Genomic DNA, 254,549 nt, shown 5'->3' with positions numbered 1-254,549 from the left:
TGCGCGGGCTTTCTCTAGTTGCAGTGAGCGGGGGCTACTCTTCGTTGCGGTGCGCGGGCTTATTGTTATGGTGGCTTATTTTGTTGCAGAGCACAGGCTCTAGGTGTGCGGGCTTCAGTAGTTGCGGCGTGTGGGCTCAGTAGTTGTGGCTCACAGGCTCTAGAGTGCAGGCTCAGTAGTTGTGGTGCACGGGCTTCGTCGCTCTGTGGCATGTGGGATCCTCCCAGACCAGGGCTCGAACCCGTGTCCCCTGCATTGGCAGGCAGATTCTTAACCACTGCGCCACCAGGGAATTCCCCACCTTAGGATTTCTTATACAACCAGAGTAGAAAACAAATGTGGAGTAGAATAAAGACATGTTCGCAATTCAAAAATTTTGCTTGTACAAATTCAAGTTCAAAAAATACAATGTGCTCATTCTTAGGAATGCACTCTAAGATGTTGTTCACCAAAAAAAAAAAAAAAAAAGTAAATCAAGAAATAAGAAGATATCTGATCCAGGAAAGAGGGGAACCAAAATTAGAGACTGGAAGAAAAAGTTCCCAGCACGTCTGCTATGCAGCAAGCACTGAAAACAACCAATAACGCTGGGACATAGGGACATTTGAAAACAGAGCCTCTTGTGTGAGGACTCAAGGAAAACAAAATAAAACACAACAAAAAAGGAAATGAGGATTGGTTTGAAATTATGGAAGGTATTATTATGACATAGAAAAATTTGGAGAGAAGTGTGAAAGATTCACAGAAAACCAGGTAAATTTAAAAAAAGGAAGCAATTATTAATTCTAGGAAAAAGATTATACGAGAAAAGAGGTTTGGTTGTATTTCACCATTTGACTCAGTGTATCAGTGCTGATTATTGATTTTTGCCAAAAATTCTTTTATAAATATGTCACAGGGATAAAAGGAGAGGAATGTGGCCTATGGTATGAAAAAAGGAAATCCTTATCTACCATGGTCCAAAGTGAAGAGATAATGTCTAAAGTTGATATTTCAAGAAACAGCAGTATGATTTTAAAGGACAGATGTAAATGCTAGGGGGAAGCCCTGGAAATGTGAGGGGTGTTCTCTCTGGGGAGAGGGAGCATGTGTGGAATGGGGGATATCTGTATGTAAATATTACTTCAAACAAGTATTACTTTTACAAAAATAATTAACAAATACAAATTTGAGTTTTAAAAAATGACATAGACAGCTGCCACAGCCTTTTAGTGGGCTGGATCTTTTTTCAACCAAACTAGTCATCAAACCTCAGCTTTTCTCACCGTGAACAAAAAAGACAATTTTTAAAATGTGTTACATTTTGAACTCCTTAGTTACACTATATACAGTATCAGTTTCATGTTTTTCTTGATTAGATTTTTAAAGTTAGACTTTCTTGAAAGAAAAGGAAAGAGGACAGGAGCCTGGGATCTGGAGCTGAAAGAAGTGGGTTCCAGCCCTGCCTGTCCCCCGCGCCCCCTTACTTGCTGTGTGTCCTCGGAGAAGTTACTGCACTGCTCTGAAACACAGTTTCCTACTCTGCAGATGAGGCAAACACTATCCTCCTCACAGGGCAGTTACGGGTGGGGCAAGGGCACTTCATTTCACTGTAGCCTCAGTAGACCCTGACGGCTTACACAGAGTAGGCGTTGCTAAGTATCGATCTGATTTGAGCAAATTCAGAGTGATTTCTAAAGGCACTTAAAAATAGAAGCAGATGGCTGCTATGATTGGGGACAGGTCTGCCAAGAAGCTGGAGCTGGACTAGAAATGCTCTTTCAAACTTCTGTCTGTGCTCACTATTCTAGATTTTTCTTTCATTTCATTCTACCATAGGAATACAGAATCCAAGGCAATGCAGGCGTGTTGTTACAATTAGAGAGATTGGGTGGAGCAGAGGCAGAGGTAATCGAGCCTGTTTTCCCCGGAATGACTTTGTTTCATACTGGAGAATTCACGTTGGGCCGTGCTGGATACCCAGCAGATGCTTCCGCATGGGAGCTTCTGGTTCTAGAATCTGAACTATGGAACACGACTGCTGGTACCCGCCTTGTCTTCCTCCAGGTTCCCTTCCCCAGGTACCACTTCACCCCAGGTTGGCTGTTACCCTGAAGCTGACTGAGTCTGGACGTCCCAAACCCAACTGCGGCAGGGGAGGGCGGTCAGCGGTCACCCCTCTGGGCCCTTGTTCTACTGCCCTGCCATCCTCGGAAGGGCTGGTCCTGCTCAGGACGGCTGAGTAGCCCCCGAGGACAACGGGAGCTCCCTCAGGCAGTTCTGAATATTGCAAAGTCCCTGCTAAGTTTGTGCTGTCAGTCCCCAGGGCCGCAGGGCAGAGGCACCTGGCTATCCATCAGCAGAGGTCAGGTTTGAGAGGTTTTCATCACTTTTATGACCCAACAGAAAGAACTCTTGGCAGTTAGAATGAACTATGGCCTGTCTGTGCTGCTTAAGTTGCAAGGGCCTGTTCTGGACAGAAATATGTCTATGACCCTGGCCTGGCTGGTTGGATGTGCGACCAAAGCAGGGAGCAGTTCACGTGGAAAATCTGGTTCGGTCCATGCAGGGTGGTTCAGTTCAACATGCACCCTCTGAGGGCCAGACGCTACCAAATGCAGGTGGGTCCCCTCCTGTGAGGTGCGTCCAAACAAGTGAGGGTGGGCGGACAGACACATGAACAGAGGAGGTACAGGTCACAGAGTAAGTGCTCCACTAGCTGTGCAGAGGGTGCTGTTCCCACAGAAGGACCCGGAGACAGAGCCTCCCATGGGGACACAGGTTACCACGGGGATACAGAGGGGACAGCCAGCCTCCGCATCCTTCTGGCCCAGAAAGGGGTTCCTAGGAGATGGCTCAGCCTTCCTCCAACCTCTCGATGAATCGTCGCAAGTGCATAAAGAAAATGCCACCCTTACATTATCGCCAGGGTTGAGCCAGGGGCTCTAAGACAGCGTGGAGACGCAAACTTGGGTTCCCGCGTCTGGAATCCCGCCTTCTCTTCCTCTAGTCCCATCAGCCTTACCTCTCAGCCATCCCATCCTCTGCGAAGCCTGCCCATCCCTCCTCTGTGCCCCTTGCATTCAAGTGACCTCTTACAGCTGTGGTCACGCTGAGCACCCCTCACCCCCTCTGCTCTTCACCCCCCCCCGCAGCCCCCACTCTCTCTAAAATAGAACCCAGTTCTCTCCTCCGCTCGTTTTCCTTGAGGGCACGGTCAGTGGCCAGCTCCTGGCATAGTGCCTGTCATATGACAGGTGCCCAGTAAATATTTATTGCGTAGTGATTGCTATATGCATTTGGGGGCTGAATCCCCATGCTCGTGGGGCAGCATGGTCACCAAGGAGAGGCAGACGGCTCTGCCACATATCAGCTGGGTAACCTTGACGGGTTATTTCATTTCTCTGAGACTCAAGTTCCTCATCTGTAAAACCCGAAGGATAAGCTACCTCATGGGATGCTGTCAGCATTCCACAAAATAGTGACTGCAGAGCCCATAAGCACACAGTTGGCACATAACTATAGCTCCCTAAATGCTAATTCCCTTCACCCTTCCTACCTCACGCAGGATGACTGATGGCTGGATGAATGGAGGCTCAACACGGCTCACCCTTGTTAAAGATGTAGAACTACTTAATTTGAGGACACGAGTATCTGTTATTCTGTCCTCCGAGTGAGAAGCAGCAGAGCCTAGTGGTTAGAAACCCAGCACTCTGTGGACTTCTTGAACTTGAATCTCACTTCTACAACTTCTTAACCTTCCTGGCTCTCAAGCTACTCACTTGTAAGATGGAGATAGTAATAGCTGTTATTATATTATATCGCTACTATTTGAAGAGGATTGACTAAGTTAAATTCTTTAAAGCTCTTAGAACAATGCCAAGCACAGAGGAAGCACTGTGTAAGCAGTTGCTATGCTACCAGTCTTCTTCTGTGTGTCGGAAATGTATTATAATTAAATAATTAAGCCTGGTTATCAGATACTCAGTTAAACGTAGGCCCACGAAGGCACTTGCTCGGCCGGCAGCGCAGAATCCGTCTGACGTTAAGGCTCTTATCTTGCTTTGCTTCATCTCCTCTTCCTCCCCTCCCACGTCCGCCTCCAGGATCTCCCATAACTGGTCTGTTTTCCCCTCTGACTGATGGTGACATAGCGTGGCACTCATACTACTTCTGGGGTCTCCATCAGGTCCCTCTTCACGGAATCTCACCTCCAAACCACCTTACTCTCTGCCGTCCCATCCGTCTTCCTCCTCTTCCGCCCCGGCCAGCGTTATTCCCTTGCTCCAACACCTTCAGTAGCTCAGAAGTACTTACCCAATTAAGTTCAGCATCTTCTGCCTGGCATTCGAGGCCCCCTCTCTTGCCTTGCCTGACACCCCCCTGCCCTCCGCTCTCTTCTATGTCTTCTACACCTGCAGCTAGCTGAGCTGCTCCACATTCTCTGAAAAAGGTCCATCCTTTCCTGCTTCTGTGCCTTTGTTCAGGCTGTTCTTATCCCCTAGCATGTGTCTCTGTGTCCACCTTTTTGAAGTCTCAGGTATGTTTCAAGTTCATCTCACATGGGGTCTTTTCTTCCTTTGGACCTCACAGTTCTTTACTGGAATCTCTTTTCTGGTGCAACATTCTGTCTGCACTTCTTTGGGCCCTTAACGTCCTATTCGTCTGCTCAGGACCAAGTGTCCTGTAAAGCTGGTTTGGTGAGATAGATCAGACTCTACTCCCGGAGCAGGGGACCCCACTGGAAGGCAGGCGGAAGCCTGGGGCACTGAGCGCCGGCACCCGAGCCGGACCCGGTGTCCAACAGCATCTGGGGGTAACACCAAAACTGAAAACTCACGCAGGGGCCAGGCTGATGAGGGAACAGAGGCAGAGTTCAGGTGTGAGAGCTGAACTCTTAGGTTAGACTGAAGAGCCAAACAGAGGGTCGGAAGCAGAGCTGGAGACGTCTCCTGGCTGTTGGGGTGCGGTGTGACCACCGTGCAAGTGTGGAGGGGGTTCTGGGGGTGCGGGGCCGGGCTGGACTTCTCTGCCAGGCCTTACTCGCATGCCTGTCCTCTGTCCTTGTCTATGACACCACTGGCGCTGTGCACGACGTGGCCTCCCACGGGGCTGTGCACGGATCATGGCACACACAGGGCCTAGCACACAGGTGACAGAGCCGTCAGTGTGAACCCACGAGCAATGAACACACAGGCTGAGGCAGCACCAGGAAAGGCAAATGGTGATTGCAGGCAACAAAGGGCCAAGGCCAGCGAGGGGCACTGCCATTCCCTCGCTGCCCTCACTGTAGCTCTTTTCTTCCTCCCCTCCTGGCCCATCACCAATTCAGAATCAAAGAGCAGCGCTGCCGGGGGTTCTCCTGGCAACCCCACAGAGTCTCAGGCCCCAGCCTGACCTCTAAGTGACTGCTGAGGATTGAGGATCGAGGCTCAGCCCTCCCCACTCCCAGGTCCTGCCCTCTGCTCTGGAAACTGATGTGTAATTCTCACAATAAACCTATAACAATGACCAACATTTTTAGACATAATACGTGCCTGGCACTGTGCTGAGAACATCACATGAGTCATTTCATTTAATCTCACAATAAACATATGAGATAGGTACAATTATTAGCCCCATTTAGAGAGGAGAAAATTGAGTTCAGAGAAGTTAAGTAATTTGCCCCTAGTCACACAGCTAGGAACTGGAAGAGCCAGGATCTAAGTCCATGGGACCAGCTGCTGTGCTTTAGAGGAGCGTGTTGGCCAAAGAAAAAGGGGAGACCAGGTTCAAGGGAAGGCTTTTTTCTTTATGTCAGGGTAGGAGAAACCGGGACCCTGTTCAGTTAATGGGGAGGGGGTAGCAGAGGGGGACGCATCACTGCAGGAGCAAGAAGGGAGGAAGATGAAGGCGCAGGTGAGTGGTCAAGAATGGGGAGGGGGAGGGGAAAGAAGGGGAGGGGAAAGAGGAGGGAGCTCGTTCCTCATGGCCCCAAACCCCTCCACTAACCGAGGAGAAAGTTATTTTCAGTATGAGGCAAGGCAGGAATTTGGGCCTGGGTGGAATGGAGTTCAGTCTCCTGGCTGTGGGGAGAGGCCTGGGGCATCGCCTCAAGCTCTGGACAGGTCTGCAGAATGGAATAAAAGGCCCAGCTGAGCTGGCTGTGCCCCCTGATCTTACACCTCAGTGCTGTAAATGAGAACAGCTTTGGAAAGAGCTTTGTCTCTCTGTTGACTCCTTTTAGCCCCTGGCTTTCAGCTCATATGGAGGAAGGGACCTATTCTTTCCTCCAACCTGGGGATGAATGAAGGCCCCCTGGTGAAGCCACTGTGTCTTCTGGAGGGAACGGAGGTGCAGTGCACACTAACACCCCAAGACCTTGCCCGGCCATCACCAATGGCAGCCCTTTGCCCCAGCGCTGTGGCCAGCCCAGGGAGGGCTGAGCTCTTGGAAGCTGGAATTTCTCAGAAGGCCATCCAGTGAGCCTTTTGCAGGGGTGCTCAGGGCTCCTTGCCGTGCTGGGCGGTGAGTTATTGCAGCCTGTTAGCTTCAGCAGCAGGTGGAGGCATCCTGGGCTGCGCTCCTTCCTGCGAGCAAAGCCAGGTAGTATCTACTGGCTCCAGTGAATAAGGTAACCAGCCCTTTCATGGCACAGAGGATGCATCTCTCACCCAAGGTTTTTTTTTTCCCCTCCTTTCTTTCTTCATTATGTTTGTAATTTTGTTTTATTATTTCCCATTGGAAAGCTGTGAAATGAAAATGATGCAATCTACTGCTGTGAAATAATGTCGTGCTCGAGTCCTTTTCCAATAAGCCCTGAGGTCTGCTCTGTGACGGCTTCATTAAATTAGTCGGCTCCATGGCAAATGGAAAAGCGCTGGGAGCTTTGGATTTTGCTAATCCGAATTGGGCTGCCTGAGACCTTAGACCCCCAGGGAGCTCGAGAGGTTGGCTCTGCATGCTGGGGTGAAGAGGCTCCCGCCTACCGTGGGTGATGCGCCAGAGGCCACCACCTGTGCACGGCTGCCAGACCTCTCATGCAACCCTTCGCTGTGCTCCTCTGCGTGCCAGATGCTGCCCCAGGTGCTGTCACGTGCCAAGGGACCCGACAGGTCAGGGCACTGTCTCCCCAGGAGCACAGTGTGTGGGGTTGGGGAACGGAGGAGGCGTAACTGCGCTGCAGGTAAAGTATGATGGAGCACAGGTAGAAGGTGAGCCTCTCCTTGAAGGCTGGCCAGGACTCAGATCACCAGATGCCGGCGAATATGCCTGAGATACTTGCAGGGGAGATGTGAGTGCTTCCCACTTACCCTCCCATCTCCATCCCCCGGAGTTTATGAGAACAGACTCTCCCTTGCCAGGCTCTATTGTAGTATTAAAGATTTCCATTACTGATAGTTCTTTCTAGTTAGTGCTTTCAGTATTAATCTCCGTCATTATGAGATAAAATATGCATGATCCCTAAATCTTTGTGTATTATAACGAGGTTTCATTGTTATAAATTCGTCTTCTCGGTCCTCCATTTCTGCCTTTGCTATCTTTTTAAAACTCTAATGTCTGGTGGCTATAGCCAGGAGGTAATTAGGAAGTAGTACTGAAGAATCATGGGCTTATTCTCTCACTCACTCACAGAAATTTATTGAGGGTCTACGCTAAGACATGGTCCCAGAGCCAGTGGGAAAGACAGTGGTGACAGCTAATTATAGCACTAAGGAATTTTGGTCTGAGCTGACACAGGAAAGCCCCCTTCCACAAACACCTATAAATATTGGATAAAATTCAATAAAACAATTTGAAATCACAGCTGCATTGGAAAGGAAGGAAAGAGAAATTCCAGATTCCAAAAATGAGTGGGAATTCAAAGCCAGCATGGTGAATGAGAGCTGAAAGGGAGTGGAAGCCAGATATCTGTGCAATCAGGATTGGGGTTTCAACACCCCAGTGGAGGCCGATATGAAGACCACAGCTTCATGAGTGGCTGGGGCCAGAAATGGGACCCTACACTTAAGTGGGTGCTCAGAAGGGCTAAACAAACCCCACCTACCAGCTGGCATGGCAGCAGGACAACAATCTGGGTAGAGGAAAGATAATCTGCAAAGGATCAAAATCCAAGAGGGTGCCAAGCACAGATGTGGGGTCCAAATTCACTGAACTTTCACGGTGTGGAAACTACAATTGGAAAAATCAGTGTACACACTGGTTTGAACTCAATGGAACCCAACAGAGGCAAACTTGAACCTTCCCTGAGGCATGCTTCCACAGCCCAGAGGCAATAACTCCTGCTGAAGATGAGCTCACACAGAGAAATTACACAGTACATAAGAAAAGAAACTGCCGAGAGAGTGAGTCTCAGCTTCAATGTGGCACCCAGCGTGGCCACTATGCTGACTCCAGAACTACTGAAAAACTCCCGTTTCTGCCCGTCCACTCAACACCATCATCCCTCCCACTCTAATCCAGTCACTGGAGAGTGCCTGAAGCCCGTCTCTCTTCTTTCCAGTTCATAAATGTATACAACGCATGTATAAATTCCCTTTCGTTTAATTCACACACCACACCATTTAGAGACCTAGGAGCCCGCATCGCTCGTGTCTGTTCGCGCTAGCCAGAGGCAACCACCGGTGAGGCGTTTCTGCCACACCTGGCCACCTTCTCGCCCGGCAGTGTGATGAGACTGCTCCAGAGTGGTGACTCCCCAAGCTGGGTTTGGGGTCTCTATCTTGCTAGCCCATAAGATATGAAGAGAGCCGCTCCTTTTCTGCTTTCATATGCTGATGTCATTGACAAACTTTCACTTTCACCCACAATACTGCTGGCCTACACAGTGAGGCGTTCCAGGTTTCTGAACTCTGGCATTCAAACTGAACGATCAGAGTTGACCAAGGACTCTAATTCAGAACCCACTCAAAGACCTTACTGCCTGGCAAGGCTTGGCCACCCTTGCTCCGCTGCATAATTGCAGGACACAGGAATCTCAGACTGGGGCAGGCTGCCGTCCCACCCCGGTATCATCAGCTTTGCCTTGAATCGGCGGAGCTTTGGAACTGCTGCTATTCTTGCTTTTAAATCACAAATTACTCTTGCTTTGGCTCCATCACCATCCACTTACTGAAGAGAGGGTGTTTGGATAACCCTACACAGTTATAGGGATCCGTATTGGCTTTTTTTTTTTTGCGGTACGCGGGCCTCTCACTGCTGTGGTCTCTCCCATTGTGGAGCACAGGCTCCGGACACGCAGGCTCAGCGGCCATGGCTCACGGGCCCAGCCGCTCCGCGGCATGTGGGATCTTCCCGGACCGGGGCACGAACCCGTGTCCCCTGAATCAGCAAGCGGACTCTCAACCACTGTGCCACCAGGGAAGCCCTGGCATCAGTTTTTAAGTTCTGCTTTCCACTAAGGAGGTCGTAAGATGCATACCCTGCAGGTTCAAATGTGAACCTTTGGTGTCTCCATTAGCAAACTACCCCCCCACGTCCTTCACGGAGTCTTTGTTACCGTCCCAGCTTCTTTCACTAGTAAGAGGAAGGTCAGTGGGATCCCCGAGCCTTAGCTTTTCTGCCACATCTAAGCAGCTGAGATTAAAAAATAAAATGTTTGTCCCTCTGGGGCAGAGGCCTCCGTTCCTGTTTCCCCATTTCCATGGGTATTCAACAGAGACCTATGGCCACCTACACTCTGTGACTTTACAGGGGGAGTAAAAGGAGTAATGTCCCTTCCTCTTGGACAAGGAGTCGAGTTTCCAATCACACCTGGAGGAAAATACTCACTGAGAGCTTGATGTGCCTGACTCAGCGCTGGGGCTAAAGTAAGTCACGAGCCAGCTTTCCTGCCACCGGGGAACTCCCAGACAGGCACAGCTACAGAGGGAGACAGGGACACGGATGGGGACAATACCAGCTCCTTTAGTTATTTCAGTGCAGAATCTGTTTCCCCTATTTAGGGGAGAGGGCGCTGGTGAAACTGTTCTTTCTTCTCTGCAAAACTGGTTTAAACCCGGTGGCCCTGTAGCTTGAGCAGCCAACAGAACATCTTCTTCTATAGGTGTCTTTATCACATGGCCTCCTCGCCTTTCCACAGTGGGGCGTGAGTCAGCCCCACAGAGCCGTCAAATCGTAACTAAAGAAGGCAACAGGGGGACTGCATAAAAAAACCCAGCCGAGGACACGCTGGATCCGCACTCAGCCCTTCACTCTCCACGTCTGCAGTGGTCCACAGTCATGGAGTTTTTAATGATGAGCTTGAACAACGGCCATCACGGAAGGCTTTCTGGATGAAGGGGAGACAGACACCCGTTCGGGGTATAAGATGGGAGATGGATTCCGAAGTGGATCCAAATGGCCCCCACCTCCTGGTACCAGCTCTCCTGCGTAATCCTCTCCCCTTGAGTGTGGCTGGGCCTAGCGGCTCACTTCTCTCAAATAGAATGTGGCAAAAGTGATGGGAGGTAACTGGTGAGACAAGGCTGGAAAGGACTGTGACTTGCATCTTGCTGGTACTCTTGCCTTCCTGGCTTGCTTGGCTGGTGGCTGGGTTAGAGAGGCCGACATGGCAAGGAACTGAGGGCAGCTTCTGGCCAACAGCGAAGGGCCACGTCCTACCCACAACCACTGCCACACCTTGACTGCAACCTTTCAAGTCACCCTGAAGCAGGGGACCCAGGGAGGCTACGCCCCATAGAAACTGTGCGGCCAGAGATGTGTGTTGCTTTAAGCTGCTAAGTTTTGGGGTCATTTGTTTCTCGGCGATAGCTAGCTAAAACCATTACTAATTAGCACGTGGTGAACTTACCTCGGCTGAGAACGTACAGGCAATTCCGGGAACTTTTAAACAACATGGATCGGTTCTTTTCTTAAAGCCTAGTTACTAAGAATGTACAACCACCATACCCAATTCCCAGAACACACTGGGGATTTGTTAGAGGAAGAAACTCCCACACCGATGGCCACAGACTCTAAAGCCATCAGGGCCCACAGAGACGCCTAGAGCAGTGATTCCAACCAGGGAGGAGCCTGGACCCTGCCCTGGACCTACTGCAGTGGGATCCCCACAGGTAGACCCTAGGGCTGCTGAATTGATGCAGTTTCCCCAGATGAGACTGTGTATCCCTAGGTAGGAAACACTGCTGTCCTTCGCCTCCCCCACTTGATGTAACAGGAGATGAAGGGCCAGAGAAGTTACGTGTCCTCTCCAGGTGGCACTGCCTGCCAGCGGCAGCTCAGCATCAGAGGGCAGGTTTCCCATCTCTCCGTCCTCTTTTTCCACCCCCAACGAGGCCCCACCACCTGCCCACCCCGACTCAAAGGAGAACTCAGCCTAGCTCTGAGCTAACCTAAGTGGAAACAAAGGAGGAGAGACACAGACAGAACCTCCACGGTCCTTTATTTGTTTTGAAAAGCACCTCCGCCCTTCGTCTCTCAGTCGAGTCCTGGCCTAGTGACGACGAAGGCTGCTCTCTCTGGCCTCTTTCGTTAAGACAGGGAACCACATCAACACTTCCCATCGGATCTCTGCCTCCAGGTACCGTGCAGGGGCAGACCCAGCCAGGACTGGAACTTAACGGCCTTGAGAACACGGGGATCTGTCTCTGAGTTGCTCTTGGCTTGCAGTCTCTTCCTGCATCCTCCCTGACAGCCGTTCCTGTCCTGGCGGGGGGCGCTCTGCCTTCGCCTCCCCATTCAGGGCTTCTGCAGTAGTTCGGGGCTGCCTGCAGCCTGGTTTCCAGTCCGATTCTCATCCGGGGAAGCACCACCCCACGGCCCCCGCCGGTTCCGACACGGATCTTCAAGAGCTCACCAGGTCCCAGTGCTGGCTCATAAGTGAGGACTCACACGGATTGACAACGATCTCCCTGCCGTTCTCAGTGCCATCGCCAAACATGTCTGTGTCTAGGCAGAGGTGGGATGCCACATGCTCGATGCGGGAACCAGTCTTGGTCCATTGCTGGGAAGATGGAGAGGGGAGAGGATGAACCAGAATTCTCTGGCTAAGGTCCTGGGTCCTAGCAATAGTATTGGGAGTTCCAGCGTAATCAGAAATGTTGACACCACATGGCTAGGGTCATCCAGAGACTTGACTTCATGGTCTCATGGAGGAAGAAAACTGCAACTAATTGCCTTGCCAGGTATTGTTGTTGGTTTTCTTTTTTTTTTTATCGGATTAAAAAAAGTAAAAGCGAAATCAATATGTTTGCTAGGAAAACTCATTAGAAGGCAATAACTTTCCAAGCCATAGGCCAGAAAATGTGAAGCGAGTTAGTCACAGGAGCAGCTAAAGAAATGATCCACGCTCGGTATCTGCACCATCATGAAGAAGTGGGTGAGAATGAGGAGGCGGGGATGGTGAGGCAGCAGCGGGGAGGGGCTCCTGGGCAGCACCTGAAGCCGAACCTCTGCTCCTCCAAAGTGCTTCAGCACACGAGGGGCCCAAGTAGAGAGGGGGTCTCGTGCTGCTGCTTCCCAGACTTCACCTCACTGGACAAGGAGGGAGGGGATGGACACGTATTGGGGAGCTACCACTGACCAGGTATCATGGATCATCTCAGTGAACTGCTCTAAACAGCTACCCTGTGTGATGGGCATCATCAACCTCATTTCATAGAGGAGGAAACTGAAGCTCAGAGAGATCCAGTAACCTGCCAAGGGTCACACAGCCAGTGAGCCATGAAAACGGATATTTGAATCTCGGTCTCTCTAACACCAGGACCCAGTTGGCAGGAAACTGAGTGGAGCCAACACTGTGCCGCCAGAGAAACTAGGCACAAGGTACATCCAGAGTGCTGTGAACTTTGCTGGACGTCCTGCCAGAGGCCAAGGCCCCCGAAGGCAGAGGTTCGAGTCTTGTTCATCCTTGTGGCCCCGCAGGCTCTGTCCCAGTATGCTCCTGCTCTGGGATCCTAGGTGGGCGTCGGAGCAAGACAGGGCAGTACAAGATACACACGCAAGCGGAGGTATAGCGCGGTCAATAGGCTTTCACACGGCAGCGCATCGCTGCTGTGGGCACCACGGATGGTATCAGAGGCCCCTCCCTCCCTCTCCTAACCAGAGGACCTCTTCCTTATCAACCCTTCCTCCTCTGAAGCTTCTCTCTTTTCCTGCACACGAGACTTAGACCTACACCGGCGGCCACGTCCCAGGGCAGACGCGCTGAGCACTTACCTGTCTGTCATCTCCATTCTTGCAAAGGACAAGAACCACCGGGGCGCCAGGGAACAAGGTGATGACTGACAGGCACAGCTCCTCCTGGAGGATCTGCTGGGTGTATGTGAAGGCCCAGATCTGGAGGGGAAGAGGCCAGAAAGGGTCACCTCAGGATGCTTGGAAGCCACCCCTGTTGGGATACTACTGTGCCTACGTGTGACAATTAGCGCAGCTTGGTACGAAGCACTGGGCGGGGCGGGGGGGCGGTCCTAGCGGGAATCGACTATCAACAGGTGACCTGGGAAAATGCTACTCAAGAGCCAGAGGTTCTTGGGTCACACCCTCGGTGAAGTCCCCGCCCCTATCCCAAGAAGGGGACTGGCCTGGGGCATGCAGGCTGCCTCTGAGAGGCAAGGACCAATTCCGGGCTTTGGGCAGGAGACTGAAGGACACCCCGGCTGAACTGCATGGTCTCCAGTTTCTCCGTTTGGATTGGTGTCTGTTCCCCACACTTGACATTTCACATAGCTACCCGGCAGGTCACACCCCCCATCCTCCCAGCTGTCTTTAGAATGTCCCTTCTTTGAAAAGGAGTCCAAATTGGCACCCGGAGAACGTGAGAGTTGTGACAAGAGGCAGATGGAGGGGCAAAGGGAATGAGGAGGGGGTGGGAGAGGAGAAGGAAGGAAAGAAGGAAGTTGTGAGAAGTAAAATCATTCCAAGAGGGCGCATGCACGCCAGCACTCCAGGAGAACAGAGCACTTGGCCCCGGACCTCCAGCATGGGGAGCAGCTAAGGAATCGGATGGACAGCAGAGTTCTGACGGAGGCGAAGAGAACGGGGCGTTCGGTGAGGTTCATTACGAGGAAGGAGGAATGTTTCCTTCAAGCGCCAGAGACCAGAGAGCAACCAACTGCTGAAGCAGCCCGGGCCACCGCCCAGCTCTTCGATCAGGGGCGGAAATGCTGGCATAATAGTTGTCAAACGTGAACCTTCAAGAGGTTTTTCCTAGGTTGTAAAACAGGGATAACATCTGTCCTTTGTCTTATCATGGGGCAACGAAGACTTGTGAATCGGATGCCCCAAGGGGAGCTGCAGAGAGGACCCCTTTAAGGGCTGTACCTCTCCTCTTCCACGACACCCTTACCGTCCAGTGGACCTTCTGTCCCTGCACCAGGCCACTTGGTGTCGAGAGACGACCTAGACCAGAAAGTACTCCCTGGGGAGTGGATGGAAATAGAGACGAACAAAGACTGGCTGTGAGTTGAGAATTCCTGAAGCCTGGGGATGGGTACACGGGGGTTCTTCATACTCTTCCACTGAGTTCGATTTCTGTATCTATTCAGTTGTTTTTTTTGTTTTTAATAATAAAACGTTAGGAAATGTACTCTTCTGGCCTTGTGAACATCATCATGCTACGCAAACCATTTGCCTTCCTCCAGGGTAAGCTGCAAGGGGAAGACACCTGTATACATGGAGGTAACGTCGGAACCATGACAAGATGGCTAATAGAGGCTCACATTTCTTGAGCATCTACTATGTGCCAGGCACTGTTCTGGGAGCTTTACACATGTTAACTTAATCACAAGACTCCAATTAGGTAGGTGTTGTCATTATTCCCCTTTTACAGATGAGGAAGGTAAGGCTCAGAGAGGTTATCCTAAGTCAGGTACACAAAGTGGCCCCTACACCCACTCTCCCCAACAGCTCAATTTGAGCTACTGCTGCCACTGGGGTCATGGCTCGTTCCGGGCCCTTTGATTCAGTTTAATCTTGGGAGACCCCTCCTCCAGGTCGTAAATATTATAACGATAGATCAGCTCCTCCTTGACAGGAGATAGCTGGCAGGAGCTTCCTCCTCTCGGCCACTTCCCAGTGGCAGCCCCTGTGAGAAGGGAAACCAAGGTCACACCCCGTGTCGGGGGCCGGGGAGGGGGCAGACCAGAGAGTAGGCCCCTCCCCTGACACTGATGGGAACCGGGCAAGAGTATGAACGGAGGCCCACCCGCCGCGGATGCCACACCAGGCCAGGGGACACGCGTGGCGCTGGCTTCCAGCCTGGGCTGCCCCCCTTTACTTCCCACCCCACCTCTGTCCCCCACTGTGAACTCCCAGCCTGCATCTCCCTGCTTGGTCACTCCTCTCTAAAGGGTCCCCCTAGGGCCTGGGTGTGTGGACCTGGGACACAGTCCATCCTCTGGAACGGACCCAGGGGAGAGAGAGCCACACAAGTCCCAAAATCAGGCTCGGGTCATTAGGGTGGATTCTGGGGTCCTACACATTTGGGGAGTGTAATGTAGAAGGCGGACACAGGTCCTAGGCGTGAGCCCTGAGAATTCCTTGGCCTGTGGTGCGGGGGGAGAGCAGGGCCCAGGTACAAGGGCAGGGCTGCCAGGGGGCCATTTGCCCAGGCCCACCGTACCACTGGCCTCAATGTTAGACTTCTGCATTGCCTGGAAATGAGGATAAACACACAGTCACCGACATGGAAAGAAGATGAGGCTCATCGCTCCGTCCCACTACCCGACCACACAGCTTGCAGTGAACCATGAATTAGCATCTTAAAAATAAACCCCGTAATTATCTTACAATCACTACAATACACTAGCTTTGTGTTTTTTATGTTAAAAGCATTAATTGATTAAATATAAAAACTTAAAATATACCACAATTTCTGGTAGCCCATTTTGGCACTTTTTTTTTTTTTTTTTGGCGGTACGCGGGCCTCTCACTGTTGTGGCCTCTCCCGTTGTGGAGCACAGGCTCCGGACGCGCAGGCTCAGCGGCCATGGCTCACGGGCCCAGCCGCTCCGCGGCATGTGGGATCTTCCCGGACCGGGGCACGAACCGGCGTCCCCTGCATCGGCAGGCGGACTCTCAACCACTGCGCCACCAGGGAAGCCCTGGGCACTTCTTTTTGAATATCCTTAGGGGCTTCAAAAACCAGAAGTGCTGAGGATGGCGTGGGGTAGGGTGGGGAGTGGTGGTCCTTTTAACTCTGAGACACCCCATCCACAAACGCCTTCTGGGAAGGAATGTATATGGTACCCTGGGGGCTCTGAGGAAACCACCTCGAGACGCCCGGGGGAGAACGTGCACAGGCACAGACAGGTATTGAAGCCCTCATACTATGTGGACTTTCCATTAGCTGGTGCTATACTGGCATCGAAATAATTCAGCCTCGCAATTGCCCAGAGGGACGCAGCTCTGTGGCCACACATATGCAAGAGAAGAGAGTTAAGAGGGAAGCAGAACATGGGAGCAGGTGGGGAAGGAAGCAAGGAGAGGTTTTCCGATTCCTATTCTGCGGCCTGTCAGGCTTTGCAGAATGGTCGGTGATGAATGGATTTATTAAATGAATCTCAGAGTCAGAAATGAATTCAAGAAGGCGGCAGTGGTTGCTCAGGCTGGCCTGGCCTCGACTGGTGAGCATTGGCGGCTCCATTTCGGGGACTGGCAAAGTCACAGCCTTCAACCCAATGCACACAGACACGGCCATATCCATGGAAGCTAACCCAGAGGCCATCCTGGAGGTGGTGTGGGATGCCTCGCCCCTCTGGGACGGGCTGGTAAGGGGTCGAGGAGGAGGCAGTCCATTCCTGGCCCTCCAGCCTCTTTGCTGCTGCCCTGGAAGAGGGGAACTGATGCTGGGGAGGGGATGGTCCAGGCCGGACAGCCTGAAGGCCTTCTGTGCTTGGAGGAAGTCTCTGGAGCTGCCAGTGTGGGTGGGAGACAGGAGTGACCCGTCACTGGGGGAGGAGACTTCTCGCTAGTAAATGCTCACCTGGCCATGGCAGCTAGCCTGGGGCTTACTGTCCTGCACTGGCTGGAAGAGCAGAGAGGAAAGATTTTCTTCAGAGGAGATACCTGAAGGAATAAAGTTCTGAAGGGAGCAGGCATGATGCTAAGCTGGGGCCCAAGCCCAGGGGCTGATCTTAGAATGGTCCAGAGCCACCGCCAGTAGGCAAGGGCACTGCTTTCCAGCTGGGGTGATTTTGCCCCTAGCCACCTACCCAGGGGACAGCTGGCAGTGTCTGGAGGCATTGTTTGACTATTATGACTAGGTCGGGGCTGTTACTGACACCTAGTGGGTGTGGTCAGGGATGTTGCTAAACATTCTACAATGCACAGACAGTCCCTGCAACAAAGAATTACCTGGTACTAATGCCAACTGTGCTGAGGTTGAGAAACCCTAGCCTAGCCTTTTTTTTTTTTTAGTTTTTGTTGGATATAGTTGCTTTACAATGTTGTGTTAGTTTCTGCTGTGCAGCAAAGTGAATCAGCTATCTGTAAACACATATCCCCTCTTTTTTGGGTTTCCTTCCCATTTAGGTCACCACAGAGCACTGAGCAATAAATTCTCATTACCTAGCCTAGTCTTAAGAGCTTGGTGTCTGGAGGCGGCAGGGCCATGTCTGAACCCTGCTCTGGCGCTACTAGCATATGACCTGGGTAGCCTTGGTCACCTCCTCTAAGCCTGCTGTGAAACCCCCATCTGTGAAGTGGGGGTTATTGTGAAGCTGAAACAAGCAGATGTTCGTGGAGCACTCAGCCCACTGCCCAGCCCCTGGAGGAGAGTCTCCGTGAACCATCTTTTTCCAACACATGGGAAGGAGTGGTTGGAGAGGACAGAGAAACATTGCCATGTGGACAGACGTTAGGGGGCTGTGTTTTCCTTAAGGCAGAAGCATACATCATTTTCTGCTGGTGGTGAGTTCCCTGTTCAAAAATTCTCCCGTGTGGAGAAGAGTAAACAACGGAGAAGAAACAGTGGATGGGAGGCAGCCCTGCTGGCTGTGCTGTGGTTAGACGGCCAAAGTAACTCGGTGCCGAGGGACGCTTCTGTTCTTGATTGTTCACCTTCCGTTGTTTACGTGACCCTCACAGCCACCCTGGGAAGTAGGTACGATTGGATGGAAGGTGGACTGAGGTCAGTAGTTGCTCTGGGCAATGCCAGGGGCAGACCCTGGGGTTGACTGTGAATGCGGGACCTCCCTGGTGAGACGGGATCTGAGCCAAGCGCGTCCAAGGCCACGGGCTGGCCTCAAACCTCGTAGGCCACACTGGGCATTGCCCTCGTCCATCGAACACGCCCCTGAAGCTGCTTCAGACAAGATGCTGGGAATGAATGAGTGGGTCCAAGCGAACCTTTAGTTCAGCCGACCTCTTGATGCGCCTGTATGGCTGCGGGACCCCCAGATGCACTGACTGGCTGTGCGGGGGCCCTTCATCACCCGCAGGGACAGTCAGCCGTGCCCTGGTGGGGGCCCTCTGACCAGGGGCGGCTCTGAGACACGCTCCTCTCCTTCAACTGGGACTAGACTCACTTCGGGGATCTTTGTTTCCAGTCCATCGTGTCCTTTCCTTCCAAGTTGTAAGAATACACCCAGTACATATTGTGTTAGGCCAGGCTGTTGGACTCTGGAGTGACTGCCGGGGCTAAGACCCTGGCTCGCTTGTTTTTTAACCCCATAAACTTGGATGAGTTACTTAACCCTGCGCCTCAGTCCCCTCAGCTCTGAAATGCAGATTACAGCAGCCCCGTACTCGGAGGGTGACACATATACGTGTCCAGTGTGGTGCTGAACAGGGAGCAAGTGCTCAGTTACTCTCCGCCCGTTGGCTGTGATAGTGGAGGATGCCAACAGGAGGAGAGACGGCCCTGGAGATCCTCCTTTGGAAAACTGCCTTTGCTTCGCCTCCCAGGACAGATGCTGGAGAGGCAGTCGTGATGGGGCCATTCCCAAGGGTGTGCTGAGAAAGCCGGGGAGGAAGGGTGGTGTCAGGCAGGGAAGGTGACCGCTGGCAACCTGTCCCACTGGCAGACTCACCGAGAGGTGCCAGTGTGAGTCCGGGTTTGGGGGAAGAGCTTTGATCTTCATCTCACCCACCCAGGCTACCTAGTGGCCTGCATGCATCCCTCACAAGCCAGTAGCCTGAACTGCTGGGGATCCAGGTGGCAGGACACACTAAAAAGGTTTTCATTTATGTTTTTTCCCTTTCTTTAAATGGGGATACAGTGAGATTGGTGCATCTGTCTTCTTTCTATCTTTCACAAGTATTTTTCTAGGGAATCCAATAAAATTGAGAGGAAACTTACTACCCAGAAGGCTTCTGCGGCTTCACACATTTACAAACTGATGATGTATTTCTCTTTCTACCCAAGGCATCAGGTTGCTGCCATCTTGAATACACACGCAGGTTAGATATTTTGTTCCCAAGGTTGACAAACCAGCCAAAGAAAGGGAAGGGAGGGAGGGTGAGGGGTGGATGGGGCTGCGGTGGAGCAGGGTCGTGAGCCAGCATTGGGGCCAGAGGACAGCCATGGTTGGACGGTCTCCTTTCAACAATGAGGACAGCCACGTGCACGGGGACACGCCACCTGGAGAGTCAGTGGCCAGCTGGAAGCAGAGCTCAGGGCCCCCGAGCCCCATCCTCTGCTGCTCTTTCACCCCACGTGTTGAAGACGCCAGAATCCACCACCCAAATAACCCGAGCCTGATTTCGGGACTTGTGTGGATCTCTCTCCCCTGGGTCCGTTCCAGAGGATGGACTGTGTCCCAGGTCCACACACCCAGGCCCTAGGGGGACCCTTGAGAGGGGAGTGACCAAACAGGGAGATGCAGGCTGGGAGTTCACAGTGGGGGACAGAGGTGGGGTAGGAAGTAAAGGGGGGCAGCCCAGGCTGGAAGCCAGCGCCACGCGTGTCCTCTGGCCTGGTGTGGCGTCCGCGGCGGGTGGGCCTCCGTTCATACTCTTGCCCGGTTCCCATCAGTGTCAGGGGAGGGGCCTACTCTCTGGTCTGCCCCCTCCCCGGCCCCCGACACGGGGTGTGACCTTGGTTTCCCTTCTCACAGGGGCTGCCACTGGGAAGTGGCCGAGAGGAGGAAGCTCCTGCCAGCTATCTCCTGTCAAGGAGGAGCTGATCTATCGTTTTAATATTTACGACCTGGAGGAGGGGTCTCCCAAGATTAAACTGAATCAAAGGGCCCGGAACGAGCCATGACCCCAGCGGCAGCAGTAGCTCGAGCAGAGCTGTGGAGCCAGGTTTCCAAATCCTGCCTTACTTCCAAATCCTCACTTACTAGTGTGTGACCTTGGAGAATTTTCTCCAGGTCTCACGTTCATTATCTGCAAAACGAGGATAATAGTAACACTTAATCGGCTTGGCGTGGCCTCTCAGAGACAGAGAGGTAGGGGCAGGAGAGAAGGTGAACGAGGCACAGGAAGGGGTCTGAGGGCCAGATGCAACTTCTCTGGACAGGCCACGAGGCAGGACAAGCTGAGAGACGCAAGAGGGGAGAAGAGGCAAAGGAGGGTTATCACCTTAGCAGGAGGCGCTGGGAAGGAGGACGACGGGACGGGTGGTTTACGTAGGAAAGAGTAGCAGACACCGAAAGCATGAGAAACGTAGTATAAGTCAGTCCTGCAAGGGTATATACTCCACGCACACACGTGCACACGCCCAGAAACACATGCACACGCCCACACACTTGGGGGACGAGTCTAGCTGAAATTGCTGTGCGGATTTCTATCAGTGGGTTCAACGCCTTCAGAATACTTGGACAGGCAGCCCAGGCCTGCCGTTGGCCGCACGTCCCGCTAGGAGAGGGCTGTGTCTAACCCGGCGTAATCCCACCCGGCACCCCAGCATGCAGCCTGGTGCCCAGGGCACCGTGCACACTCGGCGGGTGTCATCTGTTGAAGGGAACTGAACATCGTCCTGTCTCCTGTGTTCTTCCCATATCCTGAATTCGCACTGCTGCCACACACACCCAACTGTTCTCTCCAGAGCACAGAGGAGTGACAGCTTGGCACGATTTTCTACAAAAGAACTCTTCGCTCACTTGAACCCCGTTACTCTGCTAAACCTTAGTTTCCCACAGCGACAGCTTTCTCCTCTCCCCTTTCGCACTCCGCTGGGACGTCAGCCAGAACAGGTACCACTCTCCTCTAGTCAAATAAAGGCCTGGCAGCTTCCCCCTGGGCCAGGCTATTGGGTGGCTCCTCCCTGAGCCCCAGAGATCCTATGGCTCCCCCGCCACCTTCCTTATGCAGCCAAAGACATGAAGTACCAGAAAAACCCCTACTTTGCTGGAAACAGAGGCGGCAAACTTCTGTCTCAGGGAAAGGGGGATGATAACGTTTTGGCTGTTTGCGATCCCCATGAGCAGGGCCCACACGTGGATTCAGAAGACAGGGACGTGCGTTATCTACTCACACATTCTACAAAACGCCACTGACAAGTGGTATCATTCTCAGCCAGGCTGCCACACCTAGAGTGAAACCGACACCTCTGTCTCCTTCCCCTTTTCCTGTCTGACTCAGGCAGCCCCCTTCCGTGTCTTGCTGGAGCGGAGATTATTTTTGGAAAAGATCTCAGCAGGCTGGAGGCTGGTGGTGCGATGCCTCAAATGCCAGGCTGAGAGTGTGGGTTTCTGTGGCAGACAATGGGGAGCCATCGAAGGCTGCATGGGGATGGGGGACAATGGTTTGGTGAGCACATGTTACTGGAGGCTGTGGCCAGCATCTAACACAGTGGTTCCCAAGCAGGGTGGTTCTGTCCCCCAGGGGCATTTGGTAAAGCCTGGAGACAGCTCTGACTGGCTGCTGCTAGACGGCCTACAGTACACAGGATGGGCCCTACCACAGAGTGACCCAGCCCCAAACGTCAAGAGTGCCGAGGCTGAGGGCCGCTGATCTGGCATGAAGAAGCGAATGTTGGGGCCATGAGCAGCTATTCTGAGGGGAGAAGGGACGGGATTTGCAGGAATGGGGGATGTGGGAGAAAGAGAAGCCATGGAAGACGGACAGGAGAGAATTAGTGGCGTGATGAGGTGGCCGGGGAGCCTGACGGGCGCTTGGAGCCATCTGTTGGCTTGAGTTTCCGAGGCGTTTGCTGTGGTTGTGGACTCACTAGATCACCCTGTGTTTGAGAGGGAGAGTCCGGCAGGGATGTCTCAGTGTAAACCCGCCATCCTGGAGCCACCTCCTGGGCTCTCACAGCCTCCTACCCCTGAGGATAAAAGTCAGTCTCCTCAGCTGGGAAAAGGGGCCATGACGCGCCTCTTCCCTCCTCTCCAGTCTTACCTTTGCTGCTCCCTCACCATTCTACCCCTCTGACCACAATCTCCCTGCAGCCTTTCAAAGGCACCCTGGCTCCCAGCCCCGGCCCTTGGTACATGCTGGATTTGCCCACCTGCCCTTTCTTCCCTTCGTGACCTGGCCTATTTCTACTCATCTCTCAGGATACAACTCATTTTCAGGTCCTCTGGGAAGACTTCCCCAATCCTTGTGTAGAAGTTGGATATCATCTCTCTGCACTTCTATAGCACCGAGGACCAAACTCTCTCCAGGACAGAGATTATATCAAAATGGCTGCTGACTTGCTTCTTTTTGCATTAGATCCCTCGAGGGGCCATGGTGGCCTGCAACCTAGCCCTTCACCTATGCATCTCCACAGTCAACAGAGTCTACACAGACGTTTGTAGAGTGAATGAATGAATAAATGAATGAATTCATGGATGGATGAAGATACAGAATTTGTGAATCAAGAAAACAGAGGAGAGAGGGAAGATGGCGGAAGAGTAAGACGCGGAGATCACCTTTCTCCCCACAGATAACATCAGAAATATAACTACATGTGGAACAACTCCTACAGAACACCTACTGAATGCTGGCAGAAGACCTCAGACTTCCCAAAAGGCAAGAAAGTCCCCAAGTACCTGGGTAGGGCAAAAGAAAACAGAATAAACAGAGACAAAAGAATAGGGACGGGACCTGCACCGGTGGGAGGGAACCGTGAAGGAGGAAAGGTTTCCACACACTAGAAGCCCCTTTGCGGGCGGAGACTGCGGGTGGAGGAGTGGGGGAGCTTCGGGGCCGCGGAGGAGAGCACAGCAACAGGGGTGCAGAGGACAAAGCGGAGAGACTCCTGCACAGAGGATCAGGGCCAACCGGCACTCACCAGCCCGAGAGGCTTGTCTGCTCACCCGCCGGGGCGGGCGGGGCTGGGAGCTGAGGCTTGGGCTTTGGTCGGAGGCAGGGACAGAACTGGGGTTGGCGGCGTGAACACAGCCTGCAGGGGGTTAGTGCGCCACAGCTGGCCGGGAGGGAGTCTGGGGAAAAGTCTGGACCTGCCTAAGAGGCAAGAGACTTTTTCTTACCTCTTTGTTTTCTGGTGCGCGAGGAGAGGGGATTAAGAGCACTGCTTAAAGGAGCTCCAGAGACGGCCGCGAGCCGCGGCTAAAAGCGCGGACCCCAGAGACGGGCATGAGACACTAAGGCTGCTGCTGCCGCCACAAAGAAGCCTGTGTGCGAGCACAGGTCACTATCCACACCCCATTTCCGCGGAGCCTGTGCAGCCCGCCACTGCCAGGGTCCCGGGATCCAGGGACAACTTCCCCGGGAGAACGCACGGTGTGCCTCAGGCTGGTGCAATGTCATGCCGGCCTCTGCCGCCGCAGGCTCGCCCCGCATCCGTACCCCTCCCTCCCCCCGGCCTGAGTGAGCCAGAGCCCCCGAATCAGCGGCTCCTTTAACCCCATCCTGTCTGAGCAAAGAACAGACGCCCTCCAGCGACCTACACGCAGAGGTGGGGCCAAATCCAAAGCTGAGCCCCTGGGAGCTGTGAGAACAAAGAAGAGAAAGAGAAATCTCTCCCAGCAGCCTCAGGAGCAGCGGATTAAAGCTCCACAATCAACTTGATGTACCCTGCATCTGTGGAACACCTGAATAGACAACCAATCATTCCAAATTGAGGAGGTGGACTTTGAGAGCAAGATTTATTATTTTTTCCCCTTTTCCTCTTTTTGTGTGTATGTGTATGCTTCTGTGTGAGATTTTGTCTGTATAGCTTTGCGTTCACCATTTGTCCTAGGGTTCTATCCATCTGTTTTTTCTTTACTTTTCAAAAAAAATTTTTTTCTTAATAATTATTTTTTATTTTAATAACTTTATTTTATTTTATCTTATTTTATTTTCTTTTATCCTGTTTCTTTCTTTCTACTTTTTCTCCCTTTTATTCTGACCCGTGTGGATGAAAGGCTCTTGGTGCTGCAGCCAGGAGTCAGTGCTGTGCCTCTGAGGTGGGAGAGCCAACTTCAGGACACTGGTCCACAAGAGACCTCCCAGCTCCACGTAATAACAAATGGCGAAAATCTCCCAGAGGTCTCCATCTCAACACCAACACCCAGCTTCACTCAACGACCAGCAAGCTACAGTGCTGGACACCCTATGCCAAACAACTAGCAACACAGGAACACATTAGCAGAGAGGCTGCCTAAAATCATAGTAAGTCCACAGACACCCCAAAACACACCACCAGATGTGGACCTGCCCACCAGAAAGACAAGATCCAGCCTCATCCTCCAGAACACAGGCACTAGTGCCCTCCACCAGGAAGCCTACACAATCCACTAAACCAACCTTAGCCTCTGGGGACAGACACCAAAAACAACAGGAACTATGAATCTGCAGCCTGCAAAAAGGAGACCCTAAACACAGTAAGATAAGCAAAATGAGAAGACAGAAAAACACACAGCAGATGAAGGAGCAAGATAAAAACCCACCAGACCAAACAAATGAAGAGGAAATAGGCAGTCTACCTGAAAAAGAATTCAGAAAATGATAGTAAAGATGATCCAACATCTTGGAAATAGAATAGAAAAAGTGCAAGAAACATTTAACAAGGACCTAGAAGAACTAAAGATGAAACAAGCAACGATGAACAACACAATGAAATTAAAAATACTTTAGAAGGGATCAACAGCAGAGTAACTGAGGCAAAAGAACGGATAAGTGAACTGGAAGATAAAATAGTGGAAATAACTACTGCAGAGCAGAATAAAGACAAAAGAATGAAAAGAACTGAGGACAGTCTCAGAGACCTCTGGGACAACATTAAATGCACCAACATCTGAATTATAGGAGTTCCAGAAGAAAAAAAGAAAGGGACTGAGAAAATATTTGAAGAGATTATAGTTGAAAACATCTCTAATATGGGAAAGGAAATAGTTAATCAAGTCCAGGAAGCACAGAGAGTCCCATACAGGATAAATCCAAGGAGAAATACGCCAAGACACATATTAATCAAACTGTCAAAAATTAAATACAAAGAAAACATATTAAAAGCAGCAAGGGAAAAACAACAAATAACACACAAGGGAATCCCCATAGGGTTAACAGCTGATCTTTCAGCAGAAACTCTGCAAGCCAGAAGGGACTGGCAGGACATATTTAAAGTGATGAAGGAGAAAAACCTGCAACCAAGATTACTCTACCCAGCAAGGATCTCATTCAGATTTGATGGAGACATTAAAACCTTTACAGAAGCAAAAGCTGACAGAGTTCAGCACTACCAAACCAGCTTTACAAAAACTGCTAAAGGAACTTCTCTAGGCAAGAAACACGAGAGAAGGAAAAGACCTACAATAACGAACCCAAAACAATTAAGAAAATGGGAATAGGAACATACATATCGATAATTACCTTAAATGTAAATGGACTAAATGCTCCCACCAAAAGACATATTGGCTGAATGGATACAAAAACAAGACCCATATATATGCTGTCTACAAGAGACCCACTTCAGACCTATAGACACATACAAACTGAAAGTGAGGGGATGGAAAAAGATATTTCATGCAAATAGAAATCAAAAGAAAGCTGGAGTAGCAATTCTCATATCAGATAAAATAGACTTGAAAATAAAGACTATTAGAAGAGACAAAGAAGGACACTACATAATGATCAAGGGATCGATCCAAGAAGAAGATATAACAATTGTAAATATTTATACACCCAACATGGGAGCACCTCAATACATAAGGCAAATACTAACAGCCATAAAAGGGGAAATATACAGCAACACATTCATAGTAGGGGACTTTAACACCCCACTTTCACAAATGGACAGATCATCCAAAATGAAAATAAATAAGGAAACACAAGCTTTAAATGATACATTAAACAAGATGGACTTAATTGATATTTATAGGACATTCCATCCAAACACAACAGAATACACATTTTTCTCTAGTGCTCATGGAACATTCTCCAGGATAGATCATGTCTTGGGTCACAAATCAAGCCTCGGTAAATTTAAGAACATTGAAACTGTATCAAGTATCTTTTCCGACCACAACGCTATGAGACTAGATATCAATTACACGAAAAGATCTGGAAAAAATACAAACACATGGAGGCTAAACAATACACTACTTAATAACGAAGTGATCACTGAAGAAATCAAAGAGGAAATAAAAAAAATACCTAGAAACAAATGACAAAGGAGACACAACTACCCAAAACCTATGGGATGCAGCAAAAGCAGTTCTAAGAGGGAGGTTTATAGCAATACAATCCTACCTTAAGAAACAGGAAACATCTCGAATAAACAACCTAACCTTGCACCTAAAGCAATTAGAGAAAGAAGAACAAAAAAAAACCCAAAGTTAGCGAAGGAAAGAAATCATAAAGATCAGATCAGAAATAAATGAAAAAAAATAAAGGAAATGATAGAAAAGATCAATAAAACTAAAAGCTGGTTCTTTGAGAAGATAAACGAAATTCATAAACCATTAGCCAGACTCATCAAGAAAAAAAGGGAGAAGACTCAAACCAATAGAATTAGAAACGAAAAAGGAGAAGTAACAACTGACACTGCAGAAATACAAAAGATCATGAGAGATTACTACAAGCAACTCTATGCCAATAAAACGGACAACCTGGAAGAAACGGACAAATTCTTAGAAATGCACAACCTGCCAAGACTGAATCAGGAAGAAATAGAAAATATGAACAGACCAATGACAAGCACTGAAATGGAAACTGTGATTAAATTCTTCCAACAAACAAAAGCCCAGGACCAGATGGCTTCACAGCTGAATTCTATCAAACATGTAGAGAAGAGCTAACACCTATCCTTCTCAAACTCTTCCAAAATATAGCAGAGGGAGAAACACTCCCAAACTCATTCTACAAGGCCACCATCACCCTGATACAAAAACCAGACAAGGATGTCACAAGAAAGAAAACTACAGGCCAATATCACTGATGAACACAGATGCAAAAATCCTCAACAAAATACTAGCAAACAGAATCCCACAGCACATTAAAAGGATCATACAACGTGATTAAGTGGGGTTTATTCCAGGAATGCAAGATTTCATCAATATACGCAAATCAATCAATGTGATACACCACATTAACAAATTGAAGGAGAAAAATCATATGGTCATCTCAATAGATGTCCAGAGAAAGCTTTCGACAAAATTCAACACCCCTTTATGATAAAAACCCTCCAGAAAGTAGGCATAGAGGGAATTTTCCTCAACATAATAAAGGCCATATATGACAAACCCACAGCCAACACCATCCTCAATGGTGAAAAACTGAAAGCATTTCCACTAAGATCAGAAACAAGACAAGGTTGCCCACTCTCACCACTCTTATTCAACATAGTTTTGGAAGTTAGCCACAGCAATCAGAGAAGAAAAGGAAATAAAAGGAATCCAAATTGGAAAAGAAGTAAAGTTGTCACTGTCTGCAGATGACATGATACTATACATAGAGAATCCTGAAGATGCTACCAGAAAACTACTAGAGCTAATCAATGAATTTGGTAAAGTAGCAGGATACAAAATTAATGCACAGAAATCTCTGGCATTCCTATACACTAATGATGAAAAATCTGAAAGTGAAATCAAGAAAACACTCCCATTTACCATTGCAACAAAACGAATAAGATATCTAGGAATAAACCTACCTAAGGAGACAAAAGACCTGTATGCAGAAAATTATAAGACACTGATGAAAGCAATTATAGATGATACAAATAGATGGAGAGATATACCATGTTCTTGGATTGGAAGAATCAACATTGTGAAAATGACTCTACTACCCAAAGCAATCTACAGATTCAATGCAATCCCTATCAAACTACCACTGGCATTTTTCACAGAACTAGAACAAAAAATTTCACAATTTGTATGGAAACTCAAAAGACCCCAAATAGCCAGAGCAAGCTTGAGAATGAAAAATGGAGCTGGAGGAATCAGGTTCCCGGACTTCAGACTATACTACAAAGCTACAGTAATCAAGACAGTATGGTAAAGGGACAAAAACAGAAATATAGATCAATGGAACAGGATAGAAAGCCCAGAGATAAACCCACACACATATGGTCACCTTATGTTTGATAAAGGAGGCAGGAATGTACAGTGGAGAAAGGACAGCCTCTTCAATAAGTGGTGCTGGGAAAACTGGACAGATACATGTAAAACTATGAGATTAGAACACTCCCTAACACCATACACAAAAATAAGCTCAAAATGGATTAAAGACCTAAATGTAAGGCCAGAAACTATCAAACTCTTAGAGGAAAACATAGGCAGAACACTCTATGACATAAATCACAGCAAGATCCTTTTTGACCCACCTCCTAGAGAAATGGAAACAAAAGCAAAAATAAACAAATGGGACCTAATGAAACTTCAAAGCTTTTTCACAGCAACGGAAACCATAAACAAGACAAAAAGACAACCCTCAGAATGGGAGAAAATATTTGCAAATGAAGCAACTGACAAAGGATTAATCTCTAAAATTTACAAGCAGCTCATGCAGCTCAATAACAAAAAAAAAAACAACCCAATCCAAAAACGGGCAGAAGACCTAAATAGACATTTCTCCAAAGAAGTTATACAGACTGCCAACAAACACATGAAAGAATGCTCAACATCATTAATCATTAGAGAAATGCAAATCAAAATTACAATGAGCTATCATCTCACACCGGTCAGAATGGCCATCATCAAAAAATCTAGAAACAATAAATACTGGAGAGGGTGTGGAGAAAAGGGAACCCTCTTGCACTGCTGGTGGGAATGTGAATTGGTACAGCCACTATGGAGAACAGCATGGAGGTTCCTTAAAAAACTACAAATAGAACTACCATATGACCCAGCAATCCCACTACTGGGCATATACCCTGAGAAAACCATAATTGAAAAGGAGTCATGTACCAAAATGTTCATTGCAGCTCTACTTACAATAACCCGGAGATGGAAACAACCTAAGTGTCCATCATCGGATGAATGGATAAAGAAGATGTGGCACATATATACAATGGAATATTACTCAGCCATAAAAAGAAACGAAATTGAGTTATTTGTAGTGGGGTGGATGGACCTAGAGTCTGTCAGAGGTGAAGTAAGTGAAGTAAGTCAGAAAGAGAAAGACAAATACCGTATGCTAACACATATATATGGAATCTAAGAAAAAAAAAGTCATGAAGAACCTAGGGATAAGACAGGAATAAAGACACAGACCTACTAGAGAATGGACTTAAGGATATGGGGAGGGGGAAGGGTAAGCTGTGACAAAGTGAGAGAGTGGCATGGATATATATACACTACCAAATGTAAAACCAATAGCTAGTGGGAAGCAGCCGCATAGCACAGGGAGATCAGCTTGGTGCTTTGTGACCGCCTGGAGGGGTGGGATAGGGAGGGTGGGAGGGAGGGAGATGCAGGAGGGAAGAGATATGGGAACATATGTATATGTATAACTGATTCACTTTGTTATAAAGCAGAAACTAACACACCATTGTAAAGCAATTATACTCCAATGAAGATGGTAAAACAAAAAAAATAAAACAAAGGAGGTTGCCAAAGCTGGAAGCATGGATAAAATCTCCAAGGAACCAGTTACAGAGAAAAGAACAGTGAACTGAGAACTTGGGTGATTACTCACCATAAGTGTATGAGAGTGGGGAGGGGAGCCAGCCAAAAAAAAAAAAAAAAAAAAACAAAAAAACAAAAGCGGGTGGAAAGAACAGGATTGCAGGACAATCGGGATCATGCAGTGTCTCCAGAGCCAGGAGGGAAGCTATAAGATGGATGTGTTTTCATGCATCCAGCAGGGCAAGTGCTACAGAGGCTGAGACAGGCTGTGAATTTGTCAGTGACTCTTTAAAAGAGTTCTTTCCTCAGAGGGGAGTACATTGACCCACAGTGTTGATGAAACAGCTAAGGAACAAGGAAACCTTTCCGAGAAGGGGCGACGATGGTCCCTCCAGACCTGGGGGAAGCAGGAGACAGCAGAGGTGGAGCCACAGGCCTGCTGAGGCAGAAAGGGGATGATCGACGGCCCTGCCCAGAGATGGGGGCGGTGGATGATGGGGAAGGCTGTACCACATCTGTCATGACTGTCTGGAAGTCAGGGTTAAATCAGCGGGGAGACTCACAGAGCAGGCATTTTACCTGGAGACAGTGTCACCCAGCAGGATGCTTTTCTGTCTGCATCTCATATTTTTGAGGTAGCTGTGCTGCCCACCCTGCCTGATCAGCCCACATTTACTGCCAGCAGCTTGGACACCAATGACAGCCTCATTAAACTCCTGCTAATTTAACGGGTAATTCCTATAGGCGCTAAGTTGCCTGGTGAGGCGTCTTTCAGAGAAAGTTTGCGCATTTGGAAACCAAGCGGAGTGAACCCAGTCCCAGAGTGAGGGGGATCGTGCTTCTCTTGCTCTGCTGTTAAGCTCCGGGTATAACTAGACACCTGATTCATGTAGAAGCAGGAAATAGAGGCCAAGTCCATTCACACGTTCAAGCATCCCCAGCCAGTTACCTTACCTGGGACTTTGCATCCTTGTCTTCAGTCTTGACACAGGGGCTTAACTTGAGGTTGGAGATCTCTTGGTCTTTCTGCTTTTGAGACTCTAGGCACTTCTGCCTCTGTCGGATGCTGCCCTTCTGGATGGAGGAGTCCTTGGGTACTCTAGAGGAAAGCCACGGGAGGGATGAGAAACCACTACTCTTTGGATTAGTAGTAACAGCAGCAGTTGGAGAGGTCGGGCAGTGTTTGGAGAATGGCAGGGGCATTTCACCCCGGCTGTGTTACAATGACTTGCACTGCTCGGGGCCTGGGGATGGGGGAGGGGCCGCTAGCAGCAAGGCAGCAGGGAACAACCCAGGAGACTGGAGCCTGGAATGGAATCAGTGAGTCCATGCCCTGAGGTCACACCCCAGAGTTCAAAGCCCAGCAGCTGAGAAATACTGCTACAGCTAACCTCAATCCCTCATGCTACTGATTAACAGAATTCTCTTTCTGGTTTCAGGGATAAGTGGAGCCAACTGGCCTTAGACCTCCATATACTTAAAAGCCCTCATCCAGATGGCCACAGGGGGTCCCTTCTCCAGACTGAGTCAGCGGAGGGTCTCCCCCTGCAGCTAGCAAAGGCTCAAACCACAGGGCGGATACCTGAGTTCCGGATAGACGTTCTCCAGGTACCACTTGAAGCTCCGGCACTGCAGGTTCTTCCTCAGGTTCAATCTGCTCTCAATACTGGGGGCGAAGGGGGAGGGCAGACACAGAGACAAAATACAGCTGTGTCAGAGATGGGTACGAGCAACATGGACCCAGGAGGTACCAGCCCTCCAGGCTGGGAGGCGTACAGCACTAACCGTGTCCATGCTCTGCACCCACGTCTCCCTGGAGGGTGCCGGAGAAAATAACCGAGAGAGATTTTGAGAGCTCCAGACGGAGCTATGGAAACACTTAGCAATATCTCACAGTGGAGCGGTCATGACACCAAAGATTTGTGCTTTACTTGGAAACAGAATTTGGGGCTGTTTTTACTTTTCATTAAAAACGAGGCTATGAGAACATTCCGCGTGTTGTTAATTCACCGCCGGGGCTCTGGGTCTACTTCCAAATCTCTCTTTGGATTCTGCTGTTGAACTGCCATCCCCCCGACGCCCTGCCTCAACCAGCCCAGCCTCAAAGAATCCTCTTCGTCAGCTGGTTCTGGGCTTTGGTCATGTATTTGTTCATCACGTATTTCCTGAGTACCTAGTACGCGCCAGGCATTGTGCCCAACGTGGGACGTGATGGTGAACTTTCGAGCAAGAGAGAGACAGGTAACGAACCGGGTGCTCACAGCCCGACGTGGATGTGGGGTGGGAGCACCTCAGAGGCGGCCCCATGCTTGTCGGGTCAGTGGTGGTCGAGTGGTGTTGTGGAAGCTGGTATCTGGAAGGAAAGTGGACGTTGTCCAGACAAACCGGAAAGTGGGTGAGGTGGGGGCCCCTGGTAGTGCCAGGGGAATAGCAGAGAGAGATTAGTGCACATGGAGAGGGAAGGGGTCTGTTGGCAGGAACAGTGGTGCAGGTTAGAATGTGTGTGTGTGAACGGATGTATGTGGGGGCATGGGAGAGGGCAGGTGGGTGGGAGGAGAGATGAAGATGCAGACCATAAAAGGTCCTGTGAAATACTGTGGAGGAGCTTGGACTTCATTTTCAGGGCAATGGGATGCCATGGATGGGTTCTAAGCAGAGAACAATGTGGCGCTGTTAGCCCTTTAAGAGGTGCAGCCTGCACCGCAGGACAAGAGCCAAGACTGCAGGTCTGGAAACCGAGATCAGAAGTGTGCCTGAAGGGGGCTGGGTGGGAGAAGTCTCATACCAATGGGGTAACATAGAGAAAGGTAAGGGGTCCCAGGGGGTCATGGGTGGGCCAGGTGGGAGTGATCGCAGGGGATAGGGGCACGGCCTCAGGTCACAGTCAGGAGAAGGGGGAGGGGAGCAGCAGACAGCGATGCAGGCAGCTCTTTCATGAAGCTTGGCTCTGAAGGAGCAAAAGACTGGGTGTAGGTGATGGGCAAAGCTGGACTGAGGGAGAGTTCTTTTTTTTTTTTTTTTGCGGTACGCGGGTCTCTCACTGTTGTGGCCTCTCCTGCTGCGGGAGCACAGGCTCCGGCCGCGCAGGCTCAGCGGCCATGGCTCACGGGCCCAGCCGCTCCACGGCATGTGGGATCTTCCCGGACCGGGGCACGAACCTGTGTCCCCTGCATGGGCAGGCGGACTCTCAACCACTGCGCCACCAGGGAAGCCCCTGAGGGAGAGTTCTTATAGTTTGTTTTCTTTCCTTCTCTTCCTTTTTTGTTTTTAAAAACTATGTAAGATACTGAATAAATTTAAATGCTAACGGGGACCATGCAATAGAGGAGAGAGATGGGTGATCAGGGAGAGTGAAAGAGGGCAAAGTCCCCTAGAACGGGGGCTCCCACACTGTCTGTGCATCAGAATCACCTGATGGTGGGGGGATGGTTCTTTTACAAATTCTACAGCCCAGGCCACAGCCCAGGGGAAATCCACTCTCTGGGGGTGGAGTAGAGGCAGCAGAGTTTTTGAAGCTCCCCAGGTGACTGCGATGTACAGACAGTTTGGCAACCATCGCCCTGAAACCTCGCTCCTTCAGCTGAGGTCCTCAGACCAGCAGCCCGGCACCACGTGGGGCTTACAGACCTGCAAACCTACCGAACCAAAATCCACACTTTAACAAGATCTCCGGGAGATCTGTGTGCACATTAAAGTGCGAGAAGCCGACAGGCAGGAGGAGATGAATCCAGGCGGTGGGACCTCGATTAATGATCATTTATGAATGAATGCAGGGGGGAAGAGGGTGTCCGGAGAACAGGAGGCACACCTTATCCTTCAAGATGAAAGAGACAGAAGGATGGTGCAGATACAGGTTCGTCTGTCTTGGGAAGTTGGTGCTATTTCATCTACAGAACAGAGGTGTCATCTTCTGTGAGTGAAAGGAGTGGGGTGGACTCAGCAGCTGGGGAGAGTGGAAAAGGTACAAATGGAGATTGAGGGAGAAGGCTGGCCAGGCAAGGTGGCAGGCTCAAGAGGTCCACCAAGGGCCTCCCTGCGCCTGATGGCCACGGAGTGGTAGCAGCACCACCTGATAGGCCCAGAACCGTTCAGCAGCCTATGAACCGGGGAGGAAACGGTACAAAGTCGGGTTCATCCAGGGTTAAGAGAACTTCACCAGGGAGGGTTGATAGATGCCCAACAGAGCGAGAGATCTGAGGACATCATCTTTTAAGCATTCTCTTTAAGCAAGAAGGTGGAACCCAAGTTGGAGAGGGGAGGGCAATGAAGAAAGGAGGGGTGGACCCACGTGGCCAAAAGACCGGAAGTTGGCTGAGGACTCAGAATAAACGCCGTGGGAGGCTCTGAGTAGGAGAAGTGGAGACAGTGTGGGTTTATGGTTTCAGAAACACAAATCACTTTAGCAGCCTCTGATTTAATCCTCCCGGGCAGTGATGGGCTCGACCTGTGGAGAGCAGGCTGCAAAAATCCCATCTGTCAACAGCCTTAGAATGACTGAGGGACATTAGATGACAAAAGCCACCGGCCGCCCCCCGCAAAAGACGAATGATAACATCAATGAAGTTGCCATTTTTCTCTACTCAAATCAACCCTGGGTTGGGGAATGCAACATCACAGAGTTTTGGAATCTGACAGGTGTGATCTGAGCCTTCTCCCCCTCCTGTAATGGTGTGATCCAGGCCAGGTACCTGAACCTGTAGAGGACTCAGTCTCCTCATCTGTAAAACAGGGGTAATTATACCCATTTCTCAGTTTGCGGAGGACTAATGGGCTATCTCATGTAATGGTATCTGGCCCTTAATTTCTCTCTCTGTCCTCTTCGACCCCCGTGAAGCTGGAGCCCGGCTCTAGAGATCGCATGGTACCATTCCTCCTAGGAAGGCAGAAGATTGAGGCTTGGGCAGCTGAGGATGAGAAGGAAGGAACTCCGACCTGGAGGGACCAGGGCTGCTTAGCCCAGCACCCCACCTTTCTATAAAAAGCTGGAAACACCAGTCCACTGCACAAGGCACAGCTCTGCCACTGAGTCGATGGCCCAGGCTGCCCGGTGGTCATCCCACAAGAGCTGTCCGAGGCCCTGCAGCCAGAACTGGGCAGGAGCAAGGAGGCGCACGAAGGGAGAAGAGCCCCAGCCTGGGCCCTGGAGGGGCCTGGGGGCTCGGGAGACCAGCTGAGCACACAGGCCTGCGAGCTGGGGCTCCTGGTGCTTTGCGCAAATAAACCAGGAGGGACACTTACTTTCCCAAGGGTCTCTCCAGGGCGAACGGCCGGGAAGCATAATAGTACTGCTTGTATTCATCCATCCACACCTCAGCTGTCCGCTTGGTGTTCCTGAGGAGACAGGGGGTGTCGGGGAGGATCAGAGAGGACCTGGGACGTGTCCAGGTAAAACATACACAAGCGGCAAGCCGGCAGCGTCACCCCCGTGGGGCCCACCGTGGCCCAGTAACATTACTCTGCCCACAGTGCTGAGCCCAGCCACCTCCACCAATCTCCAAAGGGACCTCTACCCCGAGACACAGGGTGTTAGTAGTCACCACATACTCTTTTCCCAAAAGGCACAGGCCAGAGATATTACACCAGAAACTGAGCTTCTGTCGCCCTCAAAAAAGAAAAAAGTCAGGGAGAAAAGAGCCAGGAGAATCTGGTACGTCCCTTCGGTGCCAGTACAAGAGGAGAAGGGCCGACCATCTCACCGCTGGCCGTGCGCGGGCACCTGCTCCAGAGCTCTCCCCTTCGGCCCGGGGCCCAGCTCTCCAAGGGGCCAGCCACACACGGGCTCCCACAGGCCACGTGCTCTCCAAGGGGCCAGCCACACACGGGCTCCCACAGGCCACGTGATTAGCTTGGTGCAGGTGTAAAGAATTAAGCAATCACGCCCTCTCGGTCAAACGTTTGCCAAGACTCTGAAGCTTCTAAAAAATCGGCTATTCGCTCTGAGTTTGACATCCAAGGTCACAGAAAAAGACACAGAGACCGACACGGAGGATGTCATTGCTCAGCTGTCCAGGAGGCAGGGGTACCAGGAAGAGAGGATGTGGGAAAACAATCAGAAGCCAGGAGCAGGGCTGAAGCAGCACCTGCTCCCCGAGGGCATGGACTCGGGGTCTCAGCAGAAAGGCCACGCCCCTCCAGATTTCTGCCGCTGTGTGGAACAGAGGCATTCAACAGCGGGTGTGGCACGCCCTTCCAGCCTGTGAGCCTGGAAGGAGTCATGCACACGCAGCCCAGCTCTTGGTGCTCGGAAGGCAGCTAACAGAGCCTTGCCGCCTCCCTTCACTGGCCTAACCACCGGCAAACTGGAAGCTGCCGAGGAGACACTGCCCCACATTTCCCTCCCCTCCAATGACCCGCTGGTGGCACGCAGGATGCCTGCTGGCCAGGGCCCAGTCTCAAACACGAGGAACGTTCTGGAGCCCAAGGCTCTGCCCCCTCACTCCCAGGCTGGCCCCTTTCCCCATCACAGCCCCACCGCTTTCCTGTGCCAGGCGCCCCCAGATCACCTTTCCCTGTAAAAGCCCGGAGCCCAGGCAGCCCTGCCTTTGTTCCTGTCCCTGCTGACTGGGTTCTCACTGCCCTGCCCTGCCCAGCATGGGGTCAACTTTCTCCCTGTTCAAGCCCATCACGCCGCCACACCTGTCCACACCCACAGCTGTCCATACGTGTGAGAAACCGAGGACAGGAGAACCCAGACGAGGAGAAGAACACCGCAGGGGAAGCAAAACACCAAAAGAGGCGCTTCCCCCAAATGGACCAAATGAGAGAAAAAAAGGGCAAAGTGGAAATAAATGGGGAGTGAGCTGTCAAGTGACAAGAGACAAGGGGAGACGAAGCTGGAGGACCAGAAAAAGAAAAGGAGAAAGAGGTGTAAGGAATTATTTTTTTAAAAAAGGAGAAAGGTTGAAGAAAAAAATCACGGAAAGCAGAAGGGCGTATGGAAGGAGGGAGGGAGCAGGAATAGGCAAGTGGGCACCAGTGGGTCACTGAGACCCCAGGATCTTCGTCCTGTCCCCAGGCAGGAGATGACAAGTCCCAGGAAAGGAGCCCAGGGCCGCAGGGCCTGTGCCAGCCTGGCTGCTTCTGTGCACCCTCGAGGCCCTGGAGCAGTCAGGCGGGTTGTATCTACTTGTGCCTCCCCGTTCCTGAATCTTCCCAAGGGCCTTTCCCCTGATGACCCAGCCTGAAGGTGGGAGCAGCGGATCTTCTAGAACTCAGGGGCAAAACGGTCACCCTTCCCCCACCCCAAACAACCCAAAATACCCAGGGCCCTGAGCCCTGCAGGATGACGCTGCCCAGTGACTTGGAGCCCCCAAGGCTACGTGTGGGGCCTTGTGAAGGCTTGGAAGCCAACAGTGGAGAACAGCCTTGGGGCTTCCAGCCTGAGCTGGACGGGCAGGCCTGACCTCTCCTGCTCAGGCAGCAGCCCAGCGAGCAGGACCCACAGACCCTGTCCATCCAGAACACGCAGGCGACCTCCCAGAGAACCCAGGGCAGCAGCAACCCATCACCACAAAAGCCCTCGGCCACTGCAGCAAACACTTACTTTATATACGTGTTGGCATTTCCATCTGGGAAAACATACGGGTGCTTCTTCCGGAAGACGTGGCCCACTCGGCTGCAGGGGACGATCTCTAGGCTGCCCCCGCACATCCACACCCTGAAGGAGATTTCTGCAAGACAGCCATGCCCCCCATCACTGCTCTGCCTCCTGGACGGAGGGGCACAGGATGGCAGCGTTGAGACTCCAGGCGCCAGGGAATCCCAGGGAGCGGGGAGGGCCGGCCGCACCCAGCCTCGGGTGCGGCGGTTACTAGCGTGCTCCACTGGCCCGGCAACCTCGGCTTCCCGGCCCACAACAAGGATTGGTAACAACTCACACCTGGGAGGGTGGTTTGAGTTAACAGGGAAACAGTGGGCGGCAGGGAGGAGCACACAAAAATCAACACCTGTTCGCTGCCCTCTTGGAGGCCTCTGGAACACACTCAGGGGCCCGCACGGCGGGGGCCACTGCTGTCATGCTTTAGCCTGGAAAGAGAAGCCTGGGGGCTATGGGAGAGCTGCTTTTGAGCACGTGGAAGATGGATTAGACGAGCTCATATGATCCCAGAGGGTTAGAGCCAGGACCGAGGAGAAAGAATTTCCACTGGAGACTATGGGAGAATTTTCTGATGGTCAAGGTCCAGATAGAAGGGGCTGTCATGGAGTAAGTGCGTTTGCCACTCTGACAGGCTAGCAAGCCACATGGCCTGGAGGCGACAGAGAGGACCAGTTCCCAGGAGGCACCTGGACAAGGTGTCCAGGACAGAGCCTCCCGACACTGAGACGGCAATTCTACCCGCTGCAAGGGCCCCTGAATCTTAGCCCGGAGGAGGAAGTCTGAGCCGTAGTCGAGAGCTGGGAGCAGCCATAGAAAGTGCTGGAAGCCTCGAAGCTCTTGTTGGAGGTGCTCCCCTGGGTGGGGATTTGCACACAAACCCCTTTTTCCCGTTGGCTGCTGCTGCAGGGACCTCCGGGAGCGGGGAGGGGTGGAGTTACTCTGCTAACGTTGGGACTAGGCTGGCGGGTGCATTTCTCCCTCGGGACTGCTTCCTGCAGGCTTGGAGCAGCGGAATTCAGGGGTGGTGGGGGAGTATCTCTCATCACTGCCCTGGTTTGGAATTGCTGAACACTGTGAGGAGTTTTATTATCGCTGTTAACTCCTCTACAGATGGTGTAGCCCCTTACGGACTGCACCCAGGGCAGCCTCCTCGCTGCACGCCACTGGTTGCCCATCTGAAATGCTTGCTTAGCCTGTGCTTCTGCCGTCAAGCTCAAGCAAGAGGAGGACAGGATGGCTCAGGAAAATCCCGTGCCCATGGGCAACCGCCCCTGGAAGCGGCCCGGGTGTCCATGAGCAGGAAATGAGGACGCGGGTATTCCAGTGCTGTCCCACCATGTACGACATGCCCTGCACCCTCCAGCACCTTGGGCCCCACTTCCCTGGGTTTCTTCAAGTGCCTGGACACAGATTCTTCATCCTGATCTTCACCTGCTCTCATACCCGCCTGTCCTCAGTCACCCTTTACCTGTCTCCTCCTGCCTCCTGCCCCGTGTCCCTGGAAGAGTTGCAGGCCAGGCTGCCTTGACAGCTGTCGCCCCCTGCCCAGGTGCCCTCCCAGACAGGCTACAGCTCACTTCCAGCAAGCTCGGATTGCCCTCAGAGTGGGGGCAACGTGGACACTAGGATGAAGAATGGACGTCTCAAGAGTGCTGTCAAATGATGGCAAGAACACAGGGTCGGGGAGAGACGGGAAAAACTTGGCTTTGGGGTCGTGGCCCCAGGTCTGCAGTAACCCACTAGCCGTGTCCCTGGGAAACCTGCTTGACCTCGTTGAGGCCAGGTTTCCTCACACATAAAATGAAGATCATAAAAGTACTCCACAGGATTGCCGTTGACATCAAATGAAATGGAATTTCAAGAATAACTGTGAAAACTCTTAAGTGTGCTGGGAATCTCAGTAGCAGTTACAAGACATTCCTCTGCAGGCTGTCTCTTTAAGACATGGACGCCAACGGCATCGCCCACCTGTGCCCACTTCCAACTTCCTAGATGATTCACAGCTTCCTGCTTCTGCCACAGGAGGCCGTTGAAATCTGTGGTACTTAACACCTGAGATTTTGACTCCACAGAAATCCATGATACACGGCGCCCTGGTGTTTGCCTGGTTGGAATCGGGGGCACCAGCCTGGCGTTGGCGGGGGATGATGAGTGAGCTTAGCTGACGGCCAACATCCAGCTCTCCACCCTGCAGTGATGCACGAAGGGGCGGAGGGCTCGGTGCAGGGAATTGTGATGGGACATGTGTGAATTTAGCCTCCAGGGCTCAGGTCTACTGGGCTCCAATCATCAGCTCCTCTCCAGGACCTCAAAACAGGGTTTCCAGTTCCCAAAAGGGAAAACCCTTTCATCCCTCAAAACCAGAGATGGAGGCCTTGCTTACTGGATATAACCTACCAATTCTGTGCCGGCTTTCTTCCAAAAATATGCATACATTTCAGCTATGGTCTCTTCCTTACATGTATTCAAATGAGACATACGTCCCTCCTCATTTGCAAAGCAAATCTCTCCAACCTGTGCCTCAGTGCCACCCACCCTTCCCGCCCCTGAAACCCGTTCCTCTCCCTGTGCTTCCCTCACCCAGCATTCTGCTTCTCTCTGAATCTATTGGCACCCCCCTCCTCTGCCACCATCATGCACAGACCCCACCTCAGAAAGTACCGTTCTCCTCTCCACCTTCCTTTTGGGCTTCTGGCATTCTCCACCCCAAGGCGCTATCTCTGAGTGCCTTGCTGACACTGCTTCCTCATCTGACCCCAACATTCGCTTGACGCTGAGGACTCACCCCTAGCCCACCAGCCCAGCTCTACTCCGGGCTCCAGCACTGACCTCCACGGCTGCCTGACGCTCTGTCGAGGTGCACTGGATGCCCTCAGATGCAGTACGTCTTCTACCCCATCAGCATCCTCTAATAGCCCTCTGCAGGCTGCCTCCTCTCCTCCGCCTCTAAAACCATCCTTCCTCCTCGTTTTCCTGTGTCTGTGCTGCTTTAACACATCAGAGCATCTCAGTTCTGCAGGGGAGGAAAGGACTCTTTCATTTTTTCCTGGGCTGGGCTTTGGTCCTCCCTCAGGCAGTAACTTATTAGTCATCCTAACAACCCCACACGCGGTTGGGGATGTTTTTGACGATGCAGAAGCAGTCCTGATAGGACGACTGACAGCGGGTAGCTGGCCTCTGAAGCCCATCTCCCCAGCTCCAAAACTCCTGCCCTTGCCCTGACCCCATCTCACTCAGTGTGGACACGCACCATCAGCCAATGCGGCTGTGGACACGAAGCTCCTGCCTTCAGGGCACTCGCAGACGAACCAGAGAGACCAATCTATAACCAGCTGCCTTATCCACTCCTTCATCCAGTCCTGACACCTGCCTGTCTCAGCTCTGCTTCCGGCCAGCAGATGTTGCCCACAGAGGCTGCAGCCTGAGATGCAGTAAGAGCTTCTCGCCTCTGGAGTCCAGACTGTCGTATCCAAGATGACCTGAGACACATGCCTTGCTGTGCCTCGGCCAGAGTCAAGGCAGTCTGGGTGACGAAGCTTGGAGCGTTCAGATCAGTGTAATGACCTTCAGGTACCATAGCGTGGAGTATTTAAAACCTAGGACGTATAGTTGTCCCACCCTTAACTACACCACTGACTTCAGGATAACGATGTGTATCCTCCCAGGACTGCAAGCCAGGTCGGGTGATTCACAGATCTGTGCTGAAGCCTCTGGGAAAGGCTTGTGATCCCGAGGTCCAAGCAATGGGGCCGTAGACCGAGGTGTAAAGCAGTGGGCCTTCCAGGTAGAGCCCAGACCCTCCACTTGCCATGTCTTCAGTTCCTGCAAAGTCATCACTTTCTTAAGTGAAGGAGTCAAAAGATGATGTAGGGAGTTTGTGGGGAGTTCTCACTGAGTCAGCACCCGCATAATCTCCCTGGTGATGGATGTCACGCAGCCCCAAATCTGCTCTGAATTCCAGGCAGGGAGATGCGTAATTATTCCATCCTCATTGGGGGCGCTGTTGCCTTCTTCTTTTCTTTAAACTTCAGATTAATATTTGGGAATAAACTACCCTCCCCAGCCTCTGTTCTCAGCTCTTTCCTTCTATTTCCTCATCAACTCATCAGCAGTTTTACCAGCGCTCATAAGCCCCCAACCCTTAACCAGAGCCAGCGTCTACCTGACGAGCCGTGATGGTGGACAGGAATCCAGGGGAAAGGGGACAGCTTCCTCCCCAGGAACCGAATCACAGCTATTCCTATACCACTCCTTGGCCATATAGGTCAAGTTGAAATCTCCTCTGATAGCCCGGTTTCTACACAAAGGCAAAGGGAACATCAGACACGGGCTCCCCTGAAGGCAGTGGAACCTCATGGACTGTATACAGACATATTTATTGTCTACACAGCATTAGCCACTCTCCCTCTGGCCGGGTTGAAATCTAGTGAGGACAAAGGGATTGCAGGGGACAGTGATGGTCAGTAAGAGACACTCCTCCGTCCACACAGACAAATGTGGTGACAGGGACCTTTCCTTTCAAGAATCTTTACATTCTCAGGGTCACCTGAGCTAGAAAGCTCTGTTATTATTTTTTAATGAGTACACGGACTCGAGTAGAGGCAATCTTATTTGGGCCACAAAGGATAACCTTGAACCTATGAGCAAAATTATGCTTCACACCATCCGGGACAATCAAGGTTGCATCCAGGTCCCTGACTTCTGAACAAGCAGTAACCACAGGCCCACCCTGGTCACCACGGGCTGTCCGGCTGCGAATGTCATGGTGGCACCCTTTACCTCTCCACAGTCGCTCTGGAAACGCTCTGAGGGACCGCACCTGGGCCTGGGGCTTAGCAAGCAGCCCCAGCTGGGTCAGGGGAGGATGACTTTACATCAGACTTGGTTGCTCTTCTCAGAGGAGGCCACTTCTCTCATCTCGAGCCCCTGAACCTGGAAAAGGTGAGGCCAAAAGAGAAAGCGAGAGGGACCCACTGTTCCCGCGGGTGTGACACAGTGCTCATCTGACAAACCTGCTCGCCTGCAGCCCGAAGGCGAGGCAAGGCCACTGCTCGGGGCCTCATTCGTCTTCACAGTGGCCCTGGGAGCGTGTTTCTACTGCTGCCGTGACAAATTACCACACCGACCCAGCGTGGGTCTGGTTGGGCCCTCTGCTGAGGGTCTCTCCAGGCCGCGATCAACATGTCAGCAGGATTAGGCTCCTTTCTGGGGGCTCTGAAGCTTTCGAGTTGATTCAGGTTGTTTGCAGAAGCTGGTTCCTCGCGGTCGCAGGGCTGCGGTTCCCTTCTCCTCACTGGCTGTAGGTCAGGGGCCCCTGCTACACCCACGCTGCCCCTCCCCCGTCACACCAGTGGCAGCCAGGCCAGTTCCTCCCAGGCTGTGAACCTCTCTGACTGCTTCGCTCCATCTCTTCTGACTCCAGCCAGAGAAAGTTCTCTGCTGCAAAGGGCCCAAGTGATTGGACTGGGCCCACCTGGACACTCCAGGCCACTCTCCCAGCTTCAGATTCAGGAGCCTTAATCACATCTGCAAACTCCCTTTTGCCGTGTAAGGTAACCTCCTGACAGGATCTAGGTGAGGAGATGCTCTCCGTGACCAAACTTTACTCAGGCTCGCCCTCTCTCTGACTAGGCATGAACTGTTGTTCCTTACCCTCGTCAGGCCTGCATCCCGTTTTAGCAAGAATCCTGCTAAGCCGGTTTAGAGAATCCATCCCCCCAGCCTGTCCCGGCCCCCATATCTGACTACCCTGGTAAGAAACCTTAGGTCTCCATAGAAATTCTGAAATTTTTTGTTCTAGTTCTGTGAAAAATGCCAGTGGTAGCTGGATAGGGATTACATTGAATCTGTAGATTGCTTTGGGTAGTATAGTCATTTTCACAATGTTGATTCTTCCAATCCAAGAACATGGTATGTCTCTCCATCTATTTGTATCATCTTTAATTTCTTTCATCAGTGTCTTATAATTTTCTGCATACAGGTCTTTTGTCTCCTTAGATAGGTTTATTCTTAGATATTTTACTCTTTCTGTTGCAATGGTAAATGGGAGTGTTTTCTTGATTTCACTTTCAGATTTTTCATCATTAGTATATAGGAATGCCAGAGATTTCTGTGCATTAATTTTGTATCCTGCTACTTTACCAAATTCATTGATTAGCTCTAGTAGTTTTCTGGTAGCATCTTTAGGATTCTCTATGTATAGGATCATGTCATCTGCAAACAGTGACAGCTTTACTTCTTCTTTTCCGATTTGGATTCCTTTTATTTCCTTTTCTTCTCTGATTGCTGTGGCTAAAACTTCCAAAACTATGTTGAATAAGAGTGGTGAGAGTGGGTAACCTTGTCTTGTTTCTGATCTTAGTGGAAATGCTTTCAGTTTTTCACCATTGAGGATGATGTTGGCTGTGGGTTTGTCATATATGGCCTTTATTATGTTGAAGAAAGTTCCCTCTATGCCTACTTTCTGGAGGGTTTTTATCATAAATGGGTGTTGAATTTTGTCAAAAGCTTTCTCTGGACATCTATTGAGATGACCATATGTTTTTTATTCCTTAATTTGTTAATGTGGTGTATCACATTGATTGATTTGCGTATGTTGAAGAATCCTTGCATTCCTGGGATAAACCCCACTTGATCATGGTGTATGACCCTCTTAAATTTGCTGTTGGATTCTGTTTGCTAGTATTTTACTGAGGATTTTACATCTATGTTCATCAATGATATTGGCCTGTAGTTTTCTTTCTTTGTGACATCCTTGTCTGGTTTTGGTATCAGGGTGATGGTGTCTGTCATACAGAGTGAAGTAAGTCAGAAAGAGGAAGACAAATACCATAGGCTAACATATATATATGGAATTTAAGAAAAAAAAATGTCATGAAGAACCTAGGGGTAAGACAGGAATAAAGACACAGACCTACTGGAGAATGGACTTGAGGATATGGGGAGGGGGAAGGGTAAGCTGTGACAAAGTGAGAGAGAGGCATGGACATATATACACTACCAAACATAAAACAGATAGCTAGTGGGAAGCAGCCGCATAGCACAGGGAGATCAGCTCAGTGCTCTGTGACCACCTAGAGGGGTGGGATAGGGAGGGTGGGAGGGAGGGAGACGCAAGAGGGAAGAGATATGGGAACATATGTATATGTATAACTGATTCACTTTGTTGTAAAGCAGAAACTAACACACCATTGTAAAGCAATTATACTCCAATAAAGATAAAAAAAAAAAAGAAACCTTAGGTCAGTGTAGCAGAATTCCCCCCACTTTGTTTTTAAATTAAACTTTTAATGTTGAGATAATTGTACATTCACAAACAATTATAAGAAATAAAATAGAGATGCTGTGCACCCTTCATGGTTTTCCCTAATGGCACCGTCTTTCAAATTTTAGTACATGAATTTAACAAAGATACTCACATTGATACAATCCATCAATCATATTCAGGTTTCCAAGTTTCATGTATATGAATTTGTGTGTGTGCATGTGTGTATTTACCTCATGCAATTTTATCACATGCATATGTCCATGTATTCACCAGTAAAGACACAGAAGAGTTTCATTACCACAAAGATCCCTCATGCTGCCCTTTTAATCACACCACCTCTCTCCTCTCCCGTCAACCTCACCTTTAGCCCATGTTAACCATTACTATTTCCTTCATAACGTTGTCACTTCAAGAATATTATCCCCCCCACTTTTGATGTTCCCTCTTAGTAATTTCCATTCACCGCCCCCCGCCCTGCTCCTTGCATCCAAATCCCCACCTGTTCTTGTATTTGGAGCTGAGCCCCGTACCCCCCAGCCCTGCCATTGCGATAGCCTTGACACCCATTGTGAGAGTCCTGAGTAAAGTCTTTCTTACCATTTTAACAAGGGTCAGAATAATTTTTTCTCTAATACGGGGATTAGGGTGGGGATGTATTTTGGCGGAGGCCCTTCCCCTACCATGGGGATCACTGTCGCCACTTTAAAGACTTAGAAACAGTGAGGTAAAGCAACTTTCCCAAGGACACAGAACTAGTGATGTCTGCGGGATTCAAACGTAGGCCTGTCTGATTCCACAGCCCATGCTGACACACAGGAGTGTTCCTGCCAAACCTGACACAGCCTGATGTCCTTGGCTGTTCTGGGGATGGGGGAGCTGGTGGCAGCTCCTCTCTGGGGCCCTCATCTCTCTCCTCAGCGTTGTCTTTTGTATCTGGTATGCTTTAGAAACCCCCCATTTTAAATCCAGAAATCCCATACTCTCCCTTCATATATGTGCCAAGGCCTCCATTTTGGAAAGGCACACCTCCTACCCCACCACTTACACACACACACACACGCACACGCACACTTTTACTGGGCAACAGGTTCCTTTCATCACCTCTAAAGACCAAAAGCTGAAGTGAGTAGATGGATTAGATATTTTCCATGTATCCTGTGTTATGAAAATTGGAGTTTAAACATCCAATTTTAATGCAAAACAACTTCTGAAAAATAAAAGGCTAAAAGCCACATTTCCCTAAAGCCTGTTCCTATGCTGAACTGCAGATGTAATTATCAATACTTCAGCTCCTCTTAGAAACGCTTTGTGGGAATGACTGCACCAGGGTCGGGCTGCTCGAGGGCATAGCTGGGGTTGGCTTTCAAGTGGCCACTTGGGGCCGCTCCCAGCAGATGAAAGTGAGATGGGCAGGCCAGGCAGTGTGCCACAGAGGACGGTCCCGGTCACCCTGGCCAGAGCCTTGTCCAGTGATCTCATGGACTTCTGGGCTGTGAAATCAAGTCGATGCAACAAAGGCAACTACGTCTGGAACACGCAGAAAGCCCACGTCTTGGGAAAGGAAAGACATCTTTACCTGCCGTTGTTATTCCCCACGGGCTCTGTTTAACGCACGGAGACTGATTTTACATGGAGCCTCAGAGCTGTGTACATGTGGTCCTTCCCACCCTGAACCCCCTTCCTGGTCAACCTCCCGCTTTGAACACACATTCAGCGAGCAGTTTCCACCGCTCCAGTCATTGAGGTCGAGAAGTTAGATGAATGTTCTTGTGGGTGGAAGGCACAGAAGTAAAACAGACAAATACGCGAGAGGGCCCAGTACCAGAGTGGAGAGGAGAGCAGGGTGCTGCGGGGAGTGGGCAGAGGGTGGGTAGGGAGGGTGTCCTAGTCCTGGGGGAGGCCAGGCAGCCCCAGAGCTGTGATCTGTGGCCATCTGGCACTTGGTGGAGGGTGGAGGCTGGATCTCTGTAGATGGCTGGGCATGTCCGGGCAGTGCAGGAGGGTCTGTCAATGCCTCTGGACTGAAGGCTGGGGAGGTGGGCAAGGTCAAGGAATGGTGTGGGCGTTGTCTTTAGGACAAGAAGGGGCCACAGGGGGTGCCAAACCCGGGAGGGTGGGAGAGATTGGCATTTCCAAGAGCACTTTGGCGGGAGTGTGTGGGGATGGCTTTGAGCGGAGCAGACTGGAGGTGGAGAATCATTTAGGAGAGTAAGAGGGGGATGGACATGAGTGATGCTGAGGGGAGAGGATCTTCAGGACTTGGAAGCAAGGGGCCCTCTTGCCATACACTGGAGCTTGGATTTTTTACTCTGACATGCAGATCCCTTTTCCCCTCCTCACCATCTGTCCTTTGCAGGTGGACAAATGGGACCTAATTAGACTTCGAAGCTTTTGCACAGCAAAGGAAACCATAATAAGATGAAAAGACAACCTATGGACTGGGAGAAATATTTGCAAACGATGCAACTGACAAGGGCTTAATTTCCAAAATATACAAAAAGCTCGTACAGCTCAATATCAAAAAAAACCCCGGGCTTCCCTGGTGGCGCAGTGGTTGAGAGTCCGCCTGCCGATGCAGGGGACGTGGGTTCGTGCCCTGGTCCGGGAAGATCCCACATGCCGTGGAGCGGCTGGGCCCGTGAGCCATGGCCGCTGAGCCTGCGCGTCCGGAGCCTGTGCTCCGCAAACGGGAGAGGCCACAACAGTGAGAGATGCCACAACAGTGAGAGGCCCACATACCGCAAAAAAAAAAAAAAAACCCAAACAACTCAATCAAAAAAGGGGCAGAAGACCTAAATAGACATTTCTCCAAAGAAGACATACAGATGGCCAACAGGCACATGAAAAAATGCTCAACATCACTGGTTATTAGAGAAATGCAAATCAAAACTACAATGAAGTACCACCTCACACTGGTCAGAATGGCCATCATCAAAAAGTCTACAAATAACAAATGCTGGAGAGGGTGTGAAGAAAAGGGAACCCTCCTACACTGTTGGTGGGATTGTAAGTTGGTGCAGCCACTGTGGAGAACAGTATGGAGGCTTCTTAAGAAACTAAAAACAGAACTACCACACGACCCAGCAATCCCACTCCTGGGCATGTATCTGAAAAAGATGAAAACTCTAATTCAAAAAGATACATGCACCCCAATGTTCATAGCAGCACTATTTACAATATCCAAGACATGGAAACAACCTAAATGTCCATCAACAGATGAATGGATAAAGATGTGGTACATATATACAATGCAATATTACTCAGCCATAAAAAAGAATGAAATAATGCCATTTGCAGCAACATGGATGGACCTAGAGATTATCATACTAGGTGAAGTAAGTCAGAGAAAGACAAATATCATATGATATCACTTATTTGTGGAATCTAAAAAACATATATAAATGAACATATTTACGAAACAGAAATTGATTCACTGACATAGAAAACAAACTTATGGTTCCCAAAGAGGAAAGCGGAGGGTGGGGGAGGGATAAATTAGGAGTTTGGGATTAACATCTACACACTACTATATATGAAACAGATAACCAACAAGGACCTACTGTATAGCACAGGGAACTATATTCAATACCCTGTAATAACCTATAATGGAAAAGAATCTGAAAAAGAATATGTATGTATATGTATAACTGAACCACTTTGCCGTACACCTGAAACTAACACAGCATTGTAAATCAACTATACTTCAATTAAAAAAAAAGCACTGCATGTTCTGGCATGTAAAATGCTAAAAAAAAAAAAATCCAGAAATGACTTTTAAAGTGCTAGGAGCTGGGCTCCCCTGGTGGCGCAGTGGTTGAGAGTCCGCCTGCCGATGCAGGGGACACGGGTTCGTGCCCCGGTCCGGGAAGATCCCACATGCCGCAGAGCGGCTGGGCCAGTGAGCCATGGCCGCTGAGCCTGCGAATCCGGAGGCTGCGCATCCGGAGCCTGTGCTCCGCAACGAGAGAGGCCACGACAGTGAGAGACCCGCGTACCGCAAAAAAAAAAAAAAAAAGTGCTGGGAGTTGGCTATAGTATAATGGAATGTTGGAATTGGAGAAAACAGTGTTTCCTGTGTTAGCTGTCTGCAGTGCTTTCTTTGTGATTTAAAAACTTTTGTGATGGATTGTAAAATGTCTCTCCCACACCTCTCCCGAAGCCCCCCCTACTTCCCTGGTCCAGTCAGCATTTGGTGATGTCAAACCACTGGGAAACCAACAAGAGGAGATCACCCTGGATGTGAGCAGATGTGTGTCAACGTTGCTATAAAGAGAAGGTACTGGTAGGTAGGACCAGAATGTGACATCATTGAAAGTAACACGCTGCCTGCATCCACACGTGGCTGCCATGGAAAGGAAGGACCACATGTACTTTGTGTGGGTCAAGAGGGGCAGAACAAGGCCTGACTGATGGAAGCTGGGCTTCGACTTAGAAGAATTTTCTAACAACTCAACACAAAAATTCTCAACAACAGAACTTACCATACTGTGAAGCAGCAAACACACCATCATCAGTAGCATTCGAGCAGAGACTGGATGACTGCTGTCTATCAAAAGGGCTGCAGAAAGGATTCAATGTACAGGGATAAAGGCCAGAGCACATCAAGAAGAATCACGAGAGGTACTGTGAACGGGAGGACATCTGATGGGCTCTGCCCAGAAGGACAGAGACCTTGTCCCCATTGAGAACGCCAAGGGTGTACCCGGCTCCCAGTTCTCCCGGGCTGGTGCAGGCAGATCCCCCCTCAAACCCCACCCCAAAGACCCCCGTGGCATCCGAGGACTGAGTCCTAGTCAGGGGATTTGGTTTGGTTTGTGGGAACTGGGATTTTCTGCTTTGTTTGCCAAGCTTCCAACCTGGCCCCCACACAGCAGGACACGGACTTTTCTGATAGATTTCTCTACACTGCCCAGTTTAGGAGAACAGATGCTGTGGGTCAGGCCAACAGCCATAAATTTCCAGGAAATAACTCTTAATGACTGAGGAAGAAAGCCATAACGCATCCTGGAGACAGGGACAGGAGAAAACAGGGGCAGAGGACGATGCACAGGGTTACCGCTAAATGCCAGGAAGAGCCCCATGGATCCTTCCCCTGGCCTGCGCCACCGCTCGGGGAGCCCATGCCAAACACGCTCCCCGGCACCAGAAAGGGGAAGGGGCCCTGACACCCCTGGACTCTTCTTCCTCTCTTGCGGTTTATGTTTTTATTTTTTTTAACATCTTTATTGGAGTATAATTGCTTTACAATGGTTCTCCTGTGGTTTATTCAACAAACAGTTCCTGAAGCCTCCTTCGTGGCAGGTACCATACTGGGCAAGGGAGCTAGCCGTGAACAAACAGACCAGATCCCTGCCTCGTGCAGCTTATAGGCTGGTCACCTCTTAGGTCTTACCTGCTGGAGGGAAGAAATGGTAACTAACGTGTACTGTGTCCACATGGTGCCCAGGGGTTTTACAGACTTACCTGAACGGATTTCCACAGCAACCCCCAAAGCATCCCTGTGTTACACTTTTAACACACGAGGAAACTGGAGGGTCAGTCATTGTCATCATCTAGACGGGACGGGTCTCTACTACTTTCTCCTGGATCTGCACATGGCAGCCCTACACCACTGTGGCCACACCTGGCCATGTGTTTACACAGTTCTGGAACACGTGACCCAGCCCCTCCCCCCTCTCCCACTGCTTTCTCTGCGCGGAAAGATGAGGGCTTCTGCAGCATTCACCCAGACCCTCCTCGCTAACCCAGTGCCGAGTGCTGTACGCCTAGACCAGCCAACAGATGTGATCCAGATGTTAATGGCGTTGCTGTCCATCCTCCTCCTCATGCTTTTTATCCCCAGTCTCCTTCCAACTCCAAATCCCCATGTTCAGTACTCCCAGCTCAAGCCTGCCTCTGGCCCTCAGACTCGGTGCTCCTCCTTTGGTCTTTCCAGCTTTCGCATCTCAACTTCCCCCTCATGGTCCATCCGGGTGTGTTTCCCTGGTCCGCAGCATCCATGTGGCCCCATGGATAATCCCCCTCCTTCCCTTCTGGCACCCCACGTGGTGTTCCCCCAAAGGAGTGACCTGCTGCCCATCTCCCTGGCCCTCATCCCAGGCACACGTGGTCCAATGACACGGAGACCCGCACACTAGCCCCTGGATGCGAAGACAGCGACTCACCGAAGTTCTCCCCGCCCCAGATGTCCATGTCCATGTCATATTTCCCCAGGTAGTCGAACCAGGATTTGTCCATCACGAAGAGCCCTCCAGCTATGATTGGAGTCCTGTGCATTTGGAAGGAAAAGAAGGAGGGTCAGTCATGGGAGCGGGGCTGCTGCCGTGTTCTCTGTCCTGGTGGTCCTGATCTTGACGCCATACTGTCCACTTACCTCAAACAGGAACATGCTCCAGGGTTTTCCCTTCGACTGTAAATCTCCTGACCCTGCAGACAGGCTAACATGCTCGTCTGCACACCTCCTGTGGGGCAGTCGGGATTTGCTCAGAACCCCGGCTGTTCGGAGGGCCTGGGGAGCCTCCCCCTGGCTTCTGCCACAGGCCCTGCCCAGCGGGGCTCTCCTGGGAGCTCCAGTACAGGGAGCGGGGACCACGGGCCACCGACCAGGCAGAGAAGACGGGCTGCGGCAGCAGCTGTGAACAGCACATCCATTTCTTGAGCCTGGACTCTCTCTTCTTTTTTTCCTCTCTTTCCTTCTGCTACAGATTGAGTTTTATCCCCCGAAAAACATGTTGAGATCCTAACCCTGAGTACCTCAGAATGTGACCTTATTTAAAAAGAAGGTCTTTACAGAGGTGATCAAGTTAAAATGAGGTTATTAGGGTGGGTCCTAATCCAATAGGACTGGTGTCTTATAAAAGGGACATGTAGTTGCAGAGACAGACATGCACAAAGAGAAGACAATGTGAGGAGACACAGAGAGAAGACGGCCCTCTGCAAGCCCAGGAGAAGGTCCGGCACAGCCCTCAGAAGGAAGCAACCCTGCCCCCACACGGCAGGACACGGACTTTTCTGATAGATTTCTCTACACTGCCCAGTTTAGGAGAACAGATGCTGTGGGTCAGGCCAACAGCCATAAATTTCCAGGAAATAACTCTTAATGACTGAAGAAGAAAGCCATAACGCATCCTGGAGACAGGGACAGGAGAAAACGGGGCAGAGGACGATGCACAGGGTTACCGCTGAATGCCAGGACCGCTAAATGCCAACACCTCCGTCTTGGACTTCCAGCCTCCAGAGCTCAAGACGGTATGTTTCTGTGGTTTAAGCCACACAGCCTGTGGTACTCTGCTGCAGCAGCCCTAGTAAACAAACACACCCTCATCTTCATTCTCTTTCCTTGGGGTCCTCTCCCAAGCTCCCCTCCCCTTGACCACTGAAAGAGATTCCGGAGAAGCCACTTGGAAAGGAAAGGGCTGCAGAGTCCAGCCAAGCAACCCGATAAGCACAAGGACGCATGTCTGCAAGAATCAACAGCTCGGCTGGGGTGCTGGCAAGCCCTCCGGGACCTCGGCCCTCATTCCGTGGGTCCAGAGGGCGAAGGGCGTTTTCTTCTATGTCAGACAGTTAGTTGACGGGAAGCAGGCCAGAAGCTCGGTCTCCCGATGCCACGACACCCTACTATCCTCTGGGAAACACTTGTCCTCTGAGGAGCAGAGATGTTCCCACAAGAAGAGAACCTGCCCCAAAAACCCTACCCCTGGGACAGAGAAGGGAAACCCAGAGGCAGCGGCACCATCACCGCCTTGACCTTGACTTTGTCCTGGTCCACTTGCCACATCAGACACTTCCGGCAGCAAGTAACCGAGGCACTGGTGTGTGCTGCGTGGTCCTGAGGATGGTGAGAAGGTTCTGCTCTCCCTTTAGGAGCAAATGGCACTATCTGGCATGCCACGTGGCTCCAACCTCCCTCTCGGCATCACGCCAGGTCATGAAAGCTGGAGGAGGGAGGAGGGACTGGCGGGAAGATGCGACAGAGGTCCCACTGCAAAGTTCTCCCAATTCCCACCGTCTGTCTGAGTGTCACCACTCAGTTCTTCACAGCCCTTTGAGTCTCAGTTTGACTTAAGTTAGTTCAATGAAAATGATCAAACATTTACTCTGTGGCAGGCCCCGCGTTGCAGAGGTGCCCCTGAAGAGCCCAGAGCATCCCTGCAACCCCGGCAGGAGCAATCCCCGTCCCGTGGTCTTCTCTCCACACCCTGAAGCAGCTGCTGGCCTCCTGACGTTCCCCTGGAGGCAGGAAAGTTTTAGATTGGAGGTTCGCAACAGGCCTGGGACACGTGCACCCTCCAGTCTTGGGAGCACTGAAGCCACACACACGATGCAGACACCGCTGGGTGGACCCGTGCTCTACTCTACGCCGAGCCCTCGGATGGGCCTGAACCCCATCTGGCCACTGTGCTGTGGGTCACAATGGGGTCTGGAAGTGAGAATGTAGATGAGGACAAGGCAGCACCGCAGAGGCAGCCCAGAGCTGACGCGCCTGTCGTGTTCTCACGTGGGACGCGGCAGTCGTGTGTGTTCATAGCAGTGGCCATGCCTTGACAGCAGCGTCCACTTACAGCAATGGCTGACTCGACCTACCTGGGCTGAATCCTGACATCCAGCACCTGAGGGCTAAGGAACCATCTTTTCTCTTGTCAGAGGCTCAAACGGGACCGTCTGGGACCCTCCAACATTTAGCTGGAAGTGTAAATATTGACATGGCATGTGCGTGGGTGGACAGCGCTGGGCAAGTCCTCAGCACAGGTCTCCACCGGCCCCCACCCCTTCAGCAGAAGTCTCCACGAGGACGGAAACCTCCTAAAATAAGGGCAAAGGCGGTGCTGGCCTGGCAAAGGGTCCTCTTGGTTTCTGCCCAATCGTGTGAGCATCTCCCACGGACTGCTTCCCTATACCACGTGACAGTGGGAAGGGCCAAGTGGTTATGAATCTGCCCACCCCTAACCCTTGCCCTGACTCACCTAATGGGCTCAGTGGGGTCCAGGCGCCGAGCCTTCTGCTCTGGTGTGAGCTGCTCCCACTGGAAGTGGAGGCTCCAGTCAAACCCTGAAACACAGCATCCACATGGCTGACTTGGTCTCTCTGATGCACCTGCAGACCTTGTTCATTCTGTCCCTTTACTAGAAGCTCAAGAACGTACCCAGTTTCCCAGGTGGTCCCAGGGATAACAGGTCTCACCCAAGCTGGTCGGCAACATAGCTGCCTGATTTCCCTTCCGGCTTCCTTCTTTCTCTACCCCCTACTGCCTCTCTGAGGCTTCTCTGCTGGGTGGACTTAGGGAACAAAGGGCACAGGATAAAGAGTGGGAGTTGACAGAGTCCAAGAGTGGGACCTAAGGGGGACACGATGGACAGTTACGGAGTGTGGCCCTTGGCCAAGAGTCTCGGGAGTGGGGGCGTGTAAGCAGGAGGTCTGTGAGGGGCTGAATCACCCCAAACCCCTCTTGAGGAGCCCAGCACTCAGCCCTGGGCAGAACTGTGGTGGGCCTTGAAGAGAGGGAGGCACCCAATACTGAGATGCTGGAACAATTCAGGTCCCACATTGGAGGGGGGCCCTTGCTTCCCTCGAATCCTCAGGCTCTGGAGTGACCCCGTGTTGGAGCTAGAGCTCAGGGGGCTAGGAGTGACCTGCCACCCCCCCGGCCCTTCCATTCACAGTCCCCATGGCGAGGGCCACCCTGGAGCTATTGACATTACAGGATGCAGGGCTAGGTGATTTTTCTCACTTTCCCCCTTGGCAGCAACGACCAGGAGAAAAAGAAAGTCCTTACTGGGCAAGGGTGTTAGCCCCACTCACCCCCTCTAAGTTCCGTGGCCGACTCGATGTAGTTGAAGGTGTCCAGGTGGATGATATCGATCACGGGGCACACCACCCGCGTGTAGTCCTGTAAAAAGAAGGCCTCCACGCTCAGATGGCGGCATAAGAGAGCCAGGCCAGGGCTCGGTAGGGCCTCGCCCTGGGAGGGCCGGAGACTGGGTTCAGGGCCTTGATGAGAACTTTCCTCTCTGGATCTCAATGTTCTCATCTATAAAATGGGCCAACAGACACTGCGACCTCTCCAGGTATGATGCCTACAATGCTACGAGCCTTTCCTTTACTCCCGGGCGCCTTCTCGTGGCCATGTAGTCAGGGTGGAGACACGGGGAGGCTGGCTGGGGCGCGCTGCACACTGAGGAAAGGGACGTCAGGAAGAAGGGGAGCCCTGAAGTCCTTCAGTGCCATGGGGCTCTCAGGAGGCAGAGGACACAGTCAGCCAGCAAGGTGGCCTCAAGCCTGCAGCTCCAAGAAGCAAAGCCACACCTCCACAGTGGGAATTTCCCAACACTTACCTTCTATGCCTATGGTTCACGGGCAAGTTGATGCGTAGCATCTCCAGAGATTCCAGACTTGAGTTGTCACCTGTGAGAATCAAGCCTGCACCTCCAGCCCTGACTTTGCTCCTCGCTTCCAGGCTCGGGCGGACGGCCCCTCCATGTGGACGCACACGGCCTTTCAGCGGTGCCTTCACCATCCTCTCCCCACACACGCTCCTTCCCTTGGTTCCCTCTTTCTGTCAACATATCCCCCCTTCCTCCCCAGCGCTGCCTTAAGAAGCTACACCTCTGCCCATCAACCGGACGGATCCTGCCGACTGGAACTCTACAACTGCTTTTCTGAGTGGATGCCGACTCTCCCTTACCCCCTCGCGCCTGGCGAACGCGGCAGTGACTCCCAGCTCCTCTCCCCACCCTCACCTCACCCCTTTCCCTTTCATTCTACAGGTGGCTGACAGAGCTGTCTTTCAAATCTCACTCTGTAGCTCAACAGCTAAAAACCTGAATTGCCTTGAAGATAAGGTTCAAACTCCTTAGCCTGGCATCCAAGACCATCAAAAAACAGGCCTGTTTCTAGCTTTCCGGCCTCATTGCTTGCTACCTCCCCCAGGCTACCCCGCTGATAAGCATCCACGTCATCCAGGGGCTAGTTTCAAAATCTGCAAGACAAATTCACCAGTTCTTGGGGGCCATCAAGGCACTGCGTATGTTTTTAAAATGTTCCTTAATTCTGGATGAACGCTCCCGTGCTGGTATGCAGGAGGGGAAACTGGGCTCCCATGGGCAGGATAACTGAGCTGTGACCAGGAGACTCACTGGCTGAATGGGAATCCAGCAGCTGGGAGGAGACAACAGGCCTGGGCCTACAAGGCAGGACCACTTTTCCAATCCTTCGCACCTACCACCCCCCGTCAGCATGGGCAGGAACTTCTGTTTCTCTTGCAGTCATTTAATTTCCTGATTCAACCTCTCCCATAAATAAGGTCGTCTTCTAATTTTAAGCTCAGATTCACCGAGCACCCGCCTTGACATTCACAGACTTAATTTGGCCCTTGGCCTCCACACACAGCTCATCTCAACAGTGACAAGGTGCCTCTGAAGCCAACTGGCTCCCGCGAAAGGAAATGCTCATTTTCAATGCATTGCTTCCCCCTCTGGGATGTGCACAGATGCTTCCTGCCCAGCTGCCACAGTGCTCTGGGGCCCCTGTCACCATGCGTCCGTGTGTATATACACACTGCACGCACACACAGCCATCCACCACCCACACCAATATCTCCACAGAGACACACCCCAAAGATATTCTCCTGACTTGAATTCTGAAATGTTCTCAGAAGTTCAGAGACTGATCTTCTTCTGTGGGTCTGACAAAGTCCTCTTTTTGCCTTTGTCTGCTGAGTTTGGGCCTCTACAGCTTCACTGAGTCTTTAGGTAAAAACCCTTGTGCCATAAAGGATTAACCTAAAGATACGTTTAGCCCTTGCTCAACTCCTGAGAGGTAACTTCTAAGCCCTTGGCATGTTCTGCCTATAAAAGTGTCTGTTCACCTGGGACCCTGGGGTTACATCAGATAGTCTATGCTAACGATGAGGTTTGTGGTGACGGCCTTGGGTCACGGGGTGCCAACTCAACTTGACCCCTGGAGGGGCAGGGAAACCATGGCGGTGATTAGCCACGTCTATGTGACTGGCCTCCAATAAAAACCCTGGACACCTAGGCTGGGGTGGGCTCCCCTGTTTGGCAATGCTCCGTGCATGTTGCCACACATCCTGGCTGGGGGAAGCAAGGGCTGCCCGCACGCCAGCACTGGGAGGGGACAACTGCACGATCGTGCCCGGAACTCCCCCCATGCACCTCTTCCCGCTGCTGATTTTAATCCACATCCCTTTGCAGTAATAAACAGTAACCACGTGTGTAGCATCTTTGCTAAGTTCTCAGTCCTTCTAGTGAATTACTGAAGCTGAGGGTGGTCTTGGGGACCCCAAACTGCAATACTGTTTATTTTTAATCTTTCCTCAATATTTGGAAACTGCAAGGCAAAATAAAATGCTGGTTGCTTACCTTGGCCACAGGCTTCCCCAGAAGCCACCCATGGGCTCTGCCTCCAGGGCTGTGACAGACTCTGGGGTACTCTTCTGTAAGCTCTGAGGGTTTCTGTCCTTCCACAACACGGTTGTGACAGCTGCTTGGCTCAGAGTCACGGAGGCCAGACAGGCAGAGAGGGACGTTTGGGGCTAAGTGCTATGTGGAGCCAACCTTATGAGGGGGCTGCAGAAGATGTTAGACATGACCCCTCGAACACAGGACACAAACCTCCCTGAGTGACCCTGGCGGTCATATCTGCTCCACTTCTGTATCCCTCAGCCCCAGGCCAGAGCCGGCTGGGCAGCAGGTGTTCAGCTGGCATTGGCTAAAAGAGGGCAGCTATGAACTCTCTCTGAGGACACTGTCAATGGCTAGAGGCCAAGCAGGTGGATCAATTACAGCTGAGCAGGATGGCCTCTCCTCACACAGGCTCAGGGATGGATGGACTCTCCCTAAAGATGCCCAGATCCACTGCAGGTCCCCACCTGTGTGCTCCCGTGGCTTTATCTTTAAGGCTAGGTCCACAGGTAAGCTCAAACGGCAGCTGCTGAAATCCCCGGCAGATCAAGAACAACACGCCCTCCCCCCTCCGACACAAATCTAAGCCCAAGCCCCACTGAGAGCCCATGGCCATCAATTACCCCTCCAGTCGTACCTCTCTTCTTTCTCCACCATCTCATATAGTTAAAACCACATTGTAAACGGGCAACCAAAGAACTTCTAGAGACGACCATTCACTCATTGCATCCACCAGCATCACTGAGCACCTACTACGGTTTAGGGACTGTGGATGGTACAAAGATGAATAAGCTCTTGCTGTCTAGGGAAGGTGGTGGACAGGAGAGCAGAGGAGTACAGTGTGGGGTGTCTGCTAGCCTGGAGGGAGGGATGGGGGAGCGAGAGGGGGGTCAGGGACCTGGGTTCCCATTCTGGTTCTGACATCTAGAATACGTTTTTTTTGTTGTCTGTTTTTGTTTTTTGCGGTACGCGGGCCTCTCACTGTTATGGCCTCTCCCGTTGCGGAGCACAGGATCCGGACACGCAGGCTCAGCAGCCATGGCTCACGGGCCCAGCCGCTCCGCGGCATGTGGGATCCTCCCAGGCCGGGGCACAAACCCATGTCCCCTGCATCGGCAGGCGGACTCTCAACCACTGCGCCACCAGGGAAGCCCTAGAATACATTTGACCTTAAGCAAATCAGCACATTCTGAGGAACTCTGTTTCTTCATCTATGAAGTAAAGGCAAATTATAATTTGCAAAACTATCCTGCCTTCCTAACAGGGCTTTTGGAAGGAACAAGAAAGGAAGCATGTGAAAGGGCTCTGAAGCATATGTAAGCCATTATTTATATCAATTTGCCAAATGCTACAGGGATTGAAATTTCTTAAAATCTTTTTTTCCTACTAAAGGAATATGTAGATAAGGGTGGCAGGGAAGAAGCCTCTGTTTAAAAAACCCTAACAACTTGGTGCTTGTTTCAAGTATCATCATGTAATTGAAGGGAAGGAAGGGAAATCAAAGAGATTTTCCATGTGGAAAACACCAGCTGAGGACAGCTTCTGACAGCTCAAGCCCAACCTCTTCCTTATCTATTTCTATTTTTGAAAATCCCAAACTCCAATTACAGCTTAAAATTTCCACTTCCACTCACAAGATCAAATCACGTTTTACTCTGAGATGAGACACATACGAGACACGTGGAAACAGAGGCTGACACACGCCCACACTCCCCATCCTGAAGGGGATGTCTCAGCAGAACCATCTCGTTATCAAGAGTCGGGGTCTGGTGAAAACCTCTGCAGGTGAGGGTGGGACCACAGTCTGGGGTTTGTCTGAGCAATCCTCTGCCATGAAAGCTTTAGGTCAGACAGTGGTGGGCACTGGGAGCTTGGCCTGGGGGGCTGAGCCCACTCTTGGGGCTGCATGACTCCTAGAGGAGGACTGCTGTGCAGGGATACACAAGAGAGCATTTTTTCAAAGAGGGCTTCAGAGATGGACTCAGCGCCACGGGGAAGGAAAGGGCCTCCAGGTTCATTAAGGCTGCCCGAGGAAAGCATCCTGCAGGGACACATCAGCCTGGAGGTCCTTATAGGTCAAACACCGAATTACCACACAACCCAGCAATTCCACTCCTTGGTATGTACCCCAAAGAATTGAAAGCAGGTACTCAGAGGAAAACCTGTATACAAATGTTTGTAGCAGCATTACTCACAATGGTAAAAAAGGCAGAAACAACCCAAATGTCCATCAGTGGGTGATTGGATAAACAAAATGTGGTATATACTGTGACATTGTGATATGAAAAGAAATCTGAATTTAGCGTTTGTTCCTCCTAAAACTCTTGGAATTTCCTGACTGATTGGGGGTGACAGGAGTATCTTTTGTTCTCATAATAAGCCGTTTTCACTCTTTCTGAGTTTATACTAATGAGGTGACTCTTGGAGGAGGGGGGGCTGGTTCCCAGAGGAACCATGTGATTAAAGGGCTGGAAATTGCAGCCCCACGCCCAACCCCCTCACATTCCCTTCCCCATTTTCCCCCCACCTCCAAGGAGAGGAAAGACGCTGGAGATTGAGCTCAACCACCAATGGTCAATGATTTCATCAACCACGCCTATGTAAAGAAACCTCCATGAAAACCCTAAACAACACGGTTTGAAGAGTTTCCGGATTTACTAAGAGTGGACTTGAGGACATGGGGAGGGGAAAGGGTAAGCTGGGACAAAGTGAGAGAGTGGCATGGACATATATACACTACTAAATGTAAAAGAGATAGCTAGTGGGAAGCAGCCGCATAGCACAGGGAGATCAGCTCGGTGCTTTGTGACCACCTAGAGGGGTGGGATAGGGAGGGTGGGAGGGAGGGAGACACAAGAGGGAAGAGATGTGGGGATATATGTGTATGTATAACTGATTCACTTTGTTATAAAGCAGAAACTAACACACCATTGTAAAGCAATTATACTCCAATAAAGATGTTAAAAAAAAAAAAGTTTCCGGGTTGGGGAAGAAAGCAGGGTGTGGATTCCTTTTCCATGGTCCATCCCAACTCTCCCTCGAAACTCTGCCCAAAATAGGTGTTCGATAAATGTCTGGTAGTTAACTTAGAGGCACGAAGCGAGCCCGTTTTCCTCCTATTCCAACCTTATCACCTCCCGTTGCATCTAGTTTCGTATTATTATCATTTCCAAACACTGAGCACCTGACTCTGTGACCACAGTGAGGTGATTGGTGCCGCCCTGGGTTTGTCATCTGTTAAGGGAGACAGAGAACTAAACCCAGAAAAGGAAATTGTAGGGCTAAGTGGGCAATTCTTGCTGGGAGGGATCCCAGCTGGCCACGCAGTCAGGAAAGACTTCCTGGAGGAGGGGAGACATGGGTGAGGCCCTGGAGAGCTAGGGGGTTGTGGAGAGGAGGGGAAGGGCATCCAGGGACAGGAAGGGCTTAGAGGGAGATGAAGCAGTGGGCGTGTCGGGCACGGGCAGGGAGGAGGAGGAGTCTAGCTTTGTAAGAGTGTTAGGCTTGGGGGGGGCTCGCTGCATTCATAGATGGCGCACAAAGGGAGGGGAGGACGTGGAAGGGCCTCCAGCGCCGGGCCAAGCCCCTCAACAGAATGGTCTGCTCATAACCGACTATGTCTCCATCCAGACCTCTTCACCTGGTTATGTCACACACTTATACGAGCCCTCCCGATCTCAGAGAAAGTGGTCACGGGATGGGTTTTAACATCTAGGCCCAGGTGTGGGAACTCTGTACACCCACCGAGGTTCTCTCAATGGATGAACAAAGTTGGTGAGGATTTCTCAGTACTCTGAGCGGTTCACACATCTCAATTCCTTCATCCTCTGAAAACCGACATTTTGCAATAGGAGTCAAGGAGCACCTTCAAGAGCGAGAAGGAAATAACCACAGCACAGGGGAGATGCTGTTGAGGCAACAATGAGGCCCCTGGTGCTGGTGGTACCAGGTAGGAAATATCAGCCCCAATTATATGATTCTCCCTGTGATCCTCACCTGTGAAATGGGTATGTTAAAAATACCCGACTTCACAGAGCAGCTGCAGGAGACAGTAACTCAGGGAGGAAATGAACAGCATAAATGCTAGTCACAGACACTGGCATCTAAGCATGCAGTGCTTTCTGCAGATCAAGGCAGGGGAGGGGTGGATGGATTTTTGGGAATATAAAATAATGATGGGAAAATTTAAAAAAATTTTTTTTTAAATTTCAAGAGGAATAACTGAGACCCAGAGAGAGAAAGCAGACAGAATTCTAGGGTAATTTAAGGGCAGACAGTGGCAAGGAATTCAGGTCTCTTAGCATCCACCCCCGGCTCCCACCTTGGCCTTTGGAGGAGGGTGACACATGGCTGGAGATAAGTCAGAAGCCTCAGGATTTGCATTTTGAGGCCTGGTTAATTCCACTGCCTCCTTTTCACAAATGACACTCATCAGCACTCCCTTTCTGGAACTTTCTAACATCTGGGAGAAATCGCTCTGGGCAGTTCTCTTGGCCAGGAAGCTGCGTGTGTCATGTACCAGCCATCGGCAGCCCCGCCTGCAGGCCTGCTGTGGGTGACAGTGTGATGCAAAGAAGAGGTCCTGGGCTTTGTTCCACCGCTGCCTGCTGGGCGACCCCGGGGAAGGCCACTCTCCCCCATTCTCTTCATCTATAAAATGGGGATAGCAATCTGTCCCACCCACCCCCCAGGGGATTGAGGACACATGTGAAGTCCTGAGCTTACGGAAGTGGGGGGCACGGAACCCACCTCGCTCACCTCTTTGACCCTGTGCAGCAGGGGCTGGAGCCAGTCCCTGTTCACCTCACAGTGGCTGTCGAGAAAAGTCAGGGTGGTGCCCTGGGCAACATCGGCACCCCGGATCCGGGACCGCACCAGACCTGCAGGAGGGACAATCGGCCGAGTGGGCGCCAGCGTCGCTCCATTGTCTGGGACCACACAGAACACGCGCCCAAACGCATCCCACCCCCACCCCCACCCCGGCCCCACCCAGCAGCACAGACCCACCTTGCCGCTCGTTATTGCGTAAGCATTTCACCTTGGGTAGCTTGAGGAGCTGTCTGCAGTCCTCGGCTGCAAAGACAAGAGGTCATGTGGATTGAGCGCCTGGGGGTGGAGGTGAGCGGCAGCCCTGCCTGCCGTCCCCGCCCCCAACCACGGTGCCCTGCCTTGAAGCCAGGGTGTTTGTGGGCTTTGGATGGGGCTGACTGACCACAGTTAGCAAAATACAACGTGGCCACAAGGGGGCCACTTTGGAGCAGGTCAGTCACACAGTGGCACCTGCGTACTTGCTGGAACACTGCCAGATGGGAAATCTTGGCATGGTCACCTGGGGACATTTCTGCTTTTTTATAGATCATTCAAAGCATGATCAGAGTCCTATTCACTTACATGGGGCCTGATAAAAAGCCACTGGGAGGCCGGAGAATGGATGAGACAAATTTTGGAGTTTCCTTTCAGTTCATGGACTCAATACAGGAGACCCTATTTGTTAGGGGATCCATCCGGTGTATCCCGTCACCCAGAGCTCGTTCAGCTCTCCACCATGCAGGGAAATGTGCTGGGATAGGCAAGAGACCCATCCTAGGCATTCACCCTGGGTCGCCCTGGCATGCCTGCCTGCCCCAGCACTCCTTGGCTCTGAACTCCACATCATAAGTTTTGATTTTGCTTCACTGGTTGGCCAACCTCAGCCTCTCTGCTTGGGTCTGGACTCTACAGAGTGACCACAAAGACTTAGAGGAGCTTCCTCGGAGCCAGGCGCTGTTCTAAGCACTTCAAATACGTTAACACGTTCATCCTTATGTAAGCCATATATATCATCGTTATCCCCATCTTATAGGCAAGGAAACTGATGTGCATAGAGGTCAATAATTTGCCCAAGGCACACAGCTAGTAAGTGAGTCAGTGACAGGTCTCGGATTTGAAGCCAGGCAGTTGGCTCCAGAGGCCATGCTCTAACCACTAAGCTATTCTGCTTCTAAGGGAATCCAGCAGCATTCCCGTCTCCAGCCTCAGTGCCAGCTACCTCCCAGCAGGACGAGTGTCTCCCCAGCTCCAACCCCTTTCTCACTAGGGAAGGGAGATCAGGTCACTGAATTTCAGAACTCAGGTCCGATCTGATTACCCTGGATCTGGTGCACAACCTACTTGTGCATGACTTCCAAGGTTCTGAGGCTGTGTCAGAGGTGTGGGTTTCCAGCCTTCCTACAGCACACCCCAGTGTGGTAGTGGCTCTGACGCCCAGCTTCAGGCATCAGGGCTGGTGGGGAGAGACTCCACTCTCCTGGGACTCGGAGCTATCCCCAGCGGCCATCACCTGCTTCCCCTGGTTTGCCACTGGGAAGAAGCGGTTCTGCATGCATGTGGCTGACTGCCTGCAGCAGTACTGGGGCTGGGATGACAGCTCTCGGAAGAGGAGCCAGCAATATCCGTACTTGAAGTGTAACAGTGCTTCTGCGATGATCGTACCTGATTGTCAAACTGAACACACCGGTGTCTGAAACCTCCCTCGTGCTTTTCTCGGGGAAAGTGGACTTGGACTGTGAATTTGGGTGGGACCCAGGTTCTTGGACAGGATGACTAGGGGATGGTAACGACCAGTGGTTGAAAGGTTGGAAGGCAGCTGCTCACTGTGTCATGGCCAAGTGATGGGACGTCCCCAAAACTGAACCCCCCTCCCCATGAGTCCTGCCATGGGAATGAAAGGAAGAGGGTAGGTGGCCTCAGCTCAGGCTGATGGATTATCAGAGTTTATGAGTGAGGAATCTCTAGTCATGGGCCCTGCTTCAGGGCTTGGGGTCTCTTTGAAGGTATGGGGTCTCTTCAAGTCCAGGAACGTAGGTTGGGGGCAGTGACACACATGCATACACACACCAAACCCATCAAGAATCTACTGAATTGATCTGGTTAGATCCTCAAAGACTCATGGCAGAGAACCCAAGACATTGTTTCTCAAATGTAAGGTTTATGTACTCCTTGAGCCCCGCCTGGACACTCAATGTCTTCCAACCTACTGTAAACCCAGGCTTCTTCCACCCCCAGGGAAGCAGTGGGCTCACCTCTGCTGGTTACACAGGGGCTGGGAACAGACATCTGTGTCCACAGCACAGGAGAGCGATGGTACTTACGGTCACTGCTGAAGTCATCGACTAATATGATTTCCTTGAGGAGATTCATAGGGGTGCGGTTTAATATGCTGTGAGATTGAAAGAGGAAAGATCGTTATGACTTCCAGCGGCAAATACATGTATAAACCTGAGCTTTATTTTTTATTTTTTTTGCGGTACGTGGGCCTCTCACCGTTGTGGCCTCTCCCATTGCGGAGCACAGGCTCCGGACAGGCAGGGTCAGTGGTCATGGCTCACGGGCCCAGCCACTCCGCGGCATGTGGGATCTTCCCGGACCGGGGCACGAACCCGCGTCCCGTGCATCGGCAGGCGGACTCTCAACCACGGTGCCACCAGGGAAGCCCTCAACCTGAGCTTTAAATAGACACCAGTGCATTTGAAGAATAAAACTCAGAACAACCGAAAAACTTTGTCCAGTCACACTGCTCACTGTGAGCCACTGGGACACAACTCTGCTGTGTCTTAGTGAATGTCACCACCACCCACATAGCACCCAGAGATCCGGTGCCACCCTCATTGACCCTCCCTCTCCCCGAAATCCTGCATCACACCAGTGACCAAGATGTGCTGGTTTTCCTTGAAAAGTATCACTCAGATCACCTTCACCTCTTATACCTCCAACCTGATCCAACCTCTTCTGCCTGTTTTGTTTCAGTAGCCCGACCTGTCAGGCCATCCTCCCGTGACCTCCAGAGTGGGCTTTCTGAAGCATAGATCTGACCTCCGATCGTGTGACTTTCCTCACTAATGCAAGTGCATAGGTTGACAAAAGGCTCCCCACAATCTACACCCCAAACCCTCAGCACGCTCTTCACGGCTTTTCCCGACCTGGAGCCAGCCCTCTTTCCAGCCTCCTCGTGCCCAGTGCCTTTATCTGGAGACATCCTGCTGGTTACAACCGAGGGCCGTTCTCCTACCGCTGCCACAGCGTGAAATGCCCCTCCTGTGCCACAAGGATCCATTCAAATGTCACTTCCTCCCTAGCGCCTTTCCAAGCCACTTAGTGAGAATGAACTGCTTCCTCCTCTGGGGTCCCTCAGCTGTTTGTATCTGAAGCTTCCTGCGGCTCTCACGCCAGCCTGACTCCAAGGGCTGGTTTTGTTGGCCCATCAAAATGGCCACCTCCCCGGCGGCAGAGGCCTTATCAAGCTACTGTCTGTACTGCCAGAGTCCAGCTGTGCCTTGGCCCATGACCATTCACTCCATTTAGTGCACACCTACTATGTGCTGGGCGCTGGGTGTATGATGAGGATCAAAGGAGATGTGAGCTCTGTGAGAAGCTTGTGGTCCAGGAGCTACTTACTACAGGCTGTGTAATCTTGGGCAGGTTACTTTACTGCTCTGTGCAGTAAAGTATTCCCATCTGTATAACAGGGATAATAATAGCACCTATCACTCACAGGGCTGTTGGGAGAATTAAAGGAGAATGTTTCTAAAACATTTAGCACAGTGTCTGCTGGTAACAGTGATAAAAAGTGTAGCAATTATTACTGTTCTGTGCATCAGTGGTGACTTTTGAATTGACTTCATTTCCTCTCCTGTGCTGTGGATCTGTACCCACAGGTCAAGGTTAGGTTTCTGGGTTCATTCTGGGTTTCAGGCCTGAGGTGGCTGGATCCTGCTTCTCCTGAACATGCCAAACTGCACGGTTCCTCAGAAACATTCCCGGGCCACACCACCCACCGTGGGGCACCCAGCGCCCTGCGTGTATTGAGGACGGGGTTCAGATGGGCGCTGGCGGAGGCGTGTGTGCACCGGAGCCCTGTTTCTGGTGAGCTGTCCTTTCTAAGCAGGATGCAGAGACTTTCCAGGAGAACTGCGCCTGGAGCTACCTTTATTCATGAAACTGTAGTTCTCACCATGGCAACTAGTGTGAGGGGGAGAGAGGAACCCCAACCCCAAGCCCTGAGCCCGCTGTTGGGAGGTGGGGACAGGGCAGGCAGGAGGTGGTGGGAGGGAACCCTCGCCACGATCATCCGAAAGGAAACACACCAAACCCAACAACCAGCCCTCTAATCAGAGTGGGATGGGGAGAGCGAGGCTGAGAGAGAGGGAAAAGTTGCTGGAAGAATACCCTCTAATGAGGTTTGATTATGGCTGTAGCTTCTGCACGCGATCTCCCCAAATCCCTGCCGGCTCTTTGAAATTCAAGAGTTGTCTTCTGTGAACATCAAAAGGTAAATCGCGTGCAGCTCTGTGCTGGTTGAACTGAGAGATGATTAGCGAATGAAAAATGTCCAGGGTTTAAAAAAGGAAAAAAAAAAAAAAAGAATGAAATCGTCAGCGGTAAGTGCTAATTACACCATTTCCTAGTGACACCTGGCTGGTTTTTGCTCCTCTAAACAGAGCAATTGGAGTGATGGTAGGGGCACCGAAAAAGTGACTCGGGGCTGGGAGGGCCTGAGATGGGCAGGTGGTCTGGGTGCCTGGGGTGGCTGGAGAAGGAGACAGGTCAAGTCCAGCCCAGGGGACCTGGCTCGGCCCAGATGGTCCCCCTGGGTCCTCTCTTCTGCACACCCCACCTTCATCCCCTGGACCCTGGTGGCTTCCATCTCCCTCCTTTGGTCTCACCAGTTCTCCGCCAGGACAGCTCACCAGTCCCTCTACAGCCAAGCCGACCCTCCCTTTCCTCCAGGGCCCGGCTTTTTCCTTGCTTCACCCCCACTGCACTGTTCTGAGCCCTTTCTTTTCACAGCCTAGCAGGGGAGTGAGTGCTCGCCTCATGGGAGCATCGGGGGTCACACTCGTCCTGGGAATTATCCTGAGTCTCCTACCCACAGCTCGCTCTCTGCCACAGGGCGGCTGCCAGCAGCGTCTACACCTTCTGCCCGCCGCGCCCTAACCATGGGGCCCCCCGGAACCCCCTGAGAGATGGCAGGTACAGCAGCGTGGGAGGCCAGGCAGCCTCTACCATCCACTACTATGCGATCCTGAGCAAGACACCGGGAAGGTCCCAGCCTTCATTTCCATCTGTAATTACAGCTTCCTTGCAAAGGCAGGTGATGTTACTACTTGACCTACTCCACAGGCTATTGTGTGTGTGAAATGAGGAAATGTATTTGAAATTGCTTTGAGAACTGCACGGGGCTACAGGCAGGCAGCGTTTATCAGACGTTCCACAACTACCAGTTGAATGAAGACCTGGGGCCGGTTGACAGTTGAGTTTAGTTGTTCTGGAGCCAGACCGACTTGGGTTCGAGTGCTGTGTCTGCGGATCTGCCATTCACTAACCGGAGAGCTTCAGGAAGTACTGAACTGTCAGCACACTGCCTCGCCACAGAAAAGGAGCTTAGCACCCTGCCTGGTGCCCAGCAGCTGCTCCCGGAATCTGAGGACTGACAATGATGGCGATACCGGTTCTCAACGTGTGATCCCAGAACCAGCAGCATCAGTATCACCTGGGGACCTGTTAGAAATGCAAAACCTTGGGCCCCACTCTAGACCTACTGAGCTGGAATACGTGGGGATGGGGCCCAAGAAACCACGTTTTAACGAGCCCTCCAGGGGATTCTGATGTCTGCTCAAGCTTGAGAGCCACAGCCTCAGAACCCTGCTGCCTACCCAGGCTCACTGTGCCGGGCACTGTTCCAAGGCCTTCACCTACCTGAAGTCATTCACTCCTCTCCACAATCAGGTGAGGCAGTTATTACCAGTATTCCTTGTTTGGCAGAAAAGGAAACTGAGGCAGAGAGGTGAAGGAGGTGCCCAAGGTCACACGGCTGGTAAGGGCAGAGTGGGCAAATCTGGCCCCAGGGTCCAATCTCTTAACCACCTGAATCTGAGAGACTTCTCCTCTAAATCTAGGCTATTACCAAAAGCCACAGCAAGGAGATTCAAGCTACAAACTGGCCAGTCAGCATGGTCCGGAGCCCCCCTGGGAGGCAGGGGGCTGGAGGGCGCTCCAGAAGAAGGGGGCGGCCCTGGGTCTCACATATGCACGGGGTCTCGTGGCAACACCAGTCAAGATAAACCATTCTTCAGGGCTTTTCTCAGTCCTTAAGTGAGAAAAGTCCCCGAACTCATCAAGGCTGTGACTCTCTCTCTCTCCCCCCATCACCCACTACATCATGCCTCTGCCTGGCTCTGAGCGCCCCCATGTGTGCCTTCCCCCACCCCCCATCCCCGGCTAATGCAGGAGCTTGGGCAGGGATGGGCAGAGGGACCAAGGCCTGGCCAGGCACTGCATGGCAGGGACGAGAGGGCAACTCGGTCCTTCCCAGTTCCTCGAGCATCCTTCCCTTGCCAGAGCCTGGCAGCAAAGCCATGAGAATTCTAGAAAGTTAAAGATGAAAAGACGCCTTAGAAAAGATCCCTTCATCAACAAAAGTGAGATAGGAAGTGCTCTTCATTCAATTCTCTCTCAGTGGCTAGCGATTTATTTGTGCAACAGGATAGGGAGTAAAAGGGAGGTACGGATTCCCAAGGCAAAGGACACCTGGCCACGGAATTTCCTAGAAGTAATCTTTTTGCCTCCACCCCTAAAATTCACTTCCGCCCTGCCTGCTAATGATGTTAATGCCCGTCTGGTCATACCTGGCTCTTGGGCCCTAATTCTGATGTTTTCATGCAACACACTTGGGTCTGAGCCAGGGGCCTGGCTCACACTGAAGTTCCTGAGAGGCAGGAAAGAGGTCCTGAGCTCTCTCAGCAAAGCGCCCAGCAGAATTGGGGGTACAGTCTGGTACTTCATGGCGCCTTCTGAAGAGCATCGTGTTGATGGGCCCCAAGCCCCCTGCAGAGTGCAGGGCACCAGGGCCTCGGGGGAAGCCCTCCGTCAGGCCGGCAGACAGAGGCGCTGGGGCTGCACCCCTACTGCTCCCCACTTCCACCCAGGAAGTCAGAAACCCGAATCCTGGCTCCTGTGCTTCCCAGCTCTGTGGACTTGGCCTCCGTTCCCTACGTGCACCTGGACTTCACAAGGTTCGATGGGGCTCCAACTGAAGTGAGAGAGAAAATGTGTTCTGTGGGGCTTCCCTGGTGGTGCAGTGGTTGAGAGTCCGCCTGCCGATGCAGGGGACACGGGTTCGTGCCCCGGTCCTGGAAGATCCCACATGCCGCGGAGCGGCTGGGCCTGTGAGCCATGGCCCCTGAGCCTGCACGTCTGGAGCCTGTGCTCCGCAACGGGAGAGGCCACAACAGTGAGAGGCCCGCGTACCGCAAAAAAAAAAAATGTGTTCTGTGGACCATAAAGCTCAGCATACGTTTAACATGTTAGTATTATTATCATAAAGTACCATCATTACTGTTATAAAGAGACGGAGAAGCAGCAGGAAGAGAACGAGAAATAAGTCTTAGAGCTGAGACGGGTGAGTCTGAGGGCAGCAGCTGAAGTGCCCCTGAGAACATAAACGTAGTGTAAGGAAAGCATGGGGGACCTGGGGTCCCCACATTATAATGGCCCCCAAATGTCCCAGGGTAATGTCTTCTTGTGGGAAATGTGACAGAACTTGAAACATGAAAGACCTTTCTATCACCATCTTTCCAGATGTGGCTAATGACCTATCCAAGGTCACAAGGCAAGGAAGTGGTAGGGTGGGGACTTGACCCAGGTCTTCAGACTCCAAGTGTGGTGCCTTTTTAGGTACCCCAGAGCCTCTTTTCTTTTCAGAGCTCACTAGCTGTGCAGACACAGGGATGGCTGCTCTGTGCCAGCACAGTCTCAGTCCCTTTACCTGAATTAACCAAAGCAGCTCTATGCCGTAGGACTAATTATTATGCCACAGGGAGGTGAGGTAAGACACGAATAAGATACAGGCCTTACCCGTCAGGAGTTCATTGAGGATCACATCTGGGAAAAATGCATTAAGTGCTAGAGTAGAGATGTGCAGAGAAGCAGCCCAGAAGAAGGCCCTCATGGTGTGTGTGTGTGTGTGTGTGTGTGTGTGTGTGTGTGTGTGTGTGTGCGTGCGTGCGCGCGTGTGTGTGTGTGCGCGTGTGTGTGTGCGCGCGCGCGAGCATGTGTTGAGGGGGATGGAGGTGCGTGGCATCAGAAGACTCCTCCAAGGAAGAGAAGAGGTCAGCCTGGAAGGCAGGAGTCTCTCTTGGATGCTTTTGGCAGACCCCAGTTCTAATCCCAGACTGATGCTGGGGGTGGAGGATGTACTCAGCCTTAGAGCCCCAGCTTCCTCATCATCTGTGAAAATGAGAACTCATGTTCTAGAGGCAGTCTACGCAGTGGTTAAGGGCAAGTGCTCTGGGACCAAGTCCTCTATGACTTCCAGTGACCTTCTATAAGTAACCCGATGCCTCAGGCCTCTATCTTTCCTCCTGTATAATGGGATAATAGCCGCCCTCATAGGAGCGTGAGGAGTGACTACTAGCGGATACATGTGGAGTGTGCTGAACAGTGCCTGGCAGGTACTTAGAAACACTTGAACTGGTCCCCCTCCCCACGCGGGCAGACATGCCCTCGCCAAGTGCCAGCCTGGAAGGCTGACACACGGGAAAGCTCTTACCTGCGGATGGTTCTGAGCAGGGTGGAGCGGGCCTCGTTGTGGAAGGTGATGATGATGCTGGTGGGAGGGAGGTCCGTGCAGTACCCCAGCAGGGTGCATCTGGGGAAGGCAAGGCAGCGGGACAAGAAGACCTTTAGAGACAAAGCAGATCTCAAGGGCTGGAACCAAGGGCATCACTGGCATGGACAGATGCCTGGTGTCTGGTGGGGCCCCCTCCAGCTGCACAGCACTGTGTAAGACCCCAGGGCCTCACCTGGCCCTACGGGGGAGCCCAGGAAGCTCCGAGAATGATTAGAGCTGAATCTCCCACCACCTCGGGGAAACTTGGGCCTGGAGTCGAATTAAGTTGACATACAGAACATAAATGTGGGATTTGCCGCGTGCCTGGGTTACAGCACATAGTTCCTGGTAGCCACATAAGCCCACCCCCGAGCCTTGGGCTCTGCTGCCCAGTCTGTGTCCCTCCCAGCCTGCCAAGGCCTCCCTGTGTTCTGGGCCAGCAGCTCCAGCCCACCACACCACGCTGACCCCTGACTTCCGGCCACACACACCGAAATCTGGCATATTTAAAGAGGCAGAGCCCTAAAACCCAGCGTTCGTAGGAAAACCCCATCTTGAAAAAGCATTCACTTCCCCATGTCCAGGATCATTTTGTATGACAATTACATGCGGGGTAATACCAAGTTGATACCTCACTGCAAGTGAAAATTGTAGCCCGCAGCCCGAAAATTACTATAATAATGGAAATAAACCCACCAAGTGAGGCTGGGGCCACCAGGGGCGATCCTGGGTAAACACTGCCTCCTGTTTCTCGCTGTTCCAGGGGTATTAAACGAGGAAGTAAATAACAGATGTTTGGTGAGTCAAACATTTCCTCTCCTCATTTTCTACTTTCTTCCTAGGCCTGGGGCTTTCTTGGGGCTTTTAACTTGGGATCCAGAGACCCAAGGATGGACTTCAAGGGGGCTGTGAGCCCTCTGACATTGTTTGCAAACTTGTAACACAAATGTGTTTTTATTCTCTTCCCTGGGAAGATGGTTCATAGCTTTCAGTAGATTCTCAAAGAGGTCTGTGGCCTGAAACACTTAAGAACCTCAATCCTAGGCCCATGGGCATGACGTCCGTTTGGCCTCCCTAATAATTCTGAACACTTTTTCCTACAAGAGCAAACCCTAAAATAAGAGGACTTACACAGACAAGGCAGGGCTGTTGTGCTCAGGACCTGAGCACAGACTGGGATGGGTCAGCCACAAGGAGCCAAGAATTGGGAAAGGAAGGCCCCAGGGGAAGAGACAGTGGAAAGGCTGGTCATGACCTTCAGACCTGCCTGTGCTCCCCCCACAGAGACAACGTCTCACCACATCACGTCAGCTCCACCTCCTAATTAATCCCCACCCCCTGAACCCACCTCTCCTTTCTAGTCCCCATGGGCCCAGCTCAGAGAGTCTTTACTCCTCTGGGGGATTCCTGCAGCAGTCTCCTGACCAGTCATCTTGCCTCCACCCTCTGCCCCTGCCAGTCATGTCCAGTCTACCACAAAGCTCTGCCCAGGTGTTCCTCTGGCCTGAAGCCTTCAGTGGCTCCTGATAAAGAAAGTCCAAACTCCCTATCACAGCCTTCAAGACCTTCCACAATTGCAACTTCATATGCTGCCATAGCTTTCTGCCACTGCTCTCACTATTACCTCTGCATGGAGCAGTGTCCTTTCTCTTTTCGCCACCTGTTGAACTCCTACTCATCCTTCAAGACCCAGAGCAAATACCTCTTGTCTGCAAAGGCGTTCCATACTCCCCCAGATAGGTAATGACCTGTGCTTTGTGCTCCCATAATTTTGTACATATCTCTCTCCTGGCATTTCTCAAGATGGACTATCTCCCCCACTTGACTATGAGCTCCTCTAGGGAAGGACCCTTGTCTATCTCCATGTCCCTAGAACAAGAGATAAGTATATCAGATGCCCATTCATGGAGAAAGAGAGAAAGAAATTCAGGAAATGCATTCCTAGGTCAGCTGATGACTTAGCCTTTTATGCTTTTAAAAGGGGAGGTATATAGTTCTGTCCCTCACTGAATCAGGGCTAGCTTATAGGATTAACAGAAAATGATGGAAGTGACAGTGTGTGACTTCTAAGGCTAAATCATAAAAGCACCGAAGACTCTGCCTTGGCCACTTGGAGGAAAGCCAGCTGCCATGCTGTGAGGACACCCAAGCAGTCCTGTGGAGTGATGCTGACGTGTGTTGGAACTGAGGTCTCCTGCGCACCGCCGGCACCAACTTGCCAGACACAGGAACGAGCTCCCCTGGAAGTGAGTCCACCAGCTCTAGTCAAGCCTTCAGATGATGGCAGCTCTAGCAGCTCCAAGCCTGAACCGCCCAGCCAAGATGCTCTGAATTCCTACCTCACAGAGACCATAAGGACGATCAATGATTCCTGTTGTTTTAAGCCACTAAAGTTTGGGGGTGATTTGTTGTTCATTAAATAACCATTATAAAAGAGGAGGAAAATGCCTTGAAATGGCCCCTAGTGAGAAGAGGCCTTGGACTTGCCTACCTTTGGATTCAGACCTGAGTCTAAGCTGGGAGCAGTGGGGAGGGAGGAGGGCAGGGGGCTGGCAGAGGTGGACTTGGGGCGGGGGGGGGGTCCCTCGACTGGTGTGCTGCAGGGTCCATGGCGGGCAAGGAGGGGCTGGGAGGGACCCAGGCAGAGGGGCAGGCGGCAGTGAGCACTGTCAGCACCAAGAGGAATGAGGGGGATGTCAGGGAGTGGAAGGATAATCATCTGTCTCCTTATAGGAAGGTGATAAACAGAGAGCTTAGCAGAACCTCCCTGCCTCCATCAGAGACGGGAGAGAAGACAGACGAGCGTGATGACTGAGAAGGCCGTGCTGCCAGGGCTGCGCTGAGGGTCAGGCCTGGGCACTGCGCTGGAGACGGCATCCCATTCCACACCCCGGGCGGTGATGGGATCCCAAATCCCAGCTTTTATGAGGTAAGCTATTCGGGGGCACGTTGGTGCAGGAGGTGCTGGGAGTTACCCGCTTAGAGAGCTTTTGGGGACGGGGCTCCTTTTCCTGCCTTGGAGGCATCCAGCTGGGAGGCAGGTGTATAGTCGCACAGCGACGCAGCAGCATGCATGTGGCGCTGGGAGAGCAGAGGGAAGCGGACCTCTGCCCGGGGATGGGGCAGGGGTGGGGTGAATGTGAAGAAGGCTTCATGGAGGAGGAGGTGCTGGATCTCACAGGGTGAGATAGGGACAGATGGACACACACAGGGTACAGCATCCCCGTCACAGCACGGTTCTGGACCTGCGGGCCGGATGCCCAGTGAGGCAGTTGGCAGAATACTGGCCCAGGGGTCTGGATACCACTGACCAGCTGCGAGACGGTGGGTAAACCAGCCACCTCTGCAGGCTGCTGTCTGCTCATCTGTGAAACAGAGCTTGGGCCCAAGGCTCTCCTGCTAAAGGTTCCCAGAGCATCAGTAACCAGAAGCTTTGATCATAGCTGACGCGCAATAAGCATGGTTGATTTGAACGAAAGGCTGTGAAGGCCGTTCTGCAGCGGAGGCTCAACTGTGTGGCTGGACATCCACATTTACTTTTCTAAGGCTCAGTATCTTCACCTGGAGAGTGGAGACAACAACTTTTAACTTGTAGATTTTTCCCCCTAAATTATTAATATGTTAGGTAATGATAGATGCTTGACAAATAGTGACTATCATTACTATTATTATTATTTTTCTTTTTGCGGTACGCAGGCCTCTCACTGCTGTGGCCTCTCCCGTTTGCGGAGCACAGGCTCCGGACGCGCAGGCTTAGCGGCCATGGCTCACGGGCCCAGCCGCTCCGCGGCATGTGGGATCCTCCCGGACCGGGGCACGAACCCGTGTACCCTGCATCGGCAGGCGGACTCTCAACCACTGCGCCACCGGGGAAGCCCTATCATTATTTTTAACATGACGTTTAAATCTGCAGACTCCTCCTCCCGCTGGGTGGAGCCAGATCTTGCACAGGCTGGAAAGGCGTCCTTAGTGAGTGGTTCTGCCCTGTCTGACAGCGGGTAAGGGGCACTGGGAGGCAAGAGGCGGTAAAGAGAGCAAAGAGAACATCAGTGTTAGAGAAAGGAACCTGGGCTGTGACGTCAGTGTGAATCCTGGATCTGCTGAAAACTGGCTGTGTGCCCCTGGGCACGTCCTTTACCTTCTCTGAGCCTCAGTGTCGTCACCTGTAAACTGAGGACAAATACCTCCCTTTCAGGCTTGTCTGTGGAGATTGCAGAGAATACAGGCAAAACACGTGGTGTTTCATAGCTGCTGAGTCAATGGTGGTGAGTAATATTATTGCATTGTGGTAAATATTACTGTAATAATAATATTGCCTCCAGGCAATGTTCAGTGCTTTTGGACAAGAACTACAAGCTCAGAGCTCAGCCAAGGCAGGAAGGGGCTTGGAGAGGACCTAGTCCAACCTCCTAAAGTGGGTGGAACTTGGCCCAACAGGCGTCCATTGGCGGCCGGGCTGCTTTGCTCCCGGGGCTCAGCCCCCTCCAGCCTCCTGCTCCTGCAGGATAAAGGACAGGGGCTCTTCCTCGAGGCTGGGCAGAAATCCCATAAGCGCCTCCTGTGTGCACAGGCCCAAGGGAGGGCAGGCCAGCAGGAGGCGGTGCATCACAGCTCTGAGGAACGGGCATCCCGGCTCCCGGCACTCAGCACTGTCTTCCTCCTGCCCCTGCTCTCAGCTCATGGTGCCTGGACTCATCCTCCGTCTCCTCGGACCCTCACAGCAGCCTCTGAGAACCTCTACTCCACAGATGAGAGCAACTGCGGCTCAGGATCTCACTCAAGCTCACACACCTGGTGAGCGGCCGAGATGAGCTGCGTCCAGGTTCCGTGACTTCTAATGTGGTAGTTGTCCCTAGCATCCACTGTGAACTCAACCTGGTTAAGGCACAGGAGCCCGAGGGGACAGGGCCCACCTCCCCAAGCCCTGCGCATGAGCCACCTGCCCTTCAAGGCCCAGGGGGGCTGCAGTCCCGCTTGGACGCGAGCCCTGGGCACTGGCAGCAACAAGGCCAAGGGGCCAGGAAAAATCCTTAAAACAGGCCACTGTGGGGACTCAGAATGTGCGTGGGCTTCCTGTGAGAGGATCTAAAAGATTCATCAAACGGCAAGATCTATCAGGGGCACCAGGGAAATGGAAAAAGCTGCCAACACTGAGATCTGGCTCCGGCAGATGGACGAGAAACATGTTTATAATTTATTAAAGATTCAGGGGTTTTACTGGAGAGAAGAGCTAGCGAGCAGGAAAGATGGGTGTGAGGGTGCAACCAGGAGGAAGGGCGGGACCACCGCTGCGTGCAGAGACAGATGCCAGCCCTGGGCTGCTGTCCTGATCGCCACAGCAGCTCCTGCATAACGCGCGCTCCTCTGAGCTGATTCTCCACCCGTAGTTTCCTTTTTGACTTTTCATTTTTTAAAGAAAGATTCAACTGACTTAATTTCTCCAAGTTCAGGTGGGTCTCACAGTGCTTCCTAAGCATCCATTTCCTGAGCGTTCAGTGTCATTTACTGGCTGAGGACGCTTCCAGAGAGGTGTTCTGAGATGCTAACGCCTGGCACGGGGTCAGAGCTTCCTCTTCCATCTCTTTCCATCTCTCCACCAGCCAATCGCTGCTCTGCTGCCTAGCCCGCCTCATCCCTGCACCTGAACAGGTGCCAAGCGGGGATTTAGAAACACCCCAAGTGAGGATGGCTGTCAGTTATCACAGAGCTGCAATGCTGTGCACATGCCTTTTATTTTATTGCACAAGCTCATTAAACTGGCAGCAGCCCGTAAACAGAGTGTTATGATGATCACCAGCCCCATTTTAGCACTGGGCAGCAGGGAGAAAAGATGAGGTCATAAATCAGAAACATTTGGGGGCTTCCCTGGTGGCTCAGTGGTTGAGAGTCCGCCTGCCGATGCAGGGGACGCGGGTTCGTGCCCCGGTCCGGGAAGATCCCACATGCCGCGGAGCGGCTGGGCCCATGAGCCATGGCCGCTGAGCCTGCGCGTCTGGGGCCTGTGCTCCGCAACGGGAGAGGACACAACAGTGAGAGGCCCGTGTACCGCAAAAAAAAAAATTAGAAACATTTGGGATTTTATTCTCGAGTGTGAAAACAGGAGGGAGTGATGGAGAGGCAGACCCAGTAACTTTGCAGCAGAGAGTACAGCATAATAATTATTATCACTAAAATGTCCAGAACTGACAATGGCTCTGTGTCTAGGAGGCAAACTCTCGAAGCGGGGGTCTGGCACCCCAGAGGGGAGGCTGAGGGCAGTTAGAGAAAGGGGAAAGGTCACACAAATATGCAGCATGACACAGTGGAAACCAGGCCTGGGGTGGGACACACTGGGCCAACCCTTTGCCACTTGGGAGCTGGGCAGTGACTTCCTGGATGAAATTATCTACCTCAGGGTAGGTTTTTTTTTTTTTAACATCGTTATTGGAGTATAATTGCTTTGCAATGGTGTGTTAGTTTCCGCTTTATAACAAAGTGAATCAGTTACACACATACACATGTTCCCATATCTCTTCCCTCTTGCCTCTCCCTCCCTCCCACCCTCCCTATCCCACCCCTCTAGGTGGTCACAAAGCACCGAGCTGATCTCCCTGTGCTATGCAGCTGCTTCCCACTAGCTATCTATTTTACGTTTGGTAGTGTATATATGTCCATGCCACTCTCTCACTTTGTCACAGCTTACCCTTCCCCCTCTCCATATCCTCAAGTCCATTCTCTAGTAAGTCTGTGTCTTTATTCCCATCTTGCCCCTAGGTTCTTCATGACCGTTTTTTTTTTCTTAGATTCCATATATATGTATTAGCATATGGTATTTGTTTTTCTCTTTCTGATTTACTTCACTCTAAGACAGACTCTAGGTCCACCCACCTGACTACAAATAACTCAATTTCGTTTCTTTTTATGGCTGAGTAATATGCCATTGTATATATGTGCCACATCTTCTTTATCCATTCATCTGTCGATGGATACTTAGGTTGCTTCCATGTCCTGGCTATTGTAAATAGAGCTGCAGTGAACATTGTGGTACATGACTCTTATTGAATTATGGTTTTCTCAGGGTATATGCCCAGTAGTGGGATTGCTGGGTCGTATGGTAATTCTATTTTTAGTTTTTTAAGGAACCTCCATGCTGTTCTCCATAGTGGCTGTATCAATTTACATTCCCACCAACAGTGCAAGAGGGTTCCCTTTTCTCCACACCCTCTCCAGCATTTATTGTTTTTAAACGACTACTTAGTGACCCCTGCTGCCAGGCACTGTCCTGAGCACCTCGCATATTTAAGGTTCACAGATAGCCCTGTGGGAGGGTGCACTGTTTAATGGATTCACTCAGGAGGAGAATGAGGCGCAGGGAGGTTAAGTAACTCACTGCAGCTAGTGGGCCCAGGCCTGCTGCATATCCTTGTCACCAAGCCACCACCTCTCCGTGCCAGCACCATTCCAGGCATCAGGGTATCCCTAGCTGCCGTCTGTCCCCTAGGTGTATTATGGGCCCTGCACACCATGTGGACCCCTGGGCTCACGCTCGATCACCATCCCCAAGGAGCAGCTTCTACCGAGCTCTAGAACCCAGCAGGCAGGGACAGGCTGCCTGCCGTTCTGGGGTAGTGACAGCAAGACTGGGACACTGCTGGCTGAGCCGCCACAGGAACATCCTAACAGGGGCTCCCACTTACGCCCAGATGGAGCCTGAAAGGGTGGGCACAGGGTGATTTCAACGAGGCCCTGGGAGGCACGTGAACCTGTTTTTAAGCAGAAAGCTACAGTTTGTCCCTCCGATTCCTGCAGGTCCAGAGCTCGCTCCAGAGGCCAGACCAGACAGAAAACGAAGGGGTTATCTTCTCCACGTGTGCCATTTGCCTGAACTCTACAGCTGCAAAGGCCAAGGGAAACAGGCATAAGCTGTGAAGCGGGGGTACGTAGGGCTAGTTTCCTGGGAGAACACTGTCCCCAAGGCAGTGACCACCTGGATTCCCTGCAGGTGGGTGGCACAGCCTTTCCTTGGTCCCCGTTTCCGTCTCTGTCCCCCTGTGTCCTCCACTATAGCCCAGAAGAGGTCCCAGGGAGACCACATCTCCTCCCCATTTTCCTGCCACCAACACCCCCCCCAAAGCTGACGTGTGTGAGGAAGAAAGGACGAGAGGGGAAAAGCTCTTGGCCCAGTGACCTTTCCAGAGCGTCAGCTCCCTCAGGACAGGGACCAAGAATACCTAATACATTTCCCAGCTCAGTTCTGTGCAAGGAAGCCTGCTCTCAGCTATGCGGAAAAGGAAGATGACCGAAAACTATAAAACGCCAAATCTATAATTGACCTCTAGGCTCAAACTTGACTCTTTAGAGGAGAAAAACACGAGCAGTATAAAAAGTATGACAGCTGTAAAACCAGAAATTCCTTTTAATCTCATTTCATGGGCGACACTATACACTGTAAGGCATGAAATTTTTAGTTCGTGTCAACTTCACTGGGATTTCACATGCAGATTAATTGGTTCATCCACATGAACATATACTGCTCCTACTTCTTGCCTCAAGTCACCCTCACTTAGCGTTATGGAAATCCTGCGTCTCATAAAAGACACTTAAGATAACAGTGAGATCTGCTATTCCATGACACGGCCACATTTTGAATTGCTGAGCATGTTACTTTTTTTTTTAAAGATTGTTTTTTGATGTGGACCATTTTTTTTAATGTCTTTATTGAATTTGCTTCTGTTTTATGTTTTGGTTTTTTGGCCGCAAGGCACGTGGGATCTTAGCTCCCCGACCAGGGATCAAACCCGCACCCCCTGCACTGGAAGGTGAAGTCTTAACCACTGGACTGTCAGGGAAGTCCCTGCTGAGCATGTTATTAAATTCTAGTATCCTGGGAAGGGGATAAGGGGGCCAGGGCAGGGAATTGAACTGCTTAGGAACTTGGTTGAGCTCTTGGTGGGCAGATGAAGGCCCCCAGCACCCACCTCCTTGTGTAATCTCTTAGCCTTGAATGTGGACTAAACCTCGTGTCTTGCTTCTAAGGAACAGACTACAGCTAAAGTGATGGGATGTCACTTTTGTGATTAGGTCACAAAAGACAGTGACTTCCATCTTTTTCGCTTGTATGTTTTGCTGAAGCAAGCTGCCATGAATGGGGAGCCCCACATGGCAAAGCACTGAAAGCAGCCTCTGGTCCATAGCCTGTGAGGGACCGAATCCTGCCAACAACCATGTCAGTGAACTTGGAAGAGAGTCCCCCCTGAGACGTGCCCTGAGATGCCTGCAACCCCAGCTGACACCTTGAACACTGCCTGTGGGAGACCCTGAAGGAAAGGACCCATCTTGGCCATGCCTGAATTCCTGACCCACAGAAACTGTGAGATGATAAACATTATTTTAAGCCACTAAGTTTCATGGTAATTTGTTATGCAGCAACAGACAATGAATACAGGTACCCTTAGCTCCTGAAAACCCGAGTCCACCAGGATTTCTCACTGCCCTGGGGTCAAAGGTAAATTCTCTTGGGTACTTGGTGGAAGAGCTATGCAAAGGCATCACGATTCTCCCAGCGCAGAGCTCCAGAGCTCCCACTTCATTCATGCTCTGTTGGCATCAAGATGTTGCTAGGTACAGGATTCCTATGGCCACAACGTACAGAGGGAAGTTCTTCAGGGGTACCTTTGGGGTTTGTTCCAGTCTTTAAAGATTCAGCTCCCTTAGGGCTTCTTAATATGAATCAAACACATAGAAAATTGTTGAGAGACTCTCTTCTCACTTCTCCCGTGGACGGTGCATAACTAGTACCCTTCCACACGCACAGAGGAGAAGTTAATTCATCTCATATAATGGATGTCATAGGGCTTTAAGGCTTGATTCACTTGAAGAAGTCCAGTAAAGAAAGGCTGACCTAGACGGTAACACAGACATCCCTCCACTCCATGAACACGAGGCCATTTGGCACAGCCCTTGGTCTCAGGCTGGGCCTATTTAGGCCAACAAATGCATTCCCTGTACCAACCATCGCCATGCTCTTGGTTGAATCTATCTGTCAGGCCAGCTCGGGGTCTGCAGTTCACTTCTTGCTCCTCGGAGAACCCTCTGGATTTCTTAGCCACCTACTTCCAGTAGCATCACATTTCTAAGACAACCTACATCTTGACAATTCTAGGGCACTTCCACCATCATTATTAATTGCAGGCTCCGCAAGCTCATCTTCCTGGCGATGTACCAATGCCCCAAGGGTTCTTTGCTGACATGCTGCAAAGCTAACTGGAGAGCGGTACACTAGGATGTAAGGGGCCATGTTGTCTGGAGGCCGCCAAAGGCTCAGTCTCTGCCGCTCTTTCGCAGCCCAGAGTAGCTGGGAGATCTTTCCCTCTCTGGCTCCATACAAACTCCTGGGCTGCTGCAATACTGGACTGGAATGGACCACAGAGCTCCTCTGGTTAGTCAGTCCCTACATTGTGAGCTGCTGGACTGCATCTCCAGAAGCCTACGCACGCTCTGAATAAAGTCTACAAGAGTCAAGTAAGTTTGGCACATGAGAAATACTGGAAAACTACTAGATTAACTTTTTGGTGATCCACCCATGCACACTAACATGTTAAAGGTTCTGAGACTTACACTAGCATCCTGTTTACCAAGCTTTGACCTCAAACCCTGCCCTAAAATCCTTCACATATCATGGGAACTCACATATTCACAGGATATATATATTGTATCAAGCCTACCACTTAACATCCTACCAAAAACCGAATTTTGTAACACACAGGTTTTAAAAGCATTGCTTCCAGCTCCCTCCTTTTTTAAAGATGTGCAAACTGAGGCCCAGAACAGTGAGCAAATGGACCTGCCACGTTCACCCTCTTGGCAGTGGCCAAGCTAAGATCTCCTAGCTCTTGGCTATTGAACTTGCTACTTCCTTAAAGCAGTCAGGCTTGGGGGGCCCTGTCAGATGGTTTAGAGAAGCCCCAGGCCCAGTCCACATGGGGTTACTGGCCACCTCTGCTTTCCAGTGCCCTTTTACCCCCTCAAAATATTCCCACCAAGGTCCCCATTACTTCTCTATGTTGCTAAATCTAACGGAAAATTTTCAGTCTTTTCCTTGCTTGTCATCTCCGTAGTAGTTAATATTGAGGGTCATACATCTCATTAAATGTTTGGATCTTTGCCGTTGGCTTTGGCAGAATCACCCTAGCATGGTTCTCCTCTTCTTAGGCTGTTTCTTGGTTTTCCTTTTCTTTCCCTCCTCTGAAATTCTGGTGCTCCTTTCGAAAATTCTCTCCTAAGCCATTCTCTCCTCAATCTTCCTTCCCTCTAGATTATTTTACTTGTTTCCAAGCCTTCAATTTCCCATCTGTTTTGCTGACGATCCCAACCCTAACCTTAATCTGATGAGCATCTTCTCTTGGATGTCCCCACGAGATGACCTCTTCAGCCACCCTCTGCCTCTCATACCTCGCCCAAGCCTGCCGACCCTTCCGTGTTCCCCAGCTCACCATCTACCATGTGCCCAAACCAAAGAGGTATTCTCGAATCCTGCCTCTCCGTCCCTGACACCAGCCTCCCTAAACCTAATCCTATCAATCCTTCTTACGTATCTCTCAATCTGGCTGTTTCTCTCTTTTCCCATCATGTCTTTTCTGGATTACTGCAGCCGCTTCCTAGCTGGCTTTATCCCCTTCCAGTCTCTCCTGCATGTTGCAGCTAGAATGATCATTCCAAACTGCAAATTTTTAACATGTTTCAACACTGTCCAACTGCTCACAAAATAAAGTTGAACCCCCTAATCACCGCTTACCATCCTCGGTGACCCGGCTTCACCTGTGACTCCTCTCTTCACATCCTCCAACTTCCAGCCACGTTCTGCCTCACCTGTTCTTTCCCCTCTGGACCTCAGCAGGCGCTGCCCTCCCTCCCACGTGTCTGAAAGGCATTCTCCTCTCTTCCAAGGCCTGGCTATTTTTTCCTCTTCTAATCCTGGCTTGGAAGGTACTTCCCCTCGGAAGCATTTCTTGATCTCCAAGTCTTTTCTATTGCACCCCCCTAGGACCCTGCACTCACCCCATCACTGTGGTTTATTACCAAGCATTGGGAACTCTCCGTCTCTTCTGCTGACTCTTAGCTGCAATGAAGGCCAGGACTTATTCGTAGTTATAACCTCAGTCCCTGGCACAGCGACTAAACATAGTATAGGTACGATAAACATCTGAATAATGAGTGGATGAGTGAATGGGGGAGGAAGCAGGTGAGGCTTCCATGGGGGCAAAGCCAGAGGAGAAAACGTCCCTTGCCAAGTGACAGGTGGCACCAGCACATGGAAGCTGCAGAGCTGTAAGCTGAGTGACGTGCCAAGGTCAGTCACACAGAGGAGTCCAAACAAGTCACCCGAACTGAGAATGGTACCATGTGGGGAGAATGGGGAGCCTTGGGCTCAGGCTGTCCTGGGAGAACTTCTGGGACAGTCATCTGGTGCCTGTGGACAGGTCTGATGCATTCTCTGTTGCACTGAAAACTCAGCTATGTTTAAAAAGCTGGGATGTTCCCCTTGTTCACTGAAGTCCCAGCGATGAACAATGCTTCCTCACGTGGGTGGGGAGAGACTGAATCCTAGCTGATAGGACTGCCAGACTATGACTCAGATGCCCTTTTCTCCCAGACCTGTGCTGTCCCATATGGTAGCCATGAGCCACCTGTGGCTTCTGAGCATTTGAGATGTATCAGAATAGATATGCTGGAAGCGTGAAATACACGCAGGATTTCAGACTGATAAAAAACGCAAGCTACCTCATCAGTAATTTTTTTACCTTATTTTATGTCAAAATGATAATTTTGGGTGTATTGGGTTAAATAATACATATTATTAAAACTGATTTCACTTAAAATATTTTAATTTTTAGGGACTTCCCTGGAGATCCAGTGGTTAAGGCTTCGCCTTCCAATGCAGGGGGTATGGGTTCAATTCCTGGTTGGGGAGCTAGTATCCCACATGCCTCGTGGTCAAAAAACCATAAAAACAGAAGCAATATTGTAACAAATTCAATAAAGACTTTAAAAAATGGTCCACATAAAAAAAGGTCTTTAAAAAAATTTTACTTTTTAAAATGTGACTATTAGAAAAATTTAAATTACATCCATGGCTTACATCTATTTCTATTAGACATCGTTGTCCTAGGTCATTACTGAACCTAGCTTATATATAATCTAATTTAAAATTTCAACATTAGTGTCAGACAATAGTTTCTAGATATTGGGTTCTTTCATATGAGTAAAATAAAATTTAAAAAAAATATAGAGAAGATTACGAGGTTTGCAACATTTTCCTTTGCAGCAAAATTATATTTTAAAACTCTCATCATCTAGCATCATTGTTATTTCATAAAAGAAAGGGTGTTTAAACAATCAAAAAGGCCACAACCTCAGAATCATTAAAAGCGTTATAAATCGTAAAATTAAACTTTAAGAAAATCTCCCTCAGCATCTCCCCTTTTCCCCAACTCCACAGATCAGATCTGCACTAATTCACCAAATGGCATCTGAAAGTACAGTTCAAGGGTTTGTCCCACTAAATTATGATGCACCTATGTCCACCCTCCTCAGACAGCACGGATACTAAACGCAGAAGACAAGACATCTCCACGCTTTGCTCTGGAAGCAGCAGCTCCAGCTCTGTTCTTGGTGCTGCTGATGCTATGACGTGGTATGATTTTGCCAGTCTCTAGCCCCAGTGTATCTCCTCACGCACTTCTGTTGTCCAAGCTGCCACGCGCAATCTGGGCTCGGAACGCACAACTAACCTGGCAAATGCAGACGCCTCTGGCCACATTTAGACCTCCTAGAAATGACCATGGCTCCGTTCTGCACCACTGTGTTTTTCCAGACAACTCAGCCCCTTTGAAGTGAGTGGAACACTGAGGTTTGGTGGAAACCACAGGGAAGTAGCAGCGCCTTTTCTCCAGAAAGATCAGCTGCTCTCAGGAAGCTGCAAAGAGGCTTCTCTTGGGATGCTGCCAGGACCTGGGTTAGTTGGTACCAAGCACTACCCTGATGGCAGCTGTGTGCCCGTGTGTGTGCATGTGTGTGTGCAGGGGAGAATGTTCTCAAAAGGCAAATGCAGAGTCTAGCCAGGACCAGGAAGTGTGGAGGTGGGCCAAGGCTTATTTTTGAAATGTTTCCTGAAAAAGATTCCTCAGTGTCTGAGACTAGGGCTCCTCCAAGTCTTATTTTAGTCCTGCTTGAATCACATTACACAATAGTAATAATAGATAACATTTATTGAACCCTATGTCTCAGGTATTCTTCCAAGAGCTATAAATCTGCACAATCATTCCCTGAGGTAGGTGCGCTGAGACCTCCTCGCTCGTCGTGGAGACGACCGTGAGGTCACAGTCACTAAGCAGCAGAGTCTCGATGTCACACCAGACGGTCTGGTTCCCAACTCAGCTCTCACACTCCACTAGAATGACCCTTGATGGTCAGCCAACACACTCGTTTGCAAAACTCTGTTTCATGTTGACCTTTCTCTCTGTTTTTGCTCTTGAAGTCTGCACGCTGGAAGGTTCTGGAAAGATGGAAAATCACAAGTCTGGGTGTCCCTCGCCTGCTAAGGAAGGATGTCTCCCCTTGATCTTCCCTGAACTGTGTCCTGATACTTCTCAGACTTTGCAGCTAAAGGATCAGAGAAGAGTCATTCCCTTCCTTTACCTGAAGGGGGAAATGTTCCTCAAACTGAAGCAGCTGAGATAAGACCTGTAGCCTAGTGACTCCAGGCATGTGGTCAGACCCAGCACACTGAGCGCCAGAATGGTCTGGTTGAGGGCCAAGCATCCAATGTCTCTTCTGCTCTAGGGGACTCATAACGGTGGGCCCCTGTGGAAGACCTCCCGCGCCCGCCTGTACCCTTCTAGACTGTCGGCCCATCCCCGAGTCAGTCCTGTACCAAATTCTGCCTCCATCCCCTCTTTTTACTCTCACTTCCATCTGCCCAAGCCTGGCCCACCCCCTTGATCTGTGGGACTACAATGGCCTTCTGACTACTCCTCATCTCATTCCTCCCCCCACCTTCCACATTAATCTTCCTAACACCCTGCTTCACACACGTAACTCTCCCTACCTTCCGTAGTTACCTAAGCTAAACCTTGGCCACATCCCAAGTCCCCCACCATCGTGTTAACCCTTCAGCTCCGCCCCACGGTTCTCTTGCCTGAACCTTCTAGCCCTGCTAACCAGTCCACGCCTCCTTGGCCATGCCTGAGCCACGACCTCCACACACCTCCCCATCCAGCCACCGTCCTTTCCAGGGCTGCCTCAGTGTAACTTTTGTGCAATGCTTAGCCCAGGTCAGCCCCTCCATCACACTTCTCATGGGCTCCCTGGACTCCCTGCCCCTCCTGCATGGCTGTGCTATCTTCTCTGTGGGCAGCGGCCATGTTTCTCCTGCTTAATGTTCCCGTGGGCCAGTTACTCAACCGACTGCAGTCACTTTCCTCACCTCTAAACCCAGGATCACAGCAAAGTTGTCATGAGGCTTAACTGAGAGAACGTATGTAAGGTGCCTACCACGTGTCAGGGGGACTAGTTTGATCAATAAATGCTGGCTGATTTTATGTGGTAACACAGAGAATTCTTTGTTGAGTGAAGGTCGTTTTAAATTTCCCGTGATTTTTCTCCCTCTGTTCTGAGGATTCATTCCCACGCCTGCACGTGCAAACCCTGATGTTTTCAGTGGATTGTCTGAGAATGAATCCAGTGGGGTGCTCTTTGAATCCATCAGTCATCTGCTGATACTGATGAAGCGTCTGAGTGCCAGGCACTGTGTGGAGCTCTGGAGGGAGGTGCAAATGGAAGTCAGCATCCCTGCCCCTGTGGCTCAAGGAGGGAAGAGGGAAAGCTTGAAACTCGGGGTAACGGGTGCTGCTCAGAGGTGAGCGAGTAGGAGGCGCTGCCCTACTTAGCCTGAGGGGGCAAAATGTCTTCCTGGAGTGGGGACCCAACCAACCCGCATTCCTGAAAGGGGAGAGAGCAGCGAAGGTGAGAAGGCATGAATGAAGCCTTGTGCAGTCAGGCAGCTGCAAGCCTGGGCTCGGCTGGGGTGGGCTGGCAGCTCTGCAGGGTTTGGATGGGGAGCGATGCATCGGCATTTGGGATGCTCTCCATGGAGAAGGTGTGGAGGGTGGACCGGTGGCGGGCCAGAGCCCAGTGGGAGGGCGGCTGAGGGCTGCTGCGGTCACCCAGGCAGAGGGGAGAGCTGTCAGCAGGGAGCAAGGGCAGGGACCAGGAGCTATGGAGGAGGCAGACCCAACAAAGTGAGGGTGAGAGAGGAGGGGACGCCAAGGGTCTGGTTTGGGTCACAGGGTGAAGAGTGGGCTTGCCCTGGGATGGAGACATGAGAGCAGACTGGGTACTTGATGTCTCGACAGGCAGGCTCGGCACGGCCTGTAGTAAGGAAAAAATGATGTGTCTATATGATGAATCAAGGAGTGACAGGGAGAAGTAGGAAAACAGGGGACAGAGATAACGATGTGTGGTCTGGCTGCAAGGTCACTGGGAGGGTGAGGTGAGGGCAGACGTGAGAGCTGTCAGATACGATATGCTTCAGTCCAATGTAAGTGGCTCCTCTTCCTACATCCAGGACACTAAGGACTCCACAAGGGGCCTTTGCTGATCGTGCCACTTGTCAGTCCAGATGGAAGCCCGGCTGCCACGTGACTCCCCAGGTCCCCCAGCAGAGCCCTTCTTCTGTCACGTCACACATTCCTCAGTGAGTTTTCCTGCTGTCCTTGGTCCCCGGGGCTCACGTCGCTCCATCCCACTGTCTGTCACCACAGCTGCACGGGCAGCTTCCTTCCCACAGCTTCTCCCACCCACAGCTGTCATCTCCTCTCTGCTCTTTTCATCTCTTGTCAAACACATTTTGTACTTCCTGGACCCCAGCCCTTAAATCACTCCCTCTGCTGGCCTTGGCATCTATCCCCGGTATCTGAAAAATGCAAATTTCACCAGACGCGGCACTGCAGTTGCCTCATGGCTTATTTTGTGTTCTAGTTTCCAAAGTAAGTCTGACATTCAGGCACGTGAAGTGTTCGGTGCTGAGAGCCAAGGATGAGGCAGGATGCTCTCTGCACAACTTCCACCCCTGCCCGCCTTGCTCTTGGAGCGCACGCCAACTCGGAGGTGTGGGACAAGGCACCAGGCCAGGACCTCTCCAAACTTACTCACATCACCCCTTTGTCCTGGTTTGGGTCACCCTCCCTGCCCGCCTCTTGGACCTGCTTTTACCCACAGCTGCAGAGCGGTGAAAAGGCCCCAGGGCCTGAGTGCTACTGCTGGACTGCTCACGACCACAGCTAACAGTCACCGAGCGCTTACTAGGGGTTGAAGACTGGGCTCAGCATGGATTAGGGATCTGCTCACCCTCACAGCAATCCTGGGTACCGTTATTATTCCCATTTTAAAGATGAGCAAACTGAGGCTCGGGGGTTGAGTAATTTGCCCGAGGACCAGCTGGTAAGTGGCAGAGATGACTTCTCTCGGGGCTCACATGGCGAGAAGACCTACTCTGCCACTTAGCCAACCAGCTGCCTTGCCTGGGCCTCTGTTTCCTCTGCTGTGAAATGACAATGGCCCCTTCACCCATAGGGCTACTGAGGACATCACGGGTAAGGGATGTGAGAGTGCTTTGGAAAGTCTCCCGTCAATATAAGGTGTGATTATTCTCATTCTAGGCACTTACCACAAGGTTCAGCCTTTCACTAAGGAATTGCCAAAGGTGCCTTGAGACTCCTTGGGCCGCGTCAAGCCAGGCCTACCAGCCCTGTTTCTCTCTGGCGTTAGGGGCGTCACACCACGCCAAGTGCACTAGGGGTTGGGGGATAATGGTAACTGAACACGACAGCATCCTGGGCTTTAAAGGGAAAAGTCCGTATGTCCCAACTCCCTGTACTAGACTGAAAAACGTGGGCAGGTCACCAGTTTGCAGCCAAGCTGCCGCCCACGTGTCAATTCCAGGGGTAGATGGTTTTGTTGTCGTCGTGTTTAATAGATCCTGAGACCTTCGGATAAGTGCAAAGATTGTGTCACATCAGCTTACATTTGGATCTCCAGCTGGGAGGGAGTCTGGTGACCTCCACTGAGGGGAAGGCATGAGGGGGCAGGGGAACCATACAAGGAAACGGCCGCGGCAGCAATAAAAAAGGACAGCTCCACTGGTTCTGCGGGGCCCTCGAGTCCTGTCGGGAAGGGGAGTGCGTGAGCAGAACGATTAAACCGGGGTCTTGGGGGCGGGCCATTGCTGCTGAGCTAGAAGGAACCCTGCGTCTGGAAATAGACTCCAATCTGAGTCAGTCCCTAAGTCACTTCCTGCACATTCTTACTGGCAGAGTATTTTCCACCAGCAGCAGAGCTAGAAGTGACCTTAATAACAATCTCTGAGCTGCTTCTCTCTTCTCAAAGGTGAAGAAATGTCACCCAGAGAGCAGAAGAGCTGGGGAGCATCTTAGGACCCAGATCTTCTCATGCTCCATTCAGCTCTTCCCCTCTCATTTTATCATGCTGCCAAGATGTGGGACAAAATGCCAGAAACTAATCAGAAGAGGAGGAGATAATTGAGGACAGACTCAAAGCCAGGCTTCATGCTTGGTTCTTGGGCAAAGAGCACAGAAAGATGAACAGGGAAGGGGCAAGACTCTTGATCAAGGATTCAAGTGGCCGATACACCTAGGAAAAGGCGTTCCACTTCACTGATTCGTGGAGAAAGGCAGATGTAAACCACGATGAGACACCCCTACTCAGCCTCTAGAAAGGCTAAAATGAAAGAGACTGATTACAGCAAGTGACGGCCAACAAAGACATGGAGCCACCGGAACTCTCACCCTGCTGGTGGGGGTGGAAACGGTCTAACCGCTTCCTTAGATGTTTGACAAAATCTTAAAAAGCGGCCAGGGGTGGGCTTCCCTGGTGGCACAGTGGTTGGGAGTCCGCCTGCCGATGCAGGGGACACGGGTTCGTGCCCCGATCCAGGAGGATCCCACATGCTGCGGAGCGGCTGGGCCCGTGAGCCATGGCCGCTGAGCCTGCGCGTCCGGAGCCTGTGCTCCGCAACGGGAGAGGCCACAGCAGTGAGAGGCCCGCGTACCGCAACAACAACAAAATATACACCCTACAGAAACGCATACACCTGTTCGCCAGAAGACAAATACAAGGTTACTCATAGGAGCTCTATTCAGAAGAAACTCACACTGGAAAAACCCCAAATGAGCATTAAAAGTGGAACAGATATATAAATTGTAATATATTCCTCCAAAGGAATACTATACAGCAATGAGAATGAACAAACTGTCTTGCAAAATGTGGCTGGATTTCACACACTTATCTTTTTTTTTAATAGATTTTTATTGGAGTATAATTGCGTCACAATACTGTTAGTTTCTGTTGCACAACAAAGCGAACCAGCCATATGGATACACATGTCCCCATATCCCCTCCGTCTTGAGCCTCCCTCCCACCCTCCCTATCCCACCCCTCTAGGTCATCGTAAAGCACCCAGCTGATCTCCCTGTGTTATGCTGCTGCTTCCTACCAACCAACCATTTTACATTCAGTAGTGTATGTATGTCGATGCTACTCTCACTTTGCCCCAGCTTTCCCCTTCCACCCCAAGTCCTCAAGTCTATTCTCTATGTCTACCTCTTTTTTTTTTTTTTTACATGTTGGGGGTAGGAGTTTATTAATTTTATTTATTTATTTTTGCTGTGTTGGGTCTTCGTTTCTGTGCAAGGGCTTTCTCCAGTTGTGGCAAGCGGGCCCACTCTTCATCACTGTGCACGGGCCTCTCATTATCGCGGCCTCTCTTGTTGCGGAGCACAGGCTCCAGAGGTGCAGGCTCAGTAGTTGTGGCTCACGGGCCCAGTCGGTCCGCGGCATGTGGGATCCTCCCAGACCAGAGCTCGAACCCGTGTCCCCTGCATTAGCAGGCAGATTCTCAACCATTGCGCCACCAGGGAAGCCCCTCTATGTCTACCTCTTTATTCCTGCCCTGCAACTAGGTTCATCAGTACCTTTTTTTTTTTTCTTAAGATTCCATATATACACGTTAGCATATGGTATTTTTTTTCTTTCTGACTTACTTCACTCTGTATGACAGACTCTAGGTCCATCCACCTCACTACAAATAACTCAATTTCATTTCTTTTTATGGCTGAGTAATATTCCATTGTATATATGTGCCACATCTTCTTTATCCATTCATCTGTTGATGGACACTTAGGTTGCTTCCATGTCCTGGCTATTGTAAATAGTGCTGCAATGAACACTGCGGTACATGACTCTTTTTGAATTACGGTTTTCTCAGGGTATATGCCCAGTAGTGGGATTGCTGGGTCGTATGGTAGGTCTATTTTTAGTTTTTTAAGGAACCTCCATACTGTTCTCCATAGTGGCTGTATCAATTTACATTCCCACCAACAGTGCAGGAGTGTTCCCTTTCACCACACCCTTCCCAGCATTTATTGTTTCTAGATGTTTTAATAATGGCCATTCTGACCAGCGTGAGTGATACCTCACTGTAGTTTTGATTCGCATTTCTCTAATAATTAGTGATGCTGAGCATCTTTTCATGTGCCTCTTGGCCATCTGTATGTCCTCCTTGGTGAAATGGCTATTTACGTCTTCTGCCCATTTTTTAACTGGACTGTCTGTTTTTTTTGCTATTGAGCTCCATGAGCTGTTTGTATATTTTGGAGATTAATCCTTTGTCTGTCGTTTCATTTGCAAATATTTTCTCCCATTCTGAGGGTTGTCTTTTCGTCTTGTTTGTGGTTTCCTTTGCTGTGCAAAAGCTTTTAAGTTTAATTAAGTCCCATTGGTTTATTTTTGTTTTTATTTCCATTACTCTAGGAGGTGGGTCAAAAAAGATCTTGCTGTGGTTTATGTCAAAGAGTGTTTTTCCTATGTTTTCCTCTAATGGAGAAAAGACAGCCTCTTCAATAAATGGTGCTGGAAAACCTGGACAGCTACATGTAAAAGAATGAAATTAGAACACTCCCTAACACCCTATACCAAAATAAACTCCAAGTGGATTAAACATACACATACCTTTGAGGGAAGGCAGACACACAAAGTACACACTGTGTAATTCTCTTTATAAACAGCTCAAGAACAAGCAATGCTAGTCTATGGCATTTGAAGTCTAGACAGTGTTACTTATGATGGGGAGCAGAGTGGGGAACAAAGGTGGCTTCTGGCAAACTGAGGGTCTTGTCCCTGACCGAGGTGCTTGATATAGGAACATGGGTAACTTCTCTTAGGAAAAGTTCATCAAGCTGTACATGTACAAAGTGTGAACTTTCCTATATGTATGTGATACTTTGATAGAAAGTTTACTTAAGACGAAGAGAGCTCCTCATCCGTGGGTATATTTTGGTGTTGCAGGAATATTTCAAAAGCCACGGAACTGGAAGGATTCAAGATACAGCCCATGAAATAGGCAAGGACTGTAATGAAATAGGTAGCAAACTCATCAGTGCCTTGTCCCCTTCTTAGAACTCCAACCATCCTGGTGCCCTTCATAGTGCTAGAGAGAACACCCCAGAACACAGAGCGCAAATCCGAGGTCCCCTCAGCCTTCTGCCTCTGACCTTTAAAAGTACACACCCCAAACCAAATTTTTAAGAAAAAGATAATTTAGAGGAGAGAGAAATGATACCACCTTCCCCTTGGTGTTACTGGCCCTGGGCACCAGGACTTAAGTTTCAAGGCCAGAGTAAGGGAACATTGTTCCCATGGGGAGTGACCCACAGGTGAGGAGGGACTGGTGGCCTGTAGGGGCACTAAGGTAGTTCCCAGTCATCCAGTGGGGGATTTGCTCACTTGGGGATCTCAGTTCCATGAGAGCAAGCGCCAGGACTGCTCATTTACTGATATGTCCCTAATAGCTTAATTATGCAATATGTATAAGTAATAAGTATTGGGGGCTGTTTTTTTTTTTCATGGCAAATATTAATTCCAAACCAGTTTCCTATTCTGGGCACTGAATATACCTCTCCATCTCTTTCTACATCTCTTTCCATTGCCTCTTTCCTCAGGCATCATGTAATAAAGGGGACAAACGCAAGGAGGAGGAAGGGAAATCTGCCCCCAGAAGCAAGGCCATTTAGTACCTTTCAAAGCCACACAGCGTTCTTCGTGGGGTACCTGCCCATTAGAATTTGGCCTCAGTGACAGAACACCAGAAGAAACTACTGACTCCATTAACCAACTGAAATATGTTATTTCTGTGTCTCTAAGCAAAACTAAAATAAAAATATCAAACTATCTTATCTGAAGCCCAGAATCCTCACGCATCATCTCTTCTGCTTGTTCCTACAAGCACAAGTCAAACACACACACACACACACACACACACTCACTCACTCACTCAGTGAACCTGGCCATAATAGGGGTTTTATGTTTGTGACAGAATTATATATATGTGTGTATACACACACACACACACACACACACGCTCACCTAGAATCTAAAAGCTTGATTTTGAGTTTAACCCAAGCATTGACTAGCTGTGCGACCTTGGACAAGTCCCTTAACCTATCTGAGCCTAGCTTTCCATACCTAGGTATGTGGTTAATCTGCTAGTCTTGCTGTTCTGCCCAAATCTCCACAGCCAGTACTGGTACTCAATCCTGAAGCCCAGCAGTTAGTTTGGGGGTCAAGAACAAACCCCCTTTTCCAGGTCCCTACCAGCTCCTTTTCCTGCCGGACCAGTTCTGGTTTCTCATCTCTCCCACCTCACCTCTGAGTAAACTCCCAGGTGTAAGACACAACACTCCCACCCTGAGGATGCCAGAGCCTCAGAGCCAAGATCCCACATTACGCCCCACCGCCTTGGGCCGGCTCCAGGTTCAGGCTGGGCTTGGTCCCCTCCCACAGGCAGGAGCTCCCAAAATATGGTGCTGCCCCAAGATGTGCTGTCTAGGGCGTCTCTCAGGGTTGCTCTGATGAGGGGCCAGGTCAAGTGTGAAAGTGAAAGCATTCCAGTGTTTACTGAATTAACTGTAAGGTCCTCACCCCAAATCCAAGGCTTTGCCCCAATATGGCCCAAAGTATCCCTTCCAGAATTATCCTCCCCCACTCATCCCCTCCATTATCCCACCCTCCAAGGAAACTGGACTGACTCCCACAAAACACTGTGGCTCTTCCATCTCCTTGCCTTTGGTACACTGTTCCCTCAACTTGGAATGCCTCCCACCTGCAAAAATCCTACCTGTCTCCCCTAGTTCTTGCGGTCCAGATGCTGCCTCCTTCAAAAAACCTCTGCTTCCCATTCACGTGTAAACTCCTTCTCCTCCTTATGCCAGCCTAATGCTATTTTGTCTTTTTCCTATGGGAAAGCTCCTAACTCCTGTGTTCTGTTCCATGGTCAAGACAGAAATAGCTACACCCAACCAGAGACAGGGCAGGAAATGGGTGCTTGGAAATCAAGGGCAGGAAGGCTGTGCCTTAACTCCAGAAATAAGGACATGGCTTCAGGGCAATCCACATTTGAGCATCAGGAACCCGTTGCTGTGCACTTCTCCCACTAGACCATGAGCTCCTGGGAGCGGAGACCAGTTCCTAGCACGGAGCTCGGCATGCGGTTAGTGTTCAGTAAATATGCTGAGTGGATGAATGGGGAAATGAGGGAATGAGTGAGATGCACAGTGGTGGGAAGTCAAGTTGGTGGGAATTAACTAGGAAACAAGGTGTGAAAAAACATTAGCTAAGGCGGTTTGTCCAGATGAGTTCTCATCAGTAGCTTTTCTTGACTGGCCCCCTTTCAAAGGCTGAAGAGTTGCCCTTTTGGGAAATCTGTCCGAATCTCACAGCGCAGGCCGGGGGTTGAGGGAGGGACCTGCAGGGGCAGCACACAAGGAACAGGGGACCTGAGTGGAAGGAATCCTGGCCCAGAGACGCCCTGCTCTCTCAGCCTTTGTGGTCTTTCTTCCTCCGCACCCTGGAGAGAACCCCTTCCCGGGGCCTGTAAGTGGTCCTGCAATCAGGGGTACCCAGGGCAGCAGACACAGTTCTCCTGCTGAGAGATTCCAGGCTGTTGGGAAACTCTTCCCGCTATTCCCTTCCAAAGCTCCCTGAAACTCTCAGATGCTCTGGAGTGAAGCACTCTCAGAACCACTGTCAACGGGCTTGCAAACTCCTGTATTGAAAAATGGCGCACAGAGACCAGAATGCAGCAGATGGGAGAGCTTGTTTGCAAAGCTAACTGCCTGCGATGGGTTTCCCCTCCCCTCCCCTCCACCTTGATCTGGAATCACCAAGTCTATGCTGAGCTAGTGGAGCTGCCTTGACTCTGAGGGAATATGAACATTTGTTACGCTTAGCCATTCCAGCCACAAAGATCTGGATCCTATTACTGCTAAGTGACGAGGACAAGGATAGAAACGATGATGATCTTCGGCAGCCACTCCAACTGAGTAAATTCAAGGAAGGATAAATGCAATCCTAGACTGGGCCACGGCCCCTTCGTTTCCCAGGATGAAAAGAAGCCAAGGAAAAACGTCTTCCCGGTGAGATTATCGAAGTGTGGAATTTTCCCTCCAGGCAAGCGATGGGCATCCCACTGTTGGAATGATTTAGCACCGCACTGGACAGAGCCCAGGAGGATATGCCGCCGAGGGGAACAGTCAAACCCAGCATGGCCGGGGGAGGTGACCTAATGAGGCTTCCCAGCTCTCACTCCTCTCAGCTCACAGCTCACGGGCGCATCCACCCTGCCACCTGCTCCCCTGCAATCAAAGCAACCCCATAATAAGCATTGCTAGGCAACAGCGAAAGTATACATGTGCCTCATCAAAATATTTCCCCCCTTCACGAGGGGTGTGCCTCCACTTCATGGCTTCCTGTCTGCCAGACGTTTTATGTGCTACTTGGATGATAGCAAATCAGCTGTTGTCACCAGAATGTGGTGACGGGTGGGGGCGGCAGGACTGGAAAATGAGGACTGTTTGTTCGACCAGACAATGCTTGAGAAACAGCAGAACCCCCCTGGGAAATGTGCTCAGCCTCACCCCAGCTAGACGCTGTCTCTTCCTCACTGAAATATTTATGGTACCCCACCTCCAGCCCCCAACACAGGCAGCCACATCCACTCACCCTTGCGGCCCCACAGGACTTAGGTAGTGCCCTGGAAATGAAGGCTCTCATCCGAGTTAACAGAACAACGGGCCTTAGGGGGAAAATGCGGGACTAGGATGCCCTGATGAAGCACCCCGTGTTGACAGAGTCTTTTTTTTTTTTGCGGTACGCGGGCCTCTCACTGTTGTGGCCTCTCCTGTTGCGGAGCACAGGCTCCGGATGTGCAGGCTCAGCGGCTACGGCTCATGGGCCCAGCTGCTCCGCGGCATGTGGGATCTTCCCGGACCGAGGCACGAACCCGTGTCCCCTGCATCAGCAGGCGGACTCTCAACCACTGCGCCACCAGGGAAGCCCCTGAAGCACCCCGTGTTGTATGCACACGAGGCCGAGGCGGCTGGGAGAGCGGAGCGTATGTTTATATCAGGAAGAGAAGGCCAACCACGGAAGAATGAACCCGTCTACAATTGTGTGGCATTCAGGGAATGCGAAAGCTTTGAGGTTATCTAGTCCAACTACAGATGAGAAAACAAGCCAAGACAGGGCAGGGATGGGCAGAAGGCCATTGCTGGCCACCTTGTCCCCACTGCTCTCACTGGGCCTGAATCAGGGGTGGGGAGACCAAGCTGTAGCAAAGACATGTCTGAAGCCCCAAGACAGCAGGTTTCCATCTCAAGATTGTGAAAATGTCAAATGTTACATAAGGGGTAGGGCGGGCAGGGGAAGGTTGTTGACCCTGAAGGGTGAATGAGTAGACCCACTGGAAACTGTAAGAACTCATTTCTAAACTCTCCTCACTGCTGACCCCATGGGCCCCACGGCCCCCATAAACCCTGGAATGGAGAGTTCAAAGCCTGCCCCCCAGTCTTATCTGCTACTCCTCACTTCAGTCATCCCAGGCTCCAGGTAAACCTTGCTGCCTCCCACAAAATACCGTGCACTCCACGGGGTAAAGGACCAAGAGAAAGATGGTGACTCTATCCCATTTCACACAGGGGATCAAGCCCCTGGCCCCTCCGGGGCTTCTTCTATCACGTGACACCCCGCCATGACTTGTTTGTCAGCGTTCCACGCCACCAATGCACTCGCTTTTCAATCAGCACAGTGGGTGGTTGGTGAAAACCTCCGCAGCCTTCTTCCTTTCTCCCCTCCTCACTCCACCTGGGTACCTTTGGATTCCTAAGCCATTCTGCCCAGTGCACGCTCTCTCAGCAGTGCCCGCTCTGATGCTCAGCTAACAGCTCTGTTTCAGGCGTTGCTCAAACGCATCCTATACATCACAATGCAATTACTGTGGTAGGAAAATCTGAAGCAAATTTAATAAGCTCAGACCCCTCTCACATGCTGTTTCTTCACTCTTCTCTTCTCAGTAATGAGAACTCTTTAAGGGAAAAAGGCCTTTTTCCTTTAACAGAGGTTCTTCTCCTGGTCCCTTAACTGAAGCCCATGAGGATGGGAGGATACGGAGAAGGGGGCTTCCTCTAGCTCCTCTTGTCCTATTTACCCATCAGGCAGATAGGAAAAGAGTAATCAGTTGTCTTTCCAGGCTTACTCTCCCTTTCATTTGCTCAACTAACATTTATTGAATTCCTATCACACATCAAAGATTTCTCCCCCCTAGAGGGCAACTGGTGTCATAACTAGTAGAACCTTAGCTGCAAGGCATGATGGGAACATGGACAGGGAGAGGGAAGCCGTGTCCATGGGGTCGGGTCCCACAAAGGAAGCAGGAGTCCAGGGTGGGCCAATGGCCACAGTAGGAGCTTCTTGGTAAAGGTGATGCCAATTGCCAAGAGGATGGCAGCATATACACCCTGTGGTTGAAGAAACTGAGAAGAGGAAGGGGCAGAGAAGCCAGAGGTCTCTACAGGGCCTGAGACAGAGCCCCATCACCTGGACAGAGGGACAGGGCTGCAGCCTGCAGGCAGGAAGGCATCTTTATACCAGGGCCTACTTTCTACTCAAACCCTGGGCCTTTCAGCTGGACCAACCCACCCATGGACTTCATCTGACCCACAAAAGGAAGCCGCAGTGCCAGCTGATGCTCTGTGGTTTGCAAATCTGAGCAGGCATCAAAATCACTTGTGGTGCTTGTTGAGACAGATCGCCAGGCTCCACCCCAGAGTGCCTCACTCAGCAGTTCTGGGGGGAAGCTTAGAAACTGCAGTTCTAACAAGTCTCCTGGTCTGGGAAACCACACTTTGAGAACCATCGGTCTAAGCCTTTGCTATTCGAAGTGTGATCAATGGACCGTCCATCGGCAGAACCTGGGGGCTTGATAGGAATGCAGACTCTCAGGCCCCACCCCAGACCTGCTGGATCAGTTTGACGAGAACCTCAGGTGATTTAAGTTTGACAAACACGTACCTGGAACGGCGTTTCTCAACCCTGGCTGCTCCCTAGAATCACTTGGGGAACTCAGAAAAGAGACACTTCAGCTGGTTGGAGGCTGGGTATCAGCCTTTCTTAAGTTCCCCAAGTGGTTCTTATGAGATGCCTGGATTGAGAACTGCTGGGACCCCGACTCGTGACCAACACTCCACGCCCATTTCTCCAGCTTTGAACTCACCCTTGAGGCCCTCCTCTGTTCCTCCCTGACCCCCACCTCTCCTGACAACTGAAGTGATCTCCCTAATGCTCCTTCCTGACACTCGGCGTTTGGTTGCCTCTCTTGCCTGAGTATCTTCAGTTTTCTCAGGAGACCCTCCCGCCCCGACACTTCCCTTCCATTCCTGGCCCTGCAGTGCCAACCTGCCCATATTATTACCGTGCAATAATAACAACAATGAAAATTTTTTTTTACTACTTGCTGAGGAGTATGTAAGTAACTTTACATATAGATTATTTGATCCTTATGAAAAGCGCATTAGATAGGTATCATTGTTATTTTTATCCCTACTTTTCAAAAGAGGAAAGTGTAGACCAGGGAAGCCAGGTAATGATGAGTTTGCTCAGCTACTCAGCAGCACAGGCAAGACAGGAAACAGGGTGATCTGATCCCAGACTCTATATCATTAACCCCTGGGCTGTACTGCCTTCTGCTTGACTCTGACTTAGGGGGAAGATATGGCCTCATCCTTTTGCTGGGGCTGAGAAGGCATATTTATGTTTCATTCTTGAGAACTCAGGTAACAAGCAGGGCTGGCTTTATGGCAGGTGTTCTCATGGCAGTTTCGCTCCCAGGGAACATTTGGCAACGTCTGGAGACATATTTGGTTGTCACAACTCGGGGAGGTGCTACTGGCGTCTCGTGGGTAGAGGCCAGAGATGCTGCTAAACATCTGAAGTACAGGATAGCCCCCCTTACCTACAGTTACCCAGCCCCAAATGTCAGTCACCACGGAGAACCCCTGGTCAGGTAGACGCAGGTCACCAGCAGCCACAGCTGGTCAGAGCTGGGACAGGCAGGGCCTGAGAATGGGCCCAGGCAGGCAAGCCCCAGGGTTGGAAGAGGATGAAGACAGGATACAGCAGAGAGGCCAGAATCACAGAAGGATGAAGGGACTTAGCTGGTGACTTCAACCTCAAGGACACGGACTCCCTGGGAGGTAAGGGTTGGAAATGGGAGGTCCTGGAGACAGAAAGTCACCACTCCGTGGGGGCCCACTTGAGAGGAGAACATTGGGCTTTGCAGTCTCCGGACCTCCCATCACGAGGGTGATACAGGCACAGGGTCAGTCCCGTACCAAACTCAGCCTGCAGAGAGCTGATCAGCGGGCAGCTTCTGTCAGGGCTTGCTTAGGGTTTTGTGCACAGTAGGCGGGACCACGTGCCATGGCTGCCTGGTCCCATGTGCTCGCCCTCATTCCCAATGCCCTGTCGTCTCCCCTTCCTGCTCTTTCAGATTAGGATCCATAAATCTGAACTGCTCTGAGTAACACAATCCGAGCTCCCGCAGAGCAAGGTCACTGTCCCGAGGCAGACATGTGGCTGATACACTTTTCCTCGTTGTCTTCCAAAGGGTGTCTGCATTCTGTCTAAATCTTCTCTTCCCTTCTTGCTGCAATCCCAGAAGATCACACTTACCTCACGGAAGAAACACACTGGGTCAGGTAGGGAGCCTGGAACTGGACCTGGGGAACTCAGATCCTTGGGGACAGGCTGAGTTCTTCACCCACAACTACCACTATGTCCAGCCCTATAAAATGCTTTCATTTCTGCCTCTCAGATCATAAAACAGGGTGAACGCAGACTTTAGTCCTGGCCAGGTATCCCCGCAAATCTGCCTGCCCAGTGAATTCCCCGACGCCTCCTCCCTGCAGGTGGGAGCATTCAGAGGCAGTTCCGACAGCTGTCACCCAGATACACCAGCCCCTTTCCTGGCGAGGAGGTGTCCCCGTGTCCCTCTACAGGGCCTCAGCATCTGGACGCTGGAGACCCAGTGGAGCTTCTCAGCCTTCTGCCTGCTCTCTCTTCCCTGTTCTCCTATACATACTCTCCGCCCCGTGAAATAAAATAATCTAATATTTAAATAAAATTCTATCATGTCCAAGGACCAGGGTAAGTGCTGGGGAATTTTAATAGGAATAGTACAAGACTCTGACTTGAAGCTTTCAGGCAGGCAGCAGGGAGTGTCCTGGGTAAAGGGACTTCCAGGGCCCACTGCTAAGGAAGCATCTTCTGGGTACCTCGAGGGGAGGGTTGAGTTCACAGACTCTCAGAGTGAGAAGGCATAGATCTCATCCAGTTCAGTCCCCTGGCTTTATTCATGGGGGAAACCAGGACTCCGGCTCCTCTTAGGCGTGATGGTGATTAACCAGGACTGGTCAAACCCCTCCACAGAAATAAACTGTATAAGTCAAAGTTCTGAGTTGTGCAGCCTAGTCGGGAAGACTGAGTCCACCAGCCTTCCCATACCGCCAACTTACATACCACCTGATCGACCAGCCTCGTTTGTCATGAGAATTTTTACTGTCCTGCTTCTAAACCCCAGTGTCCACAATTCAGTACCCAGAGGCCCAAACAGACACAGAAAGCTAAGAAGCTAACAGCAACCCTACAGTCTCTCATTTGACGTTGCCTTCAAGCCCCTCTACCCCAAGCTTGCCGGTCTGCTACTTTGGGTGCCAAGTCAATTTCCCGCAGCAGACAGGAAACACGCCCTCATGGGTCTTTGGCACAGCTGGGCCTCCCAGCTTGGAGGTCAGGAGGGGAGGCACTGGGTGAGACTGACCTGCTTCCTCAGGCCTCCCCAGGAAGCAAAGGGCTGGCTGACTCTAGGAAGGCTTGAGAGGCGAAGCGCCTTCATAAAGCCTCTTTTTGCTGGGAAACAAAGCTTTCCACATTGCCCCAGGCCTGATCTCTGCAACCCATCTGAAGGGGGCCTGACCAAGGGGATAGCAGGACAGAGGCTGTGTGAAAGGGCTGCTCCGAAGCAGACAGCGGAGGCCCCTCTGGCTTCTCTTCTCACGTGCCAGGAGGTCAGGCTGTAGGACCTCTGACGGCCTGACATTTTGGCACGTGAGAAGAGAAGCCAGGGGGACCTCCCAGCGACAGAAGAGACCACCAGCCTGACTGCCCAGAGGCCTGCCCTCCCCCAGTGTGAAAGCCAGGCCCGGCCATGGGAATCTGCCAGGGGAGAAAGGTTCTGGCTGTAGGGTGTTGAGTGTTCCATGACTTCCTGGCGGGTATGCCTAGGGTGAGCCCCGGGTGAGGGCGGCAGGGTGCAGGTGGAGGCCTCCTCCCTCTCCACGGGGTGCTTTGGGATGGCTCACGGCAGCAAGAAGCACAGACGGGGCAAACTGCAACATCACAGAGCCCCTCGTGTCTACCTGGCAACAAACGGTTTCCCTGGCCCGATTCCTGGCACTGGGCGCTGCACAAAGCTGGCCTGCTGTGGACCTGACATGACTGTGGGGAGGGGTCGGGAAAAGTACCTGAAAAGGCGAGTGTCTGGGACCACCCGGCTGCTGGCAATCCGCTCGCTCTCCCGCTGGTTGAAAGCATACAGCTTATAGGGGTCATCACCGACGCGCCACTTCTTGGCATTCAGATACCGCCGCTCATCAAACTGGTCCCATAGGTCATCCCAGTCAGCATCCGGAATCTGTGTGACATGAACAGGAAGTCTGTGAGGACGGCTCCCGGTCCTCTCAGCCCCCCTCTGGCTGTCAGTGCCCAGCCGCCAAGACCAGGCTTGTGCTGGCGAGGTTTAGCTCAAAGATAGGGGCAGAGGTAGGACGTTAATAAAACCATGAGCAATAATAATAACAACAGAATGACGATGACAATGACAGCTACCATTTAACGAGTGCTGTGCTCACATACCAGGCACTGTGCTAGGACCTATGTACTCTCATTATCTCGTGTAGTTCTCAGAGCAGTTTTAGGAGATGGATGTCGTTCGTATTCCCACTGCATGGACAAGGAAGCAGGCTCTATAGCCCAGGTAGCTGGCTCCAGATCTCACAGCTAGGATGCTGCAGGGCTGGGACCTGGATTCTAGAATACTAACCCCAGGGGCCACTTCTCCAGGGTAATTTGAGACACTTGGTGAGAAGTGCTGGCACAGTGGCTGGCGCATAGCAGGTGGTACACAGTGACTGTCATTCCTTCCTCTGCCAAAGGAAGGCGGCGATGAGAAGTAAGCAATCCATCTATAATGGTGTGCTGCCCACCAGATGGATGCCTGTGTGTCCCTTTCTTCCTCCAAACCAGGAATCTGGGCTTATTTTTAAGGAGCATCCACGGGGGACCAAGTAATAACCCTCACCACAAGCGAAGACAGTGCTTTAGAATGTATAAGGCGGCTTCTGCATTCACGATACCGTTTCACCCTCCCCAAGACCCTCTGCAGAGTAGGGAAGACAAGCCTTCAGAAAGGTTACTGGCTTGTCTGAGGTCGCCCAGGTGGCTGGTGGCAGAGCCCAAAGCAGAGCTCTGTCTCCTGGACCCTCTGGTGCAGAGGAGGTGAGGGGATTCACACAGGGAGGCGACGGCTCCTGCCCAGAGCCCAGGCTGCCGCCTCTGCTCTGCCCACCCCAGCTCTGCAGCCAACAGAGACTCCACACAGCCAGCAGGAGGTATGGGCTTCAGGGCCTCAGCACAGTGGATGCTTCCCTTGATAGCCACTGCCCAGTGGGTACTAGTGCTGACCCCGCTAGGGGAGAGCTGGTCTGTATCAACAAAGCTCAGACCTTTCAGGTGCGTCAAAGCCAAAAGAGTCCTGTGCCAGGAAGAACCTATTGACTAGGCTCCGACCTGGACCACGAGGGCTGGAGCCCTGGGGCTGGCATCGAGGGTGAGATGTTCATTCATGTGTTACTGACCCTCCTCGCTGTGCAGGTATCTGAAGCTGCCCGGGTACCGCCCATCCCATCATTGACCAGGATGCTCTTCTGCACTCAGGGCATCTAAACAGGAAGGCCCAGGGCAGGTGCTGCTGACAGCAGTGCAAGCGCTCGGCCCACATTTGGCAGGTAAGGGGGGCCGCTCACCCACATACACATTCATCTCAGGCACCACTGCATCTTATCTGATAATTGATCTTTCCCTTTCGCTCTCTCTCTCTCTCTCTCTCTGTTATCTCCTTTTGAAACAGCATTCTCCTGCTAATAGCACAAAATGAAGCACTGGAAACCAGTGATTTTTATCCAATAATTGATTTTATTAATGTCCTGTGATACTGCTGCTACATGGGGGTATTTGTGTGGGGGTGGTATGAAACCCCCAGCCTGGGCTGTGTCATGTCACAGCCTGAAAGATGTCACCTGTGCTTGGAACATGACCTCAGGGCCACCCTGACATCCCATTCTTGCGGGAAGGGCCACAGCGCCCTGAACCATCTCCAACTGGCTCATGCCCCACTGAATTCACTGCAAATCTCAAAATAAGTTGTGAGCCCCTACAGTGCTGTGTGCTGGGGAGGGGAGATGCGGAGATGGAAGGCCCCTGCCCTCCAGCGGGCGCAACATTGTAGAGACACCTGCATGAAGACACCTGTAACAGGAGCGAGGGACATGGGAATGGCTTCCCAGAAGCAGCAGCAAATGAGTTAGGACTTGAAGGATGAGCAGGGATTTTGCTTTAAGGGGATATGGGGAAGGGAAGTACGTGTGCAGTGAAAATCCAGATAAAAGGCAGAATGGCTCAGGGGAGGAGCATCTTTTCAGGGAATGGCTAGGTCAGAATGGGGAGGTCAGAGTGTGGACTGCAAAGAGAGCAAGAGTGAAAGAAAATTCCAGAATGTGGCTGGTCCCCTATGAAGCAGGTCAGGGGAGAGTATCTCTGGCTGCATGTGCAGGATGGAGTGGAGGGGAGAAAGCTCCTCGAGGAGACCATTTGGGAGGCAACCTCAGCACTTTAACCCGGTGGGAAGGGAAGCCTGATGGGGCCCAGGTGTACAGTTCCATCCATCAGCTGGAGAAGCAGGTGGTGGGACAGGCACCGTGGGGAGGCACAGGGGCTGGAGTGAGGGCTCTCGACCAACCTCTAAGTCTCATCCCAATCCCTACTTTCTATTAATACCAGACCAGGCTCAGGGCCAAGGGGCTACAAGTTTGGGTGGTTTGCTCAGCCTGGTAATCGCCACCCTAAGGGCAGCTAAGCATCCCTGGCATCTTTGGAGATGGTGCCGTGAGCACTCAGCTGGCTTCCAGAAAGCCTAGAGCCAGAGCAGCAGCCAGGCCGGCAAGAGAAACTGTCTGAGCAGTCTGTCAAGGGCATCCTTGGAGGGGACCACGCCCTCAGGCGGTCACGGGTGCGGAGCTGGTTCCCACTTTGCTGCACTGGATCCACTGGGGGGATCTCCCTGTACTGGGAGCTTGGTGTTTCTATAATGATGTCTGGAGGTATTAGATAATGGTGAGACTGTGTTTAAGACAACACTACCATTTGAATAGCAACCTCTATTTTATGAAGCAGGTATTGCAGGTATTGTCACAGAATCCTCACACAACCCCCATTTGGACAGGGAGGGGTCGACTTAGAGAGGTAAGGTGGCTTGCCCATGCACGATGGCTAGTAAGTGAAGGGACCCCCGACTGAATCTCCCTAGGGCCTCCCAGCGCCATGGTCTGTTCTGTTTATCATGGACAGAACAAGGGGCGTCCTCTCTGCCGAGGATGAATGGGCAGAGAAAGACCCCCCTGGAGGAGTGGAGTGGGGGACATGCCCGCAGGAAGGGCCAGACACTCCTGCCCTGCTTGCCCCCAGAAGAGAGTTGACCGCGGTCCTCCCAGAATTTCTAAAGGGGCAGCAACTTTGCCAGATACTTCCAGTCCTGATTTGGAGCTGTTTTCCAAGCTCTTCAATTCGCAAGTCCCCACATCCGGCCTCTAAGGGCCCAGGGCATGTACGCTGTACCCATGCATCGGATTCCTCGCTTCCTGGCTCATGTGAACATCGAGAGAGTTTCTGAACAGGCGCTTTCACCTTCGCAAGCCTTCCTAGCACAGGAGGTGAAATGCTTTTCCAAAACAAGAACACACGCCAAGGAGCCCCCCCAAGGGCCCACCCCAGAGCTGCGCCCACTGCCACGTGGCCCCCCAAGCTGCTACCACTTGACTTTCTGACCGGAATTTATTCAATCTCGAGTGTGTGTTTCAAAAGAGGAGTATGAGGCCACAAACAAAAACGCAGACCATCTTTTAAGTAGAAACTATCTGATTAAGTCAGCCAACCCCCTGGCCAAGACCAGTGCTTAAATAATTTGGCACTAAAAATGAAAGCTCGAAAGCACCTCTGTTAAGTCACTTCACTTCTTTCCTCTCACCACACTTCCACGAGAAATCATGAATCCCCTTTCCTCCATCCTCCCCTGGCCTGCTTTCTCTCACTCTGGTTTCAAGCTGATTATTTGGCTCAAGAAACATGGGTGTAGCCTTCCCTTCTGTTAGGTTTTGAAGATGCCTTTATTTTCCACTAATGCTTTTGTCTCCCTCCCTTCTTTCCCCAGCTTGGTATTACTAGTTTTCTCTTATTGATCTAAGTCTCTTCTTTTTCACTTTCAAATGAGAAAATCTCTCGCCCTTGCTAAGGCTTCCATCTTACTCTGAACTGCACCTGATCCTTAAGAGAATGTCTCAGACTCACCCTATAATAAACAGTTAACACCTTGGGGGGCTCTTATCATCTGTCCTAAATATTTACATTTAATCCTCACTATAATAGATATCAGTAGTACCATTCCCATCTTATAACTGGGGAAACCGAGGCACAGAGAGATTGAGTAACTTGCCCAATGTCACACAGGTAGTGTCAGAGCCAGGATTTGAGCCCAGGCAGCCTAGCTCCAGCTCCCATGCGCTCAACCATTAGGGGACTCAACCTTAGTACATCCTCACTGCCATTTTCTTGGGTTACCTTCGAAGATTATCTATGTGTTTCCCACCATTTTTTGAGGTCCAGTTCTTTCTTTGCTTAGAGATCTTCCTCCACGCAAGGATGTCTGTACCCCCTCTCACCATCCTCCCGCCCGCCCTTCACTCCCCATTGTGGGCAGTCATTCTCCTCTCAGCAGTGGGCTTCATCCTGCCAGTCTAGGGCAAGAAAGGGGGAACTCTGCAGGCAGATTCCTGCAGGAAGATGGGAATGTGAGAGACTAACACACACAGAAGGTCATAATGGAAAAAAAGGATATAACTGATACTTTAAAGACGATATAATTCATCTATCCACCCAATGTTTTAAACTCTAGTGTAACATTCCACCGGTGGACATCCCACAAGTCAGGGACAGAACGGTTCCAAGAAGCCCACTCCAAGCTTCAAAGGACTGTAACTTCTAGAAGTTTTCTTCTAATTTTGAACCAGAATTTGTCTCCTGGTAGTATCTCCCTTTGGGGCCTGGTTTTATCCCCAGGGATATTTAATGCAAATCTGACCTTTCTTTTTCATACCCTTTAGATATTTAATGGCAACTATGTGTTCCCCGGGTCTTCCAACCCCCCATTATATAAGACTTGCAACTCAGAAAACATGACACAGAGAAGTGCAAAAGATCTACCAAAGGATCAAGAGAACAGGAGTAAGTGAAGTTGGGTGGGGTTCATCAAGGAATTCAAACACCCTGGAAACCCTTCCGTATGTGCAGAACGAGAAGGGAGACATTGCTCATAATACAATCTAACTTTTATATGCAGGCTTCCTAGACAGAAGCTGCTTTGTTGTGCCTTTGATAAGGTCCACCACCTACTGGGCACACAAAACTACCCATCCCAGCTCCCCTGTCAGAACCTCAGAGGGCAGTAGTGAGGGAGGGGTAACCCAAATGATGTCTAACCCTTACAATCCCAATATACAACAGAAAATTGTATCCCCAATCTCCAAGTGAGGAAACTGAGGCACGGGCAGGATTAATTATTTGCCCAAGATCACACAACTGAGAATTGTGCCTCAAGGCCTGTAGACCCAGTTTCTATGCTAGCTGTGCAGCCTGGCGTTCACATCTCCACGCATCCAGGCTGCTTCCAGGACCGCAGCCTGTGGCTTCCCAGCACCACCCCGAGTGCCCCTGCCTTCTACCCACTGGAGCCGTCTGCTTATAGCACCACGGCAGACCAGATATTCGCCAGGACCTTCATGCTGAACTACAGCTAGATTCTGCATAAATAACAACAAATGTGGTGGGTTTTTTTTGAAGGTATATTTTGTTTTGTTTTATTTTATTATTTCTATTTTTGGGCCACGCCCCACGGCATGCGGGATCTTAATTCCCGGACCAGGGATCAAACCTGTGCCCCCTGCATTGGAAGCACAGAGTCTTAACCACTGGACCGCCAGGGAAGTGGCACAAATGTGGTTTTTAATGCATTACTGGGCTTTCTAGAACGAAAATCTTCACCACAAGAGGAGAGGTGAGGCCAGGGAAAATACAGGGCCTAAAGCCAGAGCTGGGATAGTTGAATGGTAAGTAAAGATGCGAGGCTGCCCCGAGGGCAAAGGTCATTGAGAAAGTAAAGCCAGGCTCCTAAAAGGTGGGGTAACTGAACCTGAGTCTTCCATAATTAAGGTCGAGGAGTGGGACTAAATGGTCCCAGATCAGCTGTAACCTGGCTCCCAGCAGAGACAAATATAAATACTATCTGGAGGAAAGCATCTCTAAGGTAGGCTCCCAGGATTCCCATGTAGCTCACCAAAAGACGGAATCACAATAAAAAATGACCAGACACAGAGGGAACAAGTCCACTATAAGGGAGAGGGAGTGGAAACTATAAACAACGTACTCTGATCCACCAAGTAATCCAGACACAGAAATTACAGATACAATATAAAGCATGTGTAGGTTGAAATGTGGAATAAAAAATTAGGAAAGAACAAAAGTTCTTTGTAAAAGAACCAAACAGAATTTTTAGAAACAAAAAAGTATAATAACGATTGAAAGACAAACAGAAACGTTTACAGTCTTCAAAGCATTTTCACTGGAATATCTCATTTGTGTTGACCCCATGCAGGTGGCAGGCCAGTTAGGTGGTTCCCATTTTGCAGATTGGAAAACTGAGGCTTAAGAAAGCATAAGAGCTTGCTGGAGACGACTGAGACTCTAACCCAGGACTTCTGACCTCAAAACCAGTGTTCTTTCCCCATCACCAGATGTTTCACTCATCCACGGGGCCACTTTGTTCACCCTGCTAGGCAGTCACAAAAACGCAGGAGGATCTGCCCACCTCTGTACTGTCCTGATGTGCATCCATCTGGGAAGTGACCTTGTTTTTCCAAGGGCCAGTCAAGAGAGGACAGCAGAATCCCTCATCACACCAGTACAGCTATGTAAGTCCTACCTGGTAGGAATGGTCTGGGAGAGGAGTGACTGCCGGTAACACACTCCCCACAGTCTGCAGGACCAACTCAAACAAAGAAGGAGGGGCAAGCCAGCCCTTCACTCACCCATCTGGGCTCATGACAAAGGAAAGAGCCGCAAACTCCTTCTCCCTCGTCCAGGGACAGCACGTCAATTATGGATGCTTAGATAAGATCTCCATTTCAATCTTTCCGCCATGTATTATCACCTCTTCCTCTCACTGGAATTCTGTCTGGGGAGTTATTTAACTGATGTGCAGAAATCTAAATTTAATTTATTATGATCTAACTCACTTTAGAAGCCAAATTACCCTGCACTGGAGAAGGATCAAGTCAATATCCCACTTGGCTTTCTATTTATCTTCTGCACGGTTTTCTCTTCTTCTCTTTAGGATTCATTTTATCTCGGGTGCTGGTAATAAATTTAAATTTTCCTCAGAATTAGGCAATTGCTCCTTCAATGTTGTAGTTTAATGGCTAGTATTAATTATATGAAAGTCACTTTTAAAGAATTTGATAGATGGAATGGGCATATAATAGAGGAGGAAAGGGCTATTTCTCAGGCCAAACGAGGTAGCAGATAACTCATCAAGGATAAGTTTACTTTTCTATTCCACCTCCTTCTGTCTTTCTTCCCCACGTTTCTTCTCACCCCCACTCCCTCAAGAGCCAGGTGCCTAGATACTGGGTCTGCTGTGGCTTCTCTGAGCCACTGGGGGGTCTTGACAGTCTGGATACCACAATGACTCTACTGCTGGCTTTAGTCTCATTTGGTCTCGGACAAGAGACACCACCACCTAGTCCTCTCCTCCCCGTCATTGCCCAATACACACACTGACCACCTATTTTCCAATTGCACATCACACGCAAATACAGCTTTGGGGGATGCTTCGAGCTTTCTGGAAGAAGAAAAGTTCTGATAATTATTATAATTGCCTGAAAACTCCAACTGTGAAATATAATGTGATTAACAGGATGGACAGAAGCCCAGCTCTTGTTTCTGGAATAGGGGAAGAGAAAGAGTCTCATGCAATGTGGGCCTTATATGGAAATTAATTCGCTTGCTAATTAGCATGAGAGGGAGACGCCAGGAAAGTATAAATCAGCGTGACTGGGCAAGAAGGTCTGGTCCCCCTGCACGTGCCAGAGTGAGTGAGCCCCAATGCTACACGTCTGCTCCCTTCCTACCCAATGCCCTATACATTCCACCACCAAAGACCAAAGCCAGGGCTCCTTTATGGAGATGGGCATCTCACATCACTTGTTTGCTTGAAGAACACCTCCCAGTTGCTGGTGGGCATGAGGATTAAAAGAGAGCTGGCCCCACCCGCATCATGGATTTCTGCATCTTCTTTGTGTTCAAAGATGGAGCAGTAAACAGACCATGGGAACATGAGAAGCCTCTGTCCCTTTCAGCTCTGGAACCCAGAGAGCAAGAGATCAAGTGGGGTTGGGAGCCAAGTAACCGAACGGGGCCCAGGAGGAAGAGGATTTGGTGGACTGCATGGTGGCACAAGGAGGGTGGTTGTGCCTGTAACCAGGAGGCTGGCGCTGGAGGACACCAGGCATGAAGAGACGGAACCTGTGCTCGGGAGGGCCCAAGGAGAGGGCCTGGACCTAGGGAGAGGGGACCGGAAGTTAGCTCAGAAAGGGAGGCCTCCAGCTCAACAGAACTGAAACTCATTGTTTCTGGTGTGGACAGCTGAGTCGTCTTGGGCACAGGGTCACCTCCAAAGGCTGAGGTCTGCCAGGGTGACACTGCAGCCATCTCTCAGGGCAGGGTTGCAAGGGAAGAGGAGGGCATTCCTCCTGGGATGGCCCAACAGTGTGGCCAGAGCGGCTGGCAAGAGTCTCACTCACTAGAAGCAGGAAAAAAACAAAACACTAAAAACGAGACTTGAATTTCCCAGTGACAGAAGAGGTCTCCCTCTTCACCTGTACAGGGCCAGGAAATATCTTAAGGCATCATCAGTAATCTCGTTAGCCTCAAGGAATAGCTACGGAGGCAAGCAATTTTCAAGGGGCCCGACTGAACCAAGGTGTGCAGCAGGGGTCACAAATGAACATGCCTTCAGGGTCACCGAGAAGAGAAATTGAGCGAAGAAGACCTTACAGGTGCCAAACAGTACCTGCCTAGTGACACCGCCTTAAACCTCCCCTTTGGGTGAAGCAAAATACACCCATGGGGTGAGTCTGCAGGCTTCCAAACTGTGACCCAGAGACAGTAATGGGGTAAAAGGAAGAGGGTAAAGGAAAGGAGGGAAGAATGAAGGGAGAAGTGCTCATGCTACAGGCATCAAGCTTTTGTGACTTCTCGTCTCTTTCAAGGGGCCCCTTGTACATTTCAACTCAGTTTCGCCCTGACAGACATGCAGCAGCAAGAGTGCTGATGTGTGGGAAGGTGGAGATGGGCAGAGAAGGGGATGCACATCATCAGAGAAGATCCTGTAATTCCTGTCGACGGTCCCATAGATGCTAAACGAAAACAGGAGTCAGGAAAGCCGGTCCTGAGCCTGGCTCTGCTCAGCGTGCCCTTTCAACCTCCTGTGGTCGGTTTCTTCCTCCACCCCAAGGGCAATATGAATCTTTACCCCACACAATTTTACCGTCCTGGATTAAGTCTCAGAAATGAGATAAGACCCGAAAATTGCTCTGCAAAACATAATGCAAATGTAACACATTATTATTGTCAACATTGCTGTGGTTACTATTATTCCTTTTGGGGACTGAATGCTAATGGGGAGAAAAGTTTACAATTTTACGATTTACAGTCGGCTAAGCTACATTTAGCTTCTTCCTTCCCTGTGGCAGAAATGTGACCTGTGACTGCATCCTCAGGTGACTGGGTGCACCGGCTTACTGTCCGGCTGTGATGAAAGAGACAGGCCATGATCAGTGCTGATGTCGCCTGGGGCTCTGGAGGGCTCATCCACCCAAAAGCCCCACCTCAGATATGGGTTTGAGCACAGTGCCGTGCAAACGACACAACCAGAAAACTACTTATTAAAAAAGTAATACATAAGGTCACTGCCAGCTTGGAAGGCTGGAAACAGGTCTGTGTGGCCTCTGTGCTAACTCCCTTTTTTATGTGTGTGAAGGTGGGGTCTGGGGCAGGCACAGAGGCTGTGTTGGGTGATTCTGGGGGGAGACCTGGGGATCTCAGGGGTGGGGTCAGAAACCTGAACCTGCTTGAGACCCTAAGGCTCCCATCAGGCCAAGGAGCCTGCTCCCTGCTCGACTGCTGGCCCCTTTCCTCCTCTGACACATTAGCCCCAGAGGGTCTTCTCCAGGCGTCCTGGGACTTGGCTTCCAAGGGCCGGAGTGGCCAGTCCTACAGCTATCCTCACAAGGAATATGTTCGGCAAGGTTTGCAGCTTCCCCAAATCTCCTTCTAGGTTCTTCTTGGGCAAAGGTGACCGTGGAGTAATCAAGATGGAGACGGCTGTGAGAAGCCAGGGAAGAGGACCGACTTGAAAAGGTGATCAGTTCGCACACTGGACATAGTCACTCAGAACAGCAATCACAACTAATTGTTTTGTAGCATTTACTGCGTGCCAGGCTCTGTCCTAAAGATGTCTCTCATTGAATACTCGGAACAAACCTGAAGCAGGTGCTATTATGAACCCTATTTTACTGAAGGTGAAACTGAGGCTTGAGGAACTAAAGAGATCAGCCGAGGTCACACTCCTAGTAAGTGCAGATGCTGGGATTAAACCCAGGCAGGTGGGCTCCGTCATATCCTTTACCGGGACCTACAATGGCAGAGGGTCATTCGTGGAAAGAGGCTTCCAAACCCAGCTCCTGCCTAGAGAAGGATGGAGGAAGGAGGGGGGAGGAGGTGCCCGCCAGAAGCCCCGTCATACACTTTCCGCCGAGGCTATCCTGGAAACACCTCCCCTAATCCATAGGTCAAAAGGTGCTAAACTGGATTTTCTGGCTAGAAGGAGTTTCAGAGTCATGTCCCCTAAGCCCTATCATTCATTCCCCAAACGTGACATTAGCAAGAAGCCTTAGCTCTTGGAGGAGGAGAATTTGTTCCTCTCTTCTCCGCCTGCCTCCGAGGTGCCGGCTAGATCTCCCCAGATACTGTGTGCAGGCAGGGCCCAGAGCTTAGCGCATTTTCTATCCACTCTGTAAATAAGGTGACATCCAGATACCCTCCAGCTCCCTCAAAACTAGGTCAGCTGCTGAATATGCAGGTGTGGGGTTGGAGTGAATAACTCTGAAAGGGCTTTATCTCCCAGGACTCCATGGGGGCTGCTGGCTGGCTTTCAGTGAAAGGGGCTCTATTATGTCAAAAGCAGACCCAGCAGACATCACGGCTGCTGCTGAATCTGGGTGGAGGCAGGACGCCCACCTCTGCGAAGGGCAAATTTAGTGCTGCGGGCAACATAGCAAGTGATAATGGCAGTGGGTTGGAAAACTGGGAGAAATCTTTACGAGCCTGTCCTAAATACTGACCATCTTTACAGCCTGGCAGGAATCTCGTCTATGGCATCTTGCATGAACTATAAAGAAGGGATTTATAAAGCACTTGCTTTTGCAAACAAGACCCACAGGGGCATCTCTCTCACCTTAGGAAGCACCAGTAATTGCTCCCCAAATGACGTGCTCGTCACCAACCATTCTTGTCCATTCGTTAAAGCACCTGTGGCATGATCCCTTCTGCAGGTTAATCCTGAACTGTGTGAGGGATGTCAAGTGCTGGAGTGACATTTAAAACACCTTCTACCCTCATCTGTGTCATATTTAAGACTCCACATATAAGTGCTGTCATATGGTATTTGCCTTTCTCTTTCTGACTTATTTCACTTAGCATGATAATCTCCAGTTGCATCCATGTGGCTGCAAATGGCATTATTTTGTTCTTTTTTATGGCTGAGTGGTATTCCATTGTATATATATCTCACATCTTCTTTACCCATTCCTCTGTCAATGGACATTTAGGTTGTTTCCATGTCTCGGCGACTGTGAATAGTGCTGCTGTGAACATAGGGGGTGCCTGTATCTTTTTGAGTTAGAGTTTTGACACAAATGAACCTATCTACGAAACAGAAACAGACTCATGGACATAGAGAACAGACTGGTGGTTGCCAAGGGGGACGGGGTTGGGGAGGGATGGAGTGGGAGGCTGGGGTTAGCGGATGTAAGCTATTATATATGAAATGGATAAACAGCAAGGTCCTACTGTATAACACAGAGATTCAATATCCTAAGATAAACCACAGTGGAAAAAAATATATATATATGAATGTATATATATATATGTAAATGTATAACTGAATCACTTTCCTGTACAGCAGTAACTAACACAACATTGTAAATCAACTACACTTCAATAAAAACAAAAATAAAACATCGCCAATCCTCTAATTCAACATCTTTTAACCCACAGTGGTCTTCTCTTTCGCTTCTTCAGAATAAAGCTTACTCTGACTTTAACCACAGACGGGTCTCTCTGGGGATCCGGTTTTGCAATTGAGATACATCAGGAAGAGATTAATCACTTGGCCAGAGCTGTTTTGGTTTATGTCCTACTGCCTAAGAGCACTCACTACAAGATTCCTTTAAGTAATCCATTTCCTTAGTGCACTAAAATTAGACTCTGGTGACAAAGAAAAGTCAATATCTCCACTTTTCCAGAGCACTGTCCTGGGAATGAGGTAAAAACTATCAAAGCCCTCTCACCCCGTGCCTCTCCACCCACCTACCTTCTTAGCTTGGACTCACTCTGGCCCACAGCCGCCGGGCAGGACCCTTTCCTCCTGCAAGGCCTTACACTAAGTCTCAGGTTCAATCTCTTCCCGAGAGGAGGGAGTCAAAGCCAATGGCATGAATCCGACCCTCAAGTTTTTCAACACCATCCTCTTTCTTCAGTTTCCCAAGGACCAGATTCTCTCCATGGGTTCTTCCACCATCAGGATCTTAGGTCTGCCGGGGGCAGTGCAGAGGGCAGCGGGGTGGTAGGCCAGTGTGGCATCCTCTTGTCTCATCTGGTAAGTGGCTCAGTGCCGGGCTCCCCCCGGCCTGGCCAACTTCGGACACACGCATCAAAGAGCCTCTCCCAGCACATTAAACATTAAGGCTTTCCAGGCAGCAGGCACAACTGTACCTTCTGGTCTGCCTCTGAAAGCGAGGCTGGGGAAAGCGGCAGCCCTGGGGATGGCAGGAGGGTACGGTGGGTGCATAGACAAAGTAGGTCATTAGCAGTAAAGACTACTATTTTCAAGCACTTGTTAATGCTTTGTTTATATGGATTTCTCCAAATGTGACATTTTAATGGAATCATACTTGTGTGATTACAGTGCAGTCGACACCGCTGGGCGGGTGGGGGGAAGCCGACAGGGACTCCAGCGACCTGCTGAGGGAGGCGGTTCCCGGCCCCAGCAGCCAAGGGGACTGTCTCGGTCCTGCTCAGGCCAGGATGCCTGATGAGCATGCGAAGTGGCTCCCCAGAGGGCCCTGTGCTAGACGGGAGCCATCAGGGCCCAGGAATCTTGCAGCCAGCCTAGCCTTGGGACAAAATCAATGCCCAGGGCTGCAGGAGAGGAGATGAGGGGAGTTGCACCTCACCCCGGAGACCACCCGTCACAGCTGCCCTTGTCATTCACATCTTCATTCATTTATTCATTATTTCTTGGGTTCCTACTGTCATCTGAGGGAAAAGGCAATAGATATTCAGAAATACAGGAACAAATTAAGACGGAGAGAGTGGCGAGGAAAAGGATCCCATGTCGATCGGGAGCCCGCTGGCTGCCCAGCATTGAGCGAGGATGCGGCACGTGCCTCTTCCTTGGTCCCTCAGCAGCATCTATCCCACCGGGGACACCCCCCTTCAGGTGCCCTTGTCTTTTGGCTCCCAGGAGCCCTCTTTCTTGGGCTTTTCCTCATCCTCTGCCCTCTTCCCCACCTCTTTTGCTGGCCTCTCCTCCTCCCTGGCTTCTAAATCTTGGAATTGCCTGTGGATTTAATCCCCCCCCCCCCATTATATGCTCATCACAGGTGACTGCTTCCATTCCTGTGTCTTCAAAGCCTTCTACAGGTGGATATTTCCCATGATATCTTTCCAGCCCAGATCTCTTCTGAGCTCACGTCTAGATTAAATAGATGCCTGCTTGCCATGCCCACCCGGGTGTCTCACAAGCATCTCACGCTGAGTAGGTCCCATGTGGAACTCGTGATCCTCCCATCACAACCGGCACCTCCTCCAGTCTGTCCCCTGTGAGGAAACAGCACCAGCACCCGTGCAGCTGCTCAACTGGGAATCTGAGTCATCCTTCACATTCCTTCTCTCTCACCCTCATCTTCACTCTGATCGCTTGTACCCCACCCACCACCATGTCCTATGGATGCAGCCTCCACCACGTGTCTCCATCCTTCCCCACGACCATCCCCATCTCTACAACCACGCCCACCACCACTGACTCCTTTCTGAAATACTGACTGCAATAGGCCCCAACTCCGTATTTCTACTTTGGGCCCCAACAATCCATTTTCAGGAGTTACCTTCTTAAAATGACACCTGATCCTCTCTCTCCCATTCGGACACAAAACCCCTCCAGTGGCTCCCCGCTGCACTCAGAATACCATCCGCACTCTGTACCGTAGCCCTCCGAGCCCTGCCTGACGTGGCTCCACAAATTCTGCAGCCTCACTCCTGTCTCCCTTTCCCTCTTTGTTTACTACGCTCCAGTCACACTGGCCTGTCTTCAGCTTGTAGAACAAGTCACGCTCTTTCCCATCTGAATTCTGGTCTCCCAAAATTCATCTGTTAACGTCTCCAATACCTCAAGAGTGTAACTGTGTTTGCAGATGGGGCCTTTAGCGAGGTAGTTATGGTTAAATGAGGTTATTGGGGTGCGCCCTGATCCATGTGACTGCATTTGGAGACAGGGCTTTCAAAGAGGTGATTAGGTTAAAAAGAGGTCATCAGAGTGGAGCCCTAATCCCATATGACTGGTGTCCTTATAAAAAGAGGTAGAGACACCAGGGGTGCCCTCCTACCAAGAAAAGACCATGATGAGAAGGTGGCCATCTGCAAGCCAAGGAGCGAGGCCCCAGGAAAAACCAGCACTGTCAACACCTTGACCTCAGACTTTAGGCCTCCAGAACTTTAAGAAAATAAACGTCTGTAGTTTAAGCCACCCAGTCTGTGGTATTTTGTTACGGCAGTTCTTACAAATGAATACACCATCTCAGGCCTCCATGCCTGCCGTGCTTTCTACCTGGAATATTCTTCACCTGATCACTCCTCTTCATCCATTGGCTCTCAAACTAAGTGTTACATCTTTAAAGAGGGCCTCCATGCATCTTGAGGCTGCATAAAGTCCCTCCTATACTCTCCTAGGAACTTACACGTCTCTTTTACAGAACTGGGAAATCACAGCCTGTATCAGGTACATTGGTCTAAGTATATATTTCATGTGTGCCTCTGCACCTTGGCCACACCCTTCTTGAAAGCAGGAGCTGGTCTGTTTTGCTCAGCACTGTTGGCATATTGCATGGCTCATGGTAGATTCTCCAATATTTGTTGAATAAATGACTCGATGGATGTTAATTATCTCATTTAATCCTCTTAAAATCCCCAAGATCTGGGTATTATTATTCCCACGTCATATATAAGCAGAGCTACAGAGGAGAAGTACATACGCTCAAGGGAAGCCATCAGGGAAGTAGCAGGACTGAGAGTTGAACCCAGACCATCTGCCGACGAAGAACTTACAGTGGTCCTGCCTATCCAGAGAAAGGAAGAAACAGCCAGGGCTGGGCCCGTCAGAGAACACTGCAGGGAGGGGGAAGTCCTGGCCTGGGCCACACTGAGACAGGAGTACAAACAGATGGGAGGTGGGGGTGGGTAGAATGGATGCCCCCAAAGAGCTGAGTGTACCATCTCTGTCCTCCAGTTACTGTCTATCTTGGGTGAGTGATTAACCTCTCTGAGTGAGCTTCAGCTGCCTATTCTGTAAAATCATGATTCTGTTTTGTGAACAAACAGACTAAATGAAGCACTGAGCACTGTGCCGTGCACACACTAAGCACTCCGTCAACGGTAGCTACAACTTCATTTGTTGGTAAAGTGAAGACAACATCGTGTGTCCATGGGGCAGGAAGTGATCCCACCAGAGATGTAGTGAGGATTCCCGGAAGGAGCCAGGAGATCAGGCTTTTAGATCTGCCTCTGCCACTACCTTGTGTCCTTGGGTAAATCACTTCTACTCACTGGGTCTCTGGTTAGTCTCCCCACTTGTCAAATGTAGGACTTAGAGCAGGCCTTCTTAACTATTTTGAGGACAGATGGCCCCCTTTTCAACATGATGGAAGCCCTTCTCCCCACAGAAATGTCTGTGTAGACACAGATACCAATCTCTGCTTACAGTATCAAGGACCCAGTGCCACCATGGAACCCTAGGAGGCACCCGGCTTTCGAGTCCGCTGTAGCGGTATGGGTGCCTCCCTGAAAAGATGAGCTCACGCAGGCAGACCTGGCAGGGAAGAAATCAATGATGTCTTCCCCCCCCACCTCTAAGTTATACTTTAGGGGCCCAGAGCCAGTTCCCCAGCGCTGCCAGCCTCTGCCCATCCCATGCTGAGCACAGTAATGAGGACTGCTACACAGAGGGACCGCATCATCGGGCCCTGCTCTGTGCTGCGCTGGGAAAACACAACAACCTTGAGATCTATTATCCCGATGTGCAGCCCCTGGGCCTGGCTGTCATCTGGACAGCTCTAGAAAACACCCCCAGAGGCCCACGAGGGAAGAGCCCTGGGAAGAGAAGCGGGGTGTCTTCAGCTGCTGCCCCAAAGCTGAGGGTGTCTGAAGTGGGGAACATATAAAGACGGGTGGAGGGATGTCAGCCTGTCTCAGGAAAGTCTCTACTCCATGCTGCCCCAGCTCCAAGTACAAAAGGTTATCTTCTTGGCCTCTTCGCGGAGCTGACCAACAGATATGCTTTGGGGATGTTAAGTCTTCAGATCCATATTTAATTTTCATGCTGCTGCTGGAGTGACTTTTCTGAAATACATAGTTGGATCCTATCGACAGAATAAAGGCCAAGGTCCTTACCATGGCCTGCAAGTCCTTAATTCCAGTCCCCACAAAATTGGTATCCTTACCTTAAACTGCCACCACTAGTACTGAAAGTAAGTTGAGAAAATCGGGTCCCTGCCATCTGAAAGGGGCCCCTCCTCTTACATCATGGCACTTACTATAATTACCTGTGTATTGGGCCTTCTTCTCCCAAACTGCATAGACGTAGGAGCAAGGGTTTTCCCTCTGACTCCTGGCATCTAGGAGAGAGGCTGGGCGTCCTAATGAAGACTACTCCCAGCCTCGGGCCAGCTCTCCACTTCCATTCTCACCCCAGCCAAGGCTCTCAGGCTGCAGAAAAGTGGACGGAACACAGAACCCCCAGCCCTCAAACTACTCCTGGTGGAGAAAATGAACAAGCCCAGACATTCTGGGAAAGGGGTCAAGAACTGACTCACCCTAAGTCAGGGTCAGTAGGAAAGGCAAATTGAAAACATACTGCATGGCAATGATGCAAATGTCATTGGGGAATTCGGGGGGTGGGAGGAGATGAACAAAAACGAACAAAGAAATGGAGCATAGCATGAAAAAAAATTAAAAATCCCACTGCACATACACATAAACCAAAAACCCCAGTCTGAAAGAAAATATAACCTAAGGAACAGAAAGAAATTACCCAAACACGCTTTGTACCATAGAACAACTTAAGAATATGAATTTAATAAGAGCTAGAAGATCAGATGATAAAACAAAGAAACAAAATGAAGGATTATAAAATCGAGAACCACTAAATGCTTTTGCAGAACCAGTAAATAAATGTAGAAATTCCAAGTAGCAGATGAAGCAGAAAATCTCATTTCAAACTAAAGGGTTCCATCCCCGTCTGCCACCCAGTAGCAGTGGGTCCTTGGGTGAGTCACTGTGACTGCAAAGGAGAAAAGCTCAATTTATTGAAGCAACTAGAGGAGAGAAAAAACCATGCAGAAACAGCAAAGGTGACCCGACATCAGAAAACCAGCGAACCTGAAGGCGAGACACAGGTGAAACGCCCAAAAGGTATTCATCCTTTAAAAAAAAAAGCCCCTGAAATGAATAAAAAATGGAATCTGTACAGCAAAAGAGCATGCCACGTTCCACAAAAAATTGATACAGAACAATTGACCCAGAGATGGTTCCTGATTTAGGTATCGAACTTGGACGACTGAGACAGAAATCATCAAGCATCCAGGCAGAACAAACAAGACAGCTTCTCATCTACAAAAGGAAGAATGTTTGCTGACTTCAAACTTCCCCAGAGCAACATTCATCCACAGATGCCAGTGAAGGAACAGCCACAAAGGCTAACTCCAGGTATGACCCGAGAGCATCTTAACCTGTTCAAGCGTGGAAGGCGAGAGACTGACGTTCCCACTGTCAAAGACCTTGGGGATCACAGCACCTCTGAGCCCATTTTGAAGAATCTACTAAATGATAACATCCAGCCAATGAAGAAATGGTTCAAAATGAAAAGCCCGGGCTTCCCTGGTGGCGCAGTGGTTGAGAGTCCGCCTGCCGATGCAGGGGACAAGGGTTTGTGCCCCAGTCCGGGAAGATTCCACGTGCCGCGGAGTGACTAGGCCCGTGAGCCATGGCCGCGGAGCCTGCGCGTCCAGAGTCTGTGCTCCGCAACAGGAGAGGCCACAGCAGTGAGAGGCCCGCGTACCGCAAAAAAAAAAAAGAAAAGCCCAGGAATGGACTATAAGAACAAGGGGCACAATGAATCTATTTAATTATGGAATTAAAACGAAACAGCTATGGCAACGGTCATATAATACTGTGAAAATGTTACCGACTCTGACAATCTGAAAATAATAATAATGTGGATAATGGCTTCAGGCTTTTATCTCTGTAAGCTATCATAAAAGCTGCTGATAAGGAACCAAAATAGACCTAATTTTTCTCAAGACCTGGGCTCTGATGCCAGCTCTACCACTCACTATTTGTGTGATTTGGAGGAAGCTACTTAACCTGTTTGAGCCTCAGTTCCTTCACCTGTCAAATGGGGAGACTCATGCCCATCTCATAGGGTTTAAGGATTAAATGAAAAAATATATATAAAGCAGTGACTTGCACATAATAACTGTTCACTAAGAGGTGAAGGAGACCGAAGATGAGGGTGAAAATGGGAATGAAAGTGAGCACCGCCACCTCAACGCTCCCCGCAAAGAGGCAAGAGGATGAACCACTGCTCTGGGTCTGGATACTCATGGAAGATGCTGGGCTTTCACAAAGGTCCCTGTCCCAGTGCTCCAAAACAGGGAGAAGCGTCTCCACAGAGAGGCGTGGGGCCCCCAGTTTCCAACCAGGCAGAGAACAGCCCCCTTTCTCAGGACTGAGGAAGAGAAGCCAGAACGGGAAGCCAGACTTCCCGGCAGGTGACAGCAGGCTGAGGGGCAGTGTGGTTCCAGCTTGCCAGCCAGCCGCCACCTTCTCCTGGCCGTCCCGGGCGACCACTGCAGGACCAGCCCTGAGGGATGGGGCACCCTGGGGAACAGAGCGCACGGAGGTCAGGAAGCCGAGTTCTAGACCCGGCACTGGCACCCACGTATTCCTCTCAACCTGTCTGTGTCTTTCCTCATCTGTGAAGGAAGAGGGTGGGAGTCGATCTGGAAGTTCTCTGGTTGACTGCAAGTGTAGAGTACAGAGCTCTGGGCAGGCTGCAGGCCCCATATGATGTCCCTGTGGCCTCAACTGACTCAACAAGCAAATCAGAGGAAGGAGGGAGCAAGGCCAGGAACAGGAGACTGAAGTGAGCAGGGGAGGGCACCAGGAGAAGGAAAGGAAGCAGGAAAGGACTGAAGCACCGATCCGATAGCCATAAAGGAGCGTCAGCTCGCTGCCTGCAGAGAGAGCTGGTGGTAGCTGCCTTCAACCTGCTCGGAGCCCCAGGACTACACTCCTGATAAGGGAACTGCTGAAAGAAGCCAACTCCACCTTATTAAGGGAGTCCAGAAAACGGCAATAAAAACTGCATCCATCGATCCTAAAACCAGAGTCAAATCGGGATACTTGCAGAGTCTCAAAGTATATCCCTCTAAGATTTTTTATTAATTACAAAGAGGAAAAAATGACATTTTACAATGGAGAAGCTGGACAGACACCACCTTAGCCAAGGGATCGAGGTTAACACCACGCTCGTAAGACACATCGACAGCGTGTATCCCCTGAAATGATGTGCCGAGAAGGGCTCAATATGGCCTCTGCAGCATCCTCACCCAAAGCACAGAACCTCCATCTGGTCGGGAGAAAACATCAGACAAACCCAATCGAGAGACTCGCTGGTACTCTTCAAAGTGTCAAGGGCACTGGAGACACGGAAAGAGAGAAACTGTCACAGATTAAAGGAGACTAAGGAGACAGAACAATCAAAGGCAATGTGGGATCTGGAATTGGATGCCGGAAGAGACAAAGGACGTTAGTGGAAAAACTGGGGAAGTTTTAAACTGTAGTTTAGTTCATGGTAGGTCTTTAGTTTAGTTAAGGATATCATTCCAGTGTTAATTTCCTGGTTTTGATAATTATATAATACTATGGTTATATAAGATGTTAATATTAGGAGAAGCTGGGTGAAGGATATAGGATTCTCCATACTATTTTTGCAACTTTTCTACAAGTCTAAAATCATTTTAAAATAAAAAGTTGTTTAAAAAAAAAGGATGCATCTGTCCAAATCCATGGACCACTGAGGTACTAATTGTGCTCCTAACCCCTTACTTAAGTCCATTCCACCAATGCCAGCCAGTCCTGCTCCTGCTGTGCCCAGACTAGGGCAGCAGTGTGTGTGTGTGTGTGTGTGTGTGTGTGTGTGTGTGTGTGTGTGTGTGTGTGTGTGTGTGTGTGTGTGTGTCAGAGAATGTGGGTTCAAAGCCCAGCTTGGATTCTTACTTGTTAGGTGACCCTTGAAATATTACCAAACCACTTTGTGCCTCAGTTTCCTTATTGGTAAAACGAGATTAGAACAGCAGGTCCGTAGAGAGGATCCAAGGTGCCAGAGGTGCTATTACTGTCCCACCCTGAGCCTTTTCCTGGGCTCAGGACACTCTTCCCTCCACTGACTCCTCGCTGCTGATGAGCTAATGACTCAGAGCTGTCTCCTTTTCCAGAGAATTCACCCCAGTGAGTAGGAGTCTGGCAGGGTCCCCTCCTGGGAGTACCCGAGAAGCCAGTGACTAACTGGCACGGGGGACCCAAGGCCAGCCCTCCTGCATGAAAGTCGGACCAACTCTGAAGCAGGTCCTAATCCAGGGCTCCCAGCAGGACCAGGCTAAAGCACGTCTCCAGCGGTCCTGCTTCCCTGAGGTCCCTCCTCTTGGAGGCATGTCCCAAGTAAACCACTTCCACAGGGATCCCTGCCTCAGGCTCTGCGTCCAGGATCAGCCGCTAAGGAGGTGGATAACATGCTGGCTGGATGGCCATAGGACCCCAACACTGGCTGTGGGTGGAAGAAGCTGTGGCAGTGGCTTTTTCCAACAGCCTGGTGATGGACCAGCCAGGATACAGGTCAAAGCGTGTGCCCTGGCTGGTGCAATGCAACTGGTGTTGAAGGAGTCTGAGGGAAATCGCACCTATAAAAACTGTGGAATCAGGTGGCTGCTGTGGAATCTGGTGGAGAAAAAAGTCGGTCTTCTTTCAAAAAGGTAACCATAGCCAGGTCTCTTGAGGACTATCAATCACAGGGTCTAATTTGTTACTGACACCTTGTGACCCAATATGCCATCAAAGTCCCCCTGCTGGACTGCGGGCAAAGAGAGGTCAGCTAAGAAATGCGGGCCTGGCCCACATTAGTCTCACAGTGGGTTGACTGGATCCACAGACCTACCTGGTGGTCATTTCCCTGGTTCTTCAATATAAAACTGGAAAGGACAAATTTAGTTAGCAGAAATACCACGTTGATTCTCTGACCTGTAGTACAGGAGCCGCTGTGATAGGAAAGGACACGTGGAAGACCCCGAAATCCCATTCTCCCTGGAGAATTAGTGCCACCCACAAAGCTTAAAAAATGCCAAGGTGGCGATGCCTATCAATGCTCATTTAAATCACCATCCTGGCCAAGGCAAAGACCGGACGGATTATGGCAGATGACAATAAACTACTACAAACCTAACCAGGTGGTGGGCACGAGTAAAGCTGCTGGGTCATTTGCGGTATATCTGCTAGAACAGAGTGACACAGCCTTGGGTCATAGCCACTGACCTGGTGAATGCTTTTCTTTCAATACCCATCAGGAAGGAAGATCAGAAATTCACTGAAATTCATATGAAATGGACAATATACATTCATAGGCTAGCTCCAGGGCTGTGTTAATTCTCTGTCACAGTGTCATCCAAAGGGCCCCGGACTATCCGGACATACCTTAGAACATCACATTCGTCCATTATATGGATGGCATCATGTTAATCAAGCTAGATGAATGGAACTAGCAAGGACCTTTGAAGTCTAGGTAGGACACACGTGCTGCAGAAGATGGGAGATGCACCCTATGAAGATGCAAGGGCTTGACCTATGGCTGAAGTTTTAGGGATCCCAGGATCTGGGGACTGTTGGGACATCCCCTCCAAAGCAAAAGGCATGGGATTGCACCTTGCACCTTCTCCACTGAACGAGAAGCATAGCACGCGCTAGGTCTCTTCAGGTTTTGCAGTCAGCATATTCCACACTTGGGAATACTGTTCCTACCCATTTATCAGATAACTTCAAAGTCTGCTAGTTTTAAGAGACCCAGAACAAAAATGGGCTCCACGGAAGGTCAAGCAGCTCTGACACTTAGGGCATACAACTTGGCAGAGCCCATGGTACCAGAGGTATCTGTCGTAGAGAAAAACACTGTATGTAGCTTCTGGAAAGACCCAAAAGAGGAGCTGAAGCATAGAACCACAGGGCTATGTAGCAAGGTTATAGATGCCACTGAGGCAAGGAAGTATATGCCAGGACGTGCTTCTGGGCCCTGGTAGAAACAGAATATTAAAACACACACATGCACACACACACACACTCCTAACCCTGGGTTATCAAGTAAAAGAAGAGCATAAAAAAAATCTACCCATGGAACATGAAGCAACCACAGAGCCCAAACTACTCACAATGAACTGGATAGTGTGGGACCTACCAAGTCATAACGTTGAGTAGGCCTTGGAGAAGCCATCATAAAATGGAAAGGAACGTCCACAATTGGGCTTAAGCACGACCAGAAAGAAGGCTTCAAAAACAGGTGGCCCAGGGCTTCCCTGGTGGCGCAGTGGTTGAGAGTCCGCCTGCCGATGCAGGGGACACGGGTTCGTGCCCCGGTCCGGGAAGATCCCACATGCCGCGGAGAGGCTAGGCCCGTGAGCCATGGCCACTGAGCCTGCGCGTCCGGAGCCTGTGCTCCGCAACGGGAGGGGCCCCAACAGTGAGAAGCCCGCGTACCACAAAAAAAAAAAGAAAAAAAACCGGGTGGCCCAGACCACGTCTCCTCCTCGTCACTTAGAACGATTGCACCCACATTGCTCACTCAGCTCACCAATTCGGCCTCATGGGGAAGGGGTCGGGGTTTCCCCTGACAGATAAAGGGGAAAGCCTGAGCTTTGTTCATGGGTTAGTTGGATCTACAGATGGGTGCAAACCACAAATAGACTGTGGTTGCATTAGCTACACCCCATTGTGGCCTTGGAATGGTGCTGAGGAAAAATCCTCCCAGTGGGTAGAGCTTCAGACAAGGCTGTCAGTCATGCGCCTTGTGTGGAGTGGCCCAAGGAAAGGACATCCATGGTCTAATGAGCAGTGGTGAACGGCTGAGCTGGTTGGTCAAGGGCCTGGAAGGAGCAAGGTTAAGGCTGGAGACAAGGAGATCTGGGCTGATGCACGTGATGGCCTCATGGATGCTGGCACGTGTGAGGTAGTACGTGTCACGTGTTCATGCCCACCAAGAACATCCACGGCGAAACATCCACAGCAGAACAGGCAGCCAGCCTCTGTCCTTAGCCACCCTAGCGCTTTCACAACGGGCTCAGGAACGAAGTAGCAGTCATGGAGGCAAAGGGAGAGGGTACGTGTGGGCTTAGCGGCTTGGGCTCCCTCTCATTAAGTCTGATCCAGCCACTGCCACAGCCACGGGGCCAACCTGCCGACAACAGAGGCCAATGCTGAGTCCGATACAGCACCATCCACTGGTTGCTGGAGACCAACCAGCCACTGGGTGCAAGTTAATTACATTTGACCCTTGAAAAACGTGCTTTTGAACTGCACAGGTCCACTCATATACAGATGTTTTCCAATAGTAAATAAAACACTACTACATGGTCTGTTGGTTGAATCTTTGGATGCAGAGGAACTGTGGATACAAAGGGCCAACTGTAAGTTATACTCAGGTCACCCCCAGTGTTGTTCAAGGGTGAACACTGGACCCTTCCATAATGGAAAAGGCAGAGAGAGATTCATCATTCCCAGATGAACATTCCAGGTGTGTGCTTGAATTTCCTGTCTGCAGAGCCTTGACTAGTACCACTGCTGAGGGCTCACACGAAGTCTGACCTATGAGCAGAGGATTCCCCATAATGGCATCACCCTGTACCAAGGGACTTACTTTATGTCAAAGAGGAAAAGCAATACGTACAGATCCACTGACCCTAAAACATACTATGCCATCTACAAGACACCAGCCTATTAGAGCGGAGATGAGGCACCAGCTTGGAGATGACGCCCTGAGAGGACAGGACATCAGCCCTCAGGGTGCTGCCGTACACCCATGACCAGGATATGGCTCTACAGTCAACACGCGGAGTTCACAGCTGGATCTGGGAACCAAGGAGTAGAAGTAGGAGTGGGCCCATTCACCACTCCCACACTTAGGGAATTTGTGCTTTTCTCCACAGTTAAAGGTCTCTGTGAAACAGAAAGGGAAGTGTCACCTCTCCCTTCCACCCCCCAGTCCCACCTAAGTGGACAGAGTCCCCTTAAACTTAAAGCTATGGCTGCCACCTCTTCAGATTTGGTTCCTCTTATCAGTAGACCGCAGGCACAGGACACAGCTACCTAACCTAACAAGAAGAGTGACTGAGGTGAGGTGAGGGCGTGGAGTTGCTGCGTGATAGGGAAAGGAGGGGCTCGGCGCTCAGCTGGCTTCCTGGAGCACCTCTCGGCACACCGGTGCTCAGCCACAACTGGACACAGTGCGACCACTGACTGACAGGCTCCTAGCAATACGAGTTCTCTTCAATTACAACTTTAATGACGTTTGAATTTACTGCAAGTAATACGTATATAGAGCACACTGTCCATTTTTACGAATACTTAAATTTCCTCCTAAGAAAACAGACTATTTTTATTTTAACCTACAGGGAACCCAGGTTCTTGGACAGACGAATGGAGCAAAAGATTTAAAGACTGGAATCTTCTGCCCCAGGTACTGACTCAGAGATGAGTGAGAGGAGAGTAAAACCCGTAACTCTTTCACAGCGCCCGGAGCGGGGCCCATTCTTCAGGGAGAGCGTTCCGGTGAGCCTCTGCCCCGTGACCTTGCAGTCCACAGAGACCACCCGGGGAAGACCCAGAAAGCCCCGCAGCAGCCCCTCTCACCTAGCAGTATGCCGGGGCTGCTGCACCCGGTGAAGAAAGAGGGCACTTGATGAAATTAAAAGGCAACCAATTTAAAAGAGATTAAGCAGGGAAAAGGGGATTTAATGAGCAGCTTTTGCCACTGTGAACTCACTGAACCCACTGGCACAGAGACTAATGGTTTAATATGTTGTTAAACAAGGGTAAGACGTCTGTGTGAGTAATAAGGGCGTCTGTAGTTATAGCGACCAGGGTGAAATTACCCTCCCTCAGGCCCTGGGCCCTGGGGACAGCTCTCTGCCCCTCCTGACTCAGGTCAGGGCCAACAATTCAGCAGCCTCCCAGCTCCGGGAGAGGCAATTTTCCTGAGAAGAAAGGGGTCTGGAGATGTGTGAAAGGGATAAAGGCTTGGAGAACAAGAGGGCGAGGCCAGCCCTCTGGGATTTCACTCCAGCAGGGCAGCAAGGCCTCCGGGCCAGGCAGCCTCAGCTTCGAAGCACTTGAGAGGAATAATGGCCACTTATTGTTCATTTTTGCTAAAGAGTCTAGAGGGGTGATCTGTTTTTTCTTCCTTCCTTCCTCCCTCCCTCCCTCCCTCCCTTCCTTCTTTCCTTGTATTTGAAGCAAATGATATCTGGAACAGTGAGGGCTTCTAGGGATGGACAGAGTGAGGAGTAAGAAAATTTGTGCAGGTTCTTAGGGATGTGAGAGCATGAGGTCAGGGGTGGTGACAATAAAACGTACAATTTTACTCAGCACGTAGCCCTCGGGACTCCTGGCCTGTCACTGCAGCCTGCAGGCTCGCGGTTGCGTGGTGGACCCCCGCGGCCATCTGCCTGGCCCAGGCCCAGGAAGGGCAGACAGATTCTAAGTGAGTGGTCATTAACTGGTGAACAAACAGTGACCCTGGGCCCCACAAATGCCAGTGGCACAGGGGCTGGTGATGGGCGAGTTAGGTGTCTGTGGGCACTACACTTAACGCTTTATCGGACATCATCTCATACAATCCTCAGAACAACGCCATGAGGTAGGAAAGATTGTCATGTCCCCAAGGCCGCAGGCTGGTAGAGGGCAGTCAGCCCGCAAATGCAGGCTGTCCTCAGTCACCACCCCATGTGCCTCCAGGGTGGGAGGGATGGAAGCCCTGAGGGCCGGGACCTTCTCGGAAAGGATGGAGGCTCTGTGACTCCACTGGGCCCTCCAACTCCAGGTCAACATGAATCAGTGCAGTCTTAATTTAGAATCGGACTTGGGCTGAGAATCCGTTGACATCAGAGCTTACTTTGAGTGGGTGTTGCTCTAATTTTCATTTGTAAAGAACTCTTCCTTCTGGAATTGCAGAGCCCAGTGTCTGACACCCGGCTTGTCCTTTGGGAGAGGCCCAGGGTCCCTCATTCATTCACCCATTTAATGAGCACTCGTTGACAATCTGTCTGTGTCCTGCAGGGCCTGGGCCAGGCAGCAGGCCACAGGGGTGCACCACGCGACCACACGACCACACGACGTGCGTCGGGAGCCTGCAGGCCACAACAAAAGGGCATGAAGATTATGACAGGGCTGACCTGGGGGTGCAAGGGTTTCTCCTCGACATTAAGCAGCTTTGCCTCCTTTCCAGGGGCCAGCACTTAGTCCCTGTGTGACCTCAGAAGTCCAAGCTTGGAGCCTCCATTAGCCTTCTGTCAAATGGGAATCATCTGAATCAACCTGAGCTGCCTAGGTCACAGGGTCACTGTGGGAATGAACTAAAAAGATGCATGTAAAGGCGCCTTGACAACATAACAGCTCTCTACAAATATAAGAGAGTATTATCGTGCCCAAATCTAAGTATAGAATTGTGCTAGACTAGGAGGGAGAGGCTCTCAGTCTACCCTATGAACAGCACCTCTGCTGGATGGACGAGCGCTAACTGATCAGGGATTGGGGAACAAACACGTTAGACATGTTTCGTTGCTATAACACGCAAAGCAGGGCTGGACCATTATCCGGGACGTGAACACAGACTCGCTCTATAGACTGTACATTTTAATTGTGTTCGTTAAAGGGGGATTGCACTAAAGTCAACCTACAGTGAAAGCTGATTTTTGTAAAAGCCATTAACATGGCTGCAGCTGTTAATACCTTCATGTGGGTCAGTGACACCCCAGAGAACAGAGAGGCTTAGAGAGAAGCGGGGGACCTCCAGCAGCGCCTGCCCTACCCACCATCAAACGTTGTCAGAGCACCCTCTCTGGGCAGCACAGAGCTGGGGGATGGGCAGTTCCCACCTGCGCCTGGAGTTCAAGGTGGCCTCAGGGTCATGAAAGGATGGGGACCCAGCACCCTGGGGAAGCGATTTAATTCTCTTCTCCTCAACAGTCATGCTGGGTCTAGGAATGGTCCTCCCAGACCCACTTCTCCTGCACCCCCTGGAGAGGGGGGTTGCTAGTGGGAACAACTTACCTTCTGTCTTGTCCTAACCTGCCTCTCAGCTCCCAAGCATCGTACAGCTCACAGTGATCACTGAGGACAAGGTGGCCCCCACCTGCTGATGCAGAATTCATCCAGCTCATCCCCGCTCTGGGTGAACCAGCCTTGGCGGCTCAGAAGAGAGCATGGTGTGTAGGAGAGACAGGCTTTCCAGCAGCCTGCATGATTCCGAAAAGCCAATTACATGCTTATTACTCCTCTGCAGGAATGAAACCCTCATCCCACGTGGCCAGCCCCCTTCCCCAGCACACACTCGCTTATCTCAGCCACGCGGTCCCTTCTGCCAGCCACTGCTGTCAGAAATGTAGAGCTGGGCTCTTAATCACCTGCCAATGGGCCTGGAGGGAAGGCAGGAGTGGAAATGCCCATCCTGGAGCCAAGAGAGATGCACGGGAGAGCTGGAAAAGCCAGCAGGCGTTTTACGGATGGGCCAGTTTGCCGGCAAGGAAGGGACCCTCCAAGGGCTTTGTGAAGCTGTGGTTACTAAAGGGCGTGAAGGGAAGAGGCAGCTTTGGAGGAGGTCTGGGGAACTCTCTCTCAGACCCGTGCACCAAATCCAGCCCACCACCTGCTCTGATAAAAATGTTTTACGGAAACACGGCCACGCCCACTCCTTTGCACACTGTGCTACTTTCTCACTAAGCAGCAGAGCTGAGACCATATGGCCCACAAAGCTTAAAATATATACTATCGGGCCCTTTAGAGAAAAAGTTTGCCAACCCCTGGTGTGGTAGAAGGAGAACTCTGCTGGATCCTGGGAGCCAGGAGACTGGAGATGAACGTGTGCTCTGTCCTGTCCTGGCTGTGTGCCCCGCGAAGGTTTCCTCACTTCTCCACGCATCGGTTTCTCTCATCTATAAAATGGGGATGTAACATCTACTCTACAGGGTGTTGTCTTAATCAGTAAAAATGCGACAAGCTGTGTGTGCAGTGGAGGCATGGAAGGCAGATGCATCGGTAAGGAATTAGATGGAAGAGAGATTCTTTCTTCCTCTGTGGCTCTGAAATATACCCTTCCAGCCTAGTCTTCATGGGCTAGAATACATTCAGAGACCCTGCTTGTGTTTTGCAAATACGTGTATGGATGGATGGGAGGTGTGGGTCAGAAAGGAGAGGAAGGGAGGGGAGAAGGGAGGGCTGTTCTTTGACAACCACTTGATTTTCTCAGGAGAAATGAGGATGAGCAGGCAAATCAATGCCTGCCTTCTCTTTTAGTATGGACACTGGCACACTCAAAATATGGCCACGAAGCCCCCCAGGGGGCCCCTGGGTGGCGGATGCTGGGATGCGGGGCCCATCATAACACCTGGCTTGGGTCAGCGCCCCCTTGGGTTGAGTCTATGGATTGGACCCTAGCCTCAGCCCTACGGTCCTGCTCTCTCCCGGTTCTGTAATAAGACCACCACGACTCTACCCTCCTCAAAGTCAGAAAATCATCCCACACGGGGCCTCCAGTTTCCAGGTAACACTTCTGCAAAACCGTGTCTTCACACGTAGGAAATGTATATTTAGGAGCTTAGGAGATGCTGCAGCGGCCCCAAGACAGGTGGGACGCAATGCATCCTGCAGGCACTCACAGCCTCCTGGGGGAGAAAGGGGGGGGGGCGAGGGCAGCCCAATTAGGATCTTTAGGGGGTCCTAAGACCAGAAGAAATCATGATGCCTCCCAATATATAATTCTACATAAAAACAATATGCCACAGTAAAGCTTGCAGGTATATTTACAAGTATACTGAAATGGACAGAGGTTCTTTGTAGCTCTTCCAATACCGAAATTCTGGGCAGGTTGGTGGGAGCTGAATTCCCTCTCTCACTCCCCACCCACAGGTGGCCCTGCTATGCTGCTTCCCTGAGCACGCACCCCGTCTGCTTAGTGAAGAAGTCCGCACTGATGACAAAAGCACTCGGACAGCCCAGGCAGAGAGCACAGATGGCCTAGAGGGACCACTTCCAGGACGGGTCTGGGGGGAACGCTTCTTGCCTCCCCTCTTGCCTACTCAAGGAATTCCTTCCCGCAACTGCACTCTCTCAGTCTTCCATCATCACAGCTCCCCTCTCTGCTGGATCATCTCACTAGCACACAGATCTAGTACCATATTTCCCATCTTTAAAAACCCTCCCTTGACCCCCAGATCCCTCTCCAGCTATCAGCCCCTTTCTCGGCTTCCCTTTATGGAAAAAGAATCCCATCTTCACCATCTCCTCCTCTTCTCTCTTGAAACCCACCCCAACAGGCTCTTAGCCCTACTGTCCTCTGAAATGGCCCTCATGGAGGTCATCCATGATTTACGAACGGCCCATAGGAAGGTCTTCCTTCCACAGGGTTAAATCCAATAGACAAGTCTTAACTCTCAGCATGCTTCATCCTGCAGCATCACTGCACAGTAACCCCAGCCCTCCTACTGGGGTGCCTTCCTCCTTCCCCTCGGGGACCCCACTCTCTCCTGGTTTTCCTCCCACCTCTCTGCACACCCCTTCTCAGCCTCGTCCTCCCCTGGCCCGAGATTCTGTACTCTGTCATCCTCTCTTCTGCATCCACACACACTCCCTACATGATCTCGTCAAGCCCCAGGATTTCAACACAGAGATGACTCCTAAACCTATATCTTTACCTCCAACCTCTTCCCTCTTCATTTCCAACTGCTTACCCCAAATCTCCACTTTGAGGTCTAAAATATATCCTGAACATACGTCCCCAACCCCAAACCTGATTTCCTCTTTGAACCTGCTCTTCTAAGTCTTCCCCGTCTCAGTACGAGGCAAATGCCTCCTTCCAACCTTCAGTGTATGTGTCACTCTTGACTCCTCTCACTGTCAGCAAAGGTGAAATACATCCCACGTGACCTCTCAGCACGCCCACCCACTATCACCAGAACCCGAGCCAATGTCACCTCTCATCTGTACTCTTAACTGGCCTCCCTGTTTCTCCCCTTTCTCCCTAGAGGTTATTCTCCACACAGAAACCGACAATAGTTATCCTTTAAACATGTAAGTCAAATCACGGCACAGCTCTTCCCCAAACTAGCTGCTGGCTGCACAAGTCCCTCAGGAACAAAGGTCTTACCGTGGCCCAAAGACCCGACACGTTCTCATCTCCTGCTGCTCCCCCCCACGCACCTCATCCTAGTCATACTGGGCTCCGGGTTGTTCCTCCACCACACCTGCCAAGCTCCCACCTCAGGGCCTTTGCACCTGCTATTTCTTCAACCTGGAATGCCCTTCCCCAGAATATCTGCATGACTCCCTCCCTCCTGCTTAAATCTCACCTCAGCTCTTCAGAGGACGTATCTGGACCACCCTTTCCCTTACTCTGTTTTATTTTTCTTCTTAGCATTCATTAGCACCATAGAGATTACACATCTATTTGCCTTCTCTCTCCTCTCACCAGAATGTAAGCCCCGTGAAGGCAGGAACTCCATTGGGTATCCCTAACACCCAATCCAGAGCCTGGCACATGGTCCTACTCAAGAAATATTCGCTGAATGTATGCCAGGTCCAAAAGGATGCATTTTATTTGGAGAAGCAATGGGGAGCCACTGAAAACTTCTGAGGAGAGAGATCCCACACAGTCTTCCTGGCAGTGATGGTGGGCTGTTAGGACAGGAGAGAAAGAGCCCTCGACTGAAGTCACAATACTTGACGGGCGGCTCAGCTACCCCACAGACACTCTTCCTCAGGCCAGTCACTTCATCCATTTGGGCCAATGTTTTTCTCCTGCGGTAATGATGAAACTAGCTAACGTTGATTTGCACATTTATACTGGGTTAAATACTTTATGTGGATCATCTCACTCACATAATTCTTCTCATAACTCTTAAGATGTACATGCTATTATTATACCTACTTCAGAGATGGGAAAACTGAGGCAGAAAGGTTTATAGTAGTGCCAGGAAGTTGACAAGCCTAGATCCCAATGCAGGGGGTCTGATTCCAGAACCCATGAGCAGGGGTTGGATTTCATGATCTGCGAGGCACCCTCCCACCACTGACAGTCTCTAATATGGACAAATGGAGGGGGAGGGGAGATAGACGATAGATACAGGGAGATATGGATGGAGAGAGAGAGAGGAAGAGTGCGAGCCAGCTGAAGAGGCAACTGCAACTGTCCAGGTGTGAGGCGAGACAGGACCGACCAGAGATGAAAAGACAGGGCTGGACGTGAGACGGGCCGTAGAAAATGACAGTCCTACGGTAGTGAGAAAACACTCACAGCCTTGTTGGCCCACTGGATGTGGGTGGAGGGAAGAGGAGACCAGAGATGAGGTCAGCTCTGCAAGCCTGGAGATGAGCTGGTGAGTGTATTCGTCAGGGTTCTCCAGAGAAACTTAACCAGTAGGAGAGGGAGGGAGAGAGTCTCAGGAATTGGTTCCAGCAAGAGTTTGATGCTGCGGTCTGCAGTCCAAAGCCTGGAACCCGGCAGGGTTTCTATGCTAGAGTCTCGAGGAGAATTCCTTCTTCTTCGGGAAACCTCACTGCTTGCTCTTGACGTTTTCAAGGGACTGGATGAGGCCCACCCACACTACGAGGGGTCAATGGCTTGAGTCCAAGTCTACTGATTTAAATGTTTATCACATGCTTAAAATACCTTCACAGCAACATCTAGACTGCTGTTGACCAAACAACTGGACCCCCTAGCCTCGCCCAGCGGACACCTGGCATTAACCATCACAGTGGGCTTGGCCTCAGACGTGTCGAGTGTGCAAAGCTGGCCAGAGACCCAAGGGCACTTCCAGGAGGACGGTTCTCTCCAGTGAGGGGCTGGGTCACTGGCTTTTCTGCAGGTTTGCAAAGGTCAGAGTGTCCATCTTGATTCCCCTTCTTCCCTCCTTACTTAGTCAGGTCCCTGAGGCCTTGTAGAAGCTTCTTCCTTCCCACAATTACGGCTGTTGTTATTATCCTTCTTAGTCTTGGCACGAGGATGCCCTGGCTGGCTTCCAAGAAGGAGAATTACTTTCTGTCTCCCTTACACCCTCCTGTTGCTTTTAATTGGATGCAGAATATTTTGTCTTCTCTTCCCAGACAGAGACTGGACTTTGGACTGCGATGGTGTAAGTGGCCACCCTGCCCTGGCTCAGAGAGGAATGAGGCCTAGAATGGGGTGACGCCAGGTCATCCTGGTCACTCCGTGGAGACGTTTGCTTCTAAGGAGATGCCTGAGGCCCTCATGCCTACTGCTCCCCAGGAGGGAGGGTGCAGCAAGAATCGCAAGGGCTTCCAGTCCTGCCTTGGCCACTGACGTGCCCTGTGACCGCGCACAGCCTCTCCCCATCCCTGGCCTTGAGTTGCCACGGAGACCTGGCTTATCTCCAAGGTGCCTTCCGGCTGGACCATTCCACCATGCCACTGGGACTGCTTATTTCTGTCATGTACAAAGAAAGGGGACCGGCCTGAGTCAGGGTGTGTGAATATGTGCAGAAGAACTCAAGGGCATGGCTGGGAACTGAACCCAGGACCTTCAACTTCAAGTCCAGAGCCCTTTCCTCTCCAGCCTTCCCCATGCTGCCCACCTTTCTGAGTTCAACCCCGGGTAAGAAATACATTTCACACTGTGGCCAGTACATCCACACAGCACACACACCTGCAAGCACAATGAAAGCTAACATTTTATGAACGAAACTCTCCCCTTCTGCTTGCAATGCGTTCTCATTCCAGCCCGTGCCTTTAAAAAACTACAGTTCTCTGATGCGTCATGCTCCACATTAAACAAACACTCTTGTCTACCTCACGCTACATGGGACAACCACATGCTCTCACTGAGGGTAGAAGATGGCCTCTGCTCTCAGCATTTTCCTCTCTGAGGTGTCACAGGGCCCGGTCAGAGAGCAAACCTACAAATTCGGGGGTCCTAGGCCAGTTCACACAGATCCCAGACAAAAGGGGTCCTGGGTGAGATCAGCTGACCTTGGCCACTTTAGGAAGAAACCTGGATACCAGTGGGTCAATAGTGTATCCCAAGCCTTCCTTTCGGGACTGGTATAGAGTATCTATTGCCCATTATCTCTGCTTCTGTTTCTCGCCACAATTTCACGTGCCCAACCTTTGTGGTGGAAGCTAAATGAAATTTACATCCACCATCGTGCACCCGTGTACACCGTACACCTCTATAAATAATAGTTTTTACCTCTGGAAGGCTTTAGGCAACAAATGCTGCCTGGGGGTTATGACATGCTAAGGGGGCCATGGTGTGCATGTGTGCACGTGTGTGTGTGCATGTGTGCACGTGTGTGTGTGTTCGTGTGTGTACACGTGCCGGAGGCAGGGTGCTGCATGGTGACATCCTCCTCAGGTAACAGAGGTTTGCTGAGTCCATCGCTCAAGGGTGTATATAGCGAGCACGTGACTCACATGAAGGTGCCTGAACTCTATCCCCTTCTTCAGTGTTAATTATTCTCCTTGCTCTCACTGTTACCGGCATGAACTCTCTCTCGTCTTCCTCCCTGCTCCCCATTGCGGAAGTCTGAGCCCCTCACCCATGAGGCTGCCCAGGGAGACAGAAGTGAGGGTGCTTGGTCTCTGTGAGGGGCCTTCATGACCAGCACTCAGCCGGCCAAGGGCTCTACCACACTACAGCCACTTCCCTCCTCCAAGAGGATGGTCCTCTACCCCCAGGACAGAATGGGCTGAAGCTGCCACTCGGCCCAGGTCTCCTTCCTCCCCACCACCTCGACTGGGCCCAACACGACAGAGCCCCTCATTCAGCCCAGCTGGGTGATGATGTCAGCACTCAGGGCTGAGGGGTCCCTGCCCGCAGCCAGGCGCAGTGACTGGGCCTTCTCCATCCAGGTCTGTCCTTCTCCCCCACGTCTCCCACACATAATAGGCTATGTGGGAAACACTGCTCCTGTATTATAAATATGCAGAGCTTGGGAGGCAGCAGGCAACGGGGAAAAACACCAGGAATTATTTACGAGCCTCTGGCTCCAACCCTGGGGCTTTATTTGCTTAATGAATGGCCGGGGCCAGCCATCAGCCCAGGGATTTATTTGTCACTGGGAGCAGAAGACACTGGGATGTGGAGATGTAAAAATGACAAATTCTCCGACTCTGCCAAGGTGGTATTTCATTGCCACGGTATCTAGCGGGGACGGGAAGGTGAGGGGAGGGAGAGGCCGGCTCACGCGCTAAGCAGCAACGGCTGAGAGGAGCTTACAGTTGAGGGACTGGCCATGTTAACAAAACACAAAACGAAAGCACTGCTTTCTAGCATGCAGGTGGAGGGCCAGGAACAAGGCCATCTGTAGCAGGTCTCATACGCTCTTACAGCCCTCAGGCCTCCTGGGCACTCCGTGTGCTCCCATGTCTCAAACTGCCCCACCCAAGAAAATTCTAGAGCGCATAGAGGGTAGAGCAGAGACTCGGCTCTGAGTTTCTTTTCAGCAACTCCCGAGTGGTGGGACCTTGAGCAAGTCACTTCAGCTCTCTGGATCTGTTTTGTCATTTGCAAAACGAAGGGTCAGACAAGCTCTTGACTCTTATACAAAGAGCCAAAGTCAGGAAGAGCCAGCCTGTCTATGCACGCACATTCTGCCCCTTGCGCCCCACATTCATGGTCACAGATGCCTCCACCACCATCACCCCCAAATGCCTCATCATCGCCACCAGCATCCGACCACCTGGCCCTCCACAGAGCCGATCAGTCTCACACGGGGCGGCAGCAGCGCCTGCGTCCCCTCGCGGTGAAGCCATCTGGGCAAAGACTAATTTCTGTCTCCTTGAATCTCTCTTCGCTCCATCCGTTTGGTAACAGAACCCCTGAGCTCCAGCTGGGCACGCCCACCCAGCTAGCATCTGTACTTCCCAGCCTGCCTTGCGGCAGACAGAACCACATAACGAACGGAAGGTGAGGGGATATCATGGGTACAACGTCCAGGTCACAACCTTTATAAAGGAAATGGGCTGTCCCCGCTCCTCTCCTTCCCCCTTCCCCTGTGCTGGGACTTGCACGTGATGGCGGCGGCCAGTCTCAGGAATGGGGACAAGGACAGCACGTTAAGGCGTGGAGAAGCAAGAAGACAGCTGGGCTCTCTACGTGAGTTCATGCTGCAGAGCACGGCCCACCCTGGACCACCTCTGGTCTGTTCAGAGAGGAAAGAAGCAGCGTCTATGGAAGCACGATAATATGTGGTGGCTTTGTTACAGCAGCTTAGCCCATATCCTGATGGATACACGCCCCACTGTCCTTCTGAGAAGAGCGCGTCCTTGGCTGCCCGGGGCAGCCACAGTGAGCCCGCTCTCCGACGGCACTCTGCGAGAGCGCGTCATACAAACGGACGTGGCTGTGACACGTGTGCCTTCCAGGCAGGGAACAGCTGGAGCGCACACCTGTGTCTTCTTCGGTCCCGAACAGCTCCAGTTTGCTGGCACACCTCTCAGTATCCGGATGCATCCAGATAAGATCGTGAGGATGAAAAGGAAGTCTTCAAATGTCCTGCCACGCTTTGAACCCCACGCGGAAATGTGGCTTTGGGTGCAGGATCTCGGCTACACATCCCGACCTCCAAGGAGGGACAGAGGCTCCCCTTGCCCTCCCCGCCCCCGAGGAGGGGCAGCGCAGGGGGTGGACACACCCTGGGTAACATGTTCTCTCTCCAGTAAGTGTCCTCCTGTTTGGAGCCGCTGGCTCTGGCATTGCCGAGCGGTGCCCTGCTCCCTGTGCCTCCTTGGAGGAACTCCTTGGAGCTGCCCTACTATCTGCCGGGGACCTTCCTTCCTTCAGAAGGACGTGTCTTCATCCTTCAGGAAAGCCATGCTGAAGCCATGGTGGGATCTGGGGAGGAATACCCAGGGGCCAGACTCATGAATACAAAGGAATCCTTCAGGTCCCGTGGTGATGAGACCAGCTCCCCAAGGTGGGGGACCAATCAGGGGCTCAGACCCAAAGCCCTAACTTATGACGAGAGTGATTTTTCTTAGAAAGTCTTCTGTGCCCATGGTCCCTGGGGAACTGGTGGGGAATGGCTGGTTGACGACTCACCCACTCAAGATACCTCCAGCCACTGACATCCCAGAACTTTCATCCCTGCCTGAGCCTGGGTTGGGGAAGAGAAAGTCGGGGTGTGGGGATTGGGCAGGGAGACCACAGTGCAGGGCTCCAGGATGCCTTGAACAGCAACCAAAGGCAAAGCAATTTTCATTTCCAGGCTGCAAGAAACAGATAAAGTCGGCAGTTCAGGGTAGCTGGGCTCAACTTTTGCTGCCTTTACTTTTCTGGTGACTTCCGAGGTCCAGCGTATTAAGAAGCATCCTGGGGCTGTGAAAGAACAGAAGCAGCTCAGAGGTCAGTGCAAGCAAGTGCACGACTTGCTTCTGCTATCTTCCGCCAGGGGGAGCTGTTGAGAATATTCCTCGCTGCATCCTCCACCTCTACCCTCCAATTCTCTCTCTTTCCGGCCCAGGAAGCCCTGGCTCACCACAGCCCAGCAGCACTGCTGAGCCATTAAGGTCACAGCAACCTCCCACTGATCTGCTGTGAAGAGCAGAAGGTGCCTCCTGCACTCGGCAGCCCGGAAGCCCTGCCTCGGGCTGCACTTTGCTCCACGCTGGAAAAACAGCTGGGCTCTGCTGGGCTCTGGGAGAGAAGGAGCCAGAAAAGGCTGCGTCCCTCACCCTAAGGGCACCTCTGGATCGGTCAGCTCCCAAAGCAGCCCTGAGCTGGGAGGGACCCTGAGTCACACCAAGCCCAAGTTTACGGCTATACTGTGATGATGAGCATCCTTGGGTTAGGGAACAGATTGGCTGCAGGGGAGGGGACAGATGGAGGTAAAAGAATTAGGTATCCAAAATGAGCCCTGCTGCCTTGGTGGGGGGATGCTTCTCCAGATGCTCAGGAGACTGAGCCCCCAAGGCTCTGGGGTACCTCTGATTTACCGAGCGTTTCCCTCCTGCTCCTATGGACTGGGGTCCCCACCTCTCTGTGACGTGTGGCAGGGCTCCCACTTGCAAAACCCCATGCACCTGTCCTCCCTGGTGGCCTCCCTCATGACCCTGACACTTCACACAGCAGAACCACAACAGAGTTTCTATTTCAAAATAAAGGACGACGACGTCTCAATGCAAGACTCTGAGACTGTCCCGTTTCTCTCTTCCAAAGCCAGTCATTTACATGAACACTCTATCCTGTGACCCACCTCTCCTTACTCTTGATTCTCAGGCTAAATTCAGATAATGCTGCCTTTCATTCTATCACTTTCTACGGAAACTCCCGTGTGTAGTTCAGATACCCCGTCATTCCCAGACCCGTTAGCTTCTCCCTTTCACATCTCAGAGCTACAGCTCTGGGAAACCTTGTGCCTGAGTGAGTTCCCACTTCCTTTCCACCCTGGCCTGCCTCTGCCTCTAATGGGTTCCATTTCTCTGCTGGCTGAGTCCCTGCCCGTCCCACCCCACTCCTCTCTCTACTCCTCCCTCTGGGACAGGCAGGTGAGGACAAATGTTGGTTCTGGCACTAACTTCTCTCCAGAATTCCCTCCCACGTTTCCAACCATCCACTCAACATTTCCACTTGGATGGTCTCACTATTGAACACACGTGACAAAAACGAAACTCATGATAATAGCAAACAAACCCTCCTACTTGTCAAGAGTTTGAACGTTCACAAGTGGCTTTTATACCTCTTTTACGCCCGTTATTCCATTTCAATCATACTGAAAACTCAGGAATATAAGCCAGGCAAGCATTGCTAGCCTCATTTCATAGATGAGGGACCTGGGGGCTCAGAAGAATTGCCTAACATCAAATAGCAAGTAAATGATGGAGCCAAGACTAAACTCAGTTTTCTGAGTTTTCTTACTTCTTAGATCTTTCCTACTTACTTCTCAGATCAAAGATCCAGACAGCCATCGAATCCTGTGAAGTCTCCTTCCTTCCTGACCCCTTTTGTACTGAATCTGTCCTTCCACTGCCATGACTCAGCTCTGGACTTCTGTCCCTAGATGCCTGGATTACTGCAGTGGCCTCTAGCTTCACCTTACTGATTTCATTCCTTAGCCTTTATAATGCACTGAACACTGCTCCCAGATAATGAACGCTGCCTCCAGATAATCCTTTAGAATACTTATTTCATTTTGCTACTCTTCCAGGAGAAAGTTTCAAGGACTCCTCTCAGCCCACACTTCAAAACAGGGTGCTTAATCCAGCACCAGGACCCCTCACAAAACGGCACCCACCCTTGTTAGCCTTGCCTGGGACGTTCCCTTGAGCTCTTTGGGGCTTACTCCAGTCACTGACTTTTGATCTTTTTCTAGTCCTCTGATTGTTTTCCTATTCTCTATTTGACTTATTTCTGCTCTAATATTTATTAATTTCCTTCCATCTCTTTGATCTGCTTTTTCTAATTTCTCAAGGTGGAAGTGTGGGTTATTGATTTGAGATCTTTCTTCTTTATAAATATAGGCATTTACAGCCATCAATTTCCCTCTAAGCACTGATTTATCAGCATTCCGTAGGTTTTGGTACGTTGTGCTTTCGTTTTCATGCTTCTTAAAGTATTTTCTAGTTTCCCGATGATTTCTTCTTTAATCCATTGGTTATTTAGAAGTATGTTGTTTACTTTCCACATATTTGTTCATTTCCCAAATTTCCTCTGTAATTGCCTTCCAATTTCACTCCACTGTGGTTGGAGAAATATTTTGTATGATTTCAATCCTTTTAAATTTATTGAGTTGCTGCATGGCCTGATATATGGTTTATCCTGGAGAATGTCCCATGTGCACTTGAGAAGAATGTCTGTTCTGTTGCTGTTGGATGGAGTATTCTACGGATATCTGTTAAGTCTACTTGGTTTCTAGTGCCCAAGCCATTTTTCCCTTGTTGGTCATCTGCTGAGTTTTCTATCCCTTGTTGAAAGTGGGGTATTGAAATCTCTAGCTATTATTGTCAAATTGTCTGTTTTTTCCTTCAATTCTGTTCATTTTTGTTTCATGTATTTTGGGGTCCTGCTGTTAGGTGATTATGCTTATATTTGTTATGTCTCCCTGATCAACTGGCCCTTTTATCATTATAAAATGTTCTTGGTCTCTGGTAAAAGTTTGGTTTTAAAGTCCATTGTGTCTGATATTAGTATAGCTCCTCCTGGTTACTGTTTGCACGTTATATCTTTACCCTTTTACCTCCAGCCAATTTGTGTCTTTGAATCGAAAACATATCTCTTGTAGACAGCGTATAGTTGGATTACATTTTTTTAAAATCCATCTTGCCAAACTCTGCCTTTTGATTAAAGTGTTGAGTCTATTTGAATATAATGTAATTAGTGATACGGTAGGATTTATGTCTGCCATTTTGCTGTTTGTTTTCTATATGCCTTGTGTCTTTTTTCCTTTATTTCTCCATTATTGCTTTCTTTTATGTTATATGGATGTTTTCTGGTGTACCATTTTTATGCCCCACTGTTTCTTCTTTGTCGTCTTTTTTTTTCTTCTTCTTAGTGAGTTCCCTGGAAATTACAATTAACATCTTAATTTACAGCAATCTAGTTCAGATTAGTATCAACTGATTTTCAACAGTATATAAAAACTTTGCTCCAATATAGCTCCATTCTTTCCCCCTACTTCATGATATTACTGCCAAACAAATTACATCTTTGTGCATTATAAGCCTATCAACAAAGTTTTATAATTGTTGCTTTGTATATTTGTCTTTTAAATCAGATAGGAACAGAAAAGAGTAATAAATAAAAAATACATTTATGCTGCAGCAACTTTTACTACTGCTCTTTATTTCTTTGTGTGGATTTGAGTTACATCTAGTGTTTTTTCATTTTAGCCTGAAAGACTCTCTTTAGTATTTCTTGTAGAGCAGGTCTTCTAACGACATATTCCCTTAGTTTTGTTTATCTGAGAACGTCTTAATTCCTCCTTCACTTCTGAAGGATAGTTTTTACTGAATATAAAATGTTTGGCTGACAGTCTTTCTCCATCAGCATTCTGAATATTCCAGACCACTGACATCTGGCCTCCAAGCTCTCCGATGAGAAGTCAGCTGTTAATATTATTGACATCCCTTGTACGTGACAAATCTCTCCTGCTGCTTTAAAGATTCTCTGTCTTTGACTTCTGACAGTGTGTGATGTATCCAGGTGTGGATTTCTTTGAGTTATTCTACTTAGAACTCATTGAGTTTCTTGGATGCGTAGATTAACGCATTTCATAAATTTGGGGAGTTTTTGGACATCATGTCTTCAAATATTCTTTATGCCACTTTCTCCTCTCTCCTTCTGGGGTCCTAGTACCTGTATGCTGGTGTGCTCCATGGCGTGCCACAGGTCTCAGATTTTGTCTATATTCTTCTTCGTTCTTTTTTCATCCTGTTCCTCAGACTGTATACTCTCAATTGACCCATTTTTAAGTTCACTGATTCTTTCTTCTGCCAACTCAAATATATCGTTGAGTCTCTCTAGTGAACTTTTCACTTCAGTTATTATACTTTTCAACTCCAGAATGTCTATTTGGTTCTCATACATATATATATATTTTTCCTATCTCTTTACTAATATTCTCTATTTAATGAAGCAATATTCTCATCCTTTCCTTTAATTGTCACATGTCCCTTAAATCACCGATAGATCCTCAGATATATTTCCTTAGTCCTATCATGTATGAGGCAGAGAAAAGTCCACCTTGGAGGAACTCTTTTCTTATTTACCTCCACATTATTCCTGAAACCCAGGAGGGTAACTTAAAAGATGATATTACAGATATGAAATAGAGGGAAAAACAAGCATAGTAACTGAAGAATGATTTAGTCAGCACCTGTTAAACACAGGCACCATGCGAAGCATTAGTGATTCAACGATGAAGACAGAGTCCCAGCTCCAATGCTCAAAAAGACTTCAGCAGGAAAAAAAATGGCCGAGGGCCATCACCAGGCAAAGGCAGTAACAGGAGCAGAACCTACCTGCCCAGACTGGCCATACTTTTTTGCCACTTAGGTTATGATCTCTAGTAGATGATTATTTCAGTCTTTGTTCCGTTTAGACTATGGTGCAGTGGTGATATCAAAAATAATCTGGCCATCTTTAGAAATCTGAGCAGGAGATATAGGTAGCAAAAGAAGGAACCAATATCTGTGCTCAATGCTGCCATGTGCAGGGCCCCAGGCACTCTTATCCTCACACATAGTTAACAAGAGGCACAAGCTACAGGAACAGAGACCTGCATGCAATATCTCAGAAGGCTTAACTTGATATGCCCTCTATAAAGCTTCACAAGAGAAATTTATTTTAGAACCAAGTAATAGAAAAATATTTGTCTCTCTTGAGAAACTGATTGTTTCTCCCTTTCTGATAACAGAGTTATGAAACCTCATCTCCCTTTTCGTTTTGACAACCAAATACAACGCTTAACTGTAGCAATTATAGCTACTGGGACTTCGGGTTCTTTCCCTGGTCCAATTTCTTTATTTCTATTTCTATACCATCACAAATTTATAACGTGTACTGAGCGTAAATCAGATTATTAATATGTATGTATGACAGAAAAGTCATTCTGATATTGATTTCTTTGGGCAATATTGAAATAGGCTAAAAAGAACAAGAGGTATTTTCCCTCCCTCATCTGGTGGAAGTTTTGAGAATGTCCCCTGAAGTGATGGCGCGTGGTTTCCGGAGGCATCCTGAGTAGTAGGGGCTAGCACCCTTCTCCTTGCAGTGCCCGGGGACCATGGGAGAATCTGAGAAAGGACCTCATGCTCCTAGCCTGGGCCCTCCAGCTCTCCTAACACAGAAGCAGAGGAGCCACTGGCCTGCAGATCACGAGTTATGATGTGACCAGTATGCAGCCCAAACAAAGGGTCCTTCCTCAGCTCTTCAGAACTAGTGAGAACGCTGAGGCTTCTGTACAATCCTCAAGGAGTAGGTGGGGGTGGGAGGCTCTCAAAAGACAGACTGAATTTCCAGCTAGCTCAGCAGGTGGAAGCTTGGCACTGATTAAATTTGATTTAGAGAAACAAAGAAATGTGACATTTCTGGCACCTTACAGTTGTAGCCTGAAATTCATACCCGCCACGTGGGATATAAATAAGTGAATGAATGAATAAACAAACCAGAGGCCAGAGTGCCTGGGATGAATTCCCAATTTGCTGTGTTTCTACCATTAGGGTCGTAAAACCTTGAAACACAAGGGCTAATGAAGAACTCAGCGCTTAGCACAATAAACACCATCTGTGGCGACAGTACGGTAAGGATGGAGGTAAAAAACTAAAGGCAGTTCGCGACTTCACAAAGCTTTTCACAATTAAATGTGGGCAGCACATGTCAACAATAAAACATGAATAAGAAAAAGGACAGCTGTACAGCCATACAGCACATTTTTCTTAAGCGCTCACTTCACATAAGACATGAAAGGAAAGGTGAGGATGAAGACGGCACCCAGCAGTCATACAGATTGGTGAGGGAGATATGAGAAGCAGAATAAGGACACACTAGAAGGATACGGCCTATGAGAATAATTTGCATAAAGTGCTGTGGAAGGAGAGGTCATTTCTGTCTGAAGAACAGACATCTTCCAATAGGAAGAGGTGCTTGGGACGTCTTTGAAAATGGAAAGGATTTGAGCAGAATAAGGCGGCTTGAGGGGCACTGCAGGCCAGGGGTGATGAAGGTGGGGCCCACACCTGCTCATGCTAAGGACCGCAGGCATGTCTCATCACAGATGCCCCTCATGACGCATGAGGACGAAGGGATTACAGGTGCTGAGAAGGCCAGAGAGGTGCATGGAGGCTGGTACAGACAGGGGCTTGGATACCATGCTCAGGGGTTTAGTTGCAAGCTAGAGGCAAGGTGATGGGGAGATTACAGATCTTTGAGCAAAGAAGTGTCACGATAAGAACGATGCTTTTGACAGTTTGCTCGCATAGCTGAATGGAGAATGATGCATTAGAGAACAGGGCTAGAATCATTACAGGGAGAAGAGTTAAGAAGTCCATGCACCTGAACTATAACAGAGGCAGAGGGTCAGGGAAAGAATGCGGGAGATGCAAGGAAGTTCACAGGTGTGAAGTGACGAGCTGGGTGTGGGAGGGACAGAAAGACGGATGAGGACAAACATCAAGAGATGATTCTGAGGTTTCAGGCCTGGGTGGAACAGGGAGTTCAGGAGGACGAGGGTTGAGGAGGAAAATGATGCGCTCAGGTGAGAACGCACGAAGCCTGGGGTCCCAGTGGCCCTGTGATGAGATGCCCAGCAGGTGCCTCACGTACGGAGACATATAAGTGTGCACACAGTTTTACACATCTATAATCTGATCTTTCAAAACTGATAAATTACTGGAGCTCCATAGTCATCTAACAAGAGGACTCCTAGCCTTACAAAAGCATTAATAATGAGGTACTTTGAATAGTTTGCTCCCCTGGAGAATATAAAATAGGCTTTAATATTTTTTTAAAAGGTGACTTATACCTCTCTTTTCAAAAACTCATCGATTATGTTAAGTAAAGTATATCTCTGTATGAATATGGAATGAACTGGGAGACTTCAGCCAGGTAAAATTAATCAAGGTAGATGTCATGAAGGAGGAGATGAATCTTAAAGGGGATACTGAAAGGGTAGCATTTGAATTAGCGAAGAAAAAGATTGTGGGTTCAAAACAGAAGCGGGGACTCTCATCTCATTCCATATTCTCCCCACTCCTCTTCTTTCCCAGGAATGGAACCAGTGGGGCGGGTGGGGCGATGGGGCATCCAGCTCCGCCCAGAGCTTTTCTCCATGACTGTGGATGGCAAATCCATCCCTCCGTCTGCTGAGGTGAAAACCCTGGGTTACCCTGTATGCAATCCATCAGGAGACCCTCTTGGCTCTCCCTGTGAAACAGATCCAGTATCTGCCTCTTCTCTCCACCTCTGCTGCTGCTACCATCTTGGTCCAAGCCACAAGCATCTTTGGCCTGGATTATGTCAATAGCCTCCTAATAGGTCTCACTGCTTGTACCCTTGCTCTCCTAATGTCTATTTTCAACCCGACAGCTAGTTCTTTTTAAAAACAAGTCAGATCATGTCGTTCCTTTCCTCAAAACCCTCCAATGTCTCTCATATCCTTCCAAATCTAAGCCAAAGTCCTATTTACGGCTTACAAAACTCTACTCGATGTGGGTCTGGTTACCTGCTCGCCTCACCTCCTACTTCTCCCCCTCCGCTCACCCAGCCCACTCCACTCTGCTGGCCCCTGGCTTCAGACACTCCAAGTACACTCTTACCTTGGAGCCTCTGCTTTAGTTCTTTTCTCTGCCAGAAACACACTCCCCCAGATATCTGAAGACAAAATCCCTCACCTCCTACAAGTCCTTGCTCAAACCTCACTTTCTCACTCTCATCCCATGAAATGCTGTAACCTACTGCCAGCCCCACCTCAATATTTCCAATTCCCCTCCTTGCTCACTTGCTTCTTTTTTACATAGCACTTATTTCCTTCTGACATATGATATACCTTCCTTATTAATTATGCCTATTATTTATTGGCTATCTTCCCCTGATAAAACAAAAGCTCCATGAGCCTTCTTTTCTTTTTAATTGGAGTAGAATTGTTTTACAATGGTGTGTTAGTTTCTGCTGTACAATGAAGTGAATCAGCTCTATGTGTACATATATCCTCTCCTTCTTGGACCTCCCTCCTATTCACGCCCCATCCCGCCCATCTGGGTCATAACAGAGCAGCGTAAGCATTCTTCATCTGTTTTGGTTTGTACCTAGCCCACTGTAGCTGTTCAATAAAAAAAGTAAGAATGAGTCAATGAACGAATGTGTAAGAAGAAAAAAACAATGTAATCAAATAAGAGGGGGGAAAAAACCCCACAACTTAATAACTCCAGCCAAAAACACTTGTACTTGGAGACAGAAAGCAGAAGATCCAGTCCCCATACAGGCCACATTCTAGCTCTGGGGCTCTGGACAAGCTATTAAAATTCTCTGGGGTCCTCCACCTTACCAGAAAGGGATGGACCAGATTTTGTGTGTGTGTGTGTGTGTGTGTGTGTGTGTGTGTGTGTTTCCAAAACTATTTAATTTATTCAGCAAATACATATTGAGGGCCTACTACATGCTAGGTCTTGTGCATATGAAGATTAATAAGACATCACACCACACTGGTCCCTCCCCACAATCCAGAGAGATCAGCATGTAAACAAAGAATTATAACGCAATACAATATCAACATCTATAAGAAGTCCCTTGGAGTTGCAGGTACAACAGTGGTGAAATCAGTAGCGGGGCGGGCAAGGGTAAAGGATGATCGGGGAGAGGGCCTGGCAGCCTACTGGATGCCTCCCTGTACCTCAGAAAGCAGTACCAGAAGGACCCGCCCTCTGGGAATGCTGTCAAGTCTCCTGACTGCCCACTTCACATACTGGACCCTGTAACGGCACAGCAAAGGACCAGCAACTTATCACAAGACCCTTTAGTCATTCAAAGATCAATTTTTTCAAACCATTGTTTCTTCATGTCCCCTAGTAAGTCTTCTAAAGCCACCCATTGTTGTAAAAAGAAGGCCTTTTGTCCTGACACATCAGAGTTCCTAAAAACATTTGGAAGGGCTCAGCAGTAAAATAACGCACTGCTCATTTCGGCCAGCGAAAGCTTGCAAAGTCAACACATTCCCTCTGAAAATAAATGCATTGCGTAGAGCTTGCTTTCCTCCGAAAACTCAAGGTTTGTGTTCAAATCAGGTAATGTTTTCCCCTTTTGCTGTCCCAGTTATTATCATTTACTGACACTACCACCATCTTCATCAGGACATTGATTTAAGTATCCTTCTGTGCACAGAATGTAAATCAGAGCCAGATAAACAGATGTGTGGTCTGTGCACTCTAGAAACTTGTACTTCAGTGCTCCATATTAACAGTGCACAAACCAGAAAGGATTCTTCTAGAAATTACATACTGGCTACACTCTATCCCAGGAGCATTTGGGTAGTCAGAAGGATGAGGTGTCAGATCTAGCAAAGGTATTTGGAAATTCAAGCCAGTATGCTCATAGGAAATCACCACCCAGAAAACCTTCAGAAAGGGCTTCAAGGTGGGAGGTGGGAAGGCAGATGTCAGAGCCACTGAGAAGAATGACCAGTTTGCTGAAGGAGAGGGTTAGACACAAAGTACAGGCAGAGACGGATCTACTGAAATAGCTGAGCAGCGCCCGTGTTCCGGCGCATTCAGGAAGATGAGAAAACTGGCCCAAATCTTGAGCTTTGAGGCACTAGCCATGAGGGGGCCATTTCCATGTCCCAGTATCCGGGGACCACCGAGGTTTAAAAACAACCAAGGTGTCACTCTGGGCTCAGACCTGCCAGTGAGGAAACAGTTATCCAGGTATATTCACAGTCATTTCAACTGAGGATGAAAGCTTTCTCCACTTCTTTTCTTGAACAAAAGATAAGCATGGATCCAGGAGGAGCTTCCAAGATCCCTCCTCCCTTTTGATAAGAAGCTTGAAACTGGCCATTTCTCCCTGGTCCCTGTAGTTAACAGGAAGCTCAAAATAAAATACAAACTTTCCAAAGGACAACATGAGACCTTTGTGGTCATCTTTGCTCTTAAGTTCCGACTCTTTTTTACCGCCATCCCTTATTCTGTATTTTCACTGTGTTCCTGCAGCATACGCCCCTCCAATCCTTTGTGCAACAAAGCAGAGAAAAATAATAACAACACAACAATAAACATCAGGTCGAACTTTTACTGAGCAAGTTATGAGCAGTCATTGGGCTAAGCTTTTCATGGATTACCTCATTTAATCTGCACAGGATTCCAATGACGTACATGCTATTATTACCCACAGTTTACATATGAAGAAAATAATCGAGAGTACGGGAAATTGAAATAACGTGTCCAAGCACCAGAGACCAGGTTTGAATCTAAGCAGGCTGACGCCAGAGCCCATCTCTTAGAGGCCCTACACACACACACACACACACAGGCCCAGGCATAAAATACTTTGTAGGGCATTGTTTGCAATGCTGCTACGTCATAGTTGATGGCTGTGGTACGGAAATCTATGACGGCTACCTGGCTTCTGAATGACACTTTACAGTAGAGGTTAACTGTTGGCCTGCAAGCCAAATTTGGGCCTTATCTATGAGTTATTCAGAGCCCACGGTATTGACTTTTTCTGATTGAATCTAATTCTGTTGTCCGGTTCCCCGCAGCTCCCGCCATTCCTCACTGCCCAGCTCGCTCATTTAGTCCCACATATCAAGTTCATGGACTTTGTTTCAGAAATTTCAAGGTATTCTGCCACCTCTCAACTCATGTGGTCTTTGGAATGTTTCTATAGGGGAGGCCAGACAGAAATCAACATCCCCTTTCACAAATGGAGAAACTGAGGTTCAGGGAGGTTGGACCCCTTGCCTGGGCACAGATGCTAGGAAGTGGTGTGGCTGGAAACAGACTCCATCCAGGCCTTCTGCCTCCTCATGTGCTAAACCTCACAGCAGAGATCACCCTCCCCAGCGGAACCCCAAGGAACAGAGGGAGCACAGTGCCAGCCCCCATCGGGGGCAGAGTATTCCTCCAGGAGAAAACAGAGCAGGGCCTGCCCAGCAGGAGGCTGAGAGGAGCAGGGAGGAGGGCCCCACCTTGCACCCCTGCCTCCCCCGCTGCTGGGCAGAGTCCCTCATCCTCCTTACACTGCTCTTTACCTCACCCCTTCACTATAAGACACGGTGTCCTGGTGGCCCAGGCTCCCGTCTGTAGCCACTCCCTTGGCTCTGAATAGCTTCAGAATCAGGTCTTCCCAAGGATTCTGTCTCCTGAGGTCTGATGGGCACTACAGGTAACATTTCATCCCTTTTGGGTAACTAAAGTCAAAGGGGAGGGAGGCCCCAGGCTGTTCCCCAGTCTCCCTTCCACATCCAGATCTACGACGGCCTAGGCTAGTGACCTTGAAGGGATTCTTTCTAGGAGGGTGGACTCAAGCAAGGGTTCCCACATCTGGCTACACGTCAGGACTACCCAAGAGATCTCTGTCAAAATGCAGATCCCAGGACCATACCCCAGACATACTGAACCATGAACTCGGCAATAAGGCCCTGGAATCTGCACGTCAACCATCTCGGCAGATGAGGCTCCTGCCCTTGTTGGCAATGGACAAAGCTGGGATGGAGTCTTCTTAGCAGCCAGGACCAGAAAGAGGACCCACCCGCCTTCATGTCCAGGCTCATTTTCAGTGCCAGTGTCCAACCCGTTCGGGGGAGCCCTGGCTTACGGCCAAGCACCAGTCCCTTGGGGCCCCAGCTTACGGTCCATAACAGGGGGATTTAGAACATTTTAACCCAAAGCTGTTGAGCGCGCGGGATGCCTCCAAACGCCGGGGAGTCTGCTCCCAGCTCTCCGGGAGCAATGGCGCAGAGGTGAGGGCCATGAATGCACATGCAAGGGCCCAGAGGGGGATGTTCAGAGTCCGGGATAACCTCCTCACCCCCAAAAGAGACCCCTGCGTGTATGTGCTGCCCACCCCAGGCAGGAGGGGGGTTGTAGGAAACATGAACTGGTCTTTTTTTTTTTTTCCTGCTTTCTATTAAGAACTTCAGGCTTGGGGCCCTGCTGGCTCTATGGCTTTTGGCTAAGGGATATAGGAATGCCCAAATGTGCCTCGAACCAGCGACGTTCTCCCCCACGAGGACCCTGATGAGGCAGAACGGCAGAGAGAAGACAGGGCTCTGCTTTGTTAGTGTATAGCCCTCGTGGTAGCTGGATTGCAAGGCCTGGCCTGGCAGCTCCAGGCTGGGGAGGACCTCACCCTGCCTGCACCCATTTCCAAAACTCACCACCCGCCAGCCTCTGGAGGCTAAAGCAATGAATGGCCGGGTTCTTAGGAACAAATATGAAAGAGAGGGAGACAGAGTGCCAGAGACGACCAGGCCCTGGGACAGCCTCTCCACCCTGAAGCCTGCCTCCCCTGCCTCCCCGTACCCAGGGCTGCATCCTTCCACGGAGCTCTGCCATCGTTCCCCCATGCTGAGCCCTCACCGTGAGACACAGTCTCATCCTCTGCCCCTCGATGTACCGAGAGCTCTGCGCTGACTCCTTCACTTCATGCCGCTGTCATCACTCTCTTGACCTTGGGCCAGGTCAGCTCTCTCCCCCAGACCCCAGAGAAGCCTCTCTGTCCTTGTGATGAGGACTGAACTTGCCTCCCTACCACTCACCGGGATTTGGGGCCCTTCCCCTGACCCCCTCATTCCCACCAGGACCTCTTCATTGGATAGATGCTCCCTCCAGCCCACAGACGTCTCTTCCTTCCTTTCCTTCCCTTCCCCCGACCCTGCCCAGCCAGGCTTCCCTTACAAATGAGGAGGGAGGACCCCAGGCCGTGACAAATATCCTGGCCATCCTTGGAGATCCCACAGCTTCTCACGATGTGTACTTTATGCAACTAGCTCTCTGCACTGTAACAGTCATCAACTGGCTCGCTTCTCTGGGTTCGGGTCTGTGTCTTCCGCTTGTTCTCAGGTATCACATGCAAACTTGCACTTGTTAAACACTCAAAGCAGGAACGATTATCACTCAAGACAACTGAGAAAGATGACCCAGGCTCCTGGTAAATCTCCAAAGTCCAATCAGAGGCTCCTCAGTGCTCCTAGCCAGAGCCGGGAGGGCTCCGCTGCACAGCTCCCAGGGCCCCCGAGGAAAGCAGGCCGGGGCCGCGCTGTGGCGCCGAGGAACTAGGCGGCAGCTCACTTCCTCTGGTCACGGAGAACTGGGTGTACATGGGGCAGGGGGACGAATGATGGGATGAGGGGGTGAGGGGTAGGGGTGGGGAGCAGGCTAAGAAGAGGGCAAGGCAGCCACAGGGCAAAGCGGGGAGGCCAGATCTCTCCCTAGAGTGACAAGCTCGAAGGGGACAAAATTGCAAACCTAAGGTTCTATAAGATCTGTTTCCCTTTCATTCAAGATTCTGCTCAGACCTCCTTCACTGGTTCCCTAGTGACTTCACGCTTGTAAACAGCATCAGAACAATTTACTACAGCCTTCCTTTACATGCCCTGGTTTAAATAATAAATATTTTTGTTTCACTCTTCTGTGAAATGAAACTCTTGGGGGGCAAAGTCCAGAAAAGCAGAGGTGGGACATGAGGAGGGGGCAGTGGGGCAGGAGCGGGAAATAACGTAGCATCGGGTGACGTGGGAGTTCCCAGACCCAGACAGGAGGAGCAGTCCTTTCCACTCTGTCTCTGGGCTGCGTGTTAAGCACCGTCCTTCTCATGCCAGACAAGAAAGCCAGGTCCCACGGGCAAGGGGCCGTGTTGATGGGCACAGCTCATCGGGGTCCCAGTAGGGCACAGACATGACAGGCTCAGGATGTGGTCCACAGGACACCCCCAAAGGGTATGGGCTGGGAGAATCAAGCTGAGGAGGAAGAAGCCAAGGGGAGAATTTGGGGGAAGTGAGGTTTGGGGGGCAGGGGAGACATTATGGGGACAGAATTGAGTAGGAGCCCAGCAAGGTCCCTAGTGGGTCTGAGGCTGCAGGGATCCTGGCCCTGAGAGCCCTGCCCCAAGAAGCAGCAGAAGCCAATCACTTCTGGGATGTTCTAGTTGCAGGCCAGCACTAAAGCTTCTTAAGTAGAAATCATTCAAGCTCCCAGGTCTCTCGCTATTAAACCGGAAGGGTCAGCAACCAGCCAGCTTGTTACTGTCTTTAATGAATGCCTTTCTATTTCCTGCAGAGTAAACAACTTGATTCCATTAGATGTTGTAAAATATTTACCAAGCGGCCAGGGTGGCTTCCTTCCTCCCAGCGTGAAAGAGGGGAGAAAGCTCCAGGTTAGGCCTCTGCACAATGATCAACAGACATCGCCTCTCAGGGCGGGGGAGGCAATGATCAACAGACATCGCCTCTCGGGGTGGGGGGCGGCAATGATCAACAGACATCGCCTCTGGGGGCGGGGGCGAGGGGAGAACTAGGAAGGGTGTGCCTAGAGGGTCTCTTTCTTGTGTGAGAAAGCGCAAGGGGCCGACAGATCCTGGAAGGAGGAGTAGCACTAAGCACCACGTGACGTCCTGGACTGGCTCCTGGAACAGCACAGCTAGTGAAAGCCAAGGTCAGGAGCTAATCGTAATGCACCTGTGTCGGTTTCTTCATGGTGACAAACGTTCCATGTGATGTAAGAGGATAACATTCGGGGGATCTGGGTGAGGGACTGCACAAATGCTCTACTATCTCTGCAACTTTCCTATGAATTAAAAATTATTCTAAACTAAAAGTTTAATTTATTGAAAGAGTGAATGTGCTGCCTTCTTGGAGGTGAGTGTTCTCCATCATGGGTGGTGGAGTTTGGGGGCAGCCCCACACTGACAGGGACCTTCCCTGTGTGTGACCTCACCCCAGCGAGAGCCTGCAGGTCACAGGCAGGTTATAACTAAAGAGAAGAAGGGCAAAGGGGGAAGCAGAGGGGGAAGCCTTCCTACAGAGAAGGAAGAAAAGGGATGAGGCAGGAAGACGCTACCAAAATACCATCTTCATTGTCAGAAAAGTCTACTGGACAGAGGCAGTGAAATGAACTGGGCAGAAAGCTTCATGCCATGCAGAATACTCTGGGCTCGCGTGGGGCAGCCATTGTGGGAATCCTCTGGAACTTGCCTCCGGTGAGGTGTGTGAGACCCTCTAGACAGCTGGTCATGTTTGGAAATCTCACAGGCCCACGGAGGGAGTGTAACATCCCTGACCAGGGAGGGGACAGCTGGCAGCGATCTCCTGTCTTATGCCAGTCTCTCCTGGCCTCTGCCTAGAGGCCCACCAAACCTCCTCCAGGGCAGGGGCATGGATCAGGTGGATATGCCCACTGTGATGTGCACCCTCCCTCTTCCTGCCCTCCTGAGCTCCTGGCTCCCTCCCGCTGTGCCAAGTTTCTGCTCTGCACACAGGTGACCACACCTTTCCTTGGCTCTCTTCTTATCCAAGGCAAGGGCAGAGTCTTCCGACTCTCAGGATAGGCCAGAGGAAAAGCATAACAATTTTATGTGTCAACTGGGTTAGGCTATGGTGCCCGGTTGGTCGAATACAGGTCTAGATATTGCTGTGCAGGTATTCTTTTTAGATGTGTTTAATATTTACAATCAACAGACTCTGAGTCAAGTAGATGGCCCTCCATAAGTGGTGGGCCTCGTCCAATCAGTTAAGGCCTTAAGAGAACAAAGACTCATCTCCCCTAAGCAATAAGAGATCTGGTGTAGTAAGACGGGCAGGGGAATCAAGATGGACACTCTGGCCTTTGTGAACCTCGTGTAGAAAAGCCAAGGGAACATCCCCTTACTGGAGAGAAATATCTGCATGAAAGTGGCTGACACTCCACCTGGGTCTCCAGCCAGCTCTGCACACTCAGCAAGTCTGAGGACAAGCCCACTGTGATGGTTAGGGCCATGTATCAGCTGGGTGAGGCTATGGGGCCCAGTTGTTTGGTCAACACCAGCCTAGATGTTGCTGTGAAGGTATTTTTTTCAGATATGACTAACATTTAAATCAGCAGACTTTGAGTGCAGATTACCATGTAATTCAGTAGACTCAAAGTCAAGCAAATGACCATCTGTAGTGTGGATGGGCCTCATTTAATCCGTTAAAGGCCTTAAGAGCAAAGAGTGAGATTTCCTGGAAAAGAAGGAGTTCTCAAGACTGCAACATGGAAACCTAGCCGGAGTTTCCATCCTGCCTGGCTTGCCTATGGATTTCGAGCTCAAGACTGCACCATAAGCTCTGATCTGAGTATCCAAGACCTACAGATTTCAGACTTGCCAGCCCCCCATCATGTGAGCCAATGCCTTAAAATGAATCTCTCTAGATATATAGATAAATAGATGGATGGATGGATAGATGTAGATGTACAAGACAAATATGCATATGTAGAAATAGACACACAGACTGGCTCTGCTTCTCTGGAGAACCCTCACTAATTCAAGGAAAACAGAGGATCCAGAAGACCCTGGGCTGGGTCAGAGGCACCTGCTCTCTTCACTATCCCGTTGACGTCCCTCTGTGGGTCTAGAGACAGTGATGCCCCATCACTGGTGCTCCCCAGCTTCATCGTTCAGTCACTGAAATAAAGAGTTTGTATTGATCGTCTTAAGAGGATGCCTTTCCCTGTACTCAAAAGTGACAGGAAGTGACAAACATTTCAGAAATAGCTTAGTGGACATCCCCCTCCCGCCGCGTCTCATTTTCAACTCGAAAATAACAGCACATCACTGAACTCTCCGCAGTCACGTGTGCCTGGGCTGACAGAACTTCCCTGGGGAGGACAAACGTGCCACCTGCCAAGGAGATACCCCCAGCACCCAGCGGAACCAACCCACTGAGACAGGCTGCTTGCCCTTCCAGGCTGTCCTGCCCGGGGTTCTCAACGTCAAGAAAACCAGTAGGATCCACGGAGCTTCTGGGAGTCCGCAGGTCTGGGTGACAGCCCCAGAACCCCACACAGCACTAGAGGACACACTCAAGGTCCAGTGTCAGAGCAGGAAGTTGGGCATTTTCACTTCAGACACTTTTTCAAGGAGGGGAGCAAAGAGCAGCAGGCTGGGAGACGGCAGGACATCCTCCTCCACTCTGCCAAGAGACCCCTTCCCTCTGTGTCAGCCCGGGCCACTCTGGCTGCTTCCCTCAGCCCAGCTGCTGACCCAGAGGCCCACGTGCTCAGGGAGGTGGAAAAGGAACACCAGCTCCACCAGCCTCGACTGCAGAGGACACGCCAGGCAGCAGATGCATCAGAAATCAGTGGTTTCTTTGGGAGCTTCTGCCTTTCGCCTTCAAATCAGGGTTGCTAGATTTAGCAAATAAAAATACAAGCTGCCCGTTTAAAGTTGAATTTCTGATCAACTACAAATACACATCATGTGATATTGGGGATATACGTATAATGAAAAAATTATTTGTTGTTTCTCTGAAATTCCATATAACTGGGCATCTTGTATCTTATCTGGCACCCTACTTCCAGTGGGGGAGAGCCGGGAGGGCTACAGCATCAGGCCCTGCTGGTCCCCAGCCTCCAGGCCTCTCGTTCCATCTCCTCACAGCTGGGCCCCTTCATTCAGCCCAGGCCCAACCCTCAGCTGAGACAGGAGGGGTTTAAGCAGCTGCAGACACAGCAAAGCAGAGCCCCGCTGCTCCCAAAAGACCCTTCCTTGGCCCCAGGCCCTAGTCTTGCGATCCACTTCTTGGGCCTGTGCTGAGGTTCCTCCTGGCAACTCTTTGAGGCCCGGGGACCCGCCTGATAACACAGGCCCTTTGCCCAACCTTGGGTCCAGTGCCGAAACCCTAGTATAATGGGCAGAGAGCCCTGACTGTCAAGGACAGTTGGCCACTTCCTCTTGGGTACTCCCCATCCTCCCTGACTGAAGACAGCTGTAGCCCCTGAACACTCGGGGAGCTCACCTAGACGCAGGTGTACACTTGCCCACTGGCACCTGCGGCTAGGTGAGCTCCCCATGCAGGTGAGTGGGACTCTTCTCAGCCTGTTTTCCCCACCTATCCTGCCATACCTTCCTACCCACCTCCAGCTCTGATGACCATGGATCAGATCATAACCAAGTGTGGTGCCTCCTTTGACAGTAAGACCCACAGAGACAAAAGACCTGCGTGCAGAAAACTATAGGACACTGATGAAAGCACTTAAAGATGACACCAACGGATGGAGAGATACACCATGCTCTTGGATTGGAAGAATCAACATTGTGAAAATGACTATGCTACCCAAAGCAATCTACAGATTCAGTGCAACCCCTATCAAATTACCAGTGGCATTTTTTACAGAAGCAGAACAAAAAATCTTAAAATCTGTATGGAGACACAAAAGACCCCGAATAGCCAAAGCAGTCTTGAGGGAAAGAGCTGGACAAATCAGACTCCCTGACTTCAGACTATACTACAAAGCTACAGTAAGCAAGACAATATGGTACTGGCACAAAAACAGAAACATATATCAATGGAAAAGCTAGAAAGCCCAGAGATAAACCCACACACCTGTGGTCAACTAATCTATGACAAAGGAGGCAAGGATATACAATGGAGAAAAGACAGTCTCTTCAATACATGGTGCTGGGAAAACTGGACAGCTACATGTAAAAGAATGAAATTAGAACACTCCCTAACACCATACACAAAAATAAACTCAAAATGGATTAGAGACCTAAATGTAAGACCAGACACTATAAACCTCTTAGAGGAAAACGTAGGAAGAGCACTCTTTGACATAAATCACAGCAAGATCTTCTTTGATCCACCTCCTACAGTAATGAAAATAAAAACAAAAATTAAAAAATGGGACCTAATGAAACTTCAAAGCTTTTGCACAGCAAAGGAAACCATAAACAAGACGAAAAGACAACCCTCAGAATGGGAGAAAATATTTGCAAACGAATCAACGGACAAAGGATTAATCTCCAAAATATAAAAACAGCTCATGGAGCTCAATATTAAAAAAAACAAACAACCCAATCCAAAAATGGGCAGAAGACCTAAATAGACATTTCTCCTAAGAAGACATACAGATGGCCAAGAGGCACATGAAAAGCTGTTCAACATCACTAATTATTAGAGAAATGCAAATCAAAACTACAGTGAGGTATCACCTCACACCAGTTAGAATGGGCATCATCAGAAAATCTACAAACAACAAATGCTGGAGAGGGTGTGGAGAAAAGGGAACCCTCTTGCACTGTTGGTGAGAATGTAAATTGATTCAGCCACTATGGAGAACAGTATGGAGGTTCCTTAAAAAACTAAAAATTGAATTACCATATGATCCAGCAATCCCACTACTGGGCATATACCCAGAGAAAACCATAATTCAAAAAGACACATGCACCCCAGTGTTCATTGCAGCACTATTTACAATAGCCAGGTCATGGAGGCAACCTAAATGCCCATCGACAGATGAATGCATAAAGAAGATGTAGTACGTATATACAATGGAATATTACTCAGCCATAAAAAGGAACGAAATTGGGTCATTTGTAGAGACGTGGATGAATCTAGAGACTGTCATACAGAGTGAAGTAAGTCAGAAAGAGAAAAACAAATATCGTATATTAACGAATATACATGGAACCTAGAAAATGGTACAGATGAACTGTTTGCAGGGCAGAAATTGAGACACAGATGTAGAGAACAAATGTATGAACACCAAGGGGGGGGAAGTGGTGGGGGGGTGGTATGATGAATTGGGTGATTGGGATTGACATGTATACACTGATATGTATAAAGTTGATGACTAATAAGGACCTGTTATATAAAAAAATAAATAAAATAAAATTCAAAAAGTAAAAAAAAAATATAAGACCCACAAAAATACACTAGGAACCATGCCACCCAGACATTCCATGGCTTCCCCCGAGGTCCCTATTCCACTTGCAGCCTGAAGTCCAGGTCTGTCCCCTGCTGCTAAGAAGCAGTCCTCTGCTCCCATTTCTAGCCTTCCCTATAGACACGGCTGCTTCCAGGCAGCTCAAAGTCCAAACAATTAGACTTCTGAATAGACTGGCTTCTTAGCTCTCCTGGCACCCATGCCTTCTTAACAAGAGGCATAGCAGGGCATTAATATTTTACTAAACCTTCCCTTTGCGTGCAGTCTTCAGACCACACTGTTCAAGGGACCAGCAAATCAGATCAAGGCTGGGAAGACCCTTGCTGACTTCACTTACCAGTTCTCGCCCACCTTTGAGCCTCTGTCACTGCCTGGCAAGAACCCCGCACCACAAAGCCTGAGGAGAGTGAAAATCAACACTGTGCCTTCCTTCCTCCTCCCCGCCTCCTTCCTCCCTCCTTTCCTTCCTTCCTTCCTCCACCCATTGAATTTACTGCAGGCCTCCCCTGAGTCAGGCACAGCATCAGACTCTGTGGATACAGGGAAGAGCAAGTCAGGGTCCTGCCTTCAAGGAGATGACACATTATTCAGGGAGGGAGAAAAGGAATCAGACCATTTCACAGAAATGTGACAAGTGCTTTGAGCCCCTGGGGTGAGCTGTCTACTTAATGGCTGTCCTGATTTTTTTTGAAAGATGGTTGGCAATAAGACTGAAGTCACATTTACAGATGTGTAGACTGACTTGGGCCACTCTGTCAATGTGGCCAAAGATAACCTTGGCGTGGCTGGCTCCTTCTTGTCTCACCTTAAATGTCCCCTCCCCTGAGAGACTTTCCCCAACTGCCTGATCTAAAGCGGCCCCCATCACTCTCCCTCCTAGCCTCCTATTTTGTCATTATTATGGCATTTCTCACAGCCTGGCCTCTCCTTCTTTGTTCATCTGTCCTCCTGCATCCTTGCCTGTGTCCTCTGACACTACACCTCCAGCACCCAGCAAGTGCTCCCTCCACTGAAGTTTACTGCACAAATGAAGGAACCAATAAAAGAACCATACAGAGTGAAGTAAGTCAGAAAGAGAAAGACAAATACCGTGTGCTAACACATATATATGGAATCTAAGAAAAAAAAATGTCATGAAGAACCTAGGGGTAAGACAGGAATAAAGACACAGACCTACTAGAGAATGGACTTGAGGATATGGGGAGGGGAAAGGGTGAGTTGTGACAAAGCGAGAGAGAGGCGTGGACATATATACACTACCAAACGTAAGGTAGATAGCTAGTGGGAAGCAGCCGCATAGCACAGGGAGATCAGCTCGGTGCTTTGTGACCGCCTGGAGGGGTGGGATAGGGAGGGTGGGAGGGAGAGAGACGCAAGAGAGAAGAGATATGGGAACATATGTGTATGTATATGTATAACTGATTCACTTTGTTATAAAGCAGAAACTATCACACCACTGTAAAGCAATTATACTCCAATAAAGATGCTAAAAAAAAAAAAAAAAAGAACACGAAGAACAACCACCCAGTGGTTCCCAACCTCCCGGGCTCCTGTGAGCTAGTTCCATATATTCCAAGGCCTAACAGGTTTTATCGGTTTCCTTATCCTCGATAAAGCCCCACAGGAGAAACAGGATGTCACATTTCTTTGCCTTTGACTACAAGGATATCAACTCAGTATTCCTGGCTCCCTTGCTAATCAGAAACTCTAATTAGTAAATATATTTTGACTCTTAAAAGTGGGAAAACAAAAGCATCATAACATCCAAGCTGTTTATTTAGTGGATAACAACTTTCAAGACGGGAAACCATGGAGCAAGATTTAAAAGTACTAAAGGGTTCTCCCGGTAGAGAAGAGACTGGGAATAGCTGCCCATTTTCTGGATGGCAAGACTGAGGCCCAAGCCATATTGAGAGCCACATGCAAGAAACCTGGGCCAGAAGTCTGCCCACTAAACTGTCAGAGCAAAGGAGGATGAGACTTGGCCATGAAAATACTGCACATAAAAGAAACCATGTTCTGGAAAAAAAAGTAATTTAAATGAAAGTTGAAATTATCTGCAGCACAGATACTGTGAATCTTCAGGCTTGCTGCTGTCACATGGATCATCCATGTAACACTGGCCATCTTCTGAAGGGCTAAGGAAAATCTGGAAAGTGTGCGTGCATTAGCAAGGTGCCAGCCAACTGTTTTCATTTACCCTACTATTTTAAAAAGCATAACTGACATGGGCACTTACTACTTGGAAGCTGACCTTTGAACAGCTCTTTAAATGCTGGGATTAAAGGTGCTGGATAAACCACTGCCTTGTCATTGCACTTGATCAACTGACTGGCCATTGCAATGCAAAACTTCAGGGTCAAAAGAGAACAGCCCAGGTCAGCTGAGACTCCAGCTGCTGGAGGCCAAAGGGGCCATTAGGCCATCACCTGCTTTCTGAGCCCTGGCGTGCCGCTGCCACTCGACTGTCTGTGCCACCCACCCACAGAGAGCTGGGTCCCCTGTTGTAATGAGAAGCTTTGAGCAGCTCACTGCAAAAGGCACAGGCTCCCCACTGGCCAGCCCCTGGCTATGGGGACTTGAAGGACTTGAAGGATTTATCCAGTGGATATGTTACTTCTCCGGGCTTCCAGAGCAGAGGGGACGAGACCCTGCTAGTACAGCCCCTGGCTGCCTTATTTCTCTCATGAAAAGTGGCTGAGCCAGAGAGGACAGCACACAGCCTGACAAGAAGACCTCTAGTTACGCTGGACAAGAGCCAGATAGACCGGCAGAGTGCAAGAAGCCGTGATTCTCCTCCATGCACGATTTTCTCCAACTGGAGTGGAACTTGGTTTAGAAATTAGATGTGTTCTTGAACACCCATTGCAAATCTTAAACCTCAGGTCCAATTAGCAGCTCCAGGGCACAGGCAATCGAAAGCAGTGGTTCTGCATCCAAATATCAGCGTGCCCCCAAGTCACCCAAGAAACCCATAAAATGCATATCCCCAGGTCCTGCTCCCCAAATTCTCATTCAGTGGGTCTGGAGTGGGAACCTACATTTTAATAAGCTTCCCAAGTGATCCTGAGGTAGAAAGGGGATGAACAGATCACACCTTGAGGAAACTCCAAGGTGAAGGTGACCAGCTGGTTTACCCTTGTCCACTCGGTAGGTTCAGGCTTATCTGCCGCCAGCCTCCCTTCTCAGGACACTTATCTCAGAAGTGTGATCCTGAGAAAGGATCAGTGTTTAGGTCAGTGAATCCAGAGGCAGAAGGAGCCAGAACCATCCCAGGGACACTCCTGAAGCTCGGTCCAAGGGTCTCAACCTTGGGACCTGGGAGCCACTGGCCGGGCCCTACGACCCAGACCTTCAAGGCATCACCTGCCACAATCCAGCTGCAATAGCTATGGTTGCAACAACACATGCAGGGTCAAGACCACCCAGTCCAGGGGTTCTGAATCTTTTGTAGCGTACATGCTGTGGGGAAGCCCTTCTCAGAATAATGCTTATAAATGCATAAAATTAAATGCATAGTGTTACAAATTACAACCAAGTATGGTTTTTCAAAAAAAAATTTTAACTTGATGTAGCGTATATGTGTTTCTTTATTAATGCATTCAACGGGATCTAGCAGTGGTCTAAGAACTGCTGTAATTTCAAGGTAGTAACAAGATGGAAAAAAAATTCAGAACACCTGTAGCAGCTGCATTGCGTAAGTATAAAGCTAGGGCCAAGCTAAGAAGCCCAGTTTAGGCGCTGAGGCACTGGGCCTGGCTCCAGTAGCCAAGGACAGGCAACGGCCCTCTTTACAATCCCCAGGAAGAACAATCACCAGGAGCTTCACTTTTTTGTCATCACATGACAACTACACGCCACCTGAGAGCATGTGTGCAACACTAGCTCAGCTCAGTGATATGGTAACGAGTCCTGATTTTGATGCCAGAGAATCAGGTTTGCATCCTGTTATTCTCCAATTGCCCCCAGGTATATTATCTCTGAACTTGCCCCTGCTGTGCACCCCAGGAGCTGACCACTGCAGAGCCGTCCTCTACCTGGGCACCAAGGTGGCCCCCTGCTCCTGTAACACCATCCCTCTCCTGCCCCTCCAGCCCTAGCGAGTAACTGCTCCCTGTGGGTGCTGGTCCCTGGGGGGTTCTCTATCTCCTGCTGGCTCCCTTACCCCTGCCCATAGATCTTTGTTTGTTTGTTTGTTTTGGGGGTTTGTTTGCTTTACTTTGCAATTTTTTCATGGTTTAATTAACTTTTTAAAAACTTTCTTTTATGAACAATTTCAAATATACAGAAAAGTAGAGATCATAGGATATGAACACCACATACCCATTACTCAGATTTAATAAATCTTAACATTTTGGCATGTTTTGTCTTTTTTTATTCTGAAGTATTATAAAGTAAATTACAGATATTCACATTTCACCTGTGAATATTTTAATGTGCGTCGCTTAACTACAAGGACATTTTCCCTAATAACCACAATGCCATTAAGTGCACCTAACAAAATTGAAAATAATTCCTAATACTACTGAGTACCCAGCTTATATTCAAATTTCCCATATTGTTCCCAACAAAATGTTTTCCTTTTGGAATTTATAAATGAATATTAGGAAAAATCAAACCCATGTTATCAAGAGGATATAAAATATATATATATACACACGTATACGATTGGTTTAGATATAGGCCATGTGACATTTTCTGGCCAATGAGATGTGAGGGGACATTTGCTGGGGGCTTCTGGAAAGATACTCTCACCTGCCCGCAGATCTTTAACCAGCCTCTTTACTAAGGTCCCCTGAGCCGCACTGTGTATGCCAGCCGTTTCTTGCCTGAGCCCTCCTGATACAACCCTGCCCTGCTGCGTGACCTGGAACAAAGCACCCAAGCAATCGGAGCTTCTTAATCTCTGGAAGGGGAGCCGCAGCCCCCACCGCCATAGGCGGGCTGTGGGGATTAAGCGGAACGGTGTGAGCAGCAGGTCTAGTCGGGCGCCCGGCTGGGGAAGCCCTTGACAAGTCACCTTCATTTTAGAGCCGGCAAAGAGCTCCGAGGACAGGTTGCCCTGCGGCTTGTTCTGGGTAGACAGACCTAGTATATCTCCTGTCCGGAATGGCCAGAATCACTCTAGGGGAGGTCTTTTGGGGGCACATGGGGCTCAGACGCCTCTTGCCCCTCAGAAGCACACAGCAGCCAGGGGGCCATTCCCCGCAGGAGAAGGAGGTCAGGCCAGGCCCAGGGGAGCCGTCTGGCTTAGGGGGTGATTCCCTGTGGATTTCATTTTCCCTCTTCCCACTTTGGCAATAAATCCCCACACCTGGCAGGTGCACAGAGCTTTCACAGACGATGCTCATTTGATCTTCACACTATCATGAAGTGGACCTTACTACCCTACTTATTTTTGGGGTGAGACAGAGTTCAGAGATAGGGGAGACTTGTCCAAAGTCACACATCTCCTGAGGACCAAAACCAGACCTAGTTCTTAAATCTTCTAACCAATGTCTCAATTTCTTTCCCAGCAGGAAGAGCTAAGACAGCAAATATAAATGACTCAACAAAACCCTCACCCTGCAGTAAATCTTTGGACCGGAAAGACAGGCTCTTGCACTGAGAAACAGAAATCGTATGGAAGAGATACAGTCGTCCCTCTACAAGTCATTGACGGTTTACGGTTTAATTATGTAATTTAGTGAAAATGATGTCAGGAAAAAGCAGAGAGATAAAAGAAGCATCTTATGTTTAAGTAAAAGTTCCAGAGTTGAAAGTCTTCTCTTTTTTTATTTCCCAAGGGACAAAATTATACTAACCTTTATTGTAAGGGCAAGTGAGCCTGCCTGGCAGCTCTGCCCTCTTCCTCGCCCATCAAGCACTAAGGAAACAACAGGGGTAGTTTTCTCTGGATGAAAAGCAGACATCACAGCCCACTTCTCGTCTGAACAGACACAATCCAGTGCTTTCTGTACCTCTCCTAAAATGTGACTTGGCCTGAATAAATCCTATCAGAAATTCAATTTAATGATGTATTGGCGATGCCAAATTATATTTCCCCTCGCTTTCAACAAGAACTCCCAACACTCCTTGAACACTCAGCATGGACACCACCACCAGCCCTCTCCCCTCCCCAACCCTTGAGATGCTTCCGGTCATTAATCCCTACAACATACCCGAGAGGACGAGAGGTGTTACGAGCTGTACTTCACAGATGAAGAGAGCAGAGGCAGAAAGGCTAAATGGCTCGACCAAGAGTGACAAGGAAACCAGCGTTGCAGCTGGGACCGGAAGCAGGGAGAGCCCAGGTCAGGGATTTTTTCTGTCAGACTGGGAAGATGCTATTATGATCACGCAGCTGTTCCAGACGGCCTCTCTCCGCCCACCGTAGACCAGTCTCTTGAGGCTCTGCTTTGCCAACAATCCACACGACACCCCCAGACACACACGCCTACCACCCAGGGCCTCCTACTGAACTTGAATAGGGCCAGTGCTAAACAGGCTCCACTCCTGCCAGGGAGAAAGCCCTTCAGTGGAGAAAAGGAGCTGATTACACACTCCTGAGCTTAATAGGAAAGCAAATCCATTCCGAATAAATTGAATAATTTATAAATAAATTCACAGAGCATGAGGAATCTGTTCATAAAACATTTGCTAACCATGAACTACAGTCCGGCTATTAAACGCTGTTCACGGCAGCTCCTCAGAGCCGTGCCTCCCCTAGTCTCGCTGCATCTTTAGCGGGCCAGCGGCTGTCAGCATGGCCCCGGGGCCCATCTGCGCGCACCCCAACGCCGGCAATACGTTTGAGTTAAAGAGCTCCCCCAATGAGTCTCGGTGTTTGGGCCCAGCAAGGCACCTCTCTCCAAGGGAAGCCGGTGCGGCCCAGAAGACAGCCAGTACTGCAGAACCATGTGGCTCTGCCCCATGTCTGGACTGCATTCCCCTGAGCCAGGACTTTTGTAGGGAAGCCACAGGACACAGCGGGACAATGGGCTTCTGCGGCCACAGGACGGATCTCCGAGGAACAGGCTGCAGGAGTCCCAGGCTTTCTTCCCAGCAGGCTTTTAGGAGAAGGCACGCCTTCCCCTGGCTCTTCCTCCTTCATTTCTTCTCACCTTCCTTTCCATTTCCTTCTTAAGTGTTGGTGTTTCTCTTCCCAGCCCTCAAGTGACCCCCGATGGCCATCCACACCCAGGCGGTCCACCATCACCCAAATGCCAAGGGCCCCAAACTCCACCACGTCTCTCTCCTGAGCTGCAGACTCCCTACCAGGCATCCCGCTTGGACATCCCGTAGACCCTGCAAACCCAACGTGACTCCAGCCTTATCTCCACCTCCCAGCGTGCTCTTTCTCTACCCAGCTCCAAACTCAGGGGCAAGTTCCTTTCTCCATTCAGTTTCTCAAACCAAACATTTGGCCTCTTCCTTAATTTCTCTTTCTCAACCCACACATCCATGGAGGGGTTTATTAATTCTACTTCCAAATATGTCCGGCATCCACCTCCTTCCTCACTTCCATTTGAAATGAAATCCTCCCATCTCAGTCTGGGCTCCCATCCCCCCTCCCTAGGACAACTGAGTCCCCCTTTCTCCTTACTCCAATACACATCCTCTAAAATGTCATCAGGGTAGTTTTCCCCGAACTGAGTAATGACCATAAATTTCCCTTCCTGGAAACAAACTCTTCAAACCTTCCCACTAAGCACCCAAAATCTCTGGACAGTCTCACCTCCAATGACTATCCCCACTTACCCAGACTACTGTGCCACCTTGAGACCGCTAGCATCTCAATACATGAAGGGTTCACTCCTGCTACACCTGGAATGTTCTTCCCTTTATCCCTCATCCTTTCAGCCCAGTTCCCTGGCCCTTTCAGAATTAAGTCTTGCAACTGACTCTAAACCTGCCTCTTTTCTGACTACTCATCACTACATCTTATAATCCTGTCATCTGTCCCCAGGTGCCTACTGTCCCCACCCACACTGAACAGTCCTCAAAGACAAGATCAGAGTTTTAATTTATTCCTACCCTAGTATTTCATGCAGTGCCTGAACCAAACTGTTTCAATAAAATCTTGAAAATGAACTGAATTCCTCCCGGGTAGTACTTGAGAATGCTCTTCCTGGATGGAAAAGATGTGAAAAGACAATTCTACAGGAGGGGACTTCCGAGATGAGGATTTCATTCTCATTTCATCCCTACTGGGCAGAGTCCTCTTTTACAGATGGCAAGAGAGGAGAAATGGCAAGGTTCGCGGCCAGGTGCACCAGAACACAGAACAGATGTCACATCTAGACTGGTGGAGAGTGGCTCTCTCCTCCACAGAACCTGCTGCAAACCCTTGATTCTAAGTGGGAACAGAGACTGGAACTCAAGTGGTTACAAATCTGTTTTTATGCTCCTACTGTGCACGAGGCAGCACCAATCAGCAGGGTGCTGGGTGGGGTTAGGCAGAACCTAGAAGGGGCCAGGAGGAAGGACTGGGATGGACCAATGCTGCTGTGCACTTTCCAGACCTGTCAACTTGGCAGTGGCCCCTCCTGAGTCTCAGATTTACAGGTCCTGCTCACCATGTTGGATTTAAAAAGTGATGTGTGAATTGAAACATTGTGAAAGAACTCACATTCAAATTGCGCTGGGGACCTCCTGCTTTGAGAAACACCACAATCAACCATCCTACATGTCCTCCTCAGGTGCCCAACAAATCCTAGGTGTCCAGCAAATCTGGCCTGGGTGCCCAGGAGAAGTAGAACAGCAGGGTGGAGGGCATGAGGTGGACCTAGGTTTGAGTTGCAGCTCTGACACATTCATGCCATATAGCCCCACAAACTGCCCAAAAAGGCAGCAGAGCACAATGACCAGAGCATAGGCCTTCAGCTCAGGATTCAAATCTCTGCCCCAGCCTCTCCCTAGCTGTGTGACCTCGGGCAAGTGGCTCAACTTCTCTGAGGCTCCCTTTCCTTAGCTTGCTCGCAGGGTTGCTACATGAGAGAGATGACATCATAGCTTCAAGGTGCCTTGCCCAAAGCAGCACATCACGTGGCAGATGCCCCCTTCCCAGGACCCCATTCCCTGCTTCCCATCAATCCGGAGGTTCCACTCTGTGCCTACTGTAAGATGCTTCTCATCAGCTGACTCCTCAGCTGAGCCGTTTTTAGGCCACCCCAGGGGCCACAGCAGCACCGTCAGAAGGAGATGGAAGAATGCATAACACCCTCCCCTGCTATAAAGTACCCAGGAGCCTGTCAGAAGCTAGAAGAGCAGGGCTGTGGCTTGGACAGCGGCAGTTATTCACCGGCTCTGCCCAGGACTCCTAGGGGCCGCCAGGGAATGGGGATGGGGGATGTGGCGTCCAGCCACCCTCCAGGGTTTGCTGCTGCAAGAGAAACAAGGGCCTTATTTACGCCACTCGGGCTGAGCGAGCAGGGAGGCGGCCCTGCAGGGAAGCCTTTAATTAGAGCTCTTCCCTTCAGAAATGCTGACACGGGCTGGACAGGAACTACATCTCAGCCAAAACGCTGTCATCCCTACCATCCCGGCGGAAAGATAAAATCAGCTGCAATATTGGTTTCTGCAGAGTCGGAGTGCGGGGCGACCTGCGGGGCTGCTCGGCAGGTGGGCAGGGCGCCGCCCCGCCGCTGCACCATTGGCGCCTCTCCATGCCGGCCCCCCAGGCCGGGGCCCTTTCCACACACAGAAAAGAGAAATCAAGTCAGTGGGAAGCCGCTCCGGAGGTGGAAAACCCAATTCCATGCTCACTCGGGCCGAGAAGGCACTGGCCCCAGGCCTACCTCACCCACATGTGACGATGCTCCACACCGGCCCGAACCCCTCGAGCAGGGGGTGCCCACCCCCCAGCAACACCAGTGATGCAGCTGGATGGTGCCCCCCGGCCGCTCAGCCAGGGATCCTCCTGCCCCCAGCAGTCGAGGCATCATCCTTTCCTCGGGGACTACTTTAGCCGCTCGGACTCTTCCTTCTTCCGGTCCAGGGCAAGCAGACGTGCCCTGTCGTCTCACCCAGTCACCAGGCCTCCCTGGCCATGGTCCCCGCATTGGTCACATGGCCGAGAGCAGGGGAAGCTAGCGGGAAGACCCCCTCCAGCCCTGATGATCCGACCTGAGAAGAGGAAGAGTGTTGGGGACGCAGCCTTGCAGCCACACTGGGAGTCCAGAGACAGAAGCAGCATCCCCCCTGGGGCTGAGGAGAAGGGGCAGAGGCCCGCATCCCGACGAGCACAGACATGCAGAATCATGGAGGCTGGGCTGTCTCCACCGCATCCTGAGGACTTACAGAACACCGAGCTTCTCCCCGAGGGCCCTCCTCCAGCGGGTTTGGTGACAGGCAGACACATTTACTCAGGAAAGTGGGGCGTCCACAGGTGACTGGATCTACTGTGAAACTGGGCAGGGTTCCCGGCTCTGCGCCTAGTGGTGCTAAGACTGAGGTTGCCTTCCATGCCTCCATTTACCCAGCTTCAAAGGCAGGGGAGCCGATCCCCTGCCTATCGCAAAGGGAGGACATAGGAGTAGAGCCTACTTGTGCAATAAAAATGACCCTCCATTAAAGATACAGACCTACTAGAGCATGGACTTGAGGATATGGGGAGGAGGAAGGGTAAGCTGTGACAGAGTGAGAGAGTGGCACGGACATGTATACACTACCAGATGTAAAATAGCTAGCTAGTGGGAAGCAGCTGCATAGCACAGGGAGATCAGCTCGGTGCTTTGTGAACACCTAGAGGGGTGGGATAGGGAGGGTGGGAGGGAGACACAAGAGGGAAGAGATGTGGGAACACATGTATATGGATAACTGATTCACTTTGTTATAAAGCAGAAACTAACACACCACTGTAAAGCAATCATATTCCAATAAAGATGTTAAAAAATAAAAAAAAATAATAAAAAAATGACCCTCCACTACAGATGCAGCGCTGTGCTCCCATTCCCATCAGCTCAATGAATTTTTTTTTTTTTTTCCGGTACGCGGGCCTCTCACTGTTGTGGCCTCTCCCGTTGCGGAGCACAGGCTCTGGACGCGCAGGCTCAGCGGCCATGGCTCACGGGCCCAGCCGCTCCACAGCATGTGGGATCTTCCCGGACCAGGGCACGAACCTGCGTCCCCTGCATCAGCAGGCGGACTCTCAACCACTGCGCCACCAGGGAAGCCCTCGATGAATTTTCATTAACATTTTAGGAAGTGGGCATGACTCACCCCATTTTTCAGACAAGGACTGGAGCTCTGAGGTGCACAGTGACACGCTCGATGTCCCCCTGTGCCTGAGCTGCAGTCTGAACACACACGGAGGTACTGTTCCCATGAGCCATGATCTGCGGGAGATGCAGGCAGAAAGGCTGGGGACGCAGCACCTTGAGCTCGAGTCTGCTCTGCCTTCCTGTGGGTGTGGATTCTCCCCATCTGCGCCAGCAACAAAGTTCAGGAGCCTCCACTCCCCACCCTGCTGCCAGCTCTGCCCGGAAAGGGGCTCCAAGTCATTCCCCAAACTGGAGCCTCTGGTCAGGACTGTGGGGCTCAGCCCTGCAGGTACCCAGATTCTGGCTGATTCCAAAGGAGGACAAAAGGCTGCAAGCCCAGAAAGGCCCCTAATAGGACATTCACTTTATTTCTCTATTTTTATTTTATTTATTTTTTAAAAAACTTATTTATTTATTTTGGCTGCACTGGGTCTTAGTTGCAGCACGTGAGATCTTTAGTTGCAGCATGCGGGATCTTTTAGTTGCGGCCTGCAGGCTCTTAGTTGTGGCATGCAGACTTCTTAGTTGTGGCATGAGGACATCTTAGTTGCGGCATGCGAACTCTTAGTTGCGGCATGCATGTGGGAGCTAGTTCCCCGATCAGGGATCGAACCCAGGCCCCCTGCATTGGGAGCAGAGAGTCTTACCCAATGGGCTACCAGGAAAGTCCCTGGACACTCACTTTAAAGAGTAACAAAAGGTACACAGCTAACCCCATTCCCCTCTCAACCCCAGAGGATCCAAATTAGAGGCTGGCCACCTTGGAAGTGGTATATGGCCACTCACTACTGGCCCCTGGCATCCCAGGACAGCAGTGGAGCCCCTGGGTGTTTAAGATGATGCTGGGTTATTCACAATACAGTGGAAACAACCCAAATGCCCACCAACTGAGGAATGGGTGAATAAAATGAGGTACATCAACACAAGGGAATATTATTTCCCAATTAAAAGGAATGAAGTAGGGGAGGACCTTCAAGATGGTGGAGGAGTAAGACGTAGATATCACCTTCCTTCACACAAATACATCAAAAATACATCTACGTGTGGAACAACTCCTACAGAACACCTACTGAACACTGGCAGAAGACCTCAGACTTCCCAAAAGGCAAGAAACTCCCCACATACCTGGGTAGGGCAAAAGAAAAAAGAATAAACAGAGACAAAAGAATAGGGACAGGATCTGCACCAGTGGGAAGGAGCTGTGAAGGAGGAAACGTTTCCACACACCAGGAAGCCCCTTCGCGGGCGGAGACTGCGGGTGGCGGAGGGGGGAAGCTTTGGAGCCATGGAGGAGAGCGCAGCAACGGGGGTGCAGAGGGCAAAGCGGAGAGATTCCCGCACAGAGGATCGGTGCCGACCAGCACTCACCAGCCTGTGAGGCTTGTCTGCTCACCCGCCGGCCAGTACGGGTGGGGGCTGGGAGCTGAGACTCGGGCTTCAGAGTTCAGATCCCAGGGAGAGGACTGGGGTTGGCTGCGTGAACACAGCCTGAAGGGGGCTAGTGCACCACGGCTAGCTGGGAGGGAGTCCAGGAAAAAGTCTGGACCTGCCAAAGAGGCAAGAGACCATTGTTTTGGGGTGCGTGAGGAAGGGGGATTCAGAGCACTGCCTAAACGTGCTCCAGAAACGGGCACAAGCTGCAGTTATCAGTGTGGACCCCAGAGACGGGCATGAGACACTAAGGCTGCTGCTGCAGCCACCAAGAAGCCTGTGTGCGAGCACAGGTCTCTATCCACACCTCCCCTCCCGGGAGCCTGTGCAGCCCGCCACTGCCAGGGTCCCGTGATCCAGGGACAACTTCCCCGGCAGAACAAATGCCGCGCCTCAGGCTGGCGCAACATCATGCCGGCCTCTGCCGCTGCAGGCTCACTCCGCATTCTGTAACCCTCCCTCCCCCCGGCCTGAGCCACAGCCCCCTAATCAGCTGCTACTTTAACCCCCTCCTGTCTGGGTGAAGAACAGATGCCACAGGGCGACCTACACACAGAGGTGGGGCCAAATCCAAGGCTGAACCCCAGGAGCTGTGGGAACAAAGAAGAGAAAGAGAAATCTCTCCCAGCAGCCTCAGGAGCAGTGGCTTAAATCTCCACAATCAACCTGGTGTACCCTGCATCTGTGGAACACCTGAATAGACAACGAGTCATCCCAAAATTGAGGCGGTGGACTTTGGGAGCAACTTTAGACTGGGCGTTTGCTTTCTGCATCTAATTTGTTTCTGGTTTTATGTTTATCTTAGTATAGTTCTTAGTGCTTGTTAACATTGGTGGATTAGTTTATTGGTTTGGTTGCTCTCTTCTTTTTTTTAATTACTTATTAAATTTTATTTTATTAATTAAAAAAATTATTATCTTAATAACTTTATTTTTTTTTATTTTTTCTTTCTTTTTTTCCTCCCTTTTCTTCTGAGCCATGTGACTGACAGGGTCTTGGTGCTCCAGCGAGGTGTCAGGCCTGAGCCTCTGAGGTGGGAGAGCCGAGTTCAGCACATTGGACTACCAGAGACCACCCGGCCCAATGTAATATCAGTTGGCGAGAGCTCTCCCAGAGATCTCTGTCTCAACACTAAGACCCAGCTCCACTCAACGACCAGCAAGCTCCAGTGTTTGGCAAGCCCCATGCCAAACAACTAGCAAGACAGGAACACAACCCCACCCATTAGCAAAGAGGTTGCCTAAAATCATACTAAGTCCACAGACACCCCAAAAGACACCTCTGGACACGGTCCTGCCAACCAGAAAGATAAGATCCAGCCTCATCCACCGGAACACAGGCACTAGTCCCCTCCACCAGGAAGCCTACACAATCCACTGAGCCAACCTTAGCCACTGGGGACAGGCACCAAAAACAATGGGAACTACGAACCTGCAGCCTGCAAAAAGGAGACCCCAAACACAGTAAGTTAAGCAAAATGACAAGACAGAGAAATACGCAGCAGATGAAGGAGCAACCAAAAAACCCACCAGACCAAGCAAATGAAGAGGAAATAGGCAGTCTACCTGAAAAAGAATTCAGAGTAATGATAGTAAAGATGATGCAAAATCGTAGAAATAGAATGGAGAAAACAAAAACATTTAACAAGGACCTAGAAGAACATAAAGAGCAAACAAACAATGATGAACAACACAATACATGAAATTAAAAATTCTCTAGAAGGAATCAATAGCAGAATAACTGAGGCAGAAGAACGGATAAGTGACCTAGAAGATAAAATAGCGGAAATAACTACCGTAGAGCAGAATAAAGAAAAACGAATGAAAAGAATTGAGGACGGCCTCAGAGACCTCTGGGACAACACTAAATGCACCAACATTTGAATTATAGGGGTAACAGAAGAAGAAGAGAAAAAGCAAGGCACTGAGAAAATATGTGAAGAGACTGTAGTTGAAAACTTCCCTAATATGGGTAAGGAAACAGTCAAGTCTAGGAAGTGCAGAGATTCCCATACAGGATAAATCCAAGGAGAAACATGCCAAGACACATATTAATCAAACTGTCAAAAATTAAATCAAAGAAAAAATATTAAAAGCAGCAAGGGAAAAGCAACAAATAACATACAAGGGAATCCCCATAGGGTTAACAGAGGATCTTTCAGCAGAAACTCTGCAAGCCAGAAGGGAGTGACAGGACATATTTGAAGTGATGAAAGGGAAAACCCTACATCCAAGATTACTCTACCCAGCAAGGATCTCATTTAGATTCAATGGAGAAATTAAAACCTTTACAGAGAAGCAAAGGCTAAGAAAATTCAGCACCACCAAAGTAGCTTTACAACAAATGCTAAAGGAACTTCTCTAGGCAGGAAACACAAGAGAAGGAAAAGACATACAATAACAAACCCAAAACAATTAAGAAAATGGTAAAAGGAACATACATATCGATAATTACCTTAAAGGTAAATGGATTAAATGCTCCAACCAAAAGACACAGACTGCCTGAATGTATACAAAAACAAGACCTGTATATATGCTGTCTACAAGAAACCCACTTCAGACCTAGGGACACATACAGACTGAAAGTGAGGGGATGGAAAAAGATATTTCATGCAAATGGAAATCAAAAGAAAGCTGGAGTAGCAATTCTCATATCAAACAAAATAGACTTTAAAATAAAGACTATTACAAGAGACAAAGAAGGACACTACATAATGATCAAGGGATCAATCCAGGAAGAAGATATAACAATTATAAATATATATGCACCCAACATAGGAGCACCTCAATACATAAGGCAAATGCTAACAGCCATAAAATCGACAGTAACACAATAAGAGTAGGGGAATTTAACACCCCACTTTCACCAATGGGCTGATCATCCAAAATAAAAATAAATGAGGAAACACAAACTTTAAATGACACATTAAATAAGATATTTATATCTTATTTATAGGACATTCCATCCAAAAACAACAGAATACACTTTCTTCTCAAGTGCTCATGGAACATTCTCCAAGATAGATCATATCTGGGGTCACAAATAAGGCCTTGGTAAATTTAAGAAAATTGAAATCGTAACAAGTTCTTTTCCAACGATGACTCCATGAGACCAGATATCAATTACAGGCAAAAACCTGTAAAAAATACAAACACATGGAGGCTAAACAATACACTAGTAAATAACCAAGAAATCACTGAAGAAATCAAAGAGGAAATCAAAAAATACCTAGAAACAAATAACAATGTAAACATGACAACTCAAAACCTATGGGATGCAGCAAAAGCAGTTCTAAGAAGGAAGTTTATAGCAATACAATCCTACCTCAAGAAACAAGAAAAATCTCAAGTAAACAACCTAACCTTACACTTAAAGCAATTGGAGAAAGAAGAACAAAAAAAACCCCAAAGTTAGCAGAAGGAAAGAAATCATAAAAATCAGATCAGAAATAAATATAAAAGAAATGAAGGAAACAATAGCAAAGATCAATAAAACTAAAAGCTGGTTCTTTGAGAAGATAAACAAAATTGATAAACCATTAGCCAGACTCATCAAGAAGAAAAGGGAGAAGACTCAAATCAACAGAGTTGGAAATGAAAAAGGAGAAGTAACAACTGACACTGTAGAAATACAAAGGATCATGAGAGATTACTACAAGCAACTATATGCCAATAAAATGGACAACCTGGAAGACATGGACAAATTCTTAGATAAGCACAACCTTCCAAGACTGAAACAGAAAAATAGAAAATATAAGTAGACCAATCACAAGCACTGAAATTGAAACTGTGATTAGAAATTTTCCAACAAATAAAAGCCCAGGACCAGATGGCTTCACAGGCGAATTCTATCAAACATTTAGAGAAGAGCTAACACCTATTCTTCTCAAACTCTTCCAAAATATAGCAGAGGGAGGAACACTCCCAAACTCATTCTACGAGGCCATCATCACCCTGATACCAATAACAGAAAAAGATGTCACAAAAAAAGAAAACTACAGACCAATATCACTGATGAACACAGATGCAAAAATCCTCAACAAAATACTAGTAAACAGAATCCAGCAGCACATTAAACAGATCATCACCATGATCAAGTGGGGTTTACCCCAGAAATGCAAGGATTTTTCAATATATGCAAATCAATCAATGTGACACACCATATTAACCAACTGAAGGAGAAAAACCATATGATCATCTCAATAGATGCAGAGAAAACTTTTGACAAAATTCAACACACATTTATGATAAGAACCCTCCAGAAAGTAGGCATAGAGGGAACTTACCTCAACATTATAAAGGCCGTATATGACAAACCCACAGCCAACATCGTTCTTTCTCAATGGTGAAAAACTGAAACCATTTCCTCTAAGATCAGAAACAAGACAAGGTTGCCCACTCTCACCACTCTTATTCAACATAGTTTTGGAAGTTTTTTACGACAGCAATCAGAGAAGAAAAAGAAATAAAAGGAATCTAAATCGGAAAAGAAGAAGTAAAGCTGTCACTGTTTGCAGACGACATGATACTATACATAGAGAATCCTAAAGATGCTACCAGAAAACTACTAGAGCTAATCAATGAATTTGGTAAAGTAGCAGGATACAAAATTAATGCACAGAAATCTCTTGCATTCCTATACACTAATGATGAAAAATCTGAAAGAGAAATTAAGGAAACACTCCCATTTAGCACTGCAACAAAAAGAATAAAATACCTAGGAATAAACCTACCTAAGGAGACAAAAGACCTGTATGCAGAAAATTATAAGACACTGATGAAGGAAATTAAAGATGATACAAATAGATGGAGAGATATACCATGTTCTTGTATTGGAAGAATCAACATTGTGAAAATGACTCTACGACCCAAGGCAATCTACAGATTCAATGCAATCCCTATCAAACTACCACTGGCATTTTTCACAGAACTAGAACAAAAAATTTCACAATTTGTATGGAAACACAAAAGACCCCGAATAGCCAAAGCAATCTTGAGAAAGAAAAACGGAGCTGGAGGAATCAGGCTCCCGGACTTTAGACTATACTACAAAGCTACAGTAATCAAGACAGTACTGTACTGGCACAAAAACAGAAATATAGATCAGTGGAACAGGATAGAAAGCCCAGAGATAAACCCACTCACATATGGTCACCTTATCTTTGATAAAGGAGGCAAGAATATACAATGGAGAAAAGACAGTCTCTTCAATAAGTGGTGCTGGCAAAACTGGACAGCTACATGTAAAAGAGTGAAATTAGAACACTCCCTAACACCATACACAAAAATAAACTCAAAATAGATTAAAGACCTAAATGTAAGTCCAGACACTATAAAACTCTTAGAGGAAAACATAGGCAGAACACTCTATGACATACATCACGGCAAGATCCTTTTTAACCCGCCTCCTAGAGAAATGGAAATAAAAACAAAAATAAACAAATGGAACTTAGGAAAACTTAAAAGTTTTTGCATAACAAAGGAAACCATAAATAAGACTTAAAGACAACCCTCAGAATGGGAGAAAATATTTGCAAATGAAGCAACTGACAAAGGATTAATCTCCAAAATTTACAAGCAGCTCATGCAGCTCAATAACAAAAAAACAAACAACCCAATCCAAAAATGGGCATAAGACCTAAAAAGACATTTCCCCAAAGAAGATATACAGATTGCCAACAAACACATGAAAGGATGCTCAACATCGCTAATCAAGAGAAATGCAAATCAAAACTATAGTGAGGTATCACCTCATACCAGTCAGAATGGCCATCATGAAAAAATCTACAAACAATAAATGTTGGAGAGGGTGTGTAGAAAAGGAAACCCTCTTTCACTGTTGGTGGGAATGTAAATTGATACAGCCACTATGGAGAACAGTATGGAGATTCCTTAAAAAACTAAAAATAGAACTACCATACAATCCAGCAATCCCACTACTGGGCATATACTCTGAAAAAAACATAATTCAAAAAGAGTCATGTACCACAATGTTCATTGCAGTTCTATATACAATAGACATGGAAGCAACTGAAGTGTCCATTGACAGATGAATGGATAAAGATGATGTGGGGCTTCCCTGGTGGTGCAGTGGTTGAGTGTCTGCCTACCGATGGAGGGGACATGGGTTCGTACCCTGGTCTGGGAAGATCCCACATGCCACGGAGTGGCTAGGCCCATGAGCGATGGCCGCTGAGCCTGCGCGTCTGGAGCCTGTGCTCCACAATGGGAGAGGCCACAACAGTGAAAGGCCCACGTACCGGAAAAAAAAAAAAAAAAAAAAAAGAAGATGTGGCACATATATACAATGGAATATTACTCACCCATAAAAAGAAACGAAATTGAGTTTTTTGTAGTGATGTGGATGGACCTAGAGTCTGTCATACAGAGTGAAGTAAGTCAGAAAGAGAAAAACAAATGCCGTATGCTAACACATATATTTGGAATCCAAAAAAAAAAAAATGGTTCTGATGAACCTAGGGGCAGGACAGGAATAAAGATGCAGATGTAGAGTATGGACTTGAGGACATGCAGAGGGGAAAGGGTAAGCTGTGACGAGGTGAGAGAGTGGCATTGACATATATACACTACGAAATGTAAAATAGCTAGTGGGAAGCAGCCACATAGCACAGACAGATCAGCTCAGTGCTTTGTGACCACCTAGAGGGGTGGGATAGGGAAGGTGGGAGGGAGACGCAAGAGGGAGGGGATATGGGGATACATATATATATATATATATATATATATATATATCATTCACTCTGTCATACAGCAGAAACTAACACTCCATTGTAAAACAATTATACTCCAATAAAGATGTTAAAAAATAAAGTAATGAAGTATATTTATGCTACAACATGGATGAAACCTGAAAACATGCTAAGTGAAAGAAGCCAATCACAAAGAACCACGTATTTATGAGTTCATTTGTATCAACTGTCCGGAACAGGCAAATCCATAGAGACAGAAAGTAGACTGACGAGTGGTCGTCAGGGGCTGGGTGCGGGCAGTGAAGATGCTCTAAAATTATATTGCGGTGCTGGTTGTATGCGCTGTGAATACACTGTAACACTCAACTGTATACTCTCTATGGGTGGGTTTTATGGTATGTAAACTATACCTCAGTAAAGGTATTAAAGTGTTGACTTAAAAAAAAATGCACAATGTGAGAGATGCGAGTTAAGTTTTACTTGGGGCTAAATGAGGACTGCAGCCTGGGAGACAGTGTTTCAGATAACTCTGAGAAACTGCTCCTGGGAGGCGAGGCAGGGGAGCCAAGTTATACAGAGGTTTTGTAACAAAGGGCAAGTAATCTGAACATCAAAAGATTATTGTTAATGAAAGAAAACCAGATATCTCAAGTTAAGGAATTTAGCACTTTTCTATGTATGGGAAGATGCAAGAGTCTGGGGCTCACTGGAGCTCAAAGGAAATCATTCCTCTGATAGGCACCTCCGCTATCTGGGGCCAGTATCCACCGCAGGGAGTGGCTGCAGTCTGTTGGCTGCTAGACGGCAGGTATTCTATTCAGCCCTGAGTTTCCTCTGGGCTCACCGGCTCACGCTGGAGGGCTGCAATTGTGATGGCTGTGACATCCTTTGTTTACTGATACGGCAGGAAATATTCCATTTATAAATATTCTATTCCATTTATCAAAAGAAAATAAGAAGATTCTGGGTCATCCCCTTTATCTTCCTTTCTGGAGAGGGACAGGGAGAAAGTCAGTATCTCAGAAACAGCATTAAACATTCTCATGGTTATTTATCCCCAGGCCACATCAGGAAGGCGAGAGGGTCTGTGTTTTATTAGAGTATATTTATATTTATTAGAGTCTATGGACAGGTTAGACAGCCGGCATCTGACCTATAATCGTCATACTTATCACTGATTGCATCCTAGTTACGTCCTAAGCACTCTGCTGGTATCCTCTCATTTATCCTGCACAATTGCCCTATAAAGGAAATGATTTTATTATCCGCACTCTACAAATGAGGACATGGACTCTCCGAGAGGTTAAATGTGATATCTCGCCCGAGGACAGGCAGACCCTGAGTGTGAACCCAGGTGGTGTGTCTCCAGAGCCTTCCTTCTTCCCCCTGAGCCTGGGAGAGCTCGCGGCAGGAGAGGGGCGGAGCTTCCTGGAAGCTGACCCCCGGCAATAAAAACCAAACTCGCCATAGGAAGATGTCGTTTTCTTCCCGAGAGGCCTCGGGCAACAGCAAGATGGATTTCCTTTTAAATGACCGTCCACTGTTGTGTGTGATAGCTCCTTGGTTTTATTTAATCCTCCTCAGTCTACGTTACTGCTGTCATTTGTCTCCCCATCCCGATGGGGTGATGAACGGCCTTGCTCCGTGAGAAGCCCGCTCGTGACAGGGAGGAGAGAGATCCGTCAACACTGACCCAGACCCGGGTGAAGGAAAGGACGACGGCTTAATCACCCAACCAAGAGCAAAGCCGCACTCTTTCCTCCATCTACCTACACCTCTCCTCTGAGTTCCGTAAAGCAGCCTCCAAGAGCCTCTGGGAGGAAAGAGACGAACCACCTGAGTGATTAACCCAGGAAAATCAACGCAATCCTGCATTCAAGCGTCTTTCCCACGTTAATCAGGGACTGTCCCACATGTCCAGCCACTCACCAAGTACCAGTCAGAAATTCAGCCAGCGCTTGTCCACCATCCCAAAAGGAGCCCAGAAACAAACCTAGGACATCAGTTTGAGGGCAATAACGGGGACCCTTTAGGTCCTAATGTCCCTCTGAAGACAGAAGGAACTTGGAAATGGCAGCATCACACAGGCCTTGCCCAACAGGTCCTGTCCTCAGACACAGAAGTGCTTCTGTGCTCCTGGCGGGGCCCTGACTCAAAGGCCATCTTCTTCCACCTGCCATTTCACACTGAACTGACACAATACACAAGCTTGCATTTAGGCTCCGGAAGCCCACTGATGCATCCATTTTCTACCAGCCCGAAAAACGCTCAGCAGCAATTCATCAGTGCGCCTGAGGGTAGGCGGCTGACAGCCTCGTGCGGGTGCAGCCCAAGCAATGCTGTGAAACACCTTCTAATTTTAATTTGAAATCCTACACCCTGGAGTCTGAATTCTTTTCAGGTGCATCCAAATTCCAGTGTGTAACAAATGCCCAAATCTCTGAGTTGGTGGAATACTCTGAGATCATTTGCCCAGTTGCAAAAATGCAGATTTGCAAGTGTGGGTTGGACGTCTGCAGGATGGAGAGAGGCGGGCCCTACTCGGGGCTGGGCACAGGCTTGCAGGAGCAGTAAGGGCCATCTTTATTGGCGGAGAGATACCAGGGCCTTCCTCGGACTTGGAGAAAAGTAGAACCAGGGTCAACCAAGGATGCCCATCATGAGTCTGAGTACTGTCCGGACTGGTGCTTTCGCAGCTGTTTCTTGAACAATGTCCAGAGGACAGCGGAGCATAACGGAGAGCCAGTGGCTTCAAGGACAGCCACTTGGATCTAACACCAAGGGTGGATGGAGAAGTTTCATTCAGAAACTGGTATCAAGTGATATCTTCTCCCTCATCACAGCTGTTCCAGCTCCTTTCTCTGCCCACAGGCGCAGGGGTCAAGGCCCTGTAGCTTCTGACTCTGCATGTCCCTAGCCGCCTCCCCTGTCCCACTGAATTACCTGGCTCACCTGGTCCCAGGAACTTGCCCCACGGCTTCCAAGTTGCTCCCGGGCCCTCCTTCTCCGCACCTGACCTGGTGTGTCTGGGCCTCCCTGGCTCTCACCTCTACCCTCCTCTGAATTCTGGTGTCTCTCCCTTCCTTCAGACCTCTAGGTGGGCTTCTGGGCTCTGAGAGAGGACTGGCTATATAACTGGTGGGTCCCAGTGCAAAGAAAAGTAGAGCTTCCTTGTTCAAAAATCATTAAGAATTTCAAGAGCAGACTTGAAAGCAAGCACAGAGCCCGTGTGCAGCTGCAGGAGCCTCAGGCCCAGGAAGCCGGCAGTGCTCTGGGCGCTACCCTGACCAGACATCCCGACCGGAGGGGCTGAGCAACCCGAGCAGAGGAGATGTCTCCTGGGGTCTGCGCGTGGGGTTCACTATGTGTGGGAGAAGAGGGAATCAGGAGGGGCAGAAAGGGAGGTGACAGAGACACGTGGAAGAACAGGCGAACCGGGGGAGAGAGGAGCACTTCAGGCTGGGAGGACAGGATGGAAGGCATGATCTCCACCTTGTGCTGGGCAGAGGCGTGGGGGAGGGGAGGAGAAGCAGGCGTGGCCTGCTTAATAATCAATTGGGGTTTCCACTGCAGATAGCTGCCTGTGAGCTGGGGACCTGAAAGAGGCAAATGTGGGTGAGGAATGACACCAAGGTGCAGGGGAAGTAGATAAAGGAGGCCAGAGGTCACTGCAGGAGACGACTCAGGTCTAATGGACATTTTCGGCTGATCATAACTGAGCAGAGAACAGCCTGCAGAGTCAGCTCGGGATCCAACTCTCAGCTGGTGACCTTGGAGCAGTCATTTGACCTCCCCAGTCTTAGCTTCCTCACATGTAAAATGAAGTTGACAAGGGACAGTTGCCGTGAACATGAGTGGAAGCACATTTGCAGAGTGTGGCTCAGAATGGGGTTCCACTGTCCCCACACATCTTTCACACGCAGATCTGGCTCAAACATCCTTGAGCTTCCACCCTCCCCCCCACCCAGAAGCTGCTCCAAAAAGGCCTCCTAATTGATCTGCAAACAATCGGAAACAATCTCTGGGTCATAGAGACACGGGTTGGAACACTGTTTCTTGACTGATACAGAATGTGTGTCACAGCTGGCTCTCGCAGCGCTTCCAAGAAATAGAGACAAACATCAGAGAGAGGTTTGGCTGGACGGTGCCCAACCCCGAGAGTGACAGCATGTTTACAAGAGCTATTAGGGGCTGCTGCTCCTCATGTGCTTACGGGATGATTTACTCCGCCAGAACTGGCAGGCTGCTCCTTTGCCTTTCACTGCTGAATTGATTATTGAATCACAAATATCCCATTTGAATAACATGATTTAACTTCAAGGCAGACAGGAAGTACACATGGTAGGAAGACCTCTCCCCTGACACTGGGCTCTGAGCCTCTTGCAGGTTCTACACATGCATTTGTGAGTCAGGGAGAGAACCCTCTGTAAAGCACCCTGCACACAACTCCGACAGCCACGTGAACTGACCTATCCATCCCCCTGGCCAGAAGCTGTCTTCACTCAGGCATACCCAGGTCACCACCGGACCTGAAACCACAGTGCATAAAGAACAGCTGGGAGGGGCTTCCCTTGTGGCGCAGTGGTTGAGAGTCCGCCTGCCGATGCAGGGGACACGGGTTCGTGCCCGGTCCAGGAGGATCCCACATGCCGCGGAGCGGCCGGGCCCGCTGAGCCTGCGCGTCCGGAGCCTGAGCTCCACAGCGGGAGAGGCTGCAGCGGGAGAGGCCGCAATGGTGAGAGGCCCGCGTACCACAAAAAAACAAAAAAAAACAGCTGGGAGAACTGAAGGAAAGAGTGGGTAGGGGCGGGCAGGGACACGATGCTGCCCACGTATATTTAGAGGGCCGTCCTGTGCAAGGCTCCCATTTATTGAGCACCCACTACGGTCAGGCACCATGCAGTACAATCCTCCTAACGAGACTTCCAGGTCTATTTTGTTACTCTTCTATATGAGCAAACGGAGACTCAAAGAAATTCAATGACTGGCCCAGGAGATGTTTAGGATGCAAACTCATTGTCGGCCCACAGCTCCGCTTCAGAACCAACGCTGCTCCTATGAACACGATGCCTCCACTTCTCTTAGCCCACTGTCCTCTAATGACCCCCTCTGAGCAGTGAGGGAGGGGCTCATGCAGCAGCAACAGTGGGAGGGGAGGGTCCTGGAGAGGTGAGCACCGCATCTCTATGGGATGAGCACTGTGGAAGCACTGATGCAAATACAAAAGAAGTACTAAATCGTCTGTGTGTGTGAGCACGTGTGTGAATACATACCCAGATTTACACATATGTAGAGTGGCCTCAAGAAACGCATAATCTTTTTGAGAAAATAGGAAACAATGACTAATATGTCTTACTGATTTAGACAGTAAGAACCAGATGTAGGAAAACCATATGATTTGTCATCCACACCAGAATGCTCTTAAGAACGAAAGGAGACACTGCTAATAACTGCACTAGGACAAAAGGTATAAATGGAACTGGCCAAGGTGAACCAGGATGTAAGGTCACCTAAGGTAGCTAGACGGTCATAAGCCCCGGCCACACTCACACAGGCTCCGCTTTCAAGGGTCCTATACAAGTGCTGAATTCTGCCCAGTGCCACCTATCCCTTGTGACATCAGCACTAAATTCTGTTATTTGTACTATTATAGTAACAATCTTTATAATAATTGCAGCTTCTCTAATTGTTGATCAGAGATGCCAGATACTGTGCTAAGCCATTACAGATATCAGCTTGTTTGATTCTTACAATGATAAGAGATGGGCATTATTAGACCCATTTTACAGCAAGTAAAACAGGGTACAAAGAATGTCGGCTAAGTGGCATGCCCTATGGCCATGAAAGTGAGTACTCCAGCACTGTCTGAATATAAAGGGCCTCGTCTTAATTACAAGCTTAAGTTCTGACCTGTATTCCTCAAGGAGGCTATGAAGTCCAGTACACACGTCCATCTTTCACCAACCACAACTCAGCTCCTGCCATCTCAGGCAGTTTTCTTCTCTCCATTTTAATTTCTGTTTCCCTACTTAACATCTGTCTTTCTTTCCCTTCAATTATCTCGGAAAATACTTTCCCGTTTTCTCTAAATACTGCTTTCCCTGTTTCCATTCCTGTTACAAATCTCTGAAGATGCTCACTAATCTTGTTTGATAAGCCTAAGAGTTCCTTCATGAAGGCAAATGAAAACCTAAGTTGTAAAATAAAATAATAAAGTTATATCATCCAATAGTGACATTGAAAGTGCCCAGAAGTCGCCTTGCACAATTCCCAGAAATCTCTATTTACCTCTTCATCTGTCTTTAATGAAATCGACTTCTCCCTGAGTACCAGCAAAATACACACATTTCTCACTCTATTCCATCACCTTTGGGTTTCATCCCCTAATGAGCAGGGCAGCCACAGCACTGCCTATTTGCCATTGCATATGCGTTGCATTTCAGTGCCAGTCTATGCTGAAAGGCTATGGTGGATGGGCCGAGGAACCTGACCAAGATTCGTCGTGTTGTGTCCACAGAGAAATTTGTACCAGGTCACAGATGGAGTTGTCTGGTACCACCCCGGGTACAGGAGAGACCAGGGCAGGCCACGAGGCTCAAGTCGGGAGTTGAGGACATTGCTACGTCATGCCAGAGGTGACAACACATGAGCAAAAAGTGAAGGGATACAGGTAATCTTGAGAAAAGACTGGCTCCAGCGGAGACTGTGCTGAGTCTGAAAAGAAGAGGCTGGAAAAAAAGGCCAGGACCAATTATGTTCATTAGTCAATAGGGACAACCATTAAAAAGTATCAGGCTCAGCTATGGCAGAGAAAGTTCAGGCTCGTTAGGAGGAGAAAACTTGAATGGTAATGATCCTACTCCAAAACTTTACCGTTTCAGCCAGGCTTTGAAAATGGTAATTAGGTTTGCTATCATTAGATACATAAGTTCACCAGGTTTGCCCCCCATTCCTGTCTTCATCAGCCCTTCCCTAATTAACAGAACACAGATTGATAAGAAAACCCTATTGTTTTAAAGGTTACCAGAAAATTGCATCCAGAGTTAAAGCCAACTAAATGACTTTAGAAGAAAGGGTCTCCATCGGAAGTTCTCATCAAAGCAATCCTGGGAGGATCTGGCCTACTAAAGGTTTCTCCTCCCACTCTCTGCAAGCCCGACAAATCAGCCCACTTACCCCGCACTGAGCTTGGCTAAGGTGAGCTGTCTTGGGGCCAGCCCTGCAGCAGTGCCAGAACCAGGGAGCTCTCAGGCCCGCCCAGGCTCCTGGGGGCCACGTTGCCCACTCAGGACAGTGCTCACTCATGGCAAAGGCTCAGAAGCTGGACAGCATGGTGAGGCCACCAAGATGAGCACAGGGATGGGCACAGGCACTTGAGATCAAGGCATGGGACAAGACACAGACCTGGGAGAACTCGGGTGCCAGAGAGCAGAGCAAAGCAGGGTTGGTTCATAGATCAGAGTACAGGGCTGCAAACTCGGGCACTTCAGGTCTGCTGGAACCGGAAGCTGTGTACCCAGGTCTGCTGCTGTGCAAGCCCATCTCAGGGCCTTGGAGGGAGAGCAGAGGAGCTATGCTGGGGGGCTGCGGCTGGGTTCAGAGATGGGTGGGCCCAGACCTCAGCTGCAGACCGCTTTCAATTCACGAAAACATAAAGAAATAAGAAATGGAAGTGCATGCCATGATACGTGGCTCAGGTGACCACACCTCTGGGAAACCAGTTTGTCTGAATCAAGAGCCACAGCTTAGGCTCCATGTCCAGAGGGAAGGTGATGGCCATTAAGAGCTACTACTGCAATTAGAAAGCCACGCATCTAGGGCTAATTGGCTTCTGTGTGAGGCTCCCATCCACCAGCAAATTGGCTGTGTCAGCATGAGCTTTCCACAGGCTTCCTTAATCAGGCAGGGTCTAGATCTCCCGTCCTCGGCACAGTGAGGTTCATGTCACTCAGCCCCCACCACAGCTACTCCATCTGGTGGCCACTCTGATGCCAGGCCCTCCTGGTGCTTCCCAGAAATACCATGCTGGGAACTCAGGGCACCGCTCCAGCCTCCAGCACCTGGACTTGGCCAGTCTCCTGTGACCTGGTGCCACACAGGTTGGCTTAAGCAGATGTGAGTTCTGCAAGCATCAGGATCCCTTCTGGAAAGGATGCAGTGGTGCACATTAATGAAAATGGTGCATGGGGCAAAATCAGAGCTGATCAAAATGAATTTTTTTTGTCAGTTTCCTTCATCAATGTCTTATAGTTTTCAGAGTTTAGGTCTTTCAGCTCCTTGGTTAAATTTATTTTAAGGTATTTTATTCTTTTTGAAGTGATTGTAAATGGGGTTGTTTTCTTGCTTTCTCTTTCTGTTAATTCATTATTAGAGCATTTGATGAAATTCAACACCCATTCATGATAAAAACTCTCAAAACGTTGGTATAGAGGGAACAGATCTCAATATAATAAAGGCAATTTATAACAAACCCACAGCTAACATCATACTCAATGGTGAAAAGCTGAAAGCTTTTCCTCTAAAATCAGGAACAAGACAAAGATGCCTACTCTTGCCATTTCTATTTAACACAGTATTAGAAGTCCTAGCCACAGCAATCAGACAAGAAAAAGAAATAAAGGGAATCCAAGTTGGAGAAGTAAAATGGTCCCTATTTGCAGAGGACATGATACTATATATAGAAAACCCTAAAGTCTCCACCAAAAGAAAATTAGAATAAACGAATTCAGTAAAGTTGCAAAATACAAGATTCACAGATAGAAATCTGTTGCTTTTCTATACACAAAATGATTTTTTTTTAATGAAATAAAACAGAAGAGCAGAGTATGCAGTGAAAATATAACTCAAGCATGTCTGGCCACCTGTAAGATGGATTAGATATGTTACTCGACACCTTAGAAAGAGCATGGGTAACCAAATAAAACACATTACCCTGAATAATAGGGAGAATAGGATTTCCAATTAAAATACAGGAAGCCCAGTTAAGTTTTTAGTATAAGTACACACCATGCAATTTCTGGGATATACTTACACTAAAAAAGTATTTTTATCTGAACTTCAAATTTAACTGGGCATCCTCTGTTTTTATTTGCTAAATCTGGCATCCTTACCAGAAAACCACCCATTCTATACCTAGACTCTAAGTGCAGTTCTATGAAAGTCCAGCAAAGAACAGTTATAAATGAACATCTAACAAAAGTTAGATGTTTATATATGGAAAATAGTTTTTTAAAAAAACATTACTTTCCAGAAGAGGAAGACTTAGAGGAGAAATTACTCAAATCCAGGCATGATTTATTGCAGGAAACACCATGTTCTGGGAGACCCAGAGGACATGGTTTCTTGTCCCAGGCTTGTGACCTGTGCAAGTCACTTAATTTTTATGTTAGTTACTTTGAGGATGGACTAAGAAATGGCTATTTTCTTTCTAATCTTGAAATGTTATGATTCTATTCAATTAGAACTATATGAACAGGATGAAACAAATGTATTTATGTTCCAAGTCCTAGAAAAACAAAACTAGAGGGCATCTCTTGCAGAAAGATGTAGGTTCTTTCTTTCTTTGTAGGTCTCTTCTTTCTTTTTTAACACACCCATTACCTCACATAGATACCTTTTTTGGGGGGGTGGGCATTGAGAACAATTAAGTTTATTCTCTTAGCAAATTCCAAGTATATAATACAGTATTATTAACTAGAGTCATCATCCTGTATACTGAATCTCTAGAATTTCTTCATCCTTCATGAACTCTTTGACCAACATCTCCCCATTTCCCCTTCCCCCCAGCCCCTGGTAACCACCATTCTACTTTCTGCTCCTATTTTAGATTCCACATATAAATGAGATCATGCAGTATTGCTCTCTCTGTGTCTGGCTTATTTCACTTAGCATAATGACCTCCAGGTTCATCCATGTTATCACAAATGACAGGATTTCCATCTTTTCTATGGCTGAATAACATTCCATTGTATATATAAGCCACATTTTCTTTATCCATTCATCCATTGGCAGGCACTTGATTTCCCAGCAGGCACAGAATTCACACAGCCGTGTTCTAAGAGATGGTGTCACGAATTGAAGCCAGAAATAGGGTCAGAAAAGATAAACCCAAGTAAGTTTCCAGGGCCTCTACTGCTCTATGGGGGTCCATCCCAAACCTTCTAAGGCTGATAGAAGGAAAGAGAAGCCCTTCCATCAACAGCCCTATTAAGACTGTATCTGATTCCAAAGGTGTGTCTTAAAAGGTTTTGTTGTTGTGAAAATACTTTCTTAAAATAAAATCCACCGATCCCCATGAAGACAATTTGTTTCAGATAGGGTAAAGCTCAGTTAATCATGAAAGATGCTGACAAAGCTTCAGGAAGGTCACACCAAAGGCTGGCAGAAGTCAAGCACTGGATTCTCAGCAAGGATGAGGATGAATATCGAGTTTGTGTGATCACAGCTATTTCTTCTCTACACATACAAGAGTGTCTCCCAAAGAAGACTAATTCAGTCTAAATTTTAAAACCATTTGGGAACTACAAAAGGAGAAAAGCCTACCCTTTCTTTCCTAATATGTATGCAAGCAGAAAGGAAAGGTAAAGACTGAGTTAACTGCAAACTATAATAAGTGTTTTGGGTTGGATCTGCCCGAAACAGTCTAATTTCATCTCAGCAAAGACACATTTTTACATTTACAGAAAAAAACAGTTAAACATTCAAAAGTACACATGCTTATTTTGTTGGGAAAATTATACACATTTGTTTGATTAGCTTTGGTAAATAAAATAACCAAGTCATCACTCAAGACAGACGTGGCTGCAAAATTGATTCAACGAAATGTCAAAATAAATCACAGCTTAAAAATGCATGGTATGTAACTTCTAAAAATGAAAACCACATCTATCTCTGTCAGAGATGTGAAGGCTGTGCATTAAAATTGTATCAAAAGTGAATGCATTTTTGAAGGGAAAATATTGATTTAATCGACTCTTCCTGACTAGTGATTCAAATCATGATTTGAATCAATTTGATTTTACTCGAGCCCACCCTTTCCAAAAGTCATTTATACGTGCCTTTGGAGTGCATGATGTTATTTCCAGTGGTCTATTTGACTCTCTAGTTATAGGATGTTCAGACTGATATGAAAAGGGCTGTGCTCCCCACGTCGTGCCAACAGGGCAAGAGCACAGCCTTCTGCAAGCCCAGACCAGTTGCAGATAATTCCAGGAAGGCTGACCAAGCAGCAGCTATAATTACTAAGCAGTGAGCAGGCAGCCACACAGGATCCAAGTGCAGGTGTAAAGGCCAAGCCTCAGCGATAGAAGTTCAAGTGCCACACCCCAGGCTCTTGTAGACTTCCAGGATGGAGGTCAGGAATAAGGCTGACCTTGGTCCCAGGGTACTGGAGTGCTCAGCGGATCTCAGCCATAGGAGAGGCTGAGAGCCAGAGACCAGGACAAGGCAGGAGCTTGGGGGGAACCAGAGGATTAGAGTAGCCCCTGCAGGAGGCTGACCTGCTGCTAAGAACATGAGTTAGGGGTTCGGGGAAACAGAATCGTGCAGAAGCTGATCAGGTAAATTAACTGTAACCTCTGTCTCAGCTTCCTGAAGGGGATTACCAACTTCCTAAAGATGTACAATGTGTGGCCCAGGTCAACTTGGTACATGGGAAGTACTTGATATGAGTTATTACCGACAAGGAGGAGGATGAAATGTTCCCTGCTAGCATAACCAACTATCCAGGGCCGGGTTCCCAAGACGTGGTTCATCCAGTGCTAAACCAGGCAAACTGGGATGGCTTGTCTCCCTGTGCTGTGCCCAAAATGATCACAGAGCCTGGGCTGGGTTGGAAGCTGCAGGTGGGCTTAAGTGCCTTTAGCTGCGGGCATCCGAGGCCATTACAGTCAGGGAGCCAGGAACCATACCTTCCTGGGGGAAAAGCTGAGTTTTCTTGTTTGAGGATCATGGTCTGGCATTTCCCGTCACAGTGCCTGGTGAAGTGAACGTAGTGAATCGATGATCGTTAACGAGCTGCCCAGCCTAATCATTTCCTCCCGTCGGTTCCAGTTAAAGAAAACAGAACAAGGGGGTGGGAGGGGATGGTAGGAAGCAGGGTCTGGCTGTGCCTGGGCTCACTGAGTTTCAGCTGGTCTCCCCACCCTTCATCAGGTGCCTACCCAGAGCCTCACTCACTGCAGGAGCCTGGCAGGTGGTGGGCACTCAGCCACATGCAAAGCATCTGAGTAAGTGAAGTGATGGGGCCAGGGTTCCCATCTGCTGCCTCCTTGGCTGTGTCTCTGCAGAAAGGCCTAGACTCTCAGCTGGGAATTACTATCAGGGAGCCCTGGTTCAGTGGGCAGGCCCTGGTGTCCCGGGTCAGGGGCTGAGGCCCAAGGCCTTCCCCATGACCCGTCACCAGACCCCACGTGTAACCCAACAAGAGGGCAGTTACACAACTTCGAGTCCCTACTTCCTCTCCTGCTGCTGGCGAATCTCAGAACAGTGGAAGCAAGGAGGGCCCAGGGGATGCCTGGTGAGAGGCTGTTGGTGGGGGAAGCTACAAGGGACACCTCAGCTCCCTGAGGTTGTTGGGATGGACTCAGGAACACGATTTCTAGAGACGGCTGATATACAGCAAGGGGGGGAGAAAGCGAACCTGCCTATCACCCTCCAAATTCAGCCTCGGCCAACACACGCCGGACAGGCACTGGGAGCAGCCACCGTGCAAGGCACTTGCTCAGATTTTGTCCTCATTTACTCCTCAGCACAAGACTCTACAATAAGCATTATTATGCCCCATTTTTTTTTTTTTTTTTTTTTTTTTTTGATGAGGAAACAATCTCAGGGAGGCAGACTCTGAGGCTAAGAGAAGTGAGCTGTTGATGCAACGAAGCTACTTAGGAGTTTGGTGTGTTGGCTAAAGCAGAAGCAGTTGATTCTGGAACCTTCAAGATGTGGGTTGGGACGGAGATCAGGAACATGCACCGAACTGATGGTGGCTGATGCAAGGAACCAGGAACCTGGTGCCAGAGGAACAGACTTCTTCGGACCAGCCGTCTGGTGTGGCGTTTGAAGCCCCGTGGTTGATGTATCCAGCTCCTCCACGTTCATTAAGGGCTTTGACACCCTGACCTGATGCTCAGCCTGCCTGGGTCCTGGGGATGGGATTGGCATGGGGCGTCCTCCTTGGAGACACTGCGGCGGTGGGCCAGTGAAGGAGAAGCAGCATGGGTTCGTACACCCCACACGGTAGGGCTGGAATAATGGCTCTGCTCCTTGGTAACTAGGCAGCCTTAAGCAAGTCACTTAGCCTCTCTGAACCTCAGTCTCTTCATCTATAACCTGGATCACCCATAGCTGGTGTGACTATTAAAAATAGCATGTGTGACATGCTTAGCATCGCATGGGGTGCAGTGTAGCCCTCCATACATGGGGAACATAACTTTGAGCAACATTTGCTAACCCCCCAGGGTGCCAGGCCCACCAGCTGAACAGAAGCGATAGGAGCCCCCCATTAACAGCATTTAACCACGCCAGACTGACCTGTCTGACTAGGAGCCTGATTCAAAGCCTTCGTTCCTCACTCCTGGTCTTCCAGGCATCCAGAAAGGCAAGCCAGGATCAGGACAACGAGAAGGGCTTCCAGAGAGAGGGCGGAGCCAGTGCTCAAGCGAAACCTTCAGAGCCTCAAAAAGATGCCCCCAAGCACAGCCGCAGAGCGCAACTCCGAGCCCAGGGACAAGGGAGCCTTAATCACAGGAAGGTGGCGGGGAGATGGGGTGGCAGGCGCGCTGGGCGAGGCAAGGGAGTCAGCCTCTGCAGCCCCTGGCCTGGGAACTGGTGTCCTCACCAGGAAAACCTAAGTCCCAACCTGACTTCCGCCACCTCCATCACACTTTCTCCGGCTCCCTGTCATCACTCCCCTGCCCCCCTCTAATGGGCTCATTAGAAGGCACTCCATTTCCTTTCCGTGCATTGCTGTGACCCCTCATCTCTCCTGTGCCTTTCTGATGCTTCTCTAATTGAAATGCTCAGTTCCTGGCCATGTGTAACACTCGCTCTGTCACCTCCCACCCCGGCCATCAGGCCTTCACTACGTCCCAAGATCTCTGGATTGGGGTCACACTATTCCAGGCTAAACCGTGATTTTCAGGCACACAGAGTTGCCATCTCTTAACCCTTTCACCTGCCACTACCCTCCGAGTCACTGCCTTTTAGCCCCACCAGTCAGCTCAGGCCACAGCCACAGGCCCACCCTGCTGAACTGGATGCCTCCAGAGCACGTGCTCACAGACATGCTCTTAATCACCAAGCTATAAGTGATGGCCCCCTAGGCCCCTGACCTTTACTTTCCATCTCCCTCCAGGCCTTTCTACTGTTGCAGAATGTGACCTTGAGAAAGTAACTTCATCCCTCTGGAGCCGTGTTTACAACGATAAGGACAGAGGTCTATGAATTATGTTAGAAGATGAGATAAAAAGACCCTATGAATGTAGTAATACTTCCAAATGAATTTGTATCTTATTCATTACAATACCATCATTTGAAAACTAGCAGTACATAGATGAGTGAGATCTGTTATTACTGGTACATTACGGCTTCTTGGACCCAGGGTAATGATTCCACAGTCCCCCAGGGGTCCACAGCCTGTAGGTTGGCGAAGAGAGGACTAGATAATCTCCAAGGGCCTTTCAAGGTCATTAATTCAACAAATATTTACCGAGTGCCTGCCAGTAAGTTTACATTCTAGTTAGGGAAACAGAAAAAAATCCAAGAGAACAAATGAAAGAATGACTAATTGTGGTAACTGGTAGGAAACATAGGACAGACATAAAAAATGAGGTAGTCTGAGGAGAGTGGCCTCCTTTAGAGAGAATGGTTAAGGAAGGCTTCTCCAGGGTGGTAACATTTGACCATATGACCTGGACGATGGCAAGACACCAGCCATGGGAAGGGGTGGGTTGGGGAGAAGAGGGGCAGAAGGCATTCCAGGAAGAAGAAACAGCCTTTCCAAAGGCTCTGAGGCAGGTGCCAATGTGGTCTGTTTAAGATCTTTATGGCTGCGGGTGGGGACACTGAAGGGGCAAATTACTGAAGAGACATTGAAGAGACAAACAATTCCATTTGGATGTACTGACTTCAAGGGTTATGCATGGCAACCAAATGGCACCATCAAGGTAGCTGAATAGAGAGGAGGTGAACACTCAGATCCCTGAGCTAGACACATACATTCAGGAGTCATCAGTGCAGAGAAGGCACCTCAAACTCTGTGAACAGTGATGGAGTTTAGAGAAAGTAGAGAAGAGGGGCTCTAGACCAAGTCCTGAGAAATACCATCACTGAGCTGGGGGAGAGGAGGAGAAGAAAGAGATGAGGAGGGACAGTCATGGAAAGAGAGGAAAACCAGGACCTGGTGAGGGTGTGAAATCCCAAAGAGAAAGGAATTCCAGAAGGAGGGAGTGCCCACCTGGGTGGAATGCTACTGAGACATGGAGAACGTAAGATGAGAATGGAAACATATCCACTGGCTTTGACAATGTGAATGATGTTGGTGACCTTGATCAGAGGGGCCTAAGTGGAGTGGTTGTGGCAGTAGCCATTGGAGGAGACGAAAACAGAACAGGAGGTGAGGAACTGGGGACACGGTGTGTAGGCAGCCTCTTCCAGAGGTCTGGCCATCAAGAGAAACAGAACAAAGGTGTGGAAGATGAAAGAATACGGTGGAATATTGCTCAGCAAGCATGCACTCCCTCTCCCTCCATCCACAGGAGAGGAGTGTGTTTCCCACCCCATTGATGTTGGGCTTGGACCTCTGACATGATCTGGCATATGAGATGGGCAGATATGCCCTGAACAAGGGCTTGAAATGCACTTGCCTGATTGGGCCTGCTCTCTGCAGCTCCTGCCTTTCTCCATGAGAACATACCTTGGGTAGCCTCTGGATGAAGGAGGATGAGTGACATGTGGAACACATTAGGACACAACCCACAATTTGGAGCCCAGCTTAGATCTGTGGACTCCTAGCCAACCTGAAGGCCTATGAGCAAAAAACAAATGCTTGTTGTATGAATGCCCCTGAGATGCTGTGGTTATTTGTTATGCAGCATTTTTATGGATATGGCTGACTGATACAAGGGAGAACATGTAGTCAGATATCTTTATTTTTAAGATAGGTGACACTAGAGTATGTTTGTATACTAATAGGAAAATGATCTACTGACATGAAAAACGATTTTGATGCCTGGGAAATGTGAGATAGCTTTGGAAGGGCAACATCTATGAGAAGAGTGGAAAGGAATGAGATCCCGAGGACAAGTGGAGGGGCTGGTCTTCGGTAAGAGGAGGGTGGTGTATCCATTGTAATAAGAGAGGAAAATGTGGGTACAGATGCCAGAAAGTTTAAAAATCTGGTCGAGGAAAGATGAGGAGCTCAGGTTGGATGGACTCGAACTTCTCAAGGACTAATGTTGCAAGGTCATTTGTAGGAAGTGTCCTTGGTTGTGGTGACGGGATGCTTTGCTGCCTGCTCTTTGCCTTTGCTTAAATGTCTAATCTTCTCCACTGATTTAAATTCTAATAAGCCCCACTCTCTCCTTGAAAGCTTTTGCTAACTACTCTAGCTTACCATGACCCCTCACTTCTCCTACCATATCTGCAGTCTCAACCCCAGTCCAATACTGATTAGCCTTCTCATTGTTTGCTTCAAGACTAATGCCACCTCTTCCCTCTGCTGGACTTCAGCTTGATAAGACACGCGGGCCAGGTGGTCTGCTTCTTTTGAGTCCCCCAAAATACCAATGACATAATGATGGTCATGCTGAGGAGGCTTAATAATTACTTGTTAACTGGTTTAAGAGGAAAAAGTATTTGTCTGTCACTGTTTCATCTTCTAGAATAGCTGACTTGGACCAAAACAAACCAGGCAAGACCAGCTGTTAAGAGTTAGCCACCAGAACTACTGTTTTCTGGAGACAGACACATTTTCTGGTTTGGGGTTATTTTTTTTCTCACTTCTTACGCCGACTTCCCTGAAGCCTGATCCGTTTTTTCTTTTTTTTTTCTTGACTGCTTCCAAAATGCCTTCATCAGTCCTGCCTCGGACGTACTGACATCTTCCCTGGGAAAGCAGGATTATTTTCCAGATGTTCTTTAATGCCATTGCTTAGAGGGCTTTCTGTTTTATTTTTAATGAAACAAAAGGCAGCAGATCTGACAGGTGATGCTCGGGAGCGTGTATTTCATGCAAGGGGTCCCAGAAATAATAAGCAGCAGGCCTGCTCCCTCCATCCCAACTACGCAGATCTTATTTATACCTGAAAGAGATTAGAGGAAGTTCGCTCTCAAGGGCTTTCCCAGCCTGAGCCAGGGTAGCAGAGTATACTTGAAGTCTAGGTTCAAGGTACCTGACAGTTTCCGAAGGTCCTGCACTGCCATCTTCAACACCCACCAGTTATGTGTGGGGATAACAGGACTGGTCCAAAGAACACTTGCTTGGCAACAGGGCTGCCACAGGCAAACTCGTGAAGCAGGTGCGGGTGCTCACCTTCCATCCCCTTGAGGGCTCCAATCCACCCTCCCAAGTTCCCATCATTTTCAGACACCAGAATCATCAAGCCAGCCCACCCCTCCTTCTCTGTTGGAGCAAAGTGTCCCTCAAGAAGCCCTCCAGTCCACAGCTGGGCTGGGTGAGGGTCCCCTCTTCTGAGCTTCCAGGAGTACCCTACTCTCACCTTCTAGCCAAGCAACGACAATGACATTAGGTATCTCCCCTACGAGGCTCTGAGCTCTCTGGGTCTGGGGCTGTGTCTTATCTACCTGTCCTTCCTTCTCTAGCAGTGCGCCAGACACAAGTGGGCACTGAATAAATGTTATATTTTATTATATTCAAACAACAGAGGTAGCAGAGAATTCAACTTGCCTGGGATAAGCCTCAGCTCTGCCTGAACCATGAAGCCCGAGGCAGTCACTTCATCTTTAAGGCACTTTTTTTTCTGTGAAGGTAGATATTTTAATATGTACCTCACAGGTTCTGTGATGACAGAGTTAAATAGTGCATGTTTATAAACTGGCAAGTGTTTTACACGGTAAGTCATTAGTACTAATTCATACTAAAGTTGTAAAGCCTGGATTCCCTCACCCCAAAATATTTTCACTTTTAAGCAGACCCTCTGACATCCCTTCCCTCTTGCATGGAGTGCAATGTTTCCCTCCTTCATCAGCGGGGGTATTTCAGGCATGGACGAAAGGAGTTGTATTTTTTTTTTTTTTTTTTTTGGTCTGAGGAAGGAGCTCAGGGCTCTTAAATAGAGAATATAGACCAGAGGTCAGCAAGCTATAGCCCACTGCCAAATCTGACTCACGACCTATTTTTGTATGACAGGTGAGCTAAGAACAGTTTTTACATTTTTAAATAGTTGGAAAAACAAGTCAGAAGAAGAGCATTTTGTGACACATGGAAGTTATACGAAATTCAAATTACAGTGTCCATAAATAAAGATTTATTGAAACACAGCCATGCTCTCTTGTTTACATATTGTCTGTGGCTGCCTTCATGCTACACCAGCAGAGCTGAGTAGCTGCAACAGAGACCATATGGCCCGTAAAACCAAATTATTTACTAAGTGGTTCTTCAGCAGAAAAGTTTGCCAACTCCTGATATAGACCATCTTTCTACTTGCTCCAAGGCTACTCCCAGAAAAAGATCTAGAATGAGTCAGGATTTGATTCTGGGAATCGTACTTTAATAGAGGTATAGACAAAATGGATCACATTCAGTTAGGCAACCAGGAATGCTCTGGGACCCAGACACGTGTCACAGGAAGAATGGTTAGAGAGATAATTAAGCGGGTACCTTCAATTATCCAAAGAGCTGTTAGGAAGAAGGAAGATAAGGGTCCTTCTCTGTGGCTGCAAGGAGTAAACTTAGGACTGAAGACCCACTTCAGCTCAACATAAAGAAGCATCCTGGCTGTCTGTGCCAACTCAAGCGATGAGTTCCCCACCACTACATGTACTCAGAGTAGTGAGTATACAATATTGTGAGTATAAAATGTAGTGATCGATGACCAGCATCTATTCATCTTTTAGAAGACTGTACAACAGGAGAGGCCATGCCACTTCTAGAAGCAGTGCCTGGGAAGTCTGGGGCTGCACATCCTGAGCAGGGACCACAGACATGGTATGTTGATTCCCACACACCAGGCTTCATCTCTCCTCTTTAGGAAAAAGATAACGTGAATCTATCACACCACGCTGCTGCAAAGAATAATGAATAGCACTGTTAACAAATGACAAGTGCTACATTTCTTCTTATTATCTATCATGTATGCATCAATTTATTTCTGTAGTATCCAGCAGGTGTTGAATGCAAATGGGCTGAAATACACTTTTACAGACTTGCAGCCTCCTATAAAGAAAAACACCCAAGAGCAGAACAGTAAGGCTGCCAGGTTATTCCAAGACCTAGACTGAACTACGCTGAGCTGGACTTGAGAAGCCCTTCCCAAGCATGTTGATTGGCTGGAAACCCATTGCATCCAGGTCACTCACATTAGTTTATGGTGCAATAAAATGTACCCCAGCTGCAGGCTTTGACCTGGCCCATTTGGAGGCCAAAGCTATTTGTGTGAGAGCCACGGAAACTGGCCACGGGCAACATGTGGCCAGATCCCCTTGATCACTCTTTTTGCTCTGGCACTAGTATGTCCTTGGGTCTCCCTTGATGCATTTTTATTGCACATCCCAGACTTCACCACTCCCCAGGTGTCTCTCAGCTTCTCTGCTCTCTCCATTTTGCATATGGAGAATGGAAGTTTACGATTAAGGAATTTTCCCAAAGAACATAAGGCTGGTCTTGAGACTGGAAGGCACAGGCTGTGTGTGTCTGGTCCTCCACCGAGCCTCACTGTGGGGAGTGTGCTGGGTGAGGGGCATGGAATGGAGTAAAGGAAACCGGGCTCTGGCCCCCTTGTTGCCCCAATGATAGGGGGCCCCATGCGGGTCATTTCTCTTCTATGGCCTTAATAGATCATCTGACCAATGAGCATATGAGACCAGAAGCCAGGTCAGAGCCACAGGGGAGGAGTAAGAAGATCAAAATGAGAAATAGGCCAGGCAGTGATACAAAAGAACCACTAGGTAAACATCAAGTCTTGAGTGGAATCAATGAGCGTATTCAGGCTGAGTCACTGAGAGTGCAAACAGCGTGCTGAGTTAAAGAGATATGGACAGCAGAATACTCATGGAAACATCAGTGGGAGTGGAAAAAGACAGAAAGATGGCAGAACCCAGAGAAGACAACCAGAGATGACTTCATCTTGGTCGAGATTTGTCACTGCAATAGCTTAATGCCATCAACACAAAACGAGGTAGGTTAAGCACTGGGATCCCATCCAGCATTCAGCGTCTATGAATTTCACCCTTGTTCCAGATGTGCTGACAAATGTGCATGAACCCCGACAAGAGAACAATTGCACGCTGAGTATCTGACAGAGCACGGGCCCTGCATTAAGCTGACTGGACACAGGGGAAATCTTCCTAAAAAAAAGTGCCTACGCCAAAGTCTCCACTTCCATTTATACAAGAAACAGTCTCCGCCTCAACCTCCTACTTTTTACTTTCCACTAAGATGTTCTTTGGTCCTGAGAAGGTCAACCTGCCTACTCAGCAGGACAAGTCATGATTACAGCAGGTCACTGAAAAATTTTACAGCTCTCGACCCTCCGTGGAGGGAATGCAGGCTAGCTAGAAAGAGATGAAAATTTATTTCCACGACCAGCTATTTAATATCCTAATCTTTTCCAGGCTATCTCCATAGTAGTTATTGAATATTTTCAACACAACTCCTTTCTCTAGAAGAAGTTCCCAAAGTAGCTGACACTTATGACTTAGAAACTAAGACCCTCTACCTTTCTTTGCCTACTTATGTGAGGAATGGTACCTGTATTCCTCGTCTATGGCTGCTGTAACAAATTACCATAAACTAGTGGCTTGAAACAATGTACATTTATTCTCCTTCAGTTCTCTAGGTTAGAAATCCAACACGAGTCTCAGTGAGCGAAAATCAAGGTGTCTGCAAGGGTATGGTCCTTCCGGAGGCTCTAGGGGAGAATGGGTTCCCTTCCCTTTTCCAGCTTCTAGAGACCACCTGTATTTCTCGGCTCTGTCCTCTATCTTCATGGCCAGCAACGGTGGGTGGGGTCCTTCTCACATCCATCCCTCTGACCTCTTTTGCCTCCTTCTTCCCTTTTAAGGACACTCATATTTACATTAGACTCACCTGGGTCAGCCAGGCTACTCTCCTTATTTTAAAGTCAACTGATTAGCAATGTAACTCCCCTTTGCCATGTAAGCTAATGTACAGTTTCTAGGAGCTAGGACATCTTGGGGGAGTAGGGGGCATTATTTTACCTACCACAGTGGGAAACGGTTTCCTCTACTAGCTAAGGCATATGACCCTGGCCAAACCTCTTGTCACTTTGGTTTTCTCCTCTAAAATCAAGGACTTTAGTCTCAGATCTTTAAGATACGTAACTTTATGGGGATAAAATAAGGTCATTAAAAGATTAGCTTCTGTCGCGTGCATTCGTTTTCAAAGCACTTGCCTATGCTTTGTCTCATTTAATCCTCGCATCAATTGGAAGATACATAGGGAATATATTGCCATCATCCACGCTTTGTAGACGTATAATCTGAGAGTAAGAAGTTAAATGATTTGCCTACGATCACACAACTAACAAATGATAACACTTGTGGCCTCAAATTAGAGTTTTCTAATAACACATGCCCTGCGTGAAAACCTGTTCTGAATACCATGGAAATGTACACACAGGGAAGATGGTAACCACCACTACCACCATCACCACCAGCATCACCAGCACCACCATTCGGCCAAAGCACAACTTGACCTCAGTGGAGAGGTGTGGCAATAGCAGACACTGGCCTCTGAATATAACTCAGAACCCTGGGTCTCTCACTTTGCATTTCTGTCCTCTGTCTGGCTGTTTCCCATTGAAAGTTATCTTCCTAAAACCATATTCTTCCTTTCTTGCTATGCGACTACACACCATCAGGTCAGTCCTGGTTCTAATCAAGGAGAAGTAGTCAGGATCCTCCAGCTGGGGAAGGACTGCGGGGGAGTCTCAGGTACTCTGTGCGGTGCCAGGTGGTGTGAGAGGTGCCTCCTGCTTGTGTGAGACACAATAACCAACCACAATTACGGAAGCTTCTCCCCGTCCTCCTGAGTCAAATGCAGCAGAAGGGAAAACATGAACATGAAGACATTTTCTAAGAAACAAGGAAGGAGAAGAGAGCTAAAGAAGATTATCTGAAAATCTTTGAGGTGCAGTGGACATTAGTTGTCTTTTGGCCTCGTGCGTCCATTGTCACCTCTCAATGTCTTTGGGGGACAATTCCTCTCCCCACTCTTAGACCATGCGCTTGCTCTATCCTCCATCCTCCACTCCAAGGGCAGAGAACTAACTCCTCCCACAAGTATTTATTGAACACCTAATAAGTGTTCTAGGCATCAGAGATACAAGAGTAGACAAGCCAGATGAGACCTCTTTGGTCACAGAGCTAAAAAATAAACAAATGAGAAAAAAAAAATTCAACAAGATCTTTTTGAGAGTGTTTTGCGCTATGGGAAAATAAAATAGGGGTTTGTTACAGAGAGATTATTATTATCTGGACTTTTCGGTTATGTTAGCTTAATTCTTCTGTTTCCTGTTGTCCACACGCAAGCATCCTAACATAGGACATTCACACCCTAATACTAAGCCTCCTTCATACTGTCCATAGAGTCACACTGTACTGACCACTCTAAGACCTTTGTGATCATGGGAAATGGGAAGATGGGAAAGAATCCAGAGTTGGCAAGTTCCAGCCCAGAATCTCAAGGCTCTTGCTCTAGCTCAGCACCTTCCACCTGGACTGGAGTGTTTGCTCACCAATAAAATGGGGGAATTTCACGAGTGAATCTCAGTGATCCATTCCATGCCCTCTGTTTCATGTCCTAGGCTCTACATGGTCAGAATTGTTCATACTTACATTAGAGCTGGGAACTGAGTAATCGCAAGCTGGTATCAGTTACCCTCATACATCTCTATTGAAAAGCTGCAAAACAAGCATCTAACACTTGATCCAGATCCATACCAAAGCGTCAGGGGAGATGCAAACCGCACACTCAGCAAATGCACTGCATTCTGCAAACAAACGTTCCACTGCCTCATAAAAGTCAGTGATTCGAGATGATGCTGATTTTACCTGAAAAACTCACAGCGGACTCTGAGGAGCTCTGCCTTTATCCTTCACAGCTTATTAAAGGGGGAAAGGTTTGGGTAAATTACATTCAGTTAGAGTAGAAGCATTTGTACCCTGTTCTGTAGGTGAGGGATAAGGGGGTGTGCATCATTTTGTGATATAAATATATCAGTGAATATGTCAGAATCCTGCTAGTATAATAATCCCTTTTAAAAATGGATGCATTTACATGGTTGAAAAAAAAAAAAAGGCACACAATGGAAAGTTTCCCTTCCACCCCTGTCCATCCCGAGTTCACATCAGCACCCCTAAAGGCAAACCATTGTTAGCTTGTTGTGTTTCCTTCCAGAATTTCCCATGCCTATAGAAGCAAATGGGAAATATACACTCTAATTCTGCCTCACCCCCACTCCACCACCTTTTATACAAAAGTGAGTATTGTATACACTCTGTTCAGAATTTTTTTCTTCATTTGGCACTCTGATAGGTGAAATATGGTATTTATATGTAGTTTTAATTTGGCTTTTTCCGAGGTAAGTTTGAGTATATCTTTCAACACATTTAGGGCCATTCATATTTCTTTTTCTATGACTTCTCTGGTTATATCTTTGCCTGTTTTTTCTACAGGACTGAAATTCTTATTGACTCTTTGGAGCTCTTTATCTATTAAAGTGATTAGTCCTTTGTCATTTGTCTTTTAGGTTTACTTTATACAGAATATTTTTTACTATTCAGGTGATTTTGTTGGGGTTTTTTTCTTTCAATTTTTATCTAGTCAAATACAACAGATTTTTCTTTTACACCTTCTGGATTTAAATCTTGCTTAGAATTGCCTTCTCTCTGTTTTCTTTTGGTACCTTTATAGTTTTATTTTTACATTTAAATCTTAGTTTTGTTTTGAATTTTATCCTGGAATATATATGGTATGAGGTATAAATGCAATTTTATTTTTCTCCCATAGGGATTTTTTAAACTTATAAGCTTTTCCTCCCATGACTTGAGATGCCACCTCTAACAAATACTAAATGATCACATGTATTTGGGTCTATTTCTAAACTATCCATTCTGCTTCTTTTAACTATTTGTGCATGTGCCTCCAACATTCTTTCAATAAATGAGGCATTATAGTAAGTTCTAATAACTGGGAGGGCCAGTCTTCCCACATTGTTTTTCTTTTTCAGAATTTTCCTGACTATTCTTATTTATTTTTTTATATGAACTTTAAGCTTACCTAATTAGATTGTATTAAATTTATAGATTGTATTTAGATTGTATTAAATTTATAAAGAGAATAACATCTATTGTCTTTCCATTGAACATGATATATCTCTCCCTTTGTTCAAGGCTCCTTTTGTATCCTTTAGTAGTGTTTTTAAATCCTCTTATACACCCTATATATCTTTTTGCTAAGTTTATTATTGTTTTACATTTTTTGTTGTTATTGTAACTGAGGGTTTTTCCAATGTACATTCTGTTTGATGTCTGTAAATACAAAAGGTATTGATTTCTGTTTACTAATTTTTGTACATTGTTACTTCACGGGATTCTTTTATTGTCTGAAAGTTTTACGGTGATTTCTCATATGTTCTCCAGTCATGCAGCCATAATATCTCACACAGTGACTATTGCCTTCTCCCCATTTCTCTCTTCTAATTGTTTTCTCTTGTCTAGTTGCAATGGAAAGTATCACCAGCATAATGATTAATAATAGTACTAATAGTATAGATCCTTATTCTTTACTTTAGTGAGAATTCCTTTAGTGTTTCCCCATTAAGAATGATGCTGGCTTTTAGTCCGAGATAGATGTATTTTTAGCATGTTAAGAAAGTACCTAGCTGACAGGAATAAAGACGCAGACGTAGAGAATGGACTTGAGGCCATGGGGAGGAGGAAGGGTAAGCTGAGACAATGTGAGAGAGTGGCATGGACATATATACACTGCCAAATGTAAAACAGGTAGCTAGTGGGAAGCAGCCGCATAGCACAGGGAGATCAGCTCAGCGCTTTGTGACCACCTAGAGGGATGGGATAGGGAGGCTGGAAGGGAGATGCAAGAGGGAAGAGATATGGGGATATATGTATATGTATAGCTGATTCACTTTGTTATAAAGCAGAAACTAACACACCATTGTAAAGCAGTTATACTCCAATAAAGATGTTAGAAAGGGCTTCCCTGGTGGCACAGTGGTTGAGAGTCCGCCTGCCAATGCAGGGGACACGGGCTCGTGCCCCCATCCGGGACGATCCCACATGCCGCGGAGCGGCTGGGCCCGTGAGCCATGGCCGCTGAGCCTGCGCGTCCGGAGCCTGTGCTCCGCAATGGGAGAGGCCACAACAGTGAGACCCGCGTACCGCAAAAAAAAAAAAAAAAAAAAAAGATATTAGAAAAAGAAAAGAAAGTACCTAGTTGCTCCTGCTTTTGTATGTATTTTTTTTAATAAAACATGATGATTGAACTTTCTCAAAGGACTTTTCGACATCTATGAAGATAACCATATCACTTTTCTGCTAATGTTCACTAGTGTAAAACGGTATCTGCATTCCAGGATTAAAACCCTCTTGATTATGATTTATTAGTTTTCAAATGTATTACTGAAATTGTTTTGCCATTTTTCCTAGGATTTTTGAATTGATATAATAAGTGAGATTAGTCTTTGGCTTTCTATTTGTGCCTTCTTTGTCAGATTTTGGTAACTATTTCTCTTGTTTGTCTATGCTCTGGAATGTATTGGAATTGCCTGTTCCTTGGAAGGTTGATAAAGTTTTCTTTGTAAAACCATCTGGACTGTTTTTTTCTTATTTTGGGGTGGAGTATACCTGTTTGAAAAGGATTTTTTGTTTGTTTTTTTGTGTTCTGCCTTGGAAATTTTGGATTCTCTTCTTAGGTCAGTTTAGTAAATTTTATTTTCTTGGAAAATAATCTAGTTCATTCAGACTTTCAAATATAGCTGCATAAATCTGAGCGAAGTAGTCCCCTGTGATTCCTTTAACTTCCTGTTTTTGTCATTATTTCCCATATATCAGTTCTTATTTTACGTATCTGCAATTGCTCCCACATTCTGCTGATTAGGTTAACTAGTAGTTTATCTATTTCATTGTTGTTTTTCCCCAAAACCAGCTTTGAAATTTATTTCAACTGTTTCGCTAACTCATTAATTTTTACTTTTATCTACTTCTTCCTTCTGCTTTCCCTCTGCTATAATCTTTTCATTCTGTTGTAACTCCTTGACTTAGATGACTAATTCATGTGTTTTCATTCTTCTGCGTAAATATTTAAGGTCATCATTTTCCCTCTGAGTACTGCTTTAGCTTCATCACATCTGTCCTGATTTTTAGTGTTTTTATCAATTGCTGTTTTCCAGAAAATCTGAATTTTCAGTTTCTAGTTTCCTCTTTGAGCTATGCATTAAAGGGTCTTTTTATTTTGTTTTGATTTGATTTTACTTTTAGTGGAATGGTCTTTTGATTTTCTGATTTAGTATTACTTTCTAGCTTAATTGTACTGTAATTAGAGAATACTGCTTGTATCTTTTTTTCTAATTTGGGGGATTTGCTGAGGTTATCTTTAGCCCCTAATAGATGGTCAATACTTGTGAATGTTTTGTGGGCCCTTGGAAGACGCATTCTCTTCATTTATTTAGTCTGTAGGGTTTGCTATTTATCAATCAGATCTGCTTTATTACTTATGCTAATTAGGTCTTCAATATTGATTTTTATTCTTGTCCAGTTATCTGGAGACCGAAATATGTAAATATTTCGTATATGTAAATATGTAATATGTAAATATGTAAATTAAAGTGATCTGTTACTAGTGTGCTTTGCTGTATTTCTCCTTGAATCTCCTGAAATTTCTGTTTTCTCAATATTGCTGTTGTTTTCATTGTGAAATGCATACTTTAGCATAATGAAGTTCCTTTATCTCATTTAATGCATTTTAACCTGAATTCTACTTTTTCTGATGCAAGCCTGTGATTATTACTTTATTTCCATATTTACTTTTTTATTAACCTTTTAAAGCATTTTCCTGGTGTTCCTTTACTCATTCTTCCTGTAGTTTCAACCTTGCCATTTCACTTTCCTTAAGGGTGTCTCTCTAAACAACATAGAACTGGGTTGTGATTTATAATCCTATCCGAAAATCTTTTTAAAAGGTGAGTTAAACTCATTTATATTTAGCAGTATGACAAATGGGCTTGCTCCTCGTTCTCATTTTATATCATGTTTCCTGAATTCTTGGCATTATTTCTAGTCTTTCTGTGATTGTTTATGCTGTGGGATTCCTCTGGGAAGGCTCATGCTTTCATTCTAGTGGTTACATTTCATAACTAAAACATTATATACTAATCTTAATCTATGTCTTTAGACGTGATTTATGAGTCTTATACTACAAGCAAAGATAAAATTGGTATATCTCCTCCTCTTCCCCTTCACGTTCCTTTCCACAGAGGCATAGCAAAGGCATGGTCAGGGTAGGGAGAGAAAGAGACTTACATCCCTGGACACCAGTTATAAAAATGCATAGAAATTTAACACAGTGGCAGCTGCATGCAGGGAGGGAGATGACAAACACATTACAGAGCCCCTTGGCACCACTTACTCTGGCTAGGCTGCATCTCTCTTCCATCACCTGATTTTAATCAATAATATCATCTTTCATAATGTTTACCATTTATTGTTAAATATAATTACGCTTATATTACTTCATTTGTCAGCTCTAAATTACATCTTTTGACTCCCTGCTATTATCGAGTGAGGCATTCAGACAACTTACTTTTTCCCCCTTCCCCTTCCAGTATTTGTTGGTTGTGTTATTTCTACATCATCAGGGCACAGAACATTTACATTCTCCTCTGTTGCTCTAATCCTTATATTTGTTTTAGCTTTAGTGTAGATTGACAGTTGGAGCTACTCGGCGCTCATCCTCACTCTTCCCTTTGTTGACTGAAGTTCATCCTCTACTAGTTTGCTCAGGAAGCGCTCATGGGAACAATATTCCCTGAGTTATCGCATGCTCAAAACTGTCTTTATACTTAAAAGATGACTAGGATGGATGGGAATTTTGGCTCACATTTTTTTCCCTTGCTTATCTTGTAGACATTTCACTGACTTCCAGGCGTTTAATGTTTCTGCAGAGGAAACTGGGGCCAACCTGATATTTTTCTCCTCATAAGTGACTTGATTTCTTTGCCCAGATTCCCAATGAATTCCTTTTCCTGTCTTTCTTTGCTTTTTTCTTGTCTTTCTTTCCTGCCTGTCTGCCTTTCTTTTCTTTCTTCCCTTCTTCCCTCCTTCCTTCCTTCCTTTAAACTTTTTCATGATCCCTTTGTTATTTCTGAAGTAATTTCAAACCTTAAAAAAAAAGGTTGCAAGAACAATACAAACTCTTACACTCCCCTCCACACAAATTCCCTAGATGAGAGCATTTTACTGTATTTTTCCCATTTGTGGAGAGAAAGCGAGAGATTTTTCTTGTGACATGATGTCTATCATCTCTAAATACTCCAGTGTATGCCTCCCAAAGATAAGGACCCTTCTAAGCAGAACCACCATACAAACCCTTCTGGTCAAAAAATCAACACTGATACAGCACAGCCTGATCCACAGGCCTAATCAAATATCTCCAACTGTCCTAACAATGTCTCCTTTCCCTTCCCGGTACAGGATCCTATCCACCAAGACGTGTTCCATTTAGTTGTCATGTCTCATCAGTTTCCTCCAATCTGGAAAAGTCCCTCAGCCTTTCTCTGTTTCTCAAGTCCTTAAAAGTCTCAGTTACAGACCTTTCATTCTGTAGGGCCTGGGTACATCCGATGCTTCCCCATGACCAGACAAAGGCCACGCACATTTGGTAGGAATACAGTAGAAATGATGCTGTATTCTCAGTGCATCACATCTAGGGTACCCTAGGTCAACACATTCCACCACTACTCATGTTAATTTTGATTACCTGGCCAAGGCGGTGTCTGCCAGGTTTCACCACTGACAATTCCCATGTTTCCATTGTATTTGATTACAATTTTGTGGGAAGCTAGTCCGTATTGTGCCAATAATATTAGATCCTTATGAAACCTCCACCCACAAGACTTAGCATCCATTGACAACTCCTGCCTGTATCAACTACCATCATGATCGTTGCCAAGTGATGAATATCTATTTCCGTTATTCCTTCTACATTTCTCAGTTGGCATTCTACCATAAGGAAACGTTTCCCCTTTTCCCCCACTTATCTGTTTATCTATATATTTATTGATTGATTTATTCATTCATTCATCTCTAACATGGATTCCTATTTTATACAATGGTTGTAATCTGATACTTATTTTACTTTGATGCTTATACTGTCCTTTGGCCCATGGATACTCCAAGCTGGTTTCTGTGTCCTGACAGGTTCCAATCTTTTCCTGACTTTCTGCAAAATAAAATATTTCAGGTTCATTTTACACTTTCTCTGCCCCATCCCTTAAATCAGCCATTTCTCTGAGGAGCCCCAGTAACTCCTAGTGGAAGGACAGTATTTAGAAAACAGGCTCTGAGTATTCAGTGTACACCCACGGCTGCTACAGTTCCACTGCCTCCAGACCATCTCAGCAGAATGAGTTAGGATGTATACACATATACACACAGATATTTCTAATTCCAATCCAGCACTCCACATTCTTTCTAGCCCTTCCTCTTTACATGTTTATAAATCTCTTCTCAAACAGTGAAAACCATGGGTCCTGTTATCCTCTCTATATATCTTTACTTGCTCAATAAATTAATTTCTGTGCCTGCCACCTCCACACCTACTCTATACTCTGCTGGGGAGGGGAGGAGAGGAAAGGGAAGGAAGGAGGGAGGAGAGAAAGTAGGAAAGAAGGGAGTTATTCCCTTCCCTTAATGCCTAAAACGTTCCAAGGCTATATCCTGGTGTTAACTGTTCTGGGTAATTTTCCCCAAAGCCCAAATTTGTGTTCTTTCAACATTTAGATATTAACTCCTCTTTTAGATCATGAAAGCTTTCTTAATTTATATTTTAAACGTTTGTTCCATTCAATGGTTTTGTGTTTTCCTTCAGGGACTAAAAGGATGCTTTCTTTGGATTTCCACTGCATGTCTTCTATATCTATCATTTTCTCTCCCATCTTCATGAACACTTATTACAATTGCATTTATTCACTGTACTCATTTCTACTGTCTATGTTCCACACTGAATTTTCCAGTGTCTATTTTCCCTTGAGAGCCTTCCAACTTTATCTTCGTTTCTGAGATAGATTTGCCTTTTCCCTCCTTATTTTCTCCTTGGGTTCTGACAGCTTGCGTTTCACCACCTCTTGCCATCCTGTCATCCCTTCCAGAATTCTTGTTTCTGCTTTGTAGTTTTTCTTCATAGAAATGATTGCTTCATTGGGTTCTTTAAATACGCTGTGAAATACCTGATTGAAATTTTCATCTCCTCCCTACATTTACATGGAAATGTTCCTTATTTGGGGTACTTTTTGTGGCTACTATTGACCTTTTTTCACTGTAGTATCTTTGCTTCTATTCTACCAATACCCTCAATTTTTCATTTCTCTTTCATTACTTATCATTGTACGAGGGGATTTTCTTGGACCAGCTTTTTGCAGGAAGTCCCTGTGGGATAGAAGGAAGGACCAGGGTAGCATTTCACTATTTAAAAAAAAAAAAAAAGCTCTTTGTGGGAGGGGTAATGACTGGGAGGAGGCGCAAGGAGACTTCTCGGGTGCTGAAAATGCCCTAGATCTTGAACTGGGTGGTGGTTACACAAGTGTGAACATATATAAAAGCTTGTCAAGCTAAAAAATAGTTATATACTTTATTGCATGTATGTTAGACCTCAAGAAAAATGTAGGCAGGAAGGAAGGAAGGGATGAAGGGAGGGATGACTTTTTCTGCTGCAACAGAAATTACTTCCTGCAAATAGGTCTCTCTGGGGGATACTTTGTATCAATCCACCTCCTCTGCTTCTATAAAGCAAAACAGGCCCGGGAGGCACCTTCCTTCTATTTGGCTCATGCCAGTCCCTGCCCAGTGTTTGAAAAGAAGCAATACATCTTCAGGATGCCCTTGCACCTCCAGGACACACTCTCTGCCATCTGCTGCCCCGAGGCTCTCCTGCTGCTCTTCTAAACCTCTTCACATCTGCCAGTGGCCTCTCCCAAGCCCAGCTGCTTAGGTAGCCCTTGCACATACTTCAGATCCCACAGACTGTATCTATTCTCTAATTCCACTGAAAATGACATTTTGCATTTTTAAATTATTATTATTCCCCTTGTTGCTTCTGTATAATATCCAAGGACAGAAAGCAAGAGGTTGTCTTGCACAAACAACCATAGCACGCTGGAAGTCCTGTTTGCCTATTCTACTGGGTTACCACAACATCTCCAACCAGTCACCCCGTGAGCCTCAGTCTCCCCAAGAGCAGAATGGGCAGAAGGAACTGCTGTCCTTCTGGAGCTCCTTCTGAAGATGATCCAAGCAGAGTATGGGAAGCGCAGACAGAACGCAAGTCTCCCTGCTATTCGGGAGGGTGCTTTCCGTGGTGCTGATCGCTTTACCTCCCATTCTACTTCTCCTTTAGCACCAGCTCTTTTGTAGACCAGCCAGGAAACAGCTGGTTCTTTAAGACTAGACTGCAGACTCTCACCCCCTCCCCAACACCACCCACACTCACACCCACAGACGTAGCAGATTCTTCAAAATACCAACTTGCTGGCTGCCCTGTCTCATTCCTCTTGCTGGCTGCAAAAGTAGCAGTAGGAATGTGCCGCTACTTGGCACCATCCACCTGGCTGTGAGCAAACACAGGCTCCCAAAGACAGGCGGTGTGATTTGGGAAATACCAAACCCATGACCCCATGTGAACCCCAAGGTTTCAGGCTGCAGATGGGCAATGTCAAATCACCCAGGACTCTGCCGTCACCGTATCAGTCACAAATGTTCACCCTTAGTAATTGAAGTGGCAGATGGGAACATAAGTTCTTCAAAAGCAATTCACTTGCCAAGGACTAGGGAACATTATGAATGAAGTGTGAAACAGTAAATTTTTCCAAGTCGGGAGGCCAGACACACCCACTCAGCTGTACAAACAGGCTCTAGAAGACCTGACCTAGTTTTCCACCCGGCTGAGAACCTTCCCGGCTGATTTCCAGGCATACACAAAGGTTTGTCCTCTCTTCCTTCTGCTACCCCTTCAAGGAAGGCTCAGAACTACAAGAGTGAAACTCAAGCAAGACAAGATGGGTAGGAGCATTGGGCATCCCATTCTTCCAAAAGAAGGAGGATAAAAACAACCCTTTGAAAAGATATTCCTTTGAAGTCATATGCCCTCTTTCAGAAGCCTCTGTGGAATGGGAAGAGTCTCCTGGAGGAATGAGAAGCATACAAGTGTTCATCGTCTGCATGCTCTGGGGTGCTTTTCATGGCTGGAGGTTCCGGCAGGCCCCCAGCATCCTGCCAGCAGCCCCCAACTCCCCCCGGAGCCCTGCATTTGATGGAGGCCAACACAGTCAGCTTGGAACAGGCAGAATGCAAAGAGCTTGGGTTAGGCGCCAAGAGGCCAGGTTCCAGATACGTTCCACCACCAACCAGCTCAGTACTCTTGAGAGGGTACCTTCTCCCGAGCCTCAGCATCCTCAGATGTAAGGAGAGCAAGTGGGTGTGATAAGCTCAAAGGCTCCCTGCTTCAGCAAGCGAGGATTCCGGTTTATCCCCCGGAGCCTGGCTGTTACCTCACTCTCAGCTCTGATACCCCTAACCCCACACCGTAAGAGAAGGCCTCACGCTTTGTGAATCAGCCACCACTTCTCCCAGGCCTGGAATGCTTGCTGTTACTGTGGCAAAACGCAGGCATTACTTCAAAACCAACAGCAATGGCAAACGGCAGAGAAAATAAAACTCACCAAACACTTACCGCAAAACCAAACCCGCAAATGAAAGAGTGGAGGAAGTGACTGTCTAAGTAACATTTCTCTAAAATGCCCAACTTTTGCCTCTCCACAAGAGACAGATAACAGAAGAAAACCACCCATGGAGTCGGAAAATGCATCATCCCTTGTTCTCAGATGAATCCAGGCTGCTAACAGCGCTGATACTTTTAGAAAACCAAAGACAAGGAATCTCAGGCTTAAAAAGAGCCTGTCAGAATGTGAAATGATGCCCTTTCTCCCTCCTTGACAGTGTAAACTGGTTTGGCTCAAATTATGTCCAATTAGGACACAGTGAAAATGAAATACACAGAAGCACAAATTCACAGAGACGCTTGCACCCAGGCACGGCCCCTCCGTCCTCCGGCAGTGCGGACAGATTGGAATGGACACGATGCGATACAATCATTAAACATCTCTCCAGCTTATTTGCTTGCAGTGTGTCTCAATAATGTGTTATGAGGTGTGTTTGTAATTGGCTACTGCCGATAGCGGTCCTTGAGAGCGAAATGGAGTGTGTCTAAATGCAGACAAAGCTACTTAGCGCGCCAGGACAAGATGGGACGCTTCTCACAAGGTCCAAATGGGATACTCGGAGCTTCTTCCACCCATAGCTTGGGAGCGAGAAAAAGGAATAATCTGTCTCAATTTTCTCAGCTCCAGAAACAATATTTATAAAATAGAAGGTGGTTTCAGAGCTCATTTATTTTCCTGGTTCACAGTACCCACTCTCTGCTGACATCATTTTCTAACCAATTTTATTTCCAACAATCACAGGAACAGCCTCAGTTCCACTCGAAATCGTTAAAAACAAATCCATTCTTTCCTTGTCTTTGAGCCCCATCTCTTTTTTAAAAAAATGGTTTAATTTCTGCACTGCCTTTCTTTGAAACAATATTTCAGGTGTCTGAATAGCCAACTCAATCCTTCTTTCTCCCTGTCTTCCCTCCTCAATCTCTTTAGTCCCTGTAAATGCAAGAAGCACACAGATCCCTCCTCCTGGCCCCCATTTCTAGACACTCCCTTTGTTGGCTAATCAAGTCAAAGGTGGCCTACCTGTAGTGACTCCAAAGGACACATCGTCCACACAACAGGCATCTTGGAAATTGAACAGGCCGAGGATTTAAAAAGTCACAAAAAAGAAAGAACCCTGTTTCTTACCCAGAAGGCAATCTTTAATGAGCAAAATAAAGGCAGAACAGGAGCTACCAAGCCTGGTTCCGGCTTCCATGAAAACTGTGGCCATATGCTGGCAGAGGGGACAGTTAGCGCTGTCTCCCTTGGCCTGAGTGCTGGGGAAGGAGTGACAGCACATGCGCTAGATGTTAGCCACCGCTTGCTGTGTCCTTCCCCTGGCCTCCCAGTAGACGACCATGGGAAAGAAGACGTGCTTTGTCCTGAGGGGAAGCCATGTTAGCCCTGGCAACCACCACATTTTTTCCTTAAGTGCTCAGAAAACCATCTGTTCAAACATTGGGAGGGATTGATGTCAAGCTGACTGGTCTTTTTCTCTGAATGGGAAAAACTGACTCTGCAAGACTTATATCAACTCTCACATAGGCACTAGATTCATGAGGGAAAAAAATCTGCAAGTCAGATTTTCAAAGATATGACTCAACCTGACTCATGTGGATTAAGGGAACTTGGACTGTAACTCCAAAGCCCTGGATGACTTGGGGTCAAGGACTTTAGTCCTCCCTCATGTGTGTAGCCCATTTGTAAGACACAGCTAGACAAGCCGACCCTCTCCCTGGAGTCTCCCAGCAGAGCCAGAGAACTGAAACCAGTGAGCACCCCAGAGACTCAAAGGTGCAAGCTGGGCTGAGGCAGAAAGTATATGCTGTCCCCCTGCTTCCGCTCCGAAGCCCCAGGGAACCGTCCAGGCTGCAGACGGGGAAATGCCATCGCTGAGCTGCCCGGGATTCTGCAGGCGCAAGCCCCAAGGACACCAGGATGGAGGCCTCCCAGGGCAGCTACCCTGAAAGGCTTCACAAGTCTCCGGGGCAAAAGGACCTGGGCTTACACTTTTATTCCCACAAGGCTGAGTTCATCCCTGGACGCACAACAGATATTCATCCTAAACACGTGTAGAATTTAATCGGTTCACTAAATCGACGGCAGGAAAGCCCCTCTCTGCTGGTTCCCAGGCTGGTTTGACTGGGACAGCGTTCCTGTCCACCCCCTGTGTGGCTTTTACCCAGGACTTCAAACCACAACCCATCAAACCAACAATAAACTATAACAAACTATCAAGGACTACGCAAACCCCACCCCTCTGGAGACTCCTGAGCTGTACCCTAAGAGTTTTTGTTTCCTTTTAAAATGAGGTGAGATGATGCAGGTAAATAGATGTTTGCTTAAGACTTTTTTTCAAAGGGCCTTATCTGGCTTTCTTCACTTGTCTATGCAAGATGAGTTTCAATTTGACCCTCTCCTCCTTTGTATCTATTTTGCTTCTCTCTCATGCCTTATTTACCGTTTATTTTTTAAACAGGCCGCCAGAAGCACTGGTACCAAGAGCACAGCCTCTCACACGGCTGTTGCCTCCACCGACAGGGCTGGGCGCCTTCTCTCTCTGTAGCTCTGTGTATTTGCTTCTTCTCTTTTCTTCTTTGTATCCCTCCTTATTCCTCAGAGGACCTGAGCTCCTATTTCAGTCCAATTCTGTAAAAGGCTGTCCTTGGAGACGGCCAGTGGTCACATTCTGCCCATTCAGCAGAAGGTCCTTGAAACATTCCTCCCGGCGAACCGGCTCCAGGGTGCAGGGGAGCAAACGTACCGAGGTTGCTTTCTTATTCTGATCACTGTTTGAGCAAATTCTGGGCAAAAACCTATGCATTTCAGCCACACTATCACATGGGAGTCAGGCCTCCGACTCAGCTAATAAATCACAGTGGGCGTTTTTTTCTTTTTTTTTTTTTTTTTTTTTTTTTTTTGCGGTACGCGGGCCTCTCACTGCTGTGGCCTCTCCCGTTGCGGAGCACAGGCTCCGGACACGCAGGCTCAGCGGCCATGGCTCACGGGCCCAGCCGCTCCACGGCATGTGGGATCCTCCCGGACCGGGGCATGAACCCATGTCCCCTGCATCGGCAGGCGGACTCTCAACCACTGCGCCACCAGAGAAGCCCGGTGGGCATTTATTGACCTGTGACCTTGAACAAGTCACTTAGCTTCTCATTCCTGCTCTTTATGTAAACTGGGGAAGAGGCTGCCTAACACAGAACATTGGATGGAGAGTAAACGAGATGTGTGGGACGGCACCAGGCACAATGTTTTGTAAGGAACCGGTATTTAATAAATTCTGAAAAACATGAGGATCTCTTGAATTCTTCATGAGCTAGTTTTTGGGACAGGCCACAGTCTTCAACGCAAAATGGCCAACATTCACGACCTAGGTCATATTCCAGTTCTCTGCACTTGAAAGGACATCTGATAACATCTTGGCAATGAATTTCCCAGCAACCCAGGGTCCACCTGGCTTTCTGTCCGCTCTGTGGAACAAGATCCCGTGTCACTCTCATGGTCCACAACACCACTGAGTCTGTCCCTAATTCTACTTCAAACCTTCTCCTTCCTGCCACCCCCAAATTCTCCCCTTTGATCCTCAGGCTACAGCAAGTCTTCTTTCCTCTGGTTAGAGAACCCCATCTCCATATGCTTCTGGAACTCTTACTTTGTGATGGACTAAACCTACCAGCCCCTAAATGACCCCATAAGGAAGTAGTTTTGGTCTAGATAAATTAGGCTAACACAGCGGTATTATTATATGCAGCTACTATAAAATCACAGTAACACTTCTCAATGCAAAGAAATTCTTTCAACACTAAAGCAAAACCCCCTCTCCTAGAAGGTGACAAGATACAAAAGTCGATGCAAAGACTCTATCTTCTCATCTTCCTCCTAGAACTGAATTGCTTTACAAAGAAACCTAAATTTCAAACAGAATCTGCTGAGAAGTTTCTGAAAATTCACTGTTGAAAATGCAGGAGTTGATGAAGGAATTTTGGACAACGGTCTTGAACGTGCCCCTGCTGACAGTTGGAGTTGTTTCACTCAATGTCTATCTAACTAACTGCAGGTTGCTGTTGTGAGCCTGGCAGCCGCTGAGGCCAGCACACGGGTGTGGTCTAGAGTCTGTGATGAGAGAGACCTCAGGTCTTGCAGAGCTGGGTGGAGAAAGCTGATGCAGGGCTGAAAGAGAGCCTGGAGAGGAGCAGCAGAGAGGCAAGCTCAGAGCTCCCAAATCCTGTGGGCAGCCTGGCCCAGAGTGGGATGGACCCCAGGAGGAATGCAGCTCAGCTGGCGAGAGTGTTCAGAGAGGACTTCCTGCTCCGTAGCCCACAGGAAGGACTGGAAGCTGAACAGGCCTGCCGAGTCCCCTCTAGCCTGAAGCCAGGGTAGCTCAGGGGTTCCTTCTTGTGTCTCAGGGAATTGACTACCTGCCAGGTGGAACCACACCAAAGTACAGGAGCAAAGACTGTAATACCGTCACCACTCTGCTGCTCTTACCTGAAGGCAGCTGGTCCTGAGGCTCATCCAGTAGACAAACGTTCCCCATAGAGGGGACCAGGAGGCAGAGAGATGAAGGAGCAAATCACTTAGAAGTGGGAGCTGCTGGAGGAGGCAAAGGACAACACAAGCAACACAATAACAGCACTTAATGATGCTCAACTACAACACCAAACAAAGAAGACTTTCTGGAACTAAAAATCATGATTTTCAAACTAAAAAGCTCATCAGATAAGCTGAGTAAATGGACGGTCACTGTACCAACCTGAATCAGTGGCTCAGAAGAGCAAATGGAAAGAAGATATCACAAGAAGAGCAAAAATACAAAGAAATAGCAATCGGGGCAAAAAAGATATTTGGATAACAGATCTATTCGGAAGACCTAATTTGTGCATAAGAGTAATCCCAGGAGGACAAAAACGAACAAAGAAAGAACAGACAAGAATTAAACAAATGAAAGTAGAGGGCTTCCCTTGAAGTCTGCAGATGGAACTGAGCTTCTTGCAGGAGTCATGGGAAAGGACATACCCCAAAGTATGTTCCTAAGTTCCAGAGATAAGGAGGAAATCTCACAGGCTGCCAGACAGAAAGAACAAGTGACTTACAAATGAAAAGTAGTTAGCTATCAAGTTTCCCTGCCATCTGCAAAACGGGAGTCTAGAAGACAGCAGGAAACCAGCCACAGACCGCCAGTCATCGAAGCCAGCGGTTATCCACCTGTCTGATTTGCAGAATATTTGTGGATATGCAAGGGTTCATAGAAAATACAACCCACATACCCCCTCTAAGGAAAATACTCAGGTCAAAAAATGAATGAATTCAAACAGAAATCTCAGGATGAATGAGATGAAAACAGTGGTGAGTGATGAACCATGCAATTTGCACGGCTGAATCTAAATAGATAGTATAAAGTGCTGGAAACATGTAACAAAAGGGACAAATAAGAATACTTGAAAAAGAAGTGGCACTCTGCAAAGAAAAACTTGCCATTTAGCTCTAGAAGTGTTAAATTATCTTAGCAAAACCTAGAAATTAGTGGGGGTGGAGGTTGGGAGTAAAAGCCTTCTAAAGGTCTGGCAGATTTCAGCGTAAGAAACAGTAAGGAAGTAAAAGTGCTCCTAAAAGGCTCAATGTATCAGACTGAAAATAAGTGAATAAAACATCTTTGTGGGGAAAACTCATCCATATCTTGTTTTTATAGAAATATCTATTTGAATGTCCTGAAAAGAAAGGTAACTGTCAGTGTTGACGGTATAGTAAGATATCTGCATTTAAAAAGGAAACAGAAGTTGAAATAATGACTGGCCAAACTAGTGACAATAATAAAAAGGAGAAAGAAAAATAAATAGTAAATATTCAATATATCAATTATTTCACTAATTATGATAGGCTGAATATTCCTATTCAAAAATGACCATTTTCAGGCTGGACTGAAAATTAAAAATAGGTGTTCAAGGGAGTCAAGGGCTACCATCGAAGAAATCAGTATAGTTTCAGAGCTGAGTTTTTATGTGCCCATTAAAGGACAGATATGTCAAAGTTATTTAAACTATTATTTTAACTATTTTACATTAAAAAGAAACACAAATCTCCCTAATTCATTTTATGGAAGCAGTATATTCTTAAATCTAAACCTTGATAGAGTACCAAAAAAAAAATCTATAAATTAAGCTAATTCATGAATATAGCTGTTAAAATTCCAAACAAATGCCAACAAACAAAATCCAGTAGTAAAAATAAAAATAAACTATAACTCTAGAGGGTTTATCCCAGGAAAGCAAGGATGGTTCAAAATAAGGAAGTCAAAATATTTCACTGCATCAAACAGAAACATTATGTGACTCAATCAAAATATAATTAAAAATACAAAATTATTTCTAATAAAAACTTGAAGCAAAACAGGAAAGGAAACCACTACAATATGGTAAAGAATATTTCATAAATGTGAACTAGTAAATAGTGAACTACTACAGCCATTTGCATCAAAAGCAAGAAAAGAGTCTTGTATTTGCCATGTTATTTCATTTTGAATGTTCTCATGAAGGTGACAAAACAAGATAATGAAATAATCAATCAATAATCTTCAGAAAGAAGAGAGAAATTTAACTCATTTTGATAATGATATGATTTTATACCTGGAAAATCTAATGGACTAATTAACAAGTAACCCCTAGGTTTAATAAGAAAATTCTGGTAAAAAGTATGATATTGATATAGTAAGAGATAAACAGATCAATAGAGCAGAGTGGAGTTCCCAGAACTAAAACCCATTGTTTAGGGGAAATAAATATATGACAAAGGTGGTATTTCAGTTAGTGGAGGGAATGATGGCTTGTTTAATTAATGATATTGACACAAATAACTATCCATTTGGAAAAAAATGGAGTTAAATCTCTACCTCAGACTAGAAATAAAAATAAAATCCAGATGGACTTAAGATTTAAAAGTTTTTTGAAATTCATGTAGAAGAGGAAATTTAGGATGTTCTATATACAACCTAGTAGTTAGGAAGATCTTTTTAATAAGACAGAACATTCATTAATTTTTTTTTTTTTTTTTTTGCAGTACGCGGGCCTTTCACTGTTGTGGCCTCTCCCATTGCGGAGCACAGGCTCCGGACACGCAGGCTCAGGGGCCATGGCTCACGGGCCTAGCCGCTCCGCGGCATGTGGGATATTCCCGGACCGGGGCACGAACCCGTGTCCCCTGCATCGGCAGGCGGACTCTCAACCACTGCGCCACCAGGGAAGCCCCACAGGTTATTTTTAACTTCGTACATCATGAGTATATTACCATGCCCACTGGGTCAGGTACTTTCCTAGTCTAGCTTCCCAAGAAGATAATTTGGAGAGAGGCATGGTGGACCAGTCACACATCTCAGGGAACACCAGCCGGCCATCAGCCTTTGCTATCTGATGCAGCGCTTCTCAAATGTTAATTGCACAAGAACCACCTGGGGGGTCTTATTAAGATGCAGATTTTGAATCAGTAGCTGTGGAGTGGCCTGAGAATCCGCATGTCTAGCAAACTTCCACCCCTGGCCCAAGAACCACACTTTGAGAAGCAAAGGTCTAAGGCCAGGGTTAGCAAACTTCTCCTATGAAGATAGTAAAAATGTCAGCTTTGCGGGCCACCTAGTCTCCATCACAGCTATTCAACTCTGCCACCCACGGCAGTGTGAAAGCAACCGCAGACAACACATAACGAGTGTGATGGTTCCCATAAAACTTTATTTATGGACACTGAAATTTATTTATTTATGGACACTGAAATTTGAATTTCAGATAATTTTCACGTCACAGAATATTTTTCTTCCTCGTTTTGTTTCCAACCATTAAAAATATTTTTAAAAACCATTCTTAGCTCACAGGATAAGCAGAGGAGGACTGAATTTGGGGTTCTGAATTTGGCCCGTGGGTCGATCCTGGTCTAGAGTGTCCAACACAGCATAAAACCCACGATAGGCATCAACTAATTAAAGTGGGGTGCTCAGCCTACTTTTCTATCCTGAAGTTGGTTTTCCTTTCCCGTGATCCTTCCGCTAGTGCTGTGCTTTTCAAACAGCAGATACTTTGGGGACAAGTGGATGCTGGCAAATGTACTTCCTCAAAACTCACTGAACGGCCTTTAAAAGGCCGTCCTAAAAAAAAAAAAAAAAAAAAAGGCCGTCCTAAATCCTTCTTCTAATAAGAGGCCCTGTGGAATAACAGGTTCCTGTTTTAGTGGAAGAGCTTTAAGGAGGAGATTAAACTTCAACCACAGTTTTTTGAGCTAACAGAAGAGTGACAAAAGACTTCTAGCCATTTTGCAGCCCGTTTCACCATTTAACAGCCATCCCAGCGACACAGTTCTATCTTTCCAGAAACAAACAACACACCTGAAAGTCCAAGAGGGAGACAGAGTTCTAGAGACAGAAGTCGCCAGGCGCCAGCCGGGGGCCACTGCGCCACACTCCACTACACCCTAAGAATTCGCCCTGGGCAAGAAGGGCAGAACCAGCCTCGGCCGTCTCCTGCATCCTGCACAGCGCTTCGCACCCAGCAATGCCCACGTAGGTTTGCTGAATGAACGGATGAGCCTGACCCAGTGGCCTGGTGCAGGGCAACTGGCCCACTCTGTGTCCACCTGTTCGATAAGCCTGTCTCCCCATGCTGGATGGGCGCTCAAAGGGAGAAACTCCTTCAAGGAGCTCCCTGTCTTTCTCAGTTGCCGACTGCCCCACTGGCACCTCGGCATCACCCAGACCTGTCTTAGCTCCGCCGCTTACTAGCTCTGTTGACTTGGGCAAGTTTCACTGGATGTTTATGAACCTCAAGTTCTTCATTGGTAAAATAAGGGTAATCAATACATCACCCAAAGATAATGTTCGTAAGAGAACATTTAACAACCCGTATGGCTCAGACACTGTTTAATCAGAAAGGTGACAGCCTTAAACACCCAGTATGACTGTACTGGCAAGTCCCAGGTAAATCTCAGCCTGCCTACCTTGTGGTAGGCCTTGTAAAGAATGAATAACTTAACACAGATAGAACACCTAGCATTTCTCCTGAAAGGCAGCCACACACCCTCTCCCCATGGAAGCCCCTGGCCTATGACGGTGGCCACGAAAAGCTCCATCGCTAGCGCTTCCTGCAGGACACCTGACAGTCACTTGCACCACTTACTGAGCACATTGCCAGAGCCGCCTCCTGACTCCTACTGCAGCTTTTCCTTGCAGACAACCCAGGGAGCTCCCGAGGGTTCTTTCAGATGGTCCTACCCACAGAACTCACAGCCACCCTGGGCAGAAGACAGCTGGAATCTCATTCTACTGGGGATACACAGTCAACCCACTTGTAGGAAGATGGCCTACTTGCTGGTAGGTGCTGGTGGCACCCAAACGCCCATCCCATCCTTCTCAAATCAGGAAAACAAGGACCAAAGCTCCAAGTGCCACAAAAAAAGCAACTGGGTCATTTCTTTGGCAATTAACTCCAGCATATAGTTCACAGAGAAAATTCTACAATCCCTTACCCCTTATAAAGACTCCGTGCCCGTGGGAAAGACCGGGACTCTGCTCTGGAATAACCCCGACTTCTTCCCTGAAAAGAACTAGCACATCTCACGTAGGGCCTTGACACGTGACACTCAGTACATGTCAGAGCTCTCAACTGCTTTTGAGACCAGAAGGAAACAAGAAAACAACTTGGTTACAGCTCAGAAAACAGCTATGCTTAATATGACTGGGGAGAATTAGAAGTCTTGGCACAAAAAGGGAAGAAAGGAAATTGCACATTATAAAAAGAAATGTGTATTTAAAAGTAGAAAATATCATAAATGTGGCTTATTCTTTTTAATATTTATTTATTTATTTTTGGCTGTGTTGTGTCGTGCCGGCTTTCTCTAGCTGTGGTGAGCAGGGGCTACTCTTCTTTGCGGTGCGCTGGCTTCTCGTTGCGGTGGCTTCTCTTGCTATGGAGCACGGGCTCTAGGCGCGAGGGTTTCAGTAGTTGTGGCACACGGGCTCTAGAGTGCAGGCTCAGTAGTTGTGGTGCATGGGCTCAGCTGCTCTGCAGCATGTGGGATCTTCCCAGAGTAGGGCTCGAACCCGTGTCGCCTGCATTCGCAGGCGGATTCTTAACCACTGAGCCACCAGGGAAGTCCCCAAATGTGGCTTATTTATGGTTAATAGCAGGTATTTGTTTTTGGTGCTAATAATCTAATTAGCAGTCAATCCAGTGCATCCTTTATTATCAGCTGATCCATAATTACTGCTCCATGCTGAGTATTTTCCCGGCACATGATAGCTTTCAACTCCTCAGCACAAACAACCAAATAATTGGTGCTATTATGTCGGATACAGGACTATTCCTGTCTGAGGGGTGATATGGAGGGGGGTTACCATTCACTATGGCCTTTGCATTTTCAGCATCTGTTGATTAACTCCTTACCACGCCCCCTTTCATCAGTCTTGAGGCATGTCGAAAGCACCTTAACATGGTCAAGAGTGTGACAGCTTGGAGATTTCCTTTTTCAAAGTTTAACCCTGGGATCAGAAACATCCCCAGTCATCTGTCATGTTCACAAGGGATATCAAACAGTGCTGAAAGCACAATCTATTTCTCTTTGAAAGTTTTGTAAAGTTTTGTCCTTGACTATTGCTTTAAAATGACTTGTCCTGGAAGAGATAGCTTCTGATATAAAACTATTTCATTCAACAGCTTCTGGTCTCAGTAAGATGTGTGTAATTCCAGGAAGCAGAACCAAAGCGGGCTATAAAGGCAGGTTACTAAGGGGAAACTCTATTCAGTCATCGCTTTCAGGAGACCAGATTCCGTGTGACTGTGAAGGGAGGAGAAACCTGGCGTGAGCGTGGTGACGTGGGAAGAAGGTGGGCTCTGGAGCCAGACAGATCTGGATTGGAATCCAGTTCCTCTGCTGATGAGCGGTATGACTTTGGGAAAGTCACTTAACTTCCCTAAGCCTTGATGTTCCTCATCTGAAAAATAAAGCTACTATTGTACAGGGCTGTTAGGAAGGACAGATGTCTGACACAGGAAACACCTGGCACTCATAAGGGCTCAGGTTGTTAGTTCTCTGCTTTTTGTCCTGGGTGCAAAAAAAAAGAATAGAAGGTGGTTTGCTACAAGCCACTAGCTTGTAACCATATAATTCCACTCACTGTAACTAAGCCTCCACCTCTTAACTATAAACATAGGTAGATTTCAGCCCGGAATCACTTACAGAGCCGAATTCCTATTGGCAGTTCCCACTGCCCTGAAGGCTTTCCCACCGCCTGGCTCTCCTCTGGGATTCCCCTCCCCCAACCAACTTCCTATGATTCAGCAACTAGAGGGTAACTCTCCACAGGTATTGTACTTTGGGTGGCTGGTACCTGTACTACACTAGTTATTAAACGTCTCCCTGTATGTAAAAGGGAGTAAGAGTTGGGAAATTGGAAAGACCTATCAAGACCTTTCTCCAAAGACTCTCTTATTCAGAAATAGAAGCCAGTGGCTGTAAAAAGAATGAAAACTTCTATGCTCTGACCCCAAAGAGGTGCTAACACCTGAAGTCAGAAGCCACCCACTCAGTTCATTCTTTTTCTTTTTGAACGTCTTATAGAGGAGGCATATACAAACACAAGAAAGCAGGCATTCGATGGATTCCCACAATGAACACACCCCAGTTACAAGCACCCAGATCAAGAAACTGACACAGTACCAATGCCCCAAATGCCCCCCTGCTTCCTTCTAGTCACTGATGCCAACCAAGGGTCACCGTGAAATTGACTTCAAACACCATAGATTAGTTTGCTCTGTTCTTGTACCTTACGTAAGTGGAATTCCACAGCCTGAGGGCCAAATCTGGCCTGCCACCTGTCTAAGGATACCCTGGCAAAGTAAGAATGGATTTTGCATTTATAAATCTTTGAAAATCATGCTAAAAGAGGAATAATATTTCACAAGATGTGAAAACTATACGAAATTCAAATTTCAGGGTCCATAAATAAAGTTTTATTGGAACACGGCCGTGCTCAATTTCACTTATTGTCCTTCACTCCGCAACAGCAGAGTTGGTTACAACAGAAACCATATGACCTAAAAAAACAAAATTTCTGAGTACGTGACCTTTTACAGAAAAAGTCTGCCGACTTCAATTTGAGTGCGAGGCATTCGTCAAAATACGAAACGCATTTCTTTGGGATTTATCACTAGGAGTGAAATGGCAGGGTCATAGGTATACACATGTGTTCTGCTTTAGCAGACACTGCCAAGACGTTTTCCAAAATATACACTCAGTTTTAAGAGAAAAGCTAAAACCTGGAGCAGAAGCCATAATCTCAGTGTTAAGAGAGGCAGGGAGAATTACAGGGTGTTTACCTGATCCAGAATTAAACAAATGATTAGAAACCATCGGGACTTTTGAGTGGAGAGCGAAAATATCAGAGTTCTCTAGGTTTACATTTCTTTTCATTCTTACTCCATGCACACTCTTTAAAAATATAGTCCCCTTTAACGTTGCCACGCTCTGCAGAAATGGACAAGAGTGGTGAAGTCATGCTTCTGCACAGGATCCCACAATAGAGACTGTGTCACTCAGGCCACATCACAAAAGCACCACCATGAGCCCTCCGGGTAGCTTACCCGAATTGCAGACAAAATACCAGGAAGATATTAGCAACCTCCTGCTTTTATGCTGTCGTAAGTTTAAGCACATACACGGGCAGCAACTACGTTACCCACACCCAACCTCCAAAGCAGCCACCGAGAGGCGGAACCCTGGGCCTTCAAGGGCACGACACAGGCAGGGCAACCTCTGTCTTCGAGCCAGGAGGCTCTCAGGTGATGCTGGGTACCTTCCAAAGACACTTCTTTGGAGTCATTCTCCCATACACCTGCCTCGCATGTCAAATAGGATGTACGTCTTGGGTTCTTTCAAATGACGTTTTTCCTCTTAGAGGGGAACTGCTTCTGATTGTTTAAGAACCACATTCATCACGAAAGGGATTCATATCAACGGTTTCTGTCTTAATTGCACAACCCTGTTGACTTCTGAGTTAAGCAGCCTCTTGAATGACAGCAGAGTCTCATTTGCTGCTGTCAAAACCCGCCAGCCAGGGAGAATCAAGGACAGAGACAATGCCGACTAGAGGACTCAGGGGTGGGAAAGCCTCTCTCCCTCCACTTCTCCCGGGACCATGAGTCTGCCATTCCAGGCCGGCACCTTCCCACAGTAGAAAACAGTGTCCTGTGGAATGTTTCTGCTGGGCCTGCGAGTGAGTTAAACTTGGCCTGTCCTGGGAGAAAAGCCAAAGTCCTGTTGGCCCTCTGGAGACCGGCTCTACAATTCCCTTAATCAAACCCTCCGTTCCCTTTTACATGCAGAAAAGCAACACTGGTGTTTTATCAGAGGTACGGAGTCATTTCTCAGCAAGAGCACAAGCTTTTTGTCCATATGAAAATATATACATAACACATACATATATAAAATAGATTTCATTTCCCCTGGAAAAGGAAGCTAGCCAGACGTTGAGTGCGGCCATGATACAAACAGTATATGCTTTACAGTCAGATGAGTGAGTTCAAGGCCACTTACGGTTGGGCGAGCTTGCCAGTCTCCTCCCTCTTATAATCTCAGCTTCATCATACTTCAGAAAAGGAGGATAATAATAACACCCACCTCAAGGGGTTGCAGGAAGGATCAAACGAGGCACTTGTGAATAATAACGCTTTGTAAACTGTAAAACATCGCACAAAGAGGTGGAGGGAGGAAGCTACCTCTTATCTTCCAGTTCCTGATTCACCTTTAATTAGTCAGGTCTTTGAGCCAGTGCCTCTGCAAGTAAAGACCACCAGCCCACCATAATAAGGCCATAGGTCGATTCAGCACTCAGCTGGTAGCTATCAACTGCCCATCTATTAACAGCCCATTAGCGGGGTGGCTTAATTAATCCATGGACCACCTGGTCTGATCTCGCCAAGATCCTGGAAAACCAGGCTGAAACAGATAATCCATGGATGACATGGTCCGATCTCCCCAAGATCCTAGAAAACAATGAGCCCGAAACACGAGCGCCAGCTAATTTCTCCATGACCATCAAGGATTTGGGCATCCATTATGCCTGTGTGTTGCAGCTGTGAGTGATGGGAACATAAATATTGATTGGCTCAGTGTCTCTGTGGCTGGGGGGGGGGGTGGGGAATTAACGATTAGAGTGTTCTCAGAGGAACAACAGGGGCTACATAAATCCTCAGCCTGGACCATTAGGGGGAAAAAATCCTGATTTCCAAGCCTTAGTGAGGACAGAGGAAAGGGTCCGATGGCCTCTTGGGAGACAGCCTGTCAAGACGGGGCAGTCCTACCTGCTCTGTAGATGTTACCCACGCTTCTCTGGCTGGGAATGAGATGCAAATTGGGTTTAAACAACGGGATCATTAGAAAAGAGGCAGCTGGTGGAGATTCTCTTCATCTGGGCACTCAGATCCAGTGGCAGGAACATGTGCGTGTGCTGCTCGCCCTGTATTTCCTTGAAAGATCTCTGTAGTTCTCACAGTTAAGAAGACAAGTGACATGAGGAGAATTTAATTATTTTTTTCAAATGCCTAATCTTGTCTCCAGGAAATGGTACACAGAAGAGGCTTTGTACTTGAAATTGGCATTGTCCAGGAGATAGTGGTCTGACGGCTCCTTAATTCCTGCCATGAGGGCTCATGCTGATATAAGAGCATCTGAGCAGAATGGCTCAGGATGGCCCAGAGCGGCTACTTCCCTCCTTCGGAAAGAACGGCCTTTGTGTCCAGAGCAGCAGCGAGACAGGCTGCTCCTGACCTTGGTCAGTGCTTGCAGGGAAGTACTGGGTTCCTGCACCTCCAGACTTCTTCCCGGGGCTCCTGACCAAGTGCCCTGTGCCTCTCTGCTCTGGGGCCCCCTGGCTTTCCAGGAGATGTGAGTAAGAGGAGGAGGAAGAATGATGAAGGGAGGAGGGAAGCGATGGAAAGAAAAACAGGAGGAAAGAGGACTCCCTGAGTGGCACATACATTCCTCCCGCCACAGAGATAGATCTCTTCCTCGCTCTCCCCATTAGCTTCCTAGTGTTCATTAGGTCCTGTGATGCCAAATGCAAAGACTGCTGCCCCAGAAGGTCATCTCAGGCCATTTATTCTGAAATACCAAAACACCCGAGCCAGCAAATTTCAGGAGCTTCTGCAGAATTCCCCAGGGTGACAGTGTACACGTGTGTGCATGCGCGTTCTTCAGTATCCCAAAGGGGTTCTTTCTTAATCCGTTCAACATCTGAGAACTCGGAAACTGACTTATCTTTTGGTTAATCTAACATTTCTGGTAAAATAATTAAAAGATAAGTAATAGACACAGAGAATCTGTGGTATAATTATTTAAAGCCACGAGGTCTCACTTCAGAATTATTCACAATTAACCCAAAATGACTCAGACTGCTGGCAAGGCAGGGCAAGTGGGAGACAGGCAGTGCTGTAGCGTGCTGCTCCCATTTCACAGTTGAGGAGACTGAGCCCGGAAGAGACTATCTGAGTTATCCCCAGCACTGCCAATGGCAGAAAGAGACACCCGGGTTGCCACGTATATAAGTAAAACCAGAAGGTGAAACCACACTTGATTATGGCATCATGGGAGCTGCCAGGAGAGGGCTGGGCTCTCCATCTTTCAACCCTGGTGAACAGTGAGTCTCTGAGGTCCAGACAAGGAGGAAGGCTGACCACCCAGCTCAGGGTCACTGCGGACAAGTGGAAGAGGCAGCAGCCGGCTGTAGAGGGCACTCGGCATGTCAGACTCCCTTCCCCAAACAGATGGTGGGTCCATAAATGCTGGTCTCGGGTAGAATGTGCAAAAGTCATGACAGGGTTCACAGATGCTCCCAGAGAGAGGAGCTGGGGATTTTTCCCTACTTTCTAATTCAGATTCTTTTCCAAAAAAATGCATTGGGGACTTTGAAATGCTCTGGAAGAGTGACAAAACTGTAAACGTTAGAAATTAAACAAGGGCACAGAAACACATTTCTTCAACTGCAAAATGTGTTCCTGGGTGCCTGATAATGCATAAGACTGTTTGGGAAATTTGGGATGGGAGAGGTGTGGGAAAGGATGCAGGCAAAGGCAGCAGACGAGATGGCATGTGAACCAGTCCCTGTAAAACTCCCAGGCCTTGGGTATCAGCCAACGGCAGCCTCATTCTGTCCCTGTTCGGTTAATAAATGACCTCTGATGACTGGAAATTAACACTTTTAAATGATACAAACAGATGAGCAACCTTGGAAAAGGGTAGTCTCTAGACAGGCTGGGGAAGCTTGTGACAGGGACATTAATTTCTCTTTCTTTTCTGGTTTTGCCCCTTTGTCTTCCCTGATTTGAGCAGATATCACTCTGTGCCTCTAGAAAATTTTGAGACAGGGACTCCTGGTCTTTGCTTCCAAAAGCACCAGGCCACTTAGGGGAACAAGGGTTTAGGGGGAGAGAGAGAGAGAGAGAGAGAGAGAGACAGCGCTCCCCAGACCGACTCAAAGAGGTTCCCTTCGAATAGATCTGTGGGTCCCTGGGACAGGGCCTGGGGGAGAATGCCAGCTGGGAAAGCAAGCAGGGACAAGGGTGCAACCCAGGGCAGGCCAAAAATGACCCAAGGAGGAGAAATTCCTCTCAGCCTGATGGGACTGAACAGGGCAAGAGAGGAAGCACAGGGGAGCTCAGGGTTTTGGGGTTGGTTTGTTTTTCTAAGCTTGTTGGTATCTAGAAAGCAAAAGCATGCTATTTCTTGAACACCTGAGGCTCCAACCTTCTAGCCTCGTATTTCCCAGCTTCTCACAGCAGCCACATCTGGCCCACAAGGCAACACCATCCCCGCCACCTTCTCCAGGAACTGCCTTAGATGGGAAAACAGCACAGCGTCCGGCGCAGGCACCAGCACACACAGAAATGAATGTTCATGAAGGATGAACGTTCATCAGATAATGAGCTGTTTCTGGTCATGCCAGAGTTAAAATTCCCTGGACAGTCTAACATACACCCACCGAGCGTCAGCAGATTATTAGGGCCTCTCTCTAAAATCGATGAATTTTTTTGAGTGGGAGAAATTACCTAATAAATGGGGAATACAATAACAGTGTCATATACATAAGGCATTTGCAATATACAAATATTACAGAAAACAGGCTCTCTTCTAATAGTTTTTGCTATATTTCTAGTACAGCGCAAATACATTTACATGGGCCTGAGGCACTTTATTCAAAGCCTTTACATTTCCAATACCTTCCTCCAAAAGCACCCTCAGGCCTTCAAATTCTTCTGCTTTTCCTAAGCCCTAAGCCCCTGGACTAAATTTAGTTTCTTGGAAATAAGAGACAAATTTGCTGGGTTTTTTTTTTTTTTTAATTCTGCCAGTTATTGTATAATTCTCCAAGAAGCAAACAAATGATAGGGGAGAGAAAAAATGGAAACATCTTTCAGGTCCTTTTTTTTAGTGGTACAGGATTTATTGCTAAAATACTGTTTAAATTAAGGCGTCAAGCTTGTTACAGGATTTTCAATTAGGAATTAGAGCTTTGCTGAATTTGGGGGTGGGAAACCCCATAAAAAATCAAATCAACGTTGAAAAGTCAAACTTAAATCTTTATTTGAGCTATTAATAGAAACAGCCCTTCTTGAAACTAAGGGAAAAAATCCAACTGATTTTCTTAAACCTGGAGTGCAGCTTGGCTTCTCCATATCACTTGGATTGTGACGGAGCACAGGTTCCATTTTATTATCAGGCCCACTTTGGAGATCCCATGCCGGGTGAAGGAGGATGTTCCCTAACACTGAGGAAAGGGGAATAAGGGTCTAGCCCCCCGTGAAGGCAATGGGCTACATGGAATCTACAAGTTGGCAAGTCCCCAGCCCAGGAGCCCTCGCCATAGCCCTCTCTAGACCAATCCCTCCACCATTTCAACTTCTCTAAATATTTTTAGGGGAAGGGAGCCCAGTGCTCTTGCTTTAGAAAATACACTGACCCCCCTCCACCACACTGGGAAGAGCCTTAGGCAGAGGACCCCTGGTTTCAGACATGTCCAAGGCAAGAGCTCTCCCCATGACTGCAGGAGCATCGTCTAGGAAAAGCTACGATACTGAACTCACTCAAAAACCAAAAATGTTTCCCTACAATAGACAAATGTCCCTGGATAATTCCTACTGTTGAGGAAACAATCTCCGCCCTGGCAAATGATTCCTCAACCAACGGTGCTGCAACCATTTGAGGCAACCCCGCAATGATGCCACAACCTTCCATCAGACCTGCCCCACCAGGGTGCACTCTATCCAGCCAGAGGAGCCTCCTCTGCCCCATATGACCTCCCCCAAGGGCAGAGCAGGATTCCCTCTGAAACGGTTTCCCCACAAATTACACCAACCTCCCTGGAGCTCTCCAAAGGCCAGCACCTAGGGATAAGCCATGGAAGTGCTTGGAAAGTAGGTGGGCATCGTGCAGCTATTAACATCCCTAACCTCACCCCATCACCCACTAGCGCAGACCCAGGCATCCATGTGACTTGATGGCATGGAAGGAGCACTTGCGTGAGCAGTTGCCAGAATAATCCCATTCCATTCTTGTCCCGATGCTGCCACTTAATAATAGTCTTGTTGTCTTGGGCCAATTGTTTAACCTCATTACTCAATCTCATCTGCATAAAAGTACGATCTGCCTTATTGTTTGTGGTCATTGTGAAGCTTAAATGAGCTAATATATGTGAAATGGAGTTTGTGAATTTGTAAAGCACGATACAAATGCTAGCCATTGTTATTTCACATGAATGCACGTGCTCACACAGGCTTGGTCCACGAGGAGCTCAAGAGGAATGAAATCATTCGGCCATATTTACATGGGGCCCACCGAACTACAAAAAAACCCAAGAGACTTGGTATTCTTCATCTAGCTCCCATCAATAGGCTGCCTCAGACTCACATGGAGCCCTTGTAAAAATACTGATTCTACGACCTTCTACCAAATCCACAGAATAATCATCTCTGCAATAAACACAAAAACATGTAAATTAAACGAGCTTTCCAGGTGGTTCTGACGTGGAATCAGGTTTGGAAACCCACCGCACTCCTTGGGACCTGACATGCAAATTTCCTGAGTAGATCAGTCATGTGAATACAGCTGTTCTAGTGCTAAGAAGGACCTCTCTTTGTCTCTCCAGCCCGCCCCTCAGGTACATATACACTAAGATACAGAGGGCTGCTCATCCACCAGACACAAAATACACCCACACATATATGAATACACACAACACATATATGTAGACACAAAAAGGCATAATACAGGTGAAAGACAGGAAGAAGAATCTACTAACAAAAAAGAGTGACCAATAATAACAATTATCAAGATTTTTGAAGTCTAGAGAATTCATGGTTATAAAGGATACAGAAAATGAGGGAAAAGGAAGATACTAAGACAAAGAGCAAGTGACCGCGCAGCACTATGTCCGGACTTCTGACATCAGACCACTGCCCCCGCACCGTGCCGCTACTCCTTTGTTTGCAATTCTGCCTCAACCAGGAACTTGTGAGAGCCGCCCCCACCAAACGGCAGGGGCACAGTGTATTCATCACAGCCGCCCCCAAACCTAGCACAGAGCCTGGCCTGTGGCTGCATTCGATCAATGTGTGCTCAGCGCTCGCCAGGATGAGAAGAGGCCGGAAAAGAAGACGGAAAAAGTGCACAAAGAAGGAAACAGATCTCTTGTCCCAGCTCCCTGGTGTAGACTAGAATAAGCAAGCTTAAGGTAATGAGGTTCAACGCAAAACAGAGAGAGTTCATGCCCCCACGGGCATCATTAACCTCACAAGGAGAAGAATCACCCAGGGAAAAAGACGAAAAGCTCTCCAGATCTATGAGCTCTCCAGATCTCACCCACCTCAGACCTCTTTAGGTCTGAGGTGAGTGAGAAAATTGATGCAGTGGGATGAAGGCTGTTTGAAATCATCAGTCTGACCTCATCACTCCCCTGCTTAGTACCCCTCCAAGGTTCCCTGGTACCCACAAGGTCCTACCCAACAGGACCGTTACACATCTCCCCAACCTCATCCCTGCCATTGGCCACATGCTTTGACACCAAACTCACCCAGTGTGCTGTGTAATTCCTCTCAGCCTGTTTGGTGCAATTAACCTCTACCTGGAATGCCCTCCCTACCTACTGGCAAACCTACTGTTCATCCTTCTCAACTCAGTTCCCTTATGTCCTCTTCCTCCTCCAGGAAGTCCCCAGGCTCCCATGACGCCCAGTGCACTGAGGCATTGTAGCCCTCAGCACACTGTATGGTCCTGGTCTATTCCTGGGCAGATCCCCCTACTGCAGAGAACAAGTTCTGCATCTCTGTACCCACTGTACCTAGCACACTGCCTGGCACATGGCAGATCATCAATAAATGATTGTGGAATTCAACAGAGCACTGGCAAGATTCCAAAACATAAGTGACCAGAGACTTAGTTAAAAGGCAATCTCAAAGGCAACTTGATATAGTGGAAAGACCCTGAATATCGGAGGTCTGAGTTCAAACCAGTAGTGTCCTAAGGCAAGGTACTTAAAGACTGAACCGGTTTCCTAATCTACGGAATTAGGAGAATCCTACCCAACTCATACAACTACTTATAAAGAAGCACCCACTATGTACCTTGCACCTAGTAGGTGCTCTGCACTGTACTTACTGGGAGCCTCCCCTCTCTCCCCCTTCCCCCATTATTTTCTGTCTCCAGCTTGGGACCGTAAATCTTCTCCAAGGGCTTTTTCGCGGTCGCTGGAGGACCTCTCTGGACCCAGTTCATACACGTTTCCTGGCTGGTCAGGAAACCCCCTGAGGCCTCCTTTTTCTGTGTCCTACAGCTAGGTCTGTGGAAGAGGAGACCGAGGAATAGGGGCTCTGAATAAAGGTAAGACGGAGCCTTGCGGCTCCGCTCATATGAACCGACTGGGCAGGAGTTGGAAAAGCCACTTGGATTCTCATTTCCCCAACTCCCCACCAATACCAAGGCGTCTGTTTTTACAGGCTCTTTAGTGATGTTCAGGGCACATTCAATTCAACTTCCAATGCAGCTGGAGGGATCGAGGAAAATTACAAAGCAGGGGTGGCGAAAGGAAGCAACCGCCCGGGAGGCTGCAGGGCGCTCTCCCGCGCCGCACAAGCGCGCGCGGCGCACCCTCGGTCTCCGGCCTCCCCCGGTCGGGCCTGGCAGCTGAGGCAAGGAAGGAGATCAGCGCGACCGCCCGATTTCTCGCGGGCGCCAGCACCTGCCGGCCCTGCCACCCGACCCCACCACCGGCGACTCTCTCGCGGCGTCCACGGACGGCCACCCCCTGGGCTGCTCGACCGTAATGCCCCCGCCGCCCAGGGACCCCGGCGCGCTGCCCAAGTTGAGAGCCCCCCTCTGCCCGCCAGCGCGCCCACCATCCACACCCACTCCCACTCCCACTTACACACGGCGCGGGGCCGGGGATGCCCCTGAGCTTTTTGAAATCCAGAAACATCACACTGCAGCCGCATCCGGCGCCCGGTTACCTGCTCGCAGCACCCAGACCCCAGCCCTGGCTTCCCGGGAGCCCGCAAACCCGGCGCGCGAGCTGCGCGCCCTCCGGCCAACCACTGCCCCGCGCCCGGCGCGCCGCCAAACCGGTACCTTGGGGGTCTGCACTTCAGGTCCCGCCGGCACCTCCAACTTCTTCTTGGTTACCCAGAAGAACAGCAGCACGGTGATCCAGAGAACCCCGAAGATCGGCAGCACCAGGCGGCGAGTCAGACGCCGCATGGTCCCTCTTGCCTTCTCCTCTCGGCGGCGCTGCGCCCGTGGGGCACCCCCTGGCGGTCAGGGTCGGCGGGGCAGGAGTCCTCAGAGCGCCCTGCTCCCGGGAGCGCTAGCCCCGGGATCCGGGTGGAGGGCCGGTGGGATCCTACCAGGCGCCCCGCCCGCTTGGGAGAGAAGAGAGCAGGGGTGGTGGCCACACGGTGCCCCGAGGCGCGGCAGGGAAGGGCCGAGGGGCAGCCAAGCTGGACGCCCGCTCCAGCCGGAGAAGCGCGGTGGCCGCAGAGATGCTTCCCGCGCCGCCGCCGTTGCCGCCGCCTCGGCAGCCGCCGCGAGGGAAACTGACTCGAGCTGTGGGGAGCGAGGAATCCGAGGCTGTGCCCGGCACCCCGGGAGGAACACGACGGGGGAGGAACAGCGAAGGGGGAGGGAGGGCCGACAGACAGACCGACTCCGAGGGAGCCCGGGCAGGAGCAAACGGGGCTCTGAGAGGGGCGCTACCGCCGCCCGCCCACCGAGGCGCCGGGTGCTGTTCTGGGGTCGCCCACGGCGAGCCCTGGGCTTAGCTCCCGGGCCATACTGGGATGGGGCGGGGCGGGAAAGGTGCGTCCCCGAGACCCGCCACCCCCAGCTGCGAGCTGGGATCCAAGAGCCAGCCGGCGCCAGGAGGAGCTGTGCTTGGGAGGACTTTCCGGCTCGCCGCCGGGATCTGCACGTGGCGCTCACAGCCCGGTCCCGCCCTTTGGGCTCCCGCCCTATGGGAGCTGACGCTGAGACCTTGGGCCGCTAGCGGGGCTACTGCCCCACCCGCAGGCCACGCTCCTGGCCGCTCAGGGCCAAGGCAGAGTTCAGCCAGCTCCCCAGGGTGCTTCTCTGCCTGCCTGCAGCTGCCTGACAACTTTTTCTGCTTAATGGAAGGCTGAAGTTGGTCTAAATTTAACTTTAAAGAAATCCTTTTAAAAATTAAGGTGTAATTATCTCCCGTAAGGGTTTTCTCTCCCTATAAGGCCCAGGGCTCTGTGCTTGCAGAAAGGGGGTGGGGGATGGAGTCCAAAGCTGGGTCAACCACATGGGGTTCTTGGAAAGTGGTTTTGGGGCAGGGGGGTACTGAGCACAGAGGGTTATCTTTCAAAAACCCCTTTTCCCAAATGCCTTCTGGAAGTGCATCCTCCTTCCTCCTGAAGATTAAAACTACTTGAGTCCAGAGGCAGAGCAAAGTGTGAATTGGATTCCCGTGTGGGTCTCAGCTAGGCTGGAATGATGGTGATATCACTGGACTAGGGGTTCCTGGCCCGGGTCAGCCACACTAGCTGTGTGAATCTTGGGGAAGTCCTTTACCTTCCCGGAGCCTTAGAGATTCCTCATCCGTAATATGGGGATGATACTACCTCCTCTGACAAGTGAATGAATAGTTGTGAAAACTAAATGCAAGGTGCTGGTGTTACCTGATCATCTCATCCCTCAAAGAGGGAAAGAAAGAAACCTTGCTCTCCCTGGGGAACAGCGCCCTATCATGTCTGCCGCCTGAGTTGGAGGGATGCTCAGCTCATCAAGTTGCCTGGGGAGGTGAAAGCTCCATCTACTACTGCAGCCGTCATCCTCCCTGCCTCTCCCTACAGAGCTCAGCGTGGGGAGGTAGCGCAGGTGTAAAGCACGGCTCCAGAATTCACTCTCCAGTAAGATGGAGTCAGCAAAAAGTGCAGTCAGAAATGGAGGAATCTGCTGAAAACCCCTGTGTTTGGTACCTTGCCTTTCAGTCACAGGGCAGTCCTTTCTCGTAGCCCCAGAGTGTTCTCGGCCAGGCTATAGATGAGAAGTTTTTGGTTGGGAACAAAGGTGGAAATCAAACAGCCCAGAAAAGCTGAGCACTCTTGCCGGCCCATCTCAAGATTCAGCTGAGCTCTCAGACCATCCCACAGAACCCTGGGGATGGTCTAGGATCTGCCTTTATTAGAACTCTGAAAGGTTGAGGTAGGCTTCCCAGCCACTGCTTTGGCTGGGCAAAGGTCCAGGTAGATCATGGTCATGGGAGGGGTGGGGACAGCAGCAAGAGAACCCCTCTCTGCAGTATCTTGAGCTTCCTGGATCCTTCCAGGAGCCTCACCCTGGACCTGCAGGCTGGGGCCTGCAAAGTGCTCTGCAGCAGGCTGTGCAGGGGAGCCCCAGGCAAGCCGCTGAGGTGCTGTCGGCTCCAGGCTCCAGGCTCCAGCGCTTTGTGATGCTGCTTCTGAGTACCAGATGGCGAACAGTTACACAACACCACCGCCGAGCTTTAGAGATGGTGCAGCACACCACCTGCTGCTGAGGTGTAAGGTGCTTTGTGCTGTTTGGCTCCTGGGGAACCTGAGGCCTTGGGTCTCCCATGGCAGCTCCCTGCAGGGCCTGTGGTGCCTGGGGCAGCAGGGATTGCCTTCCAAATGCTTGCTTCTCGATTACTATTTTGTCCTCCATTCAAGTGCAGAAGATTCCCTGGGCCTATGAGAGCTGTGAAGGGAATCCAGTTTCGCCAAGTGTCATTACCTGATCCAGCCAAAAGGCATATTATTCTGGGTTGTCAAGCCAGTCACTGTCATTAGGGTTGAAACTGATTTCAGTTGGGACTTCAAACATCTGGAAGCCAGGTGAGTCTCTATGCAGGGTCCAGCCCTTTAAGTCTCTCCCAGCCTATTCAGGGGTCCCCCGGCTATTTAAAACTTTAATATCCACCTTAAGTAATGCAGAGCACAGTTAATCCCAGTGGGGGATTAGCGATCATTGGTGATTAATCCAAGTTACTTTTTTCTCATCACAGCCTATATGGGGAGGAAAAGCTCCTAGCAAAAGATTTAACACGGCAGGAAAATAAGAAAAATAAGAACATTCTGAATTAGTACTATCCTGGTGCCCTAAAATGGATCGACCTCTGGTCTCTACAGTCTGGAGCAAATTCCTGATTTCTCGGGGTCTGTTTCCCCATTCCTAACGTCATACCCTCTCAAAGGCCTTCCAGCTCACACGTATGGGGTTGTAGCCTTCCTCGTCCCTGAATTGGGACTCTTTTTGGCCACTCCTGTCGTTAGCAAGCTCTCTCCTAGCAGCCGAAGTCATTAGAGAGCGAATTGGGTATTGGAGCAGATGTGAGTCATTCGTGTTAGTATAAAAACTGTGGAATAAAACCCATTATGGGCCCAGAAAGCTGTGTAAAGCGGCACATGGAGCCAATGTAAGCCGGGAATGGGAGGAAGCTGTGAAGTCCGGTGCATATGCTCTCCGGTGCCTTTTGCTGTGGGTTTTCACACTTTGCTTCTGGTTGCCTTTAGCTGTCCCCCTGTCACGCTCACTCAGCTCACTGCAGAGGCTGCAGCCTTTTGTTCCTTTCGGATCTGATCCCCCATATCCCTGCTCTCTGCCCACTGCATGACTTCAGTGAGAGTGTGTGTGTGCATGTGTGTCTTCCAACTGCATGCTTATTAGACCTGCCACCACCAGTGAGATGCCCTCTGTGCCCAGCCTAATGAGACTGTACCCACAGAGGCCCGGCAGCTTCCTGGTGAGGGCTTTACCCCTTCTGGGCCGCAGGGAAATGTAACTGAGAGCAGGGCAGACTGGAGCACGGCGATGAGCTGAGACACATGCATACGGGCCCAGCACTGGAAAGGGTCTCCAGCAGCAAAAGGGGCAGCAGCAGGAATCAGAGATGTCTGTCTTTATTCCACAGTCGTACAGACACAGGTCTTTGGGCCTGATCCTGCAGCCTGCTTTATTCAAGTTCTTTATTCACCTGTAAATAATACATCAGCTCCCTTTCTCTCTGTGTTCCTCCCCTCTTTCCTTGCCACTGTAGACTCTGTCAAACTGTATGTCCCGAGTCTCCTGCGAGGCCTTTTTATAAAGTGAGTGATAGAATAGTTTAGGCTGTGTGGTAAATGAGAATGAGCTGTTACCAACCTTCTTACTTCCTCTCTCTGCCACACTGGTGCATCTTTGTCAAAAGAATAAAGCCAGCCGCCGACTTTTCCTCTTATCTTCGCCACGTAGATGGGTGGCTTTATCTAAGGGATCTGAGACTCAGCTTTCTGGATCTTTCTCCATCCGTTAAACACCTCCTTTCACCATCCTACTACCCTCAACCCCGCCTCCCTTTTTTTTTCTTATGTACCACGGTATAATTTGCTTCCTGGAAAGGGATTTATATCTTTGCATTTCAAAAGCCTGCTCCTTTCTTTCATTATTTGACGTGCCCCCAAACTTTCTTTGTTCCTCACCCAAATGCCAAGTATAAAACTCACCATTGCTGCAATGATATGCCTTTGCTGGTTGTGAAAATGGTTTGATCTTCAGTGATGGTGTCCTGCAGTGACCTGAGCCATGGACCACCTCTCCCACATAGAAAATGTAAAGTTCTAGCAGCATGAAGGGATGACCCAATTAGCTTAAAGAAAAGGAGAGGAAAATTCTTTAACCTGAATTACGTGGCAGGAAAGAGGGGAGCAGGGGCAGAAGAAGAAATGGAGGGATCCGAAGACAGATATCATTCATTCCCCAGGACCCAGAGTTCACACAGCCACGTCTCATCACCACCTGCATCGTCTGTGACAAATCAAAGACAGTCCTTCTTGGCAGGCTTCAGTTTAGAGGCATCAGTGAAAGGTAGAAGGGGGCTGGAGAGCTCAAATCCTGGAAGGAATGGAAACAGGGTGAGTCCTCTCCAATCTGGCAGGAATTTCAACAGGAGAGGAGCCACGCATGCCCAGGGGTGGAAGTGGGACAAATCTGGTTCCCAGGACAAGCTGCTATGGCCAGTAGCAGATTTTGTGATCAAGTCATTAGTGGGTGTTGCACATTGAGCAGGGTGACTACATGCCCCAGTTTGCTTAGGGCAGTCCTGGTTTATTCCTATTTTCCTGGCATAATTATTAATAGTGCCCCCTTTCACTTTCAAGAAATTCATATTTTAGGCAATAAATTAGATGGCCACTGTAATGGACAGGAGGACTCCAGTGATGTCGCTAAAAAAAGATTGATGTCCTTAGGTGACAAAAGGGTCTTTGCTGTTCCAGTTCTTCTGTGGGTGTGCTGAGTGTGGGATAGCCTAAATGTTCCTGTGGGGCACAATTCTGAGTGAACGATAATCAAAACATTTGTTCAAAGGAGAGACAATGTAGACAAATCGCACTGGCTTTAAATGGGAAATCATTGTGTTGCCCGTATCAGTCAAAGGCTGTCTGATTCTATCCACCCAACTGAAGGAACTTTAACCACCTAGCAGCTCACACATCTCAGGAAGCAGCCAGGCTCCTGGCACAGATGTCTCTTCAAAGGTCAGGAGGTTCCTGACATCAGACTCTTAAATTATCCCTCCAACCCTCTCTTCCTCTACCCACGTAACTCCGTGGGCCATGAATGAGTGAAATGGTATGAGATCAATGAAAACAATGAAACTGACATTCAACCTTCTTGTTGAGGACACAGCGGGAAGGGGCTGGGTCCATGTCGGACTCACAAGGAAGCAGATCATTGCCAATGAAGATGAAGCGGTACCAGAGTTTCCCAACTTCTCAAAAGAAACACAAGTCCAACTTCGTGATATCGCCTGGATTTTAACTGTTGTTAACTAATTCAATTCCCACCCCCTCTCCGAAAAACTAGGTGGGCTAAACTAAACAGGTCTGCAGACTGGATCCAGCCTCCTGCTCGCCAGTTTACAACCGGTACTTCAGCCACAAATGCTTCAATAAGCACTATTTCCTGTTTACCATCAGTCTACTAACTTAGAACAGATACACCCAGCCAAGACAAAGGGGAAATAGTGGAGCAGACTCTATTAGAGTCAGAAGGGGCCTTGGAGAACATCTAGTTCAATGCTTCTTATTTTGTAATTGAGGAAAGTAGAGCTCAGAGAAGCTACCTGATCTATTTCCAGCAACACAAGTTCATCAGTAGAGCTTGCATTATAACGCATCTACCCCGAACCCCCAATTCTCCCAAGTGACACCCCTCACTAGGCTCAATAGACCAAGTGAAACAGGGAACGGAGACATTTTGGGGGCTAACAAGCCCAGAAGTTTCCAGGTAATCAGCAATCAACAGAGACATTGTAGGCACAGATTCTGGGCAATTTGCTGCGAGTAATATAAATAAATACAAGCCTGTTCCCAACTCTTCAAGAAAGTGTAAGCTGGTGATTAGGATGCCGGTTGAGCGCCCAAAGATCTGGTTCATCCTTTCTGTTGAGTTTCCATTGAGTAATGATAGGTAGTTCCAGGTAGTTCCAGGTAGTTCCAGGCGCTTCAGTCCACCTGAGAACGAGCTACATTGCAACAGGAAAGTCGTTTTTGTAGCCATACTGCTCACCTGTCTTCAGTTTCCCTCATTAAGTGCTGTACAAATATTAATTAAACAGAGATTATTTGAGAAGTTCTTTTAGCATTTGAACTCAGCTGGGCTGCATCAGAGGATGATATTAAAATCGTCCCCCTGCTGGCAGAACGTTGTTCTTTTCAAATAAAAATTCTTTCCCTTTTGCAGTCCCCTCTACACCACAGGCAATTTATTTCGCCCATCCTCTGGCCGTTTCACCCTTGGTGTCATCATTTTCATGAGACAACTGAAAATAATATTTCTCTTGTGCTCCAAAGAGCCAAATTCCTTTTTTCTGGCTTGATCCGAAGAAGGAGGGTTTGCGCGGTAATAGAAAAAGACACCTGATGCACAGGCCAAGCACAAATCCTCTGGGAGAAATAATGCATCTCTTGAGGAAAAGAAATAGCTCATACTTATGAGGTAGCAGATTTTCAATTTATAATGGTTTTCCATTTCCTTTGATTGCCAGGATAACTGCATTCCAGAAAGTTTGGGCTTTTTGTATGTAAGGCAGACCTGCCTCTGGGATCTGGAAGGTAGATTCAAAAGTGATGAGTGATGAATAAGCATCCGTCCCCATCCCCCTGCACCACCGTCCCAGGGATTTGAAGCAATGCAGATCAAAGGGTTAAAATCCATTACCCAGAGAGATGGCGAAGTTCCTCTCAGTGATCTCTTCCCTCAACACTGCTCTCAGGCCTGAATTCCAAATTGATTTCCTTAATAACTATTAAAGATCTTTTTAATTAAACCAGGCATCCTCTTCCTTGGCAAACTTTTCTTGATGACATCTCTGGTTAATTCAAGGTTTAAGCTGCAAAGACGTATTACATAAGAACACGGGAAGCTGCTTTGTGGCGTGCTGATGAAGGGCACTGCTGGTTCTTGCTGCAAGAAACCAGGGCGGCACCAAAGGGCAGCTCCTGGCTTCCTTTATGGGGGTGTAGGAAGTCCCAGAAAATGTTCGTAATAAAGGTAGTTGGGTGAGGGGGGAGTGCTCACTTTTCTGTTTCCCAAGGTTCAGTTTCTCCTTTCAGGCATTCCGGGTAAGGGTGCATCAAGTGTTTTTCATTAAAAGCATGAGTCATTTGGATCATAATTCACTGATACTAACAAGACATTTTTACCTTTTCATCCAAAATTCCTGAGGTAGGAATACACTTGGCAGTCAGAGAACGACGAACAAAGGCCTCTTTTCACCCATCAACAAAATGCAGTCACCTCTACAATAGAATGTAGCAGGTTTTCATGAGAAGGGAAAAAAAATCGTATATGGGTTTGCAATAGTAAATTGCTCTGATCCATTCACCTTCTTTGTCCTGGTTCCCTTTTTTCATTTTTTTTCCACCAGGACCCCTATTTTAAAATGACAGAACAGAGTAAGGTGTGTAGGATATCTTTAAGGAACAGAACTTTCTTTCTGCAAAGTTAAATAGCTCTTCAGTTGGGAATCAAACCTATGACCTTGGCTTTGTGGTCATTGTGGTCTAAAATATGGGTCTCAAACCTAGATGTGCATTAGAATTACCTCCGATGTACATTAGAATTATATCTGTTAAATCAGATGCCTGTGTCTTGTCCTAAGCCTGCTGAAATTCTGTGGGTGATGTTTCTAGGCACCTAAGTTTGGGAACCACTGGACTAGTCAATACCTTCAAATTGAGTCAGTATCACCTCTTAGGTCTTCCTGGAAATGTTGAAGATGGTTTATTATTTCAATACTTTGGTCTTATAGATGACTCAGACAAGCAAAACAGAGCAACGGGAAATAGAACCTCACCAGTACTGCTGAGGAAAAGTGATTCCAATTCTGACAAGACACCAAGCAGGGAATTTAAAAGATTTTTTCACTCACACATTGTCATTGGTCAGTGGGCTCAAACCATTAGAGAGAATCAGGATCACCTGGAAAACTTGTCTTACTAGTCATTTTACTATAAACATTTTTAAACACACAGGAAGTTAGGATGATAGTCTACTCAACAGCCAGGCGTATAAGATACCTCCCACCAAGATTCAAAAATTAACATTTTGCCATATATGTGTGTACACACATAAGCATGCATCTGTAATTGCTGAACCATTAAAAAGTAAATTACAGACATGATACGAACACCTAAACAATAACCCAGAAACACTTCATCACCAAGTCCCCGAAATTAATGGCATCCTGGGCATAACCACGACACCGTGATCACACCTAACTGAATTAAAAATAACTTCCTAAGATCATACAACACTCAGTCTATAACCAAGTTTCTAGGGAACTTCAAAACACAGAACAAAACTAAAAAGCAAACCTTGCTGGCCAGATTTCCAAAAATGTTTATTCAGCTAGGTGATGATCGTTGACTGACTAATTAAGAATGTTTGTCTTGCCAATAACTGAAATGCAGTTCACTCTTTGTACCTGAAAATTGCTTGGTGATTTGCATGGCACTTAACAGTCATTATTTCATGTGATGCTCTTAGCAGTGCTACTCTAAGGTAGATAGGAGCCATGAGGCAACTGGGACCAAGAATTGTTGTCACCTGCCCAGGTCCTGTGGGTAAATCTCAGTGGCAGCTTGAATTCCAAATCTGGGGTAAGGGACAAAGCACTGCCTTGAGTCTGGAACTGGGAATCCTGGCTCTCCCTCTGCTTCTAACCCTGCCTATGGGACTTGAAGCACTAGACCGAATTTCTCTGGTCTTCGATGTCTTCACCTGTAAAGTGAGGAACTCAGTTGATTGTCTCTAAGATCCTTTCCACTTCAGTCTCTCTTGGATTCAATGCATTTCTTATTCCTCCTCCTAAATCCTTCACTCATCTCCATTTGGTTCTGCAGCCAATGTGTACAGGGTTTTATTGAGTCATAGGGAAATACCCACTGATAAAATGTTGATGAGAAGAGATATATTTGACAAAAGTCTTCCTGCTTGCTATGGCCAAGCATGTCCAGGTCCCTTAAACTCAAGGAGGGTGTGAACCAATATTGAGAAATTCCTTCACTAAGTCACATGGGACAGGGGATGTGTGAGGATGACTCTCTTTCTTCTGCCTGAACCGGGAAGGTGGCCCTCTGGAGAGAAGCCAGTGGGCCAGGGTGCCAAACATTTGCCTCTGATGCTGGTTGCCTTAAAGCAGCACATGTTAGAGAAAAGGGTGAATCTCTACAGAGGTGCAGGAGCCCATGTCCCCTCTTCCTCACTCCTTGAAAAGAAAACTGCGAAACTCTAAGAACACATTCCTGGCAAAGTCCACAGCTTCTAAACAGAAAGGATAGGTTCAACTAGAGACCACCCCTGTTTCATTAACAAGTGACCCCATCTTCCCTACCCTTCCCTGTATAACGAAGGCTCCAGTTGCCTTAAACCCCTGCCCGGTTCACCCACATCCCCCAGAACTGTTCCACGCAGACCTATGGTCTGACAGGTAAGGACCAGAACTATTTAAAATTCGTCACTTGGAGGAGACTTTAATTTTATATGGATTGTGTGAATTTTTTACAACCAGACATATTCATGCATTGCTTATGTAATTAAAAATAAATAATTAAAATCTTTGACAGCTGATGGGTTTTTCTCTTTGGTCTCTCAAAGACAAAGCAATCCCCAGGGTGCAGCAAAAGGCTCTGAGGTTTTCACAGGTCTGTGTGTGTGTGTGTGTGTGTGTGTGTGTGTGCGTGCGTGTGTGTGAGAGTTGAAGTGGGAGGAGATGGTATGGGCTCATATTTACAGGAACTGAATAGAAATGGTCCAGTGGTGCTCAGACAACAACAGTGATAATGTCTAAGCACTTACATACGGAGCATGGGCGCATTAAAGAACAAGATGAAAGCTAAGGCTGCGTAACCGTGGCGAAAGCTGGATCAGTGGTGGGAGGCGGGAGAGAAAGATGTAAAGAACCAGTTCCTCTAATTCTGTCTCTTTCCCTCAGACTCTCATGACCTCTCTCGGAATATCCTCTGCTCTTTACCCTCAGTGCTGCCAGACCTGTCCAGTTGGGAGGCGTGTCCTCATAATGTCACTCACGTCATCCCCCACCAAGGCTCTGCGCATGCTCCTTCTTCAAAAGTCCGTTTTCCTCATTAGGGAGTTAATCACCACCAGCAGCCCGTCCCAGGGCCCCTCACCTCTGAAGACGCCCTGTCCGCCATGGGAGTCTGATCTGGTGCTACCCCGTCTCAAGCATTCTGTCCACCAGCCCTGGATATTGAATTGCCATTTGTTTGCTATGACTTCAATATTTAAGCTTCACCATTTGTGTGTACATGTTAACAGTTTGCTTTAATGCAGCAATTCTTTGTTTTAAAAAAGCAGCCGGTCCTTGTCCTTTAGGGAAGGAACTCATCCCAGCAGTCAGGGTGACTGCCCTGAGGTCATAGAAGCCATCAGCCTCACAGAGGAGAGTTAAAATCAAGAGCTTCTCTCAAGAAGGAGTCACACACTCTAGGAATGAGCCCTCTTCGTGGAAAGTCAGATGGGGAAGTGACCTGCACGCTCAGCTGGCCGATGCCCTGGTCCTCAGAGGGTCTCTGGGTGATCTGGTTTTAGTGACACAACCCTACCTCCTGGAATCACCTGAGGTGGACAGCATCCCTCAAAACCATGGGACTAGAAAGGACAAGTTTTAAAACCTCAAGACTGAATAAAAGGCATTCAGAACAATGAAGGCAAAGAGGGTCGGGTCAGCCTACACCTGGTGTGACGTGAGCACAGCTGCTGTCAAGCCAGCTTGCCTTAGCAGCTAAGCACGCAGACACCGGAGTCAGAGGCCTCGGTTCTAAGCCTACCTTTGCCATCAGCTGCAGACTTTTGTCAAGCCACTGAATCCCTCTGTCCCCCAATGGTCGCCAGCTTGGAGTTGGTCACACAGACCTCTGGTTGTAGTCTGGGATCTGCTGCTTCTTAATTGTGTCATGTGGGCACGTTATATAGCCTTTCTGAGCACCAGTGTTACCATCTGGAAAAAAGTGACATTACGAATATCTCCTTGCAGGGTTGTTGTCAGGATTTAGAAACAACAGATACAAAGCGCCTGGTACAGAAGGTAATCAATATACTAGTCATCCATCACTGCCACCCACGATCATGTGATGATGGCTCGATAAGCTATCACCTTGAGGGCAAGGACTGTGTCTTTTGACCTTGGCGCCCCTCCTCCACCACTTTGTGACATGATGAAAATACTCAACACTATATTTGTTTGATACATTTTTTTAAAGCAAGCATCTCCTTCCATTTGATGGACAGAAAGAAGGACTGTGAAGTAGTGAGCTCTGGAAAGAGACGCCAACCCCAGCCCTCACTGGTCATGTCATATTGGCAACTCTGGAGGGCATGTGACGGTGTTTGGCTGCCCCCATCTGAACCCCTTTCCATTGGGGGGGAATTCCCTCCCTGATAAGGGGTGGAAGCAGCCTTTCAGAGGAGCTGAAAAACACCAGCACTTCCTTTCCTAGCCTCCCTTGCAGCTGCAGCCCAGCTTTATGCTCTCCTGGTCAGACCACTTGGCCAAATTTTTACATGGAAGCTGATGAGACAAGGAAGAAGGGACAGAGCGCAGTGGGAGTCATGACAGCTGAAAAGCTGAATTTCTGGCACAAAAGAGGAATGGGGCTTGCAAAAATAGCAGAAGCAGTCTAGCCGAGTACCTGCACAAAAATGGCAGTGGTGCGTGTCCTGGCATCTAGTCCTCTGGAAGAGTGGCCGTGGTCTGCTCATCAGACCAGTTCTGCAGTGCAACTGTAGGCATACCTCTGGAAGCTTGGCCCTGGTTCTCTGTGAGCTTCCCCAAATCCTTTTAGTATCCTGTTTCTGCTTTACCAGCCAGAGCAATCTTCTGGAGCTTGCAACCCAGAATTTGACTGATCCAGCAAGGTGCTTACTCTCTGCAGTTGTTTCCCCATCTTTACAACAGGGTTAATTCCTTAGGGATAGAAGAAGATACTATACGTTCAGTGTCTGGCATCAGAGTACTCAGCAAATACTATTTCCTTAAACACAAGTCCAAGAGCAGTCAGAGCCTCAAGCTACAGTGTTACTTATATTCGTTTTTTTTTTTTTTTTGCGTTACACGGGCCTCTCACTGTTGTGGCCTCTCCCGCTGCGGAGCATAGGCTCCGGATGCGCAGGCTCAGCGGCCATGGCTCACGGGCCCAGCCGCTCCGCGGCATGTGGGATCTTCCCAGACCGGGGCACAAACCCGCGTCCCCTGCATTGGCAGGCGGACTCTCGACCACTGCGCCACCAGGGAAGCCCCTATGTTCCTTTTTGACATTTGATTACATGTGCATCTTGGGGATCCACACAGTTCTAGAGGGATCCCAGCTTACTGGTTGGTTCTCCAGCTAGAGTGAAAGCAAAAGGCCAGGAATAAACTGTGCCCCAGGTTCACACGCAGAATCATTCAGAGCCATCGAGAGTGATCTGTGTGACCTGTGACTCCAAGATGGGACCAGCTCTTGCCCTCAGTTCAAAGAAATCACAACTAATATCTCCAAGTTTCCCGGAATCCTACAGATGAAATGGGATCATCTTGACATGAATAAATACGCTTTTAATGTTTTCAAGAATATAATTTCTTCCATTTTTAAAATTTGCTAAAACTGGGGATAAGAAACAGTTACATTTATTATCTCTTGTCATCCATTGTGCTCACAGACTGGTTTTCGCTCCTTTGTTAAGGCTCCTGCACCTTCAGAATACTGGCACCAGGTGGAGATAAAGCGCCACGTGCTCTGACTAGGGAGCCTTGACAGAAATTCTAGGTAGCTTGTAACTGCTTTAGACTCACCTTGTGGATTTGCAGATGATTTTGAAATCTGTTAACTACAAGAAAATGAAAGGCACTCAAACTGGCTTAAGCAAAAAGGGGTAATTCATTAGATGTATAGCAGGGTATCTCACAGAACCCAAGGACAGTAAGGACAGCCAGATCTCTAAAGAATCCTTCTCTGCATTTCTCTATGACCACATGAAGCCTTGTCCCTAATCCTCTCAGCCACCCCCCTCATTCTTTCCTCCTAGATAGCTACAGGGATTGTTCGCTTGTTTCACCTTCCCTGTCCCTCTTATCTAAAGCAGCAGCCTCTCAACCCCATCAATCTCTATGGCCCCAGTGGCTTTCTTTTCCTTCATAGCACTTATTACTGCCTGAGCGCATAGCGTGTGTTTAATTATTTTACGTCTCTCCTTTGCCTCACTAGAAAGTAGACTCTATGAGGAAAGGGGCTGTGTTTTAGTCACTGTTGTATCACTTGTGTCCAGAAGAGGGTATGGTGCATGGCAGGTGCTCAGTGAATACCTTTGAATGAGGAAAGAAAGAGAGAAGGAAGGAAGGAGGAAAGAAAGAAAGAAAGAAAGAAAGAAGGAAGGAAGGAAGGAAGGAAGAAAGAGAAAGAGAAAGAAAGAAAGGATGGAAGAAAGAAAGAAAAGCAAGAAAGAAATAAAGAAAGAAAGAAGGAAAGAAAGAAAGAAGGAAGGAAGGAAGGAAGGAAGAGAAAGAGATAGAGAAAGAAAGAAAGGATGGAAGAAAGAAAGAAAAGCAAGAAAGAAATCAAGAAAGAAAGAAAGAAAGAAAGAGAAAGAAAGGAAGGAAGGAAGGAAGAAAAGCAAGAAAGCGAAAGAAAGAAAGAAAGAATCCTCCTTGCCCCCACCAGTGTTGTTCTCTGCATCTGAGTGCTCATGGAAGACATGGCTACCTAGCACAGATCTCTGTGACCACGCCCTCCTCACTTAAGCTCCTAGTTATCAACTAATTTAGTTTCTTAGTGAGATTCTTGAAGATAAAAAGAATCTAATTGGCTCTGTCCAACCTACAAATGAGTTCCTTTGGAGTCCACCCTAATTCCAAAGACCTTTGCTCGCAGAATGGGGTTCAAAGCACCGAAAGGCAGCCAGGACTGTGGCCAGGAAGGATTTGCATCCCTATGTCAAAAACCATCATGGGCAGAGCCTTGGACAACCAGTCATTGGTTTTCATGATTACATATACGCACGCAAAATTAAATAAAACTCACATGGATGTGTCCTTCTTCATGAATTCCCAACTGTTTCTGCAAAAGCCCTCCTAAGTGAATCTTCTCAGGTACCCTGATCGGAAGGCTAAACTTTACATGAAACCTGAAGCCCAACTCAGCAAGTAAGCTTCTCCCTTGATAGATCTTTCATGCTGTGGTTTCCATCTCTCCTAAGAAACACTTCAACCATTTTTCTGCTGGTCATCCACGTGGTTATGGGCTGAGCTCTTTTCCTCCATAACTCTCCCCCATACCAGTTCTCTCCCCATCTTGTCCCAGTTAGCTTTAAAATGGGACAAAACCTGTACTGTGAAACTCCTTGTTTCTTTCTCACCCACCCCTCACAGAGAAGAAAAGCATCTCAACCAGCTTCCTCTTCACTTTATCTAGAGTGGAGTATGATCACTGCAGTATCGATTAATTAACAGATTCCTGGTCTGGTTGCCCTGGCAATGCTCGCCAAAGCATCAGAACCCTTCCGGAGCAGCACGTCCAGCAGGAAATTAACTATTTTCTTCACACACGTAAGTCAAGTGCACAGAGCACCTGGTGCAGAGATGGGCACCGAGGGGACACACTGTAAGCACTTGCTGACTAGCTGACAGCACCTCGGCCAACGAAGACAGTGCTGGGTCTGCTGCCTTGAACATCTGAAAGCGTTCAGAGCTGGTGGCTGAGACACCATCTAAGGGGAATAGCAGCCAGTGTGATTGTACAAGAGCATCAGCGTGGTGCTAACACCTTAGAAATAATCTAGAAGAGCAGAGAAAAGGCTATCAGCCCTTTGCCAGGCTAGGCTGCCGCTGGACCGGAAGCAGCGGGGGGGGCTAGATTGATTTCTTCTGTACCTGTCGTTTTCACTACCGTCTCTTGAGGCAGCAAAGAAGACTTTCCACATTGAACCTCAGTCTTGGCAGTTCCCCCAGAGCAGGCCATGAGCCCAACTCATGCTAGGTCAGATGTCCAATCAGGAAAGTCTCCCTCACCCAAGTGTGAGTAACAGAGAACACTAACTGTATAAATAAACACAAGTACCAGCTTTCAGCTTAGTTATAGACATGCCTGATATCCCCAGTTTGTTTCTTCTGAAGCTATGTTTATGGCTCCAGTCTTTAGGAAAGGTGAGTCCGCCGAGGTTCATCTCAAATTCAGGTTTAAACTGTTTGCTCCATTACATGCCCAATCACTGACTGCTTCTCACATTTCTTTTGAAGATAAAGAACGGAGAGCTGGAGGCTCACTCAAGCTAGCCTACTTGAAGGAGAGTTTATCGAAAAGATACAGAACTCACAGTCACCTGACCCAGTCAAAGAAGAAGCTAATGTCATAAATACAAGCAAGATGATGGAGCTGGGACTGGGCCAACTGTGGCCCAAATGGCAGTAGGAGATGGATTTGAGAGACATTGTGGGGAAAACCACCAAGAGCATGTAATTTGCTGAGAGAGCCAATGCACGTACTTAACCTGTATGAGTTAATCTATTTTACAAGACAGAGAGAAACTGGTTGAAGAGGAAGGTAATGTTAACTCTAACCAGGAAAGACGTCATAGGGAATGTGGCTCTGAACTGGGGCTTATTGAAAGATGGGTAAATTTGGACATGCAGGAATGGAGGAGAGTGGGGACTCCAGATGTCCCCTAGGAATATGTTTCAGGGTTCAGAGGATGGGTCGTCACACTAGTGTACTTTATACATAGCCTTCTAATTACCCAGTGAGGAGTAAAGCCGGAAAAAATAAATCAGGTAATACGGAAAGTGCACAGAGGTATTCATTTAACATTGGCCAATGTGTATCGGGTGTCTCCTCTGTGACAGGCACTGTGATTATACACAAATTGACGTCACACAGGCGCTGCCCTGAAGATGCTTTTGGCCCAAGCTCACCATATTCACAGCCCATGGAACAGTCTCTAAAAGCAGAGTCTGAAGATCACCCGTATCAATGTCACCTGGGCAGCTTGCGCCAAGTGCACGTTCCCAGACTTCTCCCAAGACTGACTGAATCTGACTTTCTGAACTAAGACCCCAGAATCTTCCTTTAAAGCAGATTCACCAGGGAGCGTGTATGCATCTCAAGGATGAGAATGGAGTCGGGGGCAGAGGACAGAATAAGTATTTTCCAAGCGACCGTGCCCCATATGAGACAAGCATTTTACATAGTATTTCATTTAATCCTCCCAACAACACTACCGTGTTTATATTATTATCTCCATTTTACGGATAAAGAAACCAAAACGCAGAGAGGTTAAAGGTTTTACCTTATGATACAACTCATATGTTTTAAAAAATAGAGGTTCCACGGGTGAAATCTCCTCTTTCACAATAGAAATTTTTTTTAAGTTCACTATAACGGTCAAAAAATTGAGGCAGACCACCACCTTTCAGCTCACCAACAGAATGACATTAGTCCATTTGATGAAAATGTCCAATGAAGATCTACTGTGATTCTCCCAACAGAGACAAGCAGGTATCGTTCCCATGGGCATCTCCAGGACAGGGGGAGCAGTCAGGGAGAGAAGGAACAGAAGGAATGGGGGGAATCAGAAAAGAAGAAAATAGACTTACAAATTGAAAAACTGAGTCAGGTGGGACCGAAAATCACCAGAAGGGCCACTTGAGGACTCCCATGCTATCACTTGGCAAAGTCATTGATTTGCAGATAAAACTGCTTCCCCTTAGCACTGAGATTCAGTGGGAACTCAGTGGTCCAGAAGTATAGACCGTGCAGAGCCACTTCGAACAGGGAGAAACAGCAAGCAAAAATATCAACACTCTTTCTTCCCCCTCTACCGCCATTTCAGTATAACCTCCTGGGTCAGGCACTCCCTGATCCTTCCCAGATTGCAGACCATACTCAGCAAAGTAGACACAAACCCAGAGAACCAAATCTACAATGACACCACTGGGAGTTAAGAGGAGAGAACTGCCAAGTAGAATAAGTAGGACTGAGCCTGCAGCAGACAACAATGGACGTTTAATTTCATCATGCAGGAGAAGATTGGCAAGCATGTCCCAACTGGAGCGGATTATTGCAGTGGAGGTGAAATATTTCATAGGATATTTTCAGAGGGAGATGCATGCAGAGGAAACTGTTCCAAATATATATAGTTTAAAATATCTTTGCAGTAACAAGCTAGGTAGGAGCATGTGGGTAATTGATACATACGCATGAGAGCATAATTAAGAACTATAAGACCTGGAAGATTTTCAAGCTCTATGGCAATATAAATTATGAAAAAGTACCCTTTCTTGGGGTGTAGGGCTATTATTCGAGCATCTCGCCTCATTATAAGAGCTGGAACTTACATAGCACTGCACAGAAATGGAATAAACAAGGGGTGACTTGTCATAAACTAATAATGACTCCCGGCTTTGTGTTTCTCCAAGAGTCATCCCACACAAGATCTTATTGGATCCCTAAATGTATTAGTTTTCTATGGATGCTGTAACAAAATTAGTACACGTTTAGAGGCTTAAAATGACATTTTTTTCTCTTACAGCTCTGGAAGTCAGAAGTTCAAAATGAGTCTTGCCGGGCTAAATCAAGGTGTCAGTGGGGGGAGGGGGGTGTCCCTTGTGAAGGCTCAGGGAAGAATCTGTTTCTTCCCTCTTCCAACTTGCAGTCCTTGGTCTGTGGCCCCTTCCTGCACCTTCAAGGTCAACCACATAACATCTTCAGGTCTCTCTCTGCTTTTATTACCACATCGCCTTCTGTCCCTCTGATCTCCTGCCTCCCTCTTATAAGGACCCCTGTAATTACATCAGACCCATCTGGATAATCCAAGATAATCTCTCCATCTCAAGATCCTTAATTTGATCACATCTGCAAAGTCCCTTTTGCCATATAAGGTCACATAGTCACAGGTGCCAAGGATTAGGATGTGAAAATCTCTGGGGGACATTGCTCAGGTAATCACACTCCAAAAATCCTGTGAAGCAGGCACATAAATCCCATTTTTCAGATGAAGAAACTGAGATCCAGAGGCTGCTTGACTTGCCTTTGTTGGGTAGTTTCATTCATGTGTCCCACCAGTATTTATTGAGTGTCTTCTGTGTGGCAGACACTACTGTATCCACAGTGAAGGAAAAGGAGCTTACATGGAACAATAAACAGTTATTTAAAGATCCACATAGATACAAATACGTTTGTGTTGTAAAGGAATGGGGCGGTAGGAAAGGAAAATAACAGAGGAATCATCAGAAAAATAACAGAGGAATCATCATGTAGATTTGTGGGGAGTGAGGTCGGGGAAGCCTCCCTGAGAAAGTGGTATTTATGCCAAGACCTGAAGATATATGGGGGGAGATAGTCAAAAGGAGAGGGAACAACATTCAATCCTGAGGGAGCAGAGAGTGAAACTACTTGGAGTGGGGAGGAATCTGCAACTGCAGGAAAGACCAGCATGGCTGGAGCATAGTGGGAAGATGTCACCTCTGCCTGGAAGCTTTTCCTGATCCTGGACTATGGACCCTCCTTGGACTTACGTGAACCCTTACACTTACCCCTCATTAGAACACCATGTTGAATTTAATTCTCCTTAACTAGACTGTGAATTATGGATAACTAGACTGGGTCTATTCATCTCTGAATACCCAGCCTTGCACAGTTTTTGGCATGATGTAGGTGCTCAATAAACACTCATGGAATAAATGTACAAATGAGTAACATACGGTATTTGGATCCTTTTCTGTCCCAGGACCTGCCAACTCAGACCACAGGCCCATAAAGACAGAGTCCTCCAGCCCTTCCAGACACGAGGGCTCCTGCAGCAGTTGGAGGCCTCTCTCAAATGGAGAAGGTGGTAAGAAAGCTGATTTGCCCATAAGTAAAGAGCTGTTGTAATTATGGAACATTATTCTCAACAGACCAGCAGACGGAAGACAATTTGCATAACAGACGTGCTTATTCATGGAAATGTTTGTGATTTATCTACCAAAGCAGATGAAGACCCTAAAATTAAAATGTGGATGCCAGCACCAGGAAGCCAAATGCTCGCTTCATCCTCTTCTCAGCAAGGTACACACTCTGCCAACAGGTCAGATTCAGCATCTTCAGATCCCTTTACGTGGGGAGCTCTGGAGAAAGTGCAGATCTGAGAGAGCGGCACAGAAGGAAGGATGAAGAAATGTACAAACAGCCCAGCATTTTCCTCTATGCCGAGAGGTCGGTGCTGCCAATGCTGGTGGGTACCTGGCATGAGTCGGGTATGAACTGGAAGCCTATCTCCAGAGCCCGTCTTGGAGAGGCATGGAACAAATGAAACCTGGCAAAGCGAAGTTAGTAGGTTCTGAAACGCATCAGATCTTTGCATATGTCAGAATCATTTCAGTGATTTTTTTCTGAAAATGCGGGTTTTGTGAAAACCTGGATTTCCATGTCTTGGCCGCAGAGTTTCAGATTTCAGTGGTGAATGAAGGTGCCGCCCTGCACACCCAGAGAAGCAGCCACTCTACAGTTCAACCAACAGAAAATCATCTGTGAGCTGGGAGAACGTGTCATGCCCTGAAAGTGCCGTATGTTCAGATGAAGAGGGTGACCTACGGGCCCCTGGAAGCTGTGTGATTAAAACTCTCCAGGAGATCTGACGTGAGGTCCCACTGGTAAGACACACTGAGGAGGTTAACCAGGTCCTCTACAGCATGTCAATTACCCAAACCCCAGAGTACACTCTTTTAAACCAAGTAAACAATCAAGAAACTCAGTTTTGAAGCAAAACTGAACTCCTTTAAAGACAACTTCCCTTATGAATGGGCTTATAATAGTGAGAGCTCTTACAAACCATTTGGAGACCAAGTTGCGGGGAACAGATACTCCCCAAATGAAACTTCATAAATGTGGGGTTCTGAGGGAGAAATTCACACTTGAAGTTAAAGACATGGGGTTTATCTTTAAGGTTTTGTTTCTTCTAAAAAATTAACTTCGAAATGCATATTAACAACATCTAATTGTTTACTTGTCTTTAAATAAAAAAACTCTTTGTGAGGGGTGGAAAAGCTTTCCATTTCAAAATCCCAAACTCTTAACTCAAAGGTTGGTCTTGCTTAAGGCCCCTGCACACTTTCTATTGTTTTTGGCTTAAAGGATATTCATCTAAGCTCCCACAGGCTGCCAGCAACATTAAAGGCAGCATCTATTAGTGAAATAAACCAACACAGGTGGCTCTTTAAGGGCAGGGCAAATCACAGAGGATCTCTTTGATCAGACCTAACGGGAATCCACACTCCTGATGCGGATCAAGTGTCGAAAAGGAAATCTTCCCCGGAGTAAATTGGGCTGTGGGAGCAACTGGGAGAGCGCACACTGGTGAATTACTGGCCCTCTTCGGACACCCAGAGAAGCGGCCACTCAAAAACGCAATCAACAGAAAATGATCTGTAAACTTAGCTCGGCCTGCTACAAACGCTAAATGTGTTCAGATGAAGATGATGTCACACAAGCTCAAGCAGATGGATGGAAGTAACTGACAGCTGATCAGGGCGCAGCCGGAAGGCAGAGCTCTCCGCCATTGCGGAGCGCCGACCAGGGGGAAAACGGGAGCGCGCATCTGGCAGCGCAAATATTTAATCACTAGAAAGGCCTGTGCTGCAGCGGCCCAGACTCATCTCACTTCCTGGGCTTTAAGTCTGTTTAGCCATCTAATGATTTGTTTGCTTTTCCAGGTTCCCAGATGTAGTGCCTCTTGGAGGATGGACACAAGCATCTGGTCACCCTAAAGGGGGCTCCTTCAGATGGATGAGTTCCCAGGATACATTACAAGCACATGAGCATGGTGATGGGGACCCAGTTGCCCAGATCACTTCCGGGTGCCTTGACCCGGGTTATCTGACCAGCTGCGTCTTGAACTGCGAAAGTCCCACCACCATACAGACCCTCAGAGGCCCAGCCAGAAGCTGGTCTCTTCTCTTCCTCGACCTCACTGCCTCTTAATAAGGGGACTTCCAACATGCTTTATTTGTCTGAAAAAGCATCTGATTATGTTTGATCTAGGATACA

At 48.7% G+C, this 254,549-nt stretch overlaps 1 protein-coding gene across 1 annotated transcript; it reads right to left on the bottom strand.

The window, feature by feature from the left end:
* Positions 1-11,339: 11,339 nt before the first annotated feature.
* Positions 11,340-137,194, bottom strand: GALNT14 (polypeptide N-acetylgalactosaminyltransferase 14). The gene is made up of 15 exons (XM_060026323.1): positions 137,123-137,194; positions 101,677-101,846; positions 70,652-70,750; positions 64,197-64,264; positions 62,074-62,139; positions 61,825-61,946; positions 54,446-54,533; positions 53,611-53,695; positions 50,809-50,912; positions 37,324-37,450; positions 35,019-35,111; positions 31,363-31,446; positions 30,735-30,879; positions 13,117-13,236; positions 11,340-11,902 (listed from the first exon to the last, which is right to left on the bottom strand). The coding sequence occupies exons 1-15, from the start codon at positions 137,192-137,194 to the stop codon at positions 11,744-11,746; spliced, it is 1,602 nt and encodes a 533-aa protein (XP_059882306.1). The 3' UTR covers positions 11,340-11,743.
* Between the last annotated feature and the right edge of the window lie 117,355 nt (positions 137,195-254,549).

The sequence above is a fragment of the Delphinus delphis genome, chromosome 12, assembly GCF_949987515.2.
Source record: "Delphinus delphis chromosome 12, mDelDel1.2, whole genome shotgun sequence".
NCBI classification, from domain to species: domain Eukaryota; kingdom Metazoa; phylum Chordata; class Mammalia; order Artiodactyla; family Delphinidae; genus Delphinus; species Delphinus delphis.
This window is presented reverse-complemented; position numbering and strand designations above follow the sequence as displayed.

Excerpts from the sequence above, each read along its gene's own strand:
- GALNT14 (XM_060026323.1), bottom strand. The coding sequence starts at position 137,194 with ATGATGAGGCATTTGGGGGTGATGGTGGTGGAGGCATCTGTGACCATG. Across the intron at positions 35,112-37,323 it reads AATGCCAACACGTATATAAA|GAACACCAAGCGGACAGCTG; the intron begins GTAAGTGTTTGC and ends CTGTCTCCTCAG. Across the intron at positions 11,903-13,116 it reads AGAATGGAGATGACAGACAG|CAATGGACCAAGACTGGTTC; the intron begins GTAAGTGCTCAG and ends CCATCTTCCCAG.